The 288358-nt window shown below is 38.5% G+C and overlaps 2 protein-coding genes across 2 annotated transcripts in view; both read right to left on the minus strand.

Annotated features, from left to right (window-relative positions):
• Positions 1-20384: 20384 nt before the first annotated feature.
• Positions 20385-222346, minus strand: CCDC192 (coiled-coil domain containing 192; the record flags this gene model as incomplete). The annotated part of the gene is given in 8 exon segments (XM_079703822.1): positions 20385-20671; positions 86087-86219; positions 165394-165450; positions 166385-166516; positions 194590-194697; positions 217204-217255; positions 222252-222319; positions 222323-222346. Coding segments are annotated over 8 exon segments (861 nt in total).
• A 65848-nt stretch (positions 222347-288194) lies between these two features.
• CTXN3 (cortexin 3) overlaps positions 288195-288358 on the minus strand; it is a gene marked incomplete at both ends in the record, with an annotated part of 246 nt that continues 82 nt past the window's right edge. Inside the window, one exon of the mRNA XM_079702848.1 lies at positions 288195-288358. This exon is cut by the window's right edge and continues 82 nt beyond it. Coding sequence (XP_079558974.1) covers positions 288195-288358 — 164 coding nt within the window.

Raw genomic sequence — 288358 nt, forward strand, 5'->3', positions numbered from 1 at the left:
AGCAGCGCTCTTAATGCCCTCTCCTCGCGCACCAGGAAACAAAAGGGAAGAAAAAGTCTCTTGCCTCTTCGGCAGCTCCAGACTTTTCCCCCGGACTCCCTCCGGGCTAGCCGTGGTGCACTAACCCCTTCAGGCTCTCTTCCTGTCGCCAGCCCCATTCCTCTCCCTGCGCTCCGACTGAAAGCCGATACCCCAGCCTCAGCTCCCAGCCCCGCCCGCCCCAGCGGCCGAGCAGACAAGCCTCTCAGGCTGGTGTGTGCCTGAGGGCACCGATCCTCTGTGCGGGAATCTCTCCCCTGTTGCTGTGCTCTCCTCGGCTACGAAGCTTTCCCCCTCCGCCACCCGCAGTCTCCGCCCGTGAAGGGGCTTCTAGTGTGTGGAAACCTTTCCTCCTTCACGGCTCCCTCCCACTGGTGCAGGTCCCGTCCGTATCCTTTTGTCTCTGTTTATTCTTTTTTCTTTTGCCCTACCCAGGTATGTGGGGAGTTTCTTGCCTTTTGGGGGGTCTGAGGTCTTCTGTCAGCATTCAGTAGGTGTTCTGTTGGAGTTGTTCCACGTGTAGATGAATTTCTGATGTATCTGTGGGGAGGAAGGTGATCTCCGCGTCTTACTCTTCCGCCATCTTCCTCCGTCCCCGAAAACTGTTATTTCTTGAATCTTCTGATTTTGTAACCCAGGTAAGCACTAAAGAAGTGTTCTATTCCTTTAAGAACTCGGTTGGAAAATGTTAAAAACCCTTCACCACTCTGAAGAGGGATCCAGGAAGCAGCGTCTCAGCATGAGAGGTGGTCTCCAGTCCAGCAACTGGACTCGCACTCATCCCGAAGTTGCCTTCTGTTCTGACAGAGCCTCCGGCAGCATCCTTCTGGAATAGCTCGCAACAGCTTAAAGTCTGGTCAAGTCGCTCATGGCCTCTTAAGGAGGCTGCTAGTAGGGTATAACAATTATGCCCCACGGAGTCTTGCCTCTATGCGATCTCCTGTTTCAGTGAAGTCTTTTCATGGACGTTACCAAACAAATTTCTTGTCTAAAGCAACGCTCTAAGACACTCGCAGTCCTATATTGGACGTTTTGAAACTAATAATGGCAGTTCACACCGGCCATTGTGATTCCATTTTGAATTACTTAGCTTAAATCCTGTGAGTTTCACACACGATGAGTAGAAATCATAATGCAAAAGAAATCACATCGTAATCGGCTATTGTAACAGCAGAACCAGCCCAGTCCTGTTTCTAACAAGATACTGAGTTGTTTCTCAGTATCTGGTTGTCTGGTTTTGATATCAGGGAAATGGTGGCCTCATAGAATGAGTTTGGGAGTTTTCCTCCCTTTGCTATATCTTGGAAGAGTTTGAGAAGGATAGGTGTTAGCTCTTCTCTAAATATTTGGTAGAATTTGCCTGTGAACCATCTGGTCCAGGGCTTTTGTCTTCTGGAAGATTTTTAATCACAGTCTCAATTTCAGTGCTTGTGATTGGTCTGTTTATATTTTCTATTTCTTCCTGGTTCAGTCTCAGAATGTTGTGCTTCTCTAAGAATTTGTCCATTTCTTCCAGGTTTTTCATTTTATTGGCATATGGTTGCTTGTAGTAATCTCTCATGATCTTTTGTATTTCTGCAGTGTCAGTTGTTACTTCTCCTTTTTCATTTCTAATTCTATTGATTTGAGACTTCTCCCTTTTTATCTTGATGAGTCTTGCTAATGGTTTATCAATTTTGTTTATCTTCTCAAAGAACCAGCTTTTAGTTTTATTGATCTTTGCTATAGCTTCCTTTATTTCTTTTTCATTTATTTCTGATCTGATCTTTATGATTTCTTTCCTTCTCTAACTTTATGGTATTTTTTTTCTTTCTCTAATTGCTTTAGGTGTAAGTTTAGGTTGTTCATTTGAGATGTTTCTTGTTTCTTTAGGTAGGAATGTATTGCTATAAACTTTCCTCTTACAACTGCTTTTGATGCATCCCATAGGTTTTGGGTCAGGGTGTTTTCATTGTCATTTGTTTCTAGGTATTTTTTGATTTCCTCTTTGATTTCTTCAGTGATCTCTTGGTTATTAAGTAGTGTATTGTTTAGCCTCCATGTGTTTGTAGGTTTTAGATTTTATCCTGTAACTGATATGTAGTCTCATAGCGTTGTGGCTGGAAAAGATACTTGATACGATTTCAATTTTCTTAAATTTACCAAGGCTTGATTTGTGATCCAAGATATGATCTATCCTGGAGAATGTTCCATGAGCACTCGAGAAGAAAGTGTATTCTGTTATTTTTGGATGGAATGTCCTATAAATATCAATTAAGTCCATCTTGTGTAATGTATCATTTAAAGCTTGTGTTTTCTTATTTATTTTCATTTTGGATGATCTGTCCATTGGTGAAAATGGGGTATTAAAGTCCCCTAGTATGATTGTGTTACTGTCAATTTCCCCTTTTATGGCTGTTAGCATTTGCCTTATGTATTGAGGTGCTCCTATGTTTGGTGCATAAATATTTACAATTGTTATATCTTCTTCTTGGATTGATCCCTTGATCATTATGTAGTGTCCTTCTTTGTCTCTTCTAATAGTCTTTATTTTATAGACTACTTTGTCTGATATGAGAATTGCTACTCCAGCTTTGTTGTGATTTCCATTTGCATGGAATATCGTTTTCTATCCCCTCACTTTCAGTCTGTATGTGTCCCTATGTCTGAAGTGGGTCGCTTCAGGTCTTGTTTTTGTATCCATTCAGCCAGTCTGTGTCTTTTGGTCAGAGCATTTAATCCATTTACGTTTAAGGTAATTATCAATATGTATGTTCCTATTACCATTTTCTTAATTGTTTTGGGTTTGTTATTGTAGGTCTTTTCCTTCTCTTGTGTTTCCTGCCCAAAGAAGTTCCTTTATCATTTGTTGTAAAGCTTGTTTGGTGGTGCTGAATTCTCTTAGCTTTTGCTTCTCTGTAAAGGTTTCAATTTCTCCATTGAATCTGAATGAGATCCTTGCTGGGTAGAGTAATCTTGGTTGTAGGTTTTTCCTTTTCATCACTTTAACTGTGTCCTGCCATTCCCCTTTGGCTTGCAGAGTTTCTGCTGAAAGATCAGCTGTGAACCTTATGGGGATTCCCTTGTATGTTATTTGTTGCTTTTCCCTTGCTGCTTTTAATATTTTTTCTTTTTATTTAGTTTTTGATAGTTTGATTATTATGTGTCTTGGCATGTTTCTCCTTGGATTTATCGTGTATGGGACTCTCTTCACTTTCTGGGCTTGGTTGACTATTTCCTTTCCCATGTTAGGGAAGTTTTCAACTATAATGTCTTCAAATATTTCTTCAGTCCTTTTCTTTTTGTCTTCTTCCTCTGGGACCCCTGTAATTCGAATGTTGTTTCACTTAATGTTGTCCCAGAGGTCTCTGAAACTGTCCTCAATTCTTTTCATTCTTTTTTCTTTATTCTGCTCTGCAGTAGTTATATCCACTATTTTATCTTCCAGATCACTTATCTGTTCTTCTGCCTCAGTTATTCTGCTTTTGATTCCTTCTAGAGGACTTTTAATTTCATTTATTATGTTGTTCATCATTGTTTGTTTGCTCTTTAGTTCTTCTAGGTCCTTGTTAAATGTTTCTTGTATTTTCTCTATTCTTTTTCCAAGATTTTGGATCATCTTTACTATCATTACTCTGAATTCTTTTTCAGGGAGGCTGTCTTTTTCCTCTTCATTTGTTTGGCCTGGTGGGTTTTTACATTGCTCCTTCATCTGCTGTGTGTTTCTCTGTCTTCTCATTTTGCCTAACTTACTGTGTTTGGTGTCCCCTTTTCTCAGGCTGCAGGTTCGTAGTTGCTGTCATTTTTGGTGTGTGCCCCCAGTGGCTAATGTTGGTTCAGTGGGTTGTGTAGGCGCTCTGGTGGAGGGGACTAGTGTCTGTGTTCTGGTGGATGTGGCTGGATCTTGTCTTTCTGGTGGGCAGTTCTGCGTCAAGTGGTGTGTTTTTGGATGTCTGTGACCTTATTATGATTTTAGGCAGCCTGTGTGCTAATGGGTGGGGTTGTGTTCCTGTCTTGCTAGTTGTTTGGCATAGGATGTCCAGGACAGTAGCTCGCTTGTCGTTGAGTGGAGCTGGGCCTTACCATTGAGATGGAAATCTCTGGGAGAGCTTTCGCCATTTTATGTCATGTGAAGCTGAGAGGTCTCTGGTAGACCAATGTCCTGAACTTGGCTCTCCCACCTCAGAGGCACAGACATGACAGTCAGTCAGAGCCCGAAGACCCTGTCAGCCACATGGCTCAGAACAAAAGGGAAAAGAAAGGAAGAAAGGAAGAACAAAAGAAAATAAAATAAAGTTATTAAAATAAAAAATAATTATTAAAAGTAAAAAAATTTTAGTCATTAAAAAAAGAAAAGAAAAAAAAGAGAGAATAGTGCAACCAAAGCAAAAAACAAATCCACCAATGATAACAAGCGCTAAAAAGTATACTAAAAAAAAAAAAAAAGACAGACAGAACCCAGGACAAATGGCAAAAACAGAGCTATACAGACAAAATCACACAAAGAAGCATTCACATACACACTCACAAAAAGAGAAAAAGGAAAAAAATATATATATCATTGCTCCCAAAGTCCACCACCTCAATTTTGGGATGATTCATTGTCTATTCAGGTATTCCAGAGATGCAGGGTACATCAAGTTGATTGTGGAGATTTAATCTGCTGCTCCTGAGGCTGCTGGGAGAGATTTACCTTTCTCTTCTTTGTTTGCACAGGTCCTGGGGTTCAGCTTTGGATTTGGCCCTGCCTCTGTGTGTAGGTCACCTGAGGGCATCTGTTCTTCACTCAGACAGGACGGGGTTAAAGGAGCAGCGGATTAGGGAGCTCTGGCTCATGCAGGCCCGGGGGAGGGAGGGGTACAGAATGCGAGGCTAGCGTGCCGTGGCAGAGGCCGGCATGACGTTGCACCAGCCTGAGGCGCACCATGTGTTCTCCTGGGGAAGTTGTCCGTGGGTCACAGGACCCTGGCAGTGGCGGGCTGCACAGGCTCCCAGGAGGGGAGGTGTGGATAGTGACCTGTGCTTGCACACAGGCTTCTTAGTGGCGGCAGCAGCAGCCTTAACATCTCCTGCCCCTCTGCTGTCTATGCTGATAGCTGCGGCTCACGCCCATCTCTGGACGTCACTTAGGCAGTGCTCTGAATCCCCTCTCCTAGCGCACCCCAAAACAATGGTCTCTTGCCTCTTAGGCAGTTCCAGACTTTTTCCCCGACTCCCTCCCAGGTAGCTGTGGTGCACTAGCCCCCTTCAGGCTGTGTTCATGCAGCCAACCCCAGTCCTCTCCCTGGGATCTGACCTCCGAAGCCGAAGCCTCAGCTCTCAGTCCCCACCTGGCCCAGCGGGGGAGCAGACAAGCCTCAGGCTGGTGAGTGCTGCTCAGCAGCGATCCTCTGTGTGGGAATCTCTCCACTTTGCCCTCTGCACCCCTGTTGCTGTGCTCTCCTCCATGGCTCTGAAGCTTCCCCCCCCACACCCTGTCTCAGCCAGTGAAGGGGCTTCTAGTGTATGGAAACCTTTCATCCTTCACAGCTACCTCCCCGAGGTGGAGGTCCCATCCCTATTCTTTTGTCTCTGTTTTTTCTTTTGCCCTACCAGGTACTGGGGAGTTTCTTGCCTTTTGGGAAGTCTGAGGTCTTCTGCCAGCGTTCAGTAGGTGTTCTGTAGGAGTTGTTCCACATGTAGATATATTTCTGTTGTATTTGTGGGGAGAAATGTGATCACCACATCTTACTCTTCCACCATCTTGAAGGTCTCCTTTTAGTGGATTTTTATGTGTCTCTGTGTCTTGAAGACAAAACCAACAACTGATTTTTCACATTGGCCCAAGGCGATCTTCCCTGCTCTAAGCAGGCAGCCAGGGAGTGCAGGTCACTTCTATCACCTAACATTAAAGAGAAAAGAAGTGAGAGCATAAGGCAGAAGGATTGGATGAGATCAAAAACACGATAGGGGCCTGGTGAGCAATCCTTGGCAGGGGCCCCAGAGCAGCTTCAGGACAGGGACAGAGCCCAGGAGGAGCATTTCCTTCTTCAGGTTAAAAAAGAAAAGCCAGCTGTCCTCTAAGAGGTGGTCTATTCATCCTGTGCATCATTAGGTCATTTATTTGAAAATTGTAGGTAGTAATAAAAACAATAGTCATTTTCTTAACACCTAGATGAATGAGCTTCTCCCTGCATCACCCTCTGCACCCCTGGGTCATATTAATATTAGCTTGTGTGTGGGTAGTCTCCCAGAAAGTTTCAGTCTTGGTGAAAGCTCGAACAACCCATGGCCTTTCTAAAATTTCTTATATGTTTCCCATCTACTTTTGTTCTCTCGGCCCACACTTATCTTTAATGGAAAATAAAGGGTAATCACCATATAGGCCAGGAAGCAGCATTCTTCCTCATAACCATAATTATTCTGGAATTAGAAAAACCTTTCTGTCATAGAATCCAAAAGTGGCTTCATGTTTTCCCTGCCCTTTAGAACTCAGCAGTTCTTCACGTCAATGATACTATGCAAGTTTCCAAAGCACTCCACGCTGTCAGTCTAGCTGGCTTTCCTTGAGGAAGTTGATACATCTAGCCTCCTCTTTTCAGTCTGCCAGCCCGGGAAACCTTGGACTTGGGCAGGATTTGCCTAAGATGTCCAGGTTTGTTACTATGAACCGTTTTCTGTGTAAAATTTTCTAGACGCTTATACAACATGTAATAAGACCCTGGTTCTTTGAACTCTGAGCAGGTGTATGATTTTATAGCTCAATATTTTAAGATAGAGTTTGTTTTAATCTTCCAGTTAAGCCTCTTTATGCAAACAGAGCTGCGAAGAGAACAAATGCAATTCACTTGCAAGTTTTTTTGTCTAGTTAACAGTAAGTACACAAATCAGTTTCCTGTTCACACAAAGGATTTTCTTGTTTAAAATCTTTGACCAAGGGGACGTTGGCTTGGGTATTTATAAGGAATTCACAGCGTTTATTATCTATAGTGCTCTGTGCACCAGGATGTGAAGAGACTTAGTAAGCAGCTGGTAAGTACCAAACAAGTATACTGCCAGCACGGAGCTTTTAAAAAGGACCTTTGTATTGTGCAGCAAGAAGACATCACAAGGGTCTGCGTGGAAACAGGGCTTCTGTGCAGTGAAAGGTATCAGGAAGTTGGAGGCAGCACAGAGGAAAGGAAAAGGGAAGCTTCGTTGTCAAGATAAAATTAAGACAAGGGTTTGCAAAAGGTCCATTTCCTTCAGGTTTTCTGTTCAAGGTTTTCCTGTACTTTTCTTTTTTTTCTGTCATGTATTTCTTCCTTTTTCTTTAAGAAACATGAAAACATTCACATTAATAAGTATTTCCAAAGAGGTTCCTGAGTCTTAAGGTCATGGCAGGTTTGAATTATCTTTGGAAACAAACTGTCTGCAGTGTTCACAGTGGCAGCCCGGTAGCTGAGGCCCTGCATGCTGTGGGAGGGATGGTACCTTGGGAGCATTGCTGATGTACCCTTCACACAACACAGTGATACTTTACTGTAGTGATGTAACCCCTCACCCCAACGTATTTTTGGGGAGGGTGGACTCCCCAATGTGTTAATTGATGTGCTTTGTCCTTTTTGTCAGGCTGTTTAAATCTCTTCTCTTGACTTGGTTACCCAAAGATTTTTCCCTTCAGCCCAAATAAGTTAGACATAAGTTGCACATTGCTTTAGCGAAGGGAAGACGTTATGAAACCTGAATAACAAAGGTGGCGCATTCTTGGTTCTTAGGTTCAAAATCGCTGGTTTAGATAGAAGACAGAAAAATTTACAAGCATCCTTGAAGAACCAGTTTCTCTTGTGGTCAAGTCTGTGAGAATGTGGACATGAGGAAACCCCCTGTTAAGTGTGCAGTTTGGAAAATAGAAACGTACGACCAGGATTTGGACCATGGGTCAGCAATTCTCAGGGAAATGGCCCCTCCCTCCCATGCCATTCTGATGTGGCAAGTGGCAGGTATTGATGAAAGCTGGTGGCACAATGTACTTAGGGAGGAGGGGCCACAGACAGTTTTCTCAGTTTTATGCGCACTTGAAGTTATGAGCAAAGGCACTCAAAAGTCTCCCAAGAGCAGGTCACTGATGTAAGCTGAGGGGAGCCACTGGGTAGGTCCTGTGGCAGGACTGAGGGGTTACATCACGACCAGGGGACTGAGGCCACATGTTAGCAGATGGACAACAAGATGCTATGTGGGAGCCAGGTCAAGGTAGCAGCCCCTCCAAACACCATGGGAATAAGATAGGATGAGTCACACCTGGAGCAGAAAGCCAGCATGGGCCTGACACATAAATAGACACCTGCTGCCCACTGCTGCAGGGGTGCCATCTGCTTACATCCTCTCAGAGCTTATTAGCATCAACCCCAGGATAAGGATAAAGAAGAAACAATCCTAAACAGACTGAGTTTTTTTTCCTATTAAATTTTTTATTCGAGATCATTACAGATTCACATGCTGTTGTAAGAAATAATACAGAGATTCTGTATGTTCTTTACCCAATCTCCCCAATGGTGATGCCTTGCAAAATTGCAGTATAATATCACAACCAGGATATTGACATTGATTCAGTCAAGGTACATAACATTTCCATCACCATACGGATCTTCATGTTGCCCTATTATAACCACATGCACTTTCCTCCCTGACCCTTAACATCTGGCAACCACTAATCTGTTCTCCATCTCTATAATTTTGCTGTTCTGAGAAAGTCTTTATTTCTCCTTTAATCTTTGAAGAATTATATCACTGATATAAAATTCTAGGTTGATGGCTTTTTTCTTTCAACACTTTAAATATTTAACTTTCTTTGTACTTGCATGGTTTCTGACAAGAAGTCCACTATAATTCTTATCCTTATTTCTTTATAGGTAAGGTGTTTTTTTCCCTCTGGCTTTATTAAAGATTTTCTCTGTATCTGCTTTTTGAAGTTCGAATATGATATGCACAAGTGTGTGTGTTTTGCATTTAACCTGCTTGGTATATTCTGAGCTTCCTGGATCTGTGATTTGTTGTCTATCATTAACTTTGAAAGTTCTCAGTCATTATTACCTCAAATATTTCCAAATTGTTTAGCTATTCTTGTTCCTTTGCTTTTACATACAAATTTTAGAATAATCTTTTCTATATATACAAAAATATTTCTCAGATTTTATAGGAATTGTGTTAAAACTTTATATTATTTTGGGGAGAGTTGATGTCTTTACTATATTGAGTCTTCCAATCTGTGAACACGATATGCCTCTCCATTTATTTAGATCTTTGATTTCTTTTATTATCATTTTACAATATTCAGTATACAAGCCCTGTACATGTTTTATTAGATTTACACAAGCATTTTTTTTTTAAGATGTTGGGGGTAGGAGTTTATTAATTAATTTATTTATTTTTGCATGTTGCGTCTTCATTTCTGTGCGAGCGCTTTCTCTAGTTGTGGCAAGCGGGGGCCACTCTTCATCACGGTGCACAGGCCTCTCACTATCATGGCCTCTTTTGTTGCGGAGCACAGGCTCCAGACGTGCAGGCTCAGTAGTTGTGGCTCACGGGCCTAGTCGCTCCACAGCATGTGGGATCTTCCCAGACCAGGGCTCGAACCCGTGTCCCCTGCATTAGCAGGCAGATTCTCAACCACTGCACCACCAGGGAAGCCCTAGCATTTTTTTTTAATTAAAGAAATAAGGTGATTGTAAATGGTAATGCATTTTTTATTGCAGTGTTTTAATTACATATTCATTGCTACTACATAGAAATACAATTAATTTTTGTATTTTTATCTTGTATCCTGAGACCTTGCTGAACTCACTTATTATTCCTCTAAGTATTTTTCTATATCCTTGGGATTTTCTACAAATCTGTAATTTGGGACAGTTTTATTTTTTCCTTTCCAATCTGTATGCCTTTTATTTCCTTTTTTTGCCTTATTGCACTGGCTATGACTTCCATCACTGTGCTGAGTAAGAGTGGTGAGACTGGACATCCCTGCTTTGTTCTCAATATTAAGGGGAAAATATTCAGTCTTTTGTCATTAACTGTAATGTTACCTGTAACTTTTTGTAGGTGCTCTTCATCAAGACAATAAGTTCATGAGGGAATAACTTGAACAAATTTTTCTCTACCACTATTTCTCTGAGAATTTTAAAATTATGAAAGGGTATTGAATTTTGTCAGATACTTTTTGTGTATCTGTTGATGTGTTATGTGATTTTTCTTCTTTAGCTTGTTAATATGGTAGATTACATTGATTTAGTTTTGAGTATTGCACTAGTCTTGCATCTCTGGAATAAACCTCTCTAGGTCATGATGTATAATTATTTCTCATTATTGCTGAATACTATATTGCTAAGATCTTGTTAAAATTTTTTGAGTCTATATTTATGAGGGATATTGGTCTTAGTTTTCTTTATCTGGTTTTGACATCAAGGTAATACTAACTTTATAAAATGAGTTGGAAAGTATTCTCTCCTTGTGATAATTAATTTTGTGTGTCAACTTGGCTAGGCCATGGCACCCAGATGTTTGGTTAAACATTATCCTAGATATTTCTGTGAAAATACTTTTTAAATGAAATTAACATTTAAATCAGCTGAGTTTGAAAGCAGATTACCATCTATGTTATGGGTGAGTCCCATCTAAGCAGTTGAAGACCTTAATAGAAAAAGACTGACTTCCCTTGAAGGAAGGGGAATTCTGTCAACACAATGCCTTTGAACTTAAACTACAAGTGATTCTTCTGTGGGTCTCCAGCCTACTGTGCAGATTTTGGACTTACCAGTCCCTATACTCACATGTGCCAATTCCTTAAAATAAATCTCTCTTCCTCGCTCGTTCTTTCTGTCTCCATGAATGTATGCACACACACACATCTATCTATCTATCTATCCATCTATACACACACACACACACACACACACTACTGGTTCTGTTTCTCTGGAAAACCCTGTCTAATACATTTCTCTTCTATATTCTGGAAGAAATTACATAAAATTAGTATTAATACTTCTTTTAAATATTTAGAATTCACTGGTAAAATTGTTGGGCCTGGAGATTTATTTTTTGTTTTAAAATTATTAATTCAGTTTCCTTAATATTTGTAGCACTATTCAAATTATCTATTTTATATAGACTGAGTTGTAGTGGTCTGAGCTTTTTTAAGGAATTGGTTCATTTCTTCTAAATCGTCAAATTCCAGTGTGCAGATTCTCTTATTATCCTTCCCAGGAACTGTTTTGTTCCTGATATAACATTCTGTGTCTCCTTTCTTTTTTCTTTGTCAGACTTGTGGAAGTTGTCAATTATATTGATCTATTCAAAAAACCATCTCTTTTATTGGTTTTTTTAGAAATTTTATTCTTCTCTTGTTAAATGGAATGTTCTGTGAGTGTTGATTAGATACTGTTGGTTAATGGTGTTGTTGAGTTCTTCTATATCATTGCTGATTTTCTTTCTTGTTGTTCTATCAATTGTGGAGAGAGGGGTTTTAAAAATCTTCAATTACAATTATGAATTTGTCTGTTTCCCTTTCAGTTCTATCATGTTTTATTTCACATATTTTGCAGCTCTGTTGTATATGCCAATATATATAGCATTGCTATATCTTCTTGGTGGACTCTTTTATTACAATATAATGTCCCTCTCTATCTCTGGTAATTTTCCTTGCTCCGAAGTCTACTTTATCTGATATTAATATAGCCACTACTTCTTTCCTTTGAGCAATGTTTGTATAATATATCTTTTTACATTTTTAAGTTTTCAACCTGCCTATATTATTATATTTGAACTGGTTTTCTCAGAGGCAGCATATAGTTCAGTCATGTTCTAAATCTACTCTTCCATTCCCTGTGTTTTAATGGTATATTTATATCATTTATATTTATATGGAACTGTTACTGTGTTAGAGTTTAACACTATTTTATTTTTAAATTTTCTCTTTGTTTACTTATTTCTCTATTTTCTGTTTTTCTGCTTTCTTTTGGGTTATTTGGGCATTTTAAAAAAATCTATTTTGATTCATCTGTCTCTCTTTGTATAGCATTTTTATTGGTTACTGTAGATATTACATTATATATACATTACTTATTAAAGTCTCTTATTTGCTATGGGAAAGAATTGCACATTTTCAAATGCATTTGAAATGATAGTTCTCTCAGTCGTGTGTACTGCTTTCAAGGTGAAAGGTATGTCAGTGCCATTTCATTATACAACTGACTGTAAAATTCTTTTAAAAAATGTAACAGAATGAAGAATCTCATAACAAGCTCTCAAACTGGGAGCAAAATTAAATTGTTTATTTTATAAAGCTGCCATAATGTTCCCTTTGTTCCAACACTACTTAGATCATCAGCAAGAATGAGGACTCATCCATGAGCATCTAATATATATAAGACATGTGCTTTACCAAGTTATCTAACTTTAGGGCAAATTCTAATCAACTTCATTTTGGGGAAAATTCCACCAAACTCATCTTAAAACAAACCTTTTAGTGTAACTAGTACTAGCTGGCAATACACAAAACATTTAACTCTCTCATTTCCTTGATCTGGGAAAGTGATAAGCAGTTCAGATTGGAAGTTCCCTGTTCAGTGTTTAATGATTATAATTAATTGTACCTACAGTTAGGGGTGAGAACAGCAGATTGAGGTGCTGAGTCACCAGCAAGGTGAGATTTCCATAAGTTTCTTGGGGAGCAGAACCCAATGGAATGTTGGCCCCAGCAAGAATTTTTGGGTAGAGGTGTGGAGTCTTTGTGATTTGCATTTTTAATGGAGACTTTAAACAGTAGGGCTCACGTGAATCTCAGTTTGCAAACTCAAGTCTGCGCAAATTCCTTTCTTTATTTTCTATAAATTATTTGAATAGTGACTCTGAGTCCCTATCCCACGAAGGAGGCAGGAAGTTTGACTCATTTTGAGTCTTCCCTTTCCCTGGCTTCATGCCAGGATTCTTGGTTCTGAGACATTTCTCTGTCATTTGCTGATACTGAGTCCCCTGTCTTCCCAGTCAGCTTGGCCCCCTCAAGTCTGCTGCTTGTCCACATTGAAGACACACATGGGTATGAAACTCATGGCAGGGCTTGAAATCCTGGTCCTCAGAATCCAACCTGCCTGGTGTTCCATGTGGCTGATCCCTCTGAGATCCTGCTGCATCCCTAAAGCAAGGGCAGGGAGAAGGGACAGGTTCTTCTTGCTGATGGGGCACACATGCCTCTCTTGATCTCCCCTCAGGGGTGGAGGGAATACCTCCCTGTCTCCTCACACTCCCCTCAGAGACACTTTCTCAACCCTTCTTTCTGCAATGGACTTAAGCTTTGGAAACAAAAGCATAGAAAGAAAGTCTCTCATGGCTAGCTTCTCCGTTTGTTTTTACACAAAACTCCTGGGTTCTAGACAACAGAGCAGAGAGCAAGCTACATTTTTAATGTGGGAATAGAATGAGATAAATACAGGGAGAAAATGCATTAATAATCTGAAAAAGCATTCTGTTACAGGGTAGTAAAAGACATATGAGCTTATTTTTTAGCCATAACCTGGTGAGATTTGGCAATCCCTGGGTAACATTTTCCTTGTGATGCCAATTTGAGAATGAATCTGTGTTAAAGTGTCTGTATCATAAGGAGTCAAACTGGAGTAAGAACATCACACTCAAGCCTAGCTCTGAAACTTACTAGCTGTATGACTTCAGGCAATTTATTTAATTTGCTCTAGACAAGGGGTCAGCAATTTTTTTCCATCAAGGCCTAGATATTTCGGCTTGCTGGCTATAGGTCTCTGTTACAACTATTCAACCTTGCCACCATAGCAGGAAGACAGCCCAGAGACAATACCTACACAATGAGCATGGCTGTGTTCAGATAAAACTTACCTTATAGACAGTGAAAGTTGAATTTCATATAATTTTTGTGTCATGAATATGATTTTTTTTGTTCAACCTTTTAAAAATGTAAAAACCGCCCTAAGCTCACCAGCCACACAAAAACAGGTGGCAAGCCTGATTTGGCCTGTAGCTATAGTTTGCTGACTCCTGTTCTGGACTCTACAAGTCTAGCTCTAACGTTTGGAGGTCAGTTTTCCCATCTGTAAATAGGAAACACAGGGTTGTCAGTCAAGCAGACGCATAATTTTTTCTTTTTTTTGCGGTACCTGGGCCTCTCATTGTTGTGGCCTCTCCCGTTGCGGAGCACAGGCTCCGGATGCGCAGGCTCAGCGGCCATGGCTCACGGGCCCAGCCGCTCCGCGGCATGTGGGATCTTCCCGGACAGGGGTACGAACCCGTGTCCCCTGCATCGGCAGGCGGACTCTCAACCACTGCGCCACCAGGGTAGCCCCAGAGGCATAATTTTTAATTCTGCTTTATAAATTTAAGGCATTACTACTAAATATGCTAAATGTGCTAAGGAGACCTAATGCCTAAGTTTTCATCTAAATAGGAGAAAAAAGTAACTAGAAATAGAATGAACAATCTTTGCAGATGTCCGTTGATTGTCTTTGCTTCTCCATCTGCATGAAATAGAACTGATGCCACTGGATGCAAAGGGGAGTTTTGTAGATGAAATAAGTAGAACGTCTATGTGTTGGATTTCTTCCTTTAGAAAATACCAGTTCTGTTAGTCATCATTTACCTACTTACTTGAGCTTTGTGGTGTGGGTCAAATGAGTTTTTTCTGTCAGAATTCCCTTCTACACAGCACACACATTAAGAAAGAAATAGAGAACAAATGTATGGATAGCAAGGGGCGAAGAGGGGGGTGGGATGAATTGGGAGATTGGGGTTGACATATATACACTGCTATGTATAAGATAGATAACTAATGAGAACCTACTGCATAGCACAGGGAACTCTACTCAATGCTCTGTGGTGACCTAAATAGGAAGGAAATCCAAAAAAGAGGGATATAGTATACATATAGCTGATTCACTGCTGTACAGCAGAAACTAACACAGCATTGTAAAGCAACTATACTCCAATAAAAATTGATATAAAAAACCCCAGAGATATAGAAACTGTCCTGAACTGATGAGGAAGCTGCAGTGAACTCTTGGTTACTTTCTTTAGGTCTTTATTGTGCTGCCTCTGTCATGCATATGGGAATATGCATTACCACTGAATACAAAATGGAACTGAAATAAAATAATCTATTTGAAAATGTTTTAATTAACAATTGAATGTAGGATGTAATGTACTCATTTTGTCTAAAATTTTTTATCTAAAAATTTATTTTGAATATATATATATATATATATGACTATAAATCAAAACTCAACACATTGAAATTTATGGTAACAACATACAAAACTGGACCTGGCGTAAGCATTGTATTCCAGGCAGAGATTCCAAACCATTTATCTACAGGGCAAGGCAGTTAAGATAAATGTCTTAAGCAGCCTGGTATAAGACAGTAGGAAATGGTGTGACCCAGGGCAAACTGTAGAGTGCGGCCCCACTCTTCTTAAAAGCAATTACTTTAAAATAAAACACAATGAACAAACCAAAGCCAAAACACAGTTTTGACCAAACCAATTAATTTGATCAGTTGAATCTGGACAGCTTTTTGACTCCTCTTGTGGAATAAACTTGAGAAAGAAGGTACCCATGGAAAATTGTTTTTCCTTTAAATGGAAATGAGGGCTGACCTGAGAAAGATGTGTAGACAATGAATGTCTTTGTTATATAACTGCCTAGAGGTGGTGAGTGTTGTGAAAGTTATACTGGCCTGGGGGACGCGGGCCCTGGTCCTGGCATTTCCTAGTTATAAGCCTGGGATTAATTACCTAGCTAAAACCTATCTCATGAAAATTAAATAAAATAATCTATTTGAAAATGTTTAGATAACTATAAATTGCTATGTAAATATTAGTTATACTCCTATATACATAACTGTTGGCTAACAAATGCAGGTCCCTAGCAAGATAATAGGGCATCCACTATAACTGTTTATTGTTTCTTTCACTGTCACCATACCAACTTCATTCAAATAGGAGCTATGCAGTAAGGCACACCTTGGCTTCCCTGGTAGCGCAGTGGTTGGGAGTCTGCCTGCCAATACAGGGGACGTTGAGTTTGGGCCTTAGTCTGGGAGGATCCCACATGCCGCGGAGCAACTAAGCCTGTGCACCACGACTACTGAGCCTGCACTCTAGAGCCCATAAGCCACAACTACTGAGCCCATGTGCCACAACTACTAAAGCTCGCATGCCTAGAGCCTGTGCTCTTCAACAAGAGAAGCCAACGCCATGAGAAACCTATGCACCGCAACTAAGAGTAGCCCCTGCTCGCCACAACCAGAGAAAGCCTGCACACAGCAACGAAGACTCAATGCAGCCAAAAATAAAATAAATAAAATAAAATAAATTTATAAAAAAAAATAAGGCACACCTTTTTAGTACAGGACCAAAGATTATATTATCAGCTTTTTTCTTTTAACTAGAACTCACTGTTATTATTGTTTGGACCCCATATGACAAAGAGCTGGTGCTAGGCTAACTCCTTCTCTCCCCTTCAACTGTCATCTTTTGCCTGTGATAACATCATTCTTTGAAAAATGTGACATCAGACAATAAACTTTTGTTTAAGCTTATTTGTGACTTTTAAGAAAATGGATTCAAGAGTTATTAGACAATACATCATGTGAGTTTTTTCACCCAAGAACAAGAGATTGGGTATTATTGGATTTGAGCACTAAGGGTCATTCTTGTTAAATAAAAAGCAAACTTAAACCTTTGGGATGGAAATGGTCAGACAATTCATTAAATGTCATCTTGCCACAGGTTCATGTTTTTGGGAATGTACTGAGTATCTAACTCAGATGCTCAATTTCTCTGGGAACCTGATAAGAACTGTCTTTAGTGGGGTTTTTTTGTTTGTTTGTTTTACCATAAAAGACCTAATTTCATTAGGTATGGGAAATCTCACGGCCAGCCCTATCTTTTGCTGTGAACTTGTCCCAGTGTACTAGTACTTTATTTTAAAAAGGTTATTTCCTACTTGAACTTGATTTTCCTCTATGAGCAAAAAATGTTCTCTTGTGTATGGGAAATCTTAACAAAAGATTTTGTTGTAATAGCAGGGGAGAAATTATAGTAATACTTTATCCTTTATAAATTACTTTTTTCTTTTTTTGTCTAATTTTTTCAAATTATGAGAGTCGAATTTTTGAATCTCAAGCTGATTTTCCAAGTCCTTTAAATATGTTTCTTTTCTTATGTCTTTTGGAATAGTTTTGTCTCTGCAGCCCCCATACTTGATAATTGCCAAGTAAATATTATTTTGACTTAGGCCTGCAACATTCATCAGCACTTCTCTATTTATTGCATTAAAGCAAATAAATACTTCAGTGTAATACTTCTTTACTTCAGTGTAATGTAGAAGCAAATGATTGGGTTTGGGGATAAGCAGAGAGTGTAAGAGATAACTAAAACTTGACTGAATTCATTCTTTCCCAGAAATGCATTTAGGCAAAAATATTATAGTTTCTTTGCTTTTGCTGAACTTCATTGAAACCTAAGGCACCCCCTTCACATTTCCAGGTCAGTTTCTCCAGTGACTTACTTTTCTGCTAGTCTTTAACAAGTCTATTACTATGATTTCAGCTTGTCATGCATGTAATAATGAAATTAAATTGTTAAAAAATCCAACATTTATTTAAATTGATTAGCCATACCTCACGTTCGACTTAACTTCCTCCCTGAAAAAAGTTAATGACTGGTGAAAAAGGAGAATTAAAACTCTGCATATATTTCTGTAAATGTTTTTAGACTATTAGGGAATGGCTTTTGTTACTTGTTAAATAGTTTAAAATTTTAATTTCCAATTATTTTGAACCAGGTATATTACCTGATGATTGCCTACATTTTCTTTAAGAATAAGGGCATCAGCATGCTGTCTTGTGATATTTACAACAGATATTTTAAAGATCAGTAAACTGTTTCAGCAATCCAACTGGCTCTTAGAAAATGAGACTTTGGCTTTACAGTGTGGGCTATAGTCTGATTTGTAGTTTGTCTGAACCAGGTATTTGGCACAATCTGAAGTTTACTACCCAGTTCTCTGGAGGAATGGCAGAAAATGGAAATGAAATTTGGGGGGCACACAATGGCCTAAATGTTCAGCAGGGAATGTGAAACTTTGTACTTATAAATGTCTCAGAGGCCAGAGGCCAGTAACAACTCTTCTCACCTCCCACCTCCTCATAAAACCTGGATATCTAAAGAATTCTTGTTGCTTAGGTGTCGGTAACAGAGATTAGTCTGCTCACCTTTGGACGAAATGTCCTCCCCGATTCTGATTTGAGGATAACCTAGACCTGAGCCAAGATCAGTTTCTTGTAAAGATGGGTTTGCAGGGTAATATGACTCTTGATGCTTTCTTCTTCAGTGGCTGGTCCTTAGATATGTAGAGGTGACAGGCTCTATTAATTATTAACAGCAGCTCCAGCTCTGTCTGTTACTTTATCTCCACTGTAAGGCTACTTTCATGCTGAGGGTTGGCCAAGGCATTAGCCAGGGGAAATTGATCTAGAAGTGAACACCCTCCTATTTGGGGTGTAATGAGGTTCCCCCCCCCCCTGCTTTTCATCTTTCTCAGCCTCAGTATCCCATGGGATTAAGATAATCTTCGGTAAAATAAAGAAATGGAGACTTGATGATCAAAATAACACAACAAAATTGCAGAGAATAGTTTGTCTTGGAGATAGTCCACTCTTAACAAAGATTTAAAGCTTTCTCACAGTAATATGCAGTAAAAACATGGCAACTTTCATTCTTACCATGGTGTCAGATGCAATGGGCAAAACTTCAAGACTGGAACAGGGTACCCTCATCAGTACCAGAGAAACAGGAAGACAAAGGGGATCATAAGGTTTGAAGAGATGAGAAGGAGGGACCAGAGAGAAGGGATTTCTGAAGTGAGGGACTGATGTAGACTCCATGGGAAAGCTTCTTTTGGAACCGTGGAAAAGTGCTTCAAGTCACTTTCTGGGGTAGGTGTGTATTCATGATCATAGAGTTGTAAGTTGGTTTCATTTCTGATAATGGACTGCACCTGTACATACTTGCAGACATTTCAGGTGAAATTCCGAGGTTATGTACAAATATGGGAAGATTCTAGCTTTATATGAACATAGAACCTACTGGTAGAACCATGGTTTTATTTTGTAGTGAACCTCTAGAGTCAATATTGCAAAGCTATTATGAGTCCAAAACTCAATACTTCCTTAAAAAAAAAAAAAAACAGGTTTAAAAACTTTGTTTTAAGGAGACTCTTTAACTGTGTCTGTGAATTCCTGAATGATAAAAGTTGTGATTTTCATGTTTTCTATGATATTGCTAACATCTATTATTGTGCCTGGTAGATAGAAGAATTCTGATGAGTAGTTGTTGAACTGATTGAACTAAATCGAGAAGTAGCAATACAGTCAGACTCATGGGATAGCTATAGCTGTTTGCCTGAGTCCGCAGTACCGAGAGAGTAAGAATTAAGCAGCAAGGTCTTAAAGTTAGTACCTAGCTGGTCTTTATGGATGAGAAATAGTTCATTTGAAGGGGATGAGTGGGAGAAGAATATGAGATGAGGTCTTCTATTCCATTAATTACAGGGCAGCTTTCCTTTGCCCATCCTCTATTTTTCCTGATGTTATTTTGTGCCATCCACAGCTCCTCGGTACAATTGTAATTGTATATTTTGCTTTGGTCTTAATGTTGCTCGTAAGGGAAAAATCAGTGTTATGTGTTTTCCCAAGGAGATGTTGTCCCAGGACACTTCTCCCAAAGGACTGCAGCTCTGATTCATCCATTCTTTATTTCTTTTGATTGGTTTGGTTTTACTTCATTTCTACCCTTGCTAAATGTTAATAAAATACATACCATCGAGAAATATATTCTAGAGGATACGAAAAGACAGACCTCATGGCTATTTAATCTGCTGGCAATGATTCTGCTCTCAGTACCCCAACATTCCCCAGTTTGAAGCTCACCCTCCATGACTGCTTTCTGTTCAGAGTTGAGCTGCATAATAAAATGGGATTCGTGCCACCCCTCCCTTGCAGTGTGACAAACCTCTGGTAAGAGGATAATGCTAAGTTCTTTGACCATCTCTCTAGCTTTGTGTTTTTTCCTCTCCCTCTGTTATCAGGAATGTCTGAAAACAAAGTATTCTACAGCTGTGTGGATTATGTGACAAATGTCTAAAGGGGAAACATTCAGTGTTTGCGTCTGAGGACTTCCCTTTGTTTTGTTTCCTTCCAATATGAACCTTATAGAATAGGTCAAACCCATGAACTTGAACTTGAGTTTGCCAGTGAGTCTGCTTGGGCTCTGGACTTCACCTTGACAACACTTAATAAACTTTTATTATTATTATTTTTTTACTAAGAATCTTTAAATATCCTCGTCATAGACCACAGGAGTGATGCTATTACTAAAGAAAATTGGGACCTCTTGTAAACATTCTGGAGAGTCTTTGACCTCTGGGAAAGGATGGGCCTCCCGCTCGGCTTCCAGCTGCTGAATCTTCCTTTCCTTTTCTTCTAAAATTTCTTCCAGCTGAGTGATCTTCTCAGTCTGATGGGAAACCTGGGTCGACAACTCCACAATCAGGTTGATTTTTCGGTCACCTTCTTCCACAGGCGGGAGACCACCATAGCACTCTTCCAGTGAGCTGTCTTCTAAAGCAAACAAGAAAAGGAAAGTCTGAACAGTTTTAATTGGATTTCCCAGAACTCAAAGAAAGGGAAGATGAAAAAGCTTCATTTCTCACGTTCTTAAAAGAGAACATAGATGTTGCGTCATCTGGCCAGATATACTGAGAACGGAATCTGGACCAGTGTGGGGAAAGACTCCGGGTGCTCATGAAAAGAAATCTTAGAAGCCTCTGGAGAGGGAGGAGAATCAGTCTTTGCCAACTCTTGTTTATACACATTTAACTTTCAATTAACCATGGGAATAAGCTGTCCTTGAAAATTCAATCTACAAACAATAGCCATCCCAGATTTCATGTTATCTCTTCTTAATAATTCTTCACAAGGGCTACAATCAAGTAGAAATACACTTCAATGTGAATTTTAATTTGACTGAAAAAAAAAAAGTTGCCACTGTCCCTTTTGGGAAAAGTGATAATGAGAAAAGACTAGTTTCTTAACCCAAGTCAGCTTTAGAGTTGGCAGGGGTGTAATTTGAGGTGATCAGGAAAACTCTGTAGCAGGGTATAGAGATTAATTTATTTTAGGTCTGAATACTTTTCAGCATGTCAATAAAATCACAAATGCCTCCTGAATGTAAAAACTTATCTTTATCAATTTCTATCAGCTAACCCCTCAGATAAGGATAAAGGTCTGAGTAAGGAAGGAGAGAGAGGCTGTGTCAAAGAGATAAAAGATTAGTGACTGGCAGCAGGAAATCCTTGAAAACAAATATCACTAGATGGTCAAAAAAATTTAACTACTGAAAGGAAACCTCATTCTACTAGATTTTAGCAGTACCACCCTCCACATCACTCTCATCCTGAAATTTCTACCATTAAAATAATTTCTCTACGTTGTATAAAAGGCAGACTTCAGCTATAAAAAGTAAGGGACATCAAGGGCTTGGGTACCATGGTAGGATTAATTGAGCTAATAGCATATGAATGAACTTGACACATGGTGTCAACAGCTAATTGATGTAATTGAAGGTCCAGCCTCTACTCAAACCACAGTGAAAGCAAACCCACAGCTGCACCTGAAAGAAGCATAACGTTAAGTCCAGGGTACAAAGGGCTGCTACTATTGTGTACATATACACCTGTTAAAGCTGGGGCAGCTTTGTTGTGATAGCCCGTGCAGGCAGGGAGTCACCCATTTCTCAGCAAATAAAACTAATTTGTAGCCATGATTTTCTCAAGAAGTAACGGGGTGAAAACTTGAGCACCACATTGCACACTGGACACAATGCTTTGGCTTCACAAAAGTGATGAGAGGAGAGATCAGGCTGTTCTCTGCTTTTAGAAATTACCGTCAGCAATGTACTACGTTTCAAGAATCTATGGAGAAATCTTTGTTCTGAACATATGAGATTCTAATGATAATATTTAAAGAGATGGTAGTTTGGGTATCTTTCTTAAAAAGCAATGAAAAAAATCTCAAATCGCAAAGAAGCATTTAATTTGTGCCCTCTTCAAGAGGCCTGTGCTTTCAAGCCCAGAAGAGGGAGTCCATAGGATGGGGGGTGGGGGCTTCCTCATTTGCTGATATGCTGGGCCTCACCTTTCCCTTTCTCTGACTACAGCTGTGCTGCCCAATACGGTAGCCACTCACCACATGCTGCCATTAACCAACTGAATGTGGCTGGTTTGAATTGAGATGTGCTGCAGGTATAAAATACATATTTGATTTGGAAGACAGTTTGAGAATAACGTGAGATATCTCATTAGGCTTAAAAAATTGATTATGTATTAAAATGATATATTTTAGATATACGTTGCACTAAAATATATTTTTTAAATCAATTTTACTCATTTGTTTTTACTTAAAAATGTGGCTACTAGAAAATTTAAAGTATCATTTGTGGCTCTCATTATAGTTCTATTGGATAGTGCTGAGCTGGAGTTTCCTTTTGGATGAGCACTCTTTTTTTTTTTTTTTAATATCTTTATTGGAGTATAGCTCCTTTACAATGGTGTGTTAGTTTCTGCTGTATAACAAAGTGTATCAGCTATATGTATACATATATCCCCATATCTCCTCCCTCTTGCGTCTCCCTCCCACCCTCCCTATCCCACCCCTCTAGGTGGTCACAAAGCACGAAGCTGATCTCCTTGTGCTATGCGGCTGCTTCCCACTAGTTATCTATTTTACATTTGGTAGTGTATATATGTCCATGCCACTCTCTCACTTCGTCCCAGCTTACCCTTCCCCCTCCTTGTGTCCTCAAGTCCATTCTCTACGTCTGTGTCTTTATTCCTGTCCTGCCCCTAGGTTCGTCAGAACAATTTTTTTTTTTAGATTCCATATATATGTTTTAGCATACAGTATTTGTTTTTCTCTTTCTGACTTACTTCGCTCTGTATGACAGTCTCTAGGTCCATCCACCTCACTACAAACAACTCAATTTCGTTTCTTTTTATGGCTGAGTAATATTTCCATTGTATATATGTGCCAGTCTTCTTTATCCATTCATCTGCCAATGGACACTTAGGTTTGGATGAGCAGTCTTTGAAACACAGGTGGATGTGTTCCCTGCAGATGGCTCTAGTTAACATGTACAGTTGTTATTTGGGAGGGAGGATTGCTGGCCCTCAACTATTAGCACAGAGATCATGTCTTCTATTACTCTAGAAGGTAGAGGCATGGAAATCTGGGCTTGGGAGAATGGGTTCTTAGGGGTTGAAGTGAGTTTCAACAGGAGAGGAAAGAATAGAAGGGAAATGGCAGCAAGCGGCAGTGGGAAGATGTTACGGAAAGGAATGGCAGGCAGGATAGAGAGGGCTGGGCACTGTGAGGCTCAGGGACAGAGGGGGCATCAGAAGCATCTCTCCTTGTCTATGTCTGTCAGATTCTCCTTTCTTGTTGACCTCTCCTTCAATATTTTCTTTCCTCAGTTTTCCCTCTCTTTTTAGGAGAAGTTATTTTCTACCAATTGCACAGGGAAGAAAGGAGTTTAGCATCATTCCCAAAGGCAAACTGGTTAAAAACAATTTTTTAATTTGTTTTTTTTTAAAATAACGCAATATAGGTAAGATACTTTGTTCACTGAATTCTAATGATAAAGAGGTAAAAATGTAGCAGGGTGGCCTTACATAGGCAATCACAGTCACCAGGGCTATACCCTCTGTCTCTGCCCTCTCGGAAGAGTGTAGTAGAGGGAGAAAGTAGAATGACAATGAGAGAAAGAGAGTAAGTGTGTCTTGGTTAGCTCAGGCTACCACAACAAAATACCATAGATTGGGTATCTTAAAGAACAGAAATTTATTGTCATACATCTAGAGCTTGGAAGTCCTAGATCAGGGTGCCAGTGTGGTTGGGTTCTGGTGAGGACTCTCAGCCTGATTTGCAGACAGCTGCCTTCTTGCTGTGTCTGCACATGGTAGACAAAGAGGTCACAGGTTCTTCTTATGAGGGCACTAACCTCATTCAGAGGGCCCTGCCCTCACCTCCCAAAGGCACCATCTCTAAATACTAGTACATTGTGGGGTTAGGGCTTCAACATACGGATTTTTGTGGGGGACACAATTCTGCCCATAGCACAGGGAGAAGATAATTGGAAAAAGTGTAGAGAAGAAACATGAGGCTGAAAAAAGGAGAGATGGCATGAGACCTTTGATTCTACTGTAATGTTTTCATGTATTACATGAAAATGCCGATAAGGAGACAAGCTAAAGAATGGGTGCACCAAAAAGGAGATTTCTCATACAAGTATATTTTACCATTAAATGATCTCTTTACACATATAAGAAAAATATTTTCTGTTTCTAAACACATATGAATAATAAAAGTGTTTTAAACTTTTCAATAAAGTGAGGGACTCCAGGATTCACATCCTATTTGTATTAGAAATAGCCCAAGACCACTCCAGTAAGTTTTTCAGACTCTACCACTAACCTTCACATAATCTGGTCTGCACTGCTCTTCCCTACTCCAAACTCCCTCATCTTTAATAGGAAGGGATGTGTGTCCCTAAAGTCCTGACAACTCTACATGCCCCCAGATCTCAAACACCTGTTGTCTTCCATGGCCTTTTGCTAGAAGCTCAGATAGTCTTGCCAAGGCCATGGCTGCCTGAGATGTGGAGGATTCTGTCTGCTGACCAGATAATCTCAGGTTTAACCTTATACCCAGAGGCAGTAGGAGACCCAGAGACAAGAGAGAATCTTCTCTCTGTCAGACAGAGGGGGCAAACCTGACTAGCGACAGTCAGGGTATGACGTCATCACAATTGCTACTATTGTAGAGGTTTTTACAAGCATACATTATTTTTCAGGATTTCCCCTCTTTCTGCCTTACAAAGGTGGGAAGCAGGAGTGAGACTGCGGGTTTAGGGTCATGGCAAAGAGGAGGCAGGAGAAGGGATGGTGATAGTTGTGCAGGTTTAGAAAGAGGACAGACAATAGGAACCTTCTTCTTCCAGCTGGGCCAAGCTACGTTCAAGTTTCTATGTCACCCTTGAAGGACAAAATGCCTTTGGCCACTTCCAGCTTCCCATTCTTTAGTCCCTCAAAACCTTCATGCTCTTAGCCAAGGGTCACATGAGAGTCATGTCAAAAATGACTAAATTGACAACAGCAGAGGTAATTGTACTTTGAGAAGCTGAGGGACTTAAAGTTGGAATGTGCCCTTTGGGGGTGCTCTGATCTCACCTGTACAGGAATTATTTCTGCAGCATCCCTAAATGATGATTTTCTAAGTGGCTTGCAGACATTGGTGTCCCTCAAGCTCTTCCTGGGTCAGCTGCCAATTGTAATCAAAGAATGAAATTTGCATTTTGCCACAAGTGCAGCTGCCTGTTGTTATAGAGCTATCTGACAGGTGGAAGGCTGTCATGAACAGACTGGAGGAGAGCAGGGTACAGCTTACAGCTAATCAGAGGAAAGAGATGTAGTGTGAAAAGTGGCCAATAAATGGCTGGAAAGCTTTTTTAAATTTTTATAGATATTTCTTTCTAAAAAGGGGTATTCCCCTTTCGATCCCTTTACTGATGTCACCACCCAAAAATGTTCATTGAACAGAGAAATGCTGAGAATCACTGATCGAGCATCTGATTCCAATACCTCTAACAGTGGGAAACACACTTCTTCCCAGTTAGATCTCAAGCATCCTTCATGGTCATCTTTTTCATTCATTCATTCATTCATTCATTCATTCATTCATTTAATAATTAGTTCGGTAACTGGGATCCTGCTCATAGAGAATAAATCAGATGCCTGCTGGCCCCAGTCACAGTTCCACAGTTGGGTAGGAGAGGCTACGCTGAGTTAGGCCCTAGAGGACACACAGGATTTAGCTTAAACAAGCACCTCCACTGGGTACTCACCTGTGGACATTTACTTTTCTCTCTGCCTTTCAAGCTGACTGCTGAGGCTGCTAAGTATTTACTCAATAAGAAAGACTCCCACTGGTGAGGTGATTAAATACCTCGCTCCCTCAGAGGCACCCAGGATTACTGTTTGGCCTAAAAGACTATGTCAGCTTCCTCCTCTGCTCAAATGCTCATCACTCTAACTCACCTTCATGCTGGTTTTGAAAGCTGTGTATATTTCACAGTAACCACAAGGGAGTCCAATTTCATCTGTTGCCATACTTGGACTTGAAAATTGGCACATCCTTGTAAATATATCCCTCTTTTTACTTGGATAAAATCCAAAATGACAAAAACCTTCCTAATTTTCTATCCTTCTCTAGACTGTTGCAATGAACATTTGAGAATGGTAATTCTCTGCAATAAAATGATTCACTTACATTTTGCATTCTTGTAGCACAAATGTTTTACCTCTTGAAAATCAGGTTTGTCTTACATCCTGCAGACTTGTGTATCCCCCTCCATCAATGTTTTTATTTGAACACTTAGAATACATTTGAAGTTGGCAAATTTGTTGACTTGGGAAAAAAAACCAAGTAGCATTATAAGAACAGATTTACCTGGCAAATAAGTTTAGTCAGTTAAAATAATTTAAAAACAGTCTGATATTTGCTAGGAAGTTTTGATATGTATCACAAAACTCCCCATATCATAATGATGACCTGTCTTATAACAGGATTGTGTTTTAGAGGGAAAATTTGAGGTGCAATTGTAGACTGGAGCAAATAGACATTTTCACCCAGCAACAGCCCAACAGTCCCATACCTAAGAGCTTAAAAATATCTGTCTGTTTTAATAAGTGCTTTGGAAGGACAACATACTTAGTTGAAACCTTGATGGAAGGACTGTAGCCCTGATGACATGGGGAGGTGCTCCGGAGAGCAAAGGGATCAGAGAGCCTATAGAACACTTGATGGAAAAAATAAAAACACTTAGGAAAAGCAAGGAGTGAGAGAGACTGTGTAGGAAGCACTTGTTACTTCAAGTTCCTTGGCCTCAAGCAGATGCTGTTCCTGCTCCAGTCCCCAGAGCCAGCATGTGGGGTCTGCTGATATGGATGCTTTGAGGACTTGTTTAGTATTTGGGTACCAGGTGGAATGAAAAGCACTACTCACTAACCACTAGTGTCACTCCTGTGCTGGCAGGATGCTCTCACCGTGAGACATGTGTGGGAGCCAAGCAGGCTGAGGGAACTGCAGATTCCCAGTCTCCTTCCTTTGTCACTCTGAAGCATAAACACACTGTGATATCCATGCTTAGCATTTATGGAAATGGTTAATGGTCTCTCACCCAGAACATGTAGTTTAAGTATTGCAATAGCTTCATATCTGGCCACACTGCTTCTGCTACTGCCCTTTCAGTCTGCCTTCAACTCTGCCCAGAGAGGTTCCATTAAAACATAGGTTGGGTATAAACACTCTCTTGTCCAAAATTCTTCAATAGTTTTTCATTTCATGTAGACTAAAAACCCAAGTGCTTACACCGACCCGTGTGATCTGGCCCCTCTGTGCCTTGCTGACACACCTCCTATACACCCTCCTCTCCTCATTCACCCTGCTACATTCCCACCAACATCTTCGCTATTCCTACCAGACCCAGCATATTCCCACCCCAGGGCCTTTGCATTTGCTCCTTCCTCTGCCTGATAATTGTACCCCTGATCTACACATGACCAGTTCCCTCAATTCCTTCAGGTCTTTCCTCTCCAAAGTCACCTTCATATAATGAAGCCTTCCCTGGCCATTGTGTCTGAAATTTCAACCCAGCCCCCATTGCTGAACACTTCAAATCCCTGTTCCCCACTTTGGTTTTACTGACAGGCTACATCTGACTACTCTATATTATATTTTTATCTTGTCGCTAGTCTCTCTTCTCCACTAGAATAAAAGCTCGGTGAGGGCAGAGTAGCTTCACTACTGTATCCTCTTTTCCTGAAACAGCCTTGGCCCATAGTAGATACTCATTTGTTAAGTGAATAAATGAATGAAAGTTAAGTGCATAAATGATACAAAATCACCATGGCAATGATCAGTCCAGAGGTTTCAATTGGTATATCACTAGGCTGGTCCCTCCGTTTTTTCACCAGGCACATTTTTTCTTCAAACAAAATTTTTCACTACTGCAATTTTTAAACAAAATAAGCTGTTATGATTGTACAACATTGCAATTAACTTTTCCGAGTTTAATTTTTTTTAATAGAAAAGTGGAAAAGTTAGAGTAGATCTCTTCCAGATCTATGGCTTAGATTCTATAAGCTATAAAAATGGTTTTCCGAGTTGTCCACTCATCTTTGCAGAATCTGGATACCTCTTCCCAAGATGGATTTGACCAGCACTGCAAATGACATACTATTACAAAAAGAAACCTGGCAAGGCAAGATTATTTACAACTAGAGTCAAAAGAATATCCTGAAAGCATGGCTTGAACATGACCTTTACCCTGAAAAAGCAAACAGGAAACAAATGGCCAAGGAAATTGGCATTCCAGAATTAAGAATTCAGATTTGGTTTAAAAACCACAGAGCAAGACAGAGACGATTGGGGTTCAGTTCCTCCTTAGAAGACCAAATCCATGGACAGAACCAGCCTCAGCCTTATACTCAAGAATACTTACCAAAAGGAGCCACACGAGACCAGACATCCGTCCCAAGATCTCAATCAAACATTCTAGTTCAAGCCTTCAAGAGGAACCAGTTCCTTGATACTGCAAACAGGAAAACACTAGCCAAACAGGCATTCCAGAATCGGAAATTCAAATGTGGTTTCAGGACCCAAGATCTCTGTACCCTAGGCAGAGCAGAAGTGAGCCTGTGAATTCCTTGGTAGATGGCCCAAATGGGAGACCTGGTCTGACAGCTCTGCAGCACAAAATTAACCTGTGCACTCTCCCAGGCAGATCTCATCATTTTCCTTCCTCCAGTTCTTTCAGCAGGAACCAACCATTCCTACCTTTCTCCCATCCCACGTATCCTCTGTCCCTTGTGTGATCCAAAGACAAGGTGTCATGATGCAGCCCATGCAGGCTGTGCAGGGAGGAGAGAACTCTCCTCTACTCTAACACTTGGGAATTACGTGCCAGTACTGCTGACTATAGGAGGAGACCCAGATACTCAGTGTCCTTTCTGGCCCCAATACCAAGAAGAACACCAGGATCACCAAGAACAGACTGACATGGGACTACTGCAGTTGGAAGACTATTCTCAGCCTCAAGCTGAGCACAAAAAACAACCACCACAGGACCTGGGCCAGGTGGACCTATCTTACTTTCTGCAGTGGTGGAATGAGTGCTGCCAGGCTCTGATTGCAGAGTAGGATCCTCAAAAAGGGACCCACTGAGACAGACTGGTGGTCACAGCACACAGAGTCATGCCCTCAGCCAACAGCACCAGCAGTATATAGAAACCTCAAGAAGCCTTCAGGTCAACTCCTGCCATCCACAGATTGTCAGTAAAAGGTACAAACTTTTTTTAATCTTGATCCCCAGGAAGAGGACCCTCCACGATTTTCAGGCTCTTCTGAACACTGGGCAAAGCTCACCAGGGCTTGGGCTTCAGGAGGAAGAAAATAGCCTTCTGAACCTGATCCAGGCCTCCTTTTTTTTTTTTTTTTTTTTTTTTTTTTTGATGCAGATCAGAGCAATTTAAAGAACAATGAATAAGGAAATCACCCTGTCAGGGGCAAAACTAAAGCAGGGGAAAGGAAAAACCACTTGGAAACCAACATGGAGGTTGTTTTTCTTGTGGGCAGTGGTTACCTTGTGTACTCCACTAAGTGAAGGATTGTTTCCAAGCTCCACACTGCTTCTGGAAGCACCATGGGCACTAGGTGGTGGACATGACTGCTGAATTCTTGCAGAGAAAAAGTATTTTACTGACGAATATGACCTTCTGTCTGTAGTCACCGCATCCTCCACAGTCTGGAAAATCCACGAACTGTAACCTAACTCAGGCAAGAACAGATCTCTGAGGAACATATTAGAACTTCTTTCCCTCCTGGCATCATGAGAGGGCAAACTTGAAATTAGTTCACTGTGTAGAAAATGAAGGGATGCTGTAGTTCCTGATGATGTGAGCTCATAAAGTGAGCTTTCCCCCAAAGCTCCGAGAGTTTAAATTGAGAACTAGATACTACCTCAGCATCCATCATTAAGGGAATGATTAAATGGATTAGGACAAATCCATAATACTGAGTAATCTTCACTTGCAAGTGTATTTTTACTTTGATTATTTAAAACATACAAAAAATTACAAGGAAATTATAATAGCAATACCATATCATCACTGAACATAGTCTAATGATGCTAATATTTCCACATTTTTAGTTTTTTGTATATATTTGCATATATATATATATATGTCCATAAGATTTCTCCTCTTATTATAAATACATTATATATTAATCTAAAACCTGGGATAACCATTCTCATTCTCAGTCTTGTCCCTTTTGAAAAGGTAAATTCTGAAAACAGATTTTGGTATATGTGGGTTTACCTTGGCAATAAAAATGTCTTTTAAAAAAATGGTTTTCCAAGTTGGCATCTGGCAAGCCCTGTCAATATGGAGAATCCAGGGCCTCACTGCTGAAATTCTGCTCAGGTGAATCTAGGAGGATATTTGGGAATCTATATTTTTACGAAGCTCCCTGGCTAATTCTGATGATCAGCTGGTTTTCTCACTTGAATTTCTGCTGACCTACAGTAGACATGGCGAACAAAGCTTTTGGTGAAATCCTAAGAGGTAGGCCAGGAGTCCCCTAGGCAAGCCCCTTCTTTACAAGGCTGCTGTGCACACAGCTAGAGGAGAGAGGTCACATCTGATGTGCTCTTTGTGTTACTCCCTGTTTACCCGAAAGGGCTCCGCCTACAAATGTAACTAGCTGACCCAGTGCATCCGTGGTCCTCACAGCCCTGCTCCTCCTCTAATTGTCTTAAATCTCATCTTGCCCATTCTAACGTGGCTAAATTATCTCCAAAATACCCAGAGAAAATGGTGAGTGTTTGGGAGTTTTTGTTTTTGCTTCTGTTTCCCAGGGCATGGATGGATCCATTTCCTCAAAAGCTGATCTGGAGAGGAGTCTCTCTTTTCCTTCCCATGAGGAGTGAGTGGGAGGGGGAGTGAGTCAGAGGAAGGGAAGGGAAGGGAAGGGAAAGATCAAACCTTGGGGTGGAAGCATGGTGACCTCCAGCTTCCATAAGTGTTTAACAGCCACCATGGCCATATAGGGAGCAAGGGAATCCCCTCTGCAGATCTGAATCCAGGGTTTTCTTCTTGGAGCTTGCTGGAGTCGTGATATGTCCAAGAAAACTAATAAGAACATTGTCGCAGAAAGACATGTGAATATCTTGGCACTAGCTTGGGAGGTGAGGGAGAGTTTTTTGTATAGGAAAGCAAGTGAGGACGTCTCAAAGTTGGTGCCACAAAATGAATATAGGCTGGGTCATGATGGAGGGGGGAACACCCAGTGGCCAGAAATTGCTGGGTGGGCAGAATGCAGTGCTGTGTTCCACCTCCTACCTACACCAGTAGGGCAAAGGTTTTACTAGGGTGAGGGTAGGACAGCATAAGTTAACCTACTCCATCACTCCCTTTCGGGGCATGGTTCCTTCCCACCCACTTCAGGGTCTCAGATCACAGCAGACTATTCTACAGAGGGGTTCTTTGATAAGACACATGAGCATTGTCAGCATAACAGTGCACCTGAGTTATGCCAAGAGGAAATCAATCTAAGCAGAAGAAAGGTGTTTTGGAATCTCTCTCACCTCTTCCTATGAGCAGACCTGAAGTCCCCTCCCATAGGTCTGGCTCCTCAGAAGAGAATAATGGATGAACACAATGACTGACAGCCTGGCCAGAGGCTGAAAGGTAAATATGGCTCCTGGTAGGGAAACAGAAAATTCAAGGGAACGGGAGACCCAGGAGTTTGGGAGAAAGGAAGAGACAATAGATGAAGGATAATTTCTATGCTTATCTGAGGTGGAATCCATATGGATTCTACTGAAGTGAATCCGTATGGACTGAAAGTCACTTGGAGGAATAAAATAAAGATGATTTCCATCATTTGAACCACGTGTTGCACTAGAGTGACCAGCAGTGAGACATTCATGCTTTTCTTCCTGGGTGCACAGGGGTTATATGAGCCTAAGTCCTTATCAAATGAGGAATGCCAATTTACTTTGTTTGTGTTAATTTCAAAAGATAATATAGTTTCTGGTGTTGTATGGCATTGAGAAATAAAATGATGCTGTAGTAATAATAGTATTGGCAGGTTTATTTTTTGCTAATGAAAATTAGCTGTGGAGAAAGATGGGATAAAGGAGTCGTCATTTTTGTTGACCAGGACTTTGCTTGTGTAAACTATGTAGGGGAACGGGGTTTGTGGAGAGGAGGTAGAAGTCATTTTAGTGTCACTGACTTGACACTGCCATTACATGTCTGTGACAACAGGACCCTTGGGTGCAATCATTTTCCTGTGCGAAATTTTGAGTGACTTGTACAGCTCTGCTTCACAACACACAGCTCTCTTTCTTCCCTCTCACCTTGCCCCTCATTTTCTTCCTTTTGATTGATTAGCCCTGGGATGACTGTGATGGCACCATTGAATTCTTCCAGTCCCCTAGATACAGTGCTAGGTCTGTACTCAGTACTTCTTGACTGGAGTTAAGGAATCTATTCATAAGGTGTAATAAATTGCAAAAAAAATACTACAGTGGCAAAGGCTCTCTCCTTGACCAAACTTTAGTCAGGCTCCTCTGGGCCGTTTTCTTTTCTTTTTTTTTTTTTTTTTTTGACAGTTTTTGCTTTATTTATTTATTTATTTGTGGCTGTGTTGGGTCTTCGTTTCTGTGCGAGGGCTTTCTCTAGTTGTGGCAAGCGGGGGCCACTCTTCATCGCGGTGCGCGGGCCTCTCACTGTCGCGGCCTGTCCCGTTGCGGAGCACAGGCTCCAGACGCGCAGGCTCAGTAGGCGTGGCTCACGGGCCCAGTTGCTCTGCGGCATGTGGGATCTTCCCGGACCAGGGCTCAAACCCGTGTCCCCTGCCTTGGCAGGCGGACTCCCAACCACTGCGCCACCAGGGAAGCCCTGGGCCGTTTTCTTGACTAGACCTCATCCTTGAGCCTTGTCCTCAAGAATCCAGTTGTAGCAAGACTCCTGCTAAGTTACTTTAGCAAGAATCTCCCATCCTTGGTATCTGATCACCCTCAATTTCTGATCAGATTCCTTATCCTCCTCCACCCCAGGTGATATCTGGTGAGTAATGAGAGAAATCCATCCATTATCGGAGGCCCAGAAGCTGCTTAGCCAGGGGACTTGGATTTCAACTCAGGGAAACTCAGGGTTCCCAAATGGATAGAGGTCTGGATTCCAGGCCCTCCTGTATCCTATGGAATCTTATGCCATTGTTAGTCCCTCTTCCTTGTAAATGTTAACTTTTTACTGGCTTCAAGCGATTAGCATTTAAATGTAACTCAGTTGCTACCATCTTAGAAAGGAAATGAAATCTTTTTACTACTTGAAACCTCTTCAGCTGTTGCTCTACCACTGTATTACCCTTCACAGATACATCTCTTGGAAAGGTTGTCTATATTGTGACTCCCTTTCCGCATACCTGCCTCACGTTAACGCATTAAAAGCACTCTAGCTTTTGCTTTTAATGACATTACTAAGCTAGGATTTGCTGAAGTTACTAATGTCACTGAATCCAATGGACTTGCTTCAGTGTTCATCTTGAATGACCTCTGAGCACTTGCCACTGTTGGCAGCCCCCCTTAAAACACTCTTCACTTGACTTCTATAATATGATGCTCTGTTTTCCTCCAAACTTTCTGAATACTCCTTTGGTCTCATTTTGTGGGCTCCTCCTCAGAGCAATTACTGCAGGGCGATCCTTACATTCCTGGTCTTAAACTTTCTTCTTTCTCTCTATAGATAATTTCATTTACTCCTGTGGCCATGGTTGTAATCTATTTGTGTGAATGATGCCCAAATTTACAACGCTAGGTCACCCATGAGCTCTGGACCTTGGACTCTTCTCTTGAGATATCTCATAAACATCTCAGATAAAATGTCCCCAGCTGAACTCGTTATCTAACGTACAAAACTGATCTCCTTCCAGTATTTCCTAGCTGAGTAAAATGGCATCACCATGCATCTACTTGCTAAGGACAGAAACCTGAGAGTTACTTTAGATTTCTCCTTTACTCCCATCCTCTTCCATCCATCTTGTCACAAAGTCCTGTAGATTGAAACCTCTAAATAATGCTTAACTCTGTCTAATTGTCTCCATACCCATGAGGTCAGGCAAGAAGATCCTGCAACATCTTTCACCTCTGTGGCCTTGTAATTCTTATTCAAAAATTATTTTTTAAATCTCTGTGAGGTACTATTTTATCAAGGACTTTTCCAAACTCCACTATTTGCCCCTCAGTTATAGTCCTTTATGGCCAAAAGGAACTAACAAGCTGCTGGGGACAGCTTATCAGGGCTTTAGAGTGGTACACCTGAGCACTTGGACATTTATTGCTGGAATCTACAGGGACCAATTAAGAAGAGACCAAGTGAAAAGTGTGTTTTAGGGAACGAACCATAAAAGTGGTTTAAGTGCATGAGAAGCAATAGTAGAATTGAAATGGGTAAGAAAATATCAAAGGAGGGAGGCCCTTGTACACTTGAGAGGAATAACAGAAACAAATGCTTATCAGTCTTACCTCCTATACAAGTAATTGTACCTACCTTTATTTTTATTAACTTTTTCACTTTCATTTTGTGCAATTGGCGTTAGTTTAAATTTCACAGAAATTAGACAATAGTAAGTTATTAACAGTTAACGGTACCTGACTCAGGGATGAGTGGGGACCAGGCGTGCCTCGGTTAAGTTAAACTGGCAGCATAAAAATGCCCTGTTCCTGAGGACAGCCTGTGGAGCATGATTCTTTCAATTCCTCCTCCCAGTGGAATGCCATTCCAATTTTATCAGCTTGATTTTATTTTTTTGAAATTTCAAGATGTAATTTCATCTTGAAATTACAAAAGATAATTCAAAAGCGATGGAGAAATTCCCCAAGAGGGAACTCAAACAAGCTGTTCTTTATTTAGGAAACTTCTGATATTTCGTGCAAATTCATAGATGTTTTCTCATTAGTCACCTACGCTGTCATGTAAATTATATGCCTTGAGAACATGATCAAAGCTAATGGTAAAGGAGTTATTTTCAGGTTGGGCTTAAGTCCAAGGCACTTTAGAGAAGCACAGAAAATTGTCTAGGAGACTAGTGAAACACTTACCAAAATGCTTCCATCCTGATACTAGGAAATTTTGTATGTATTTTGGATGTATTGTTCATGAACTTTGGAAAAATAATATTTATAATTTTTAGAGATGTCAGAGAACTTCCATAACTATGATTTCACTTTTTTTTTCCATAGCCCCCTCCTCCAGACTTGTAAGAGAAGGAAAAGGGGGGGAGGGGAGGGAAGTGGGGAAAGAATGAACGTTTACAGAGCACTTACTTTATGTCATTTTACTAAGCACTTGTTTAGCAATCATAACAAAGCAGAGTAAATCTTTATGTTTTGTTTCTGTTATTATGACTGATGCCACTAGAATCCTTATATAGGACCAGATCTGAAATATGCAGGCCACTTTTCAATTTCATCACTCCACTCCACCTCTGCTGTCAGGTATTCATGTAAATCCATGCAAGCCTTGGCCCATTAGCATATCCTCCTGATCTGGGGTCACAACATATCCATAGGGGTCATTTACTGAGCACTTCTCAGTTGATTATGGAATATCCCTGGCTTTACAAGAATAAAAGAACAAGCCAGGTGTCTCGTTCTTTTTTGTTTTCATCTATTATTAATTTCTGATCAGAAAAATGCTAAGATAACAGGAATCCTAGGAATTGGCAGCAGGATTACCATTAAGACTTGTGGGCATTTGTTCTGGCCACTTTCCAAGATGACCCTCCCAGTGTCCCTAGGTTCTAACCACCTGGATAAACAAATGCTTAGTGACACGTTCTTTTTCAGCAGGCCAGTTCTCATTTTGTCTCTGGTTTAAGATATAGAAATTATTTAAATTTAATCTGTATTATGTATTATTTGGTAACTTCTATTCTTTAAACCACTTAAATTGAACCTTCAAATGAGAAAGTGTGCCTAAAATTGTAAAAGTTTCTGTTTTTTTAAAGACTCAGATTGGATTTAGTCAATCGTGTAAGGCGATTTTTACTTGAGATTAGCTTCAAAGAATCAATATCGTCTGTGAATATATCAGTCAGGGTGATTTCAGCTCGGAATAACAGGACATGTGACTTGCAGCAACTTAGACAATGGGGAGTTTATTATTGCACGTAAGGTGAAGTCTGGGGAATTCCAAAGTTAGCTCATTCTGTGGCTCACAGAAGCCAGGTTGGCTTCTCCTAGATTCCCTTGTTTCTCCCTCCTATTTACAAGGTGGCTGTTCTTTACAGGGCATTGTCTAAAAGTTGGAAGACAAAGGAAAGTCTTGTCTTTTTAAGAGTTAGGAAATCTTCCATGATGCCCACAGCAGATTTACCTTACGTGTCTTTGTCTATAATCATATCACATTCCTAAAGCAGCCCTTGATGCAGAAATGGAATCCCCATGATTGGTTAAGACTAAGAAACATTAACATTTTAGGGTGGGTGGGGAGGACTTTTGAAACACATTATCTACCTAAATTACTAATAAAACTGGGATTCCATTAAGAAGGAAGAAGAATAGTGTTTTTTTGGGGTTTTTTTTTGATGTGTGTAGGTGACTAATAGTGTCTGCCATAGTGAATAAAATTGTTATACAAAATGCCAATAGTAATGTGGCATTCAGTACTATTTTTGTTGCAAAAAACCCGAAAGCCCAACTCTAACTGGCTTACGTAATAGAAGGAATGTATTGAGATAGGACTAGTTTCAGGCAAGACTTAAACTAATAGTCCCAGGAATGTGACTGGAGATCTTTTGGCCTCTCTGCTTTTGCTTTATAATGTCAGCTTCTTCCTAAGCCTGGTAGTATTCTGGTAGCCAGATGATTGCCACTGTCTTCCAGGGATAAACCTCCTTCTGTCTAATGTCAAAGAGAGCGTCTACCTGTATCAACACAGAAAAGTAGGAGGATTTTCTTTCCCATAAGCCTCAGCAAATATCCCTCACTGGATCATATTTGATTACAAAAAGCTCATCTCTGAACCAGTGGGTGGGCTGTACAATTGACTTTTAAGCTTATAACATTGTAATGCATTTAAAGCAACACAATTTATGACAGTGATTTTCTGACAGAAGTGAAAGGAAGTGAGGCAGACCAGCAAATGAATGAATGAATAATGAGGAAATAAAGACCTTTCCCAATTATTATGAGTTTCATATTGCAGCTATTTCCGTAGCAAGAGTTCCAATAAATTAAATAATCATTGTCTGGAAGACAGCTTGAAATAAAGCAAATCGTAAAAATCAGATTTATAGGAAACATCTAGTAATAGCCACACCAGTATTAAAATTCTAGCAGAATAAGAAACTGGTTGTTTTGGATGGAATTTATTGGTTTTGAAAAAGATGAAGTTATTCATGGTGACATTTTGATATTGGGGAAATTGAGTTAATTATTTTTTGGCTAAAGAACTCATGCAGAATTAGTTTAGGTTCAAATTTGGCTTGGACAGAAATAGTCACAGATGTAGAGAACAAACTTATGATTACCAAGGTTGGGGGGGGCAGTGGGATGAACTGGGAGACTGGGGTTGACATGTATACTCTACTATGTATAAACTGGAGAACTAATGAGAGCCTGCTGTACAGCACAGGGAACTCTACTCAGTGCTCTGTGATGACCTAAATGGGAAGGCAATCTAAAAAATAGGGGATATGTGTATACGTATAACTGATTCACTTTGCTGTACAGCAGAAACTAACACGACATTGTAAAGCAACTGTACTCCAATAATATAAATAAATAAACAAGTAATAAATAAAAATACTATTCTCCCCCCAAAAAACCATATTTGGCTTTGATATTTGTTTATCATTTGAAGAGACTTTTAAAATCTAAATAAATAAGAAATCTTTTTAGTGGCATGTACTTTTTAGCACACAGTGATGTTTAATGCCAGGAATGTCAACATTTCTAAAATGTCTACTATATACATCACAGACTAGAAAAAATATATATTCGTACATTCTAAAATATACCCTTGGATAAATTAATAGTGTGTAAGAGCCAAAAAGTGAATTTTATGATTCAGCATGGAAAGAGAGGGCAGCTCCCAAAAGATGCACAGGGAGGGAGGGAGGGCTCAGGGCCTAGACTACTTGGGTGGCCACTGCAATAATTTCCTAAAATCTTGGACAAATCAGTCTCTCTGTGTGTCAGCCTCTTCATTTATAAAACAAAAATGTCAGTCTATATAATCAATGAAAAACTTTCCTGACTCTAGGATTCTATGATTGTATTAGGGACTTTGGACTTCTGGGCATATATTCTAAACTATTTTGGGACTTAATGTGCTGTTAGTTTACAAGTTGGTGTTTAAGTTTCTTAAACCTGGTATAACAGCCCATTCTACATCTATATTCCTCAGTAGTGGGTACATGGTAAGTGCCAGATCTTGTTGCATGAAATTGGAGGCGACGATGGTGATTATGACTCAATCTTCTTTGGCAGATGAATGGTAGGAGTGAATGGCTTATTTAGTATCTCCCTCCTTAATTAGTAGCCCCCCAAACTACTTGTCAATCTTTTCTTATAGAAAAACAGCCAAAGGGTGAGCAGAAATGACTTGAGTAATACTTCTTTAGTTTTTTTGAGCTTCCTGGAATTTATGAACCCTATTGATGATAAACCACAAAGTTACATATTTACATATGAATATGAGTCTCCCATATGGGGGAAATAAGAAAGTTGCCAAGGAAGAATTTCAATGAAAATTGAAAACTAAATTCTTAAAAATGATTCTATGTTAATGGCTGGTTTAATAAATGTTTGTAAAGCCAATAGGACAGCTTAAATCTTCAAATTATCATCTCGCGGCAGGGATGGTATAGGAGTGCAGGCGTGTGTATCTCTGCATGTGTACGCATATGTCTCTGTGATCCAAGAATATCCAGAGAAGTAGATAATGTGAAACAGGAAGAAATAGGGTAAATGACTACAATTCAATGGGGAGCCCTTTGTCTGGACTTACCCCATCTGAAAGCTGCACTCTCTGTCAAGATAGCCCATCTGGCCCCTGCAGTACAGAATAGATAGAAGTACAGAGGGACAAAGGGAGAGAAGGAAGGAGAGAGGGAGAGGGAGATCTAGCATGGCACCATAGCAGAGGGAAAAGCTATAAGAATGAGCAGTTATGGGTAATTTTGCAGAGGATGCTTTGGAAAAAAGTGACTCTCTAAAGTCCCAGCACTGTCCTATACAGTAGCAAAGTAGAATCTGCTATAGAACCTCAATGAAATAAACTTTGTGCTTTAAGAGAGAACTTTGAACAACTGCAGATAGACAGACTGAGAATTCTCTGTGTGAGTACAGAAGCCCTGAAAAAAGTGATTCTACCATTTAAGTCTGAAACTAGAACAGTGCAAGACATAGGAGAATCCTGTGGAGACATGGCAATGGTGCAAAATATGGCCAGGGCCAGGAAGGAATTGTTTTTTCATCCACAAATTCCTTAATGAATAGGATTGAAAATTAATCGGAGAAACTGAACAGTTTGCTCAAGGTAAATTTAGAAAACTGTATATAGTATGGCTTATAGGATGGTTTCTGGCACTCCCAATCCTTTCATCTTTACAAAGTTCTGAGTCAAGGAACTCTTCAGATGTTGTCAGAGACAGGCATGGAAACCAGGTGGAAGCACCTGACTGTAGCAATCCAGTATTTGGAGTGGTAAAACTGGATAGGCAGCACCATTTCCCAAGTGCTGCTTGTGTGAGGCCTGATGCTATCTGGATGTGTCACACATTCCATGTGCATATGTACACTGTAAATACATATACGTATCAGCATGGCCAGGAGTCAGTGGAGCCCAGCTAAAATAATATCTACATTCAACCAAATGCAAAGTGGTTTACCTCCCATCCATTAATGCTATACTTTTATATAAAAACCAATCAACAGGGCTTCCCTGGTGGCACAGTGGTTGAGAGTCCGCCTGCCGATGCAGGGGACATGGGTTCGTGCCCCGGTCTGGGAAGATCTCACATACCAAGGAGCGGCTAGGCCCATGAGCCACGGCCGCTGGGCCTGCGCGTCCAGAGCCTGTGCTCCACAACGGGAGAGACCACAACAGTGAGAGGCCCGCATACCGCAAAAACAAAAAACAAAAAAACCAATCAACAAAAAGTTTTGATCACATTAAAAATTCTAATGAATTAACATCAATGAAGAGAAAAATGTAAATAAATGGAATAATACAAGTTATCATTTTGGAGTGGGATTCATTTGGTTTGGGGGGTTTTGGAGATTTGAACTCATTGATTCATCTAACAAAGTGCCTATTATACACAAACCTCTAAGATGGGCCTTAGGGATAAAACAGTGACTAGAAATCAGTCTCTACCTTCAAGGAAAAATGTAAATGCTCAATTCCTCTTACATTACTCACAGTAAACTTGTTTGTGTCAATAATTGTTAACTGACTCAGTTTCAAGATAAAGAATTACAAATGCCCTAATACAAAAGACATTTCAGGATGAAAGCAAGCATCTTGAGAAATATAGTAACTTTAAATGTAAAATACACCCCTTAGTTTCCTACAGGTGAGAGGAATGTGAATAGAATGATATATAAGAACTGTCTTCTTTGTGTAGAATATAAAACTGTAGTATAAATATTCAGAGAAGGGAACAATCTGTTTTCAAATTAGGGCCCCTCAGATCATTTGTTCTGTGTGCTGTGCAGGGTTACTTAAACTTTCTGTGCTTCAGTTTCTTCATTTGTAACTAGGCCTATCAATACATCAACACAGTATCTCATAGAATTATAAGAGACTTATGTGGGTTAATTCATGTTGAAATCTTAGAATAATGCCTGGCACATGTGCAAGAAATGTTAACTATCATTATTAATGTTTACCTACTGTTTCTAATCACATTCCCCAAATCAAAGTTCACCATCTTCCTGTAAATCACTTGATGTTTCTATTTAGCAGAATGGTCAAGTAGAAGTTTTCATTTGTACAGTTTCACAATCCCATAGCTCTATTTCCAAAATCCTAAAAGCTCTGGAAAATGAAAGTTTTTCATAGCTCACCTGGTGGCAAAATCTCACCTGACCTGATCTGAATTCACCTGGCAGCAAAATCTGATCTGAACTGATAGGAAACTATTTATAGTATTTATACATCCCATTCAGTGTAAATATTATTATATCTGAGTATGAATATTATCCCCACCCCTGTTGGAATTACCTTTCAGATTTGAAAACTTCTGCATTCTGAAACATATTTGGCCCCCAAATTTCAGATAAGTAATTATAGAGCTGTACTAGTGAGGACAGAGAGGGTAGAAGAAATTTCCATCTCTGGCTCTGTAAGGCAAGATTTATTAAGTGAGGATGTGAGTTTCTCCAATTATAAACATCTTGAACCAGTCAGGTCTCCAGATCTGAAAAAATGTGCAACTCGTTTCTTCCATGATATTCATGATCACCAGATCAATCTTCCCTCCTACTTATTACATCTGCTATAATTTCCAAGGAGCAGTTATTTTGGTTTGAGAACATTTGTCAAGATACATACTTCTATCCCTCCTCCAATTATTTTAATTTCTTACCCCTCTTTCCCATTCTCTATCCACATTCATACATATACACCATCAGAAAGAGGTCAAAACAAACTCAAATTTTTGGGTGTGGGTATAGGTCCCCTCAGCCCCTTTCCTGGTTGCCTTTTCCATTTTCCTCCACCTGGGATTAAGGCAAGCAGTCAAGAAGGATGTGTCTTGCCAAGCCTCTTAACTCCATTTTGCCCTCCAGCACATGTACTATTATGAGTGAGCCACTGATTGGAAGAACTGTCTAGTCTTTAGGCAATTTTGTCTGGTTTTGTCCCAGAAAGTTGACAGTAGATCCCAATCTAAAAGGCCTATCCTTGTTAACAGCTCTTAAGATCTCCAGAGTTGTCCAGGAGAAAATTCTTCTAAGGCTCCTTCCTCTCTTTCTCCAGGGAGTCTGAAGTCATGTGTTTTAAAATTCTCCAAAATAGACTTAATCTCCACATCAGATTTAACCACAATAACTACAGCTGGGTTTAAAAATCTCCCCCCCATCACGTTACTAACAGAAAGCAGCAGTCTAGCTAGAAGTGAACCTGAAAATCTCTTTTCCAGTGCACTCACGATGTTTTCTTTCCCTTTTGTGGTCAAGGAGGCCTCAAGATGTAGAACTACTTCGTTACTAAGGAGGCCAACAGTAAAGAGGCAAATGAAGGTTTATAACAGATATTAATCCAAACAGGTGGAACATTCATGCCCCAATGAGGCAGGGACCCAATTTTGAAGGAAATATGGTAAAGAGACATCTGCATTTGAATTCTCCCTGGGCCGTTTACTCATTGTGTGTCCTACTTTAACTTCTTTGGGCTTCATTTTCTTGATCGGTACCATAGGCACCATAATATCTGCTTTTGCAGAACTACCCCAGGTCACAGAAGATTACTGAATGGGGGTCAAGTTTATATCTGTTTGACTCTAAAAACACTGATCTTGTCCTTGTATCATGCGGTCCTTAGAAAGTTCATGTGTAAAACAGAACACTCCCTCTGCTGCTAAACAACCATGGGTAGCTGTCAATACAGCAGGAGAGAGCGTTTGGACTGTTTAACTTTTGATGATGGAACCTGGTATTGATCAGGGCTACAAGCAAAGCACAGTGTTAAATCTAAAAGACTACTTTGACTTAAGTAACAGGGTGTCAACAGGTAGGGCAATCTGCAGCTGGTTGTGGTTTTTCTGTGGTAGAAGGTAAACCTGGTTACAGGGTAGCACATAGCAAACCTTAGGAAGTCCCACTGAAGGCATCTGGAGCTCATTGAGAGCTGAACAGAAGAGGAAAAACTATAGCAGAAATTTCAGTTGCTTACAAAAATCTAAACAGAGAGTGGAGAGTCCCTCCTCTGGAGCAATCCTGGGTGTCTCAGATATGATGGCTCCAAGGAATACTTCCTTATCACCAAAAGGAATCCATTTAAGACAAGAGACTCACTGCCCGCATCCCTTTCAAGAAGATTTTCATTACCTAGGAGCTAGTTTTCTCCCGTGGTTTCTGTAAAGGCAGAAGCCCTTGGCTTCCTGGGCTACTTAAGTTTCAAAAGCTCTTTGGGGGCCTCCCTGGTGGCGCAGTGGTTGGGAGTCCGCCTGCCGATGCAGGGGATACGGGTTCGTGCCCCGGTCTGGGAGGATCCCATATGCCGCGGAGCGGCTGGGCCCGTGAGCCATGGCTGCTGAGCCTGCGCATCCGGAGCCTGTGCTCCGCAGCGGGAGAGGCCACAGCGGTGAGAGGCCCGCGTACCACAAAAAAAAAAAAAAAAAAAAAAAAAAAAAAAAAAAAGCTCTTTGGTATAACCTTTAACCACCACACTTAAAAAAGTTAACAACAGGGTCCTACCGTATAGCACAGGGAACTATATTCAATATCCTGTGATAAGCCATAATGGAAAATAATTTTAAGAAGAATGTATATATATGTATAACTGAATCACTTTGCTGTACAGCAGAAATTAACAAAACATTGTAAATCAACTATACTTCAATTTAAAAAAAGAAAACAGTAAAATATCACTTCTCTTTTTCCTAAACCCAGGAACGTGTTCACACTGGAGATAACAGGAAAACAGCTTTATAAGCCATTGCTGTATGCTGTTAATGAGGGTGTGCAATTTATGCTTTAAAAGGGGGCTCCTGGAAGAACAGCCTGAAGACACCATCTCAGGTCAGTGACATTTCCTGCTGGATATTGTTTGCCAACAAAAACGTTTTCTGGTGAGAGGTGGTGGGTGTGTACCTAAGTGGGTATAGGTCTTAAACTAATGGGTGAAGGGCTTGAAATAAGGTAAAAATAGGGAACTGTGGTATTCATTCCCTCCCTCTTTCTCAGTTTTACTGTATGTTGTCATCCCTTCTGTGGACCGTGAAGAAAAAAATGCTCCCTCTATATCTCTATTTCTATCAATAAGTACATATAAATTATGGAGCACACCAACTGACGGTGCTGAGAGGAATACATTATGTTCTGTTTTAGTTCCCCATGATCAAGTTATAGGAGAGGGTATAGTTTGAGGGTCCATTTAGACTATAAGTAAGCGGTAACATGTCCAGAATCAGGAGGACCTCCCAAATTTATACAGTAGCAGCAGGTTTTCGACAGCCATCAGTGCACTGTGGATTACTGTTAGTATTTGCCCATCTAAATCTCTGACCCCTCCTCTGGCCTGTGAACTCCTTGGGGACTGAGACAGGGTGTCACCTGGTTTCTGATCTCCAGGGTTTGCACCATTACGTGGCCCACAGTGGTGGTCCACAATGTTGGGACTCTTAGTGGTGCTGTCGGACTCAGGGTATGTTATGCCTTGTGAAATTTAAGAAAGTGATCTCTGCTCTTGGATCTGATGATTGGACTGACTGTGGAGGGACATTGTTGGGAGCTATTTTGTGTTCTTAGTGGATGATGCACCATATACAGCTTAAAGGTCACATTTTACATAAAAATAAATATGTCAGTTGACTAATATAAGTCACTGAGAGCAAGTTTGTTTGTGTCTAATAAAATTACATCATGCAGGAAGCTACAGGAAACTCACATTCTGCCTGTCTCCATTTTCCAGCTAAATTAGACTCCGAGAAAAGAAATAGGCTTCTCTCTCACAGCCTGCCACTTTTAAACAACCTCAAAGGTCTATTCCCTATGGGTCAAACTTTGGCAGAATACTGCTATGAGCCTGTGCATGGGGTCATGTGAAATACTGTGATCTGGACAGTCAGTGGTCCACCGTTTACTACTGGATACCACCTTTCTTATGGCTCCTGCATGGGAAAAGAACGCCCCAGGTTTAATGCAAATGGGAAAACAATGGGAATGGTTGGAGGTACTGTGCTGCATACAACTATTTAAACGGCATATTTATTCAGTTCTGAACAATGACTAGCACAACCCTGGGAGTTGATTATTGTCTGGATTTCCCTATCACACACCCAACCATTCAGAAGCACAGCTGGAAGTTTCCTTTTATATTACCTCATTCTACATCGATCACTCTCTAATAAAGATGGATACACTAACCATCAAACCTGAGAAGTGTAGAGCATTGGTTTCATTTGAACGTGAGTTCTTTGTGATTATTTAGGAAGTCTGTATAAAGAGCTGCCACCCATTCTTGCCTGTTGAACTTTTGCATTTTCTATTTAGTGAGCATGCCAAGGGCTTCTGGGGACCCACTACACAGTGACCCAGTTTAAAGGCAGTTAGAGGATTTTGTAATACATCACCTGGAAAGCCATAAAGGCACATATCATTTTGCAGATGTACAAACAAGACAGGAAGGGTCTATCTAGCCCATAACCTCAGGCAGAAGATGCAGATCTGAGATCACTTTGAAGCTTCGGAGACCCAGGAAGATCAACTTTTCTTTGTAACACATTCTGATTATTTTCATCTTCTTATAGGCACTCCCTCTGGTCTGTCTAAGTTTGACATGTCTCTTTCACGCAGGCGCTTGACTTGGCAGACACAGAGGAAATGAGGAACTGTGCCAAATTAAAATGAACACATTTTGAAAATACTGAAATTGGATCCTAATATTGATGCTTTTTCATAGGAGAGGCAATAAAAAACATCTTAGAGCTGAATTGCGATTCTGGTCTTCTCTGAGAAGTAAAAAAGTATATATAAACCATTCTATCAGGTTTTGAACTTTTCTATTTCTCTATCTTGACCAGAAAACTTAAAAAAATAAAAGATGTCATTTACCATTTCAGTAAATTTCAGTGCATCATTGTCTTAGATACTTTACAACTAAAACTTAAAACAAACAAAAACCTTCTCTTTATTAGAAAGAGACCAGGTGTCAGAAATTACGAGTGCTGCTTCTAGTTCTTTCATTAACTAGCCAGCAACAATGGACAAATTGTTTAACGTTACAGTTTTATAGCTGTTGAGATTGGGACCATCATATACTAAGGGCACAAAAGACTGTAAATTAGGTAGCAAATTTAAAAGTTGCAAATGTTAAAAATAGAAAAAAATGTTTCCTAAATGCAATCCATTTCAAAGAACATGTTTATCCAAATCTAGTGTGGCATACCTCAAAATTTAACTGATTTATTCTTTTTATTGGTCTCCTTTTTTCTCTTGGTAGCAGGGGGGAAATGTGAACTTGAACTTGCCCACATAGGGTGACTACGTCCTTGCAGTTTAAAACAAAAACTTCTCAATCCCAACCGGATTTAGGTTAGTCAGCTCTGGGGTCTTTTCACCCACCTTCTCCTATAATTTTCCATGATAAATTCATTAAGAAGTTCATACACCATACTGCTAGGGTTTGGCAGAAAGATGCCTGGTACTTGTGTGGTCCCCTGTGGTCAGTACTGTCCCAAGGTTTGCCTGTGTTCTTTGCTGATTGGTGTCTGTTGAGCCCTGGCTGTTTTCACCTGCTTTTTAGATGTTGCTCTGGAACTGGACGTGGAAGGCCCTGGTTTCTGACATAGCCCATCTTCTCTAGGTCTTCATGCCATCTCCTTGTCCCAACCCTAGACCTCTTCAGGTCTCAGCTTTTGCCCCTACCCTCTACCCTAGTCAGGATACACACTGACTTGCATATCTCCTTGACGGTATGTATATGTGACACCTGGGAACCAGAAGTGCTCCTACTTCTGGCCAGTCAGCATGGGCTATTTCGAAGGGCACACTCCTCAGGCTCTATGTGGTAAAGTGGCGAATTAGCCCACAATTTAACTGGGTGCTTATACCACTGCCCATTGCTTCCTCCCAGAGGTTTGACCTTGTCTCTGTCTTGACAGACCTTTTCTTTCTTTTTCTTCTTTGTCTCCTCCTCCCAGCAATATTAAGGAATTAGGTTTTGTTTTTGTTTTTGTTTTGCATCAAATTGCATGATCTCCCTTCCTTCTCTATAACGCAATCTAGGGCCACTTCTCCAAGCTTGGGTTTTTGATATATATTACAGGTTGAATAATAATAACTTTCCACTTTTGTAGGTAAAAAATGGTTAAATATTAGACATTTCATGTGATTCAACCTATAAAAAATATGATTTTGAGAGTCTGACAAAATTATTCTTATCAAAGCCTGATTTTCAAAGTTATTATCTCCCTATAGAACTTAAAAATCTCAGTTTGAATGCCAAAGTTAAACAATTATTCTTTGTACTATATAATTGCTACTCTGCCCTATCCTGAGGAGTAACCCTCAGTCTCAAAGCCTATACTTAATGGCAAAAGGAAATTCAAGGGAGAAATAAAAATGAAACTAAATTGCTGAGATTAGAAATTATATCAGAGGGTGTTTCAAAACATTATTTTTCTACCACTACAAAAATTCAGATCAGAAACTGATGTGATAGTTCTAAGTTTTCGTTGAGAAAGTGATATGATAGCACTAATGCACCTATATTTTATCGAGAAGAAGTGATGCTAAAATTTATTTCTGAGCTAATTTAGTTGAAGTTTATATTGTGTTTTGGGAAAGTGAAAGATGAGACAAGAATGACTGGTAATGTAGTTTTAAGAATAATATTCCATTATACTTCTGTAAATATTAAGATTAAGAAAACTTTTCATTATAAACTTTAGTTCATGGTAAAAACATCTCAAGTTTTTAATGGAGAAACTCGTTTGGCCCAAGTTAAAGCGCTGTTAAGTTACATGACCAGGGGAAATGACTAGGCTTAGACTGTTAGTATGTTTTGAGTATTTCCCTCCTCAATATAATCATCTGTCCTGGGAAAGAACCATAAAGTCGTGTGTCCCAGAGCTGAATAAGCTGTGAGATATGTACAGTCAGTGTGTATATAAGTTGAGGCATCCTGTGGTATGACTCTTCTAAAGGAGAGCAAAATTATGGCATTAAACCACTCTGAGTTGTGATTCTCTTCTGAGAAAGTGCCAACCTTGAGTAGACAATAATCTGCACTCCTTCACAACTATACTTCCTATTTGTTACAACCCGATTACCCTGTCTGCAGAGTTTTACACTGTTCCTATTGTGTCTAGAAAGGCAGAATGCTGAGGGTTACTGAATAAAATATCAGGCTTGTCACTTTATATTAATTCAACTGATTATGAAAGGGCTAAGAATTCTTAAAAATTTTCTTGGTTGTGCCATTTAGAGAAGTGTCACCATCATACCAAAGATTCTTGGTGATTTCATTGTTCATGTTGTGTCTACTAGTTTCAGCTGCTGGCGGTATACTTAATGGAAACTTAAAACCTCTTGAAATAAAATTGAGGTAAAATTTTTAATTACTTGAAATAGCTGATTAAGATAAAGTCAGTTTAAGGTAAAAAAGTGAAATAGTTGTCAGACTTTAACATCTATCTGTATCAGTCTCTTAGGAAAGTAAATAGTTAAAAGGTTTTGTCATATATCTAAAAATACTGTGATACACTGAATTATAATGGCTAAAAATTATAATATGCAAAAAATTTTTTCAATGTAAATTTCTTGGGATAAATTAATAATCTAAATCTGAGGTCTCAAGTTAGGTAAAATACTTCAATTTGTTCTAAAAGAGAAAATTTGAAAAAAATTTGCCCTTAAATGAATTATTTTTATTTATTTTTTTGTGTTGCTTTAAAAGGATTAAAATGACTGCAAACTTGTGGGCTAGTTGGACTTTGTTCTTGGTATGATTCCTCTTGTAAGTCATAGTTCAGACATTTCCAAATTCAAAAGGGATGGCACATTAAAATAAAAAGGAAGTGGTAGGGCTTCTCAGTAGTAAAACGATGTGATTTTTTCCAAAACTACTACATCCCTTAGGATGGCTATTATGAAATCAAAGAAGAAACACCCCTAAAATCTGAGAAACTATTACACCAAATGTTGGCAAGGGTATGGAGGGAGAGATTGGAACCTTTGCACATTGCCTAGTGAGAATGGAAGATGGTAAAGTTTCTGTGCAAAACACTATGGCAATTCCTCAAAAAGTGAAACATTAAATTACCAAATAGCCAAAATGAGGAAACAACCCTAATGTCTATGGACAGAAGAATGGCTAAACAAAATGTGGTGTATACATACAATGGAATATTACTCAGTTGTAAAAAGGAAGGAAATTGATAACATGCTATGATATGGATGAATCTTGAAGATACAGTATTATGCTTAGTGAAATAAGCCAGGCACAAAAGAACAAATATTGTGTGATTGCATTGTAGGAGGTACCTAAATTAGTCAAATTTGTAGAGGCAGAAAATAGAATAGTTGTTACTGAGGGCTAGGGGAAAGGAGTTATTGTTTAGTGGGTACAGAGTTTCAGTTTGGGATGAGGGGAAAGTTCTGGAGATAGACAGTGGTGATGATGGTTGTATAACAATGTGAAAGTATGTAATGCCACCAAATTGTACATATGAAAATGGTTAAAATGGTGAATTTTGTATTTTGTATATTTTACCGCAATAAATAGATAGTATTTTTGATCATGTAAATCTAGCTCGCCCCTAGCAAAAGAGCTGCTTTCTACCCACACTTATATTTGCTCTCACATATTATCTCTCTCCCATTGGCTAGTGAAATAAATTACTTAATTTTTGTGGTCTTCAGTTTTCTCTTCCATCAAATGGAGAAGAGAAATTGGGCAGTCTGTAGTTCTACTCGAGCTGTTATTATCACCTTGGATGATTAGATGGAAAATATTAAGTCATTACTCTATTTAAAATAGACTATGCTTTGGGTTTACTTTTTTGCATTCCAATTCTCTTCAGAAAGCTTTACAGACTGTGAGTTTACTTTTCCTTGTCTCTTGTACCTTTTGATGGCCATAAGAAGACTGTTTTACTAAGGTTCATTAATATCTTGGCAAATGTCTTAAATGTAAAATATTGATAGAAAAGTACGATTTTCATCATAGAACTACATTTCTATCATATAAACTTGACATGAAAACATAATATCTGCATTATCATTACCTGTTCATGGCAGAAAACTGAAAAATTATTTATTAATAAAATGCAAAACTTGTTTTTATTTTCTAAATTAAAACTCATCATTGTATGATATAAACAGCAGAAATGAAAGGAATAGTTATTTATATAATATTGAATCTTTCCTCAAGTGCTATATAAAATTACATATCTCTCAATTGCTTGTACAGGGAAATTGAGGCATAGAAGATATAATTTAATAGGTTAATAAGTGAGGGTTAGAAAGTAGTTTCTTTGTTAAACTTGATAGCTTGGATTCTTTGCCTCTTGGGATAGTCTTATTCTAAGCAAGTGCACTAGTCAGGATAGACTTTGTTAGGCTACAGAAACAATTAAACCTGGAAATTTCAGTAGTCTAAAACATAAAAATTTATCTTTCACTTATACAAAATCTGTTGTTAAGTCCAGTGGTTCTGCAGGCAGCTCCTCCCCAGCAGAGTCCCAGGGATCCAGGATGTTTGCATCTTGTGACACCACCATCGCAGTACGAGTCTTGCAGTTCTCCCAGGCAGAGGACAAAAGAGCTGGGGGGAAGGTGTGCAGGGGCATTTTGTTGTATCTGTCTGGGACTTTACATATGTTACTTAAGCTCATAATCCATTGGCAAGAGAAAATGATATTGACCCTACCTAACTGTACAGAGGCTAGGAGTGATACATCTATATTCAGTGAGCATTAAATGTCTCTGCCTGAATGAGGTTCTTTGGTCTGAGCTGTTCCAAGTGGTCTGAACTGATAATGTCCTGAGAATTGAGACCACACAATGTAAGATAGTGCCAAAATAGCTGCTACATTAGTTTTCTATTGCTGCTCTAATGAATTACCACAAATGCAGCTTAAACAACATGCATTTACTCTCTTACAATTCTGTAGGTCAGAAGTCCAACATAAATCTCACCAGGCTAAAATCAGGATGATGGCAGGGTTACATTCCTTCTGGATGCTTTAGATCCATTTCTTGCCTTTTCCATTTTCCACAGTCTGCCCACATTCCTTGGCTCCTGGTTTCCTTCCTCTGTCTCTACCTTCAAAGCAATAATGTTGCATTTCTCCCTTCACTCATGATCACAGCTTCTGACCACAGCCAGGCAAGGTTCTCCACTTTTAAGGACTCCTGCGATCACATTAGGTTCACTTGGATAATCCAGGATGCTCTACCCATCTCAGGGTCCTTAACATTAAATTCATCTGCAAAGTCTCTTTTTCTACATAAGGTAACATATTCACAGGTTCCAGGGTTTAGGATGAGGGCATTTAGGTGGGGGTCATTATTCTACCTATCATAACTACTGTTTATCATGATGAAATTCACTCATTTACATTTGATATTAATAAGTAGCTGTCTCCTTAGAACAAAACAGGTTTCTTTTTTGTTGGCATTGTTTATTTATATTTTTTGCTCCTTTTTTTGTGAGGGTTCTGCTACTCTATTTCTTAATTGAAATATAGTTGATGTACAATATTGTGTTAGTTTCAGATGTACTATGTAGTGATTTGACACTTGCATGTATTATGAAATGATCTCCAGGATAAGTCTAGTAACTATGTGTCCCTATACAAAGTCATTACAGTATTATTGACCATATTCCTATGCTGTATATTACGTCCTCATACAAAACAGTTTTCAATAGAAGTTTCTGTTTCTTTGGATTTTATTTCTTTTAAAAACTATTGGTTTATAATTTGGTCACATAAGACCAAATTTGAGATCAACTTTTTAGCATTTCTGTTTGTAGTGGACAGCTATTTTTTTTGTCTGTTTCTGTCAGGTAGTCCTATTCTTAGCAATACTATTCCAATTTTGTTTGGGTAATCTCCCGTTTTTGCTCTCAGGCTATATGACTTGGGTGCAGCTGACCTTACTCAAGGCTCTACCTGTGCCCGTATGAACCAAGCATGCCCATCCACAGCTTGACATCACCCATTCACAATGATTCATTCAAAAAATTCCAAGACAGTGAACTGCAGAACTTAGGTGAGATTGCTCTAAGAGTTCTTATCCCACTGGGGTTGCAAAGAGTGTACAGTGTAAGTGTGGAACCGCTGGTGTCCTTCTCAATCTAGCAAGGGAAAGAACATGCCTAAGAATGAACTCACTGTGGAGGAAAGCAGGGCTGGAAGACAAGAGACAGAGTCCTGGCTCCCACTGACATTATTCAAGCATCTAGAACTAGTCATGCCTCAGATGTTTATTACAGAAGTCTCTACATCCTCTTTTTTGTTTAAGCAAGTTTAATTTGTGTTCCTGACATTTGCAATCACATAAGTCTTGACTGATAGGGGCGATAAAGTTAGATAGTGGTAATAAGTTCACATGCTCTAGAACAGCCTCAGGTAAGTAAGATTTTTGACCCACACACTGAAATCAATCACTGAAGCACTAGGCTACTTCATTGGCTTGACCTGCCCAGAATAAATGGTGTCATCTTATAAAAGTACCACTGCTGATTGCCCAGTAGATTATTCCCCCTGTGATGTCACATAAACTCAGAGAATTGTCTATAGCTATGGCAGGCAGCAATCCATGCAGGGTGTTGAATGCTCTGCTGAAGACCAGTCCAACAATGGATATGTCACTTGACTTTCACTGCCAAGTGTGATATATGTTTCATGAATGCATACAGATAGGAGGTATGTGAAAACTGGGGGTCATGATATAGTAAGGAACATTTGTGAAAGTTAATTGGAGAGCATTTAATAAACTGTTTGAATGAGGACAGGAAGTTTTTTTTTTTACAAGCATGCTGTGGCTGTCAGGACCGAGATCCAAGAATGGAAAAAACTGTTTTATAGCTTCTGCTGTTATGTTCTCTTTAGATTATTTAGTTATTATTGTTAAAGATTTATATTCTTCAACAATTATTCTCTTATATATATGATTTATTCATCATTTTGGGATCCCCCAGTAATAAAATTTGAAAGATCTTATTAAAATAGCAGAGCACAAAATATAATATTTTGATCATAAAAATATGTATGTGTATAAATATATTTATGTAGAAAGAGAGCTGATATGAAAAAAAATTTTATTGGGGCAATAGGATGGGTAATTTTTAATCTTACTTAAAATTTTGGTTAATATTATTAATAATATATTCGTTAGGTACTATATTTTTGGTAGAGATAACCAGCTTATGTGTAAGAATGTTTGTCAAACTATGATCTGATTATGTGGATGTATGTAGCAGTTTCATTGTGGGTCATTGACTTAAAGTAGACTATTGTTAATTTGCAAGCATTTTTCCCCTGCCTTCTGTTTCCCAAGGGTCAGAATTAACATAGTCTTGAGAAACTGTCCTAGTTTTGCCTCTTAAATTCCCTAATGACTTCTAGCAGCTGCAGAAGAGGTGACATAAAGGTATATTGTATTGATTCCTTTGTTCAACCATCAGACAAGGACAAAGCTTTGGGAATCAGTTCTTGGACTGCTTGCTGACAGCTCTTTGGTGCACTTAGAGAGACAGGCCATAAGCTTCCCCCAAGTTCCGAGAGACTGAAAGTAGCCACCTGCCATATTAGAGTTGCTGCATTTCTAACTTGAATTTTTTTCTGAACTGAAGAAAATTAAGCAGAAGAGTTTTCCAGAAACATTTGTTAGCAAGTCTGATTTTTCAGAGGCTGCTGGTCCTCCCTCATCATAAAACCCAGAAGGCTCTCAATCAGGGGTTGAAAATACAAGTTCCTACATGGGCCAGTCAGGTAAACGTGAGTGAGTGAAGGGGGCTAGCAAGGATTGTAGTGAACTCTGGCACTCACACCCCATGGAAAGGAGGTGGCCACACAGCTGGAGCCATTTCTCACTGGGCATGAAACCAGCCCTGTGCACAAAAACCCCAAAAATCTGAAAATTGCTTGGAAGCTTGTTAAACCTGTGAATTCCGGGGCTACCCCAGATATTCCAATTCATCTGATCTGGGGTAGGCTCAGGATTCTGAATTTGTGTCTCTCATCCAAAGTAATTTTGATACAGAAGATCCCAGCATCATTCTTTAAAAAAACACTCCTAAAAGATAGTGAATGAGTGATCAGACAGAACTTTTCAGGCTTTAACTGGTAGCTGGTGAAAGGGATCAGAAAATGTCACCCCAAAATATGCTGCTTTGGCTTATTGATTATTTTGAGCTGAAGGGAACTGAGAAACAGCAGATGCAGGAAGCGCTCTCTACCCTTCCCCTTTCTGCCTAAAAGCAAAGCATAAATTTCCCATGAGAAAGGTGCCCTCCCTGTACCATTCTTATCACTGGAGACAGGGAGTTGATGCTGAGATGAATCTGTACCAACAAACCTTACTAAATGACCCTTATCTTCCATTAATTTCCCCCATATATTTACCTTCCAACAATTTATCAACTCTAAAAAGCCCAACCCCTTTGTTCAAATGGTATATAAGCTCTCAGGCCTAGCCAGTTCTTTGAGGTTTTCACTTCTTTCCTGTAAAGCTCCTGTGTCATGTAAAAATATTAACATCAAATACATGTGTATGCTTTTTTTCCTGTTAATTTGTCCTTTGAAGGTTTAATTTGCAGGCTCCAGGAGCTAAACATAAGAGTATAGAGCAAAAGCTTTTGCTTCCCTATACTAGTATTCACCTATCTGAGGAGTAAATTGTCTGCCAGCTCCCTGACCACCTTATCTAAACCATTTAAGACCATTATCTATATGTGGCGCAACAATGAGGCTCCAAATCCCTGGACAAGATGTGTGTGAGGAGAGAGGTCGGGGAAAACGGAAGTTTTTTTGGTTTTGCTGGACTAAGGCTAGGGATGGTGCCTGGTTAGTGCTGCTTACTTGAGACTTTGGCCTTAGAGCAGGAATGTGCTCCAAGGACCTTTATAAAAAGAATACCTTGAGAGAATTGAACAGATTTTATCCTGCCCACCCTGATACTCTTATTTGTACCTCATTTCACATGACATGTTTTCATGTTGAGAAAACAAGGATACTCATTTCTCCTTTGACTCTCTGTTGTTGACCAACTGGTCCTGAATGTAGACTAATTAGTTGATTTGACAAAGCTTATAAATATGACAATAAGGAAATGATAAAAATTAGAACAAAATCAAGGGCCAAAATAGGAAGGAAGCACATGATCTGGGCTATGGCAGGTAGATCAGTAAGGGACTAAGTTAAAATAGGATTTGGATTTGCAATAGCTGCAAGGTGGTGGGGTTTGAGGTGAACCAGTAGCAATGCATGGAATGGGGACAGATAAAGGAAAAGAAGGCCTGACTGATTTGGAGCATATAGGAAGATTCTTGGAGGTCATGTTCTTCCCCTAAGCTTTCTCTGCAGCAGAAAAACAACCTTCCTCTCTTCTCTCAGTCCTTCAGTAATTATTTAACTATTTTTGGTTTAATTTTAATTGTGTTTGCTTTTCATATCTAAATAATAACTCTTCAATTTTCTTTATTAATTTTCAGGCTATTTATATTTGTTCACTTTTCTAATCAGTCAAGTTCATAGGGAATATAATTTACGAGATGCCCATTACCTCACATACATATTTTTGTCATTAGCAAAAACTCTTACTAATCAGTAGTAAAAATACAAATGGGAGATAGTCTTGATAATAACCTCCTAAGCATTCCTTCTTTGGCCTAGGTTTATCCAAAATAACTGCAGAACACTGATGATTATTCATGCCATCATGATTTTTGGATTGACTGATTTTTGCCATTTGAATCAGAATTCTTTTTCATGTCATTACCTAGCAATATTATGATTTAACAAAACAGTTTAATTTCTTGAGGAATATTTCAATGAAATAACATGGAATGAGTTTCTTTACCTAAGCTTCATGGAAGAAAGGAACACATTTTTTTTTTGTTTACTGCAAGTAGATGCTCAATTTTATCGTGGGGAATACAACTGATTATAATTTAAGCCATGTCTCATTGTTTAGACCATTTTACATTTCTGCTTAAAAAATAATTTCTAAATACTTAAACTTTTAAAAAACCAAATTGTGTTTTCTCTGGGGAAAACAAGATTTATTCTGAACCCAGAATTTAAAGTCTTTTTCCTCAAATCAGTCCTTTTCCAGAAGAGACTATTATTTAGTAAGACTTGAGCTACAAGTAATATCAACTTTATATAGCACTGCTTTAATTAAAAAATGATCTTAAAGAAAACCTAATTGAATATAAGAGTTTGGGCTACCCCTCTTACTTGTTAGTTAATCCTGTAGGAAGCCAGGCAATTCTGTCCATGAGGTCATGGCTCAGGAATCTTGTCAATTTATCTGAGTCATAGGTGCATTTGTGAGAATGTTTTATAATATTTAATGTGTTTTTTTTCTTTTGTTTTCCTGAGTCCAAAAATCCTTTGATCTAGTCTACTGTAATCATTTGTCTGACTCTGGAGAAACTGGAATTTGTTATAAAAAATTTGCAACAGTCTATAGTCAGTGTTTGACCTTCAAAATTGGGTCATGCAAGCAAGCCACTTGTGGCTGACAGTATTTTCCCGAGATGGCCACAGCAATATGTCCTGTCCCACACGCTCTCTGAAATGTGAACCGGCCACAGCCCTTCAAGAGGTGGAATCTAATTCCTCTCTCCCTAAATCTGAACTGGCCTCAGTGACTCTTACAACTAATAGAATACACACAATTCCATTGTGCTTATACATCTGAGTTTAGGATGTTGCATTTCTAAAAGAGACACCTTCAAGAAAAAGAAGAAAAGGAGCACTCATGATGCAGGAGCTTTCAGATGATTTTTTTCAACAAAATCTTCCAACACTATTCCAGTTTTAGAGCAATGAAGAGACCAAGGCACAGCCAAATATCAGATTAGCAGAGCAGGGGGATTTGGATCCCTGTTCTTCTGTTTCTCTCCTCTCTTTCTCCTGAGACCTAGATATTCAAGGCAAATGTTAAAATGTCTCTGACAGATAGTGGATATACCTGCATGTTATACTAAACATTTGTGGATGCAGGTGCTTTGTGGAACTGCTGGGGAGATTTTGCTGGCGATCCGAAGCTATTACTTAAAATGTCAGTGGAAACATGAACTTGAGGGTAACCATCAAGGAGATCTGCCATCCCACACAGAGTTCAGAGCCCCTGCCCCTTTTATGCCGTTCTATGGGACATCCATACATCCAGGGTGTTTGGGTAAATATTCAAAGGTAAACATGCAGGTTGTTTTGAGAATTTTCTATATTTAAAAAGATACTACAAATAGGGAGTCTGGCCCTGCAAGATCAAGATCAGGCCTGAGTCTTTAACCTGAGTTCCTGCAAGCTCACAAATGAGCAGAGAGCAGATGCCCTGCTGAGTGATCGGGTTTGAAGGCACAGCAGTTTAAGGCTCCTTTTTCTCATTGATCCTTTTTCTCATTCTGTGTGAGTGTGTGTGTGCGTGAGCGTGCACGTGTGTTTTGTGTGAGCAACTTTTACGTTTATGTCTGCCAGCTGAGAGGCCGTGTTTATGTCCTTTAAGTTCAGGAACAGGCCCTCGTCTTGTTGACACTGCAGCTTTATGACTAAGCCAGCATCCCTGTCATCCCAGAAACTCTCTCTCCGAACATTTCCTCTCCTGCAAACATGTGTGTCCTGATGGGGCCCGGTCAGCAGCCTCAGCGCAGGGCCTGTTCTTCTGCTTCTGAAGATGCCTTAACCTTTCCACCACTCTCGTTGCACACCTTCCTCCCCTCAGGCAAAGGTCTGTTTAGAATGGTTCTTTGTGGTTCTCTCTTCACCTATGTATTAAACATTTCTTTTGTTTTGTTGGAAAGAAGTCCCTCTATGCCCCCAAAATGCAGAACAGAGAAATAAAGACATAATTCCTAACTTTTACTCTGGAGCTTAAAATTATCAGCATTCTATAACTTTGGGAAGCAAATTTCAAAACATGTCTGTGACTCATTCCTCATTCATAAACTTTGTATTTTCTTCCTAAAAAGCTAGTTGACTCTAAGGAACCTACTCTCTTTTATCATTGCCCTGGAATCCAGAGCAGGCACCACAAAGAACGCAAAATTGAGGCCAGGGACCTCTGCTCACAATGCCAGTCTCTCCTCATTAGATGTGACCCATGTGCCCTAGAGCCACAGGATTATTAGAAAACCATAATTCTGTCCTAAGTACTGAACTGCTACAGATTTACCCTGGAAACATTTCAGTCAGAGTGACCTCCATCTTTCTACCTTCCCTCCCTGACCCTGTCAGCAGGATGGAGAGTGCTGTGCAGAGCTGGGAATAGGCTCCCCTAGAAGACAGGTCCTTCCATATCCTGGGTATTTCATAGGGTCAAACAAGCTTCTTGCTTGCTGGGCTGTGTTCAAGCCCATCTCCCGTCTCTCTATCCTACTTGCCCCTTGTTCCTCTACCTCCTCATTCCTGCAAAACAGGCTACTTATTGCTGCCTAAAGTAGGGCATGATTTCAGGGATTTCTTTTTTCCTTAAATTACTGCATGTATAAACAAACTATTACATAGGGAATTCGGAATCAAGTAACTTAAGTCAGCTCTCCTCTACTAACTGATACTTGGACCATATTAGGAACTCTTTCAGGCCATTAAAATATTCTCTAACATGTTTTTAAGCTATCCAGTTCCGAAATTCCTGTGTTAATGATAAAGTTGGAAGTTAACTCTTGTAACTCATTACTGTTATACTACCCAGTACGTTAAGCTTCTCCTTTGATATCAGGGAGGGTCTTTATTTATTTTATTTTATTTTATTGGAGCATAGTTGATTTACAATGTTGTGTTAGTTTCAGGTGTACAGCAAAGTGATTCAGTTATACATATACATATATTCATTCTTTTTTAGATTCTTTTCTCATATAGGTTATCACAGAATATTGAGTAGAGTTCCCTATGCTATATGGTAGGTCCTTGTTGGTTATCTACCTTATATATAGTAGTGTGTGTATGTTCATCCCAAGCTCCTGATTTATCCCCCTTCCCACATTTCCCCTTTGGTAACCATAAATTTGTTTTCAAAGTCTGTGAGTCTGTTTCTCTTTTGTGAATAGGGAGGGTCTTAATTACTAGATAGAATCCTATCAGTTAATTACTTCTGCAGCACGTTAACTTGTGCTCTATTGAAATAAAATTTACTTTTGAAGTAAAATACATTAAATATTTTTACATTCTGAAATGATTTTTTTAAAAAGTACTTTCATAAAGTAGAACCCCCATTCTAAGGTAAAATTTTGAAAGGTAAAAAGGGAATGAGAAAATTCTCCAAAGGCTAAGTCCTAGGAGAAAAACTGAAAAAAGAAAACAATATATATGCCTTTTTTCTAAAACTGTATTATTCTATATATACAGAAGTTTTGTTCCCATAGATAATATTAAAAATCCTCAAGACCTTACCTCTTGCTATAAGAGTGACCTAATGATATATGCCTGCTTTTACATAAAGAATTACTCTATTGTAAGCACTCATAACCTGAGAGCCTTAACTTTCACATTCAGAACTATTCTACTGGGAATTCAGCTCAATGCTTTGACGAAGTTTTTTTTTCTTCCTCTTCTTTGTCTTCTGTAATATGGTGTTATTTCTGCAGTTTCCATATGGATTGATTGTGGACAGACATATTCCTTTTCTGCAACCTCTTCCCTCTAAGAAATGAATTTTTTGTTTGTGTTTTGTTTTTGTTTTTTTTTACTTTTGGGGACTTAATATAGAATTTTTGTCTTTAAAATTTGTTTAAATAAGGTAAGCTAAGTGGCTTCTGATATAATATAGCACATGAGATCCAGTTCAATTAGGTGGAAACAAATAATGGTCATATGTGAGGGAACTACTGTGTAAAAGTGTTTGTTTGATTATATTAAACATCTGCTTAAAAGGTGTAGAAGATAAAGTATAAAACCTTGAAAGAACACAAGTTTTAGGGAAGAAACACAAAAGAAGTTGACTTGAAGTTTCAAACTAAAGTTATAAAATCTTCTGGTAGACTTTGTTCATAAAGGAAAATTTTTTCAATTTGAATTGAATCTTTTTTTTCAATTCAGAGAAACCATTCTTTGGAAAGCGGAGCAGTAGAGTGGGTAGGCTATATTGTATATTAGTAACCTAGTCACTGTGGTAAAAGCATTCAGATTGAGCAATTACATTTAGGTAGTTACATTTAGAGCTTTCATACTGCACCAGTCATGATGTCTCTTTGTTTCTGTATTTCCCCCCATAAAGCACAAAGCAGAGAACATAGAAAAAGAACCAAAAGAATCAGGGACCACAGGAAACTTCTGTTCTGTGAATGAAGAGGAACAGAGTACCATGCTTAAGATCTAGAGCTTAAGATCAGAACAGAAGTGAAAGTCTAATGAGTAAATGTAATAAATCACTTGTGATATCATCAGAAATGCAAATTCCTGCATCTCAACACAGACATACTAACTCAGAATGTCTTTAGAAAGGGCCTAGGAATTTAAATTCCACTAATTCTCCAGGTGACTTTTTAGTATATTAACATTTGAAATCCAAATAAAGCCAATTTAGAGATTTTTATTAAAAAAAATCATACAGAGCCAATTGCCTGATAATAATTAGGCCTTATTCTAAGAATACATTTGTAACCTAATATCAAGCTAAGTAGCCACTGATAATCAGTAATATTTTGTCTGAGGTGGCACAGCTTTTTACCTAAATGTTTCCTTTCTTATAAATCTTGCTCTAGATTGTATTTTCGTGTTTATTCATCTTTTAAGAAGTAGTTAACAAACTAATACTCATTAAAGACTTTCTCAAATGGGAGAGCCATAGTTGACTAGGACATCTGGGTTCTGGAGCTAGCTTCAGTCTTTTAATCTCTCTGGGCTTTGGTTTTTCTCTTCTGTCAAATATCATTTAGACTAAATCAGGAACTGTGAAGTTAAGGACCATGGGTAGAGTTGGCCTGGCTAACCTACTGGGAGAGACGGGAGATGGGGCTACTGGAAAGGGGGCTGGCACTGTTCAGCTCTAACCAAAAGTTGCCAGGAAAGAATTCAGACTCAGGATTGCCTGAGTGTCCAACTTTTCAAGAGAAGCTGGAAATCCTGCTTGTAATAGGAAATCTGATTGTTAAATGGTTGCAACTAATGCAAAATATCTAACATATAGCATGGGCCAATACTTTAAAGAACAATTAAAACACTTTGGTTGGCTAGATTTAGCCTGTAGGCTAAGTTGTGGCCTTGTTAAGATCCTTTCTAGTTCCCAAATCCTGTATATCCTCTACGTTTCACAGGTCTCCAGTTCTATATTATCATATTGTCAACTCTAGGCACCTGGAGACAACATAAGTAATAACTAAGAGAAGCTAGTTACAGGGTATTTCCTTATAGACTTAATTCTGCTTCAGTGTAGGACATTCATATTGGTTTCAAAGGGACAATACTAAGAAGATATATAGCAGAGCAGATGCCTGGTTGTAGAAACTTAAATTGTCCATCCTCATTTAACATGTCATGGCTAATGACTCTGTCCATATAAGTGAGTTAAGATTAGACAGGACTAAAGAATCTGAGCAATCAGATTGCCTGTAGTTTTTAAGTCCATCCAGTAAGTTGTAGGGCTTATGTTTCCATGTCATGTACATATACAGTAAAGATAGCTAATTAGGACAAATAAATGTTTCTGCTGTCTCACTCTTTTACAAATCATAAAGCCTTTAGGAATCTTTCTTTACCTCTCTGTATAATTCATTTGATCTTTGAAGGTTTGGATTTTTTCCAACTTAAATGTTAGATAAATCTAATGCAATTTTGTTGAATTAAAAAAAATAGGCCATTAAATCAAAACTACAATGAGGTATCACCTTATACTGGTCAGAATGGCCATCATCAAAAAGTCTACAAATAATAAATGCTGGAGAGGGTGTGGAGAAAAGGGAAGCCTCCTACATTGTTGGTGGGAATGTAAACTGGTGCAGCCACTATGGAGAACAGTATGGAGATTCCTTAAAAAAATAAAAATAGAGTTACCATGTGATCCTGAAATCTCACTCCTGAGCATATAACTGGAAAAGATGAAAACTCTAGTTCAAAAAGATCCATTCACCCCAATGTTCACAGCAGCACTATTCACAGTAGCCAAGACAGGGAAGCACCTAAATGTACATTATCATGAGTGGATAAAGAAGATGGGGTATATATATAAAATGGAATATAATTTAGCCATAAAAAAATGAAATAATGCCATTTGCAGCAACATGGACGACCTAGATATTATCATACTAAGTGAAGTAAGTCAGGCAAAGAAAGACAAATATCATGTGATATCACTTATATGTGGAAACTAAAAACACAATACAAATCAACTTACTTACAAAACAGAAACAGACTCACAGACATAGAAAACAAACTTATGATTACCAAAGGGAAAAGAGAAGGGGGAGGGATAAATTAGGAGTATAAAATTAACAGATGCATACCACTATATATAAAATAGATAAACAACAAGGGTTTACTGTATAGCGCAGGGAACTATATTCAATATCTTGTAATAATCTATAATGGAAAAGGATCTGAAGCTGTACACCTGACACTAACATAATATTGTAAATCAACTATAGTTAAATAAAAAAAAATAGATCATTGTGTAATTGCCAAAACCTCCTTTCACATACATATCTGCAACATTGACACCCCATTCCCACGCATATTTAAGTATAAAAGCTTAAGTTCAGAAAGATTCCTTCAGTTGTATTAAGAGGTGTTATCCCAAAGTTATTAGATTTCTACCCCTTGTGTTGAACTATCCTTTGCTATATTGAAGTCCTGGAAAATTTTAGAAGTTCCATTCAGCATTTTATACAGTACTGACGGACTCACTTGATATTTCCAGATTACTAAAGGCCTGAGTATTTATAGAAGGGTTACCACCCTCTCTGTTCACTCTGTTTTTGAGAAGAGATTTACTGACTGGGGAATCTCTAAAGGTATATTGAAGACACACTTGGATTGAGATGGGCATCCTTGTTCTGCCATGGATCCAGGATTTTGGGTAATAAGACCTGGCATTTGTTGATTCTCTCTGTGCCAGATACTTTATGTACATTATTCATAATCTTACAACCACCCTGTAAAGTAGCTATTCCCATATTACAGCTGAGGAAATTGAGGCTCAGAGATAGTAAGGGACTTGTCTGAATGACCAAACTGGGTTCTGAACCTAATTCTGCATGGTTCCAATGTCCATATTTTGTCCATTACTTCCTGGTGCCTCCCAGTATTGCAGAGTGGAGAGGGGGTTTTCTGGGCCCCAGTTTTCTCATCTGTAAAACATGGGAGTTGGACAGTATGATCACTGAAGTCTGTTTTACTTTTAACATCCTATACTGATATTTTAGGGCTTTCTGTTACAGAGACTATGACTCATTCCTAGGCAAAACCCACTATGAATGTTTTCAGATACCTCAGATCCTGGCTGAGATTTTCAAACAGGATGTTGACGGATATACTTAATATTAATCTTGTCTCTTGTGGTATTGGGATTCCCGCCAATTCTTTGTCACTCAAAACAATGGAGAGCATTATTTTCTGTTCTATTTTCACATGAACCTACTCTAGACTCTTTCTCTTCCTTACCCTGAGCTATAGGTTTATATTTAACCAGACTCTTGACTTTTTAAATCTTTATTTGCACATTTGTACAACTATAATACAGATTTCTAAGTCTTTTTAAAAAATCCACAGTAATCTAGGTTCTCTTTAGAGCATCATGTAAAACAACACCACGTAAAACTGGACAATAATAATAAGATGATGTCAGAGGATCACATTGCTAGTTGCCAAGTGAACTATTAGAGTTAGTGAAGATAAAATTTAAATTCTCTCCATATTACCTATGTACTTGAAATCTATATACACACTTGCAAGTACTTCTGTTTATTATGGAAGTACATTCTGAATTCACGTAGATTAAGGTATTTGGAAATCTAAGCTGCATCTCAACTAATGTCAGCATCTTAGATACTAAACCAATCTTTATACAAGTTGGAAATGACTACATCTGTACCTTTCTCTACTGCTAGTTCTATCCAGGAATTAATCTTTCTAATGATTAGATTTACATAGTAACAAAACAGAACAATGACAACAACAAAAAACAGCCCCTTAATTATCTCGGGATTGTCTAGCTTTTCTTTTGAGATAGTGAGGTTCTATGATATTTATTCTTTAACTTAGGGGCTTCCTCCATTGCTCCAAAAATGTAATGGCATCAGATAATTGTACAACTTAATTCTGAAAAAAAAGAACACAATTAAAAATCTTCAAATAATAAATATTGTAACCAACATTCTTTATAGCCTCTTGGCTATAAATCATCATCATTCCTGATGATGATTCTCTGCTGAAAACCAACATTTACTGACAGTTTTCTTTATGCAAGGCAACAATACTGGATACTGTTGGAAGACACAAATATGCTAAAGATGTAATGCATGCCCTTAAAGAGCTTATGGTATAATAGGGAAGAGATGGACAAAAATTGTTAGATAAGCTAAAAGCTGATAAACACCATTAAAAGAGCACAAGTAAGTGCTTAAGGGGTTCTGAAGAGCTGGGCATTTCACCTTGGACTTGAAGATCAGGAAACATTTAGACATTTAGGGGAGGATGTTCCAGAAACAGAAACAAAACAAAGATCTTCATGACTTTTATCATTTGGTCCATTCTTTTTGAATTTTCTTTTGCATCCACCTCGTCTCATGCATATCTCTCAACATGGTTAACACTCGTGTTTATCATTTAAGACCCAATGGGGGGTCTCATCCATCAAGAATCCTCCTCCATCCAGGAGGTTATGAATTCTAATTCAGTTTGATTGGGATAAATGAATATCTTTCTCAAGTTTTCTCCATTTTATTAAATTAATCTCCTGCCACTTCTTTTCACGAGTTAGATTCCCAGGACTCATCTTTGTTACCTTCATCTCCTTCCTTCACCCCCACATCCAGTTTATCACCATGTCTCACTAATTCTTTTTCCAAAATAAAGATTAAATCAATTTTAGATTAAGAAAAGGCATATGCATATACATATGGCATGCAATACAATGGAATAGTGTTCAACTATAAAAAGAAATGAAAATTTAATATATGCTGCAGCATGGGTGGACTTTAAAAACATTGTGTTTAGTGAAATAAGCCAGAAACAGAGGGATAAATATGATTCCACTTATATGAAGTACATATAATGGACAAATTCATAAAGACAGAAAGTAGAATAGAGATTACCAGGGGCTGGAAGGAAGGGGAGTTATTGTTCAATGGGTACAGAATTTTTGTTGGAGATGATGAAAAATTTTTGGATATCAATAGTGGTGATGGTTATACAACATTGTGAATATGTTAAATACCACTGAACTGTATACCTACAAATGGTTAAAATGATAAATATTCTGTTATGTGTATTATACTATAGTAACACTTTTAAATTAAATCCATTTTCTCCAATTCTACTTCTGTGGTCCATACCACCACTTCCTCTCACCTGGACTATTGAAATACTACATTTGATCTAGTCCCTGCCCCTCTTTACACACTCATCCCCTGCACTTTCCCCTTCATTTACTTACTCCACTTCAGGGACATTAGATTTGTTACTATTGTGAACATGCATCAAACTGTTTCCCTAAAATAGCTTTATACTTGCTATTTCCTTTTGGAGTGTGCTTGTCCTCTTCCTCTCTATATGCTTGACTACTACTCATAATTCATGTTTCAGTTGAAATGTCATCTCCTTCTTAAAGAGGCTTTTGCTGATCTACCTCAGCAAAATGTTCTCTACCGTACTCCAACTTTTATTTTATGTCATAAAATTCCATGTAGTTTCTTCACTGCACTTATCCCAATTTGTAACTTTTCTTTTTACCAATTTATTTATCTTGAGTAACGGGGTAAATGGTGGTGCCACAGCCTAAGATGGGAGAAGACAGTGTAAGACCATCTTTGAAGCATGGCTAGGTTGGAAGAGAAAATGTAAAGTTGACCTGCAAACAGATGAATCTGGAGTTAAAGGGAGAGAGTTGGACTGGAGATACAAATTTAGGAATTATTAGACGATAGGTGATATTTAAAGCCATGAGAATGAATGAGACAATCCAGGGAAAAACTGAAATTTGAGAGAAAGAGGGGGCTCTGGACTAGGTCTAGAAAGTCTTCAGAGGTTCTATAAAGTAGAATTCAACACATTAGAGAAGTAACGAATAAGGAAGAAGAAAAACTAGGACTCTGTGGTTTGATATAGCCAAGAGTGGAAATGTGTCAGGAACAAAGCAGTGATCATCTGTGTGGTGTGACGCTATGAATTGAAGTAAGATGAACACAGGAAAGTTTACATTGGGTCTGACATCATGAAGATAGTTGGGGACCTTGGTTAGAGTACTTTCAGTGGAATACCATCATCTAAATGGGGTGGGAAAAACAAGACTGAGGTGGATTAAACAGCAAATGGGAGGGAGGTGAGGAAGTCAAGACAGGCTGGAGCTGTTTACTTTAGAATAAGAGTGGGAAAATGGTACTGAGTGATGAGGAACCAAAGAAGTTTTTGCAGGGATGTGAGATACCAACATGTTCCCATGCAGATAGGAATGAGCTAGTAAAGAGTATATGATGCAAGTGTGAGGTAGGTTAAATAAGTGACGTACCTAAGAAGGTGAGAACTGCGGGGTCTGGAGCACTAGTAGGAGGATAGAACCTTGAATGAGAGGAGGGACACTTTCTCCACTGGTAACAGAAGGCAGTCAGAACACAGGTGACCACATGAAGCAAGAATTAAATTCCGTCAGTAGTGGAAAGGTGAGAGTCTCCATTTGATGACCCGCGTATTCTCAGTGAGTTGCAAGTGAGGTCATCAGCTGGGTGTAAGTGTGCAGGAAGAGAGGGAGATTTGAGAAGAGACAGGAGGGTACAGAATAGTTGTCTAGGAGAGTGAGAAAGCAACTTACTGGAAAAAAATCACAGCTGTTCTGCTGGGAAAAGTTTCATGCTCATCTGAGGTCTGCAGTCATACAAACAAAGTAAAACCGATCAGGCAGGTTTTGTTATTTTGTCAGCAGATATGAAGAACAGAGATAGAGGGTTTCTATCAGATATTTTGTCAGGCAAGTGATGGAGAGAGGGAATATGAATAGGTAAAAGGAGGTTTTAAGAAATAAATCTACAAAGATATGTTGAGGCCAGTTCATGGAGAACTCTGAATGTCAAGCTAAAATATATGACCTTTATTTCACAGACAATGAGAAGCCATTAAAGTATTTCTCACTATGAAAGTGACATTACCAAAACTATATTCTTGCATAATTAACCTGCCTTTAATGTAAGGCACTGAGATGGTTACAGAATAAAACCAACAAGAATATTTGTGAAGGACCAGGGGTTAGATAATCAAGATCTAAATGAAAGGAAGCAACAGTTGACTTGAACCAGACCACTGAAGGTTGAATTCTTAAGAGATCTTGGTATCTTTTGGAACTAAACCAACTTGATGGGAATATCAGGTTACAGGGGAGAGAATCCTACAAGCTGGACAGGGATTAGGCAGGATATTACTTAAAGCAGCTGGCAACAGATGTACATCAAGAGACATATTGATTAATCATAGAATGAGTGAGAACTTAAGAGTCACCTTGAGTATTGGAACCAAATAAATAATCATTAAACTGTTGGTCATTGATAGGGCCAGTGGAGGTCACGAAGAGTTCAGGAAGTGGTATGCATGATGCGCGGGGTCAGAAGGCATAGACTACAGCCAACACAAGGATGCTGGGTGCTGGGCAAAAGTGCTAAGTAGGGCAGGGAGGCCAGCCAGTTTAGAGAGTAGAATAGAAAGGACTTTGGATCTAATGTTCAGTTTACTTTTTCAGGATTGGCCAGTTTAATGATAATGCTTGGATCTGAGCCCTGAGTCCTAGATTTTATGCCATCTAAATATATGTATTTACCATAGTATGAGTTGAAATGGTGAAGTGAAGAGTCATAAAATAACATAGTTGGAGATAAATCAATATCAGCTTGTTACAGTACAGTGTAGAAGAATCAGTAATACTTTAAATCAATCCTAGGATTTGATAATCTCCTTCTACCAGGGAGCCAGCATCTGTGCTAGTGGTCCTACAGATATTACTGGCAATCTGAAAGTACAATCTGTTCCCTGGTAAATCTGCCACTCAGGTTGGCTTTAAATTTTTAATTTTATAAGCAAACTTTCTCCAATGCGTAGGAGTTCATAACCATATTAGGCAACAGAACAATAGGACAGATAAATTTTATTTAATGTCTATCCATCCAACATTTCATGACCATTAAGTATCAGACACTGTGCTAGGCTGTGGACACAAAGAAAAAGTAAGATGCCATCTCTGTTTCTCTTCAAGGAAACTCTAGGTCTGTTAGTAAAGAAAGATAAAGAGATATTTATATAATAGATGTTATGACTGTGGTATGCACAAGATTCATGGAAAGGCTAGTGAGTGGGTGGGGAGATGGTAGTGGTCATGGAGGTGGTTGCAAAAGACTTTCTGAAGAAGGATCAGAAGACACGAAGGGGACAGGGTTGGGAGAGAGGTAAAGGGTTAAGACATCTTACAAAGAGGAAATAGCTGGTGCAGAGCCTTCACGAACCGAGCAGAGTGGCACTTTGGGGGAAATTTCTCATAGTTGCACATGGCTGTAACATTTCAATTAGGCCTGAGTGGATGGTGGTGGCCAGAGTCGGACCCCCAGCCACACTGCCCAGCTAAGCCAAGAGTTTCATGGAAGCGGCATTGAAAATCTAATTTAAGAGAGCCCTGATGAGAAGAAGTTGCTGCTGCAGGTGGCCTGGCTTTAGGAAGACCAGTTCTGGAGGCTGGGAAGTCTAAGATGAAAAGTGCCGGCTAATTCAGTTCCTGTATAAACTCCATGAAGCCAGACATTTTGGACTGCTTTTTACTACTGAAATCCACGGATCTAGATTAGTTCCTGGTTCATAATTTTCAGAAGGACTGGAGAAGAGCAGAGATGAGAATGACTTTCAGAATTACAACAGCTTGGAAATCTTGAACAGCAGCCAGTCTGACAGGTAGAAAGTTTTGTTTTTACCATTTGGTTTAGGATTCTATCTGTTTTTTTTTTTTTCCTTTTTTTCTTCCTTTTCTTCTGAGCCATGTGACTGACACGGTCTTCGTGCTCAGGCTGGGTGTCAGGCGTGAGCCTCCAAGGTGGGAGAGCTGAGTTCAGGACATTGGACCACCAGAGACCTACAGCTCCGTGTAATATCAACCAGCAAGAACTCTCCCAGAGATCACCGTGTCAACACTAAGACCCAGCTCCACCCAAAGGCAAGCAAGCTCCAGTGCTGGACGCCCCATGCCAAACAACTAGCAAGACAGGAACACAGCCCCACCCATTAGCAGAGAGGCTGCCTAAAGTTATACTAATTTCACAGACAACAAAAACACACCACCATACGTGGCCCTGCCCACCAGAAGGATAAGATCCAGGCCCACCCACCAGAACACAGGCACCAGTCCCCTCCACCAGGAAGCCTACACAAGCCACTGAACCAACCTCACCCACTAGGGGCAGGCACCAAAAGCAATGGGAACTATGAACATGCAGCCTGTGAAAAGGAGACCCCAAACACAGTAAGTTAAACAAAATGAGAAGACAGAGAAATACACAGCAGATGAAGGAGCAGGGTAAAAACCCACCAGACTGAACAAATGAAGAGGAAATAGGCAGTCTACCTGAAAAAGAATTCAGAGTAATGATAGTAAAGATGAATCAAAATCTTGGAAATAGAATGCAGAAAATACAAGAAATGTTTAACAAGGATCTAGAAGAACTAAAGAGCAAACAAACAATGATGAACAACACAATAAATGAAATTAAAAATTCTCTAGAAGGAATCAATAGCAGAATAACTGAGGCAGAAGAGCAGATAAGGGACCTGGAAGATAAAATAGTGGAAATAACTACCTCAAAGAAGAATAAAGAAAAAAGAATGAAAAGAATTGAGGCAGTCTCAGAGACCTCTGGGACAACATTAAATGCACCAACATTCGAATTAAAAGGGGTCCCAGAAGAAGAGAAAAAGAAACGGTCTGAGAAAATATTTGAAGGGATTATAGTTGAAAATTTCCCAAAAATGGGAAAGGAAACAGTCAATCAAGTCCAGGAAATGCAGAGTCCCATGCAGGATAAATCCAAGGAGAAACACACCGAGACATATATTAATCAAACTATCAAAAATTAAATACAAAGAAAATATATTAAAAGCAACAAAGGAAAAGCAAGAAATAACAAACAAGGGAATCCCCATAAGGTTAACAGCTGATCTTTGAGCAGAAGCTCTGCAAGCCAGAAGGGAGTGGCAGGACATATTTAAAGAGATGAAAGGGAAAAAACTACAGCCAAGATTACTCTACCCAGCAAGGATCTCATTCAGATGCGATGGAGAAATTAAAAGCTTACCAGAGAAGCAAAAGTAAAAGGATTCAACACCACCAAACCATCTTTACAACAAATGTTAAAGGAACTTCTCTAGGCAGGAGACACAAGAAGGAAAAGACCTACAAAAACAAACACAAAACAATTAAGAAAATGGTAATAGGAACATACATATCGATAATTACGTTAAATGTAAATGGAATAAATGCTCTAACCAAAAGACACAGACTGGCTGAATGAGTACAAAGACAAGACCCATATATATGCTGCCTACAAGAGACCCACTTCACACCTAGGGACAGATATAGACTGAAAGTGAGGGGATGGAAAAAGATATTCCATGCAAATGTAAATCAAAAGAAAGCTGGAGTAGCAATTCTCATATCAGACAAAATATACTTTAAAATAAAAATTATTATGAGAGACAAAGAAGGACACTACATAATGATCAAGGGATCGATCCAAGAAGAAGATATAACAATTGTAAATATTTGTGCACCCAACATAGGAGCACCTCACTACGTAATGCAAATATTAACAGCCATAAAAGGGGAAATCGACAGTAGCACAGTAATAGTAGGGGACTTTAAAACCCCACTTTCACCAATGGACAGGTCATCCACAATGAAAATAAATAGGGAAACACACACTTTAAATGACACATTAGACCAGAAAGAATTAATTGATATTTATAGGACATTCCATAAAAAACAACAGAATACACTTTCTTCTCAAGTGATCATAGAACATTCTCCAGGATAGATCATATCTTGGGTCACAAATCAAGCCTTGGTAAATTTAAGAAAATTGAAATCATATCAAGTATCTTTTCCAACCACAATGATATGAGACAAGATATCAATTACAGGAAAAAAAACTGTAAAAAATACAAACACATGGAGGCTAAACAATATGCTACTAAGTAACCAAGAGATCACTGAAGAAATCAAAGAGGAAATCAAAAAATACCTAGAAACAAATGACAACGAAAACATGATGACCCAAAACCTATGGGAGGCAGCAAAACAGCTCTAAGAGGGAAGTTTATAGTAATAAAATCCTCAAGATTTTAGAAACCTCAAGAAATAAGAAAAATCTCAAATAAACAACCTAACCTTACACCTAAAGCAATTAGAGAAAGAAGAATCACCAAAAAAACCCCAAAGTTAGCAGAAGGAAAGAAATCATAAAGATCAGATCAGAAATAAATGAAAAAGAAATTAAGGAAACAATAGCAAAGATCAATAAAATTAAAAGCTTGTTCTCTTAGAAGATAAGCAAAATCATAAACCATTAGCCAGACTCATCAAAAAAAAGGGAGAAGACTCAGATCAGCAGACTTAGAAATGAAAAAGGAGAAGTAACAACTGACACTGCAGAAATACAAATGATCATGAGAGATTACTACAAGCAACTATATGCCAATAAAATGGACAACCTGGAAGAAATGGACAAATTCTTAGAAAAGTACAAGATTGCAAGACTGAACCAGGAAGAAATAGAAACTATGAACAGACCAATCACAAGCACTGAAATTGAAACCATGATTAAAAATCTGCCAACAAACAAAAGCCCAGGGCTAGATGGCTTCACAGGTGAATTCTATCAAACATTTAGAGAAGAGCTAACACCTATCCTTATCAAACTCTTCCAAAATATAGCAGAGGGAGGACTCCCAAATTCATTCTATGAGGCCACCATCACCCCAATACCAAAACCAGATGAAGATGTCACAAAAAAAGAAAACTACAGGCCAGTGTCAATGATGAATATAGATGAGAAAATCCTCAACAAAATACTAGCAAACAGAATCCAACAGCACATTGAAAGGATCATACACCATGATCAAGTAGGGTTTATCCCAGGAATGCAAGGATTCTTCAATATATGCAAATCAATCAATTTGATAAACCATATTAACAAACTGAAGGAGAAAAACCATATGATCCTCTCAATAGATGCAGAAAAAGCTTTCGACAAAATTCAACACCAATTTATGATAAAAACCCTCCAGAAAGTAGGCATACAGGGAATTTATCTCAACATAATAAAGGCCATATATGTCAGACCCACAGCCAACATCATTCTCAGTGGTGAAAAACTGAAATCATTTCCACTAAGATCAGGAACAACACAAGGTTTTCCATTCTCACCACTATTACTCAACATAGCTTTGGAAGTTTTAGCCATGGCAATCAGAGAAGAAAATGAAATAAAAGGAGTCCAAATCGGAAAAGAAGATGTAAAGCTTTCACTGTTTGCAGATGACATGATACTATACATAGAGAATCCTAAAGATGCCACCAGAAAACTAATACAGGTAATCAATGAATTTGGTAAAGTAGCAGGATACAAAATTAATGCACAGAAATCTCTTGCATTCCTATACACTAATGATGAAAAATCTGAAAGAGAAATTAAGGAAACTCTCCCATTTACCACTGCAACAAAAAGAATAAAATACCTAGGAATAAACCTACCTAAGGAGACAAAAGACCTGTATGCAGAAAACTATAAGACACTGATGAAAGAAATTAAAGACAAGACAAACAGATGGAGAGATATACCATGTTCTTGGATTGGAAGGATCAGCGTTGTGAAAATAACTATACTATCCAAAGCAGTGTACAGGTTCAATGCAATACCTATCAAACTACCAATGGCATTTTTCACAGAACTATAAGAAAAAATTTCACAATTTGTATGGAAACACAAAAGACCCCGAATAGCCAAAGCAATCTTGAGAAAGAGAAACGGAGCTGGAGGAATCAGGCTCCCTGACTTCAGACTATACTTCAAAGCTACAGTAATCAAGACAGTATGGTACTGGCGCAAAAACAGAAATATAGATCAATGAAACAGGATAGAAAGCCCAGAGATAAACTCACGCACATATGGTCACCTTAGCTTTGATAAAGGAAGCAAAAATATACAATGGAGAGAAGACAGCCTCTTCATTAAGTGGTGCTGGGAAAACTGGACAGTTACATGTAAAAACATGAAATTAGAACACTCCATAACACCATACACAAAAATAAACTCAAAATGGATTAAAGCCCTAAATGTTAGGCTGGATATTATAAAACTCTTAGAGGAAACCATAGACAGAACACTCTTTGACATAAATCACAGCAAGATCCTTTTGGACCCACCTCCTAGAGAAATGGAAATTTTAAAAAAATTAACAAATGTGACCTAATGAAACTTAAAAGCTTTTGCACAGCAAAGGAAACCATAAACAAGACCAAAAGACAACCCTCAGAATGGGAGAAAATGAAAATGAAGCAACTGACAAAGGATCAATCTCCAAAATTTACAAGCAGCTCATGCAGCTCAGTATTAAAAAAAGAAACAACCCAATCCAAAAATGAGCAGAAGACCTAAATAGACATTTCTCCAAAGAAGATATACAGATTGCCAACAAACACATGAAAGGATGCTCAACATCACTAATCATTAGAGAAATGCAATCAAAACTACAATGAGGTATCACCTCATACTGGTCAGAATGACCATCATCAAAAAATCCACAAACAGGGGCTTCCCTGGTGGCGCAGTGGTTGAGAGTCCGCCTGCCGATGCAGGGGACACGGTTTCGTGCCCCGGTCTGGGAAGATCCCACATGCCGCGGAGCAGCTGGGCCCGTGAGCCATGGCCGCTGAGCCTGCGCGTCCGGAGCCTGTGCTCCGCAACGGGAGAGGCCACAGCAGTGAGAGGCCCAAGTACCGCAAAAAAAAATAATTAAAAAAAAAAAATCCACAAACAATAATTGCTGCAGAAGTTGTGGAGAAAAGGGAACCCTCTTGCACTGTTGGTAGGAATGTAATTGTTACAGCCACTATGGAGAACAGTATGTAGGTTCCTTAAAAAACTAAAATTAGAACTACCATATGACCCAGCAATCCCACTACTGTGCATATGTCTTGAGAAAACCATAATTCAAAAAGAGACATGTATCACAATGTTCATTGCAGCACTATTTACAATAGCCCAGACATGGAAGCAACCTAAATGTCCATCAACGGATGAATGTGTAAAGCAGATGTGACACATATGTACAATGTGTACAATTACTCAGCCATAAAAATAAACAAAATTGACTTATTTGTAGTGAGGTAGATGGAGCTACAGTCTGTCATAGAGTGGAGTAAGTCAGAAAGAGAAATACAAATACCGTATGCTAACACATATATATGGAATCTAAAAAAAGAAAAAGTTCTGATGAACCTAGGGGAAGGAGAGGAGTAAAGACACAGATGTAGAGAATGGCCTTGAGGGGAGGGGGAAGGGTAAGCTGGGACAAAGTGAGAGAGTGGCATGGACATATATACACTACCAAATGTAAAATAGATAGCTAGTGGGAAGCAGCTGCATAGCACAGGGAGATCAGCTCGGTGCATTGTGACCACCCAGAGGGGTGGGATAGGAAGGGTGGGAGGGAGATGCAAGAGGGAGGGGATATGGGGATATATGTATACATATAGCTGATTCAGTTTGTTTTACAGCAGAAACTAACAAAATTGTAAAGCAATTATACTCTAATAAAGATGCTAAAACAAATTTTCAGTTAGGTTTGGACTTCATCTGTTTCATGTGGATTTTATTTCTCTAGTGTAATCTTTATGTATTATGTTTTTTACCCTCCCTCGATTTGAAATTCAATCGAGTTTTTTTATTCTTGCTTAACTTTCATAAGCAATGTGTTTAATACAGTAGATGCATGTAATAAATCAAGGAATAATATACATAAACTTTCACTAATGTAGCAAGACGTGTGAAATCAGTCATTTAAAAAGGATAAGAATATTAATTTATTGCCTTAAATTAAGCAAAAGGAAACGATGTAATTGAGGCAATAAAAGACTAGTCTTTCATTTTTCTTTGGGAATGTTTTTAAAGAATGACCAAAGCCTTTTTATATAATATAAATTAAAGTGTTCATTAGCATGTACTGATGGGGAAGGAAAAAAGAAAACCTTCAACCAGTTTCTGTTTTCTTAAGAATTTATTCTGAAGTGAATTTTTAGCATCTTGATACTGCTTTATTGGCAAAGAAATTAAGGTACTTTATTTATTTGCCAATATTCCCACATATACATCTTTGTTTAGAACCCACAGTTTCTGCTAAATAAATTGCTTCCCTTTGGCTTTAGATCAAAGCAACCTCAAAAGGACATCTTTTCTCAAATTCAATTACTGACTCTTGGGACTTACATGGAAAAGTTATGGTTATAAAAAAGGAAAGATCAGCCACTTGCATCTGAAGATGTTTATAGCATTAAGATAGATGGATTATACAAGGTCTGCTTCTAATATTTTCTCTTCTGATGATACAATTTAAAAAGATAAGCACTGATTCTTACTTTCAGAGTAGTCAGCTTTGTATTTTCCTCATTGTACCCCGATGTTCTCTTGAATTTGGGGTGTTAATTATATTCCACTAACCTTCACTTCTAAGATCCCAAGGCTCTTATCTGCTCAGATCCACAAATAACATCAATTAGGTAAATGTGGCATTTCCACTCTCTCATGCAATCCTGTTTAACTATCAGTATCATGATAATACATCTAGGATTCTGTAGCATGGTCCTGGTTTCAAATATTTTTGAGTATGGATGTAAATTTATATGTTAGAACTCAGGCAGTGTTTTGATTTTTAGTTCTAATAATATAATCACTATAAATATATGAGACATTAAAACTTTGAAATGAAAAGTTTATTTTAAAAGAGTTCTCATTTTAAAACTGCAGGTAATATTTTAAAAACAGTTATATATGAATTAATTAACATTATATATTACTATAAATGAAAGTGAATAGTTTCTGGTGGTGGCATAAATTACAAAAAGTAAAAGCATATTGAAACTACCTTTTGTCAGAAATTTACTTAGCAACAGGGCATAAGATGAGAGGTCTTGGCACTCATCTTGAATTAGAAAAACCTATTCACCCTAAAGAGCTATCAAAATTGTTACTCTGGTCAGCTGGGATAAGGGCCTGGAAGGGATGAGTTGTTAAACAGTTGAGGTCAGAATCCTGTCATAGACAGTTCAGTGTGATAAAAATTTTGCCATTCAATTATTTTTTAAATTTAGGAGCTTTTAAGATTTAAGGTAATATTATGATTCTATAGAACTAAGTAAGTTTTATCCTACTGACCTGAGTCTTGTAATGCTTGTTCTGCTTTTGAGGACTCATAAGAATTCTTGTTTTCATCTATGCATGAAGCATATGTGTATCTCTCCACCATCTCTCTTGCATCCTTTTATTTCCTTGACCTCAGAGATTCACCTTTTGGAGTTATAAATGATCACTTTATGAGAATACAATTTCTGTTTGTGGCTGAGGGCCCCTCTCTTCTTTGTTTGACAAGTTCTATACAAAATTCCCTGGAATAGGAACAGGGTTCCTTCTTTATTCACTAGAAATGACCCAGGATAAAGGGGGCCTTTGGACAATGTCTAGACTGTCTATCTTTGTGGAACAGATGTTCTAACAGTGTGCCCAGGTTGAAATGACAGCTTGTCATAGCAGGACTTCAGGTCTTACTGGAAAATCATAGCAACGTTCTCAGTGATAATTTCTGGGATTAAGGAAAGCATCTGCAGAAGAGCAATAATGTTTTCAGATCTTGCAGGCACTGATTATTATGCCAGCATGATTAACACACTTCTCCTGGATCCAATGCATATTAAGCAAATCAGGAATAATGCTGTGCCTCTTACATTAGCTCTTTATTTCTTCTTAGTTCTATGTTCTTTGTCCAGTATCAAATTGTGGCTTTATTTAATTGAAAAAAATTAAAGGCATAGTAGGGTAATCTGGTCCAAGGCAGTATATCTTTAAAAACAAATATTCTTCCAGACTACTATACTGCACATATGTATCTAATATATACATAAGAGTATAAATTGAACCCAATCCCACTGACCAGAAAGAAATCCTGTGTCTTCAAAGAGAAGTTTTCCACCTCTCCAGGACAATCGGGTCCTAGGCATCCTTTCTAAATTTGATTTGATGAGCTCACGCCCCCCACAAGTATCCCCTCATTCCTCCAAATTTATGCATATGACCAATGTATCTAGCCTCTAACTTCAATCTCCTATCAGGAAACACTGAGTCATTAAATAAAATAACATTGTGGTTTCTGGGGAATACAGGAGAGAACATCGTTCTCTTTTTGTACTTTGGCACCAAGAAGTTGGTATCAGGAACGGCTGCACCAGTATCTACAGTTGACTGACAGTTGTTTGCAACCTCAAACTCTCCAGTTTATCTTCTGTTGACAAAGAAATCTCCATCTGCTGTGTGTGACAAAGGAGTGCTCACTATTTCTCTACACATTGCTTGGAAGGAAACATCTTCCTTCTCGCCTCTGGTCTGAGTTTTTTAGCAGTATTTCCAAATAGCACATGCTCTTCTGGTGATCATAGCAGTTTCCACGGTTAAGTAAGAAACCTTTGAAACTGATCAGGCTCCAATTCCCATGTGCCTTGTCTGACATTTAGCTGGTGCTTGCCCTTTCATCCAAACTCTCTGGATACAGAATCCAGGAGACTTAAAAAAATAATAATAATAATAATTAAAAAAAACTATTCCTAAGGGATGGACAGAAGGAAGGGAGCACCATTTCCTGATAACAGTATAATTCCAAAATTAGTCTTACAAACAAAGGAGGGAGGGGACCCTGACATCACTGAATTCCCACAGCTGATATAGCTAGCAAATACTGGACCTCAACCAAAAATTTCAGAATGGATCTTCTTACCCTTTGCTAATTATAAAATAAATAGATTTCCAGACTTTTTGCAAAGAAAGGGCTTAAATATGCACTTTGAAAATGATAGGGAGAGAAAGAAGAGAATTTTTTTACTTTCCTCACAAGATAAAACTGATCTTCATCTCATGGCCATATTCTCCAAGTTTATGAGCTTTAACTAAAATAGATTAAAGGGGACAGTGAAAAGTATTTGGGGTTTTTTTTTTGGCTTCTGTCCAGAAAATTTTCCCATCTTTTATCTGATAGGTCCCCTAGCCCTTGACCTCTGGCACATGACCCAGATGTGATAAAATCCCATTGCCTTGGCCATAGCAGTTGATCCAAGGGCGATGCAAGTAGAGTCAGTCAAATGGCTTCCTTGAGATTTCTGTATAGATTCTGTGAGAAAGAAGTTCTGTTCCCTTTAGTTGGGTACAAATTAAGTTTCTTTGGTTGAAAGTATTATAAGCCAATGCAGACTACTTTAAGCAAAAAAAGTTTATTGTAAGGATATGAGAAATCTCTCAGTGCTGAAGGAAAGCTTAACAACCTGACCTCATGAAGTCAGCCTCAAGAATATGGGTATCAAAATAGACAATTTCTTCAGGCGGCAGGGCCCAACCTTCGGAATGAATTAGCTCTAGCTTTTTTCTGCCCTCCCTCATTCAACTCAGCTCAAGATTCAAGTTCCAGAAAAAAAGGAAGTGTGATTGGCTCAGCTAGTCACAAGCCTTTACCTAGGTCAAGTAGGAAAGGGACACTGATTGACAGTCCCCCTGGACTGCAGTGAACAGGAGAGGCATAGTTCCCCAAAGGAAAACCATGTTTCTGTTACTAAAAGAAGGGGGGAGTAGTTCTAAGCAGGCAGAAACTGATGTTCACCAAAGATTGATAAGCCAGGGCAACCAGGGGACCTTTCCTGATCTGTGCCTGCAATAGCTCAAATGGGGCCAATAGGCAAAGAAGAGCCAAATGAGCAGTCCAGAAACCCTGCTCAGGCTCACTGCCAGCCTTAGCAGCTCATACATTTCTGTTTAAACCAGTTTCATTTTGGTTTCTGTCACTTGCAACCAACAAAGTCCTGAGTGACGACTAGTTTTTATGTGAGTTATTTTTAGGCCTAGAGGCCTCTGGAATGTCCTTTTGAAAATTAGACCCACCCTCAATTTGTACATATTGAATAAGTAACTTTTCTTGGGATCTTCTTGCAATAAGTCCCTAAGCTTTTCAGGGACTCCTGGAGGAGTTGTTTATCCTTGAGGGAACTTCTGAAATCAGTGAGAAGACTTTGGCTTTGGGGTTCTATTCCAGGAAACAGCTCTATTTCAGGAAGACTTCAGTGGACAAAGGAAGAGGCAACCTGGCAGGTAATCTCTGAATGAGACTAGGGATTATAAAGATAAATATAAACTATTTCTATGAGGTAAATACTACAACTCCTTAGGAACTTGTTATACTTAAAAAGCACACCTTGAAGTTATTATTCCTACATTCTCTCATTTTTCCTAATGCTAATTTCTGGTGTTTATTGGCCTAAATATAAAATATCCCACTGTGGAACAGTTTCTGTATCTAAGGATTCAGTAGGAGTGCCTAAAAGAAAACTCTTTTCTGCAAATGTAAGGATAATTATGTGGGTGGGAAAATCTCCACCTTTTGTTTCCCTGAGTTCTTGTCACTTTCCATCAAGGCAGTAACACAGTTGGCAGCAATAGGAAAGTCCAGGCTGCCTGTTTGTGCTTTGACCAAATGTCACACTGAGCTTCACGCAATCTGATGCCATGGGTGGTGAGCAGTGCTTTTGGCAAAGCACCAGCAGTTGAAACAGTGAGATCCCAGGGCCCTCCTTGTTACTTTCTTAGAAAACTCTAGGTAGACAGGTAAAAAAATCTGTGTTCAATGGCAAAAGAAGGTTGTATGCAGAACTATTGGTCAAGAAATTGGTTCCTACTTTGAGGAATAGCAGCCTTTCCAAGAGCTGTGCTGAGAGACCGTAGAAGAGGAGAGGATGGCATTGTTTAAAAAACTAGACACAAATGGAGAACTATTCAAGACTAGCCTTACTCCAATAAATATTAACATGACCGCTCTCTAAAAGCTTGGAATTCTACCAAGGCAAGATTTTATTTAGGCCCAAAGCATTCTCATTAAAATACACTTGACAGGGCATTACATCTTTGTGAGGATTATTTTAATCACTGTTTTTTTTTTTTTTTCTAACTGAGATAAAATTCACATAACATAAAATTCACCATGTTGGGCTGCCCTGGTGGCGCAGTGGTTGAGAGTCCACCTGCTGATGCAGGGGACGCGGGTTCGTGCCCCGGTCTGGGAGGATCCCACATGCCACGGAGTGGCTGGGCCCCTGAGCCATGGCCGCTGAGCCTGTGTGTCTGGAGCCTGTGCTCCACAACGGGAGAGGCCACAGCAGTGAGAGGCCCGCATACCAAAAAAAAAAAAAAAAAAAAAAAAAATTCACCATGTTAACCATTTTAAAGTGTGCAATTCAGTGGTCTTACTGTATTGACAATGTCTTTGCAAGTGTTGTCACTATCTTATTCCAGAACATTTTTATCACCCTCAAATCCCTGTTTTCTTTTTCTTTCTTTTTTTTTTTTTTTTTTTTTTGCGGTACGCGGGCCTCTCAATGTTGTGGCCTCTCCCGTTGCGGAGCACAGGCTCTGAACGCGCAGACTCAGCGGGCATGGCTCACAGGCCCAGCCGCTCCGTGGCATGTGGGATCTTCCCGGACCGGGGCACGAACCCGCGTCCCCTGCATCGGCAGGCGGACTCTCAACCACTGCGCCACCAGGGAAGCCCCCCTGTTTTCTTAACATCTAGTTGCAGTAAGAGTTTTGATCCCAAGGAGGTTTGCAGGAGGAGAATAAAAAGAGGGAGAGAAGGTTTGGGCTGAGTGCCTGGGGATGGACATCATGATAAAAAGATACTCTTTAGAATGCTAGTTAGAGTTGGCTCTGGGGTTTTGGCAAAGAGATATATCTCCTGACTTTCATAATTGTGTAGGACAGCAAGTATGATTCTTAAAATTAATGGGATAGTGTTTAAAAATAATTTTGTGCCACTGAAAAGTCAATCCTATTACAAGCCTCTCTCAAAAGTGTGTTTGGCTCTATTCAGACCATGAGCCCTGGGTAATGCCCTGGGATGTACCTGTACTACCTGGGAGAGTCTTCTTAATGAGAGTAAAACCAAGAGATGACTTAAAGTTGATACGGCTTTCAGTGTGACAATGGGAACTTGCCTGTGGGAACTAGATATATGTTATTTGATATACCAGCTGTGCATATTAAAAGAAAAGAATTAAAAGGAAAATAAAATCCAGAAGAGTGCATTCCCTTTAGTATGCTAGCTTGAAGTCTATAAACCAGGTCCCGGATGTTCTGGTCAAAGATACAAGCTTTCATCTTAGCAGGTGACTTGATGCTCATGTGCCAACAACAGGACTTAGTCACCAAGGTCCTTTACAAAGTAACTTTGTGCTCCAAAACCAAAGGGAGCAAAGATGGTTTTGAAATCTAACCTTAGGTTCCTGCCTACTAATGTTTACCAAAAGGTGGACTCAAGCTTTGAACGGGTATAATAGGCGTTTCACTGAATTCTGTGAGTGAATTAAACTGTGAGCACTTCAGGTGCAGGTTGTGGAGATGAGGCAAGGAATCTGCCCTGGGCCGTGATTATCTGTACAAAGTAAAATCAACAAACAAGGATAAGGCTGTAAGTAAGTTTCCTGCAGCGCCAGTTTTATAATAAATGTGTTTTTCTTTTTGGTTGAACTTTCCATTGACTAAAATCATTTATTTCCTTGGAGATAATTTAAGTACATAGCCAATGAAATAGTTTTTCTGTGTTTACATGTTAAAAAAAAGCTTGGTAGCTCACTGTTTCCTCAATTTGAACATGCTTAAAAGTATTCCTAGTGGGCTTCCCTGGTGGCGCAGTGGTTGAGAGTCTGCCTGCCGATGCAGGGGACATGGGTTCGTGCCCCGGCCCAGGAAGATCCCACATGCCGTGGAGCGGCTGGGCCCGTGAGCCATGGCCGCTGAGCCTGCACATCCGGAGCCTGTGCTCTGCAACAGGAGGGGCCACAGCAGTGAGAGGCCCACGTACCGCAAAATTAAAAAAAAAAAAAAAGAAGTATTCCTAGTATTCCAGGACATTCCTCTGATCAGAGGTTGAATGGCAACCTTATAAATAGTCTTACTTAGAAAATGAACCAAACAGGGGAAAACTGTGCACATTTGCATAAAAATAAATTCTAATTTATTTGGATCCATCTCTTTAATCTGTTTGTTATAACTATAGGCACTGGTGTGTAACTATAGCAGAGAAGTAGCTTCATGGTAATCCAGATAGCATGTCACTTAGAATCAACACTTTTTCCCCTCTTGCATTTTCAATTGTTACAATAAGATTGGCTTTCAGAGTAGGTGACCACACTGTCCCTTGATGGAGGCTGGAAGGCGTCTCCTTTCCCAAAATGGTTCACTCTCCATCTACTATGGGGTCTGAAGTTATACTGCTGGACATTTATTTCTTGGATCATGAAGGTCTTTTGTTCATCAAGAAGAATCTACTTAAAAAGTGCAAATACACATGGATGGGTGACTCATGAAGCATTTTATTATATTTTAACTTGATTACCAGCTGAAAGTGGATCGGACATGTTGATTTTGCCTCACTCTTTCTTTCCTGCAATGGGCTATCCCTTCCTTTAAGGAAGTATTCTTCTCCCAGTCCAGCTCTGTGCTTCTGGAAGCCACTAGTCACAACATCCTCCTTCCCCCCACTTATTTCCCTGTGCCCCTCCGCCCTGCGGCTGGTGCATGACCAGGCTTGTCCAACCATACTTCCCCACCCCTGGCTACAAAGATTGATTCATGGCCCTGGATGAGTACCCAACCCAAAAGAGGACAGAGTATTTTCTTGTACTTTTTCTAACTGGAGCTGGTGGAAAAATGCTTTTTTTTCCTCTCTGGAGGAGAGATAAGGAGGGCAGCCCTTAATTAATTGTGGCCATGTGTCCAGACTCTCCTGACATCCCATTTGAGGGAATGAAAGTCTCAATGCAGAGAGAAGCAGAGTGGAGAGACACAGGTGCCCTGATGGGATCTGAGACCCTGAATCTATGGGACTCTAAGGCTGATGGCATGCACTTTCTTAGTTTGTTTACACTTGTGCCAGTAAATCACCCTTTCTCCTTAAGCTATTATAACTGGGGGCATCTGCCATTAACAAAAAGATGTCTGAAAACCAAAAACAAGCGTTTTATAAAAGGACACAGGACTAACTAGGGAAGGAGTGGTGTTCTGGTCAAGGACTGTGTGTGGGAGCTGGGTCAACCCTAATTGTCCAGTGGTTCAATGGGATTCATTGTGTGTTAAAGTTACCTACATCTTTTCAGACTTTACTTTCAAATCAATTGAGAGGTAGGGCAAGGTGACCAAAGTCTCTGAGAATGAGAGTTCATATTACTCTGGGGCCACAACGGCCTTGACAATCTCCTGGGTTATTGAATGCAGGGTGAGGCTGCATGAGACCCATGGGAGAGTAAGATTGTGCAATATTTGGTTTAAGACCTTCCTGCTGTATGTCAGTCCACTGACTCAGATTCTCCACCAAATAAAAGAAGCAACACATGGGTTGACAAGGGAGTCCCTGCTTTCATCCATAATTGACCTTGGAGTACTTGACTTTATTTAAATTTATATCTGTTCATAATACATTAGGGTTTTTGTTTTGTTTTGTTTTTTCCTGTACAGGTAGTTTTTTTTTCCCCTTTTAAACAAAAATATAGAGAAGAAATGGACAAAGAAGCAAAGGTGGGATTTAATGTTTTCTAACATCCCTCCACAACCATTAGAGTCCTCGTGCCTCAGTACTATTTTAATTTTGACCCATCAAACTCTCAAAGGGACAAAATCATCATTAGATAGCAAATGATATTATTTTTGTCAAAAATGAGAGTAATGAGAAGTAGGTACCTTGCAATAAAATCTTTTTTTCCACTAGATTCAAAATACAGTTGAGAAGTTGAAAGCTTCTCTCAGGTGAGCTGGAGAACTTTCTCCAATGTGCCGTACAATCATCATCAGCTTCTTCTTATGCAACCAATTTGAAATATGGCCGTGATGCCTTAGAATAAAGACCTTTAAATGCATAATATTCTCTATTGGATTTTATTCTTTTAGGTTTCAAGGTGGTGAAAGCAAATTAAACTGTCTTTAGGTTGTTCTGTGGAAAGAGAAAAGGCTGCATTTCAAAGTGATGGTGTTACATGCCATTTCAATCTCGGGAAAGTGCTATTCAAAATCGAAAATTAAAACCAAACTCATATTAAACAGTGTCCCATGTGGTCAGGATGCTGGGAGTGTCTCACTTTCTGCGGCCACCACGTCACCTACTTTCTCCTCCTTCACTATTTCCACATTCCTCCTCTTTTTTCATAATTACTTATGAGTAATAAAGGAAGCAGGAGTAAGAACAATTGCATGTTCCTGGCTTTACAAGAGTGCTGCACATCAAAGGAAGACATTCATCCCAAGGAATCATAGTTTTGCAAGAGATCCACCAGGCAGAACGAGGTTTGCTATCGCTGCCACAGAGCAGAGAAATAGCCTCACTGCACCAGAGCTGCGCAGGCGCCCTGGGGTGATTGCCCAGGTTGCCACACACATCTGTCCTGGGGCAAGGTAATAATCCACATCTCTAAGCCTGTGCTTCTTCTTGTGGAATCCGTAAAGGTACTTGCTTCAGAGGTTATTCTGAGAATTAAATGCACATGAAATACTGAGCAAAATGCCTGCCATGTAGTATTAAATGTGAACTCATATTATTGCTGATGATGACAGTCCGAGGGTTTTTCTTCCCCAGGTTTGTTATCATCTCTGAGAGAAAACTTTTTTAAAAATCCAAACCAGAGTGGCTATTAAATTTTTCTGAACCACCCAGATTTCATTCCCAACCAGGCTTCCCTGTTTGTTTCTAGCTCATTAGCCTATTGTTAAAACACAAATTTCTTTCCTTCCCCATGCCTGTCTTGGTGAGTCGATCGTCCCGTCTACACATTTTTTTTTTTTTTTTTTTTTTTTTTTTTTTTTACAGTACGCGGGCCTCTCACTGTTGTGGCCTCTCCCCTTGCGGAGCACAGGCTCCGGATGCGCAGGCTCAGCGGCCATGGCTCACAGGCCCAGCCGCTCCACGACATGTGGGACCTTCCCAGACCGGGGCACGAACCCGCGTCCCCTGCATCGGCAGGTGGACTCTCAACCACTGCGCCACCAGGGAAGCCCCCATCTACACTTTTAGACAAGCCCCTCTCCTTGCCCCACTTCAGAGCCCCATCCCTGGGGGCCTGAGGTCTCCTCCTTGGTCCCTGCTCTTCCCTCACTGCCACCCAGCAAGACACTTATCAGACCTGTTTCAGTCCCCTCTTCAGTCTCAGAGACTCTTCTTTAAGGAACTGCTTATTCATCCCCTGCCTCTCACACGGTGAAATCACACCCAGCCTGGAGTTAGGAGTTTGCGTACTGTCTCTAATCATTCAGAATGGTTGCGTGCTGTCTCTAATCATGCAGAATGGAGGTCGGGCCAGGCCAGCACACTGTTGGCACAGTATGCTGTCTGGCATTGTGGCCTTGCTTTCTGCTTTGTTGCCAGAAAAGCTATATGCATCACCTACGACCAAGGGCCAGTGTGTGACTGTCACATGGTAATACTGACCTCTAGGGGCTGGCTTTCCTTCACATAGAGTCTTTATCTTCTCATTGAGTTCCAGGACTGTGATGGCAGCCTCTTGCTTAGCTGTTGCCAAATCAGTTTTTAGCTTTTCCAGTTTCCTTTGGTGCTTTAGTTTCTTAAAAAAAATAAGAGTTTCCGTCACTAGAGACAGATGCATCAAAGGAATAAAAAGAACTAATGATGTCTGAACAAACGGGGCCTTTGAAAGCCAGCTTAGATGAAATGCTCCTTGTTCATCTAGACTGAGTCCTGTCTGAGGTACATGTGCTCCTGTCAGAGCACTGGAATCACCAACAATAAAAGCTTACTCTCTGCATCATAGTATATTTCACCCTATTGAATGGTTTTTATCTGGATCTGAGCCTTGTGTTTTGGCTGCTTATATATAGAGGCAATTAGAAAAGAACTCTAGTTGGCAGTCTGCATTTTACCATTGAAGTGCCAAAACCTAAAAACATCTGATTTTTTTTCCAGTCTGTAAGTAGACTCACATGAAATAATCACCACCTTGATTCTGTCATTTTTGCCCTAACACCATAATGGTTTGCATTCAAACAAACTCTAAAACATGTGATGCTACCATGAAATGCTGATGTTTATAAATATTTACTATGGTATCTATTTAGAGAAAGTGGTCAGTGGTAAGAGGGTTTTCAAGCAATTGAAATAGCAAGGACAGGAATTCCTTGCTATAAAATAATCTGATTTATGACATTGAGACCTTTGAAGGAACTACATTAAGAAGTTGTTACATAACCAAAGGATTCCCATTGAAACTATATGACTAGAAAGCTCCATTTATGGTTCTCACGATGGATTTGATTTATCAAACTTGGATTTCTCTGCAACTACAGAGAAGCTGTCTGTTGTGAAAAGTGCTGCGTTTGCATTTTTGTGTTGCTGCCTTTCCACTGAAGAGCTCACCTTGCCAAGTCTTTGTGGGCTGGTAATTAGGAAGCCCAGAAAATAAACGACTAACATTTCTTATCAGATATAAATCTTGAGATAAGGAAAGGAATAGTTTTTGCTCACCAGGGAAGATGGTGTTCCCCAGTCTTTAAAAAGAGTAGACTCAGGTAGCAGGGAATCACTCCCTGTTTTGAGAGTAAAGCCAATAAAATCAGTTTATCAAAGATGGGATTAGATAGTCACAGACTTCTCATTTTAAAGACAGCAAGACAGGACTTCATGAAAGCTTAATTAATGGCATATGCCCAGATAAAAGAAAATGCATTATTCAGAGGAGAATGGTGGTCATGGAACTTCATTAATGAGCGTTAGAGGGGTGGAAGTGGGCAGAATTTACTCAGCCTGTCCAGGTGAGAGGCGCCCTGAGCCACAGACGTTCTGCTAGAGGGGCAGTTAGCATTCATGTGCTCATTTTATCATTGTACTAATTATGAAGCACCCCTTTGGTGTTAGACACCGTGCTGGCCAGCTGTTAAAACAGTGCTGATAAGATCTCTGCTCCTTGTCACTAAGACCTTCTTACTCACTGTCTTTCTCTGTGTCTCTGTTCACCTAAACCCTTCACAATTTGACCTGTCATGCAGCTGAGTTCAGGGAGAGACTGTGCTGATGAAGAGATGCAGGTGCCTAAGTATTTGGTAGCTGTGTTTCTCACAGTAAATTAAATTGTCTTGCTAATCTGTACTTCTCTCTCTTGTAAATTGGTTTGCATTAGCTTGTTCATGCAGACCTCCTCTATCCCAGGTCTATGGCGATCACACCTGTGAGGGGCCTTTCCTGATGCTGCTTCAAGACGGCTCCATGCTCAGATTTTTCACACTTTGCTTTTACCACTTAGAACATTGGGGATGGAAAGCGGGAGGAAGGATGTAGAAACAAAAATTGAGAAAGTGGAGGGAATGAGGGAAAGGATGGCGAGAGGGATTCAGAACAGAGTGCTAATGAAAAGTATCAAAAAAAAGAACTGATAATGATATACAGGCTGAAGTGTCAGGGATTTGGTGTACTGATGAGCACGATTTACACTGAAACGTGTAGGAAGGTAAGACGGGTTGATGGATGGGTAGAGAAACTGACAGATACGTGATAAACTGAAGATAGCAAAGTATCAATTGTAGTGTCTAGCTATGAAGGATATAGGTGTTTACTATAAAATTATGTCAACTTTTCTGTATGTGGAATTTTACATGATAAAATTTGGGGAGGAGAAAGAACTAAGGATTTAGTTTCCTTACATTGTCCCTCCCTTAATTCTTAATAGGTGGTATTCAAATTCTGAAAACGTGTCACATCTATGCAGGTAAATATTCTTCCAGAAACTTTTCTCAGAGTAGACATTGATACTAAGTAAACAAAGAAAAAATAAATGCAAGTTGGTGAGAATTGTTGGCTGATCCCTAGGAGCTGGCATGGTGTCATTAAGTAAAACTCTTAACGAGCTACATTTCCATCCTGACGGGATGACTTAAGGGATAGTGCACAGGAACTCAGTGGAAAGATATAGCGCTCCTCGGTATCATTTAAAATTTTCAGCTTTTCAGTTAAAAAGACAACTCTTTTAAAAAATTCCCATTTCCAGACCACCTTTTTGTCTTCCTCTTATTGTTATTGTTTTTTGTCTCTTATTATTGTTATAATATTTGTCTATTTGCCTTATGATCTGAGAAAGAAGCTGAGGATATTTAGTTTGGAGAAGACAGTATATAGGGGAGTTATGACAGTTGACATCAGTTATCTAAGGGGTAGTCAAGAGGAGAGGAAGTTGAGTCAAACATTATTGTTCCAGAGATAGCATGAGAAACAATGTGGAGGAAACACAAGGAGGCAGATTGTGGCACAGCATGAGAAAGCACCCTCCAGCAGTTAGAGCTTGAATCCATAACAAGATAGGATGAGTCCTGGCAAAGACCTCCTGCTCTGGGCAGACTCAGGCACAGCCTGCCTGGGTGGACATCTTCAGGCAGGCCCAGAGTAACCTCTGGGACCTGGGTCAAGAAGTAACTGGAGGTCTGGCTTACCCCCAACTCCTTCCACCCCTAGCCCTCCAGGGACACAGCACTTGCATGAATGGACACCTCAGCCCTCATAGTCTCTAAGGTGGATACAGCTGTCAGAGATACTTTAGAGATAATTCTGGTATTTGTGAGATGTTGGACAAGAAGGCCAAGAAGGCCTGTGGGTCCCTCAGAATTCAAGAATAATGTGACTCAAAATGTATAAACTTTCTTATTCAGCTGTAAGAGAAAGGGGAGGGGGAATTTAAATTTAAAGTTGAATAAAGGACCTAGATTGGTTGCTTAAGATTTCTGTTTGGACTTTTTGGTTATTCATATAAAGTTTAAAACAGTTTAACAGCATTGTCTTTTTTTCTTTTTTAAATTTTCTCCAGACAGAACTACTGTATGCTATTAATTCATAGCTTTAACCAAGTCCTTTGGGCATTTCTAAAAATTCAGTTTGCCAGCATGTTTTTTATTAGTCATAGACATCAAATGATTTCAGTAACAATAATATTTTCCTTTGCTTTTTTGGCATTCTCTAGCCAGGCAACCCAAGTGTTGTACTTGAATCTAATGGAGTCTGTTATGGTCTCCCTAGTAAGCAGGAGCTCCCCTCAGTGATTACTGAAAGGATAGGAAGGCTTTATAGCTTAGAGGTAAATTCCTATTAGCTTGCTCTTTTCCTACTTCTCCTACAGGGTGGACAGAGGGAGGAAATCATGTATTTGTGCAGTGTTTTGAAAAGGAAATATTTATCCGTATCACATTGCCGAATAGCTTGCATTATACCAAGTCAGTGGGAATTAGGAATAATCAGGCAACTATTTATAGAAGACTTTCAACACAGAGTTGCCAGCACTGTTTAAAATTTCTTGGTCTTTCTACACACTTTGAATCATGGCCTCGGAGTCTAAAGCTGGGCTTTGTCAATTATTGGCCGTGAGAAATTAGGCCAGACGCATGACATCTTCAGGCTCTAGATCCCATTTCATAGAGTTGGTGGGGATTAAATGACATAACACATAAATGACAGTACCCAATGCTATGTTTGCAATGTAGTGGGGATGTCTTTCTGGTTTTTGTCATTATTCCTTGAAACACATCAGGGAAATTCTAAACTGGCCACTAAAACACTAAAGTATCTTCTCTACAGATGATTGTCACACTTTACAAAAAATAAAATTTATACTTCATTGAAAGCAAAATTTTGTCTTTTCTTCCTTCTTTTCCTCCTCCGTTTTCTTCTTCTAAATTACATTTTCTGCCTGATTGCATTGATCTCCTCCTTACTTTGTATGGGTAGACAAAACTTAATGTCCTGAAACAGACATGCAAATAGCCTTGATCCAATCTCCTGCCAGAGCTGGCCCGATGCCTAGGCAAAGTAGGTGGCTGCCTTCCTGGAATGGTATGAGGAGTGCTCTAAGGCCCTGCCTCTTGCTTCCTGTGGAATCTCTGTCTTGGGCCTGCCAGAGCACAGCTTCTTCCCATTTTGTCTGAAATCTACCCCATTCAGCCCACCCTCATTCACTTAGAAAGCATACATAACAGGTAGGTTTTGTCTCCAGAGGACTGCTGATAAAATGCTCACTACCAAGGACATGTAAGAGAATGGCTTGAATACAGAAGGTATAGCTAGTTTTCTCCTTTCATTTCTCTTCTAACAACACATCATTAATAATGAAACTATTAAAAGTGAGAGCAGCATTTGGATAAAACTTGGCTTAAAAAATCAGTTTCACATCTGTTGTTTTGTTTTATGTTTATACTGCCTCAGGTGAATATTTTAAAAGTCCAGGGGTGATGAATATGTTCCATGGATGCTTTTTAGTGCTCTATGGCAAGCCTTTGATGTGGGGATCCCTTCACACCAGGTTGCACCTGTGGCTTCATCATCCTTAACCTGCACTCCCAATAGCCACTGCTCATTGATGAAACCTAATTGTCATCTATGTTAGCCTCTCTATTTTGCAGAGGAGAGAGCGGAGGTCCCAGAGAGCTTGAGTAGATCTAATCATGGCGTCTAGTAAGGAAGTAGCTAAATTGACTTGAATCAAGGTCTTTCGATTCCAGATGCTGATTTTTATTTTCAATGGTAACATGAGGCTTCACTAATCAATAGCACCATTACTTTGTTAGGTTCGTAAAGGTAACCTTGGATAGTTACAGAGTGAGTACAAGTAGAAAGTCAGTATAACAGAGTTAGTTAAAAAAGAGTAGTATTGAAGTATGATTTTTTATAGCATGGGTGGTTGTGATAGGCAGGGAGCCTTCCCTTAAAGCCCTCTTTTAACAGGAAGTACCGGACTCAGGTCATTCTATATGATACATATGAGGGTTATATTTGATAGAAAGAATAATTTTTAGGTAATTGAGATCCTGCTAACTTCAACAAAATAAGCTGCACCAATATCTACCGACCAACTTGCTTTCACATAGCATCAGAATATCTGTACTCAAACAAATCCATTTCTGAGCTTAACGGGTACTGCTTGTACGTTCGTTCTTTATGTGAGTGTAACACTGTCTCGGCATTCTTACCCAGTAAACATGAATCAGGCTGACAACCGAGATTTTTTTTTTTAACTTCTTTATTGGAGTATAATTGCTTTACAATGGTTGCAGCCGAGATTTTTGAGAAAGAACCTACAGTGCAATAAATAGGTTTTTATATTATTAGCTGAGCACAGCACAGAACAAAATAGAGTGTTCAATGGGTCTTGTGAAAAGAAAACGTAGCCAGTGCTTGCTAAAGCCAAATCTACTTTTTGGGCTTACCATCTCAAATCACAACCTGAGAATGGCGGGAGACGTGCACCTGAGTGCACCTAAGTCACACACCTAACAGAGCCTGCTAGGAAGCCTGTTTTTCGGTCTAACCCTCTCTGGTGACAGAGAAAGCCCAAAGGGCCAAAGATGTATGTGAAGCAATTTCAGCTTCTCAGCCCCACCTCTACAGGTGTTGGTAACATAGGCAAACATCCATAATGGAAGAGCACAGAAATCAGAGGACAGAATATACAGGTGGTGGAAAAGAATTCCTGTATCTGCCTTATGACAGGGCTGCTCATCCCCTCCAACATGGTTATAAAAATAATGAAGAGCTTTTTTCCTGCAATGACTTTATTGCTGGGCAAGTAGTTGTTTTGTTTTTCTGTGCTCAGCACTCCTTTTGAACTTGACTAAGGCTACCTTCTGGGAAAAAATGTGTAGCTATTGGCCAGCTGTGACTTAACTTGAATCATAAAGCACAAGCATGTGTTCGGGGACTGAAAAATTAAGATCCTGAAGCACCAAGTTGCTTAAATCACCTTGAAGGGTTTTTCTGTGTGATAAAGAACCTAATTAAGTTAACCTTCCCAAGAAATATCCCTCTCCTTCAGAAACACCACTCTTCCCTAAGAGCAGTGAAATTATAGGGGTTATTGGCTTAGTGAGGACAGGAGCTGGTCTCAAAACAACTTAACAAATCATAAGGAAATCTAAGTAGAGGAGATGAAAATTATCATAGGAGAAATGATTCTCATATAGCATGAAATAGCTTTGTACAGTGTTTAAGAGAAACTAGAGAAAGCAACAAAGTAGGAAGTTCTCTGTGATGTGTATTACTTTCCCATGAAATACAATGCTTTAAAAAAAAACTGCTGCTTTCTTAATGCAAAATTGAAACAATTTTACAGCAGAAATTTTTAAGTTTAAGGTGAAACGGATCTGATCTCATATAAACATATTTATGATGTTAAAAGTAAGACACTGAGTGTATGGGTGAATGTTTTGTAAATTGCTGAGTGGCATTGTATTAATTAATATTGATAGTGATATTATTATTTTAGGATCTCTATTCTTTATAAGTAGAACTTCTGAGATGGTGGTTCTTGACAATGAATTATTGAGCAAAGGGCTTTACAGTGTTATCTATTAGTCAAGTATTCTATAGGTGCAATTAAATGAGCAGTTTGTCCATTCTTTAATTTTTCAATTCCTTTAATCTGGTATATGTCTGGAAATAAAAATAATTTCATAAGAGGCAAGAATCTCAAGTCAAGTTTCTCCCTAAGAAAATTTAAAGTTTCCAGTCAGGTTCATTGCAAGCCATGTTTGACAGTTAATTTGACTAAAGACATTTAAATGCATATGGAGAAATCACCAGGAATTAAAGCATCCAGCTTGACTCCTAGCTCAAGATGTGGTTTGTCTTTTTAACCCTTTTACTTGAAAGGGAGGATTCACTTGAATATTAAACTAATCTGACAATATAAATTGAAGTGAGGAGGATAAATTGCTGAAGCAGATGTTGGGAAGTGACAACAGAATCAACGATACATAGTTCACATACACTGAGACCAACTACTTTTATCTAAAACCTCAGACAGTGTTTAACAGTTCAGTTATTATTGCTTCCTAAACATTCTCTTTTCTTGATTTTCCTCTTCTCAGTTTCTTCTCAGCTATCCACTGTAATAAATAGGAAGTCATATTGTAAAAAAAAGACTCAGAGGGGATATCAAGTGCCACTAAAACTGTGTCCTGGCCTTCAGTTAGAAAAATCGAATTCTTCAAAGGTGCTACAGGAACAAAGCAAACAGTGGATATTCAAATAAATTACAAATATACAGTCTTGATGACTGTAGATAACTCAATGATCAAAACTGAACTGCTTTAGGGTTCATTTGTCCAAGTACTGCAAGGCAAGGTCACTTTGGGGGTCTCACTGCAAAGACATTTTGTCGTCCCCTCCCCAATTCTGTTCACATTCCTGATACCTTATGAATGTGTACTGATTATGCATGTGTGATAGATGACATTTTATCTAGTATTGGTGACACTGTAGTCTGTGTCCATTTGATGACAAGAAAACCATGTTTCCAATACTGCAACAACATTTTTCTTTGCTTTTCTAAAACCTGTCAATCTGGTGATCATTAGCTTAGTCTCTCCCATACGCTTTCTTGCAGTTTCTGTTCTTGACCACTGGGGAAACCTGTACCATAAACCTTTAAAGATGACCCAAGAAATAGCAGTGGTTTGCCACACCTGAAAACTTCCATACTAAAAGGTGTCAGTCCTGCTCTGTGAAGGTGGCTGAACATCTGGGGAAACATTAAGCAACATTTACAACCTAAATTCAGTTTCACTCCTCATAATCCAGCTATGATTTTAGTTAAAATTTTGGGGTCTTTTGTGTGTGTGTGTGTGTGTGTGTGTGTGTGTGTGTGTGTGTGTGCGATTTAACCCAGGAGCCTTTTTTTTTTTTTAACATGTTTATTGGAGTATAATTGCTTTACAATGGTGTGTTAGGTTCTGCTGTAAAACAAAGTGAATCAGCTATACTTATATATATATCCCCATATCTCCTCCCTCTTGTGTCTCCCTTCCACCCTCCCTATCCCAGGAGGGATAGTTGGCCACAAAGCACTGTTGGCCACAAAGCACTGAGCTGATCTCCCTGTGCTATGCAGCTGCTTCCCACTAGCTATCTGTTTTACACTTGGTAGTGTATATATGTCCATGCCACTCTCTCACTGCATCCCAGCTTACACTTTCCCCTCCCTGTGTCCTCAAGTCCATTCTCTACATCTGTGTCTTTATTCCTGTCCTGCCCCTAGGCTCTTCAGAACCACTTTTTTTTCTTTTTTAGATTCCATATATATGTGTTAGCATACAGGATTTGTTTTTTTCTTTCTGACTTACTTCACTCTGTAAGACAGTCTCTAGGTCCATCCACCCCACTACAAATAACTCAATTTCGTTTCTTTTTATGGCTGAGCAATATTCCATTGTATATATGTACCACATCTTCTTTATCCATTCATCTGTCGATGGACACTTAGGTTGCTGCCATGTCCTGGCTATTGTAAATAGTGCTGCAATGAACATTGTGGTACATGACTCTTTTTGAATTATGGTTTTCTCAGGGTATATGCCCAGTAGTGGGATTGCTGGGTCATATGGCAGTTATATTTTTAGTTTTGTAAGGAACCTTAATACTGTTCTCCATAGTGGCTGTATCAATTTACATACCCACCAGCAGTGCAAGAGGGTTCCCTTTTCTCCACACCCTCTCCAGCATTTACTGTTTGTAGATTTTTTGATGATGGCCATTCTGATTGGTGTGAGGTGATACCCCATTGCAGTTTTGATTTGTATTTCTCTACTGATTGGTGATGTTGAACATCCTTTCATGTGTTTGTTGGCAATCTGTATATCTTCTTTGGAAAAATGTCTATTTAGGTCTTATGCCCATTTTTGGATTGGGTTGTTTCTTTTTAATATTGAACTGCATGAGCTGCTTGTATATTTTGGAGATTAATCCTTTGTCAGTTGCTTCGTTTGCAAATATTTTCTCCCATTCTGAGGGTTGTCTTTTCATCTTGCTTATGGTTTCCTTTGCTGTGCAAAAGCTTTCAAGTTTCATTAGGTGACATTTCTTAATATTTGGTTTTATTTCCATTTCTCTAGGAGGTGGGTCAAAAAGGATCTTGCTGTGATTTATGTCATAGAGTGTTCTGCCTGTTTTCCTCTAAGGGTTTTATAGTGTCTTGCCTTACATTTAGGTCTTTAATCCATTTTGAGTTTATTTTTGTGTATGGTGTTAGGGAGTGTTCTAATTTCATTCTTTTACATGTAACTGTCCAGTTTTCCCAGAACCACTTATTGAAGAGGATGTCTTTTCTCCATTGAATATTCTTGCCTCCTTTTTCAAAGCTAAGGTGACCATAGTTGCATGGGTTTATCTCTGGGCTTTCTATCCTGTTCCATTGATCTATATTTCTGTTTTTGTGCCAGTACCATGTCATTTAAAGCTTGTGTTTCCTTATTTATTTTCATGTTAGATGATCTGTCCAATGGTGAAAGTGGGGTGTTAAAGTCCCCTATTATGATTGTGTTACTGTTGATTCCCCCTTTTATGGCTGTTAGCATTTGCCTAATGTAGTGAGGTGCTTCTATGTTGGGTGCATAAATATTTACAATTGTTATATCTCCTTCTTGGAGTGATCCCTTGATCATTATGCAGTGTCCTTCTTTGTCACTTGTAATAGTCTTTATTTTAAAGTCTATTTTGTCTGATATGAGAATTGCTACTCCAGCTTTCTTTTGATTTCCATTTGCATGGAATAGCTTTTTCCGTCCCATCAGTCTGTATGTGTCCCTAGGTCTGAAGTGGGTCTCTTGAATACAGCATATATGCGGTCTTATTTTTGTATCCATCAGCCAGGCTGTGTCTTTTGGTTGGAGCATTTAATCCATTTACATTTAAGGTAATTATTGATATGTATGTTCCCATTACCATTTTCTTGATTGTTTTGGGTTTGTTTTTGTATATCTTTTCCTTCACTTGTGTTTCCTGGCTAGAGAATTTCCTTTAGCATTTGTTATGAAGCTGGTTTGGTGGTGCTGACTTTTCTTACCTTTTTCTTGTCTGTCAAGGTTTCAGTTTCTCCATTGCATCTGAATGAGATCCTTGTAGAGTAATCTTGGTTGTAGGCTTTTCCTTTTCATCGCTTTAAATAGTGCTGCCACTCCCTCTGACTTGCAGAGTTTCTGTTGAGAAATCAGCTGTTAACCTTATGGGGATTCCCTTGTTTGTTATTTGTTGCTTTTCCCTTGCTGCTTTTAATATTTTTTCTTTGTATTTAATTTTTGATAGTTTGATTAATATGTGTCTTGGCATGTTTCTCCTTGGATTTATCCTGTATGGGACTCTCTGCACTTTCTGGACTTGATTGACTATTTCCTTTCCCATATTATGGAATTTTTCAGCTATAACCTCTTCAAATATTTTCTCAGTCCCTTTTTCTCTTCTTCTTCTGGGACCCCTATAATTCGAGTGTTGGTGCATTTAATGTTGTCCCAGGAGTCTCTGAGACTGTCCTCAATTCTTTTCATTCTCTTTTCTTTATTCTGCTCTGTGGTAGTTTTTTCCACTATTTTGTCTTCCAGATCACTTATCCATTCTTCTGCCTCAGTTTTTCTGCTATTGATTCCTTCTAGAGAATTTTAAATTTCATTTATGTGCTGTTCATCATTGTTTGTTTGCTCTTTAGTTCTCTAGGTCCTTGTTAAATGTTTCTTGTAATTTCTCCATTCTATTTCCAAGATTTTGGGTCATATTTACTGTCATTACTCTGAATTCTTTTTCAGGTAGACTGCCTATTTCCTCTTCACTTGTTTGGTCTGTTGGGTTTTTACTTTGCTCCTTCATCTGCTACATATTTCTCTGTCTTCTCATTTTGCTTAACTTACTGTGTTTGGGTTCTCCTTTTCGCAGGCTGCAGGTTCATAGTTCCCGTTGTTTTTGGTGTCTGCCCCCAGTGGCTAAGGTTTGTTCAGTGGGTTGTGTAGGCTTCTTGGTGGAGGGGACTTGTTCCTGTGTTTTGGTGGATGAGGCTGGATCTTGTCTTTCTGGTGGGCAGGACCTCGTCTGGTGGTGTGTTTTGGGGTGTCTGTGAACTTATTATGATTTTAGCTTCTCTGCTAATGGGTGGGGCTGTGTTCCTGTCTTGCTAGTTGTTTGGCATAGGGTGTCCAGCACTGGAGCTCGCTGGTCGTTGAGTTCAGCTGGGGCTTAGCATTGAGATGGAGGTCTCTGGGAGAGCTTTCACTGTTTGATATTATGTGGGGCCGGGAGGTCTCTGGTGGACAAATGTCCTGAACTCAGCTCTACCAACTAAGAGTCTCCAGCCAGAGCCTGGCCAGAGCACCAAGACCCTGTCAGCCACATGGCTTAGAAGAAAAGGGAGAAGAAAAAGAAAGAAGGAAAAGAATTTAAAAAAATAAATAAAGTTATTAAAATTAAAAAATATATTATTAAAAATTAAAAAGTAATTGAAATAAAGAAAGAAGAGTGCAGCCAAACCAGTAAACAAATCCACCCATGATAACAAGTGCTAAAAATTATAAAAAACAAAAACAAAACACAACAGAACCCTAGGACAAATGGTAAAAGCACAGCTATACAGACAAAAGCACACACATACACACTCACAAAAAGAGAAAAAGAAAAAAAAAATATATATATATATAAAACAAAGGAAGAGAGCAACCAAATCACTAATCAAATCTACCAATGATAATAAGTTCTAAATACTAAATTACGATAAACATAAACCAGAAAGAAATTAGATGCAGAAAGCAAACCCCAATTCTACAGTTGCTCCCAAAGTCCAACACTTCAATTTTGGGATGATTCGTTGTCTCTTCAGGTATTCCACAGATGCAGGGTACATCAAGTTGATTGTGGAGATTTAATCTGCTGCTCCTGAGGCTGCTGGGAGAGATTTCCCTTTCTCTTCTTTGTTTGCATACAGCTCCCGTGGTTAACCTTTGGATTTGGCCCCGCCTCTGAGTGTAGGTTGCCTGAGGGCATCTGTTCCTGCCTGGACAGGGATGGGGTTAAAGTAGCAGCTGATTTGGGGACTCTGGCTCACTCAGGCCGGGTCAAGGGAGGGGTATGGAATGCGAGGTGAGCCTGCGGCAGCCGAGGCCAGTGTGACATTGCAACAGCCTGAGCCATGCTGTGTGTTCTTCCGGGGAAGTTGTCCCTGGATCATGGGACCCTGGCAGTGGCGGGCTGCACAGGCTCCCAGGAGGAGAGGTGTGGATAGTGACCTGTGCTTGTACACAGGCTTCTTGGTGGCTGCAGCAGCAGCCTTAGCATTTCATGCCCATCTCTGGTGTCTGCGCTGATAGCCACAGCTCGTCTCTGGAGCTCATTTAGGCAGTGCTCTGAATCCCCTCTCCTTGTGCATCCCAAAACAATGGTCTCTTACCTCTTAGGCAGTTCCAGGCCTTTTTCTGGACCCCCTCCCAGCTAGCTGCGGTGCACTAGCCCCCTTCAGGCTGTGTTCACGCCGCCGACCCCAGCCCTCTCCCTGGGATCCGATCTCCGAAGCCCAAGCCTCAGCTCCCACCCACCACCCGCCCCGGCGGGTAAGCAGACAAGCCTCTCAGGCTGGTGAGTGCTAGTCAGCATTGATCCTCCGTGCGGGAATGTCTCTGCTTTGCCCTCTGCACTGTTGTTGCTGCGCTCTCCTCCATGGCTCTGAAGCTTCCCCGTCCCACCCAGACCCCATCTGTGCCAGTGAAGGGGCTTCCTAGTGTGTGGAAACTTTTCCTCCTTCACACCTCACTCCCAGAGGTGCAGGTCCCATCCGTACTCTTTTGTCTCTGCTTTTTCTTTTTTCTTTTGCCCTACCCAGGAATGTGGGGAGTTTCTTGCCTTTTGGGAAGTCTGAGGTCTTCTGTCAGCGTTCAGTAGGTGTTCTGTAGGAGTTGTTCCACATGTAGATGTATTTTTGATGTATTTGTGGGGAGGAAGGTGATATCCATGTCTTACGCCACCACCATCTTGAAGGTAACCCCCCAGTTTCTTTGATCTTGTCCTCCACTATTTAGAGAAGCTGTCTTGTTTATGTCATGAAGCCACATTTCACAGGTGGTGAGAAAGGATATTTGGATTTATGTGTAGTTACTTTCAATAGTCCTTAGAACAAAAGTCTAATTTCAGAATCTCATGCTGTATATGAATCGACTTTTGTGCATTCAAGATGATGTTGCAAAGGCATAACCCCACTGAAAGAGGCATTGTGAAATGTATGCAAAGAGTCAAGGGTTGTGGGGGAGGGAAGGTGTGACAATCATTGGAACTTTTGCTATGTAGATATTTGCAAGTTTCAGATTACATATTTCAACAAGTCTAGACAAATGTCTTTATTTTAAGACAAGTCACCAGATATGGATTGTTCCTCGGTTTTTTGGACTCAAGAGTCTGTCTCTCTTATTTCCCTCTCTTGCAAGGTGTTTTCTCTAATTCCCTTAAGAAAGCTAGCAGTGAAAAGATAGCATATGAATCTAAACTTCCAAACAGGAGTCTTTAAGTAGATCTCAAAGTCCTGTCTGGTAGACCTCTAAGCCTGTTCCCATCAACACACCCTTGTTTCTGAGATAGGCAAGGATAACGCATAGGGAGGGGAACATGTGTACTGGGCTTAAAGCTACTTGCCTTATCTCTCCCTATTGACTTCTAGTGTCACACTCTCCAGAGTCTGAGACTGATTGTAAGATTTAGGGATAATCAGATGTGTTGTTCATCAGGAACAAGTTGAAGATTTCTCAAGTTAGACAAATGGTGAGTTGTCTGTTCTGGTCCTGACCCAGAAAACCCACATGAGCAATATTTGATCAATGCTTCTTTAGATTTGAACTTCCAGGTCATCCTTAGTAATAAGGGGAACAACACTGACTTGACAGGAGACCACCTAGATCTGGAAATGTCATGTCCCCAGAAATACATCCTTGGGACACCCTGGACCGAATCTAATCCCCTCTAGATAAGAATGAGGCTGACTCAGTGCCAGTCAAGCCTTTATGAAACTAAAGTTTAGGAGATGCACAACAAGTAAATACTTTTTAACTACCTAAAAGAATGGATAGATGAATAATATGCTCCCTAATTTTGCTCAAATATCATGTATTGAAGTTAAAACTGACAGCTACTTTCTCTAATTTCAATTCTATAGTGCCTTATCTAAACTGACAATATCAATTACTGAGTCACAAATGCACTTGGCTTTTCAACTGAAGACAATTTTTTTTCTTTTTAATTGTCATAAAAAGCAAGTGGCATAAAATTTATTATCACAAGCATTTCTAAGTATACAGTTCAGTAGTGCTAAATTTATGCACATTGCTGTGCAACTAATCTCCAGAACTGTTTTATTTTGCAGAACTGAGACTCTTATACCCATTATATAACAACTCACCATTTCCCCCTCCTACTTTCTGTTTCTATGAATTTGACTACTCTCATACCTCACATAAGTGGAATTATACAGTATTTGTCTTTATCTTATTGGCTTGTTTCACTTAGCATAGTGTCCTCAAGTTTCATCCATGTTGTAGCATGTGTCAGAATTTCCTTCCTATTAAAGGCTGAATAATATTCCATTGAACGTATGTATCAGATTTTGTTTGTCCGTTCAACCACTGAAGGACACATGTTGCTTGTACTTCTTGTCTTTGTGTTGAAGACATTTCTTGAAGTAGCAATCACAGTAGTACAGTAATCACTTGTCTTTCCTAGATGAACTGAAACTTTTAATTACAAATTCCATTTTCATTTACTAAAAATGTTTACTTTTGGTTTTTGTTGTCAACCAATGTTCCATTGGTCCCAAAGTGGGAAGTCATTTAGAAGCCATCTCAGATATTATGAAATGATTTTGGTAAGATTTCTATCACAGATTTCTAAATCAGGCATTTATTTTATGTCTGACATAAGGCCTTCCTCCTTTGTAATAAAGGAAAGTCCAATGATACTGTCAATATGACTTACAACTCTTTTGTTAGGAAATGTAAACCCCACTGACAAACAGGCCTGGGATCATCAGGCAGATATAACTCAAGAATGCAGTAGCCTAAGAAATAGGTAAATTTTGATAGATATTTAGTGGTGGTTAGAAAAGCAGCACAGAGGAGCAGATGATTATCAGACAAGCTAATTCAGTGATGAGCCTCCCTCTTTCAACCGTCCTTCAAAAAGGGGCTGTTAAGGCTTCCCCTCCTGCTCTATACGTTGACATCTGCGTATCAGAGCCATCTGAGGAGTTTTGAAAAGAAATACATCCGCTCAAGCTTCTCTCTACTTCTACTCAATCAGAATTGGAAAGAGTTTGGGTATGGGGTTGATAATCTGGTTTTTAAGCTTTCTGGTTGGTTCTGATATGCATATCTGTATAGGTTGACTGGAGGAGTACCTATAGACAAGAGCCAAGTGCTGGCCACAAAGGCAGTATGAGTTTCCTGTGGACATTTGTGTGCTCATATATCCGAGGGCAGGCAGGAATGTGAGTTGGGGAATTGGGAGAGCAGCAATCACAGTAAGCTGCAGATGGGGAGGTTTCCATGGGGGCTTGGTCCACAAAACGTCTATTTTTTCTTTAGTTTACCAGTTTCAGCTGTAGAAAGAAAGGAACTAATTGGAGAAAAAGAATCTCTGGTTTTGGAAATCACACTATCCTATGGCAGTGCACTTAAGGAATTTGTGAAGTACATCAGCTTCCGCTCTTAGGGTAAATATGAAGAGATAGTAATCAAAGTACCAAAGGGCACCAAGCCATTCGGAGCTCTAGCACTCCCTCCCTCCCAGACTTGGTGAAAAACACCTCAGTCCTTCTGATTTCTGAACTCCCTTGAAACTCTTTGCAGGTCATAGCAGCTGAGGAAAATTCCCACACCTGCTTTCACACTCATTGCATTGTTCAAAGTTATTTCATCAACTTTCATAAGCTTCAAAGAAATCTAGCAGGAAAATTTTAAGTTCTGTTCCCAAGTCTGTCAACAACACAGAAATCTGAGGCGAGTGCCTTGATATTCACTCTCTAATGACAAATGGAATTTTTTAAACCACCTCAGCGTTTACATATGGATGAATTAACTCATTCTGATTAAATGATTTGAGCCTCGAATGTTCAGGGTGAGGTGGGGAACAGACACAATGAAAAGGCCACTTCAGGAAAATCTCCTTTTTTGTAGCTTTAAAATTATATCTTCTTTTTCTTTTTTAAAAGTAATTCAAGATTTTTTAAAAAAGGAACCTGTGCTTCTCAAATGTTCTAAATCCCTTGATAATCCCTGTGTGCAGTTAACACACATTCACACACACACACACACACACACACACAGTAGAAAAGAAAAAGAAACGTCATTTTTGTGGCACAAAACACCTCAAAGAACTTTGCTGGCTAGCTTAATTTTGGTGCATTATAGGGGGAAAAAAACTTTATGGGACCTCAAAGTACTCCAAGGTAGCGCCAAGCTATTCCAATATATGAAAAGGGGGAATCTTAAGTTGACTGAGAGGCTTAATGTGGAGTATAGTTCCTAGACAGTCTTTGATCATTTATTTCTGTTTATTTTTTTTTCTATCTGAAACTGGAGTCACACTGTGCATAATTTTTAAAGAGAGAAAAGATGGTATCTAATTGCTTCTCTCTTATTTTCCAGTGGGACTGTTATTACTATCTTCTATGATAGAGTAAATGAGGGAAAGTCTGTAAATTAGATAAGAAATTATACTAGAGGTGACATTTCTATCAACCTGGGGGAGCCAAGTGAGCATATCATCAAAGGTTGAATGTTTCTACTGGACTAATCCCAATTTTCCAAGTGCATAAACTACTAGAAAACTCTTTAGTCTAAGACTTTTGAGGATATATTTTTCTGACCATGTTAAAATTTTCCAAAGTAGATAAAATTTTAAGAAAGAATCAAGCTCATTAGAAAGAGCTGGCTTTGTGAGGTCCTCAATAATAATTTAGTTCAACAAACATTATCTACTATGTGCCAGCCTCTAAACTAGATGCTAGAAATACAAAGGTAAAGCATAATCCCTTCTCTTTGGAAGCTGTTGTCTTGTGAAATAAACAAATATATAACAAAGTTTCAATATAATGTTTTATGGCAGAGTATATATAGGGTCCTTTGGGAGCACAGAAGAGGGACACTTAACCCTGGCTGGAGGGTCAGATAAGGTTTCCTAGAGGAGATATTGCCTTAGCTGAATCTTGAAACACAAATAGGAGTGAGATAAGTGAAGAAAGGGGTATGTAGACAAGGTCATTCGAGTATGCTCAAGACTGAGGTTCATAAACATTGTCTATGTAGGAATTCTCATGAGCTCAAGCTCACGATATCAAGATAAAAAGCAAGAGTGATAAAGGCTAGATTATGCATGATCTGTTATACAGTTCTGGGAAGTTTGGGCTTTATTTTCCAGAGAATGGAAGTATTTTAGACTTGGACAAATGCATGCTATAGATAGATCACCCTCATGGCCTGAGGTGAGTAGAATTTTAAGGGAGAAAGTCTAGATACAGGGATTTCAGTTATAAAAGCATTTCAATGGTCCAAATGAGCTGAGGAGTCATAGGAAGACAAAAATATTTAGGAAGTAATATTTGATTGAGTGATTGGCTCTGTGTTTGTGGGTGGTTTGGGGAGGGGGTAGTGGTGAAAGAGAAAGTATTGAATTCCATCATGCAGTGACTTCCTAACTTGATGTATGATTTCCAAACTTTAGTGTCTATAAGAAGTACCTAGTGAGTTTGTTAAAATGGCAATCCAGACTATGGATCAATAGGACAGATTGGATTGATTTGGGGACTCATCTTTTCCACTCAAGTCATATGGTAACACAGAAAAATACATTACAGATCTAAAAACATATATATATATATATATATATATATATATATATATATATATATATATATATATATATATATATATATATATATATATATATGGCTCCAAATCTGGAAAGTAAAATATCTGGGTCTTAAAAATGCAATGGAAACTCAAAGCAAGTAATCTTGAACAGGAGTGGAAATGAAGCAACCTGCAGGGATATTGTAAGCAGACATAAACGTTTAGGGGTGGGAGTTGTCATGGTCAGTTAGGAATGGGAGTCAATCTTTGTAGGCCTTGTGCACACAGTTAGGAACTGGAACGGGGCTGTCCTTCCCCTGCATATTCCCTTGAGCTAGGAAGAGGCTTTTCAGTTGGGAAAAGTGGCTAAAAAGATACCACCTACCAATTCAGGGACAATGCAAGAATGGAGGAAATGTGTGGCAAAGAATCATCCTGGAGAAATAGGAATCTCAAATCCATGTCATGTATGGTGTGTGATTCTGATTCATACTTGTCATACAGAAACTGTTAGCCAAAAATACTTTTTAAAACAGTTCAGAAATAATGAAACATGAAGGGTTCTAAGAGAGGCCAACTTGGAACTGAATGTTTGGAGCCCCCATGGAAGCTATTCCCACTGAAGATAAGCTCACAGACCAAAATCACAAGGCACAAAAGTTGACTTACTGCAATGAGTGAGAGGATGTCAGTATACACAACAAATAGAAGAACTCACACCCAGGAACTATTGACAATAGAGGAATTAAAGGGGTTTTAATGTTCAAAAATAATTTTGAGACTCTTAAGACAAAAATAAGTGATTATAGAGAAAAAGCAAAAGTATGCAAAAGAACCAAGCAAAAATTTGAAAATAAAAACTATGATCATTGAAACCGGTGGCTCTGCTTTTTTTGAAAACCTACATAATGGAGAATTCCCCCTCTTAGGTAAGGGGATTAGAATTCTAGGCAGCTCAAAATGTCCTCTGAGATTGCTGCTGCATCCCATGGAGCACCTTTGTGGGAATTAGTAAAAGGTGCCCCGTGGAGATAGGTGCATCTTTGTGTTAGCCATGAGAGTTTATCTTTTGAGAGAATTTTTAAAGTACCCGTTCCTCTAGGGGATCCTTTACTGAGTCAAGGTGCTCAGCTAGGCGAGCAGGATGTAGCTGGATACTAGACCACACTTGCCCATCAGCTGGGTGGCCTTGTTCACAGAATAACCTACCCAGCTATACTCAATGTTCCTGATGGCTCTACACCTGCCAAATGCCAAAGGTAAAGGGATTAAATGTGATCATGAAACCACATCACAGAACTGGCAGACTTAGGCGGCAGCATTGATCTCACGCTGTATAATCCTGAAAGCCATAAACTATTGCTTCACAGTCAATCGGCAAATGTTATCAGAAAAGGCAGATAAATTCCCTTTTTTACTCTTGTTGCTATTTTCTGAGTGCAGATGTCTGGCCGAGTATGATAAATTCAAGTGACCTTATTTTGACTCAAGATTCGAAGGGTCTTACTTGGCTTTTCTGAGTCCTGTCTTGAGAGATTCTTCTTCACAAGAAAGTTTTCTTAGCTTAGAACATCCTGAGCTGTTGGTCTTGATTCAGGCTAGGAAACAGGACTGGCTTTAGGAAAATGTATTACTGAGAAGTTGAAGATTTGTTTCCTCTCCCTCCACCTTGTATCTCTCCCACCTGTCATGGGTCTTGTGTGTCTCTAACCCAAGTCAGGGATAAATTAATCATTTGGTGACATTTTGATTTTTACAAGCTGAAGAAACTTAAGGCCAAGAGAATGAATCTCTAATGATGGAAATTAGGTATACTAGGCAGTAGAGAAATGTTCTCTCAGGGGTACTGAAATCACAACATCTCAGGAAAACCAGCTCTTTCTGTATTCTTGTATTCATGAGGCTGACTATCTTCCAGAAATTCTCCAAAACAGCGGTGAGTCAGGGCTATGACTGCCCTAGATCAGAGTGGGCCTCTAGCAATAAGCCAGATGCAGCCAGCGTCCAGCCCCTGTGGCTGTGCTGTGGGCTGTGGCTGGGCTGGGAGTGCCATGAAGGTGAAATAGTAGGTAGAAATTCCAGCTCAAGTATTAAGGCACAATAAGGCAATCTGTACTTACTAATTTCAAATAAATTCGAGGTAGGAAATAAGTATTTCTAATGTTTACACAGAAGCCTTTATCTCAGGGTAGGTGGTGAATTGCTCTATTGTATGGTCTAGCTTCCATGTGAAATTTACATAACTAAAGTTTTTCCAGTTTCTACAATGGACACCACCTTTCTTCCCAAAATGAACTAAGTGTCTCTGCAGTAATAGTGAGAGTTGACACTTATTCAGTGTTTTCTCTATGTCAGGCACCATTCTAAGCACTTTACTTATATTAACTCATGAGAATCTCATAAGAATTCTACATGGTAGAGACTCTTATTAGCATCCTTATTTTGCAGTTGAGGAAACTGAGGCACAGAAGATTGGCCAAGGCGAGTGGCAGAGCTTAGGTAAGAGGACATAGCTACTAAGTGGCAGAGATGGATTTTGAACCCCAAAAGTTGGCTCCAGGTCTGGGTTCTTATGCCACAATGACTCTGGAAAGGAAAGCAACCCCGGCTTTCCAGGAAGAAAGGATGAACGCTAGAGGAAGTAGGGTCAGGTATGAATAGCCAAAGGATGGGAGGAAAATGTGGACTGAGAAAGGGAAAGTACAGATATGGAAACAGACTCAGGGGACTAGGGAATTCAGATTTCACTCTCAAGTTGGACAAATGCTGAACTCCTCTGTAGTCCATCTGTTGTGAAGTTGTTTCATGACCCTCAGAATAAAAAAACTTGGGAGTCTATGACTATGTTGAGGGTTTACTACAGGACAGTTCAAGGAAGATGCAGAAATGCTTCCTAGACTGCAACCATGAGAAAGACCCAGGTCCATGCTTAGGAGTAGCAAAGACAAGAAAACAGCTGTCACTCAACACTTTGGCCATCTAATATATAGAAAAGGAAAATCAACTTAAAATGAAAAAGAATAAAACAAATTTGTTATTTAGTGGGGTTATTAAAGGAAGACCAATGACAGGTATGTGTTGTCCCCCTGAGTGAAAATACCTTTGTTCTTTTCAAGTCAGGTTAAAAATAAAACACAACCAAAAAGGCCAGACCTCCCTCACTCACTTCTTATTACTTCCTATGGTTTGATCCTCCCATGATGTTGGTAGAGATGTAAAACTCAGGTCTTAATGAGGCTCAGTAGTGGCTCCAGAATTTCTAGACAAGAGGCTTTGGGGCCAATCCAGATGGCTGGGTGTGACCAGGGCACCAGTCTAGGCCTGTGCTTTCATAGAAAGTCCAGTGTTAAGTTAGCTCATGGTTTTATCTGGGGTGGCTTGGGGGATGAGGGCACTTTGCTCTCCAAGTTACCCTGTGCTGCTGTCACTGATAGGCATACTGCAGAAGAAATGTCTCTAGCCTTACAGCCACTTCCTTCAAATCTTCTCCAATAAGGTCAGCACATATGTATGAATGCATGTTGCCTGAAGACAAATACTGCTTCACATTTCCTAACCAGACATTCCAGATCCTCTGGCTGTAGACAGCTTGTTCACTTGAACCCTTCATAGGTTTTCTTTTCCAGAAAAACAAGCCACATTGTCCAGAAGAAACAAATTCATGGCATACAACCAAAGGGAACAAGATTTATTTACTAAAAAATCTACCCATTCCTGTTAGGATCCCACTCCTGTTTGAATCTGAATTTCTAATGAGAAAATGAAAATGGGGGCAGCTGAGGAGTTAGAAACAAACAGGCCCACAAAAGAAACAATCTTATCAATGCCAATTGATACCTGCATTTACAAATTTGAAAGATGTTATCACAAAAGGCGTACCAACTCACATTCTTACAAGGTATTTAAGAGTGCATATCTCCTAGCCTATCCTGTTTTTTAAATCAAACTTTTATATTTTGCCAGCCAGAAAGGTGAAAAATAACATCTTACAGTTTTTTATAGTTATTTTGACTTAATCTAATTACAAGGGAAGTAAAATGTTGTATCTGCTTACATTTCATGTCCATTATTATATAACATTTAAATATTAATTTAATTTTGCTATTTTCTATTAAGCTCCTACACTAATATTGTTCCATATCTTTTTTAAATTGGAGGTGTTTTTTTTTTTTTTTCTGTACGCGGGCCTCCCACTGTTGTGGCCTCTCCCGTTGCGGAGCACAGGCTACAGACGCGCAGGCTCAGCGGCCATGGCTCACGGGCCCAGCCTCTCCGCGGCATGTGGGATCTTCCCGGACGGGGGTACGAACCCGTGTCCCCTGCATCGGCAGGTGGACTCTCAACCACTGTGCCACCAGGGAAGCCCTGGAGGGTTTTTTTGAGAAATACTATTAGCAGCAAAGGTGTAACTAAGAAGTCACCATTTTAACTTCAAGTGAAGAAGCTTATTGGAAGATGAATTAATAATAGAGGAAAAGTGTGAAGGATAATTATAATTTTATGAGATGCGCTAGGAGGCAAGAGTTTCTAAGCAGAGGAAGCCTGAGAAAAGGCATAATATTAGAAAGTATGGGTTGGAGAGTTGAGCCCAAGCTTTAGTACAAGGAGAGGCAATAGGGTCTGCTCTAGCTGAGTTTGAAAGGGAAAAGTTGGTGCAGCCCATATGCTCTGTGGTAGTGGAATTTTTGGACATCTATATGAGGAAAGAATACGTTAAAAAAAAAAAAAAGTATGGGTCCATCCCGAATGGTAAATGTGCAAAGTGGAAAGAGACAAAACCCGAAGCATAGCAAGGGATTAGACTGTGAAACTCTTAAAGGCCATGCTAAGGAAATTTATTCTGAAGAAAATAATGGGTCATATTTTTAGCCAGTGGATGGGCAGTTAGAAATAACACTGGACCAATGGGGGAAAAATTTGGGTCAGCGAACCTAAATAGAGAACCAACACAATAATCTAGTTGAGAAATGACAAAGACCTGCACAGAGCAGGACTGCGGGAATGCTGAGAGGGGAAAGTATTGATCAAACTTTTGCAAGACAAAATTGACAGGTTATGGGAACCAACTAGTCCTAGAGATGGGAATGAGGGAGGAATCATGGATGGTTCCCTGTTTTTTTATTTTATTGACTAGGTGGATGGAAACACCTTTAACTGAATTAGGTAATACAAAGAAAGATCAGATTCTTTCGTGGGGGTGGGAGTGTGTGGGGTGAGAATGGGCACAAAATGAATCTGGTTTTGACTTTAAGGTGCTGTTAAGAGGTCAAGGGGAAGAGTCAGCCCTGTTTCATGTATCCATTTCTTCAACAAATGTTATTGAATACCTACTCATCCAGGTTCTATTCTAGGTTCTGGGGATACCATTGTAGGAAAGACAAAGTCCTGGCTTCTACAGAGGTTATATTCTAGGGAAAGTAGCTAGAACATTAATTTCAGGACAAATTTATGATGAATAAGAATTAAATTTTATTCCCTGGGTACACGGAGCTATATGGAAGCCTTTCGTACATATATTAATATACATAATGCATATATGTTCCTGTTGAGTCAACATAATTTTTGTATATTAAAATATTACCAAGATTTATAATTTTATTTTCTTTTATTACATACTGTGTTTCTGTTTATCCATTTGAAGCCAAGGTTTGGCCCCACAACGAAATCCTCATTTATTACAAAGTTCATATGGGAAACTGGGAAATACATTATAATGATTTGTTTGATGACATAGTTTTCAGAAAAATTGGTGATTAAGCATAACCTCCCTGAGCCTCAATTTCCTTACTTGTTCACTAAGGGGGCTTGTAGAAATGATCTCAGATATGACCTCCCTGAGCTCAGTCAAGTCTAACCACTGTGACTTTTTTGTCCTGTCACTTCATCTCTCTTCTCAGTATCTGGCACAATTTTCCTCTATCATCCTTCTGTTGCCACCTTCCTCACAGGCTGCCCTTGATTCTTGTCCCTCTGGAACCAACATTGGTGTTGCTGAGTTCTGTGGGAGACAATCTTCCCAATCTTGCTTTTAATGACACTTTATCATTTTGGTTTCTAGTCTCACCTGAGTTCTCAAAAGGGCCCAGCAATTCTTCTGAGTCTCTCTTGCAGCTTCCTCTCATTCCCAACAGTGGCCTGGTCAGGCCTTCATTCATGCTCACGAATCTCCTAAACTACATAACCTCCTCTCACTCTCAACAGTTGACCTTGCTCACCTACCACACAGGGAAAAATAACAAAACTCACTCAGGTAAACAACTGAGACAGGAGCTCTTCAAATTCAGGCCCGGAAGGCCATAGAGTTATTGCTTTGGACTCCACCCTATCCTCCTTCCCTGGCAGTTGCAGTGAAAGAGGTGCCCTCCTTCTGCATGTGGCTCATTCCTCCTCCTTTGCCCGTATATGATCTGGCTTTCCTTGCCTCCTAGTTTCTCAGGGACTTTTCTCTCCTGAGAAAAAGTCGTATCATCCCTTCTCCCGCATCTTCATACTGCCCCCCTCAGGCTTCTTCTTCTTTTTTTTTTGTAATGTTACAACTTTTATTAGTAGGGGCTGTAGTAATCCGTTTCTTACAAGGAAAATGGCTGTGATCTGAGAAGCATGGTTTTTAAATTTTCTTTTCCTTTATTTATTTATTTTTTTAAGCATTTCACAAATATGTTCTTAGTGATGAATTCTTTAATGTCTGTGCACTGTTTCCAGAGTTCTCTGGAAGAGGATGCTTGTGACAGAGGGTACACAGGCTCCTTTTCTTCATGGTGCTCTGTGCCCTACCGTTCCTCTCCAGGAAATGAATTATTCCTCACTGGGTACCATGACTTTTTAATCTCTAGAGCCGAGCACACATGATTCTACAGGTTATAAGTATTGCAGAGGCAATACTTATAGTCCTCCCCTCCCCTGTGACGCCTCTAAAATAAAAGCATAGACAATGAGAAGAAAAAGATGGCAGTTAGATGTGAGAGCACCAGACACGTTCCCTTGCTTGCCCAGCCTGGCCGCACCCCCTCCAGCTATCACCCTCTCTTTACTTTCACAATCAGACCTTTTTTTTTTCTTTTTTTTTTTAAATTGAAGTATAGTTGATCCACAATGTTGTGCTAGTTCCAGGTGTACAGCAAAGTGACTCAGATTAGATACATAGATAGATAGGCTCTTTTTCAGATTCTTTTCCATTATAGGTTATTACAAGACACTGAATACAGTACCCTGTGCTATACACTATACAGCAGGTCCCTATTGTCCATCCATTTTATATATAATAGTGTGTATCTGTCAATCCCAAGCTCCCAATCTATCCCTTCCCTGCTTCCCTACCCCCTGGCAACTGCAAGTCTGCTCTCCATGTCTGAGTCTATCTCTGTTTTGTAAATAAGTTCATTTGTATCATTTTTTTAGATTGCACATATAAATGATATGTGATATTTATCTTTCTCTTTCTCACTTACATCATTTGGTATGATAATCTCTAGGTTCATCCATGTTGCTGCAAATGGCATTATTTCATCCTTTTTTATGGCTGAGTAATATTCCATTGTATATATGTACCACATCTTCTTTATCCATTCATGTATTGCCAAGCATTTAGGTTGGTTCTATGTCTTGCCTATTGTAAATGGTGCTGCTCCAAACATTGCGGTGCATGTATCTTTTTGAATTAGAGTTTTTGGCTTTTCTGGATATATGCCCAGGAGTGGGATCACTGGATGATATGGTGGCTCTATTTTTAGCTTTTTAAAGGAACCTCCAGACTGTTCTCCATAGTGGCTGCACCTATTTACATTCCCACCAACAGTGTAGGAGGGTTCCTTTTTTCCACACCCTCTCCAGCATTTATCGTTTGTAGACTTTTTGGTGATGGCCATTCTGACCGGTGTGAGGTGGTACCTCACTGCAGTTTTGACTTGCATTTCTCTAATAATTAGTGATGCTAAGCATCTTTTCATGTGCCTGTTAGCCATCTGTATGTCTTCCTTGGAGAAATGTCTATTTAGGACTTCTGCCTATTTTTTGATTGGGTTATTCTTTTTTTTTTTTGGTATTGAGCTGTCTGAGCTCTTTGTTTCACAACCAGACTCCTTGCAAGTGCTGCCCACCCTCTCACTATTTTCCACTGTCATCTCCCACTCACTCCTCAGCTTTCTCCAGAATGGCCCATCTCCACATCTGATCCAAAGGTGTGGAGCAAATGAAAATATATTAGACTGATTGAATTAAATTAAATATCCCAGACCACTTTCAGATTTTAAATAATTTATAAGAATGTACACTAAGAAGGTTTTCTATGTGAAATATATAACATCACTCTTTCTTGGGGATAGTTTACATTGGGTAAGTCATTCTAAATACTTGATTATATTCTTTTGATCTAAAGCATTTCCTCTCTCAGAACTGATCATTTTCCTGAAATCTAGAGGCAAAAATACCCTCCTTTGATAGACCAGGTTTTGACTGAAAAATGACTCTGTTCCATAGATCCAGTATTTTGAAGTAAATATGGAGATAGAGTTGAACTGTGGGTGATTGAAACTGCTCTCAACCTCAGGCTATTACCTCCCCAAAAGAAGAAGTCAATGCCTGTCACAGATGTGCCTGCAGGGTACCTTATTTTGGGCTATAGTGTTTTTCACTAATAGAGCAAGGCTGAAACATGTAGATAAATAGGAAGAGTTTGCTGGTCATGTATACAGTGACTTAAGTCTGCTTATGGGGGCCAGATCCCAAAGGCAGTCTTTCTCACATTCTGCCTGTGAACATCATGCATCCTTGAGGAATACCACACTGGATACACCGAGACATCCTATAACCATCACATAGTGTTTTGGATGATAGCAGCTATTTCTTAAAATGAAAGCTCCACCTTTCCTGCTTTGCTTGGACGGTGGTATTCACGTGTTTTATTACAAGTGTGTCTGTTTCAAGTCAATCCAGCTCCCTCTTATTATCTTGGGGTTATTTATCTTTCACACATGACCCTTCTTAAGAACAGAGAAAAGCAATGGAATCTTGCTGTCTTCAATGTACCACAGAGAGAAGGGTGGCACCCTTTGGTTTAAAAATAATAAACAAGTAACAAAAGCCAAATGCCCTGTGAAATGGTGGCACGAGGCCCTATGTGACCACAAACATTATTTCCTCCTGTCTTCCCAGGGCTACTGGGTATCTTAGGGGCACCTGCTGATGGTATCAGCTGCCAGAGCACTGCTGGCACCACATGGTACAAAACAACAAAGGAGCAAACACAGGGCAGTGTTGGCCCTGTGGCCCAGCTGGTTGCCACCATGAATCCACAAAGAGCAGCCACGCCATCCACATCCTGCTGCGTCCCCAAAGCATCACACTTGTCTGCCACAGATCTTTCCAATCCAGCCTTTGTCTCTGCAAGAGGGAAATCCAGTCCAGTCTAGCACTGGGAGTAAAAGGTCAGCTAACCTCTTGGAGTGACCTGGGGAAGAACAGACACCCTCACAGGGCAGGGTGAGCATTCCAAAGAAAAACTGCTTAAATTAAATCAAACCCTTAATCTGGCTGGGACTAGGGCTCCATAATATCCAAGACACAGGTTGTCTGTTTGTCTTTGACACTCTCCTTGATAGTCTATCAAATCCATTCCTGTTAACACCTGTCTTATCCATCACAGTATTTTTCAATTAAGTTGTGTCTAAATCCTACTACTCCATTAAAAAGTTTAATCGACGTTGAAAATGAAACTTTGAGGCACACAGGAATGAAATGATTACAGTAGCAGCTTCAGGTATAAAATTTCACTATTAGAAATGTAATCATTGCCTGCTCCAGGATCTCTCAAAGCGCATACTCAATTGCTAATAGCCTACCAGAGTTCTCTGAGGCCACAGGATGCCAAAGAACAGGACAGAGAGAAAGACACAGAAATGGGGCCAGAAAAAAAAAAGGCATTTAAACTGGGGGACTCTTGAAGAGAGATTGTTGTTTTTATTTCACATTCTTAAGAAATAGGGCTGGGTTCAACACAAAATTAAAATTTATAAAAATATCCAGTCCTTACAATGTCCAGTAACCCAAGAATGCATACCTTTCTAATGTACTAATGATAAAGGAGATTAAAACACATATTAGAATATGATTATACATTTGTACATGCTATTTTCCCCCCTCTTACATCCCATAACATGTTACCACAGGTGGTGGCTTGAAAAAAAGAGAAAAGAAAGAAATTGTCCACGTAAAAGACTGCAGCCCTTGGATGTGATCTGATAGTATAGTTCCTGCAGCTGACTAGGCCCTAGAAATGTATAGACCCCTGCCTAGGTCAAGAGATAGTACTTGGATAATCACTGGGTAAATCATAATAAAATCAACAGTGGCTCCCAATCACTGGAGAAAATACATAAAGTTGAAAGAAACTTTCTTAGCAGATCCACCATCCACAAAATTAAAATGATGAAGCAGAAAGCACACACTGTCACAGATGCCATAAAACTCAGATGCCTTGTGCTTGGGAAGCATGTCTAGGAACAGCTGCTCCTAACAGGCCCAGGATAGTGGATGTTCTATATGACAGCCAGTGCTCCTGTTTTTATTTCTTGTGACTCTTGCCTCATCCGGAGGGTAAGGGGGTTGGCCAGGTTGCATCAAAAAGCTCACAGCTCCAAGTTCTAAGATTCCAGGATAATCACTGAGACGATCCACAGGGTTAAAGTCTGTTGCCTGCTGCTAGACAAGTTAGCTTGCAAATGTGTACCATTCACTACCTTTTAAAATTTGAATTAATTGACAATATTTAAAAATTGGAATATACTACAGAAAAGTATGGATGCACAGTGTCTTTTGAAAACAGGACTGGCCACATCATTTGGGGAGTCTAGGACAAAATGAAAATGCAGCCACCCACCCTTGTTCAAAAATAATTAAGAATTTTATGACAGTGACAGCAGAGCATGAGAGCAAGTGTGGGCCCATCTAAGTGCCGGGCTGGTGTGCCTCCACAGGTGGCATGCCCAAGAAGCCAGCATCACGTGCAAATTCAGAGGAGCTGGCACTCAGGCCCATATTCCTCAGGTAACCATCAGTGGGAGCCGAATGGCAGCTGCCCCTTTAAAATGGAGCCTGCCTGCCTACAGTCATCACAGCCTCCTTCGCTCCCTTTACCTCCTACATTGAGACCAAGTGTCAGTCAACATTCATCATTGCACTTGCTCAATTGATTTTGTTCACCCTGACTTCACTGTGCCATTTATACAACCTGCCTGGCCCCTGCAGAAATACAAGTTTGTGCCCTCTGGTGCCAAGGTTATAACTGCCCATACAAAGACATGCTTACTGTTCCCCATTGGGGGCAGTGACCCACTCTGAGGCTTTTATTGCTAATTGAAAGTAGGAGTCACCCACACACAGGTTGGACAACACTTTTTGTTCTAAGGAAGTGCAGTTAAGGGAGGGCGGTGAGCATATGTCAAGAAGTAGCTTGGCATGACCTCAACATGCGTCTCTTCCTCCAGAAGGATTACAGGGACCAATGCAAGACTGGAAGATGGATGAAACCCCTTCTACTCTAGGTTTCAGAAAAGTCTTTCATTTTATGAAAACTGAAAAGATTTTGTTCTAAAAACTAAAACAAAAAAAAATGGCAAGCACAAATGCTTCTTTAAAAAACCACCCTTTTAAAATTAACACCCATACAGAGTGTTAACTATCGATCATCCCCTTCGACCCCACCTGATGTACTTTGATGAATCTTTCTTCTGAAAAGAATAAATCTTTGGGAACTTGGAGGATAAATCCAAAGGATTTAGCTCTTCCTAAATGATAATATGTCCCATAATGATGGGCTTTGTTCTCTTGAGCTTCAAAATTCATAAGCTTGAAGTTTATTACAGGCCTCACAGCAGCACTGTTCTGCACTCTAAAACAGATTTGCCTGCGACCAATATGATAAAACATTGCTTTTTAATGCTTTTAATAACGCTTTCATTATTGCTGCTCTTAAGCAAAGATAAGTATGCATACTTTATGTTCAGTCACAATAGGTCTTTTAAAAAAAAAAACACTTGAAGAAAAGCATTAATTTCCTCGAGGCTTGTTGCAGTTCAGGAAATGTGAAATAATTTAATAAAATTTTGTTTTAGCATGTCTCATTTTTGCATTCATCTTTATTCAGTTCTACTATAATGTATACTGTTATAGGCATGTGAATTGCAAATAATGCTGCATGTATGTCTTTCTTTTGTTCACTTGTTTAGAAAGTCCTTACAAAAAGAGATTGCAGATGTGGTTTTTCCTTGTGGTTCCATCTCCACTACGCCCATGTAACCGTAGGGCTCTTTGTGTCCTGTGGTTACTCAAGAGACAGAGATAAATAAGATAATTTGATGACTGTAATACTTAAGCCACTCAACCTCAAACTTTCTTCCTCTTCCTCTTTTTCTCTCCTCAACCCTCAACATTTAACTTCTTACCCAGTTATTTGAGAATTTCAAGTTTTAAGACCCTAATGTAATATTGCTTTCTAAAACAATGGCTCCGTTTTCTTATTTATTAATTCATTTATTTTTTGAAGTATAGTTGATTTATAATATTGTGTTAGTTTAGGTGTATAGCACAGTGATTCAGTATTTTTTCAGATTCTACTCCATTATAGGTTATTACAAGATAAAGGGTATAATTCCCTGTGCTATTACAGTATATATCCTTGTTGCTTGTCTATTTTATATGTAGTAGTTTGACTCTGTTAATTCCATACCCCTTATTTGTCCCCACCTTCCTTCCATCTTTCCTTTGGTAACTACAAGTTTGTTTTCTATATCTGTGAGTCTGTTTTGCATGTACATTAATTTGTATTATTTTTTAGATTCCACACATAAGTGATATCATATAGTATTTGTCTTTGTCGGACTTATTTCATTAAACATAATATTACCTAGGTCCATCCACATTGCTGCAAATGGCAGTATTTCATTCTTTTGTATGGCTGAGTAATATTCCATATTGTGTATGTTTTTGTGTGTGTGTGTATCTCACGTTTCCTTAATCCAATTGTCTATGGATAGAAATAGTGCTACTATGAACATTAGAGTGCATATATCTTTCCAAATTAGTGTTTTCATTTTTTCTGGATTTTTTCCCAGGAGTGATATTGCTGGATCACATGGTAATTCTGTTTTTAATTTTTGAAGGAAACTCCATACCCTTTATCATAGTGGCTGCAACAATTTGCAACCTACCAACAGTGTATGAGTGTATGAGGGTTCCTTTGCTATACATCCTCACTAACATTTGTTTTTTGTAGGCTTTTTCTACCTGTGACTCTCAAACTTAGTTGAGCAAGGGCAAGATGCTCTGGCCTCAGGTCGCCATGACGAGAGTCACTCTTCCTTACTGCTCAGCCACATTTGCTCTTGTTTTAAATGTCCATCTACATGCCCTTCTCAGGCCTCTCAAGCTGAGATCTCTACCTTCACCCTCAGGGTTTGTCTTAGTCATCTCAAGTGAGTCTGCCATATGACTCACATTTGTTAAGCATTTATTAAGTGTAATGGGCCTTCCCAAGAAAGCCCATTTACATGGATTTTATTATTTTTACATGGATTATATTATTCAGTCCTCACAAAAGCTTATGAAAGTAGGTACAATTATTACTATAATTCATCAATTCTCTGACATGTTTATCTCACATTCCAAAATAGGAATGTGTCTTAAAATGGAGTATTGGTAGCATTTGAAGAATCTTATTGGCACATAAAATGCTGGTGTATGTATTTTACAATCCATGGAATCTTCAGTTTGATTAAATATATTATCCCCATCCAACTGACAAGGAACACAAGCTCAGAGAAGTTAATTTAAGGCCATGAGGCCATACAGTCTTATTCCAAAGCCCAATCTCTTAACCACTACTCTGCAACTCAGGGCAGTGATCCTTGATACTTTTCTTTTCTCCATAATTTCCTCTTCATAATCAGATTTAAGTGTATCATTTTAAAAACCAATGATTATTTTCCTTTTGTGATTTAAAAGTTAACACATATTAATTGTAAAATTTGAAGAGCAAAAAAAAATTAAGGATGAAATAGAAATCATTTTGAATACTATAGGATAGTAGTATTGTCAAAATGTTGGTATATTTCTTCCTGGCTTTTTTTCCCCTTATGCACATTCACATACAGTTGACCTTTGAACAATCCAGGGGTTATTGGTGCTGACCCTCCATGCAGTCAAAAATCTGCATAAAACTTATAGTTGGCCCTCCATATCCACAGTTCTCTGTATCTGCAGTTCCTCATCTGGGTTCAACCAACCATGGATCATGTAGCACTGTAGTATTTACTGTTGAAAAATATCTGTGTAGAAGTGGTCTGGCACAGTTCAAACCCATGTTGTTCAAGTGCCTGTGTATGTATAGCATTGGTAACATATCAGTGATGCAGTTTTGTATCGCTCTGTTTTAACACTGTATGGCAAGCATTTCCCCATGTTTTTACATGTTGTATAAATGCAACACTTTGAATAGCCTTCTAACTTACCACTGTAGGGTTGTACTATAATTGAACACTTAGGTTTTTGCCAAGTGTTCGCTGTAAGTACATGTGATGGGCAGCCTTATTATTGTCTTAGGATTCCAAGAACTGTTTATACTTCTTTTTAAGTTATCATGGTCTCCTCAGTTTATCAGTAGAATTAAAAGAGTGTGTGCCCCCCACACAGAAGAAGACCTGTGAGCATGAAGTATCTGAAAAATCCAGAGCTCAGATGGGAAACATTTCCCAAAGAGCACACCAGTGGCTTCCTGTGGAGCTGCTACTTGGCATTATTCAGCCTCTCTGGAAGAGGATTTTATCCTCACTAGAAAAGACCCAGGCGTCAGTGTGTTTGAGGTTGAGTTACCATAGCAATAGGACCTTTGTGCCGTACAAGTTCTGGTCACGACATTGAGGTGGAGGCTACAAAGTGAACACTGCTTTCACAATGTTGGGTTCTAGAGTTTGAGGCATGAAGAAACAGTGGATACAGGAATTGGAAACTAGGAAATTTGATCTAAGCACTTCTAGGGCTCATTTTCTTTTTACCTCTTCTCACTACTGACAAGAGAGAGGGAAAATCAGCAAGTAATCATTATAGCAGAGCTTAGCCTTAAAAAAGTCACAGTGGACCATATAAAGGGAGTTTTAAGAGAGCCCTTGGGAAGACTTCACATTCTTGACAGCTCATCCATTGATCCCCAGAAAGAAATTTTGTACATATTCCCACCTTCATAAAATAACTACTGTCAACTCTGGATTTTATTCCCTGGGTACATTCATGTTTACTATGGTGATTAGAATGTGTCTTGAAAATTAATGTCTTTTGATGACTGAGGGATACTTTCTCAGTATCCCCAATTAAAAGTCTTCAGTAACATCTTTTAATTTTCAGTTAAGCAACCTAGAACTCTCTAAGTAATCATAACTTTTTCTAAGTGAAACTAAAGCCCCTACTATCTGTAACTGTTCTGCGCTCATCAGTATCTGCTACCTGACACCTATATGTGTGACACTGTGCTAGGTACTCTAGGGGCAACCAAATACAAATACTGTTTTCCCTGTGGCTATCAACTGCTGCAAAGTTTGAAAGCCTATTGGGTATCAGGGAAATGAAACAGAAGAGTGAATGGGATTTCTTACCTACATGGGGGTGAGTCAGGTAGATAAAATATATTTGTATAACTAATGCTTCTAGAATTCACATTTCAGAAATTCAGTATGGATTCTGGCCTAATTCTATTATTCAGTATTAAACAATGAGTATTTGTTTTGATAGTAATGGTGCCATTTTTCAGGGTGGCTCTTAAAACATAGCTAAAGCATAATCCCTGTGCACAAAGCATGTACCTTCTAAGAAGGGGAGAGAGATTTCTCTAGAATCACTATAACTCAGGGCATTATCTGAGGAGGGTCATAAGAGAGAACCATCATTCAAAGGAAGGAAAGACTGTTTGGTGAAGGGCTTGTCGGGGACTTGACTAAAAACTGATTAGGAATTTAGTCATAGAAATTGGGCAAAAGGAACTTTATGAGAAGAGAGTCCAAAGGGGAAAATATTAGCATGAATTTGGGAAAATTTGCAGATTCTAGGTTGACTGCTGAAAAATATGAAATATTTCCTGGTATGTGAGACCAATTTTCTCTTTACTATTTCAGTTTAAGCAAATGTACCACCTAATTGAGAATACCTCTGAATTTCTTATTAAATGAGATGGGATGTATGCATACCTGATACATACCATAAGATTAAAGATATTTTCACATATTTATTGGCCGTTCAGTTTCACTTGTAAGTTCTACGTTTTCATAGTTTTATTTTTCATGCCTTGCTGATTTGGTCTTTTTCATTTTTAAAAAATGACATGTAGGAGTTCGTATTTTTTTCTATTATTTCACTCCTTCCATTTATTTGAATTTACTCTTTTATTCTTTATTTAGCACTTTAAAATTAGCAGTTAAATAAACTTATTTTCAGTTTATGAGAAATAAATAAATACAGTAAGGTTATGATTTTCCTTCTAAGTATCACTCTAAGTTTTATTCACAAGATTTTTTAAAGTATTGATAACATTCTCATTGTAATATTTTTCTAAGTATTTCATGATGTCTGCTGTGATTTTTCTAAACTCATAGGTTAATCAGGAGTGAGTGAGTGTGTGTGCTCATGTCTGTGTGTGTATGTTCAGTTTTCAAATGTATTTTTAAGTATCTCTTTATTAATGATTTCAAATTTAATTCTGTTTCAATAGGAGATCATGGTCTATGTGATAACTGAATCTTTTGAGGAATAACTAGTTTTGGAAAATGTTTTATGTATCCCTGAAAATAATATATTTTTGCTAATTAATGGATGCAGGATTCTACATGTTAGAAAAAATTTGTCAGTTGCATTTTAAAAAAATGTTCTATACTCTTTCTACTAATTTTTCTGATTTATCCATTGTTGCTGAAAGAAGTGTATTGAAATATCCAACTGTAATAGTGCATTTCTCTCTTTCTTCTTGTAATTCTATCAGCACACACAAATACTTCTTGATCACATCGAAAGAGATTCATGTTCATTGAGTGTTAATGTCTTCTTGGTAGAAATTTTTTATCATTATGCAGAGTCTCTTTATATCACTATTAAAATTCTTGCCTTTAGTTCTATTTTGTTTCATATTATTATTATTATGCTAGTCGTGGTTGTGGTTTTATCTTTGTTTAGTATAAATAAGTAAGTAAATAAATAGATTTTTATTTTATTTCATTCCATGCTATTTTGCTTTAAGTGTACATCAGGTGAATTCCACAGAGCTGGATTTTTATATTTTTAATCCAGTCTGTTCATCTCTGATTTTTAGTACTGAAGTTAATATGTATACCTTTATTGTGATTCATATTTGGACTTATTTCTGTCACCTTATTTTACATTTTTAACTACTTTGTTTATTTTCTCTTTTTTCTTGTTCCCTTTCAGGTCTTATGCTGGATTGATCAAGCTTATTTATTCCTTTTTTCTTTCTCATTTTTGTCTCTCAGAATTCTCTTATTTCTTCTCATTAGTAGTTTGGCAGTTATATACTCTAGTTCCTACATTTTCATGTTAACCCTTATTATTTTTTAAAACACATTTACCTGAACTAACAGAGTCTAAAATTAATCGGTAACTTTACATCCTATTCCAAATGTTACAAGAACATTGAAAGTTTCTTTTATTAAATTTTTAATTGAAGAATAGTTGATTTACAATGTTGTGTTAATTTCTGCTGCACAGCAAAGTGATTCAGTTATACATATTCTTTTTAAAAATATTCTTTTCTATTATGGTTTATCATAGGATTTTTTTAAACATCTTTATTGGAGTAAAATTGCTTTACAATGGTGTGTTAGTTTCTGCTTTATAACAAAGTGAATCAGCTATACATATACATATATCCCCATATCTCCTCCCTCTTGCGTCTCCCTCCCACCCTTCCTATCCCACCCTTCTAGGTGGACACAAAGCACCGAGCTAATTTCCCTGTGCTGTGTGGCTGCTTCCCACTAGCTATCTATTTTACATTTGGTAGTATATATATGTCCATGCCACTCTCTCACTTCTTCCCAGCTTATGGATATTGCATATAGTTCTCTGTGTTAAGCAGTAGGACCTTGTTGTTTATCCATTCTATATATAAAAACTTACATCTGCTAATCCCAACCTCCAACTCCATCCCTCCCCCCAACCTCCTCCCCCTTGGCAACCACCAGTTTGTTCTCTATGTCTGTGAAGCTGTTTCTGTTTCATAGATAGGTTCATTTGTGTCATATTTTAGATTCCATTTGTAAGTGATATGATATTTGTCTTTCTCTTTCTGACTTACTTCACTTAGTATGATAATCTCTAGTTGCATCCATGTTGCTGCAAATGGCATTATTTTGTTCATTTTTATGACTGAGTAGTATTCCACCGTATATATGTAACACATCTTCTTTATTCGTTCATCTATTGATGGATGTTTAGGTTGTTTCCATGTCTTGGCTGTTGTGAATAGTGCTGCTATGAACATAGTGGTGCATGTATCTTTTTGAATTATAGTTTTATCTGGATATATGCCCAGGATTGGGATTGCTAGATCATATGGTAATTCTATTTTTAGTTTTCTGACGAAGCTCCATACTGTTTTCCATAGTGGCTGCACCAGTTTACATTCCCACCAGCAGTGTAGGAGGGTTCCCTTTTCTCCACACCATCTCCAGCATTTGTTATTTGTAGACTTTTTAATGATGGCCATTCTAACTGGTGTGAGGTGATACCTCATTGTAGTTTTGATTTGCATTTCTCTAATCATTAGTAATGTTGAGCATCTTTTCATGTGCCTATTGGCCATCTGTATTTCTTATTTGGAGCAATGTCTATTTAGGTCTTCTGTCCATTTTTCAATTGGGTTGTTTATTTTTTTGTTGTTGAGTTGTATGAGCTGTTTGTATATTTTGGAGATTAAGCCCTTGTTGGTCACATCATTTGCAAATATTTTCTCCCATTCTGTAGGTTGTCTTTTCATTTTGTTTGTGATTTCCTTTGCTGTGCAAAAAACTTGTGAGTTTGATTAGGTCCCATTTGTTTATTTTTCTTTTTGTTTCTATTGCCTTGGGAGACTGACCTAAGAAAACATTGGTATGATTTATGTCAGAGAATGTTTTGCCTATGATGTCTTCTAGGACTTTTATGGTGTCATTTCTTATGTTTAAGTCTTTAAGCCATTTTGAGTTTATTTTTGTGTATGGTGAGTGGGTGTGTTCTAACTTCGTTGATTTACATGAGGCTGTCCAACTTTCCCAACACCACTTGCTGAAGAGACTGTCTTTTTCCTATTGTATATTCTTGCCTTCTTTGTCAAAAATTGGACATTAAAAATTTTAAACTCAGATCTCCTTCCAATGCCTACAACATTTCATGTTCAAGTTGTGTAAAATGGTAATTGCATCTAAGTTTACTCCATCACCAACTTTTTATTTTGACAAATGTCAAACCTACAGAAAAGTTGAAAGACCAACACAATACAATAAGCACCATGTACCCTTCACTTAGATTCAGAAATTGTTAACATTTTGCAACTTTTGCTTTATCTCTCTCTCTCTCTCAAGTATGTTGCCGACATCATGGCATATTACTCCTACATACAGGCCTCATTTTACTATGCTTTGCTTTACTGCACTTCACAGATACTGCATTTTTTTAATAAAATGAAGGATTTCGGCAACCCTGTGTCAAACAATCTATTGGTGCCATTTTTCCAACAGCATTTGCTCATTTAGTATCTCTGTGTCACATTTTGATAATTCTCACAGTATTTCAAACTCTTTCATTATTATTATATTTGCTATGGTGATCTATGATCAGTGATCTTTGATGTTATCCTTATAATTGTTTTGGGGTGCCACTAACTGTGCCCACGTAAGACAGCAAACTTGGTAAATGTTGTGTGTCTTCTGACTGCTCCATTTACTGGCCATTCCCCCATCTCTCTCCCTGTCCTTGGGTGTACCTATTCCATGAGACACAACAATATTGAAATTAGGCCAGTGAATAACTCTACAATGACCTCTAAGTGCTCAAGTGAAAGTAAGAGTCACATATCCCTCACTTTAAATCAAAAGCTAGAAATGATTAAGCTTAGTAAGGAAGCCACGTGGAAAGCTAATGTAGGTAGAAAGGTGGGGCTCTTGTGCCAAATATTCGCCAAGTTGTGAATGCAAAGGAAACGTTCTTGATGGAAATTAAAAGTGTGACTCCAGTGAACACACTAATGATAAGAAAGTGAAACAGCTTTTTTACTGATAGGGTGAAAGTTTTAGTGATCTGCATAGAAGATCAAACCAGCCGTAACATTCCTTTAAGCTAAAGCCTAATCCAGAGCAAGACCCTGACTCTCTTCAATTCTATAAAGGCTCAGAGAGGTGAGGAAGATGCAGAAGAAAACTTTGAGGCTAGCAGAGTTTGGTTCATGTGCTGTAAGGAAAAGGAAAGAAGCTGTCTCCATAACATCAGAATGCATGGTGAAGCAGCAAGTGCCGATGCAGAAGCTGCAGCAAGTTATCCAGAAGATCTAGCTAAGGTAATGAATGAAGGCGGTTACATTACACAACAGATTTTCAGTGTAAACAAAACAGCTTTCTATTGGAAGTAGATGTCATCTAGGACTTTCACAGCTAGAGAGGAGAAGTTAATTCCTGACTTCAAAGCTTCAAAGGACAGGCTGACGCTCTTGTTAGAGGCTAATGCAGCTGGTGACTTGAAATTGAAGCCAGTGCACATTTACCATTCTGAAAATCTTAGACCCTTAAGAATTATGCTAAATCTACGCTACCTGTACTAGAAATGGAACCACAAAGCCTGGATGACTGCACATCTGTTCACATCATTGTTTACTGAATATTTTAAGCCCACTGTTGAGACCTACTGCTCAGAAAAAAAGATTTCTTTCAAAATATTACTGCTCCTTGACCATGTACCTGGTCACCTAAGAGCTCTGATGGAGATGAACATGAGATTCATGTTGTTTTCATGCCTGGTAACACAACATCCATTCTGCAGCCCATGGATCAAGGAATCATTTTGAATTTCAAGTCTTATTATTTAAGAAATAGATTTCATAAATCTGTAGGTGCCATATATAGCAATTCCTCTGATGGATCTGAGCAAAGTCAATTGAAAACTTCTGGAAAGGATTCACCACTCTAGATGCCATTAAGAACATTCATGATGCATGGAAAGAGGTACAAGTATCAACATTAACAGGAGTTTGGGAGAAGTTAATTCCAACCCTCATCAATAACTTTGAGGGGTTCAAGACTTCAGTGGAAGAAGTAACTGCAGATGTAGTGAAAATAGCAAGAGGACTAGCATTAGAAGTAGAGCCTGAAGATGTGACTCAATTGCTGCAATCTCAAGATAAAATTTTAACAGATGAGGAGTTGCTTCTTATGGATGAGCAAAGAAAGTGGTTTCTTGAGATGGAAACTACTGCTGGTGAAGATGCTGTGAATACTGTTGAAATGACAACAAAGGATTTAGAATATTACCTAAACTTAGTCGATAAAGCAGCAGAAAGTTTTGAGAAGACTGACTCCAATTTTGAGAGAAGTTCTACAGTGGGTAAAATGCTACCAAACAGCACTGGATACTATGGAGAAATCGTCTGTAAAAGGAAGAGTCACTTGATGTGGGAAGCTTCACTGTTGTCTTATTTTAAGAAATTGTCACATCCACCCCAACCTTCAACAGCAACCACCCTGATCAGGCAGCAGCCATCGACATGGAGGCAAGACCCTCTACCAGTAAAAAGATTATGACTCACTGATTATGCTCAGATGATGGTTAACATTTTTAGCACTAAAGTACTTTTAAATTAAGGTATATACATTTGGGGGGTGGGGCGTGCCGCACGACCTGTGGGGTCTTAGTTCCCGACCAGGGATCGAACCGGCACCACCTGCATTGGAAGCATGGAGTTGTAACCCCTGGACCACCAGGGAAGTCCCTATACATTGTTTTTTTAATAGACTACAGTATATAACTTTTGTCTGCACTGAGAAATGAAAAAATACATGTGACTTGCTTTATTTTGATATTTGCTTTATTGCTGTGGTCTGGAACCAAACCCACAATATCTCTGAGGTATGCCTGTATTTCAGCAAGCACCTCCTAAGAAAACAACATTCTTCTATATGACCACAATGACATCATTACACCACCAAAATTCATATTGATACAATATCCAGTCCACTTTCCAATTTCTCCAATGGCTCTGAAAAATAGCCCTTGTACATTTTTCTTTTTAAATTCAACATAATTCCAAGGATCATATGCTCAATGCCTTTTGTTGTCATGTTTCTTTAGTTTACTTTAATCTGGAGCATTCCCTGCCTTTTATTTTCTTTCATAACCTTCACATTTTTGAAGAGTTCAGCATAGTTGTTTTGTAGAATGTCTGACAGTCTGGATTCACTTGACTATTTTTTTCTTATGATTACGTTAAAGTTTTGGACCAGAAGACTCTATAGATTATGTTTTATAGCTCTTATCAGGAGGTACATAATAACATGTTGTCATATTACTCATGATGCTAGGCTGGATCACTTGGCCAGGGCGGTGTTTTCCAGATAGCACCATTGTAAATGTCACTTTTCCCCATTTCTCATTAATAAGTAATCTGTAGCGGCACCTGTCCTTTAGTTTTTTTGTTTGTTTTAATTTTTTGGTTTTTTTGCAGCATACTACATGCAGAAAAATATACATATCGTTAGTGTGTTGCTCAATGAAGTTTCACAAATTGAATGCATCCATGTAACTAATCAGCCTGCAGCCTGAGATACAGAACATCACCAGCACTCTAGAAACTCCCCTTACACTCTTTTTCAGGCACTTCCTAGGTAACTACTATTTGAACATCTAACATCATGATTGATTTTGTCTGATTTTATACTGTGACTAAACATAATCACACAGGATATACCTTATTGTGCCTGGCTTATTTCACTCAGGACTATTTTTATGAGGCTCATGTGTATTGCTGTATGGTGGCTTAATTTTGTTCATTCTTATTGCTGTTTAATATTCTACTGTGTGAACATATAAATGATTTATCCATCCTCCTAGTATGGGTTTTGGGTAGTTTACAGTGGAGATATTATAAATAGAGATTCTGTGAACATTCTAGTACATTTCTTCTGGTTAAATTTTTATTTATGTTGGGAATGTTCCAACAGAACAGAGTAGCTGGGTCACAAAGTATGCCCAAGTTCAGTTTTCGGAGTCATTGTGTTAAATTACCTGCCCACATAAGTGTTTAAGTGTTCCAGTTGCTCCTTATTCTTGCCAACACTTAATATTATTAATTTCTTCCATTTTAGGCATTCTGGGGAGTCTACAGGGGGTCCTACCTCACTTTTTAGGCTCTCTAAATTAATCTATTCAAAAAAATTTTAAAGTGGTCAACAGTAAATTATATTTGCCAAAACCTGTTACCTATTTTTTTGTTCACCATTTATTTTTGCATTCAGCTACTGTGCTTCTTGGTTCAGTTTGCTGCTTGATGAAGAATATTAGAAGTTCTTTCCATGGGAAAATAGTATAATCTTTCTGACTCCGTTTATCTAATTATTTTAGTTCACTTTTATTTGAGTGATAATTTAGTTGTGTATGGAATTTGGGGGTAAATATTATTTTCTCTCAGCTCTATAAAGATTTTTTTCCATTGTTTTCTGCCAGTCATCATTGTTGATGAGAAGTCTGCTATCAGTTTGTTTCTTTACAGGCATATATCTTTTCTCTCTGGTGGCTTTTAAGATTTTCTCTTTTTTGACATTGATTTGTCAAAAGGTCACATTATTACTTTTTGACATTTTACTACAATGTATCTATATGTGAACTTACTTTCACTTTTCTACTGGAAACTTTAAATTCTTCAACTTGGAGATGTGTATGTTTCTTATATGCTAAATATTCATATTCATTATTACTTTGAATATTTCTTCTCTAGTCTCTCTAGGAATTCTTAGCTTTTTTCATTCTTTTTTCCATATGTCTTAAATTTCTTTCATATTTTTCATTTGTTTGTCCTTCTGTGCAGGATTCTGTGTTATCCAAGAGAATCTTCTCTCTTCTAATTCATTTAGTCTCTCTATGTTAGTTTAATGTTAAATTTGTTCTTTTGAGCTTTTAAAAATTATAATTGCTACATTTTTAATTTCTAGAATTTCTGTTAGGTAATTTTTCTAATCTTCCTGTTCTTTTTCATACCACCTCACCTTTGTTTTATGGTTTTCTTCCTTTCTTTTTTGAACATTGTAAATGATTTGAAATCCTTTTAAAATTGCTTCATTATCTCCATTCCCAGTGTGCTATACAAATCCTCTGTTTGTTTGCCAACTCACTCTTATGGTGGTTACTTTATTCAGAGAGGTCATCATTTTTTTTATTATAATCTCTTCTTTCATGGGGTTCATCTCTGTGGCAGTCATATTTGCCCTAGTCTTTGGTAGATTTTTAATGTTAATTTCTCAGCTTGGGGACATAGGGCCTTGTGTATCACATGAAGTCAGACCTCTATTCTTCAACAGAGCAGGCTTAGGTTTTCAGTTTCTTGTGGTTGATTATATTTCAACATACAGCTGTGAGTAGATAACAAACTTCCTCCTAGTTATTCCAGAAACTTCTTGTTTCCATTTCATTTGTGGAACACTCTTTCCTAGCTCCTAACTTTATGCATGAAGGTCAGTTCCAGCTCTCTGCTCCCAGGGTCCCATGGTCTAGTTTCCCTTCTGGCAGTAATCCAAGTCCCCAGTCATTAATCAATAACTTGTTCCTAATTTCTGTTGAGCCTCTTGACATCAGCTTCAACTCAGCATTTTCACTTTGAGTTACACTGGATGTCTGGCATCTGAGAATTTCCTCTTTTTTTTTTTTTTTTTTTTTTTTTTTAGTTTCAATCTGTATTATGTATTCAAGGCTTTTTTTAATGGGGTGGGTGGATTGTTATAACCCAACATTTCAACATCTTCACAGCAGCTTGGGAGATTTCCTGCATCTGATATGTCTTCTTTAAAGGCTCAAAGTCCTGGGTCATTGTCATTGGCATGTTACTTCTTTGCCCAAAAGTCTGCTAAGGGAGTTAATTCTAATATGGGAGGAGTAAGTTTCTAGTTATTTGATAATGCCTATTTTTACTAATTCAATATCCTTTTTTAATGGAGATAAATCTTCAGAAATATTTAAAAAAACTTGAAGTTTGACAGTGTCACTGACTAAGGAAGACTATCAAGGATATATTTTTCACCACTATTTCATAATATTTGAAATTCTACCATTAGGAATCACTTTTATGTGGTTATTATTTTATTTCCAAAACTCTTAAAAATCAATATGTTATATTCAGTGATTAATACCTCAAAAAATCATTTCCTTTTTGGCATTATCTGATTTCTAATAACAACTATCTAAAAAAACCCATGCACACAATATGCATGTTGATTTTGATGGGAATAAAGTTATGTGAGAAAGTTCAGACTACAAAACTATCTCACATGCAAGGTTGTTTGCTAATTCTATAATTGGAGATGTATATGTATACATATACATATACATATATGTGTGAATATATACACACACAGCATTTTAAATATTCTACAGCATAATTTATTTTTATATAACTACATATTTGATTTAAAATTCATTTCTCTTTTTTACTACAGTTAGTGCTAAATGCTTATGAACTTAAAAAATATACTATTTCTTAATTCTTGACAGCATAAGTAATTCAAAAACGTTGAGAGAGAAGAAATAATTGAAATTTTAGGGGAGAAAATTTATTTTGCTCTTCACATTTATCTTCCAAACTGTCAATTATATTTAGAAAGATGCTAGCCCTTAAAAACAAAAAACAAACAACAAAAAAACCATGAGCTACAGCTTGTACACATTTAGAAGTGGCATCCCTCAGAATTAACTGTAAACAACTCACCAGACCTCAGGTTTTGCCTCTGTGCCAAGCTTGCTAGGTGAGTTTACTGAAAACAGTGGATGAACAGATACTCAGTTATGATTTCCATGGGTTGCCAAACGATGTCCTTAAACTATCATTTAACATTCTGTATTTAGATAACTTTAATTTTTACTTTTCCATAAAGAAGAAATATTTTAGTTCATTTGTGGATTACAAAGTCATAGGAGTAGGAGGAAACAGTGCCCATTTCCTTTTGCCTCCCAAGCCCTCTGACTGTGAATTTGAGGCAAACATGGTGTTATGGGCTGAGCTGTGTGTCCCCCGCTGCCCCCCCAGAAGATCATATGTTGAAGTCTTAATTCTCAATATGTAACTGTGTTACATTTGGAGGTAAGGTTTTTAAAGAAGTGCTTAAGCTAAAATGAGACCTTCAGAGTGGCCCCTAACCCACTCTGAGTGGTGTCCTTAGAAGAAGAACAACAGGCACCCATAACAAAGAAGGGCCATGTGAGGACACAGCAAGAAGGTAGCTGTCTTCAAGTCAGGAAGAAAGATTTCAGGAGAAACCAACCCTGACAACACCTTGATCTTGGACTTTTAGCCTCCAGAACTACGAGAAAATACATTTCTGTGTTCTAAATCACCCAATCAGTAGTATTTTATTATGGCAGCCTTAGCAAAGTAATACATAATCACTCCTTTTTTTCAGTCTTCCACAGTAATTAATGGAAATCCCTGCCGGAGTTCACTTTCTTTACTAGTCTTAGAGGTCTGGTAAGGACAAGAACGTATCCTCTGACAAAAAATTAACAGGACAAAACACATAAGCACACTAGAGGAAATCTCTGTTTTCTAGAGACTGCAAAGGCAGCTGTATAACTCGTGCATGTGAGCACTTGGCTATTTTTGTTTCTTTGCTATACAGAATGTATCATGATCTAACCGTGTATATTTCTTTAAAAACTGAGTCTGAGAGATGAATTTGGAATGACTAAAAGGTAGTAAGAAATAAGTGTTCACATTTTATTTTTCATCCCACTTCAATTTTTTCCAGGAAAATGGAAATTTGTTGCAAAAAAAAAAGTACATTTTTTTCTTCATGACTCTGGTTAAACCACCACTATGTTATTCTCACTTGTCACTGATCCTTGTCTGTATCTATATTGCCATCAGTATACAGTTATGGGGGTTACAGTTGGGAAAATGATACTGCAACTACATTTCAGTGTATTTAATGCCTCTATAGAAATCAACAAAGACATGAAGCCCTGATTCTGGAAATTATTTATCTGAGAAGTAAAGTAACCTTTAAAAAAAAAAAAGATAAAAACCCAGTAAAATATTCTATTTCTTCATGAATCTAATTTTTATTGCAAATATTTTATGAAATTGGAAAATTTTCACTGTGGGGATTTTATTTTTATTTTTTATTTTTTGCTGTACGCGGGCCTCTCACTGCTGTGGCCTCTCCCGTTGCGGAGCACAGGCTCCGGACGCGCAGGCTCAGCGGCCATGGCTCACGGGCCCAGCCGCTCCACGGCATGTGAGATCTTCCCTGACCGGGGCACGAACCCGTGTCCCTTGCATCGGCAGGTGGACTCTCAACAACTGCGCCACCAGGGAAGCGCCACCAGGGAAGCCCCACTGTGGGAATTTAAAAAATACATTTCATGGTGTTAGCTATCCTTTGCCCAACTCCTCCTATAGCAATTTCTTTCGTTCCTTGCTATCTTTTCTCTTTGGTTACCAGCAATGATGTTAAAAATAAACAAATTCATTAGAAATTATAGTGCTGTCACAGATATTTGAAGGACAAAGATGGGAGGTAGTTTGTGTTTTCTTCTTTGCAGATTCCAGAAAATGTTTGTAAAGTTAATTACCATAAAACAATTCTGAGAAAATCATGTAAAGGAGGGTCTAAATTGCCCATTTTTTTACTTGACTTGTACTTAAAACTGTTTCCAACCCTGCTCTCACTTTTCACTTCAGATCTGCAGTTTCAACTTACTTCTCACCAAGTGTACTTTCCATGTCCCACAGGCAAATCAAAGGCAGTGTGTTCAAAATCAAATTAATTCTCTTTCCCCCGCCTGCTCTTCAACAGCTTTCCCCCTTCGTGAGTGACACCACCTTCCACTCCCTCCCCAAGCTTTTGCATCTGACAGCGTTCCCCCCTGTTCCCTCTGCACATCTCCAGTTCTCACTGTCTACTTTCCTTTTTCCTTCCCTGTTGTCTCTGCCCATGGGAGGTACCTCCCACCCAGGTTCCTGCAGTAGGTCTCCTGGGCTCATCCTCTCCAGTTCACTTTCTACATTGCCCTCAGTTTGACATTTCTAAAATACCAATCTGATTATATCTACAGCTGTTCAGTGGCTACCATCTGCTCTTAGCAATACCTACCTCTTTAAACTTATTTCTGGACACCTTTCTGTTCCGAAATATGCCCATGCTCATTTTTTTTAAATTTATTTATTCATTTATTTATTTTTGGCTGCATTGGGGTCTTCGTTGCTGCATGCGGGCTTCCTCTAGTTGCGGCAAGCGGGGACTACTCTCCGTTGCGGTGTGCGGGCTTCTCATTGTGGTGGCTTGTCTTGTTGTGGAGTACTGGCTCTAGGCGCACAGGCTTCAGTAACTGCAGCACATAGGCTCAGTAGTTGTGGCTCCCGGGCTCTAGAGCGCAGGCTCAGTAGTTGTGGCTCACAGACTTACATGCTCCGTGGCATGTGGGATCTTCCTGGACCAGGGCTTGAACCCCAGTCCCCTGCATTGGCAGGCGGACCCTTAACCACTGCGCCACAAGGGAAGTCCCCTGCCCATGCTCATTTTTGAAGAAATGAACATTATACCCCTTTGCTTGATAGTCTCTCTCACCTGTACTCTTATGCACACTTTGTGTCTCAATTTATATGTTCATTTCTTCTGGGAAACCCCCTCACCTGCTCTCAGCCTCAGTTAAGGACCCTTCTCAGGTGTTGTCACAAAGATGTGTATTTACCCTGTCTTAGCACTTTTCATGCTGGATTGCAAATGCCTTTTAACTTGATTATGTCATCTACCAGTCTGAAAGTGCCAGAAGGCAGAGGCAATCTTTATGTTGTTCACTGTACTGGGTGCACAGAGCCTGGCACATAATAGACGATGAATAAGTATTTATTAAATGAACAGATAAAAAGTAATTAGAAAACAAAAATCACACTATTTCTGATGGACTCCTTGTTTTGTCTTTTTGTTTGAATGTTTTAGAAGTGTAACAGTTTACTCAAATGTGCTTGAAAAATCCAGAGGGTACCTTAAGTGAACCTTTATCTTACTCCTCATACAACTCTCAAGGACAGTGTGATGACAGGGGAGGAAAGTTAGATGGTTCTGATTCCAAATGGATCAAAACATCGACTCTTTAGTCCATTCCTGATACTTAATAATAGAGCAAATAAATAAGTGCCATGACTCACTGCTCTTCTCAAGTGTAATGTATTCTTCCCAATGGTTCCTAATTATTCAAGAGAAGTCTAGCCTTTTTTCCAGAGTATGTGCATAGAAAGTGAAGGATAAATTTCTTTAAAAGATTGGATGGAGATTTTTAAAAATGAATTGATGAATCAGAGCTGCAAATTGTTAGTAAATAAATGTGTGGGAAGTTTCTGACCTTGATCAAAGATTTTACACAGGGAGAGTCCAGGTCTATGTATGCCTCTTATTTTTCTGTCTGGGAACTGTTAGGACTACTCCAAAGGAGTAGGAAGTTACTATCTGACAGAAAGATCAAGTTGGAGGTAAGAGTTCCTTTATTGTTTTGCTGTTTATATGTTGGTCTAGTGTTTCAATACGGTCCTTGTACATTGCACAGCTGTGTCTGGTGCAGAGGAGACTTGCCAGCATTAATGACAGTCAACAGCACAAAGAATTCTTCTGCTGACCATGCCTAGTGCTTTTACACTGATTAGATATTTAAGAACAGAAAGGTTCCTTATTTAAAGACAATAAAACATGCCAGTCTAAATCAAAAAGTTTTAAAATGTCAGACGTCTCTAAGACTTTGGGCTAATCATTCACCATTAGAATGATAAAAATAAACTAATTTTCTAAACTGAAACTGAGTTTTTTTCTGTGCTGCTATCAAGAATATCTGAAGTGGGAAAGACTCCAGGGCAACATTCTCTTCTTTCAGGCTTTATTCCCAAAGGACACAGTGAATGTTATATGGGGCCCCCAAAAAGCAGATGCTAGAATAAAGCATTAGAAACTGCCTTTGAACTTTACTACCAAGATCCAAGGTCTTGACAGACCAAATGTGTATTTGGTGCCTGCAAAAAAAACTATTCCTTTTACTCTTCCTAGAAGAAATGAAGGCACAGCTCAACTCTTCTGAAAAAGGCTCTGCACTTTGGGAATTTTCATGGCTGACATTGTGAAGCCTGCCCAGCCCCCCACATATCTTGCTTCTTCCGCTGCCAACATCTTGGACCACAGGCCTTGGAGGGAACATAAGTGGCTTATTTCCTCCACTTCACTAATGTTTTATTCAGCAGTTTCATCTTGATTTATCATATTTTAAAAACAAGTATAAATGTTTTAATAGTTGATTTCAAATTATTCATAGAAAGGTATACTGATCAAAACATGGTTCTTTTAAAAAACTACTTTATTAAAATTATCACCATGTCATCAGGACATTGGAGGTAGAAAAACTTGAGATGTGGTTTTTATTCTTGTTCTCTAGTAAAAGGGACTTATTTCCAAGTTCATTACAGAATTCAGTTCAAGATCACTATGGGTCAAAACTCAGCAAGGAGAAGAAAGACCAGGTTGAAACCATAGAAGACTTGGAGACAGTTGTTTCTCAAAGACATAAATTCCAGATTTTCTTGAAGCCAAATTTTCACTAAAGTCTTGAAGTACTCTTAAAAGATAAATGGACAGCCCATTTTATCTGTGGTTCAGAAAACACACAGATTGGGCATAGGACAGCCAAAAGGAGATAAGAATTTTGTCACTTGTTTATTTTCATCTATGCTAAAATGGTTTTTTTGGCAATCCAACTGTGTCCCCAGTAAAAAATAAAAGGCTTATGTTTGTACCTCTCTGACTTTAATACATTTCAGAGTTTATTGTGATTTAAAGCAGTATTTTCATCTATGCTAAAATGGTTTCTTTGGCAATCCAACTCTGTCCCCAGTAAAAAATAAAAGACTTATGTTTGTACCTCTCTGACTTTAATACATTTCAGAATATATTGTGATTTAAAGCAGTGGTTCTTTCACTTAAAAAAAAAAAAAAATCAGGGCCTGCTTCAGTGAAGGGGGATGGAGGGAAGCCAAAAGTTCTAGTCCCTCTACTTGGTTCATTCCTCCTTTTCAATTGATAAGAACTCAGTGATGAAGAAGAAAAAAGTAAACAACTTGTAGTTTGAGCTTATACACATGTGCTATAAAACAGTGCCATCTACACCAAAAAATGATACATTTATTTTATCACACCTTGATAGTGTGTTGCAACTCACTTAATCTGCACAAATTCAATTAGTACACCTACCAACAAGGTGCATGTACTTAGCCATTTGATGGAGGTGGGCTGAGGTGGTGGTATGTGGGTTGTATACATCTTCTCTAGCATTAGCGACGTGGATGATTCCTATTTAAACCTCAATATGCACATATTCTAATAACTAGTTATTTGAAAGATATAAGCTAAAAACATCATTAATGCAAATATTCATTAACAGCTCATAACCAAATAAGCTTTAACCAAATGATCCTCAGTAACCAAAAAATCCTCAGTAAATTAAATTGAAAATTATAAAGCAAAATTGACATTAATTTATAATTACAAAGCAAAAATCAACCACAAGGTTGATGAAGTCCTGAGAACAAAGCATACTAGTTGTTTACATGCATACCAGTAGCTTTCCAGTATTGCAAGAATTGCCTCAGACTGACTACTTATAAAACACCTTCTTCCTGAAATCCTAACAATGTGCTAAGTTTAGGTTATGAACATCAAATATTAGTAATGCATACTAACTCATCTTCTGTTTAACTAGTAAAAAAATCTTCAATTCTTTATTAAAATGAATGTGTATGGAGTTGTACATCTTTGGCAATAAATGGAAGAAAGAATTCGTATTTTTGGATTAGTTGAAGGCCCTGCCAAAAGAACCTGGGGCTATGGGTCATTCTGTCAGAAACCTAGGTGTAACAAACCGACGACAGCTGTAGCCTCCTGGGCTGTGAGTTGAAGGCTGGTGAACTTCTGAGAGCCAGAAGCCTGCCTAATGGGGCATATCTGGTCATCCCTCAAGGACTGGGCTGCTGCTGAGACATTTCAGCTGCTTATGGTCTTTCAACCAGATGGCCTTCAAGGCTCCTGCTGTCCCTAGGAGTCACCATTTATGACTGATGAGGAGATGACTGCACATGTTTCTGCCCAGAGTTTTATAAGCTATACAGTTTATTTCCAACTGTTTTGGAGACAGATACCACAAATATGACCTGCTGGCTTCTGGGCTGTGTCTCTGAACTGTTACTCTGATGCCATTGTGGGTAACTTGTTTTTATATTCATTGTAAATTGGGAATGAGTTTTAATAGATAAAACAGAAGTAGTTCTATTAGCAATCCCTTTCCAAGTGACTATCCATTCTTAGTCCTTCACATGGCTCTTCAGAACAATACTTAATGAAGATGCTTTAATTTTTAGTTTTATAAGAGTACCAAAAACTGGTCAAAGAGCTGGACAGTTCTATCGTGGTATTCCTGCCAAAATACCCATATTATCTTAAAGGTCAGCTCATGTGCTTGAAAACTACCAAATTTTTCCTCTCCCATATTAAAGCCATTTAATAAAAACTTGCATTGTTTCTCTTGAAACAAATATGTTTGAATTCAAAGATATGGCACCAATACAACCTTGTTTATTTTAATGTAGGTGGTGAAAAAATAAGCTACTTTGTAAGGAGCTGTGTGACTTCCTGAACATTGTCTTTTCCAAGAGGGAGTGACACTGACTGGAGGACAGCATCTCCCATGGGACAGGAGGAGAGAAGGTGGGTGAGTTATGCGGTGACCCCACATTCTATAGAACACACAAGGCTCCCGTCTCCATGAATCACAACTGGTTTAACACAGACTCTGATTTCATCTTGTTCTGTCTAAGACAATGTTGAAATTAATGCTCTCTAAAATCTGGGCAACTGTATCTTTGTCCTTAGGTCTGTGAAATTCCATGAGAAAAATGCTCAGAAAGAACTTCCTTCAGTGAAATATTTGGGGAGTTTTGGAAATGCTCAAACAAAACCTGTTTAATTTATGTGAGCCCCCAATGAGGAAAACGTTAAGAACAGGAGTTTTGAAAGAAAAATTTTCCACATTATTTCACAGGTCCTGCTTCCTTTTTGAATGTTGCTTGTTTGCTTTTATAAATAATATTTTCCCCAGCTGGCACATTTAAACAGTATCCATTCAAATAAATTTCATGGGACATTGAGCAATTCCAGTCCCTTTCTCAGTCAAAACTGAAGGTTATGTTATTTGCTCTATCCCTCCTTTTGAGTGGCTAGGAAATAACTTGTTGATATTATTGTTAATGTTTCAAAGAAAACTACAGCTGCTAAGTGTTTTCTTAAGTGAAGCCCAGCTTTTAGCCTTGGTCATGTCCCTGAAGATAGGCTCTTTTAGGTGTTACTACCATTTCTCAAAGAGCGAGGGGTGGTAATAGAAGTCTTAAGACTTCCATTTGTTGGCTCTCATTTCCTTCCTGAGTATGTTCATGGTTAGGAATCCTGCTGTTGGGTTGGAGGTACATGCTGATACGTAACCCTCACTGGCCTGGTATGCTGGGTGGCATGAGGACTGAGCATTTTGGAAATGCCCATGATTTCCATCAGCAAAGAAAAAATTGGCTAGCTGGCAATTAAATGTCAAATCAATAATGATTCTTTTGTGTGGGCACAGTTGGAACAGAAAGCCTTTCACCAATTTTAATAAAAACTCTGAAACGTGATTGTAAAGGAGAATTGGGGAAAATCCTGTGACCTCCTTGGAACATATAAGAAGGACTCTCAGGGTGACCCTAGAGGTCAGAGGCGAATGGAGACTTGGGGATGGCTCCTTCCAAAGACAGCATCATGTCCTCACTGGCTGTTTTAGAAGTAAGGCAGAGACCTCAAAAAGGCTTGAGAATAGAAGTTATTGGTTAACATGGGGGAAAGTTGGCTCAGTACAGCTTTGTAGACTTTAACCCATACGTGGAGAGAGGCTAGTTCACTAGTAAAATAATCTTCAGTGTGGAGTATTGAACTGAGAAAATAAGTAGAGAGAGGAGCAGAATATATTTAACATTTAAGGGCATATTAAAATGTGAATTCTAACAAGGTGGCATATGGAGACTTCTGGACTATACCAAGGGTGTACGGGTCAACTTTGCACTCAGTAATAAAAAGCAGAGGCCCCACTTTTAGAATATTGTGATTTTTACTTATACAAGAAACAACTATTCAAGCAGACGCTTATAGTCAGAGATTTCTTTTCTTTTCTTTTTAACATCTTTATTGGAGTATACTTGATTTGCAATGGTGTGTTAGTTTCTACTTTATAACAAAGTGAATCAGCTATACATATACATATATTCCCATATCTCCTCCCTCTTGCATCTCCCTCCCACCCTCCATATCCCACCCCTCTAGGTGGTCACAAAGCACCAAGTTGATCTCCCTGTGCTATGCGGCAGCTTCCCACTAGCTATGTGTTTTACACTTGGTAGTGTATATATGTACATGCCATTCTCTCACTTCGTCCCAGCTTACCATTCCCCCTCCCTGTGTCCTCAAGTCCATTCTCTACATCTGTGTCTTTATTCCTGTCCTGCCCCTAGGTTCTTCAGAATTTTTTTATTTTTTATTTGTATTTTTTTTTAGATTCCATATATATGTGTTAGCATACGGTATCTGTTTTTCTCTTTCTGACTTACTTCACTCTGTATGACAGACTCTATGTCCATCCACCTCACTACAAATAACTTGATGTCATTACTTTTTAGGGCTGAGTAATATCCCATGGTATATATGTGCCACATCTTCTTTATCCATTCATCTGTCTGTGGACATTTAGGTTGCTTCCATGGCCTGGCTATTGTAAATAGTGCTGCAATGAACATTGTGGTACATGACTCTTTCTGAAGTATGGTTTTGTCAGGGTATATGCCCAGAAGGGGGATTGCTGGGTCGTATGGTAGTTCTATTTTTAGTTTTTTAAGGAACTTCCACACTGTTCTCCATAGTGGCTGTATCAATTTACATTCCCACCAACAGTGCAAGAGGGTTCCCTTTTCTCCACACCCTCTCCAGCATTTACTGTTTGTAGATTTTTTGATGATGGCCATCCTGACTGGTGTGAGGTGATACCTCATTGTAGTTTTGATTTTCATTTCTCTACTGATTAGTGATGTTGAGCATCCTTTCATGTGTTTGTTGGCAATCTGTATATCTTCTTTGGAGAAATGTCTATTTATGTCTTCTGCCCATTTTTGGATTGGGTTGTTTGTTTTTTTGATATTGAGCTGCATGAGCTGCTTGTAAATTTTGGAGATTAATCCTTTGTCAGTTGCTTCATTTGCAAATATTTTCTCCCATCTGAGGGTTGTCTTATCGTCTTGTTTGTGGCTTCCTTTGCTGTGCAAAAGTTTTAAGTTTCATAAAGTTTGTTTATTTTTGGTTTTATTTCTGTTTCTCTAGGAAGTGGGTCAAAAAGGATCTTGCTGTGATTTATGTCATAGAGTGTTCTGCCTATGTTTTCCTCTAAGAGTTTCATAGTGGCTGGCCTTACATTTAGGTCTTTAATCCATTTTGAGTTTATTTTTGTGTATGGTGTTAGGGAATGTTCTAATTTCATTCTTTTACATGTAGCTGTCCAGGTTTCCCAGCATCACTTATTGAAGAGGCTGTCTTTTCTCCATAATATATTGTTGCCTCCTTTATCAAAGCTAAGGTGAACATATGTGTGTGGGTTTATCTCTGGGCTTTCTATCCTGTTCCATTGATCTATATTTCTGGCTTTGTGCCAGTACTATACTGTCTTGTTTACTGTAGCTTTGTAGTATAGTCTGAAGTCAGGGAGCCTGATTCCTCCAGCTCCGTTTTTCTTTCTCAGGATTGCATGGCTATTCGGGGTCTTTTGTGTTTCCATACAAATTGTGAAATTTTTTATTTTAGTTCTGTGAAAAATGCTATTGGTAGTTTGATATGGATTGCATTGAATCTGTAGATTGCTTTGGGTAGTAGAGTCATTTTCACAATGTTGATTCTTCCAATCCAAGAACATGGTATATCTCTCCATCTATTTGTATCATCTTTAATTTCTTTCATCAGTGTCTTATAGTTTTCTGCATACAGGTCTTTTGTCTCCTTAGGTAAGTTTATTCCTAGGTATTTTATTCTTTTTATTGCAGTGGTAAATGGGAGTGTTTCCTTAATTTCTCTTTCAGATTTTTCATCATTAGTATATAGGAATGAAAGAGATTTCTGTGCATTAATTTTGTATCGTGCTACTTTACCAAGTTCATTGATTAGCTCTAATAGTTTTCTGGTAGCATCTTTAGGATTCTGTATGTATAGTATCATATCATCTGCAAACAGTGACAGCTTTACTTCTTCTTTTCTGAGAGTCAAATCAATAGAATTAGAAATGAAAAAGGAGAAGTAACAACTGAAATACAAAGGATCATGAGAGAATACTACAAGCAACTATATGCCAATAAAATGGACAACCTGGAAGAAATGGACAAATTCTTAGAAAAGCACAACCTTCCAAGACTGAACCAGGAAGAAATAGAAAATATAAACAGACCAATAACAGGTACTGAAATTGAAACTGTGATAAAAAATCTTCCAACAGACTAAAGCCCAGGACCAGATGCCCTCAGAGGTGAATTCTATCAAACATTTAGAGAAGAGCTAACATCTATCCTTCTTAAACTCTTCCAAAATATAGCAGAGGGAGGAACACTCTCCAACTCATTCTATGAGGCCACCATCACCCTGATACCAAAGCCAGACAAAGATGTCACAAAGAAAGAAAACTACAGGCCAGTAGCACTGATGAACATATATGCAAAAATCCTCAACAAAATACTATCAAACAGAATCCAGCAGCACATTAAAATGATCATACACCATGACAAATTGGGGTTTATCCCATGAATGCAAGTATTCTTCAGTATATGCAAATCAAGCAATGTGATACACCATATTAACAAATTGAAGGAGAAAAAACATATGATCATCTCAACAGATGCAGAAAAACTTTCAACAAAATTCAACACCCATTTATGATAGAAGCCCTCCAGAAAGTAGGCATAGAGGGAACTTACCTCCACATAATAAAGGCCATATATGACAAACCCACAGCCAACATCATTCTCAATGGTGAAAAACTGAAACCATTTCCTCTGAGATCAGGAACAAGACAAGGTTGTCCACTCTTGCCACTATTACTGAATATAGTTTTGGAAGTTTTAGCCTCAGCAATCACAGAAGAAAAAGGAATAAAAGAGATTTCTTTTAATTTCTTAATTCCTTGCTGTAAATGTGCACTTGCCTATATTTAATAAAAGTTCTATTTCCAAAAAAAAAAAAAAAAGCAGAAAAGCAGAGGGCCTTTTTCTGACTGAAGACCTGGGCAGATGGTAAAGGAAAGAGGTGTGGTTGCAAATAGCCCCGGGCTTTGTCAGTATCAACTGTACCCACAGATGTGAAAAGACGGACTTTCCCCATACAAAGTGTGGGAGAAACACCTGTATGGTCAGATGACCAAGTGCACCAGCTCTTTCAGTAACTACTCAGAGAACAAGTACAAAACAACCAAATGCCTTCGTAGATACTATTAGGGGAGGGGCAGGTTTGCCTGCATTTCTCTCTGGCAATGCAGAGCCGATAGGTAAGGTATTTCATTGGGTTGGGGCACTTCTTGAGAAGCATTAAGGGATACTGTTTCCTTTTCTCCCTGGAAATCTTGCCTTGAGACCTGACTCTGAGGATGGTATCCAGCCTGCAACACAGACATAGTCTAACCCTGAAGCTAGATATCACTCACTGTGCCTCAGGGGCCTGAGGACCTGTCGCAGTGTCTGGCCCTGCAGTAGCAGCACCTCTGCTTGAGGGCCATCTTATCTGTCATGCTTCAGAACTCTTCATCTGCAGAGATCTGTGCTCTAAAACCAAGCATGTGGTCTTTGCTTTTTCTGGAGCCTCTGGTGTAATGTCCTTCCCCAGGCATTCCCAGAGCTCACTCCCTCCCTTCTCTGCTTTGGTATTATATTACCAGTGAGACCTTTCCCTGTCACTCTATATAAAATAACCTCCCTCTCCTAGGATCCACCCAATTCCCATACTGTATTTTCCTGTTAAGCCTTTTTGTACCATCTGACATTTTATACATTTACTAGTTTGTTTGCTTATTACCTTTCTTACCCCACTAGAATATAAGTTCCATGAAGGCAGGGATTTAGCCTATTTTTTTTACTGCTATTTCCTACCATAGGCGTCCTTTAAATATTTGGGAAATAAATGAGTGAGGTCTTAAGCAAAGCTTTTAACTCTGATCTCTCTCAGTTTCCTCAGACTGTTAGGCAGTTTGGGCATCAAAGGAATGACAGATGGAAAGGGCTTTTTTTTTTTTTTTTGCAAAGGATGTAATCTGAATGGGGCCAGGGTCCCAAGGTTAAACAATGTACCCACGGGACAAAGTGAAAACCTCTTCATTCTGAGAAGGGCAAGCAGTTTTCAGTGTTTCTTGATTAGGTGGTATTAGGTGATAAGGCAGGGTCCTACCAAGCTCAGGATATTGTCCTTGGTGGAGTGGCAATGGTAAGTTTCTTGTCCTTAGGGGAAAAAATCAGGATAGTTGATTCAATTGTGGTCTTAGAAAATGCCAGAGTCCAATAGTTACTGACTTGTCTCTAGATTTTAATTTATTTAAATCTTCCCTTTACTGTCCCTTGATTTACATTTTGGAAACCAAGATAGCCACTAGAGCTTGGGAAATATGTATAGTTATAGCAAAATTAAGTTTTATAGTATGATTCATAATTGACTGGATTTTTTGTTAGCCCATCTGTTCCCTGGTTTCTGGATACCATCTTTTATGTGAAGTCTCTCATGGCAGTTACGGTCATGCTGCCATGGAGGAAGTAGTCAGCCATTAGGAAACTTTCTTTAAACATCAGAGGGCTTAAGGACCACCTAGGAGGTACCTGATCTTCCAAGTTTCCTTCCTCTCTGTCACTCTAAATTCCACATGCCAGGGACAGTAGCTCTGAGGTGGACTTTATGACTTCCTGCAGGATGCCTGGTTAAACTCATAGTTTCGATGTTGGTAAAATGGAGATAAACCCATAAAGTCCAGGAAAACCTGGCTGCCCAATCCCACATTAAAGATCCCTAGGGAGTTTAGAAGAGGTTCACGGGATCCTTAGAAAGATCAGTTCTCTAACCTCCTGTAGAACTGGATAAAAAAAGGGGCTGAGAAGATTTTTGGATTTCTTAAAAAAGAGGCTGGTCTTTAGATGACTCCTCTAGCCTCAGGATGCCCTACACAAGTCACAGCACCTTCTACTGTTAGCACTATGGCCTCAGTCAGTGGCATTCTGGAGCCAGCTTGTACAGGCTCACGAGAGCAAGTTGTTAAATTTCAGGAAAGTTAGGAGCTGGATGATCTAACATTGGTATCTTAAAAAGGGCCAGAGTGGGTGGGAGTATGAATTTAAACCACTGAAATAGGCAAACTCTATAAATTGGGGCTCCTCCCCCTCTCCCAAGAGCTGGTAGTTAAACATTCACCAGCACACCACTAGCCCTTAGTCATCACTTAACATTACTGTGACAGTTTGCCTGCTTGGACTTTGTGTGTGTGTACGTGTGTGGAGACATATGTAATATGTGTATATTATGGGGATAGGAGGATAAAAGGATGTTTGAAAAAATATTAGCCGTATGGTGAACAGAGGGCCTGGGAAGTGTATGATCTAAAAGCTAATGAGACATTTTTATGTTAGAATATATTTAGACTAATTCTTGTTATAAATTTCACTAGTTTAAGAGTAGATCATTAAAAAGAATTATTATAAAGATGCCTATGACTTATTGATAAGGAGCCAAGGTGGTACATATAGTTAGAAACTGATACATGTGGAAGATCATATTTTTATAAAAACAAACAAAATCATACCAACTTTAAAAAATTTACATGTGTATATGTGTTTTTCTATGTTACGGAGTATAGAAATTACACGCTATTGACATAAGTAGCGAGAAGGTAGGAAGAAAAGGAAGGAAATTTTAAAATTCATATACCTTTATCTTATTGACCTTTTAGCCAGGTATTCATTGGTTACATTTTGGAGTTGCAAAGAAAAAATATGAATCTATGATTTTTGGACTTTGTATATACATGTTGTATACTTAATAACACCTAATCAAGAATATATCCAGCCATTGTTTTCAACAAATTCCTTCCTATACTTTCTGATATAAAGAAACTCCTTAGCCACTATGGAGAACAGTATGGAGGTTCCTTAAAAAACTAAAAATAGAACTACCGTATGACCCAGCAATCCCACTACTAGGCATATACCCTGAGAAAACCATAATTCAAAAAGAGACATGTACCAAAATGTTCATTGCAGCTCTATTCACAATAGCCCGGAGCTGGAAACAACCTAAGTGTCCATCATCGGATGAAGGGATAAAGAAGATGTGGCACATATATACAATGGAATATTACTCAGCCATAAAAAGAAACAAAACTGAGCTATTTGTAATGAGGTGGATAGACCTAGAGTCTGTCATACAGAGTGAAGTAAGTCAGAAAGAGAAAGACAAATACCGTATGCTAACACATATCTATGGAATTAAAAAAAAAATGTCATGAAGAACCTAGGGGTAAAACGGGAATAAAGACACAGACCTACTTGAGAATGGACTTGAGGATATGGGGAGGGGGAAGGGTAAGCTGTGACAAAGCGAAAGAGAGGCATGGACATATATACACTACCAAACGTAAGGTAGATAGATAGTGGGAAGCAGCCGCAGAGCACAGGGAGATCAGCTCGGTGCTTTGTGACCGCCTGGAGGGGTGGGATGGGGAGGGTGGGAGGGAGGGAGATGCATGAGGGAAGGGATGTGGGAACAGATGTATAAGTATGACTGATTCACTTTGTTATAAAGCAGAAACTAATAAAAAAAAATAGAAAAAAAAAAAGTTTTTAGTTCTCAAAAAAAAAAAAAAAAAGAAAGAAACTCCTTAGACTCTAGTGGGAAATCTGAAAGGCCCATAAGAAGATGGTTTCTGTGATGTCAAAGATAAATCCCATGCAAGAACCTGTGAATGTACTGAAATGTACTGTTTATGTCAAACCTGATTCTTTCCCCAACACCCTCCATCCTCAAACAGACTACTGCACATAACCAGGAGACCAGGTTTTGAGTTTCTTAAATCACTCTGAAGTGAAATCCAGAAGAGAAGTAGTACTTCGGTTGATGTTTTGACATTTCATCTTTATCTACTTTGGGTTTGGTTTGCTCTGGCATGTGGGAGTCCACAGGAAATGTCACAAATATCAATTGTTACTTTCTAAAATATATTGAAGCTGATGTCTATAATAACTCCCAAGGCACACAGTATATGCATGCACCATATAGACCTAAGAATATATCTGTGAACCTACAGTTTCAGACTGAGAAACACCAGCCTGGAGCCTTGTTACTGTGCATTTTTAAGGCAACACATAGTCATTGCAAAAAGAGAGACACCCTGCTGTCATAATGTTTATTCATGAGGGCTGTAGAGAATTATATTTTTAGGCTAGAAAATTTTCCCAGAATATATGCTCTTGGAAATAAAAATAAAACAAATAAAAATTCATCCATGAAAACTAATCACAATTAAAGTATCCTAAGAAAACAAATTTGGCATACTTATTTTGAATACAATTGTTTATGCTCAACAGTGCAGATACATAAGACCTGCAGATACATAAGACCTGAATGGGGGAGCAGTGGGGTCCAAGTGGCATACAATTTTACTGGTGTGAATGCCCAAAAGGTCACACTTGAAACTGACCAGCAAAAGATCCATTTGCTAGGAAGTCATCCTGAAGTCTAAAGTCTTATCCTGAGATCCATGGCCAAAAGGCAAAGTAAACACCCCAGGCAACATACTTTTGGAGAAGTTATGGAGCTATCTTCAAAATGTTACTGAGTTTCTCCACCTAAACTTTGAAGTATTCCAATATGCTAAAAAAAAGTACACATTTATAAGCATTTAACATGCTAGTTTTTCAGGCTGAAATCCACCTCAGTCCTAGGTTTCCATCCAGTGTAACTTTTGTCTACAGCAATGACTAGCTAAGGGTTTTAAGGGTTACTGTGATAAAGCTCTTTAATTACTTTTCTATCTCCAGGGATGGGTATGTTTCAGGTGTGGAAGAGTGTTCAGGAGGAAACATTCCCGTGAGCTCAAACTGGACATAACTTGTTCTTAATGTTTAATGCCAACATCTGGCAGTATTCTCATTAGCAATTCCACAAAGCAGAATAATGCCTCTTATTCTCATTTCTGCCCAGTCCCTCTTCTGAACTTCCAGTCTGACTGTTTGCATTGTTCCCGCTCCCACCCACAGCCTGGTGCGCCCTGCTTTCTCCCCTCCTTGGACAGCAGCCTCCCTGTTTGATCTCCAGGGTTCTTCCTCCTGTTCCTCCTCCTAACACTTCCTCTTAACTGGTTCTTCCATACAGACAGACAATAACAATTCAATCAAGAAGGACAATTCAATAGCAATAACAATCAAGTCTTCCTGCACCCAATAAGCCTGAAGGATGAGAGACTGGCTTGTTAGGATCAGCACAAATAGTTGAAGAATGAACAATTAATAACGATATCTTTTGGGTTTGCATTCCTTAGCCTCTTCCTGGAATCTTGCGACTGACTTCTTTCTGTGAGAAGCTCAAGTTCTCCTTAGTTCCTGCCACACAATTGCCATAAATTTTTCAAGAGACTAAGTTCAAAAGGTGTGGAGCTATTATTTTAGGTTTTCTTCATTTTTAAGATGACTCATACCTAAACCATTTGTCAACTCTCTGACTGGTTATCCTCCTTTGAGAAAACACACCCGTCTAAACAAGTCTGTCCAAATCATTTACGTTATATGGTTGCTGATTATTGTTACAGGTTCCAAGGCTATGACAATACCTTTTCACTTCTAGAGGCTCAAGAGAACTCTCCTGTACCCTTCTCTCTCCCTGCAGTCTCCCAGTGGGGTTTATGTCAGTTCTCAATAAAGGGACTTAAAACAAGAGAAAGAGATTGGGCCAAAAAAAAGCAGGATTATTTATATTTCAAACACTACAAATGATAAACATCTGCACATAAGCAGTTATTTAAATTGACATTTAAAATGAGAAACAATTTCCCTTTTCCATTTTGCAAAAGAGGAGACTGACATCTCCAGTGATTTCTAGGAAATGATCTTAAAAGGTACTTGCTTAAAAAATAAATTCTTGACCATTCTGAGGTTCCTTATTCAATTCAATTGAGGGTGCTTCTATTCTAGAGGAATTCCTGACAGTATTTGAGAATGTGAAGGCTAAAGCAGGAAAAGGACAGAAGAGCAAAATAGGGACGTGGAAAAATGTGTGCCAGCTGACCCTCCTTTGCCCTCCACTGGCTCCCCTACCACAAGCACACTGATGTTTTCAGAGATGTGCATCCAAAAACAAATGGCAAAAAAACTTTGGCTAAGTCAGCTGCATTTCATTTAGTACTACACATGGGAATATGCGTCATCAAAACTCCCAGGTGGGATGTTTGTCTATGGGGTCAAGCAAGAATCGGATAGAATCAGGTGAGATGACATTCTCTAGGGGACCGAGTAAGTAAAGGTTAGGAAGGCGAACTTAGAGGGACTGGAGTGTGGTCAGAATTGCCTCTTAGCATCAAAGATGATCTTTTCCAGTTGCAGCTCCTCAGCAGTAGTTTTCCATTCCCCATGGCACTGACAGCTGCCTCATGCAATCACTGTGTTTTTACTCAGGTGACGGGGAGCAAAAATGCCCGTGTTCCTCTGCGCCTCCTCTGGCAGGTGCAGACAGTGTCCTTCAGTTCTCCCAGTGTGCAAAAGGAATATGTACTTTTCCAGGTTCAACAGGGACATGTATTTATTGTGAAGACAGTGAAGTACTTACGAGTCAAACTCAATAAAAGGGAATCTGGTGCTGAAAAATATATGCTTTCACACTGTTAGAAAAATGTCAAAACGCTTATTGCAAATGATGATCAGGATAAAGTAGCAGCAGTAAAATTAATGTCAAGGGACTTCCCTGGTGGCACAGTGGTTAAGAATCTGCCTGCCAATGCAGAAGACACGGGTTCAAGCCCTGGTCCGGGAAGATCCCACATGCCGCGGAACAACTAAGCCCGTGCGCTGCAACTACTGAGCCTGTGTGCCACACCTACTGAAGCCCGGGCTCCTAGAGCCCATGCTCCACATCAAAGAGAAGTCACTGCAATGAGAAGCCTGCGCACCTCAAGGAAGTGTAGCTCCCACTCACTGCAAATAGAGACAGCCTGTGTGCAGCAAGGAAGACCCAATGCAGCCAAAGAAAAAAAAAGTTAAAAAAAAATTAATGTCAAGATTAATGAGAGTTGGCTGTGTTCCAGGCACTGTATCCTTTACCTGTATCATCTCATCTGGTCCTCACGATAACCCTACTGAGGCAGGTTCTATGATTATCCCGTTTCACAGATAATCATGATGCAGAATTCTCAGAGCGTTCTCTCACCACTGATGCTGTTAAGGTCAGCACTGAACAAAGCTGTAGGGATGTTTGCTGGGTTTTGTTGTTATTGATTTTGTTTTGTTGCATAAGTTAGCCAACACTTATACAAGATTTACTGTGTGGCAGGTACTGTGCTAAGAACTTGGTAAGTGTTAATTAATTTAATCTTCACAACAACTGTGTGAGCTAGATACACATATTATCATCAATTTGAAGTTGTGGAACTTGAGCCTCAGGAATCAAACAACCTACTCAAGGTCACCCAGCTCGTGAGCCAGGGGAACAGGGCTCTCACCCCACAGTATGTCTGGAATGTTCAGAGGGAAAAATGTCTTATACAAGCAGTTGATGCTCAAGCGTTTCTTAAATATTTAACCAATTTTCTGAATTTGCTGGGGCAGGGACGGGTGTGGGGGGTGTATGGGTATTGTGAAGGAGAGGTTGAGGAGGGGAGGTACAGGCCTTTTTCCCATCTCTTTTCTTCTTCTCAGACCTTGACAGTGACTCTTATACCTCATGATGATCGGTGTGAGAGCTCACATTTCCTCTTATGAATGTTACTGCCTAGTAAACCTAGTAGTGATGATAGACCGATCATTGGGGATTAGAAGTTCTCTAACATGTGACTGGTCAAAATCAATTTCAATGCTAACAGCTAAAGTTAACAGCTCAGAGTTTATTTTACTTAATAATTTCAGTACTTCACATTTAACAACAAAATAAACTACAAAATAGGCTATATTTTTCCTCAACTAACAGAGCATACATTTATACCCAACTCTTTAGACAATCCATTAAATTTCAAATAAATCCAAACTGGAGATTTCACCAGCCTGAAGGGGAGTTGCCCCTGCTCCAAGACTGACACCACCCACCTAGCACTGTCCTGCAAGGAGAGGAAATTAACACTCGCTGATGGAGTGTTGAGCATCTGGAAAGCCTGTGGTTGAGAGGCCTGACCTCATTAATGTAAGAACCTACAAATATCTCAAGTTAGTGGGAGCTGGAGTTCATTGTTTTGAGAAGGAAATAAAAATAAACAAACTCAAGGGGAGGAAGTTGGTTCATTCAAAATAGACAGGATGAGGTACTGGGGGTGCTTCAGATGGCAGGGACCATACTCCACTTCTACCCAAGTCCTTTGGTTAATATGACCTCAAATAGGCAGGTATGGTAAGGAAGGATGAATCCTGACTGCTGTACATAGACCAGAAGCTCCCACAAATCTTCTGGTAAGGCTTAGCACTGAACAAAAAGGCCACTGGTCTTTGAAGGGCCAATAGGCAGAGGGAACAGCAGCCATACTTCACTAGAAAATAGTGCCCCCCAACTTGGGATATAAAATCCCTGGGGATCCTAGGCAGATCCCAAGAAGGAGAGAAGACCACTCTTCCTACCAAATGCCTGAAACCAAATTTCCTGCTAACAATGACAAAAGGGGGCCTTGTCAGATTTGTTTTTTTTTTTTTTAAAGCAATTTGATATTTTTGTCCGTTGAATATCATGGAGCAAGATGTGGAGGGATATTGTGCATTCTCTTTCATCCCTTTTCATTCTCTGGAATTTATTGCATAACTTTTAATCTCAAGTTTTACCTGGTTTAATAATAATAATAATAATAATAATAATAATTCTTATAATAAAACTATTTCTAACGTTTCTCACTCTGAGGTCATGTTGTGGATACCTATAGATCCAATATATATATATATATATATGTTAGCATACAGTATTTGTTTTTCTCTTTCTGACTTACTTCACTCTATAAGATAGACTCTAGGTCCATGCACCTCACTACAAATAACTTAATTTCATTTCTTTTTATGTCTCAGTAATATTCCATTGTATATATGTGCCACATCTTCTTTATCCATTGATCTGTCAATGGACACCTAGCTTGCTTCCATGTCCTGGCTATTGTAAATAGTGCTGCAATGAACATTGTGGTACATGACTCTTTTTGAATTATGGTTTTCTCAGGATATATACACAGTAGTGTCATTGCTGGGTTGTATGGTAGTTCTATTTTTAGTTTTTTAAGGAACTTCCATTAAAAAAGTCCCATCATCCACTGTTCTTGTTAGTGGCTGTATCAATTTACATTCCCAACAGCAGTGCAGGAGGGTTCCCTTTTCTCCACACCCTCTCCAGCATTTATTGTTTGTAGATTTTTTGATGATGGCCATTCCGACCAGTGTGAGGTGATACCTCACTGAAATTTTGATTTGCGTTTGTCTACTGATTAGTGATGTTGAGCATCCTTTCATGTGTTTGTTGGCAATCTGTATATCTTCTTTGGAGAAATGTCTATTTAGGTCTTCTGCCCATTTTTGAATTGGGTTGTTTGTGTTTTGCTATTGAGCTGCATGAGCTGCTTGTATATTTTGGAGATTAATACTTTGTCAGTTGCTTCATTTGCAAATATTTTATCCCATTCTTAGAGTTGTCTTTTCATCTTGTTTATGGTTTCCTTTGTGTGCAAAACTTTGAAGTTTCATTAGTCCCACTTGTATACTTTTGTTTTTATTTCCATTCCTCTAGGAGATTTGTCAAAAAGGATCCTGCTGTGATTTATGTCAAAGAGTGTTCTTCCTGTGTTTTCCTCTAAGGGTTTTATAGTGTCTGACCTTACATTTAGGTCTTTAATCCATTTTGAGTTTATCTTTGTGTATGGTGTTATGTAGTTTTCTAATTTGATTCTTTTCCAAGTAGCTGGCCCGTTTTCCCAGCACCACTTATTGAAGTAACTATCTTTTCTCCATTGTATATTCTTGCCTCCTTTATCAAAAATAAGGTGAGCATATGTGTGTGGGTTTATCTCTGGGCTTTCTATCCTGTTCCATTGATCTATATTTCTGGTTTTGTGCCAGTACTATACTGTCTTAATCACTGTAGCTTTGTAGTGTAGTCTGAAGTCAGGGAGCCTGATTCCATCAGCTCCATTTTTGTTTCTCAAGACTGAGATTAATGTTGTCCAAGAGGTCTCTGAGACTGTTCTCAATTTTTTTCATTCTTTTTTCTTTATTCTGCTCTGCAGCAGTTATTTCTACTATTTTATCTTCCAGGTCACTTATCCGTTCTTCTGCCTCAGTTATTCTGCTATTAATTCCTTCTAGAGAATTTTTAATTTCATTTATTGTGTTGTTCATTATTGTTTGTTTGCTCTTTAGTTCTTCTGGGTCCTTGTTAGACATTTCTTGTATTTTCTCCATTCTATTTCCAAGATTTTGGATCATCCTTACTATCATTACTCTGCATTCTTTTTCAGGTAGACTGCCTATTTCCTCTTCATTTGTTTGGTCTGGTGAGTGTTTACCTTGCTCCTTCATCTGCTGTGTGTTTCTCTGTCTTCTCATTTTGCTTAACTTATTCTGTTTGGGATCTCCTTTTCACAGACTTCAGGTTTGTAGTTCCTGTTGTTTTTGGTGTCTGTCGCCAGTGGCTAAGGTTAGTTCAATGGGTTATGTAGGCTTCCTGGTGTAGGGGACTAGTGCTTCATAGGCGAATTCTATCAAACATTTAGAGAAGAGATAACACCTATCCTTCTCAAACTCTTCCAACATATAGCAGAGGGAGGAACACTCCCAAATTCATTCTGTGAGGCCCCCATTACCCTGATACCAAAACCAGACAAAGGTGTCACAAAAAAAGAAAACTACAGGCTAATACCACTGATGAATATAGATGAGAAAATCCTCAACAAAATACTAGCAAACAGAATCCAGCAGCAGATTGAAAGGATCATACACCATGATCAAGTGGGGTTTATCCCAGGAATGCAAGGATTCTTCAATATATGCAAATCAATCAATGTGATACACCATATTAACAAACTGAAGGATAAAAACCATATGATCATCTCAGTAGATGCAGAAAAAGCTTTTGACAAAATTCAACCCCATTTATGCTAAAAACCCTCCAGAAAGTAGGCATAGAGGGAACTTACCTAAACATACTAAAAGACATATATGACAAACCCACAGCCAACATCGTTCTCAATCATGGAAAATTGAATCCATTTCCTCTAAAATCACGAACAATACAAGGATGCCCACTGTCACCACTCTTATCAATAAAGTTTTAGCCACAGCAATCAGAGAAGAAAAAAAACAGGAATTAAAATCGGAAAAGAAGAAGTAAAGCTGTCACTGTTTGCAGATGATATGATACTATACATACAGAATCCTAAAGATGTTACCAGAAAACTACTAGAGCTAATCAATGAATTTGGTAAAGTAGCAGGATACAAAATTAATGCACAGAAATCTCTTGCATTCCTATACACTAATGATGAAAAATCTGAAAGAGAAATTAAGGAAACACTTCCATTTACCATTGCAACAAAAAGAATAAAATACCTAGGGATAAACCTACCTAAGGAGACTAAAGAGCTATATGCAGAAAACTATAAAACACTGATGAAAGAAATTAAAGATGATACAAACAGATGGAGAGATATACCATGTTCTTGGATTGGAAGAATCAACATTGTGAAAATCACTGTACTACCCAAAGCAATCTACAGATTCAATGCAATCCCTCTCAAACTATCAACAGCATTTTTCACAGAACTAGACCAAAAAAATTTACAGTTTGTATGGAAACACAAAAAACCCCAAATAGCCAGAGCAATCTTGAGAAGGAAAAATGGAGCTGGAGGGATCAGGCTCCCTGACTTCAGACTATGCTACGAAGCTACAGTAATCAAGACAGTATGGTACTGGCACAAAAACAGAAATATAGATCAATGGAACAGTATTGTACTAGCCAGTATCATTAGTATGACAATCTCTAGGTCCACCCATGTTGCTGCAAATGGCATTATTTCATTCTTTTCATGGCTGAGTAATATTCCATTGTATATATGTATCACATCTTCTTTATCCACTCCTCTGTCAGTGGGCATTTTGGTTACTTCCATGTCTTGGCTGTTGTAAATAGTGCTGCAACAAACAGTGCGGTGCATGTATCTTTTGGAAGTGTGGTTTTCTCTGGATATATACCCAGGGGTGGGACTGTTGGATCCTTATGGTAGTTATGTATTTAGTTTTTTAAGGAACCTCCATACTGTTCTCCATAATGGTTGTACCAATATACATTCCCACGAACACTGTAGGACAGTTCCCTTTTCTCCACACCCTCTCCAGCATTTACTGTTTGTAGATTTTGATGTTGACCATTCTGACTGGTGTGAGGTGATACCTCATTGTACTTTTGATTTGCATTTCTCTAATAATTAGTGATGTTGAGCATCTTTTCATGTGCTTTTTGTCCATTTGTATGTGTTCTCTGGAGAAATGTCTATTTACATCTTCTGTGCATTTTTGATTGGGTTGTTTGGGGTGTTTTTGATATAAAGATGCATGAACTATTTGTATATTTTGGAGATTAATCCCTTGTCAGTCACTTCATTTGCAAAGATTTTCTCACATTCTGTGGATTGTATTTTTGTTTTGTTATGTTTTCCCTCACTGTGCAAAAGCTTTTAAGTTTAATCAGGTTCCATTTTAAAACTTAGTTTTTATTTTCATTACTCTAGGACGTGGATCCAAATGGATAATGCTGTGATTTATGTCAGAGAGTGTTCTGCCTATGTTTTTCTCTAGGTGTTTTATAATATCCAGCCTTATGTTTAGGTCTTTAATAAATTTTGATTGTATTTTCAGGTATAGTGTTAGAGAGTGTTCTAATTTCATTATTTTACATGTAGCTGTCCCATTTTCTCAGCACCACTTATTGAAGAGACTGCCTTTTCTCTATTGTATATTCTTGCCTCCTTTGTCATAGATTAGATGACCATAGGTGCGTGGGTTTGTCTCTGGACTTTCTATCCTGTTCCATTGATCTATATTTCTGTTTTTGTGCCAATACCAAACTGTTTGGTGATTGAAGGTTTGTAGTATAGTCTGAAGTCAGGGAGCCTGACTCCTCCAACTCTGTTTTTCTTTCTCATCATTGCTTTGGCTATTTGGGGGTCTTTTGTGTTTCCATACAAATTGTAACTTTATTTTGTTCTAATTCTGTGAAAAATTCCATTGGTAGTTTGATAAGAATTGCATTGAATTTGTAGATTGCCTTGGTAGTATAATCATGTTGACAATATTGATTCTTTCAATCCAAGAACATGGTATATCTCTAGACCATGGAACCAACCCTGGAAGAACTACCCAGGGTGATATTATGGAATCAGTCTTATTATTTCTTTTATGGTTTGTTGATTTAGTTTTGTACTGATGCAGTTCAGAAAGAATTTAGGGTAGGTTGAAAAGGTAAATGAGTTGAATTAGAAGCCACTAAGATAAGAACTTGAAAGATACAGTAAAAAGGAGCTAAAGGTAAGGAAGCAGGTGAGAAGCTTTGTTCACACAATTTGTGCCCTGACATCCTACATAATCACTTGTTAGAGGTGAGGCACAGAGGGCTTGGCTCCAGCCTTTCTGGTAGTCAAAATAACCATTAATAGAAACACAGAATCCATGGAGTAAAAGCAAGCCCTGTGCTCAGTGGAAGTGACAATACTCCTGGTGCTGAAATTGTGGAAAGACATGCTCTCTGGTAGAATAATAAATATCCTCAATAATTATCTGACAGCAAATACATTAATTAGCTCCATCAGACAATTTTTTAATAAAATGTTCCTAAAGTAAGTCATTAGCATCATGCCATACCACCTCCCTGTCATTCAATAAAAGCAATACTAGGACAACTTGAGCAGTCTAGATGTGTGGCTTTCTGCTGATCGCACTTAATTCAGGAAGGATTTTAGGGTATCTACCTGAAAGGAAAAAGCGGACCATATTTCAGGTACTCCTCTGTGATATGCTTCCTTTCATTCAAGCTTTTTAAAGCTAAGTACTGAGCCCAGGATGACACTCCTGTTCAGCCCCTCGTATGCAGTTAAGCACAGAGCTGTCTGGTAGAAATGGTTAGCTGGGTTGGGGCTAGAACTGACATCTTCTTTTGGAAATTGTGGAGCCTGAAATGATCTTTCTTGTATTGAAAGGCTGCTCACTTTCCTTTACCCATTCACTCATTGATTGACTGATTCATTCATTCATTCAACAAATGCATATTGAGAACCTACTACTTGGCAGACACCATGAATCAGACCCAGGGTCTACTCTCAAGCAACTTACAGTCTAATCAGGGATAAAGACAGACACACAATTAAATTATGAGGATATAGTTCTACAAAAGGCTTCAGAAGACATTCTCCAGAGGAAGAAATGAGCTGAGGAAGTACTGACAGGATACAAGATTCTCCTTGGAAATTAATCTTGAGTCTTTGATTAATCAACTTCCTAGCACTCTCTATAAGCAAACTGGCAGCTAAAATTAGGTACTTTATTCTAACAAGTTATTAACCACAACCCCATAAAAATTGTGGAACTGTTACTGACACAGTCCATTTTCGAATAACTGTTAATAACTTTTTTGAACCTTGGTATGTGTCAGGCACTCTACCAACTACTTCATAGGTATTATCTCACATCATGAGTTTTTGTATCTTCCACAGCACCCTATCAGGCTAAGTAATGTTATTAGCTTCTTTCCACAGATGACAAGAGCAGAACTTTAGTAACCTTTGTTCAGTTGTGCAGGTGGGGTAGCAGGGCTAAGTTTCCAGCCCAGTGCCTAGCTCTCTGTTACTACTCTTCTGCCCGACAGGAACTCGATACCAGAACCAGTGGCCTTCTATTAGATGCTTGTAGTAATAGTATAGGGTGAGTTCTGTGTGAGCATTAATGGCTGGCAGTTTATAAAGGTTAATGCAGCTCAGGATCCAAGGGGAAAGTGCTGGGAACAATCCTGCATTAGTCCCACCTGATTTTTTTTGACAAGTAGGTAGAGATTATACCAAAAATCTATATTGACGTGCTTGGGCCTCTAAACTCTGTATATTCTTTTGAGAGGATATCAGTATAAGTCCCAGCTTATCAAGTAAAAAAATGAAATGTATGTTTGAAGAAATACATAGTTAGCTAATAGTTATTTACAGAAAAGGTAGAAAGGGTATACCATGTGTCTAGTTAGGTGGCTTACAAAGATCAGACATATGCAATGGTTCTAAAGTAGCTGGAGTAGCAGGAATTGTCCTTGGGTGCTTGTTCAGCTTAAACTTATTTGTCATCTATAGAAAATGAACAAACAGGACTCAGATCTGGTTAAAGAGGGGAAGATGAGCCTCCTGGGTATCAGCCAGGATCCAGGCTTGCTTGATGTGACTGATCAAACTCAGTCCTCAGGTCCCTGCCCCTCAATCTGCCTTCACTAGTGGATCCTATGGCTAAGATTAGTGGTTCTCACAGCAATGTATTGTACCTTGGCTTTTTGAGGAAAAAACAAAAAACAGAAAAAGAAAAAATGAAAAAAGTAAGTTTAATTAAAGAAGGTCCTGGTGGCACTCCAAAGTGTTATGTTGAATATCACCTCAGCCATGTACTATTAGTTATTTAACCATGCCTTGCTGGGCAGAAGCCATTTAATGGCTCACAGTTCAGAGGGTACTGACTTCAGAGGTCATGAGCAGCCCGCTGGTGTGAAGTGAGAGCTCAGAGTCCTCCTATTCCAAGCTCACCAAGAAGTTTGGCAGCAACACCCACCAATGGGATTGGAAAGCCTCTGTTATTCTTATATGATTTGCAGCCTCTCCAGATCAAGCACATGTGAGATGAGCCATGGAATAACCACATGAAGGGTTAAGATGAAGGTTCAAATAGTCACTGAGTCCAGATAATGCAACCAAGGAAAGAGGGCAGCAGAAAGGGTTAACTATAACATAATCAACTAACACAATAAAAATATTTCTGAGATTTATCCCACATGCAGCCATTTAGTACCAACAGGTTTTGTTCATAAATAATCATTGAGGAATTTTCCATTTAGATTAATATGTCTGGCTCTAAAAGAATGGCCCACAGGGAAGGAATTTCCCCATCCCTCATTGAAACCAGGTAGGGCTCTATCAGATCCTGCTACCAAAGTCTCTCAGGCTGATTCACTCTGCCTTAGGTCTATAGATTATAATAAAGTTAAAAGATCATAAAAATTAATTTATTGATACAACCAGCCTGTGTGTTGGCATATATATTCAAAAATTCTCAATTAAAACTGAAATCAAGTTTATGAAAATAGGGGCCCTGGAGTCAGAATATCGACCTTCAGGTCTTCTCTTTGCTCACACCTGTTTGCTGTGAGCAGACTTCTGACTATCTTTGACTCACTTTCTTCACCTGATAAAGGGGGAGTACCACCTGCCTCACAGGACTGTTGTGAAAAACAGATGACATAACGTGGGTGGGAGCATTTAGAAAACTGTAAGTTGTTGTATTACTCTAAGGTATTATTAATTACTATCACAATACCTTCAAGTTAGTCGTGACAAGCTTCAGGAATGAAGTAATACTTCTAGAGCACATAGAAGTGTGGGCTTTAGAGAGGAAGGAGCAGGAAGATCATTCTCCTCTGGCTCGTCAGTTGGACAAACATGTCCTGCATATGCCACTATCCCAGCTGGTTGTACTAAGAACCAGGCCTGGAGATGCTTCTCAGAGAGCATGAGGACAACAGTGAGATGCTGGCCAGGGACAATGCTGCCTGTGAGAGCAGAGGGCCTAAGCTGAAAGTGATAGGGATTATATTGGACTGTGCAGTGATTCTCAGACATGAGCCATCATCGGAATCACAGGAGGACTTTAAAAACACATATTGCTGGATCCTACTCCCAGAGTTTCTGATTCAGAAGGTATGAGATGAGGCCTCAAAATTTGCATTTCAAGTCCCAGGTGACTCTGATGCTTCTGGTCCAGGGGCCACACTTTGAAAACTGTTTGGATAATATAAGAATTTCAGCTTCTCAGCTGTAAACAACCAAATCTGATTCTGATGAGCATAAAGAAAAAAGGACTTTTCTTCAAACTAATTAGGATTATTTGATGGTTCCTAAAATGGAGACAGGTTGTGTTCTGGAGCCCACATGCCACAACTAGAGAGAAGCCCGTGCACTGCAACCAATGAGCCCACGCACTCTGGAGCTCGCATGCCACAATGAAAGATTCCACGTGCCGCAACTAAGACCTGATGCAGCCAAATAAATTAATTAATTAATTAATTAAAAATTAAAAAAAATAGGAGCTAGAGCAGTTCTGTTGAAGTAGTGCACATTCCTTAGCCATGATGCTGGGGTGTCACTGTAGGATATATCAGTTCGAAGTGTTTTTCCTCTCTTGCTTCATATGAATTAATATTCAGAGTCCAGTTGCCTTAGGGCACATGCCCAATTCCCAGATAGTAGCTGATAAGGTACTTTGAATTATAGTCCTTCCAAGACTTCGTATGATGGGAGAGATGCAGTTGGAAAGGATATCAGGGTACTGCTGAGTGCTTAGGCAGCCAAAAAGCAGCAACAACAAGAACAGCTCATGTTCTCTATCATAGTAGAAAAAGACCAATTAGCAGAGGGCCTGGAATTTTAAGGGAGAGGAGTCTGCCCTTGATCTAAATTGGTGACTCTTGTAAATCCTTACTTTGTAAAGTAAAATGGTAGTCAATAGTTTCTTTAGAGAAGGAAAGGGAGAAGTTAAACCAACTCTTTGGGAAAACCCTGTCATGGTACTCATGGTGGTCCCTTTATGCCTGTGCTCCTGACTCAGCATCAGGACTGTTGCTTCCAGGTCTAAGTATGTCCTTAGAAACTGTAGGTCAGGAGCTCCTGATTTCAAAGACACACTCATCTAACCTACAGCTTGAACCACCCTGTATAATTCATTGGAAGGGTTTCTTCTTCTGGATATTTGTAAGTGTTTAGTTTATTATGAAATATTTCAAGCATACAGGACAGTATAGAGAACAACACAACACTCAAGCATCTACCACCCAGTTGCCCAGATTTCTCTTTTGAAATAATCCCATTGAATATTATAGAACTTTTGGCTCTGGTAAACCTTGGAGGTAACTAGACCAAGAGATGAGCTTGCCATTGGGATGGAGGTGAGGGGTCGGAGGAGGCAAACCTCTGGCCTACTGCAGAGAATCATATCGCCAATGACAGAGCAAATGCACACGGCTAAGTACTTATATTTCCCAAATACTAAAAATAGGAAAACAGTAGATTCAACAATTTGGAAGGCATTCATTTGAAAAGGATTTTTTAAAAGATACCTAGTCCTGATTCAAATTACCCTAATGTGAACAATAATCTTTAAGTTATTATAAACACTCCCTTGAAATATTTGTTTAATCCCGTATAGGTGTCTAAGCAGATAAAATCATGTGGGAAGGAGTGATAAAAATGCCCAGGGCAGGTTAGCCCTGTGGGTGGCTCGAGTGGGTGTCCACAGGTGCATTGGGAGGGACAGCCCTTTGTAATCTTTTAAAAGTATAAGCTGTGACCAGGCAAAGTCACATTCATGGGATGAGATTTTAATCTTCAAAATGTTATCAGCGACAACTCACTCTTAAATGTTGAGACCTGTATCTTCTCTACATTTCATAGCTATCAATTTAATTATACAATAATAAAATTTAACTATTGGGTTCTAGAAGAGTGAACTCTAAATAAAAAGAAGCCAAGATCTTGGCTTGTTAATTTTCATGTTAAGGCCATAATTTCCTTTTGATGCTCTTCTTGCTTGTTCTGAAGTTGAGGTTTCCCACAACTCTATTTCCTCTCTCTGCTATTTTGTCCTTCTATTTCCACTCTAAGGAATCATTACTTTTTGTCCCTTCCATGTCATACCTTGAAAGTATCAAATTCAGATGAAAGTAATGCCTCATATAACTGGCATTTCTAAGGAATAAAATGTCATAAAATAACTTTCCCAGAGACTTAAAGTGGGCTCTTATAAATTCCAAAATAGACTTATTTTTAATTTAGCCATTTTAACAATTCATTTCAATGAAATCTGTACAAGGCATTGAGCCAGACACTGTGAGAGGCATAAAGAAAAGCAAACTTGCTCTCTATCCTCCAGGTGCTCACAATCTTGGGGAAGATCTGGGCCACATCAAATAATTCTATTTTGGGTCATAGTGTGACAAGTGACAGAAGACAGGTGCTGAGAAGTGCTATGAAAGTATCAAGGAAGGAAAGATCACTTCTGGTTTGATGGTCAGACAAAACTTCCCAGAAGGAACAATCTTGATAAAAAAAATGGGAAAAATCTGGCAAACACAGTGGTGGGGACAGAGAGTTCAGTTGTCAAAAACTTATGAGCAAACATCTCAGGGCAGGAATGCGTGGGCATCCTTGGGGGTTGCAGGTGTGTGATGGAGAGGAGACAGGAGAAGGAGTCAGGTCCTTATTTTCAGTGTGAAAAATGCTGTGGTCAGGAGGTTGGACTTTATTCTGGGGAAATGGACAATGACTGTCTTCCTCTAGGCATTGGAACAGGGAAATGACGTGATCAGAGTAAAATTCAATTCAGTTCAGCAAAATGTACTGAGTAGTTGCAGTGAGCCTACCCTGTCCTGGTGTAATGGAGCAGAGGGCCTAGGGCCTAGAATGTGTGTAGCAGACACACATTCTTGGTGCTGCCCTCTATGACCTTCCTGGCCAGTGGAGGACAGAGGTGTAAACAGATAGCATTGATAAAATGTAGTATTTTGAGCTAAAATAGATATATGTACAGGAGGCTATAGGAGCTCAGAGAAGGTAATCTAGGAGCTAAGGGAGAAGTTGGTCCCTGATACGAGTCTTATAAAAAGAGTAAAGTTTATTCGGATAAAGAGGAGAGAGAAGGAAAGCCTAGACCACGAGAACACAGAGAGCAAAGTCACAGAACACCAACCGACATTGGCTATGTAGAGAAAGCAGTTCCATTTTACTAGCCTGCTGGGCATGAGGCGGAGAGTGGAGTGAATGAGAACAGGGAGATGAAGGGTAGGGACAGTCCTGTGGTTCCCTCACCAGGGCGGTGGCAGGGAGGCCAGGAGAGCCCTGCAGAGGTCACATCCTGCAGCAGGGTTACACTTGGGAGGTACCACCCAGACAGGAATTCCAGACTCTGCACACGACTTTCACACACTTAAGGAGGTTTAAGTACAAACTGCCCGACAACTCCTATGAATACTCTTGGTTATTTCTTAACCTTAAGCATCCCCAGCACTCCCAGGAGCCTTCTGATCTCCTGTCTCCTCACGGCATCCTCACGGCATCCTCCCACCACCTGGGTCCCTTATCCCGCTTCTCTTCTCTGACTCTCCAGTACATTTCATTCTCCCTGTGAGTGTTAATCTTTGGCTCTGTTTGGTTTTCTGTCCCCACCCCACATCCTACACGTGGCTTTTATCCTTTCTCTCCTCTGCAAGCAGGGCTTGATGATGTGAGAGCAAGTGAGCTACACTGTGGTTTGGGTGGGGCGGTGGGCAAGGGTAGTGAGGGCTCTGAACTTGAATATGTTGATAATTTGGGGCCAGTTGCAATAACTGAGATATATGATGGTCAAAAAGAGCTAGGGATTGGCAGGATAATGGTATCAAAGACACGGAAGAGAGATAACGTGTAGAAGCATACTCAGAGGCTGACAGTTAACTAAATGTAGGACGGAAGCAGAGACAGGTGGGATTTTAATTCTGTTTTGTAGTTTGGATCTAGAATACGTAACAGCAGTGTGATGTTATTCGCCATGCCTGAGGGACACACACAGAGGAACACATTGAAGAAATGAGAATAGAAGATGATCAATTTGACTTTGTGTGTGCTGAACCTAGGTTATCAGCAAGATATTCAGGTCATATTTAGCAAGCCTAGTGCTTTAATTCGATGCAGTGTGCCAGCAGTCTCCAAAGTTGTGTGTTTAAAATATCATTCAAGGACAAATGCCAATGGAAAATGACATACGCGGGCCTTTTTTGGAGATTGATTGTACACTGGTAAATCCTGCAGTAAATAAACACATTTAATTTAACTTTATTTCCAATGCCCCTCTCATTTTTTTGTGCAGAATACCTATTAACATAGAATGTTTTTCTCCAGGAATAGTGTTTTAAGAAATGCTCATTACAGCACTAAGGAGATGTAATCAGAAGATGATTAAGATAGAAAGAACTTGGAGGGGGTGGAAGGGGTTGCTTATTTGCATGGACGAGTTGAAGAATTATGAACTGGTTAATCCCTCTGAACGGATATGGGGAGAAAGGAGATTGGAGATAGAACCTTTATCAACACCGTTTGACACATCCAATGGCATGTAGGGAATATAATTTGGAGAGGCAGCAAGTTGTGACAGCAAAAGTATGGATTTCAGAATCGACGTGTGTGACAAATGATCTAATTTCTAAGACTCAGTTTTCTTATCTGAAAAACAATGCTCACCCTTTTGAGTTGTACTGAGACAAAATAGATAACATATGAAGCACCTACCCCATAGGAGACACATAGTCCACTCTCAGTAAACACTTATTAATATTCTTTTCATTTAAATATTCTCGATGAGTTGAAGCAAAACTTTGATGATTATACTGCTATATTATAATCTGAACATTGAACAATTCCACAGAGGAAATCTCAGTGGTTGGTATCAAGGCCCTAAGACGAGGGAACACTCCCAGTTCAGACATGCCTGGGACAGGAACAGCGTGGTACAGGAATAGAATCCACAGATGCTAGGCAGTGGAAGAAGACACCACAAGAATTTCCCAAAGGCAACCATGACCATGCTTTTTCATCAGTTTTTCATGAAGAGAGGCTGGAGGCTAATAACTGAACCTTAGCAACTATATCTCCTTAAAAAATTCTGAGCTAAAAACTCCCCGAGCGAATGGCTGTAGGTATCCATCTGGCATGAGGTGACATGCTCTGACAAAAGTCAGTATCTGGCACCCTGAAGGGCAGGGCAGGGGAGAGACATCTGGGACAGAATGCTGGGCTAATGAGATATACTTCTCTCTGAGTCTGTCACAGTGCCACAGATGCAGGCCTTAGTCATGTTCAGTATTGGTCAATTGAGCACACAAGGCCAAAAAGGTTCTAAATTTAGAGTTTAAAACTCTAACTGCCACAGCAGATTGGCTTTTCTCTACCCCAGCACAAAAATGGGGCAATCACCATGATTTTATCCAGATCAGCTCATGGCAAATCCCAAACGGATGGTAACCAGAATTTATTATTTTGCAGTCTTTTCTGTTGGACTTTGGGGCTGCAGCCTCTCAGGTATCAGATGGGTCTGAGTTTGTTGTTGTTCAGATTGGCCATTGAACATGACTGGCCACTGTTCTTAATCAAGAAGTCATCCCATAACACCCAGGATATGGATGGAGGAGATAACTAAAAAATGGTGATCAACTCTTTGAGGAAACACTTAAGGCATCAGGGTTGTTCCGATCCTTGGGGAGGGACAGTGGCAGGGTGACAATCACTGGTTTATGCACGTGGATACACAAGGCTATTGTGACAGGAGATGCTCATTAGTTGTTCTCTGAGTGAAGACAGGCTAAAGTAAAAATGAAAATTTTCCTGGAACTTCAGAGGGTCTCTCTCTCAGGGGAGGACTTGTAGCACAAAATGGACAGTTCCATGTCTGATTTGTTTATATGAGCACTTGCCTAAAAATCACAAGACTGGGGCAAAATAAATATATATAAAACAATGCTGCTCAAAATATGGTGTAAAGATGGGCAACAGCAGCAGCATCCGAATCTAGCATCCCCTAGAAGTACATATCCTCAGATCCTATCCTAGGCATATAGAAAACTCCAAGCAGGGCTTCCCTGGTGGCGCAGTGGTTGAGAGTCTGCCTGCCAATGCAGGGGACACGGGTTCGTGCCCCGGTCTGGGAGGATCCCACATGCCGTGGAGCGGCTAGGCCCGTGAGCCATTGCCGCTGAGCCTGCGCGTCCGGAGCCTGTGCTCTGCAACGGGAGAGGCCACAACAGTGAGAGGCCCGTGTACCACAAAAAAAAAAAACTCCAAGCAATTTGTTCTTAAAACTTTTCCAGATACTTCTTGATATACTAAAGTTTAAGAAGGACTTCCCTACGCCTATATGTGAGGTATCTATAATTTCCACTTCCATTCACTCACTAAAATAGCCTGACTTGCTTGTCTTTCTACCCTTAGTTTCCAGTTCTCTTATCCTGATAGTACCTGATTAGACCATCTGATTATATATAAGAACTCAGTTTTGTAATTTTTATCATCAACATAAACCAGAATTGAATTTATAGAAAGCAACTTTGTAGAGGTAATAAAAATACTGATTCTTAGCTTTGTGATTTGGTTTGCAGCGGAGAAACCGTAGTTATAACTTCTGAAAAGTTTGTGTTCATTTCTAGAATAACAATGATATAAATTAAGGGATAAATAAAGGAGAAAAACACTTACATAGTCTACAAGTTGCTGCTGGGAAGCTTTCACTTCAGCTTGTAATTTTTCAATACACTGAAAAGGAGCAAAGTTTAGAAACAAAGTACATAACTCTTCCTTTTACACGTTCAAAGTGTTCCAGATATAAACATGTACCAGTTCTCATATCTTATGAATGGCAGCATTATCTCAGCTAGATGTTTTGAAAATCATCATTAAAGAAATCATCGTTCCCCTCCCAAAAAAATAAAAGAAAGAAAGAAATCATCACTCCCATCCCTCTCTCTCTTCCACTCTGTGGAAGAATCCAACAACAGAGTACATGAATTATTAATAATTAGCAGATGATTGGGAAAAATAATGTTTGCTTGATGTACTGCAGGTAATGTTAACCCACCTTATTTCATATATACATATATGTGGGAGCCAATGGATTTGTATCTGCCTTTGGAATATATGGATATGTTTTGTGTGAATATACATATTTACATATAGATACAGATTATCTATCTATCTATCCCAAAGGCAGATACAAACTAATATGATAAACAAACAAGAGAAAAATTTATGTAATGACATATATAAATATCTAGAAATTCAGAGATTGGTTATTTCTTAGAAAGTGATTTATTAAAAGTCAATGAAAAAATTTTTGATCCACTTGTTTCACTACAGAGAAAGAAGCTATTCCTTGATTAAGTTCAACCTTGAAAACCAAAAAACATTTATGTAGTCAATATCATGTACAAAATAAATAGAATATTCAGCTAATATGGTTCAAAAGAATACATATCAAGCAAACTTTAAAAATATCACCAAGAAAGTTAATTTTTGTATGTGAATATTCATCAGGGAATGCAGTTACATTGAGCAAATACAAATGCTGTTATTTACCATCTTGAACTTAAATATGGACTTCCAACCCAGCAAGAAATAACTATAGATTTGTCAGTTCATATAAGTTTAGGTAATCTTTAGAAATAAAGATTATTTCTCTTCTACAACATACCTGGTCTTTTTCAAGGACCATTTTTTCATATGGTTCCCCACTGTCCTCCTTTCGGTCCAGAGCCTCTAGTTTTTTCTCCAGCCAGGAAACTTGTTCAAGCAGCTTTGATTTTGTTCCTTCAGAGGCTGCAAGCTAAAGACATTTGCTTGTAAGTGTATGGAAGTACAATGATTTTTTTAAAGCTCCTTTTAAAAGTCCGACTTATAAATGAATTGCCTTCCACCAATATCTATTAAATATGAAAATGGCTTTTGAAACATTCCTCATAGATGACAAATGACTAGTATAGAGAGTTAAGGAAATAATGTTGGTTTTATTTATTTTTAATAATAAAGATCTTTCTGAGCAAGAGATGAGACCACATAGTTCAGCAGGCAGAGAGATTTGTGGTGCAACAATCTCAACAGTCATCTTTATTATGTTTAAACATTGCACTTTACTTGTACAGCTGAACCTGAAATCTTTATTGTGGTTTACATAGGGTTTTTGAAACTTAACTCTTGGGGGACTACAGCTGTCCAAAAAGAGCAGGAGTTCTGACTTCCTTGGATCTTTACCATTAAGCAGTGAGGTAGAAGGAACTGAAGGGAAATGCAGGAATTTCTAGTTAAAGTCTGATCAGTGGCAGATCTATGCTAAACCATAACCAAAAAATGTCTAGAAGTGACTGTTTTACTGTTTCCTCTTGAGGAGAGTGGTAGTTTGATAGTCCCTAGTCCCTTAGCTCCCCTGGAGAACCCCTGGACTAGCTTCTTTCATTCAGGAAGCTTATTGTGCTTTTTCTCTATAGCTCAGCAACAATTCTGAAAGAGTTCCTGGAAAGGGACACACAACCTTGTATGCATTCCAACTCTCATTCTCTTAGGCGTGGCTTATCTCTAAGTATGTCTTTCATATTACTCCAAGTATTATTGCAAAGCATACTGTCTCATCTTGAAAAGGGCAACAAATATTTAAAGACAATTTACCAAATGGAGAAGCATTAAGAGATTGGTCTGCCATGGAAATAAGTTGGGCACATCATATATACTGGTATCCATCCACCCATCCACCCATCCATCCATCCATCCATCCATCCACCCATCCATCCATCCATCCATCCATCCACCCATCCATCCATCCATCCATCCATCCATCCATCCATCCATCCATCCACACCATCAGTCACTCAAAAAATATTTGTCTAGTTGGCTCTCTGTGCAACCATTGTGTTATGTGCATGCGATGATGAAAGTGCAGCAGGAGGGTCAGAGGGAACACATATGCTGTGAACTGTTGGCTTTACTTTTCAGCTCTCAGTGACCTGGGAGGCCTGCAGTGCTCCACATGGGCACTAACACATCTAACTCTCAGGTATATGATGCTTTGGAAATGTAGTCTAGTTTCTCTGGGCACCCTTCCATTTTATCACACAGTTTAGTGTAATGGCTAAAGACACAGACTGTGGAGTCAGAGCCTTTGGGTAAAAGTCCCAGTTTGCTATTTGCTATCTCTGTAATTTGGACAAGCTGCTCAGACTCTCTGAGTTTGATTTTCCTATCTGTAAATGGGAATGGGGATGAAAAGAATAGTACTTACCTCATGCATTTGTTTTGAGGTTTATATGAGTTTATACAAGAGAAACACTTAGAACAATGCCTGGAATAAATCAAATACTCAGTAGCTATTATTATCGTTTCTTCCACCTCCTCTAGACTTCTGTAAGCATTTATATGGGTTCTACCCCAATATTTATTATTTATCAAATTGTAAAATAAAGTATCTGAAGACATCACAGCCTCTGTGAACTGGTTACCCTAAAGTGAAACTGTATTTTGTTTGCTAACTTCCTATAACCACTCTAGCCTTCAGGAAAAGAGGCCTCTCTAGGTCTGATATTTTCTTTAATCTCAAATACATTCTTTCTCAATCTGGCCTATTTTGTTTCCATAGCCTGACTGATCTATATAATTCATCCAGTCACCATTTTAAAATCTATTCCTATTGTTTTTTAGGCCTTTATTCATTCACTCAATAGATATTCATTTATTCACTAACTGTTAAAAAATATATTGGATATTTATTACATGTAAGACTTTGGAGGTAAAAAATGAAGGTGATACTGTTTATATTTTAGAAAACTCACAATTTACTCAGAAAAGCAGACAATTTAAAAACTTTTACATAATATGAAAGTGTATAGATGAAGAAGAATAAGAATATTAATAATACTTAATATTTACTGGGTGCTTACTACATACCAGATATTCTGAGAATGTTTTGTTTTCATATTTATTCATCTCAATTCAGCTTCATAATCATTTTGCAGGTAAGGAAATTTACTAAATTCAATGAGGTTGTATAAGTTGTCCAAGGACATAGCAAGTAAATATTGGAACCCAAGTTTTCAGTAGTGGACATTGAGTCTGATTCCCTAAGCCCAAATCTGACCCCGGGAGTGGGGCCTTATAATCATAACAATCCCATCATTATTCTTGCTGATTGGCTTAGGAATCAAGGTCTAAACCAATCAGATCCTGGCTTTTCTCTGGCAACAGTTAATGTATGAAGAAATGTGATGTAATTTGGACCACTCACACTGCACAGAAGGAACCTTGATGATTTGGGAAAGTACATTCTCATATCTCTACCAGATATGAATGCTACTGTAGCCATCCTACAAACATCCAGGAAACCAGTTATATAATGAAGCTACACTCTGAATGGAAGTGTGGACAACAGAAAAAACCTGGGTCTTGTTGACATTATTGAAATGTTTTGTCAACTAACTTCGAAGCATCTCCTACCTTGGGACTTACACTTAGTGAGCTTATAAGTTTCCATATTATTTAGGAGTTTAGTTGAGTTTTCTCTTACTTGCTATCATAAGCTTTCTACTGATACATTATCTGATTCCAAAATTCCATGATCTTGACCACAAGTGAGTAAAGTCTGTGGAAAAACAGCAGTAACTAACATTTATTTGGTAGCTACAGCATACCACACATTTTGTTTATATTTTTTGTTGTTAACTATTTTAAAGATTGAGGGTTAGGTGCTTTTAGGGGCAGATCAGCTTACCCACAGCTAATAAGAACAGGTTGGATTTGGATCTACATTGGTCTGCTTCCTACTCTGGGTTCTAAATTATATCCAAACCCTAACTCTGAGGCTGCCTGCAAATATGAGATCTATGACTACCCCCCAACACACACCCCACCCCCATGATCATGTGGCTTTCAGCATTCTTTCTCAGTGTGTTTACTTATTTACCTGAAGGAAATTTATTTTCCTTTTTCCTAAGACTTGAGAATTCTGTGCTGCCATCTTGCTTCCTTCTTATATAAATACCAATCCCATCTCTTTCCTCTCTTCTTATAATGGGTTTCTGTCTGAATATCCCTTTGAGTCAAATATGTTTAGCTCAGATTCAGTTTAACTCTAAGAAACCTTGACAAGGAACCAGCAGATCTATGTTTTAGGCCTGACCCCACAAGCCTCTGATGCTATGACCTAGGTACCCATAATAACATTTTACTATGGTACTTTGCTATATTTTTACAGAGTAGTTCTCCAGTCATGTGTATTCTAACTAGGTCATAAATTCCTCAGAAGGATGGATGGAGAATTCTGTCAGAACTTATAATAAGACTCAGTCAAATTGGCCAGAAGCAATATTTGCTAAGAACATTCCATTTATTGACTTTTTAAGCTATGAGTTTTAATTCACATATGTATCATAATCTCACAAAAGCAGGATAAAGGGATCTTATTATCTCTTCCTCATGTGGATACATTGGGGCAAGAACTAGTATTGGATTCCATTATATAATGATGAAACTGTTTATCAGCATAGGACAATTGATATTCCCCCAGCCTTTTTGAAAATGACCTATCAAATAAGCCTGCTAATCCAAAAGGAGAGAAGAGAAAAAATGAGAGACAATAAAATGAAATAAGATAAAAATTATACATTTAAGTATTTTTTTTAAGTACTACATAGAAGAATGTACTCTAGGGACTTCCCTGGTGGCACAGTGGTTAAGAATCCGCCTTCCAATGCAGAGGAAATGGGTTTGAGCCCTGGTCCAGGAAGATCCCACATGCTGCGGAGCAACTAAGCCTATGTGCCACAACTACTGAGCTTGCACTCTAGAGTCCACGTGCCACAATTACTGAAACCCATGCACCTAGAGCCTATGCTCTGCAACAAGAGAAGCCACTGCAACGAGAAGCCTGCGCACCACAACAAAGAGTAACCCCTGCTCACCTCAACTAGAGAAAGCCTGCAACAAAGACCCAACACAGCCAAAAATAAATAAATAAATTTATTTTTTTAAAAAAAAGTACTCTATTGCTGAGTTGCAAGATACTAGCTGCCATTTTGAATTCACCCTATTGTTTTGATGGGGGTTTTAGAACTTTTCAAAATTTAATTTTAAATTTAGGAAGCCCTTAGGAATGCTGCTTAAATTCAAATTCAGATTATGGGATAGAAAACAAGGCATCAAAGTAAGTAAGAGGACAGCCAAGTTAGCAGCTGCAAGATATCACATTTGAATTTAAAAACTCGGGGACCTTGGTCATTGCATCCTTTTTATTGCTTTTTTTTTCCTTTCTCTTTTTCTTTTTTCATAAGAACTGTTTGGTTTTACAGAGTTACTCTTTGGAAAGAGCATAAAAATAAAAGCTCAGTCCAACTTAGTAACAGGTATCTGCTTACAAAAAGAGGGTAGAAATGCATTTATTATTTAAATAATGAATTTTTCTGTATCCTAATTAGCTATCTTTGCTGGAACATATGGTTCACATGATGCTGGGAGGCTAATATTCTTCCTTTGATTTTTGAAGCGCAGGGCCCTTCTCCTCTGCCCTTGAGTCTAACAAATTTGGAGGGAAGAGATGATTTTAAAAGCATGAGCTACATTTGTCATAAGAATTATGTAAAACAAAGTGACAACTTTCATATTATACATGAAAGTTTTAAATCCACTAAAATTTACAACTGGCTGTGTAAATCCATTAAAAATACAACTTTTAATATATACCTCAATGTTCAATAAAAGATCATCATAAAGGTAATGCAACACAGTTAAAAGTCAAAGAAAGGTAAACTGTATTCATTGCACAGTTTATCACTGCAGTCAAAAAGGGGTACTTATATATTTTATATTGGTATTCAAGATGATAGTTAAAACAAAGTGACCTGGACTTCAAAAAAGATGTCAGAGTAGGAAGCTCCAGGAATTGATCCTCCCACTTAAATAATTTTTGAGCTGGCAAGAACTGTCAGAACAAACCATTTCCAAGCTCTGGAGAACACTTTCAGCATCCAGGGAAGTGCTTGATGAAGAAAGATGATGGCATTCAAGGAAATCTCTGTCAGGTCACTGGCTAACTGCTGAGGTAATGGAATACGAGACTTTAGGAACCACACATGACAAAAAGTATGGTCTCTGCAAAATTAGTTTGGAAAAGTAACTAAACAAACATACAATTGTAGGGTTCAATAAGCAACAACATCAATTCTTGGGGAGGGAGAAAGAATCTGATTTTCAGAGTTGCAATATTGTACTTTTCAAAATGCCTAGTTCTAAATGAAAAATTACAAAGCTCACAAATTAAAGTTTGACTCATTTATTGAAAAAATCAAGAATAAATTGATAAAAACCATCCATGAGGAAACCTTGACATTGGACTTTTCGACTTAGTGGATGAATAGTTTAAATTAATTATCTTAAATATGCTCAAAGAGCTGAAAGAAACCGTGGGCAAAGAAGCAAAGAAAATTAGAAGAATGATGTATGCACAAGTAGGGGATATGAATAAAGGGATAAAAGTTATTTTTAAAAAATGAAGTAGAAATTCTGGAGTTGGAAAGCAAAATAGTTGAAATGAAAAAACCACTAAAATGTTTTAATAGCAGATATAAGTGGGAAGATGACAGAATCAGCATACTTGAAGATAGGACAACTGAAATTACCTGGTCTGAGGAACAGAAAAAAAGAAAAATACAGAGAAATGAACAAAGCCTAAGGGATTTGTGGACACTATGGATAGCTACCAAGTATACTAACATACATATTATAGGAGCAAATAACTAAAGAAGATACAGAAAATGAAATGGGAATTAAAATGGTACAGTAGGAAAAAATCAAACACAAAAGAAGACAACATGGAGGAATTGAATAACAAAGAAATATAAGGTGTATAGAAAACGAGTAGCAAAGTGGCAGAATTATGTCCTTTATTATGAGTAGTACTTTAAAAGTAAAAGGATTTGACCCACCAATTAAAAGACAATGACTAGCAAAATGAATAAAAAAATGATCCAACTATATTGTGCTTGTAAGAGACTAACTTCCAACTCAAAGACACAAATAGTGAAAGGATTAAAAAAAAAAGGTATTCCATTCAAATAGTAGCCAAAAGAGAGCTGGGGTGGCTCTACTAATATCAGATAACATCAAATAGGTGCCAAGTCAAATTTTTACAAAATACAGGGAAGGATATATATTGATAAGAGGGTTAATTCATCTAAATTATAAATATACATGCGTCAAACAACAAACCTCCATATATGAGACAACTATTAACAGAATTTACGAGAGAAATAGATAGTAATATATAGTCATAGAGTAGCTAGAGACTTTATTACCCTACTTTTAATAATGGATAGAACATGTAGACAGAAGATTAATAAGGAAATAGTAGACTTTCAAAGAGTATACACCACAACTAAGTGGAATTTATCCCAGGAATGCAAGGGCAGTCGAACATAAAAACACCTACAACTACTATAATATGCTACCTTAGTAGAATGAAGGAAAAGTAAAACATGATCATCTCAGTAGGTACAGAAAAAGTATTTGACAAAATTCATGATATGATAGAAGCAATCAGCAAACTAGGAATAGAAGAAAACTTTCTCAACATGATAAAGAGCAATTATGAAAAACCCACAGCTAACATCATATTCAATGTTGAAAGATGGAAAGCTTTTCCCTTAAGATCAGGAACAAGACAAGGATGCCTGCTTTCTCCACTGCTATTCAACTTTGTACTGAAAGTCCTACCCAGACCAATTAAGGAAGAAAAAAATAAAATATCTAAACTGGAAATGAAAAAATAAAACTGTCTCTATATGAAGATGACATGATTCTATATATAGAAAATTTCAAACAATCTTCAAAAAAGAATAACTACTAGATCTAATAAGTGAATTTAGTAGAGTTTCAAGGTACAAGATAAACATACAAAAATCAATTTGGGTTGCTATACGCCTGTGTTTTAAAATGTAGGTTTTATTATTATTCAGATGTAGTGAGGTCAGCAGATCAGGAGATGATTGTCATTGGAAAGATAGTTTGTTACAGTCCCCAAGAGGAGGGGGCATGCCACATAATGAGAGGGTCACGCTATGGCGGCTGGGGGGTACATGGGAATTACAGGATCAGTAAGGAAGTAGAGGAAGCAAGGGGAAAATGTAGACAAGAGCATTTATTGTAGTTTCCATGGGAAGGAAGGGGTTAGTAAATATAGGCAGGGTTAGGATTGGCTAGTTTGAATAACTTCAGTGGGCTCTGGAGCATCAGGGTTGTCTCTAGTTGTATTGTACCTGTACCTGGGGTGATTAGGGCAGCGGAATAGTGGCCCTGAGTATGAGAGCCTGTTAGAGGAGGTGGTGGGGTGCAGGCTTTGGATTGGTTAGTTTTCATAAGAAAGGCACACTCACAAGGAAGTCTTTTACTATCTCTAGGGATTGGCAAGCACTGGGGGAGGCAGTCTCTCCAGGGTCAGCAAGGCCTCAGATGTCAAATCATCTGAATTACAGAAAATAAAAGGCATGATTAATACAACCAGCAATGAGCAATCCAAAAATGAAATATAATAATTCCATTCATAATAGTATCCAAAAGAATATACTAGCAAGGAATATAGTTTACCAAGGAGGTGAAAGAGCAATACACTGGAAATTACAAAACATTGCTCAAAGAAATTAAAGAAGACCTAAATAAATGAAAAAATATCTCATGTTCATGTGTTGCAAAACTTAATATTGTTAAGATGACAAAACTCCCAAAGCTAACCACAGATTCAGGCAATCCCTTCTAAAATTACAATGGCTTTCTTTGCAGAAATGGAAAAGTCAATCCTCAAATTCTGTGGAATCTCAAGGACCCAGAATAGCCAAAAGAATCTTGTAAGAGAAGAACAAAGTTGGAGAACGCACACTTCCCAATTTCAAAATGTACTACAAAGCTATAGTAATTAAAAGCAGTATCATATTGGCATAAAGATAGACAAACAGACCAATGGAATAGAATTGAGAGTTCAGAAATAAACCCAAACATCTATGGTCAGCTGGTTTTCAGCAAGTGTGCCAAGACCATTCCATAGGTAAAGAAGAGTCTCTTCACAAATGGTGCTGGGACAACTGTATAACCACATGCAAAAGAATGAAGTTCCACCCCTATCTCACTCCATAAACAAAGTTAACTTAACATGGATCTAAATATATGAGCAAAAACTATAAAACTTTTAGAAGAAATCAGGGGAAAATCTTCAAGATCTTGAATTTGGCAATGGATTATTTGACACTAAAAGCAGGAACAACAAAATAAAAAATAGTTAAAGTGGAGTTCATCAAAATTAAAAATTTTGTGCAGGAAAAACATTATCAAGAAAGTGAAAAGATAACCTATAGAATGAGAAAAAATATTTGCAAATCATATGTCTGATAAAGATTTAGTATCCAGAATATATGTATAAAGAACTCTTACAACCCAAAAACAAAAAGAGAAAAAAACCCAATTAAAAAATGGGCAGAGGAAGGACTTCCTTGGTGGTCCAGTGGTTAAAACTCCTGGCTTCCACTGCAGGGGCCATGGGTTCAATCTCTGGTGGGTTCCCACATGTCTTGAGGCCAAAAAAAAAAGATAGGGAGAGGACTTGAATAGATATTTCTCCAAAGAAGGTAAACAAATGGCCAAAAAACACATGAAGAGGTGTTTGAAAGCATGCCTGGTACAAGATTGTCGTTAGCATGAAGTTTGACACCTTTCTGATCTCAGGAGGCAACAAAAATTACTTCAGTGTCCCCTCATGTGCACAGGAAGATCATGCCGTCCCTGCTCTCCAAGGAGCTGTGGCAGAAGTACATCTGCTCATGCCCATCCACAAGAACAATGGGATCTGGGTGGTTTGAAGACACTACAGAGGTTAGCGAATCAGCAAGGTAGTCCAGGTGTGCAGAAAAAAAATACGTCATCTACATCAAGCAGGTGCGTTGTGAGAAGACTAATGGCACAACTGTTCATACGGGCATTCACCAGAGCAAGGTAGTGATCAGCAGGCTAAAACTTGACAAAGACCAGAAAGTTCTTACACATGAAGCCAAATCTGGACAAGCTGGTAAAGAGAAAAATAACCATAAGGAATAGCTTATTGCAAAAATGCAGAAATGAAATAACCTCTTGTGAAACCATGGTTTAACTGTAGATTTTTAGCCTAATGTGTGTTTCTTTGCAACTTTACAAGATGTCTCTAATGTTTCATTTCCTTCCCATTTTGTTATTGATATGTGGCACTATAAATCTATTTCTGCAATTGTGATTAATAATTGTATGAATAAAATTGGATGTTTCCTAATTTTAATAAAGTTCAACATAATTGATCATTAATTAAGAAAATGCAAATCAAAACCATAATGACATTTCACTTCACAGCCACTATGATTTTTTAAAAATTTTATATTGAAGTATAGTTAATTAACAATGTTGTCATGTTAGTTTCAGGTGTACAGCAAAGTGATTCAGTTATACACATACATGTATCTATTCTTTTCAAGTTCTTTTCCCATTTAGGTTATTACAGAATATTGAGCAGAGTTCCCTGTGCTATATAGTAGGTCCTTGTTGGTTATCTATTTTAAATATAACAGTGTGTATAGGTCTATGATTTAAAAAATAAAAAAATAGAAAACGTTGGTGAAGATGTAGGGAAATAACACTTGTATGTTGTTAGAGGGAATGTAAGATGGTATAGCTCTTGTGGGAAACAGTTTTGTCATTCATCAAAGAGTTAAAAATAGAATTACTATATGGGCCATATGGTCCAACAATTTCACTGCTAGGTATGTACCCAAGAGAAATGAAATCATATATCCACATAGAAACTTGTAGACAAGTGCTCATAGCAGCATTATTCTTAATAGCTAAAAGGTGGAAACCAAATGTCCATTAACAGAAGAACAGATAAACAAATTGTGTTGTATACATGCAATGAAATTTTATTCAGCCATAAAAAGGAATGAAGTACTGATACTTGCTATAACTTGAATGAACACTGAAGACATCATGCTAAGTGAAAGAAGCCAGACACAAAAGGTCACATATTGTATGATTCCTTTTGTATGAAATATCCAGAATAGGTAAACCCATAGAGACAGAAAGCAGATTAACGGTTGTCAGGGGATGGGTGGTAGGGATTATGGGGAATCATTACTTAATGGGTACAAAGTATTCTTCTGGGATGAAGAAAAAACGTTGAAACTTGAGAGAAGTGGCGGTTACACAACATTGTGAACACACTAAATGCCAATGAATCACATCCATTAAAATGGTTAATTGTATTTATGTGAATTTCACCTCCTTTAAAATAAAATGACTTTCTAGTTAGCTCTCAGTGGGTAAGAAAATTGTCATCATTACATCCATTCACTGAATGTTATTTGAAAAAAATAACAAAATTGGATTGGTTTAATTTTAAATTAATGAACTCAAATTTCAGAAAGGTACTCTACATTCCCCTGACATCAAAATATCATATTTTACTACTAGTAAATTGGCTTTCCTATTCTCTGAGATAACTATTTATTACTCTCTACTCTTTCCTCAAATATAATTTCATGCTTTCTTTCTCTTCAAAATTCCACCCTCAATCCTCTCCCCAAATGATCACCTCATCAGTAATTCACTGAAAAAATAGAAGGTGCCAGATGGCTACTCCCTCACCTTCTCATCAGACAATATTGAAACCTTACTGCACCAGGCCCTGCTAATCTGTTTCCCATTGGTTGTTTCCCCATTTATCCCTTACTACCAGACACCAAATTTGGATTAGCCAGCAGCCATGTGTTTAGGGAAACTTGGTCTTGTCCAGCTCCAGGGAATGAATCACAATTGCTCAGCCAGCCTTGTTGGTCTCATTCCCATGCATAAAAAATGATTTTAGGCATGAGCCTGCAATCCAGTAGAGGCCCTTGGAGCCTGAGGAGAAGGACTTTACCAGATTTTTTAAAAAGACGTACATGAGGAAGAACATCTCTTTTTCACAGGATGTTCTGACTGCATGTAATGCTTGGAATTGTTGTAGACATTGTGGTAAGACACAGTCAACACTGAGGATGGTAGGGCAAAGGATGGATAACACCTGTGTTCTTGCTGACATTCTTGAGCTGTAGAATTAACCAGCCCTGGAACTGCTCCATCTCTGGACTTAATCTTATGTGCGATGATAGCGGGCCTTAACATGTTACTTTAATTGGGTTTCTGGTAATTGAAAGAAAAAGCATTCTTACTGAACAAATGGAGAAGATATTCCTCTATCAAAAGCCAAACCTTTTGCTTGGCTTTGAATCTTATCTCCTCTATCTGTCAAAAGGCTTTGCTCCTGTAATTTCTACAGCCCACGCCCTCCATCCATTTCTTCATTCTCTCACCCTTTCTGGATGATTCTGCTCAGCATATAAACATGTTATAGTAATTCCCATAAACAAAAGCTGTCTATTGAACACTCCCCCACTTCCTCCTCCAGTCATCATCTCATTTCTATGCTTCCTTTCCCACTCAAACTTCTTAAAATGATTGCCTACCCACACTGTTGTCACTTTCTTACAATCTTCTCACTCGTTTTTTTTAAGAAAAAATTATTGGCTTATATAAGTAGGGAGTCAGAAGTAGATTTTTTTTCACTCCCAACTAGATTCCACAGACTCCAAAGAAATCATAGTATTCTGTCTCTTTTTAACCTCTATATCTTGGTCCTGTATGTTGGCTTCATGATTTCCCAGTGCAGACAAGATTTCTTCACGCACTGGGGAAGATGTTACCTATCTCCTTCCAGGTTCAGGTTCTCAATAGTAAGACAATTTGTCCTCAAGTAACAAGTTGAAAAAGGACCTTTTTTGGGCCCCATCTATGTTCGTATGGCCACTCCTGGATTGTTCTTTATTGTCAGGAAAATGGGATATCATAATTGACTGGACCTCAGTCATATGCTTAAAGACCATTCCCTCTAGTCAGGAATACTGTGGTTGAGAGCCCCAGGATTATTAAAAGATTGGAGCCTAAAGGAGCTATTCTCCAGAAAAGGTAAACATGAAAACAGAGGCCAATTAAAATTCACCCTCTGGGTGTTCAGCACAATTATATCCTCATACTCATGAGGATGTGCTTTTCCTCAAATGCTCCTGCATAATATGATGCATCTATTCTACATTAATCTAAAAGTGCACTTCCTCTCTCAAAAGGAGGTAACCCAAAGTCATCTCGAGTTCCTACATCTGGCTTCACATTTTGTGTGTATCTCTCTAAATCAAATCCAGATGAGACTCATCATGATAGGCACCTAAAGACAAAATTTAAATGTCCCCCCCCAATATGTCTAAAATACAGGGAAAACAGGACAATCACAGTATTATTACCTTTTAAAAAAAGGGGAAAAGAGAAACAACTTACAGTTGTCATAGGCCATTGCAAATGTCATATTCTATCAATATTAGTCAACAATGTTAAGACCTGTCCTGACAGTGCAGTGAGTGGAGGTTTCTGATCTGATTGATTCTGTTTCTGACCTCTGGGAGCCTTCTTTGTCCTTTTCTTCCATGGTCACAATCAAGAAAAAGGCCAGAGGGTATTCCTTTGGTAGGGGTTGTACTAAGTTTTAGTTTTGGGTATGTCACTTATTTCTCTATCTATCAAGACGATTTCAGTTGTGTTATAGAAAGCTAATGCCAATTGCTTTAGATTAAAAAGATAATTAATTGGTTCATTTAACTGAGAAGTAGAGGCACCCCTAAATTCTGAGTCTTAAATTAGATTCTCAGAATTCTCTCTCTCCCTCTCTTCTAACCTAACTCCCTTTTATGCTACAGAAAAAAAAAAAGAAAAGAAAATTTTCCCAGTGGCTGTGACGAGGGCTACTCTGGATTATTTTTCTCTCTTAATCTCTCTTCGATTGCCTTCTGCCCTCCACTACTCCCCTGAAACTGATCTTCCCTAGGTTGCCTATGATTCTCATTTTTCCAAATGCAGTGGACACATTTCTGGTCATATTATTCAATCTCCTGGTAAAATATTACACATTTGAGCATGCCATGGCTTGCGAAACACTCTTTTTACTGCTTAGAGGACATGAGTCTCTGGATTTCTTCCTGATTCTTTGTTTCCTTGGCTAGATTTTCCTCCTCTTCCACTCCTCTAAATATCAAAATCTGAAAGTCCTAGCTGATCTCATTAGATGCCATGGTTGAAACACTAGTTATACACATGTTTATGATTCCCAATTTTTTTTACATACAACCACTTGGCTTGTTGGATACATATATCCAACAACCTACTTAATATTGTCAATTGAATATTTACTAGGCAACTAAGAATTAATATATTCATAAAAAAAGAATGAAACAATGCCATCTGCAGCAACATGGATGGACCTAGAGATTATCATACTAAGTGAATAAGTCAGAAAGAGAAAGACAAATACCATATGATATCACTTATATGTGGAATCTAAAATATGACACAAGTGAACTTATCTACAAGGCAGAAACAGACTCACAGATATAGAGAACAGACTTGTGGTTGCCGAGGGGGAGAGGGGGTGAGGGAGGGATGGATTGTGAGTTTGGGATTAGCAGATGCAAACTATTATATATAGAATGGATAAACAGCAGGGTCCTACTGTATAGCACAGGGAACTATATTCAATGTCCTGGGATAAGCCATAATGGAAAAGAATACGGAAAAGACTGTATATATATGTATAACTGAATCATTGTGCTGTACAGCAGAAATTAACACAACATTGTAAATAAACTATATTTCAATAAGATAAATTAAAAAAAAGAATTAATGTATTCAGAATGAACTCCTTATATTCTATACCTTCCCCAGACTTCCCTCTCTTATGGAACCACCCGTCCATATGTTTAAGCCACAAGTGTATTTAAATCTTCTCTTTCTCTCACAGTCCACCTAATCCATCACAAAGGACAATTATTAAAACCACCCCATTAAGTAATGTGAATTGTTATGTTTATCTCCTCTTATTGATGGTTCTCTTAGATCATCTCCTCCATAACCCATGCCCACAAACACAGCAATTAATATTGTAGACAAGGTTTCCAATGTCACTCAAAAACCACTCAAAAACAAATTGAGTCTTGGCAACCCCTGTAGAGCTTACACTACAGAGAGTAGTGACTTTGTTGAAAAACAAAGGCTTCCTTTGTGCTAAAAGTTTTGCAAGCTATGTTGGACTACAAGCTATGAAATTCCTTGGGAATAAATAACCGAGGCAAGCACTGGAAAAATTACCTATCCTACCTGTGGAATGGGCAGGAACCCCTATGTCTGAAGATACTTTTAGATCACAGAACTGGTTTGGTCTCATTTCAGTTTTACAGCTAAAAACAAACAACAGATTCCTCATGCTACCCCCATTCCTCATGCTACCCCCATCCTACACAAAACAGACTTTTACATTTATTAATATTTCTACTTTAACAAGTTATTTCCACCCATTCCTAGGTTTATGCACATCCTAAAATAGAATTCCAAAGGCCTATAATTTAGAAGCATGGTTACCGCCTGTTTTAGTTTGCTAGGGCTGCTGTTAAAGAGTACCACAAACTGAGTGGCTTAAAAATAAATTTATTGTCTCACTGTTCTGGAGGCTAGAAGTTCAAGATTGAGTGTTGGGAGGGTTGGTTCCTTCTGAGGGCTGTGACGAAGAATCTGTTCTATGCCTCTTCTCTGGCTTTGGGCAATTTGCTGGCAATCTTTGGCATTCCTTGGCTTCTAGAAGCATGACCTTTGTCTCTGACTTCATCCTCACATGACTTTCTCCCTGTATGTCTGTGTCCAAATTTCCACTTTTATGTGGATGCAGCCATATTGGATTAGGAGCCCATCTTATTCCAACGTGTCCTCATTTTAACTAATTACATCTGCAAAAAATAAAGTCGTGTTCTGAGGTCCTAGGAGTTAGAACTTGAACATTTGAATTTGGAAGGGACCAAATTTAACCATAACACCCCCAAATTGGAGTGGGAGGAAGCAGGGAACTCTGAGTAATGAAGAAACATTTAAGCTCTGACTGAAAATAGAAATATTCACTAAAAAGTCAATCGATAGTTGAAATATAAGGTTAGGGATCCAGACATAGAGATTTCTAAGACGCCTTTAATCTTCAAATAAGTCCTCTGGGCCATATGAATAGATAAATATACCAGAGAGAAGTGGGACATGGGAAAAGGTGAGGCAATTAATTGCTGACTTGCATGTAAAGATAAAGTGTTTGGTTATAAAAGTCAAAAAGCAGTAGTATCGGGTTCTAAGAAATTAAAGCCAACAACTGCAGAGGCCTAGGACCCATTCCTCAGGTACAGCTGGTCCCTTTAAGTTCTGGTCCATTCTTGCTACCGAATCCAAGCTCACTCTGCTCACCGCATGACAGACCAGTAAATCAGAGACGAGGTGTTGAGGCAAGGAATACGACTTTATTCGGAAAGCTGGCAGACCGAGAAGACAGCAGACTAAAGTCTCAGAATAGCCATCGTATCAGAGTTTGGATGCCAGTTTCTTTTATAGCACAGAGAGGGGGAGGAGATGAGGAAGTAAAGTAAAAAGGCCATGAGTTTTGCAAATATCTCCTGGAATGGCCAGCCTCCAGGAGGGGATGTGTTATTTTCTTTTCTTGCATCCATCTACAGGTGGACAGGGTCTGGATGTTTCCCTGAACAAAGACACTTTGGTTTAACATTCAGGCAGAGGAGCAGGGTTCCCCAAGGCAGGCCATTATGTAGAGACAGTATCCTTTTAGTGAACAAGAGCAACGGTAAGTAAAGGTTAAAGTAAAATAAACATATCCAACATGTAGTCAGATTTGGCTCTTCCCTGTTACATTCTCAGAGCACTATTGTGGAACAGGGCAAAGGCTTTCCCTACTGGTAGGACTCACAGAACCGACTCTCCACTCTCTGGCTTGTGGTATATGCATTCTGCTATCCTTGAGTTTCTTTCACGGGTCTTTCTTTCTCCCCAAATCTCCTTAGTGTCCCACTTAATAGAGGACAGCTGGATTCTCATACCTGATCTGTCTTGTCTTTCATGTAACATCTAGAAAACTTCTCTGTCTACATGTGAAAGAATGATAGTAGAAAAGGTCAATAAACTATTAGTATTATTACGTAAATAGTTTTGACTTGGATATCCCCTAAAGGGTATCAGGGACAGCCTGTCACTATACATCCATTCAGTAACTGCAAGAGACCCATATTTATACAACTCTAAATTTAAGCACTAAACTGTTCCTGAAGCTAATAAATGAGATCTTCATACAAAACACATGGTCATCTAAAATTTTCTTCTTGAAGCCCCAGGCGCTGAAAAACGGTAAGAAGAAAAACTATTTCTAAGAAATAGGTTAAGGGTCTGATGTATCAAACGACTGAAATATTCAGAAGACTTAAATGAAGAAATCCAAATTACAAAGCGTTGAGAAGAGTCCAGGGCATACGTGGGGTACATTGAGCCTACATGGAGCCTTCCATAGGAAATGTCACCTTTAACATCTAATGATTCAAACATAAGATAACTGGGGTGAACACAGATCATCCGGTCACCTGAAACTTGGGATCAGTCTTTTTTTAAAAATTGAAGTATATATATCTATATATTTTTTTATCCCTCCCCCCTTTCCCCTTTGTTAACCATAAGTTTGTTTGCAATGTCTCTGAGCCTATTTCTGTTTCATAAATAAGTTAATTTGCATCATTTTTTAAAGATTCCACGTATAAGTGATATCATATGATATTTGTCTTTCTCTATCTGACTTACTTCACTTAGTTTGGTAATGTCTAGGTGCATCTGTGTTGCTGCAAATGGCATTATTTCATTCAATTTTATGGCTGAGTAATATTCATATATATATATATATGACATCTTATGTGTCATATGTATCATATATGTGTGTGTGTATATATATCACATCTTCTTTATTTCTTATTCATCTGTCGATGGACAGTTAAGTTGCTTCCATGTCTTGGCTATTGGAAATAGTGCTGCTATGGACATGGGGGTGCATGTATCTTTTTGAACTAGAGTTTTCGCCTTTTCTGGATATATGCCCTGGAGTGAAATTGCTGGATCATATGGCAACTCTATTTTTAGTTTTTTAAGGAACCTCCATTCTTTTCTCCATAATGGTTGCACTGATTTACATTCCCACCAACAGTGTAGGAGGGTTCCCTTTTCTCCACATTCTCTCCAGCATTTATTATTTGTAGACTTTCTGATGATGGCTGTTCTGATTGGTATGAGAGCAGAATTTGCATTTCTCTAATAATTAGCAGTGTTGAGCATCTCTTAATGTGACTGTTGCCCATATGTATGTCTTCTTTGGAGGAATGTCTATTTAAGTCTTCTGTTCATTTTTTGATTGGGTTGTTTTTTTTCTTGATATTGAACTGTATGAGCTGTTTGTATATTTTGGAAATTAATCTGGTCTTACATTTAGGTCTTTAATCCACTTTGTGTTTAATTTTGTATATGGTTTTAGAGAATGTTTTAATTTTGTTCTTTTACACATGTAGCTGTCCAGTTTTCCCAGCACCACTAATTGAAGAGACTGTCTTTTCTCCGTTGTATATTCTTGCCTCCTTTGTCATATGTTAACTTACCATAAGTGCATGTGTTTATTTCTGGGCTTTCAAACCATACTGTTTTGATTGCTGTAGCTTTCTAGTACAGTCTGAAGTGAGGGAGCATGATTCCTCCAGCTCTGTTCTTCTTTCTCAAGATTGTTTTGCCTATTTGGGACTTTCTGTGTTTCCATACAAATTTAAAATTTTTTGTCCTAGTTCTGTGAGAAATGCCATTGGTAATTTGATAGGGATTGCATTGAATCTGTAGATTGCCTTGGATAGTATGGTCATTTTAACAATATTGATTCTTCTAATCCATGAACACGGTATATCTTTCCATCTGTTTTTGTTGTCTTGATTTTCTTCATTATAGTTTTCAGAGTACAGGTCTTTTGCCTCCTTAGGTAGGTTTATTCCTAGATATTTTATTCTTTTTGCTGCGATGGTTGGGATCAGTCTTGAATACTACTTTTCCATTTAATTAATTACCAATCCATCTTGTAAATATTTCTTGTCTCTTTCTTCTCTTCACTACTAATAGGCACTTATCATTTCTAAACTGGATTTTTGCAAGCCCAGATATGTGATATGCCTGACTCTGGTCTCCTAATAAATCTGTTCTCAGTAGACACAGAGTTTTCTGTCTGAGGGCAAATCTAAATACACTTCAAACCCTTTAATGGCTCCCCATTGCCTATAGGATCAACTCCAGTTGTTATAATGGAAAGAACATAGTTTGATGTCAGAGAGATGACTGGATGAATCCTAAGTTGATTTGGGACCTCAGGGAAATCACTGTCTGTACTTCTATTCCATGGAACATATGGTGTAATGGGAGATATAGACCATTCCAGTTAGTGGGGGTGGGGTGGGAAGGTGGTAAAATGGGAGAAGGATTATGAGAGCACCTAGTAAGGACATCTAACTCAAACTTGAAAGAGGAAGAAAAGCATTTTGGAGTAAGTGCATCTAATTGAAGATCTGAAGGGAGAAGTTTGTTGGGTTTTGTTGGTTAATGGAAAAGGAGGTGGTGGAAACAGAGCAGAGCAATTCTCTGCAGAAGTAGAGGGAAAGGGATGCATTAATTAAAACTTGACTGTAAGGAACAAGGCCTTCTGGTTTTTTTATAGATAAGAAAGTAAGAGAGAATACATTCCTTTCAAGAAATTGAAAGTGGTGTCATAATAATATGCTGGGAGTGGTATAAGATAAAACTGGAGAAATAAGTAGGGTATTAGACCACAGAGGATTATAAAATCTGTTAAGAAGTATATATTTGATTCTGACAGGGGGCTAATTTAGGGGGCTAATTTAGGATTTAAGTGAGGAGAAATAGGAGGTCTGCGTTGTAGAATCTTCACTCTGGCTATAGTGTTGAGGAGTCATCAAACAAGGACCATAATGAAAGTAAAGTAGGGAGAAGTTTCTGCAGTTGGTGGCCTGGACAAGGGTAATGGTGGTAGAGATAGAGAAAAGAAGATGGACTGAAGAACGGTTTCAGAGAAATTATTCATAGTACTTAGCAATTGGATGTGTGGGGTGAGGAAGAAGAAAGAATCAAAGCAGCACAGATTTCTCATATAAGCCACAGTGGGTGCAGGTGGCACCTCTCCCTGGCCTAGGGGATTTGAGAGCAGGAACAGATTTGGGGCAGGAAGCTAATGGACAGGTAGAGTTTGAGTTGCCTCTGAGAACCTTGGTGGGCCTATTTAGTAGGCAGTTGGATATCCAGGTCGGGGGTCAGGAGGAAGATCAGGACTGATGATGAAAACTTGGTTCTTCTCGGTGGATTGTGCTCTAAAGGCAAGTCACTAAGGGAGAATGTATAGAAAGAGCAGACAAGCAGGCTGCAATCCCACAAAAGAGCTTTCATCATTTGCAAAATGGGAATGCAAATTTCCAGGACCAGTGGGAAAAATACACAAGCTAACACACGTAGGAGTACCTTGCAGAACACTTGGATCACAGTAAGGGCTCAATAAATATTTTATTGAATGAATAAATGAATCATTCAACAAAAGCGTACACCTAATTTACTAATTTCCTTGTAGAGGTTAAGCAAAGTGAAAGTTAGGTTGCCATCTCTGAGAAAATTTTATGAAGAAAATGTAGGTTATGCCCATGCAAAAAGATGCTTGCTCTTATCAGCAGAGCCAAGACTTATAAGGGGCAAGGCATTTGCTTTTTCTTAGACAAGAAAGTCACATTTATTAGCACTGGGTCAGCTATTTAAAACTGACCTCTGTTTGATCTTGACATTTACAAGCAAAAGGAAGTCTTTAGTTATGTAACAGGCCAGAAGTCCACGCATCCCGCCTGTAACAACAATGACAACAGAAGCCCATTTGTCATTGTGCTCAACTTTACTCAAAACAACACATCTCTTCACCAGCTTGTATTCTTTCCTTACATTCTCTGAGGTTCCCAGTTGGTGTGCAACAATCCAGTAAGAGGGTTAAAATTGACAACTGCTTAGATAGGAGGGTGTGTGTGTGTGTGTGTGTGTGTGTGTGTGTGTGTGTGTGTGTTAAGAGGGAACTCTTCTGCAATAAAATAAACTAGAACCAAATTCTTTAACAAAATTCTCAATTGCTTGGTTTCATGGTGATTAGGAAATGCATTCCAAGTCAAACAAGCTGCTTGTGATTTTGTGGCATTAAAGTAGACTTCCAAACGGATTGGAAAACAAAAACTCATTCACAGAAACTCATGATTTCAGATTGGCATATCAAGCATAATTTCTGAGCGTTTGCAGAAATGAATACTCCTACCAAGGGCACATTACTTATTTCAAATAAACTTGACATCAAGGGATCCACTGTTGCATTTAAACAATGGAAAAAGAACCAGAACATTTTTGGTGGCAATCTCAATATGTATCAAATCACTTTTAACTACTCACACACATATTCAGCATCTAAAAATTTGCTGGAGATCTATATTCTTTCTATTCCTAAACTTAAAGAAAACGTAGATTGAACACTAAGACGCAAATAATGGGAGTTTATTTTAGAGCCTTAGGTACAAAATGATGAATAAATTTTGGTTATTAGAGTCAAACATACTAGTCTTTTGTCTTTCTGGTTTTCTGCTTACTTTTCTCAGTCTTAAAGTTAAAAGATCAGTTAGAAGCTTTGTTCAATCGCCAGAAACTATTGCATATGTCAGAGGGGTTCATGATAGTTCTCACACTGAGAGAAAGTATTGGTAAAGGACCCAGAAGACTGACTCTAAATTCCAGCTCAAGAATTCACCTGAGATTTACAACCAGCAATAACTGCTGAAAGTCATTCCATTATAGAGCATTGCAATTGAATTGAGAGTCCATAGAGTCATGCATCTATGAGTAATTGATTTTTGACAAGGCTTTCAAGACCATTCAATGGGGAAAAATCATCTCTTCAACAAATAGTTCTAGGAAAACTGGATATTTACATGCAAAAGAACCTTGACCAGACGAAGCACTACATGCAACAGTATGGTGAAGGGGTTGGATGAGCAAAGCAGATATTTGCTAACCTAATATCCATTCTCCCCTTCTTAGTTAAAAAACAAACAAACAAAAAAAACCCTTATACTCTTGGGGTGACCATGTGTCCAGTTAAAAATCCAAATTTCCTAGCCCCCATGATATTAACCATGGTCAGGCATATGTAAGAATTCATTAGGTGAGTTTTGGAGAAAAGCTCTTCAAAGAGGCTGCTCAGCTGGCAGTTGTCCATCCCTATTTTGCACTTGCCTTTTTCATCTTCATGCTACTTGACTTCATGAATGGCTGCAGCTGCAGGTACCTCTTGGACCCTGAGGATGGAAGCTATGTTTGTGAATGCATGGAGACCAAGCCCAGGCCTCTGAGAGCTGCAGAGCTCCTGAGCCTACTCTGGGCTCCCTGTGTCCAGACTTACTCGATTACTTGTTTAGGCCACTCTTATTTGTGTTGTTGTTTTATGTACCCAAGATTAATCCTCACTGATTCACTTAGTTACTGTGGAGCTGGGGGGCACAAAGCAAGAGTGATGGTTCTTCTTCACCATTTGGTTCGAGTTAAGGCTGGAAATTCACTTCAGTGAGAGTGGGAACTTGTTAGAAATGTACATTCTTGACCTCCACCCCAGATGGACTGAATCATACACTCTGGGAGTGGGACCCAGCAATCTGTCTAACAAGCCTCTAGGTTCCAGTTTGGGAACCAGGGTGAGTTCTTTTTGTTCAGTGCTGCTTGAGTAGGAAACTTCTTTAAATGACTTTGACCTATGACCACACGTTCTTAAGAACAAGGTCTTTGAATTTTAAAAATACTTATGTTCTAATATCAGTCTCACTGTTTATTAACTGTATGACCTTGGGAAAATGGCTTAACATTTTTGAGTCTCATTTTCCTCATGGGGATTATAAGAATAGTGCCCCTAATAGGGTTCTTGTGTGGATCAAATGAAACGTCTGTCAATCGAAGCACAGTACCTGGAACACTATAGATGCTTAATGAAAGTCAGTTTCTCTACTCTGCCTGCCATTGGCAATACACTGCAGGGGTCTGGTACCAGGCCTGAATCCCTGTAGGATGTGAACTTAGCCACCACCCCACTACACCCCCTTTCATGCTTTGTCTCCATTATTGCTTCTGCTCTTCTTTAAGATGGAAAAGAACCTTAGGGAGATCCCAGGGGAAAAAAGAAAGGGAAAGTAATTGTCTTGGAATATAACATAATTGGTCCAGTTCAGTAAAGAGTGAGGATACAGGAAGCTGCTGTTACTAGTTTTATTTGGGGCTTTCAGAAATGTCTCTCTCATCAGGTAAGGGGGAAACTATGCCTAACTGGCATATGAGCTATGACTAAGAAGTAAGAAAAAGACTCCCATGTGCTTTTTTCAAAAGTTGAGAAATAAAACTAACATGTTCTTCTCTATTGAAATTTCTCTGCACTTTGAGTGTCACCAATAAATCTCTCTTTATGAAAACAAAAAGGGCAAAATTATTTTTATGCTCCAAAGACCATCAGGGGCCCCTTGCTGTGACTTGTCTATGTCTTATTCCTACCTGGGAAACACAGTTGGTAGAAAAAAAAGATCAAGTTCCCCACCAAGCTTCCCACCTCCTAGCTCCTGCTTCAAATCATGACATCTCTTTCACAGCTAGCGTATATGCCACACTTAATATATAACTAATGTTTTGCTAGGTATGGTCTCCGAAAGACGCCTGAAGCTAATTCTGACTATGTAATTGTTACTGGATTCACCTCCTTGGTGAGAAAATGACCACAGATTCCCCTCACTCCCCAGTTTCTCCCCCACCCCAAACTCTGAAAAGACCAGATACCGGAGCTGAATGGGCAATTCAGCTCCCAATCTTGGCAAAATCAGAGAATGGGCAGAAGCAGATAGAAGACTTAAGAGATGAAGCAGAAAGAAGGTTAAAGTACTGAAGTCCCTTTACCAAATGAGGAGCTGAGGAAGAAGAGAAGAGAAAGCTGGGTGGTAAAAAAAAAGGCAGCTAGGGCAAGGGAGCTGGGGTGGGAAGGGGACCTTTCCTGGTTGAAAGGCTCTGAGATTGTGAGCACTGGAGAAAAACCACTGTGTTGCAATGTGGATGTCTTTCAAACACTTTGAGAGACATCAGTAGAAAAGGAAACTTACACACACACACACACACACGCACACACACACACAAGCCCATGACATACGACTCAGAAAATACAGTTCTGTTATGACCACTAGCAGCAGTAGAGATAAATTAACATTAATCGAGAACCTACTAAGAACCAGGTACACTCATCTCATTCAATCCTCACTACAACCCTATGAAACCAATGTGTTCACCCTCTTCTGCATAAGACCGCTGTGACTCAGAGAGACTAAGTGAACTGCCCAGGGTCATAAAGCTAGCAAGTCTTGGAGCAGAAACAAAGGCGGAGGTCTCCTGGGTCTGCTGCTGGGAGCCGGGAACCAGAGGCTGGTGATGACTGAGACACACTGGGCCGACACTGCTCCCAGAGGAAACGTCTCAGGAACTGGCCTCCTGCGTCCCTCTGTGCTGGTGGCTCTCTGGATCTGTGCTCCACTGTGACACTGTGGTTTCTCCTGACACTCTCTTAGCACAAAAGCTGTGCAATCTCTTAGCTTGCGTACGGTCATCAACTGCAACCCCTGGAGCCCCTTTCTTTGTCCCTCCCATGTGCACTGGGGATAGAAGCCAGCACACAGGCAAAAACTGCCTTTTTATGAGTTTCCCCTGAAACCTTTTCACTCTTCTTTTTTCTCCTCTTGACTCTTTTCCTTCTTTCCTGTGACTCCTTCTAGTCCTTTCTCTACTACCTAATTTCCAGGCATTTCCCTCCACAGGTCTTAACCTGCAGGAAATATAATCAAGTATTTCCTTTAGCAAAACTTGGCAATGTTTTGAATTATCTACAATTATTACCCAGGAAAAGAGATGGATTCTTATGTCCCTTTCTCATTCTGGCCAGCTGACTTGCTGTAAACTTACTTCTTAGAGCTGTGAACAGCCCAGATTAAAAGTATTAATTGCAAATTATCCTGGTGTCATATTTCTTTTATTTTGACACTAGTGGCATGACTGCAGAGAAATAAAGAATACTTTTTAGCTAAGGGAATCCAACAAAGAAGTCTGTGACCTCACAGAGGAAGTGCCACACTCTCCTTATTTCCTCACTAAGTTCCTTCTTTTGCATAGTGAGCCACCAGAGACCTTGCTGGAAGGGACCCTAGAAAGGTTCAATTTAAGTAACCTGAGGCCCAGGATCAACAGGCGTTTAGTGTAGATGAACCCCGAGGCATCTATCTGGGTTAGTTCTATGTGCATCACTAAGAGGCAGAGCCAGGAGGTAAGAATTCAGCTAATGTCAAAACTTAGCCGTTTCGCAAAGGCAGGACCCACTGGTTGACAATACCATGAGCTTCCATTCCTTAGTTCCAGCACGAATCTTTCTCCTTGACATTTCCTCTCCTTTTCCCACTTGTTTCTAGCCCACCAGGCCAGCCCATCTGACAAAATGATTTGGATTACCAGTGAAAGCCAGCTAGCATTCCCACTGTCTTTGTGACAAATCCTAAATTAATGGTATTTAAAAGAAGCCTTAACTCAGCCATAAAAAGAAACAAAATTATTTGTAGTGAGGTGGATGGACCTAGAGTCTGTCATACAGAGTGAAGTAAGTCAGAAAGAGAAAGACAAATACTGTATGCTAACACATATGTATGGAATTTAAGGAAAAAAATGTCATGAAGGATCTAGGGGTAAGACAGGGATAAAGACACAGACCCACTAGAGAATGGACTTGAGGATATGGGGAGGGGGAAGGGTAAGCTGTGACAAAGCGAGAGAGTGGCATGGACATATATACACTACCAAACGTAAAATAGATAGCTAGTGGGAAGCAGCCGCAGCCGCATAGCACAGGGAGATCAGCTCGGTGCTTTGTGACCACCTAGAGGGGTGGGATAGGGAGGGTGGGAGGGAGGGAGATGCAAGAGGGAGGAGATATGGGGATATGTGTATATGTATAGCTGATTCACTTTGTTATAAAGCAGAAACTAATACACCATTGTAAAGCAATTATACTCCAATAAAGAAGTTTAAAAAAAAAAGAAGCCTTAACATGTATACACGTAAACAGGAAAAAATACTCCTTCACACACACACACACATACATACATACATACATACATACATACATACATACATACATATATATCATTGTCTGGACCACTACAGACAGTTTCTCTTTTTGCAACCACAAAGTGGCCTGGCCTGGTAAGGAAGACAGTGGCACCCAGTGGACAAATGTTTGATTGTTTGAGACAGGTGTCCCATTCAGAAATATTCTCCTTTCTTAGCTTTAAGAAAGGCTATTTGCTCCCTTTACCTTTCCCTATCCTTCTGCCATCACATGTTTAAAACATCTACTGAATTTAAAAATAGTGGGGAGGGGAGTGTCGTTACAGGTTTTATCTCTTCAAAAATAAGACTAAACTGAAACACTGGAGAAAGCAAAAGTTTCAGGATTAAATCGTCTGAGAACAGTGTGTATATTTGATTAATCTATTTCAACAGTAACAGCAGAGACAGCCAAATCTAATAAAATATTCAGCTTAATTAAAAATGTAACATTGAAAATGCCTGTAATGTGCTTTTCTTCGCACATAATATTCTCCTTTTCCTCACACCATTGCCAACTTCCAATTAAATTGCCTTGGTTATATGCAAATTTGGCAACTCCAGGGGCAATACTTCAGGAAAGTAACATACACAGACCCTGCAACTTAATACTATGCTGCAGTCTATCTGGGAACCATACAAACACCTACTATTTTCACTCTCCAGCCCCTACAGTGATTCTTTTGGTTGTGAGCTACTTGGGTAGAAAAGCTTTGCGTATCTATCTTTCTTCCCTCAAACTGCTAACTAACATCTTACTCTCGGTAGTTACAAAGAAGTTGAGTGAAATCCAGTTTCCATTTTATGTAATTAATCTGCTAAACACTGAAAAGAAGTATCTAATTGTTTGATGTTACATAAAGGGATCATCCAGTTAAGAATCTTAAATATTAGGGGCTATTTGCGTTGGATAAAAACATTTTATAAAGAACAAAAGGGAAGAGGACTTTTATGGGTGAACTGAATTTTACTGATTTAAATCATTAAAAGACGTTCAGTTACAAAATAAGCATACATCTTCTTAGTGTAACTTAATTCCAGCAAGGGTGCCCTCTTTTAGTTAGCCATTCAAAATTTCTTCCAAGTTTGCATGCTCTGAAATCCTTAGTTTTTATGCTTTGAAATGGTACCTCATGTTTATCATTATATTCTTTGTAATTCAAATTTTGCCACAGTTTGGAGCTTGCTTTTTCTGTTGTTTTAAAGAAAGGATGAGTTGGCAAGCCAGCGTTATGGCACATGGGTGAGATGGACTCTTTCCCCAGTGGGTCTGGGCCTAGGACATCACGCTTTTGTTAATTGACAGAAGGCCCCTGTGACCCCTTGTGTCTATCACATTTAGGTAGTCAGCAATAAACACATCCCAAAGTAAGAGATGTACTTTTTTTGTAAGCTGAAAAAAAAAAAAAGAAGGCCATTTGTGCATGTATCCCTACAATACATGTTAAATGTACTTCTTTTTCTCATAACACAAGCACACTTTCCCCCTCGTCTCTGCAAAAATTCTTATAAAATTCTGATGCACTCAACTTTTGCTATACAGACCTTTTTTATTAAAACCTCAAAATTGTTTTTCAAAAGTTTCTAAAAATTTATTTGCAAAATGTCTCAATCCATGACAAATCAATCAATGTTTATAACATCTCAGGGTCTGTGTCCTTTTCCTCCACTGACTGCCACCAACAGTGAGCACTGGTGACCTGTGCTGTGGGAGGACACACACTCCTGGCAGCTTTGCCCTCTGCCAAGCCCCCCTTCCCAGGGGCAAGGGCAACGGTAACAGTAGGATTTGTACCACGTACACTACTGTTTGCAAAGTGTAATTGTGTTGGGAAATGGTCTGAGCTTTTCTGAGAGCCATACTCCGTATCTCTGCAATCGGAGACCTGGTGTGTAGGCAGATGACTTATAAGGCAACCCGACGGCCCGTAGAGGCTACGCTCCACCTATGACTTGCTTTGCTTCTGTGAGTGTCACAGCCCAAGAGGGATGCCAGGATTTGAAAAAGTCTCTTTCTTCACATAATTGGAGAAAGTTGCTCCTGTGTAGTTCCTATAGGTTTTGTCTTACATTGGGGCTTATCTGTTTATAATGCAAATATGTTTCACTTATTCAGAAATCTACTTGCTTAATGATGGCTTTCGTAACTCATGGGCTGTGGCGAATGAAAATCAAAATATAAATCTAAGAGTTTTTTTGTTGTGTTTTGTTTTGTTTTGCGGTATGCGGGCCTCTCACTGTTGTGGTCTCTCCCTTTGCGGAGCAAGGCTCCGGATGCGCAGGCTCAGCGGCCATGGCTCACGGGCCTAGCCGCTCCGCGGCATGTGGGATCTTCCCGGACCGGGGCACAAACCGGTGTCCCTTGCATCGGCAGGCGGACTCTCAACCACTGCGCCACCAGGGAAGCCCCATAAGAGGAGTTTTAAAGGCTGAAAAGGTCCATACAGATTAAAGTAATTATTGTTATAACTAAAATGAATGAAATGGGGTGTGTGTGAGTGTGTGTGTGTGTGTGTGTGTGTGTGTGTCATTAGGTACAGAGGTTAAAACATGTATTTAGATTTTCCTTGCTCTACTGCACACTGAGGAACATATATTTCCAGTCCCGGTGACAGGTATTACCTGTTCGGATAAGACTTTAGCCTTTTCTTCTGCTTCCTTCAGACAAATCTTCAAGGCCTCGAGCTGTGCCAAAGTAAACGCCATCTGTCTGGTTTCCAGGGACCCTTTCTTTAAAACAATAATCAAGTATTACTTTTTGACATGGGTAGTTTCCTGAGTGCATCTCAAACAACTCTGGGGACTAAGGACAGTCTTAATAAACTCACATAAATCATCTCCTTTTCTTCTTCAACATAGCAATAAAACAATGAAATGTTACAAAAACAATAGTGTTATTTAACAGTTTAGAGTCTAAAGGCAGAGTAAAAAAAAAATGCATATTAACGAGCAATGAACAGCTTTAGAAAGGTAGAATAAAATGTCCATGTTGAAATTTGGTTAGTCTGCAACTTTTATTCCTGATACAAACAGAGCTTTTCTTCAAGAGGGTAGAACAAAAATTTCACATTCCCGATAACAGATGTCATCTAGAATGCCTACATTTTTAACATTCACCTATCTTGGGGGTCATAGTCACTTGAATTCAGAGAAGCTCTTGTTTCCTTTGATTGTCACCTTCTTATCACAAGTTTAATTAAAGCAAAGATACTACATGGTTTAGAGTCAGATCATTCTTCCCCAGAACGTGGCTAATATGACTCAAATCAGCAGATGTGTAGACTTTCCCTCTCAAAATTAAGTTGCTCTTTCTCACGTACAAGCAGAAAAATGTGCAGAGTTGGTATGAGAATATCAGTTACCAGCACTACTGAGACTAGAGCACTTCCTGACTACTCTTTGGCCATTGAGACAATTAATTAATAAAGGCACAGCAATATGAAAACTTCAAAGGAAAACCTCATATGTGCTAGGATTATGATGTTCCTATAGCTTCCTGGGATGTGTCCTGTCTTCTTGTGAAAGTTCAAGCTGCTGCAGCTGCTTCCAATTAACGCCACAGGAAAAAAAGAACTGTGTTCCTACATATTAAAAAAAAAGAACAAAAAAAAACACCCTGCTGCTTTATTTCCCCTTTGGTTTAGGAGCCCACCAATTTTATACATATGTGCATTTCCTGACGATACAATAGAGCCATCTGGTGGTAAATGAACCAGCCATAAAAACAAAGCATTTATTCAGTTCCTATAATTGTTCATGCCATCCTTTGAACCTTAGGACCCTGGCAAGGACCTCTGATATAAATAAATGTTGCTCTGTTCAAAAACAGCATGGCTTCTAAGTCACACATGGCTGCATAATCTCCCCAAGGTCAGCCTTTGGGGGGTGAACATCTTGGGTTAGAACAGTGATATCTGGGATGAACAAATGACCCTCAGCCTCCCATATATGATTCCAATAATTTCAACAGTCAGTCCAAAATATCTCAAAACAAAAGCCTCAAAACAAAATTCTTGTGTATTTATACTTACAGGTAGTTTATGCTACAAAACATTTTATGCATAAGGGAGAAATTGTCAAAAGTCCAAACTTTTCCAAAAAGATTAAGGATCCCTGATCTAGATTGCTATTTCCAGGGGGAATCTTCTTGTCCGGTGTTTGACCTTGGGGGAGTTTTTAAAAGTAGACCCAACAAGATCATCTAATCTATTTCTCTAGGTCTTTTTCTCCAAACACCCCTAATTTTCCCTGACAAGAAGGACAACCATTTCCAGTAAGCCAAAAGCATTGCAAGTCAAAGCCAAATGAAACAGGCTTGACTGGAGACTGTTATTAAATAACATAGGACTTTTTGTACAGGTAGATTTAAGAAATCATTATGTGTTATAGAACAAGGAGTGTCCTGAGCAAACTGTGAGGAATACAAAGCCTGTCTCCACCCTTACCCCAGCTGTCACTCCCCACTCCCTGACTTGCCTTTCTGTCCCCCTCTCCTTTAAGGGGAAGAGCCATGAATGTATCTACGCTGGAGTAAAAATGGCCTAAACAAAGTCAAGCACTTTTTAATAGGAGACAACCTCCATTAACCAAAGGACTACAGATTAAATCAAGAGTAATCTCGCAGGTAAGTAAATACCTGGCGCTGGAAGTTTTGGAGGTAGGTGTGTGTTTTCAGGGACTCTAAACATTTAAGTGTAGTCAGTCCTTGCCCCAGTTTTGCAGGATGCAGTGGTACGAGAGCAGAAAGTTAGGATTTATACCATGAAGTTCATTTTCCCTCAGGCACATGTGGACACACAGTACATAAAGTGATTTATGTTTCTTATGAACATGAAACTGTCTTGGTGGTTAAAGTAATGGATGAGTGAATTATATTAATCAAAACTGAAAACATATGATATATATAGGTGTTTGGGGATTGAACCTGTGTCTATGGATTTCCAAATGATAAATTCCAGCACTTCAAGTGGGTATTCCAGTTTTTAACTTCTACTCTTTGCCCTAAAATTTTCTACCTAAATATCCATCAGTAATCTAAGTGCATGTATCTAAGATATCCAAGATGATCAAAGTAAAAGAATACTACAGAATATAAATAATTCTATAAACTTTTTGGTTACAGTAAAGACCCTAGATTACTACGCATGTGTGTTAAAGTTGACAGTCTACTAATTGACAAACCTTATGGAAAATTGTAACAATAGATTTTCTTTTAGATGCAATGTTTCCTCATTTGAGAATCTGGAGGAAAATCTACTCTTTGTTCTAATTTAAGTTTTCTTATTTCTCTAACTCATCTCAGTACCTTTTCATTGTCCCCTTCCTTACTTTTAAGTCATTATGTCTTTGTCTTACAATGACCTTGCTCTTTCTCAGCCAAACAAATCCCTTCCGCCCTTCAGGACTGGTTCAAGGTCTCTGATTCATCCAAATCATCCACATCCCTCTGAATCCACGTGCGGCACTTAGAAAGGCACCTGAATGCAGAGGCTAGACTGGGCACTGCACTGAGCGTTTAGTAGGAGCTCAATAAAGAGTTGTTGATTGATTGAAGGCTCAGCAGTCAGAGAAGGGGACTGCACCAGATAGAGCAGTCCTTCACGCTGAGAGGCTGTAACAGTGACTCCTTTGAACAATACTTCCCCTGCATCCAGCTTAGAACACTGACAAAGATCAGAGCCCCAGAGAAAGTCTGCTTGCCAAGGCCAGTGGCCAGACAGCGTAGCAGAGGGCAAGGAGGTGGCCGTGGGGTTGGGTGATGACGGCAGGGCTGATGTGAGGATTAATTGACGTAAATCAGGTAAACGCTTGGACAGATGAAGTGCTCAATTAATATTATTTTGAATAATTCTATTCTCCTAATTCCTTTAAGGAGAATCATTTGATATTAAAACTTTCTAACTTATTTTTAAACCCTAGTAAAAGAAAGTTCCCATAGAGGCCCTTTTGTAACAGCAAACGATCAAACCACAGCAGTGGGAAATTCAGTCAAGTATGCAATTAGAACAAAGTTAATATGTTAAATATGTGGGTGCATTTCTTTAAAAGCAAGATTGCTAAATAATGATGTGGTTATGGCAAATTCCACCTTTACACAAGAGCAATTTGACGTGAGTCAGTTTAAGACAATTAAATGTTTCTAGCAGTCTGGAGCATCTATCGTGCAGGGTTCCAGCAGCAGCCCCTGCCCCATAGTGCGGTAACTTCCTGCCAGATAAAACACGCTTTCAACACATTTTGCAACAAACTTCCTGCTTGATGTCTCCTCTATTTATTACCGTGGTCCATTCCTCTTTCCCAGTGCTTGACAAGCGCCGAAGGCCCTAAACTTCCCTACCCCTCTACGACCTGCTCATATTGCCCACGCTAGCCCCCCACCTCAGCCCCTTACCTGCGGGCAGATTTTTTCCATTCCTCCCTCAGTCTCTGGTGATCAGAATTCATTTTACAGTGGAAAGTTCGTCACTCTCATGTCCTTCTGTGCTTAGCATTTGCAATAGTTTCTTAGGTTAAATTGCCAATTTCTATTTAGGCAACAATTTAACAACTCAGTTCTCTTGATTCCAGTCCATTCAAGTGAAAACAGTATCCCTCTGTGTTTGGGGTTGTGTCATTAATCGCTAAATAAGATATTTAAATTCAAAACTTGAACAAACTACAACTATTGTCAAAGCCCAGTGGAAAAGGTTTCTAAGTAGAAAGTGCCCATCAATATGACCCCGAAAGGGATGGTCATGGGAGGATGACAGATGAGCACTGACTAAGGGGAACTCTGCTTGGCTTCTGGAAAGACACGTTCCTTACCTGACCTGAGTCTCACTGACTGTGTCTTGGGCTATGTGACTTTGGGGCTTCACTTCTTGGGGCCTCAGTTTTTTCATCTTTAAATGAAGAATACACTGGTCAGGTTCCAGAAGAAAACAGATGGTCATTCCAAAGGAGTGATTGAGGGCAGTTTGATGAAGGGAAGAGCATGGGTACAGTTATGGAAGCCAACAAAGGATGGTGAGACACACCCTGCATGCAAAGATGCTTTTTGCCTTACCTTGACCTGAAGAGGTAGGGGGAGAGGTAATAGGAGAGCATTATCACAGGATCTAGAAAGAGAGCTTGGGAGAGGGCCATCCTATAAACCGAGACCTTGGGCAGAGAAATACAGCTGCTGCCAACCTGTGCCCAGGCAGTAGTGGTTGATGGACCAGTGGAATAAATAGCCTGACCCTCTCCTTTCACCCGCTGTACTTCTGTCTATATCTTCCTCGGGCTGAACCCAATGAGAAATCAGAGGGCAAGAGAGCTTCAACAGGAAGTGCAGAGAGACCAGCTCCCTCGAAAAGAGCAGAGTGGGGGAAGGGTGGAGGGTGGATAATGGAGGGGGCAACAAAGATATCTCAGGCCAAAGGGGTTTAATGCTATTAGTGGGTCCCAAGTGCCAGCCCATAGATCAGTGTTGGTTTGTGATAACATTTTCACCAGTCAGCAAGAAAATGATAAAAGCTAACTTTTGAAAAGGACATTGTTTTTCATGAAGCCAAATTTATTCCATTTAGATGACTGTCCTTTATTCTGAGCTTATGATCATTCTATATATTTTGGTGTTAAAAGGATGTTTATTTAACAAATGATGGTGATAGTACATGGGAATTATTGTGTTTTACTGTTTCTTCTTGAAAAAAATTGAAAAATTGGCAGTCTTACAAAAACTAACCCTAATGATTTTTTGATGGAAATTTTTACTAGTTTATGAAATCTGAAAGTATAGAGACCCTCTATCTAAGTGATCTCTGTTAAATTATACATTAACTGTTTTGTCAGGTGGCTATTCCAGAGCTATATTCCCTGAATTCCACTGGACTAAGTCCAAGATGGACCTGAATTCAGTATCAAGTTGTTTTAGCACAGTTCCAAGATACAGTTATTCTAGGAAAAAACCCACACTTGTAAAGGTCAACCTTTTACCCTGTGAAAGATTTAACTCCTTTTCCATTTCTATAGCACCACCGATAGAACAAACGAAAAAGGTATTTGAAAGGAATTGTTAACTCAGATTTTAATTTATAAAAAGATTGTTGGCGTGGAAGTTAAAGAAAGAGAAATGGCCCTGTGACATATGACAGCTTCATAAATAACTTTAAATAATGGCTTACCTGAAACTCTTAACAGGACAAGTCATTTTAGTTCAAATCAAAGCAATTCAGTTCATTTAAGTTCAAAAAATAGTAAGGGCTCACTATTTGCCAGGTACTGTGCTAAGCAATGGAGAAATAAATAGTAACCAGACATACAGGATTAATACCCTCACCAGATTCTCAGTTTAGAATTTCTCTCTAATACAAAAATCCTAGGATTTAGTTTTATGTAAAAATCAAAGGAATGTCAAGAGTTTGGTGGTTAATTTAGTATTTTTATTCTCATTCATAAAATATTGCTCTGTGCTTTGGGGCCTTGTTCTTTTCTCTTTGATGAGGATTCTGGTAGATGTTAGAAGGAGGTAAGAGGCAGTCCTAACCTGTTTTCAAATATTCCAGATCTATCTCAAACAATATTGATTTATAAGTCCTTACAGACTGTGAACCAATAGTATAAGAGGAGAAAAGGACCTAGTAAATTGTTTGTACCTTCCATCATTTCAGTCAAAGTTAACAGTAAAACAGGGACTGGGTTAGAGGACACCTGAATTTGGGGTCATGTTATATTACAGAATTTGTTCTGTGACTTAAAATAGCCCTCCAGCGTTTTGATTTTATGGGTGGATTTCTTAAAACTTTGGGCATCACAAATCTCTTGGACTGCCTGATGATATATGTCGATTCTCTTACTAGGAAAAAAATGCCTATGTACATGCTTGTGTACACACACACACACACACACACACAATAAGCACAAATGCACACTATTTTGCCTATACTTTCAGGGTGCTTAAGTGTTTTTCTCAGGGCTATTCATGTAGCCGAAATTATGAATTCCTTGTTTAGAGGGAATAGTGTATTCCATTACCTTTAGTTTTTATTCTAAAATAAAAGACCAAATATTAATGAATGAGAGTATTAATATGTTCTTGGTGCCTCTACTGTAAATCATGCAGATGAACAAACGAATAATCTTCTCTTCCTAGAGTCATGCTCCAAACTCAAAAGAAACAAAATGGCTCTTCCTTCTGGACAGTAGAGCAAATAACATACCTTCCCAGGGAAGCCTGGTTCTTATAACTGAACTACACAGCAACCAGTGCTAACCCATCCTGCTGACAGTGAAGTAAAGATTTTAACAATGAGAATATATTTCTTTCATAATAAAACAAGGGAAAGGACATAGCAAGGTAATTTGCTATTAAAAAATAATTTTTATTTTTTATGTATAAATCATGATTTACTTCTTGTACCTGAGTTCATTATAAACATCCAAATAAAGATTTTCTTAGCAAGGAAGAGATGACAAGAGAGGTTGGGTAGGCAGCTAACAGGGTCTGCCACAAACAGCATAAATAACTGATAACCTTTTTCAATTTATTTGCCATTGATGTGAAGCTCTTTACACTGGGGGTAAGTAAGCTTTTCACAGAGCTTTCATGTGATTTATCCTGTACTTAAATTTTTTTTTCCCATTTTTTATTGTCAGAGGAAAAAAGCATTTTTTTGACATCAGTGATGACACTAGCAATTAAGCATTAGTAACGACTTCATTTCTTCAGATGATCTCTTTGAAACTCTAGGGCTAAAGTCAGCAGCTTTGTGTACATTGTCTTATTTTGTCATTTTTTCTGTACCGGCAGTATGGGCCCATGAATATTGTGTTTTCTGCTTGCTGAATATCTGCAGATTGATCTTCCCCAATAAATCAATTTAGACTGGGTTAGTTCTAAAATCACTGGGAGCAGGGAGAGTAACTTTGAATTAGACAGTGTTGGATGTTTCTAAAACAAAAACAAGTAGCACTTGGTACTTCCTGTGGTTCTTGGTTAATCATCAAGTTGTATGCCAAATATCTTGAGAACTGTGACTGGCCTTTGATTATTCCTCATTGATTACCACTTACATTAGAATTACTGAATGTATTTCAGATGTTTGCAGGTATTAAAATGTTATATATTATGTGATTTTATGAACAATTTGTCTTACGTGTTATCCGTGCTATAGGCATCTATCAAAACATTGGTAGTATGTTTCCAGAGACGTTAAAACAGAATTTTCCCCTCTGTGAATACCCTGACCCATTGTTCTAATTGCTTCAATGTTTGTAACATTTGCTGCTTTTTATTAATTAATTAATTAATTCATTTTTTTAAAAAATTGGAGTATAGTTGATTTACAATGTTGTGTTAGTTTCAGGTGTACAGAAAAGTGAATCAGTTATACATATACATATATCCACTCTTTTTTAGGTTATTTTCCCATATAGGTCATACAGAGTATTGAGAAGAGTTCCCTGTGCTATACAGGAGGGCCTTTATTAGTTATAGATTCTATATACAGTACTATGTATATGTCAATCCCAGTCTCCCAATTTATCCCTCCCCTCCTCCTTCCCCCCAACACCAGTAACCATAAGTTTATTTTCTACATCTTTGACTCTATTTCTATTTTGTAAATAAGTTCATTTGTATCATTTTTAGATTCACGTACAAGCGATATCATATGATATTTGTCTTTCTCTGTCTGATTTACTTCACTCAGTATGACAATCTCTAGGTCCATCCATGTTGCTGCAAATGACATTATTTTGTTCGTTTTTATGGCTGAATAATATTCCATTGTATATATGTACCACATCTTCTTTATTCATTCCTCTGCCAATGGACATTTAAGTTGCTTCCATGTCCTGCCTATTGTAAATAGTGCTACAATGAATATTTATGTGCATGTATCTTTTCGAATTATGGTTTTCTGTGGATATGTGCCCAGGAGTGGGATTGCAGGATCATATAGTAGTTCTATTTTTCATTTTTTAAGGAACCTCCATACTGTTCTCCATAATGGTTGTACCAATTTACATTCCCACCAATGGTGTAGGAGGGTTCCCTTTTCTCCATACCCTCTCGAACATTTATCGTTTGTAGATTTTTTGGTAATGGCCATTCTGACTAGTGTGTGGTTATACCTCATTGTAGTTTTGATTTGCATTTCTCTAATAATTAATGATATTGAGCATCTTTTCGTGTGCTTTTTGGCCATCTGTATGTCTTCTTTGGAGAGTTGTCTATTTAGATCTTCTGTCCGTATTTTGATTGGGTTGTTTGTTTCTTTGATATTGAGCTGTATGAGCTCTTTGTGTATTTTGGAGATTAATCCCTTGTCAGTCGCTTCTTTTGCAAATGTTTTCTCCCATTCTGTGGGTTGTCTTTTCATTTTGTTTATGGTTTCCTTTGCTGTGCAGAAGCTTTTAAGTTTAATTAGGTCCCAGAAAAAATGATTTTTATTGTCTACAAAAATAAAGGAGAAGATGAAATGGGGACTTATTATTTAATAGATAGGTGTTGAGCTTAAGCTTTGCAAAATGAAAACCTTCTGGAGATTAGTTGCACAAAAATGTGAACATGCCTTACACTACTGAACTACAAATTAAAAATGGTTAAAATGGTCAATTTTATGTTACACATATTTTACCACAATTAAAATTTTTTAAATAACTTATAAAACAAATGTATAGAGCAGATAAATTATGGAGTGAAGGAATTAGTCAATACTAAAATTAATTCAACTACTCTACCTATGCGTCACAAGACTGCTGTGAGAAAGAATTAAAAAAAAAGATTGCACATAATAAAAACTATAAAGTTTAAGAAAAGGAAAAAATATAGTAAGGTAATCTTACTGAAGGGAAAGATTTTGATTCCTTTAATTTAAAAAAAATTCAAAAAATACTAGTTGTTTTAAATTAAATTTTGATTTAGTGGGACATATAATAATGCAAAGACTTTCCCTGCTTATAAAGTTAATGCTTTGTATAACTGAGTTTTTTGTGACAGGATTACTTATTTTCTCCACATCATTTATAAGTTTAGATTTTGAATACTTTGGCATGTTGACCAACAATGTTTTCATTCTCCCATTGTATCCCAGTATTTTAGTTAATGCACATGCCTGTAGGAAGAGGGATTTTCAGCTCAGCTTATGAGTAAGGTGATGGAATTTTACTGCCCAAATTGAAGTTTTTCAAACTTAGTTTTGTGAATAAATCTTTGCTATTCTGTGTGTAATAAACAACAAATGATTTATGATTGACATTGTTCAAAGTGAAAGTAATTTTTTGTCTGCCAGTGAATTTTAGGCTCCAAATAAGTAAACTTCTTAAAAAGTCCAAAAATTTAACCGTAATGATAAAAACTTAAAGACTCTAATGATGCTGTTCCCAAAACCTAGCAGGGAAGTCCTTAGTTGAACTTGATGTTCCATGAGAAACATTTTCCATGATCAATCTCCCCTTCCCCCAACCCAGCCTGACATTTGCTCAGACTGCCCTCTTTACCAAGATCTGAAAGAGAAATGTGTTATGCATCTTTCTGGATCAGATAAAAGTTCAGCCACAATTTCCATAGTACATTCCAATGTGATAAGGTAAGCGCAGGACAGATGAGAGAGCTCTTTTTTGCTGTAAATTTCCACTTCTTTTAAGGTCTCCCAGTCAAAATATTACTAAGAGGCATGGCCAAAGTATCAGAGAAGATGGCAGAGCTTACTCAGTGGGACTCAGTTTTCTCGCCTGTGAAATGAGAAGATCATTACTTCTAATTCATCTTGCACTCTGCGGTGGCCATTTGTCATGCTATGTCTTTCCCTGTTTGCAGTATTTCCCATCTCATTAATCCCATCTCTCTGAAGTATAAACCAGGAACTCCTTTTTCAGCCTCCTTTGCACCACGTCGTAGGCATGTGACTTAGCCTCCCCCAATCAGACACACCAGCCTAAGAATTCAGTATAAATTAGAGTGATATGAAAAAGGTGCCAAATAGAATGGAATCTGGCCAGGTCGACAGGGTCATTCTGTTTTCAGAGGATGCAGTGACAGAAGACTTAGAAGTAACCTCTCATACTCAGGGGTAGTAGTAGGGCTGTGATGCCTTTGCCCTGTGGTGGCAGTAATAGGTCCTCCACTAGGGAAGGGAAGCTGAGTATAGTCTCCAAGACTGATGCTCTGACTCTCCTAGGGATCCTCTGAAATCCATTTTCTCCTTAATACTAACTGGAATGGGTTCTTTTGGTTTCAAATGCAAATCTGACTGATTATTACTTGTTGTTCATGTGACTTTAAGCAAGTAGTTTAATTATCCTGAGCCTCTACTTCCTCCCCTCTACAAATGGAAGAAATGCTAACTCATTGAGGGTTGCTGTGGTGATTAAATGTGGTCATGCAGAAAAATGCTGAGCATAATGCCTGACCCACAGAAGAAAGTTTGTTTGTTTTTAATCTTCTTTTAAAACTCTAGATTTTATGTGACTGTGGTGTAGCTTCTGGGAGCTCACAGCTTTGGAAAGAGCCTGAGCTCTTGATCATAAGGACCAGAAACTCTTAGAATCTCTGGTGGCCTTGGCATCATGCAGCCACAGCTAGCCTGGTTACTCCTTGTTGGAAAAGTAAATCATTAAGCATAAGAGCAAAAATTCAAAACTGGAGTAGTAGGAGAGGGCACAGCCTGTACCCTCTTCTGCCTGCTGAATAGGGTTTATACTTGGTCTGCTCCATTTCTTCTTTTTCTTGACTTTCTTGGTAGATGTGGTTTTTGGGGCTTCTGAGATGAAAGGGGGGAGATTAAAGAAGAGCAAGAGGGGTGTGGACTAGGGCTAAAGGAAAAAGTTTTCCAAAGAACTTTTGAGGAGAAAACTTCAGAAAAGCTGTCATGTGAAATAGATGCTTATGGAAAAGGAAAGAAGGACTTTTAAAAAATGGATCTCTGAAATTTTTCCTCACATACTGTTTAATTAGTGAAATTTAACCCTCAGTATACCATCAGAGTTTATCGGACCCGAATGTAGTTTTGAGTTTCTTTTTTTGAGCCATCCTCTTCATAAAAATCTATATTTCATGGCTTTTATTCTTTCTTAGAGGTCTTACAAAGTACGTATATATATATATATATATATATATACATACATATACATATTTTTTCTTTTAAATAGAATAAAATTCATTCTATCTTATAATTATCATACAGATCCATTGGAGACTTTTGTGTAATCCAAGATATCTTCTGGGATCTCAGTGATCTTGTTTTCCCTATATTTGAAATATATTGCTACTTAATCATCCTAGGAATTATTTTTATCATTATTCATTGAGTATTTCCAACTATGACTTAGCAAAATTAATAATCATCCTTCAGTTTCTTATTGTGTTGTTAAAAGCATGATGTCACTTTTCAAGGTACAAAAGGGGAGATACCATTTTTTAAATTTGCTTTATTTTAATTTTTCAAATTTTGAAACAAATAACACACTTAGAGAGCAGCTGGAATACAGAGAACTTTTTCTTTTTCCATGTGAGTTATGTTGTGCCCTTATGCCCCATCACCCTGAACCTCTCAGTGTCTGTTTCCTACAGAGAGGGACTCTTTGCTACACCATCACAGCATGGCCTTCAGTCACTCCACCCCATCTCCTTCCCTTCCCCCTCACAACACGGGCTCCACTAGCGAAACATCTTTTTTTTTTTTTTTGACAAAACATCATTTTTATAGCACATTTTTTCTTTCATTAATGTAGTTGAGGATGCTAATTTTTTCTTTTTTCATCCATAATGCCCAAAGACAAGAAAATTGGCAGAGGCATACATTTCACAATTCTTAGACAAATCAGAAAGTGAATGTGAACAGTAACATTCTTGACCAGCCTGGTCCAATGCAGTAGCCACCAGCCACGTGTGGTCTTGAGTATTTGAAATGTGGTTGGTTTGAATTGAGACATGTTGTAAGTATAAAATAGATATGAGATTTTGAAGACTTAGTACAACAATATATGAGAATATGAGAGATCTCAATATATTTTTGTACTGATTACATATTAGTGACAGTATTTTGAATATATTAGGATAGATAAGATATATTATTACAATTTACTTTTATTTGTTTATTTAAAATTTTTAATGTGGCTACTATATAATTTTAAATTACATTTATGGCTTTTAAATTACATATTTCTGTTCAACAGTGCAGCTCTAAGTGGTGGAATTAATCATGTAAGTGAAATAGACTATGCATCTTCAGGTCATGACTACCGAGAGACTTAGATGAATGTCCTCAAAGTCATGAATCAGTAAGTGAAAAACATACCTCTAAGGACAAAAAAGGAAATAGGGTATTCTCATACAAGACAGGCTATATCACACAGAATTTTGTGACAAGAATCTGGACTTTCCTCTTTTGTTAAGGGGATGTGTGACAGCATTCTGCCATATTTTATAACATTTATGTGCCAAAAGTTTTACTTGGTAACAAATAGATTTGCTGTGTTTAAATTCTGATCAAAATTTCTAACGAGGTTCTTTTTTTAAACCTATGTCTTTATTCTTCTGTAAATTATTTGGAAATGATTTTAAAAATTAAAAATTTAGGTGGGTTTATTTAATTCAGGTAGTCAATGATGATGACTATTTTCCTAGTATACTAAGGGTTAAGAACTTGAGTAATTTGAAAGTTACCTTATGGGTACTAGACTGCTTGTTTGTTTGTTTGTTTTTACCACAAAGCAGTTCTGAGATTAGACCATTTAGATCTCGGCATTACATGTTAAGCAGTCACAAAGAAAGGTATTATGGGAGACTTTTTGTATATTTTCAGTAACGTGATTATCAGAAAAGAATGTAAGAACACATTTGAAGGCACAAGGCCAAATGCTGCTTTATTCAGAAGGAGAAAAATTAATAGGATTCAGAATATAGTCACCACCATGGACACAGATATTTCTTTTTTAAGAAAGATTCCAAGTAGAAATAGCCCCTAGGGAAAGCAGACTGTTCTAGAATTTATAACATTTTCCTCAGGCATTTGAGGCAGGCAAAACAGGGCTTACTCCTTGCCAAAGAATGTTTCTGAACTACATTTAATTTTAAAATATTTTACAATTTAATCTTCGTTTGCACTAAATATATGATTCAAGAGAATTTTCTTCCCTAACTGAAAAATGTGTCCAGCTCTTCAATAACAAACACATGAGAATCTCTCACATATTGACTGAGTGCCTTTCATATGTAAGGTCCAGAGCTAAATCCTGGAGATAAAGGTGAATTCATCAAATTCCCAACCCTCCAGGAACTCATAATGTGAAAAAGGTTGAGAAAGGGAGGAGAGATGTTCAGATAAGTGGACTTCAATATTATAAGGATGAGAGAGGAGAAGGAGAAAAAAGACATGTATTGAGCATCATCGCTAGGCTGTGACTTTTCAATATATTATGTCCCTCAAATTTAGACAATATAAAAGGTATAAAAATGGAAGCGAAAATCATCCAGAATCCTACCACCCAGAGATTGCCACATGTCACTATGGACTGAATGTGTGTGTTCCAGGTGCCCTCAAATTCATACGTTGAATCTCTAACTCCCAATGTGATATTATTAGGAGATGGAGCCTCTGGGAGGTCATTAGATTTAGATGAAGTCAGCAGGGTGGTGTCCTTATGATGAGATTAAAGACCTTATAAGAAGAAACCAGAGAGCTCTCTCCTTGTGTCACCTTCTCTCCCTCCCCCCCCCTTCCTCCCTCCCTTCCTGCCTTCACCCTTTCACCCATGTGAGGATATAGCAGCAAGACAACCATCTGCAAGCCAGGACCCAATCATGCTAGCACCTGATCTCTGACTTTCCCACCTCCAGAACTGTGAACAAACAATGTCTGTTTTTTAAGCCACCCAGTCTGTGGTATTTTGTTATGGCAGCCTGAGCAGACTAGGACACTATATTTGGTGTATAATCTTCTAGACTTGTGTGTGTGTACCTGAAGATGCATAACATATAAAACATTGATTCATACTATACATGGTTATATATGGTTAAATTATGATCATTTTCAGTTAACAGTATATCATAGGTAACTATATTTGAATAATAATGAATGTCATTTTCCACAAATTGTAATTTTAAAAATTACCATAACTTTCAATGGTCACAATAAATTTTACTATGTGTATATGCAATTTTCCATACTATTGGACAACCCTGTAATAAGCATATTTATGCATCTTTGTGGACTTGTTTTTTATTAATATAAATGGAAAAAGTGGGTACTGGATTTTAAAGAATATATACTTGATACATATTTAAGATTACATCCCCCCAATTCACCCTCCCACCACCGTACATGAGAATCAGACTTTTCTTACACCCTTGCCAATAATGATGTTTTTAATACTTTTTATATCTGTCAAAATTACAGGTAAACATGATATCTAAGTTTTAAAATTTTTTATTTCTTTGCTTTCTATTTGGACATCTTATTGGACACTTGCAAGCTTGGACATCTTATTGGATATTTGCATGTCCTCTTATAAATTGTAATTTGTGTCCTTTGTCCATTTTCGATTTAAGGGCTAATCTTTTCCTCATCGATTTATATGAGACCTTAATATACGAAGGACATTATGTTGTAATAGATGCTATAAATATGTTCTAATACTTACTTTGAATATTTATAAATTCTTCCTATATGGGTTGGAATAGTGGTACGTTTTCTTATGAGATATAGAATTTCCAGAGACTCAATTATCTTTTCATCTTTGTGCATTAATGCATAACTTTGTTCAAGAAGAGAGTGGGGCTTCCCTGGTGGCGCAGTGGTTGAGAATCTGCCTGCTAGTGCAGGGGACGCGGGTTCGAGCCCTGGTCTGGGAGGATCCCACATGCCGCGGAGCAACTAGGCCCGTGAGCCACAACTACTGAGCCTGCGTGTCTGGAGCCTGTGCTCCGCAATAGGAAAGGCCGCGATAGTGAGAGGCCCGCGCACCGTGATGAAGTGTGGCCCCCGCTTGCCACAACTAGAGAAAGCCCTCGCACAGAAACGAAGACTCAACACAGCAAAAATAAATTAATTAATTAATAAACTCCTACCCCCAACATCTTAAAAAAAAAAAAAAAAAGAAGAAGAGAGTGAAATTTTTGAAGAAGTAAACTCTAATCAAAAGTTGGAGAAAGCTCCATTTCTCTGAACCTTTGTTTCTTACACATTTACTCTATCAGAAGAATTAAAAGCAAAATAGGTCATCTTGTCTAACTGCTTATGAAGGATCATCTTCTAAAGGACACTTTCTAGTTCTTTGGCCAATCTTATTTTAAACAGCTAAGATCTTTTCTATGGCCTCTGTTCTCAAGTTAACTAGAACTTATTATTAAAATGAGAAATTCTGGAGGTAATCCTTTTATTTTGTATCTATCTATACCTTTTGCTTTCTTTGGTTTAATTATTTTCCATTTTTATACTTAATCTTATATTGCTGTAATCTTTGTCCATCAATACATTTCTCAAAATTCTACTAGGTACATAGTACGATTTCACTTGCCCAGTCCTTTGAAGTTCTTTTTGGCCACGCGACTTCTTTGACCAATGAAAAAGAAGGAAAAGTGGTGTGTGTAACTTCTGGGCTGAGCACTCTCTGTGCAATTGGCCCCTCCTCTCACTGCTGCCTGCCCCGGATTGCAGAAGTGCACTCCCAGGTGAAGCTTCCATCCAGAATAACTCATTGGTAACTATTTACCATAGTAAATAGTTTATTAGTAACTATGACTAAGTAACTGATTACTAACATCATTAGTAACTATGATGAATAGAGTCCCTCTGCCTCCCATCTTGGATGGGTATTGTGAAGAAGAAATAAATTACTCAGAAAAATAAAATATTAAGATAATCCATTAGCCAATTACAACGGATAACCTTCCAAAATGTTAATGAAGTTTTGATCTTTCTTGATAGTAGCCAAAGGAAAAAATATATTTCTCACCAGTGATTCCATCGCTACTACCTTTCTATGTACAGCTTGACCTGAACTCTCTGTTGAAGTTGTTGCTTATAGAATTTACACTATTAAACTAGGTGAACTTTGAGATGATTGTATAGGGACAACAGTGGGATGGGAGCAGGAAAGCATTATGTTGGATCAGCCCCTCATTTATGACAAGATCTCAATATGAAAGTAGTTATATGAGAGGTTGAACAATGTGTAGAAACTCCAACTAACATCTCAAGTCCCAACATCTGGGGAGATAACATTACCTGCCCAGATACAGTAATGTTTGTATTGTTAGATATTATCTAGATAACTAGCAGATGTCTCTAGAAGTAAAGTTTCAATTTCTATACTATTCATGTTCTTTTGTGGAAAAAAATTTTAGATTGAACAAATGAACGTTACAACTATTTTTTTTTTTTTTTTGGTTGCATTGGGTCCTCATTGCTACTCGTGGGCCCCCTCCAGCTGTGGCAAGCAGGGGCCACTCTTCACCATGGTGTGCAGGCCGCTCACTGCAGTGTCTTCTCTTGTTGCAGAGCACGGGCCCTAGGCGCACAGGCTTCAGTAGTTGTGGCACGCAGGCCCAGCAGCTGCGGCTCGTGGGCTCCAGAGCGCAGTCTCAATAGCTGTGGCACATGGGCCTAGCTGCTCCGCAGCATGTGGGATCCTCCCGGACCAGGGCTGGAACCCATGTCCCCTGCATTGGCAGGTGGACTTCCAACCACTGCGCCACCAGGGGAGTCTTTTGTCTTGCCCTCAGTGACAGCACAATGGCTGCTTTGCATTTCTTAGGAATTTCCATTCCCAAAACCTCATTCATTCAGTTAGACCTATTCTGATTTTGTTATTCTATGGGGTTAGAGTCCCTGGGACACAGACTGAGAGATCTGGCTACAGAGGTCTTACTGGAAATGGTTCTTGGGGGCAACACCTATAAAGGAAGGAAAGAAACAGGAATGCAACAGCAGCCTCAGCCTATTCCATAGGGGAGCTCTGGAGCTGGGCTGGCTCTTCAGAATTGTCCTCAAAGGAAGGGGGCCAGGTTTTGCAGCCTTGCATCAACCAGTTATTGGATGCAGGTTGATCCCATGGAGGGGGATGACTTTGGGGCAATGGAGTGCCTTCATCGGAGGGAAATGTCTGGTGATAGACTCAGCTGTTAGTCATCATCAGGCAAAATTAACTCAAAGTAAATCATAGATCTAAATGTATAAACCTAAAACGATAAAACTTCTAGAGGGAAAAAGAAAATATTTGTGATCTTGGGCAAAGATTTCTTAGATCATATAGCAAAAGCATGATCCATGGCAGTGCAACTTGATAAATTAGACTTCATCAGAATTAATAATTTTTGCTCTTTTAAAGACACTATTGAGCGAATGAAAAGACTAACCATAGACTGGAGAAAATACCTGCAAAACACACATGAACTCTCAAAACCCAATGATAAGAAACAAACAGTACAACTTAAAAACGGACAAAACCTTTCAATAGATACCTCACCAAATGAGATATAAGGATGGCAAATAAACAGATGAAAATGTGCTCAAACACCATTAGTTATTAAGGAAATGCAAATTGAAATTGCCATGAGATACCACCACACATATTAGAATGGCTAAATTTAAAAGGCTGACCTTGGAGAGAATGTGGATGAACTAAAACTTTCATACACTGCTGGTGGGAATGTAAAATGATACTATGACTTTGGAAAATAGTTTGACAGTTTTTAAGAAAGTTAAAAATACACCTACCATGTGATTCAGCCATTTCATTCTTAGGTATTTACCCAAGAGAAAAGAAAGCATATGTCCATACAAAGATTTGTACATGAATATTTATAGCAGCTTTATTTGTAAAGAGTCAAAAACTGGAAATAACCTAAATGTCAGCATGTGGAGGCATAAACAAACTGGTACATTCAGTTCAGCAGGATACTGTTTAGCAATAAAAATGAATTATTTATACACACTAAAACATGGGTGAATGTCAAGATAATTTTACTGAGTGACAGACATCAGTAAAAGGGGTACATACTGTATGACTTTGTTTATATGAAGCTCAAGGAAATGCAAAATAATATATATAATGACGTGAAACAGATTGTGCTTCCTTGGAAATGAGGTGGGAAGAAGTGAGTGAGAGGGATTACAAAGGAGCGTGAGAAACTTCTGGGAGTGATGGAAAGTTTCATTATCTTGACTGTGATGTCAGTTTCACGTGTGTACACATATGTCAAAACCCATCAAGTTGTACACCTTAAATTTGTCACTTATGCTTAAGGAAAGGAGAGGAGAGGAGAGTGAAAAAGGAAGGATGGAAAGGAGGGAGAGAGGGAGAGAGGGAGGAAAGAAGAAAGGAAAAGAAAGAAAAGAAACAAAATCCAAAACAAAAAGTTCTGAGATATTTCTTACCTATTAGAGTGGCAAAATAAATAACCTATTTCCTACAACAGCAACAAATCTTTATATTTAAATATACACAGAAATGTAATTCTATATTGATCTCACTTTAAGATAAATAGGAACGTCTCCTTTAAATCATTTAAAATGTTCATTTAAAGCACAAGTGATATATTAACAACTGTAATTCACTAATGATTTGAAAGTTTGCTCATCAAAGGGAAGAATCTTTTGAAAGCCATTTCAGAATGCTAAAATTTAGAAATATCAGAAATGTGACCAAATATACGCTTCCTGAAAAAATAATACTATATTATACCAAGTACTAGAAGAACATAAGTTATATAATTTGACACAATTTAAGGCATTGCTTGCCTTTCCCAGTTTATCAAATGTAATATTTTTTAGCTAATTTAAGGTTGTTTTATAAAGCTGACTTCCTATATAGTGTGCTATGAGTTTGACCTTACAAATTAAAATTTTAAAGTGCTTTAATATTTTTGGCACTTAAAATAATAATTATTTAATGAAGCCATCACTGAATTACAACTTGAACACTAAATGGCTTATAAGGTTTTATAACAAGCCTAGTTTTGCAATGAGTGAAATACTTCATACATATTCTAGCATTAATGAATTCATACCCACACTCTCATTTTTGGATGTGCCACTCCACATAACCAAAGATCATCTGGTGTTTTTACATCATTCATTTCTATTTGTCACAGTTCTCAGGAATAGTTCAAGGGGAGAAACCCTGAGCCAGGTATCCAGTTCAGGTCACGCCTCCTTGCGATAGAACTTTTATTTCCTAAACAGTTTCAAATGAGATGATTTATAAGCACTAGCTGTTCACTGTCTGAGGATGTTAAAATGGAGCAAAGGCAACGGTTCAAATAATATTCTAATCCTCCAAAGGTATAAGGTCCAGATAAACAGGGACAACCTGGCACCTGAAAAGTGGATCTAAGTAAATTCTCACTGGACTATATCCCATAAGGTTCTTACTCTGTAGTCAGCACATGACTCATTCATCACTCAACAGCTGGACTCTCCCTCAATCTCCCTGACTCTAAATTTCTTAATTTCTAATGTAGCAATAATAGTAATAATAATATTTATGGAGGAGGAGGAGGAAGCAGAAGAGAGGGAAGGAGGGAGAGGAGGAGGAAAAAGTATCCATAAAACAGTGATGATTCTTAGAAACCACCGCCGTCTGCTGCTATAAGGATTCAGAGGGACAGTATCTCTCAGTCACCTAGTCCATTTGTTCTATTTCAAATGCCATTTTGGTATCAGGGACTTGCAGGGACATAGAGATGAATAAAGGCTCGAAGAATGCACAGTTTACTGGGAGAGTTGAAACGTTAAGGTATTATTCAGAGACTGGATGCCACAAAGGTGGAGCGTATTTCATTCTGCTTGGGTGGTCGATATCCTCACAGAATTGAAGAGATTTTTATCCTTCATCCCAATCTTCTCTGACAGAACTCACCACAGCTATTTAAAAGAGGCATCTGAGGGCTTCCCTGGTGGCACAGTGGTTGAGAGTCCGCCTGCCGATGCAGGGGACACAGGTTCGTGCCCCGGTCCGGGAAGATCCCACATGCCACGGAGTGGCTGGGCCCGTGTGCCATGGCCGCTGAGCCTGCGTGTCTGGAGCATGTGCTCCGCAACAGGAGAGGCCACAACAGTGAAAGGCCCGAGTACCGCCAATAAATAAATAAATAAATAAATAAAAATAAATAAAAGAGGTATCTGAGATCCACCTGCAATTGGGTTCCTCATGGTATGGAGCAGAATCTGTTCTGCTGAGTGACCAGTCTTTCAGTTTCAAGACTTAAAAGGGGTCGTGGGGTGAGGAGGCAGCACTAATCATGACTATCCTATGGCCTTCAGGGCCCTAATCCTAACCTCTACCTCGAGTTAAATGCATTCTTTTAGAAATGTAAGAATTCAGTAACTAGAGCAGAACAAGTTACTTCAAGCCCCAGGACTCCCACCTATGTGAAATGTAAATTGAAAGGAGATAGATTCTGGACTCCAGGAAGCTAATTGGGAGCCCTAGGCAGAAATCCTAAATGTAGTAATTGACACCTTGTCCTTTTCAGTGTCTTAGGCAGCCAGGGAGAGGGTTACCTCTAGGGCACTAATTGATTAGCATTGTTAGAGGAAAGGCAGTAAACCGAGACTGGTGAGCTGAAGTCTCCCTTTTCCAAAACTCCATTTTTTTTTTTTTTTAGCGGTAGCGGGCCTCGCACTGTTGTGGCCTCTCCCGTTGCAGAGCACAGGCTCCGGACGAGCAGGCTCAGCGGCCATGGCTCACGGACGCAGCCGCTCTGCGGCATGTGGGATCTTCCCGGACCTGGGGCACACACCCGTGTCCCCTGCATCGGCAGGCGGACTCTCAACCACTGCGCCACCAGGGAAACCCCAAAACTCCAATTTAACTACTAGCTCAAGTGTTCCAACTAACCAGAGAAAACATGTTTTCATATAGTGCCAGTGAGGGACACTCTTTCTTTGGCCAACAGAATCGTAAGTAGATCCACTATATAAAACAAAACTCACTGAAAAAAAAGTAATATAACATTAAACTATCACTAGAGTTAGAAAACAAAATTTTAATTAAAATTATATTCTACTAATCTAAGTTGGTTTCCCTTTGATTTATACTTCTTCAACAAAAACCCTCCTCCTGAAAATTATTGTTGGTTTGAGATATATGTCCAGTCTGTCTGGGGCCAGATTAAATGAACTCTTAGAAAAGAGATGTTAACCTTGAACAAAAATAATTGTGTGGAAGTGAGATTCTGAATATGCACCTTACTAGATCAAATGTTCTTAGCTGGTGATGTGGGGGTGGGATCAGAGTAGAAAAACAGAATGCTGAATCTAGAAAGAAATAGAGAAATCAAAAGGCGAGGTCCCATGGTCCACAGGGGAGCCTGGTTGAACTGAATCAATTCCGAGTAGCTATATACCTATACACTTGTAGATATGTTCACAACCATTTTCACATCCCAAACATCTTATTTGAAGTAGACTATTAAAGTCTCATCCTCATTCTATGAAGGAAAAACAAGGCTCAGAGAGTTTAAATGACTTGTGTATCATCACACAGCTTGCAGGTGGCAAACTTGGGCCTAATTCCTAGTCCTACAGTCTTTCTTCTATACCACACTGCCTCTACATTAAAGCTGAAAAAGTTGTTCCAGAAATGTCTATGGGTGGAGACTAGGGGATACTTACTAAAACTGAATCGAAGGCATATAGATGGCTTAATTTTTTCTTTTTAAAGGGAAATTCTCAAACTTACATAAAAGTAGAGAACTAGTATAATGAGCCTCCATGAACCTATCACCCAGCTTCAACACTTCTCACCAACCTACCCTGTTGTCACCTGAGGCCTCGAGAGGGACTAGTGGCTTTTGTAGAAAGGACCCAGCTGTCCCAGGATGACTTGAAAGAGAATGAGCTGAGAATATCGGGAATAGACTGTGATTTAAACCCAAGCCTAAACAAACCAAATAAGATGAGTTACCCAATCTATATCATGTCTGAATTCCAGAATTTCCTCATATACAGGCAAATACTTTGACATAACCCAGGATGTCTGCAGTAGTGTAGGGCCACAGAGAGCAGTGTGGGATCACAAGTACAAATGGGGACAGGCACCCCACACCAACTTCCCTCCTGCCCAGCAGCATCCCTTCGTTGGCATTCTGGCCACTTTACCTCCTTCTACTTGAAAAAGAACATTCTATGTTTTATTTTTTAAATGTTTACTAGTAAAATGTGAAAGTGAAACTATATTAGGAAAATATCAACATTAAAGAAGTTACAGTTTCACTAACTGTAATGCTTTTTAAAAAAAGGAAATCATGCAAACTTTGTTTCTTACCGATATTTTGTTCCTTTGTTGTGTATTTGACTCTGAACTTCCAGATGTGGTGCTGAAATAAAGTAAGGGTTCAGAATTCCAAAATTTTATTTCAGACATGCACACACTCATACACACACATACACACCCCACATCAAATAGATCTTTATGCTGTAACATTGAAGATATATTTTCTAAAGCGTTTCCTCCCAATGTCATTTTCTAAACATTTCTAAAGGAAATCAAAACTAGGGAATGTAAACTTTACTTGAAGAAGATAAAATAGCCTTTAAAGGTCCTCTTGAGAGTAAGCAGTCCAAACAGTACAATCTGTTCTGAAAACCTGCAAAATATCTTATTTCAACTAAAAAAAAAAAAAAAAAAAAAAGAGAGAGAGGAAAGAATATCCTATGAAACAGCAGACTTAGGGAATTCTTTATCTTCTATACTTTTTCTCAATCAATTTCTCTTTCTCTCCTGGATCATTTCCAATAGTTTACAAACATGCTGTTATTTATTGCATCTTGAGCCCTCTTAACCCTTTAGTTTCTGCTTGATTACTCTGACTCCCATTAAAGCAAAACTATATTCTCACTGTCTCTAATTCTTCTTCCTATTTTTTGTTAAAGCCACTCCATTCAGACTCTCACAAGTACCATTCCACAGAAATTGCACTTATTGAATTCACTAGTGAGCTCCACATTACTGTATCCAGTGGTCATGTGTCACAGCTCATCTTACTTAAAACTTTTGACATGATTCAACAGTCCCTCCTTGAAATGCTTTCTTCACTTGGCTCCCAGGACATCCTAAGGTCCCAGGCTTCCTTCCCATCCCACTTGCTGCTCCTTCACAGTTTCCTTTGATGGTTCTTTCTCCTCTTCCTGAACTCTCAACATTGGCATGCTCCAGGGCTTCCTCTCTTCTCTACTCACATTCACTCCCTTGGTGAACTCCTCCAACTTCAGGGATTTAAATAGTATCAATATGCTGATCACTCCCCAATACATATTTCCAGGGCAGACTTCTGCCTTGAATTCCAGATGCATTCTTTCAGTTGCCTTCCTGACATCTCCACCAGGATGTCTAATGGACATCTCACTTTCAACATTTCTAAAACCTAACTCCTGATTTCTACTCCAAATCTGCTCTACTTGCAGTCTTCCCCATCTCGGTTGATGATGACATCATCCTTCCTGTTGCTCAGGCTAAAACCTTGACCTTCCGTTTTGTCTCAGAACCCAAATCCAATCCAACAGGAAATTCTGGGCTCTGCTATCATAATATATTCAGTACCCAGCCGATTTTCACCACCTTCATTTTTAACGAACTGTTTCAAGCCTCAAGCTACCATCCAGCTCTTACCTGGACTGTTGCATTAACCTCCTAAATGGCTCTCTCTGGTTGCATCTTTGCCCCCTACCTTCTATTTTCAATATACTTTATCCATAAGAAAAATGATGGGACTTCCCTGGTGGCGCAGTGGTTAAGAATCCTCCTGCCAATGCAGGGGACACAGGTTCAGGCCCTGGTCCAGGAAGATTCCCACATGCCGCGGAGCAGCTAAGCCCGTGCACCACAGCTACTGAGCCTGTGATCTAGAGCCTGCAATTTAGAGCTTGCAAGTCACAACTACTGAAGCCCGTGTGACTAGAGCCCATGCCCCGCAATGAAGAGTAGCCCCCACTCGCTGCAACTAGAGAAAGCCCGCGTGCAGCAACAAGGACCCAACACAGCCAAAAATTAATTAATTAATTAATATAAATAAATAGAAAAATTATTTCACTCCTCTGCTAAAAAATCCAATAAAGGATTCCATTTCACTCAGAATAAAGTCCAAAGCCCATATAAAGACCTACAAGGTCCTACAGATTTCTCTGCCATTCAGCCTTCCCACCAACCGTAGGACTCCATTCCATACCCTTCTTCCCTTCCCAAACACTGGAGTCACACTGGCGTCCTCACTGTGCTTCCATCACCTCTGCCTGGAACACTTCATCCACACTTGTCCACCTGGCTCTTTCCCACTTCCTTCTTTTCTTTGCTCAAATATCCCTTTCTCAGGCATGCCCACCACATGCGCTTCATTTAAAATTGAATTCCTCACTCGTATATACTTTTAAATCACCTTGCTTGATTTTTCTCTGCAGTACTTACCACCTTCTAACATATAATTTACTTGTTTATTATATTTATTATGTTGCCTCCCAACAGAAAATATAAATTCCTTGAAGACAGGGAATTTTTTTCTGCTGTTTTTTTGTTACCCTATCCTTAGCATCTTGAAGAGGGCTAGACTGGTCAGTAAATATTTGTTGAATGAATGACTTAATAAACCTCCAATCTTAGTAAGTCTCATTCTACTGTTACCAACCAATAAGCCTTACTTTACGACACTGGGGTACTTTTATTATTTTCTATTCTACTCTCTCCCTGAGGAGTGTATTATTTTATTCTCATATTTCTGTACATGTCTCTTACTTGAAAAAAATTGAAACCATTTAAAATGTTCACAAAGTAATCAGTGACTCTTCAACAAAATTAATTAAATTCCCACTTAGTGGAAGGACACACTGGGGTTTTGAGAGATGTAATTGCTTTTCTTGCATCATACCTAAATCAGCAAAACCTGGTACTTTGGTGTCTTCTACTTGACAGTACCTCTTTATCATGAAATGGAAAACACACTTTTGATCATTACAGTTGCTGGGCAAAACAACAAATGCTTTGAACAAGACAACAACCCTAATAAGTGGGCCCTTTTACCTTCTAACTGATTTTGTCTTCTATCAATGTAACTCACAAAACTGGTATTTTCACCAAATGTACTACCCACTAGTTCCAGGGAATGTATTTATCCTTTTCTTAGGTGTTCCCTCCGACTAGAATGTTCATGCTGTCATCTCTGTTTGTTAAAATCTTACCCATTCTTCACACCAGGACTCAAAAACTGACTCCCCTGAAGCCTCTTTGGTCCTACTAGTCAGAACTATTGCTTGCCTCTGTGTCCACAAGCAGCTTTTGGATGTCTGTCTTTTATAGTTCTTATTACATTTCATGATGTGTACAATTATTTGTCTACCTATGTTTTTGCATTTCTCAGTGACACCTCCCAGAAAACAAGGACTATACCTTGTCAAGAAATTAATATTTGGTCACTGAATGAAGCCAAGCAAAAGAAAATTGAGTACAATACATGTGCATATTCAGATGTGCCACAAATAGACAAGAAAAAAGTACTGTTTGTAGCTACCTTCTTTTAATAATGCCTGAAACAAAACTACTAGTTTAAAAGTGAAGGAGCTTTGGCTGCCTGACAATAATATTTAAAGGTCATAAGTCATGGCCTCAGAGTAACCATAGTAACTCAGAATACACAGTGTAAGTCATGTTGTACCATAATTAAGGGAACAAAAGCTTTAGAAAGCCTATTAGCCTTGAGAGAAAACAAATTAGAATTAACAAATGTATTTATGAAACGTTTTTATTGCAGTGTTTTCTTCAGGGTTCATAGAAAAGCTGAAACAAATCTTTAAATTTCTTTTGGCAGAGGGTAATAATATGACATATAAGCCTTATAGTTGCTTTTTTTTTCAGTATTCAACGAGAACATAAATATTTCCTTCCTTTAAGTGAAATATCTTTATATCTGTTCTCCCAACTTTTTACCCTTTTTTTTTATGTTAGAGTTGTAATCAGTCACCAGTCCATGTGAATAAATATTTTAATAAAATTGGTTTGGTTCTATTGAGAACCCAGTTTTTCTAGGAGAGGATTTCCTGGGAAAGTGCTTTGTTTTGTTCCCTAGGTTAATTGCATCCAAGGTCTAACCCTCCCTGGCTTAGACAACATAGGCTCAAGTTCCCATCTGGTTTATATAAACTATGGAGAAGGTCTGTCTCAAGGGCATGAGAAGAGGAGTGGAGAGAAAGTAGGGTAGGCAAACAGATACTTGGGACCAGTTTGTTCCTGCTTAGAACTGAAGGAGCTGAATCGAACCTTCCTAAAGGTGAACCAAGGTATCATGGTCTTCCACTGTCTCCTTCATCAAAGCCCTGCTCTATGCTTGCACAGAACACTCAGCTCCATATGCCAGGAGAACAGAAACACCAATGATAATTTACAGTGAGAGCAAAGTCCTGCTTTCCACTTGGCTTCCCTGCTGGTGGTACACTGTGCTATTCATTTCAAAGTTGTTAATCACAGGCCATTTTTCCTCTATTTGGTAACATTATGTTCACCAAAAACTTCCTCCTTCGGAAAGATTGTTACTCTTTTGAGGGTCACAGGCTCCTTTGCACATAGAAACATTTCTCATAAAATTTGGAGGAATTTGTGAATTTCCCACATCATCTATGGACCATAGACACAAGGTTAAAAATAAATAAAAACAGGCCCACACATTTCATGTAATGAAATTACATTTTAGATCTTAACAAAACAGAACTACAGTTACATGTGTACATATCACAAGGACACCATTTTCTAGGATACAGCTCTTTCTATAGAAAAGGCAAGGTCATCTCTCATTCAAGGTTTAAAAGAAAATTCTAAATATAAGGTATTTCCACATTTTAAGGATAAAGGAATATTTTGTCAACATGCAAATTTCCTAGTGATTAACTATATAGATCGATTATAAAGGTGAACTGTACTTCCATATTTGTGGCCAGAGTTGGTTTAGGTTTTTGTTTGGGGATGGTTGGAATGACCTAGCTTCTTCTTGACACTTCATTCCAGTGGTTCTGAAAAAGGGCTGGCTCAGCTCCCCCTTTCCACACCAGTATAATGGTTGGGGTGAGTATGTGATTTTGAGACGAGCAAGTGAGGGAGATTTTATTCATTCAACAAATATTTATTGAACACCTACTGCATGTCAAACCCTGCCCTATGATCTGGGAAGACATCAGTGTTCAAAGAAAGGGATCATTCTCCAGGAAAGGAGAAAAAGTCTGTCTGTTGTTTTCCTCAGACATGAAGGAAAGGTTTTCTTTGAAGCACAGAGTGAAGGCTACTTTATCTATAAATTCCCATGAATTCCTTTGGAACAGGAGGAGCTAGGAACTCACCTGCTTCTCTTTGGAGTTTCATACCCTGGGGCCACAGATGTCCTACTATAACAGTCTCCCATCTCAAATCAGGCCCACTGAGGTACCCTGTCCATGGGACAGACATTGACTATCCCCATTCCTTAGAGGTTTAGAATCCCTGTTACTGCTCTGCTGTCCCCCGTTGCTAGGCAACCACAATGGCTGTGGAAAGGACAGTTAACTTCCCAGAGAAAAAAGTTTCAATTACAAAGCCACAGTAACCTCTAAAAACATCTCACAAATCAGATCCAGGCAGGAGTATAGATAAAATATCACTACATATCCATCATTTCTGGAAGATGCATTCAAAGTGGGCCAGAAGCAGTGGTTTTGTGCTCAAACCATGACATGTTTACATACAGAGCCAGTGCTAAGGAAACAATCACACTGTCTGAGAGGGGTGCATTCACAGAAATGGATTGATTTACAGGCTAGCAGTGGTTTTTGCAGCAGACCACCTCTCCTTGTGATAATCTTCCTTTTCTGGGACCCACAGACCCCAGACAGAAGATCTCACCTGGCCACATCCTAATGAAGGCTTCCTTCTTGAGCCAAGATTGCAGAAGTGATCAATTGTGCTGATTAGCTGGCGATCTGCTCACTGTCACACCTCATCTGCAGCCACTGCTCCTTCTTCCTTACTGTTTGTCCGAAAGACACCAGGCACTTTCTCCCAGACAGTTGCTACATCTCTCCCTGGAAGCATTTGTAGACCCAGGTCAGCTTGTGTTCACTCCACTTCCTGCTGTGGCAGGAAGTGCATATAGGACCTTTGCAGTCTACAGATCAGAATCACTCCTGGGTTTTGATCTCTTATGTCCTGGGCCTACCCAAACCTAATCACACAGCCCATCCCAAAACAAATTAAGTTGGTAGGACAGAAATTTTTCTAATCACAGATTTTGTGTCTAGGGATGGAGCGTATAGACCAAATAGCAGTAATAAGAGTGGGAATAGTTGACACTTATCATTTAAAGAGTGTAATTAGCATTTACTTCTTCAATAGAAATTTAAGTCACCCAGATCCTTGGTAAAACAACCCTATGAGTAAAGTTATGAACTACTGAGCAGCTGGTGTTCTGGGTGGAAAAATCAGCACTAACTAGGTAGGTGTGGAAAGATAAAGATTGGGGTATTAGCCTTGCATCTAAGTAGCAGCCTGTGTGGAATTCAGAAAATCGTCTTACCTCTCTATGACTTCATTTTTCTTTTAATTTATAAAAGACTCACTTGAGTTGTTTCTGTCAGCCCTTCCAGCTTTAATATTCTGTTCCATTTCCTTAGCCCGTCTTATAAAATAACCCACACTGTGGATTATACTTCAGTGCATTTTAGAGGAATGTGCAGATGTTCACTATGCAGTTGGTTCATAACAATTTATGAAAGGAAGGTCATCTCAGTAATGGCTGGTGAAAGGCAGTGTAAGCACTAATTATTTATAATGCTTATTAATCTTATCTTACATCTCACTGATCAAAAAGAGGTGGGGAGATATGACTGTTACAAAAACAGGCTTTCAAAAAGTCCTTGAAAACAGTGACTTTTCCACTATTACTCCTCCTTAAATGAATACTATAGGGAAGGATTTCAGAAGGAGATGGTGAAGAAATTAGCAGATTTATTGAAGACATATTGGTCTATAGAATTTTTGACTGAACAAGCTAAGTAATGAAATAAATGGTACTATCCTTGTGTGATTAAGTTAAAGGAAAGTGCTTATTAATGAAAGTCATTGAAATCATCTTATTTTTAAAAGTTGGTTGTTCCTATAAAAGGGTTTCATCTTCAAGGAATTCATGGAAAAGACTGACAAGTACAGGTTTCTGGTAACTGACTATACTGCTGAACTGAATGAATAAGCATTTTCAGAACTCCAATGGAAAACAGATGAACTCATAAAAGTGCTAATAAAAGATCAAGATAAAAAAAAATTAATTACATGGGACTGAGTGAACTGATGAGGATGATTATAATTTTTGTGACTTTCTGTTTGAATAAAAAAAAAAATCCCACAAGGACTCAGAGGCCAAAAATATACAAATCAATTTTCACTGCAAAGTAAAGGAGCTGTTACAGTGCAGGGTTACTGGACTGAATGTCAATATTATGACATAGTATGAGTGTGTTTCGTGTTTGGTAATTGCAATCATTGTTGCTTTTGTTGTGTTCATCCATTTACAATGCTTGGTGCCAGTCTATTTACCGCTTGTAAAAATAAAATACAGTGTGTGTGTGAAAAAAAAAAAGAAAAAATTGATAGGTGATAAACATTTCTGAGTCTAAATGTAATTTAATGTTAGTATGTCAGTCCACAGTGGAAAGTAAATATAGGATGTGGGTAATACTGGTGGGAATACAAATAGAATTTTTCTTTAAAAATGGGTGAATCTGATAGTTAACTACAATTAATATTAGGTTAGAGTAGACATATTCTGGATTTTCTCCATGGTAGCCATTCTTATTCTAATTACTGGCTTATTTTATGTCTAATCATTAAGTTCATTTTGGTGTTGTGTTGTTTTATGTCTCTCAACTCCCATGACCACACTTGATTGGAAGAGGGATGTTAGCAGTTATAATATGGATTAGTGAGTTTTTGTCTAAGGTTTTAGATATTGGGTCTAAAGAAACCTGCAGTTAATCTCATTTATATGGTTAATAAAGTTTTTTTAAAAGTTGAAAAAAATAAAAAATAAAAAGAATATTTAACTCTAATTTCCAATTTTTTTCCTAAAATATTTAATGCAAACTAATCCTATGTGAGTTGTCTGTTAGGGAAGAAATTAAATAAAAGTCCTGACTTTCACTAAGGTATAAGCAGGACAACACAAGTGAAATACAATATGATTCCTAAATTTAATTAATTGAACAAAGCAGGAGCTCAGAGCCAGCAGAAACCATGAAAATGCTAGAGTCAGGGAATGTGAAGCACAATCATTGAGAGGACATTGTTCTGTAGGGATGCAAAAAAACACCCTAAATATTAAGGCGCAGGGCTTCCCTGGTGGCGCAGTGGTTGAGAATCTGCCTGCTAATGCAGGGGACACGGGTTCGAGCCCTGGTCTGGGAGGATCCCACATGCCGCGGAGCAACTAGGCCCGTAAGCCACAACTACTGAGCCTGCGCGTCTGGAGCCTGTGCTCTGCAACAAGAGAGGCCGCGATAGTGAGAGGCCCGCGCACCACGATGAAGATTGGCCCCCGCTTGCCACAACTAGAGAAACCCCTTGCACAGAAACGAAGACCCAACACAGCAAAAATAAATAAATTAATTAATAAACTCCTACCCCCAACATCTTCTAAAACAAACAAACAAAAAATATTAAGGGACAAAGAGACCGTACCTGGCATCTGGTTATAAGTGCAAGACTTCTTTTTTTTTTTTTTTTTTTCCGGTACGCGGGCCTCTCACTGTTGTGGCCTCTCCCGTTGCGAAGCACAGGCTCCAGACACGCAGGCTCAGTAGTTGTGGCTCACGGGCCTAGTTGCTCTGCGGCATGTGGGATCTTCCCGGACCGAGGCACGAACCCGTGTCCCCTGCATCGGCAGGCGGACTCTCAACCACTGCGCCACCAGGGAAGCCCAAGACTTATGTTTTAAAAGGATTTTCCAAGGTGTTTTAAGGAACTGAGAATCCTGAGATAAAGTTAAATATTGGATATTAGTTCGACTGTCATTTTGCTTCCAAAGGGATGCTAAAATTTACTTATTTTTTGGTGAAAGTATTCACCTTTTTTTAAATCCAAAATACTTTTATTTGCTCAGAATCAGATGTACTTTTAGAAACAGTGGGAAAAACAGTAATGCTGAATATCTTAGAAAAATGTGAGTCATTCACTAAAAGTGAAAAGATATTAAAAATTTATTTCAGTGGTAAGATTGTAATCTTATTGGAGGAGAATGGTAAGATTGCAGTTAATGTTGGGAATGAGGCTCATAAGTCCAAACCATCGAGTTTGGAAATACCAGCCTGGGACAGTGCAGTCTTGGAATATTTGAAAGTAAATTGTTCCAAACATTCAAATATTTGAAAGTCATCATGAATTTTAGTGATCTGTTCTTCCTGAAAGCAAAAATCCTACTATTGGTAGAATAAAGAAACTGGTTGAAGAATAGCCCATTGCTTAGTTAATACACGTATTATCTGATAATACGTGTATTAACTGATAATACGTGTATTATCAGTTTGTTGACTATATTTCTTAAATCTGAACTTGTTTTGCATTTAATAATTATGGTCGATATAATATTAAATGTTCTCTCAGCTAAAAAAAAAAAAAAAGTTGGGCTGAATTTTTAGAAAAATTACAAATTCCCCTAGTCTAGAGGAAAAGAGGGGGTGTTAAAACAAAACTTCTAGAAATATATATAAATCATTGACATTTCCACCATTAAAAGTATTTTAAAACAAAAAGAACAAAAAACACTGTGAGCTCATCAGCTCATCAGGGCTCTTAAAGACTACTATGCACAATTTGAAAACTTACCTGTGGTCTGTCAGAAGTGCATCTTTTCTTAGAATCAGAAATCGTATATATGCATATAAGGAGGACTCAAGGTTTATACATACTTTATGTGCTCTCATCCTAATGTTTATCAGGATGCCTTATCAAACTTAGGTCAGAGCTGAGATAAGATAAGACCAGAAAGGAAGGTAGAAAAAGAAACATATAATGAGGAGAGAGCAAAACAGAACAGATAGTAGATTTACAATGAAGTAGAATGGCTGAGGAGAGAAGACAAAGCTGCAGTGGAGGCTTTTTAGAGTTTGTGCTTGGGAAATAGACCTTTGGCTTTTATCCGTCCACCCACTTTCAATTGTACATTCACTTCTTCAATAAATATTGAAGACCCATTGTGTACCAAGCATGGTGCTAAGCATAAATAAAATTGATATGGTCCCTGTTCTCAGTATCAATTCAGCTGATCAGTTGATCATTCCATCAAGGTTGTCATTCTAGTAGCCATGAATGTTCTATTGCAAAAAGAGCAAATGAAGAAAGTCTTGGATTTCCCAAAGGGTATTCTAACTTAACAGATCCCTAGCACCAAAAAGAATAAATGAATGAAAGCAAACAGAAGTACCTCATAGGTATTCCTCCTGTGGAGGTACCATCCTGTGGAGACAAATGACCACTTTTCACAGAGTTGACCTAGGGAAGTTGACTATGTTTTCATTGTAATGGACAGAAGGTGACAGTGCCCATGGCTGGGAGTCAGGGTGTGTCTGAGCTATATGGGAGGACAAGAGGAGGTCATGAAGGTGAGAAAAAAACCACAGTAACATCTTACAAACAAGTACATGAATTGCTCATTCCATGAACCTTAACAACCCAAACATTTTTCAACTGATTGCAATGATTTTCCTTCTGTTTCTCTCAAGAATTAGCCAGCTCTCTTGTCATTTTTGTGACCTCTTCCCTGTGTTGCTGATTGCTTGGCACAGTGGGTCTCATTATCTCCAGGCTTCCAGCCTGTTTTAATGGAAAGGGATGTTTATCTGTGTGAGCAGAGAGACTTGCTTACCCCTTGGTCCTAAAGTCTTTTGTCAGGAAACAGGAATAAATTGAAAGCAATTAGCTGATGAGCAGGAATGTAAACTTTTCATTTATGGCTTTTTTATGGCAGGAAGTAAATATTCCTTTTCCCTCCTTACAATTCTGTATTACATGAGCATTTGTCATTGAGATCCCAAATAGCCCTAATGTCTCTGTGGGAATTGTCTCTGTCCCCTTGTACTTGGTTTTAGAGGGACAGTAAATTCATGTACTCAGCACCCACCATATAACCCAAGGAGGGACAAACCCTGTCCAGACAAAGGACTGCATAGCATCTGAACTTGGCTATTCACCAACTGGATTCTGGGACTTTGAATCTCAAACAAGTGATATAAGAATAAAAGAAGTAGTTGAAGTTCTAGTTATCCATTTGCTCATTAATTTTTCCACAAATGTTTATTGAGGTTCTGCTACATGACAGGTATTTTTCTAGGTGCTGGTGATATAGTAGTAATAAGGAAGACAAAGTTGCTGCCCTTAGCAACTTCATACTTGAGTTGGTGGAGGCAATAAAAAAATTCAGAAGGTAATTTCAGACAGAAATGAGTGCTGTAAAGAGAATGAAACAAAGATGTACAGCTAGGAGCAGGTGACAGCATAGAACTGAAACATGAAGGATGGGAAGAAACCAGCCTAGGGACCCTTGCAGGGAAGAGTGTTCTAGCCAGTGGTTTAGTCCCATTGTCATAGAAACATTCTGAGTAGCAGCATGAAAACCTCTCTGACCTCATGTCTTTGTGTGCTCCCCTTCACAGAAAAATGCATCCAAAATTTTGCTTATTTTTCCACCTCTCTTCAGTCTTCTCCAGCCATTCATAGTATCCTCTGGAATGGCTTTCATTCAGGCCACCACCAACTTCCACCTTGTCACCTCCCTTCAATAGCTGCATCCTGACCTGAATTTTCCCTATTATGCGTCCTACTTCTTAGTCTCTGGAATGGCCTTGGTTTCTGCCCATTCCTAACCAACCCTAACTGCAACCTCTGCTGATTTCATGAGCCCTTATACTGCCAATTAATTCCATTTTTCTTTTCTTTGCCAGCATTGGTTTCTGTTGCTTTGAACTAAAGTCTAATTCATGCACTTATATTTTTAATATTACTGTTGATTTTTATCGAGGAAACCCAACTGTTCAACCTACAGCACAGTCCTCATTCATTCTTTTGCTTACATTCAGTGCTCTTGTTGAGCACATACTCGTGTTCCTTCTATGATTGACCTACTGTTCATTTATAGTTATTCACTTCTTGAGAGTAAATCATTCATTCATTTAAAAACATTTATTATTATGTATGTTCCTATCACAGTGTAAGATATTGGAGATAGACATAGTTAAAAACAGTAATGGTTCCAAGACATATTTGTTAGATTGGTACACTTACCAAAAAACTTCTCTTTTAGTTTAATGTATTTTTAAATATTCTTCATGTTTCTCCTAATGCTTTGCTACACTAGGCTCTGTAGACTCTATGTCCTTTATAACTCTAATTGTGTCTCTGTTAAAATTTCTTATAGATTTGTTAGCTGTAAAATTAAATATAATTTATTTAAATATTATATATTTTAGCTCTTTAATGATTTTTTATACTTCCAATAAAGAATCTAGACTCAAACAAGTAAAACCAAACAAGGTGACAGTAGAGAATCCTAAGAAGCCATTTCTCAGAAAAATCATCTTCTCCACTAGGATTTTTTTCATGGCTCACAGCCAAATGAATGAACATGTTTTGATGAACATTTAATTGGGAAGGACACTTTCAGTTACAAGTAACAGGAAAGGCAACGCACAGTAGTAAACTCATAAGGGAATTTGCTGGCTCGTGTGAATAGAAGGTCCAGAGATTAAAGGTTCTTCAAGGTTAATCAGTGATGGTATCAGCACATAGTATCTTTCTATCTTACCATTCTTATATCAACAGTGTTGGCTTCTTCTGAAGGCTTGCTTTCCTCGTGGGCATAGAATGGCTGCCAGTAGTAAATGTGACTGCAGGTGATTTTGTTCATGGCTAGAGACAGAGAAAGAGAGTTGCCTTCCAAAACTTTAGAACAAAAGTCATATGTTTTCTTTTAATTGAGTGATCCTAAATAACTGAATCACTTTGGCTGGGAAAATGTTGATTGACTCAAATCTTAAATATATACCCACCCTCAAACCAACTACTATGGCAACAGAAAAGGATCCATGAGAACCCACCCTTAGGACTGGGGATGGGATCAATGCCATTCAGATCACATGGCCACTACTTAGTGAGGAAGGATGAAATATATTTGGGAGGCTTTAACACTAGCCAGTGCAGGCGTACGTTTGCACATAATTTGTATATAATTTGCATATGCATTTCTTATTTGACTATTTTATTAGAAATAAGAATGATTATATCTTACAAATACAGGATGTTGCCATATAAGTGCTTTACCTATCTTTTCATGTTATCTAGACTAGAAAAATATTCAGTAAGATTAATTTACTATTACAATCCTTAAGGTCATTATTTCTCTATTTTTGTGTTTTTATTCTTTCTCATTGAGGTATACACCAGCAGGGGAAACAAAAAGTTAAAGGGTAAGAACACTTAATATTTTTATCTGAAATATAATCTGAGAAGCACTGTTTTAGGTAATACTATGTAGTAAATAAACAGTAACCACGTAGTAGTTTATATATCATTTATTTTCAGAATATAATATTTCTACTTAAAATACATTGTACTCACTAACCCTATTACATTCATGAAATTACCAATCATCTTGGTAGCTATAGATTAGAAATTATTTTGAAATTTTTATGTCTAATGATGTGTTTATTTACTTTGGAAAAGACATCCATTTTAATCTCTCTATCCTGAGAATGATGAAACTTCATCTTTACTGTCATAGAACCAGCAACAAAACAAAACATCTTGATCAGCTCAAAAATTCACTGAAATCTTCCTTCACATTTTAATGTAGTTCATTATTATTCCTTTATTCTTTCTACCATTTATTGACTGCAGTCACTTGATTGAACACTTAGTTTGTGCCAGGCACTACTGAGCACTGAAAGTGTATGTGTGTGTGTGTGTGTGTTGCTTGTACAATGAACAAGGATTTTGAGAGGATTCTATACCCTTCCTACATAGAACACTGAAAGAGAGGTCAGAAGATTCAGAGTTGGGATAAGGACAGGAGACAATGGAGATATGAGAAAAGTACATGCATTTTCCTTACAAAAGGGCTTATATCAGACCACTGAGTAGCAGGAAAGAGTTCTCAACTCCAATTACCAGAGTCTAAATATGACTGTAAGTCACATCTTCATTATCCTTCACCAAGAAGACAACACTTTGGAACTTGACGTGAATGTGAGTTGAAAGTAAATGACAAGTAGGAAAGACAGTCAGCACCACCTGTACTTATTCAATGCAGGGAATGTTTCACCATTCTAGAAGTATTCGTCATCATGAAGTATCAGCACAGTGGAGAAACGATTCCTCTTAGAATCTGCCCATTTCAGCACAGGACAGTATTTGTGTGTTTCCTAGACAACATACAAAAATTATTCAAAAATCAGTTAAGCTTAAACAACTAAAAAGTATTGAGAATGTTGTATTTATTATTTGAATTTTAAGGAATAAATTTGATCTTGGTGAGGTTAATGTGTGGCTGGTAAAAAATAAGGGAGAAAGTTTAAATAGAGCAACTCAAAAAGGCAAGCAATTTTGTCAGTGTTCTTAGTGTTAATTAGGAACACCCAGTCTATACCACACAGGGAAAAAAATGCTCACAATCTACCAGACACACCTCAACAAGTGAATTATTGCTTGTCCTTGTAAGACTTTGATTATTATTTTATTATTCTATGAGAAAGTTTGTGAGATTCTTTTTTTTTCTGTGATTTTTTTTATTAGTTTCTGCTTTATAACAAAGTGAATCAGTCATACATATACATCTGTTCCCACATCCCTTCCCTCTTGCGTCTCCCTCCCTCCCACCCTCCCTATCCCACCCCTCCAGGAGGTCACAAAGCACCGAGCTGATCTCCCTGTGCTATGCGGCTGCTTCCCACTAGCTATCTACCTTACGTTTGGTAGTGTATATATGTCCATGCCTCTCTCTCGCTTTGTCACAGCTTATCCTTCGCCCTCCCCATATCCTCAAGTCCATTCTCAAGTAGGTCTGTGTCTTTATTCCTGTTTTACCCCTAGGTTCTTCATGACATTTTTTTTCTTAAATTCCATATATATGTGTTAGCATACGGTATTTGTCTTTCTCTTTCTGACTTACTTCACTCTGTATGACAGACTCTAGGTCTATCCACCTCATTACAAATAGCTCAATTTCGTTTCTTTTTATGGCTGAGTGCCACATCTTCTTTATCCATTCATCTGATGATGGACACTTAGGTTGTTTCCCTCTCCGGGCTATTGTGAATAGAGCTGCAATGAACATTTTGGTACATGTCTCTTTTTGAATTATGGTTTTCTCAGGGTATATGCCTAGTAGTGGGATTGCTGGGTCATATGGTAGTTCTATATGTAGTAGCAATTCAGCAAGAGTGTGAAGTCCCAGAAACTGGTAAGATGGAGCTACCTTACCACTTTCAATATATCACACTTGTTACTCACCATTTGCAAAGGATTATTTTGGCCATTCTGATTTGCATTAGTGAAAGAAGGTACATGAACTGTAAATCCCAAATTGGGTAGAAATTATAGGTAAAGGAAAGAAAATAATTCAAGAGAATAAAAAACATAACGAAGTGCCTTAATAAATGTCATTCTTAATTTTAACTACAATTAATATACAATTATTTGCTTTCATCTAAAGACTCTTGTAAAAACACAATAGCTTCTAAATTGGTTTCTAAATTTTAGTTACTAAATGAATTTTGGTGAACTATACTGCAAGTCTAAAACTTAAAAATAAAAAATATAAAGAAATAGCAGTTACATTCCCATGTCTGCTTCTTCAGAAGTATATTGTTTATAAAATTAAAATTCCATATGCATTATTATAAGGATTTACTAGTTGTAATTTATGAGATGACTGTGCCGAGCCTTCCAGGAGCCATCTTTCAATCTGTGCTGCTGAAAACAGACAAAAAACAAATATTTAACAATGAAATATTTATTGACAATAAGACCAGTTTGTCAAGAGAAAACCATTCTCTATGTAGTAGACATCAGCTCTCCTTTTAATCAAGACACAGTCTGATAAAAGGGAGGCTTTCTGAGGGCGCTCCAAGAACAAATGTATCCTCATGATAGAATGGTTCCCAAAATAAGCTGACACATTTGGCTTCTTCCTGTGGGTATATTGAATTTCCTGAATGATCTTCCTATCACTTCACACATGGCAGATGCAACAGATCAGCAACCAAACAAAACTCCTGCCAGTGGAGGTGGTTGCTCGGTTATCACTATGGGAACTACTTTCATTTGTCTATTAATTTACCTAATGACAATTATTTAAAAGCCCGTAAATCTCACATTGAGGTTTCATGAATTTGCTTATGAAGAAAAAAATGAAGCAACAAATCAGACTCCCTTAGTTGAAGCTGGAAATATAAAGGACATCAAAACACAAATGAGATGATACTGTAGCTTATCCTAGGTTGAAAACCTCTCCTTAAAGTAAAATATTTCCGTGGTTAATTTACAACTTCAGAAATGAGACTGTAAAAGTTAACTAGTAGCTAAACTCTATTTCCTCAAGATTTTTTGTATCTTTCAAAACTTACCTTTAAACGTATATTCAGAAGTTGTTGTGATTTGTTTTTTTAGCATAAATGACAGATTTTGCTGGCAAGGAAGTCTTTAAAGTCTATTGAAGTTTGTTATTTTCAAACATTGAAACACTGCATTATTATATTAACTTTAATGTAGTATTGGCTATAGGAGCAAAGTCAAGTTATTTAGTGGGAAACTTGTCACCTTACTGATTGATTTTAAGATTCAAATGTTCAATTACTCCCATTAGATATGTTTTTTAGTATTTATTAAATATGATATACTAGAAAAGTAAGTAATTTACAGAAATTTCTAAGAGAGACTTATCAAAAATATAAAGTTTAAAAAAACTGTTCTGGACCAAAAAAAAGACCATTGTGTTTGCTGCTGGCTCTTTGATACAGAAAAAGCATACAAGAAAAGTATTAATCAGGTTGTATAATTTAGTATTACCCCCAACACTAATATTAATGGTACACCAGTGACTGTTCACTGGATACAAAACTGCTAGGTACAACATAGTTAATAAGCCTGGGATAAAAATGATTTTTTTTGGCAAACGTTATGGCACATGATTATGTTTCAAACCACATTAAACATCAATAGTCTATGTGAGGTACTTCATTAAATGTCACTATGTGAAAATTTGAATTTCTACAACAGATAAATTAAAGATTGGTTTATTTGCAATATTAATTATTTATTCACTTCATTAAAAACCTCAGTTTTTTTTAGAGGAGGTCCTTGTGCCCCCTTAACTGTACATAAAGTTTTGTGTATGTAAGGATTTGTGCATTTGGCCAAAAGAAAGGACACAGAGCTGTCCTCGAATTTCTGAAAGACTGTATGTTTCAACAAGGTTTAAAAATTATGTTTCTTTAGTGTAATGCCCATCCCTCATTATCAAATGTAATTTGATTTACAAAATATTGATTTAGTTTGTTTTGCCAAAGAAGGTATACCCACATAAGAGAAAAATGCTGCTATAAAATGACAGATATATATGTGTATTGATTATGAAGATGAATGGACTCAAAACCTTAGGAATATCATTAAAATATATCACAACATCTTCATTTTTATACATAATTTAAGAATGCATAAACGATAACAATATAAACAGAACTATCATTTATTGAGATCTTAGACTGTGCAAGACTTAGTTCTATTTACATTATTTCATTTTAATAGTGTGGTGACAGCCATTATGATTATTGCTGTTTCCCATATGAAGAAACCAAGACTTGGAGAAGTTAAATAATTTACCCAAGATCTCACAGCTAGTAACTAGAGGGCCTGAAATTCAAATATATGTCTTTTTGTTACTAAAATCTATACTCTTCGCCACTGTGCTATAATATATTTCCTATAGCCCACCACCACTCAAAATGTTATCATGGATATTTTTAGGTTGTGAAGTAGACTACTCTAATTCACCCACTGAATATTTAGAGTCCTGGCAATCACATTTACTTCTGGAAACAGGAGAAGTAGGTACGATTCCCCTTCCCTACATATCAGTGCCTCACATCTTTTCAAGAAAAAATACTAGTTAGTATAACCTCAAACTTCACTTTTTTTTTGCATTCACTTTCTTTTTGTTTTCTTAACATCTTTATTGGAGTATAATTGCTTTACAGTGGTGTGTTAGTTTCTGCTTTATAACAAAGTAAATCAGCTATACGTATACATACATCCCCATATCTCCTCCCTCTTGCGTCTCCCTCCCAACACCCATCCCACCCTGTAGGTGGTCACTAAGCACCGAGCTGATCTCCCTGGGCTATGAAGCTGCCTCCCACTAGCTATCTGTTTTACATTTGGTAGTGTATATAAGTCCATGCCACTCTCTAACTTTGGCCCAGCTTATCCTTCCCCCTCCCCGTGTCCTCAAGTCCATTCTCTATGTCTGCATCTTTATTCTTGTCCTGCTCCTAGGTTCTTCATGATCTTTTTTTTTTTTTTTTAGATTCCATATATATGTGCTAGCATACGGTATTTGTTTTTCTCTTTCTGACTTACTTCACTCTGTATGACAGACTCTAGGTCCATCCACCTCAACACAATAACTCAATTTCGTTTCTTTTTATGGCTGAGTAATATTCCATTGTATATATGTGCCACATCTTCTATATCTGTTCATTGGTTGATGGACACTTAGGTTGCTTCCATGTCCTGGCTATTGTAAATAGAGCTGCAATGAACGTTGTGGTACGTGAATCTTTTTGAATTATGGTTTTCTCAGGGTATATGCCCAGTAGTGGGATTGCTGGGTCATATGGTAGTTCTATTTAGTTTTTTAAGGAATCTCCATACTGTTCTCCATAGTGTCTGTATCAATTTACATCCCCACCAACAGTGCAATAGGGTTCCCTTTTCTCCACACCCTCTCCAGCATTTATTGTTTGTAGGTTTTTTGATATTGACCATTCTGACTGGTGTGAGATGATATCTCATTGTAGTTTTGATTTGCATTTCTCTAATGATTAATGATGTTGATCATTCTTTCATGTGTTTGTTGACAATCTGTATATCTTCTTTGGAGAAATGTCTATTTAGGTCTTCTGCCCACATTTGCAAATATTTTTTCCCATTCTGAGGGTTGTCTTTTTGTCTTATTTCTGGTTTCCTTTGTTGTGCAAAAGCTTTTAAGTTTCACAAGGTCCCATTTGTTTATTTTTGGTTGTATTTCCATTTCTCTAGGAGGTGGGTCAAAAAGGATCTTGCTGTGATTTATGTCATAGAGTGTTCTGCCTATGTTCTCCTCTAAGAGTTTTATAGTGTCTGGCCTTACATTTAGGTCTTTAATCCATTTTGAGTTTATTTTTGTGTATGGTGTTAGGGAGTGTTCTAATTTCATTCTTTTACATGTAGCTGTCCAGTTTTCCCAGCACCACTTATTGAAGAGGCTGTCTTTTCTCCACTGTATATTCTTGCCTCCTTTATCAAAGATAAGGTGACCATACATGCGTGGGTTTATCTCTGGACTTTCTATCCTGTTCCATTGATCTATATTTCTGTTTTTGTTCCAGTACCAAACTGTCTTCTTTACTGTAGCTTTGTAGTATAGTCTGAAGTCAGGGAGCCTGATTCCTCCAAATCCATTTTTCTTTCTCAAGATTGCTTTGGCTATTCAGGGTCTTTTGTGTTTCCATACAAATTGTGAAATTTTTTGTTCTAGTTCTCTGAAAAATACCAGTGGTAGTTTGATAGGGATTGCATTGAATCTGTAGATTGCTTTGGGTAGTAGAGTCATTTTCACAATGTTGATTCTTCCAATCCAAGAACATGGTATATCTCTCCATCTGTTGGTATCATCTTTAATTTCTTTCATCAGTGTCTTATAGTTTTCTGCATATGGATCTTTTGTCTCATTAGGTAGGTTTATTCCTAGGTATTTTTTTTCTTTTTGTTGCAGTGGTGAATGGGAGTGTTTCCTTAATGTCTCTTTCAGATTTTTCATCATTAGTGTATAGGAATGCAAGAGATTTCTGTGCATTAATTTTGTACCCTGCTACTCTACCCAATTCATTGATTAGCTCTAGTAGATTTCTGGTAGCATCTTTAGGATTCTCTATGTATAGTATCATGTCATCTGCAAACAGTGAGTGATAGCTTTACTTCTTTTCTGATTTGGATTCCTTTTATTTCTTTTTCTTCTCTGATTGCTGTGGCTAAAACTTCCAAAACTATGTTGAATAATAGTGGTGAATGTGGAAACCTTGTCTTGTTCCTGATCTTAGTGGAAATGGTTTCGGTTTTCCACCATTAAGGATGATGTTGGCTGTGGGTTTGTCACATATGGCCTTTATTATGTTGAGGTAAATTCCCTCTATGTCTACTTTCTAGAGGGCTTTTATCATAACTCGGTGTTCAATTTTGTTGAAAGCTTTTTCTGCATCTATTGAGATGATCATATGGTTTTTCTCCTTCAGTTTGTTAATATGGTTTATCACATTGATTGATTTGTGTATATGGAAGAATCCTTGCATTCCTGCAGTAAACCCCACTTGATCATGGTGTATGATCCTTTTCATGTGCTGTTGAATTCTGTTTGCTAGTATTTTGTTGAGGATTTTTGCATCTATGTTCATCAGTGATATTGGCATGTAGTTTTCTTTCTTTGTGACATCTTTTTCTGGTTTTGGTATCAGGGTGTTGGTTGCCTTGTAGCATGAGTTTGGGAGTGTTCCTCCCTCCAGCACTGTAGATTTTGGTTAGTCAAATAAGGAAATAAATCTTTGGTTGCCATAGCTAATTCTTCACTCATAGTTTATTCTTCATACCTTCAACAATTTTGATCATCTACTATGTGCCAGTCCTTAAGCTAAGTGCTGGGAATGCAACAGTAAATCAGAAACATACTGCACCTGCTCTTACAGCCTAATAAAGACAAATCAAAGAATTTCACTGCTGAAGATGTCTCAAAGGTCATAGTCCAGAATTTCCCAATGCCCATTTCATGAATTTGAGAAGCAGATTTTCACCTTTCCTTCTTTACATATATTGTTTGATAGAAGACTCAAATACATTTCTCTCTTCCATCTTGTGATGGGCAAAATTCTAAAACGACCCCCACCATCTTTGCCCCCCGTTGTTACTCCCATGATTGTGTTGTTTTACAACAAAAGGGATTTTGCAGATATAGTTAAGGTTACTAATCAGTTGACCTTAAGGTAGAGAAATTATCTGAATGGCCTAACCTAATCATATGAACTCTTTCAGAACAGAGAATTCACCTGCATACTTACTACACAACCATCAAAATCTTCATATCACATTCATCTCTTGCATCCCATTCAGTTTTTACAAAGTATCCAAATAATATCCTTTAGAGTCAGAGATCCAATTTGGAGTTAAATATTGTTTAGCTGTCACCTCTCTTTAGACTCATTCAACTTGGGACATTTTCTCATGCTTTTCTTGGCTTTTATCATCTTGAAACTTGAAGGTCACAGGCCAGTTATGTCGGAGAATGTCCCTTCGTTCGGATTGGTCTGGTTTTTCTTCATGACGGTTGTACATATTGGAGAAATGAAACTGTTTTCTTCTCACTGATTACTTTAAAATACCATACAATTTCCACTTTTATGATTACTAGTGTCGTTAATTTTGATAACAAGGTGGTGTCTGCCAAGATCCTCCATCGTAAAGTATTTTTCTTCCCTTTGTAATTAATAAATATTTTGTAGGAAGGTAATTTGAGACTATGTAAATATCTCATTCCTTACCAAACTTTAAATTTATTTGTGTATAATAATTGTATCAGTATGGACTCATGAGTTTCTATTTTATTCATTGTTTTATAATATGCTACTCTTATTACTTATTTTAATACTCACATTGCCAGAAATTGGTCAAATGCAACTTCTTTTTTTTAATTTTATTTTTTTATACGGCAGGTTATTAGTTATCTATTTTATACATATTAGTGTATATATGTCAATCCCACTCTCCCAATTCATCCCACCACCATACATCGCCCCCCCAGCTTTCCCCCCTTGGTGTCCATACATTTGTTCTCTACATCTGTGTCTCTATTTCTGTCTTGCAAACTAGTTCATGTATACCATTTTTCTAGTTTCCACATATATGCATTAATATAGGATATTTGTTTTCTCTTTCTGACTTACTTCACTCTGTATGACAGTCTCTAGGTCCGCCCATGTCTCTACAAATGACCCACTTTCGTGCCTTTTTATGGCTGAGTAATATTCTGTTGTATACATGTACCACATCTTCTTTATCCATTCGTCTGTTGGTGGGCATTTAGGTTGCTTCCATTACCTGGCTTCTTTTTTTTTTTTTTTAAACATCTTTATTGGAGTATAATTGCTTTACAATGGTGTGTTAGTTTTTGCTTTATAACAAAGTGAATCAGCTATACATATACATATATCCCCATATCTCCTCCCTCTTGTATCCTGGCTTCTTAAAGCTGGCTTTGCAGCAGTGTTATTTTGACAGGACCCCCTCTATACTCTGAGCACTTCCTTACTTTCTGACAGCGAGATTTATTTGCCTCATCTTGTACTCTCCCATCCCTAGCCCTGGAATTGGCCATTTTTCCAGGGAGTCCTGGTTTTGGTTACTGATACATGATATTTAGAAACCAAGAATCAAACTCTGAGGGTTGTTGCTCCTTCCAATCACATTAGGCTTTCTTTACCTTTTCCCAAACATCATGTTCTCTCCTACCTAGGGCTTTTGTATATGTTATTCCCTCTACCTGGAATGCTCTTCTCTCCTCTTCACATAGTGAACTCTTCTTACTCATCCTTCAGATCTCAATTTAAACCTTGCTTCCTCAAGGAGACTTTCCATTGGTGCCCAGACTAGTTGAGGTGTCCTGTCATAGCATCATGTCCCTTTAAAGAACTTTAAAGTATAGTCATCATTTTGTGTCATGTTTCCTCCTTGCTCTGAAGGACAGAGGCTGGTTTTGATCAATATGGTATCACTAGTGCCTAGCACATAGCAATTCCCAACAAGTATTTGTAGAAAGAATGAGTAATGTGAGTGAGTAAATGAATGAATGAATAAAGAAATTAATGAATGAAGCTATAACTAGACCCCAGTGCTTTCCCAGTTAGTCCACAGTGGACACTTAAAACTTTTAAAGGTAAAGAACTCACTGAAATAGTACTCCCTAGATTCTCAGACATAAAGGCACAATTTGATTCTTTCTAACAAAACCCTGAATTTTTCACACTGGATCAAATGATTTTCCACATTATTGCTGAAGTTAGTTCTTCTTGGAATGGATTCAGACAAAAATGGACAACCAAGTGCCCTCTGAAAAGGTCATAGAGTTTGCCACTACTGATTAATCACTTGGTTTTATTCTCCATTGGATTTATTATATTCCAAGTAACTTTGTTAAGCTGTTAAGAAAACAAAAAGCTGCAGAAGAATATTTAATTTGATTGCATAATGCTAAATCTTTGCCACCTCCTGGCTCCCTAATTAAATATTGTTTTTATACAGCACCTTGTCCTTGAATGTGGGCTGCTCTACGAGTCTTAGGAAGGGAATTTATGGTAGATAAAATCCAGAAACTTGCTTTGAGACATTGTGGAAGTCTAATAGACCTACAGTTGTCTCTACAGGAAGGGCAAACATACAATTGTCTTCTTGGCCTGATGCATTTATGGCTTTCCTCTGGTCTTGAATCAGACCTAGACTCAACAAAGATGCACCTATAGTTTCTGCCTTTCCCCAGCAGTAACTCCAATAACTGTCCCTGTGAATTATGTCAGACCCTTTGGCATCCTTCAGAGAATTTGATTATTGAATTCTGTTGACTGGCTAGAAGGAAAGTGGGATCAGAAGGGCAGACCTAAAATATTTATAGTTCTTTCAATCCTGAAAGATACATTAGGAGAGTTTTCAAGAGGTTTTTTCTCATTTTACATTTTCTGAGGTGGGCTTCTGAGACCCTTGGCAATTTCTCTTCTATTCACTTTATGTTATGTGGTGTCTATTATAAAAACAGAGAATCTCATAACAACTTACACAATGGAAAATTATTATTCAAGTATTTTTCCTTTTCCCTGACTTACACTGTGCTTTTCTTCCAATCTAAGATTTTTGGCAAAAGTGAAGACCTGGGTGAAAAAAACTACCTGTGTTTCCATTCAAATCAAATGAGAAATGCAGAATATCCCCCACCCCATGTGAATTAGAAATCTCTCCTTTGTTCTTCTGGGGCTGCAGTGAAGGAAATATTCTTGGCCATGTTGAGGCCCCTATAACTTGATATTTTAATACTTCCCACCAGAGAACCTAACCAGTATTTATAAATTCAAGAAAAATCCCTCTACTTTTTAGCCCCCTTCCAGTGGTAAATTTTCCTCACTCAGTCATGTTTCAAGTGGTTTAGCCTTCACTCATGACCCATTTAATTTAGTTATTAAAAGGAACAGTTATTAGTATATCACATCTCAGAAGTAATTGAGATGGATGCAATTGATTGATGTGATTTAATTAACTAGAAGTTTTTGCCTACACTGAGAAAATCATAATGTGAGCTTTACTAAACAAACTAAAATAACCTGAGCAGGAACCAACTGAGTATTCAAAGAATCAAAGGCAAAGAATCAAAGCAAGCTTACAAAAATCTCCTCTAATGAGAATGCTGTTTGAAAATACATTGTTCAGCTTTGAAGTAAAAAGAAAAAAAGCTGAGCAACTGGGCTCTAATATTTTCTAAACAGAGATACATTTTAATTGTTGGATTACTTTTGAATTTTAGAAGGATGATTGGCAATTTATGTGCCATTTCTAGCAAAGGAATAAAGAGAGGTAATGGGATTCTGTTCACCATGCCTTCAGTAGTGGCCTGGAAGATGGAACTGCAAAGGCCCATTTTTCCCTCCAGGACTGTATTTTATTTGTCAAAATGAATATGGGGTATCGATGCATTCCTAATATTTACTAATATTCTCCCAGGTCAACAAAGCACCACAGATATTAGCAGAGTACAGCATACCAACAAAAGCAGAGATACTGGTAATATTCTAGCCTTGTCAAATGACAGTCTCTGGCCATGAAGAATGTTGGGTAGGACTCTGTTAAATTATCCAAAGAGTTATTAGATATCTGTTTTATTTGTCTGTATAGAGACTTTCTTTCACATCCTACTGAAAATTATTTAAAGTAAAATAATATCCTACAAATGCCATATTCCTGGGAAGACTCTAGAATGTCTATTTATCTATCAAGGCAGTTGAGTAGGAGTGATGTTATGATGGTAAATGTGTACATTTCTGGCATAAATGTTTACATTTCTGGCATAAATGTTTACTTGCCTCTGCTTCTCAACAGTTGAGTAGTTTCTCTGTCCTCCCACTTGAAGTCATATGATATCCAGTGAACATCACCTCTCTGGAGGCTGCTAGTGTTTATCTTCTAAGTGCTAATATTAAAACAAAGCTCTTGATTCAGGTGACTGTGAGTCTGAATTTCTGAGCATCATTTCTTCTCTTCTAGAGTCTTCCATAAGGGCAATTATCCTTGAAAAGTATAAGTCACTGTGCTGCCTCTTTCAACACAAATCACAAGTGTCTGCTTGGCCAGAAGTTAAAAAGCAAATACATATTTTAAACCAAAATTTAAAATAGTCATATATTTAGGAAATTCTATTGCTCTTTTACTTTTAAGCATATTCAAAAAACATTTTTAGAGTTTCTAAAAATGTTTACAAATACAGAGCTATTTAGGGAGTTTACAAGATACCTGAAAAAATTCTTATTTTGATTATAATCCTTTTTTTTAATCAAAGTTTTTTAGAGTCTTATTACCATTTCTGTTAACAGATAACATCTGGGGGAAAAAAGAACAAAAGTAGTAGTCAAATTTTACAACACTTGCTTGAGCTAAAAAGGACAAACAATAATTTGGAAGAGTTCTCTCAGTGCCATACAATATTGTTTATTAAAATTAACCAAGATATAAACATACCTACATATAATATTGATATGTCAAGCACCAAGAAAAAAAGGAGCAAAGCATGAAAAAACATATTTTCTTTTTTTCTGTTTGTTTTTTTATACTGCAGGTTCTTATTAATCATCAATTTTATACACATCAGTGTACACATGTCAATCCCAATCGCCCAATTCATCACACCACCATCCCCACCCCACTGCGGTTTTCCCCCCTTGGTGTCCATACGTTTGTTCTCTACATCTGTGTCTCAACTTCTGCCCTGCAAACCAGTTCATCTGTACCATTTTTCTAGGTTCCACATACATGCATTAATATATGATATTTGTTTTTCTCTTTCTGACTTACTTCACTCTGTATGACAGTCTCTAGATCCATCCAATTATAGTCCTTTCTGACATAGAAAATTGGTCAACAGAATTAGAAACTACAGTTTTTAAGTTCTGTGATGGCAGAGACCATTGTAACCTCAATACCTAGCAAGTAGTAAGTATTTAATAATCATTTGTTGAATGAATGAATGAATGAATAGATGGATGTAATACTGACAAAATCACATCTTATTAGTAAGACAAAAATAATAATAGAATAATAATACAATTATATAGTTCTTTTTATAATTGAACATAATTTTCATCTATTCATTGGAATATTTAGTTATTTTTATCTACAAGAAAGACATTTTGAGAAATTATTATTATGGTTGGTATTAATAACATATCTAATTGTTCCTCTAATCTCTATACTCATGCTGTACTGGCCTTTCTTTGCTTTATTAAACATACTTTTGTACCCATGCCTTGTAAAGAGAACTTTAAAATGGCAAGGACAACTGACTCAGAAAACATCATAACATGATGAAAAACAGTAATGGCAAATACACAGAAGCAAACTAGACTGTTTCCTTGGAAATTTTAAAAGCTTGTCATATCTATGATCATTATTTCATTGTAAATCATTAGGTAAAAATTTAGGAAATTGGCTTTATTCAATTTTGGTTTTTCAGAAGCCTTTTATGTCTCCAGGAAACAGAAATCAAACTGTTATTGAAACTTAGAAAACAATTGACAACATTGCTTAGACTTCCATATTTCTTTTTAAACCAGTGTAGAATGATGAATCAGTGTTTAGCAACTACTATGTACCAGCACCATGATAAACAATTCACAGCATATAAATAGAGTATGTGGCATGATCACTACATTCAAGTGACATATTCTTGTAGGGAAAAAAATGTAACAATCATGAAACAAATCCTAAACAACTGAAAACAGAAGGAATTAAGTTTTAGCTAGTTAAAGAAGAGAGATGCTTAAGAAAGATGTCATGAGACAGCTGAAATTGACCTTATGTCTTTTGGATAAGAACCAGGAAAATGAAGGGAAGATTGGACATCTCCAGTCTGTGAAACAACAGGAACCGGATGACGGAGAGGGGAATGCACGTGGAATGAATGAAATCAGAATACTCCTCCAAGGAGAGCTGGTGGTGCTCTATCAGAGGAATGTATGAGACGCTAGAATGCTTTTCAGGGTGCCCTGCAAGTTATTGTTAGCAGAGCTATGAATGGAAGGAATTCTATTAGAAGCCACATTATTCACTTGAACAATATTCACTTGTCAGGGGAATCATTTAATACCAATTCATCTTTTCCTCCTGTGCCCATTCCATGATGGGTCTTGAGATATAGGGCTGCCATTCACCTAAGATCTACTCTCTGTTGGGCCGGAGAGCAAGGACTCCAAATTCTTGGCTCCTAGGTTCAAAAGCATTGATACAGGTGTAATGTATGACCAAAAAGTCTTGAAAGGAAAAGCAATCTGGTAAAGCTCATGCATGCTTCTACCCTTGCCCTCAGACCAGAAAACCATCTGAGCTGTGCAGGAAAAGAGAGAAAATCTGGAAGAGAAGCAAGAACCTACAGACTTTTGTCTGTTTCTGTGCCCTGCCCCTCCCCTTCCCCATCTCTCACCCCACACCTGAAGATGGAGAAAAATACAGTGAAATTGTCATTTAAATTTTGATTTCTGATAACAAAAGGGACACATCTCTTGCATCCTGGGTGAGGCTTACTGCATAGAGAAGTTCCTGACACCATCATGATGGAAGCGAATACCTCACAGGTCCAGTCTGAACTCTAGGAGTAGCCACCAAGCCAGTGTCCTTAATGAGAGCAGAGTTTGTAGATAATAGAGCACAGATGGGTCAGAGGCAGTGTTAGGGATGAAGTGAGAGCCTCTGAGTATCCCTGAACCCTGAATCTCAAGATGGGGGGAGAAAAACTAGGACATGGAAAAGAAGACCAAAAGAAGCCTAGAGGTTGGGCTAAGGAAAATGTAGTGTGACAACCAGAGACCATGGCAACACCACAAACTTCTAAATAAATAAACCCTGGGCAGAGTCTAATGATCAAACTCTGACTGTAAAATTGTGCATTTTGGCAGGTGGTAAAGCATGAGATATGCCTGAAAATCGAAGCAGATTAGTAACAGCTCAAAGGACATCTGCATAGGATCAAAACACATCAGAACTAAGAAGCAAATGGCTTCCTTCCCAACAATATACTGCATGACTTTGGAGCAAATTTCTTTATTAACCCACCCCATTCCTCCAACTTAGGCTCAAATCCAGGGAGATGAGAAGGGAGAAAAGCCAAAGAGGAAGTTCTATCCAGAGTGTGCCTGCATTATAAACTAGGATTGTCTGAGAAATTACCATATTTTCACTGAGTTTACCTAAAATAAATTATGATTCTGTTTGTGTGCATGAAGACTCAAAGTCAGAAGATATATTTTAATTGTAGAAAATAGTATTATATTTTTGAACTTCATTCCATACCTTTGAAACACAAGCCGAATAAATTCATATTCGGGATCCCTTAGTTGCCAGTTACTTCATTCTTCCCACCTACCCATTCTTCAGGGAACCAGGGTTCGGAATTTTCTGACCCAAAAAAACTGTAGTGCTGCTGTTGAGAAACACAGTTGTAGCTGAATTATCTTCATTTACTGAGCAATAAAATGAACATATTAGTTCCACTTCTACCTATGGGTGGAGAGACCAGAAATAGTCTTTCTGGATTCAGCCATGGATCTGTAGTGTCTGAGTGGAACCCTGAAACTTCCAAGGCTTATTTAGCTATAACTTTTGTCCTTACTCATGGAATATTGACAAATTGTCATGAAAGTTCTTTCAACTTTCATCCTTTTAGCTGCTTTGTTATCCAGTGTCTTTGTGGGATACCTCTGCACAAAACACCAGTCTGCTTAGATGTGGCTTATCATCATCATCATCATCATTATCATTATCATGACATAAATAAAGGCTGCCATTTATCAAATGCTTTCTCTGTGCCATGTTCTTGACATATACATTTCCTCATTTACTGTGCATAGTAACTCTATGAGGTAGGGTGTACTATGCTGAAACCAAGGATCAGACTTAATTATCATTCCAAACCTCACATCACTGGGTAGCACCAGAAACTATATGATGATAAAAACTGTGCTAATGACTATTCTGTACTCCACTATCCCTGTGTACCCTTTTTTTCATTGACTATTATTCTCTGGGAGTTAACATATTCATATACCATGCTTTCCCACTTGGCTAAACTGGATAGTCTCTATTGCTCTAACCCATATGATATGACTTCAATTTTGAATCAGGACTGTCTAGAGATGCCTTTGGTTTTGCAGACTCACCAGATTGGAGATGAATGTCAGCACAAACTTAAACTATGCCTCAGTGTACACATTCCTTCGACAATTTAATTTGGAGAGCTCCATTTTCTTCCTCTGTCTCCACCCACATGCTACACAAGTTTCCATCTTCAGTGCCCCTGGAATAACCAGTCCTAAGGCTAGATTTGTGGCCCTGGTTCCAGATATGGAAATTCTTTGTTTCACTTTGTCTCATTTCGTATAAGACTGTCATATTCACATTCCACTAACATAACAGCATTCCAGCATTCAAACTTACAGAGATAAGACATTTTTCTGCTATGCCATCACTGCTTATTTGATATGTAATATTATATATTTATTGGCTTGTTATTTAATAGCTATGAAGATAAATGGTCTACAAATGAGTAATCTGTCCCAAATTTTATACATATTGAATTGACATCTAAATGATGGGATGGGAGATTCCTATCTTTGTATCTTTACATTTCTATCTATAAAACATAAATAAAATGAACAAAATCAACAGAGATATTCAATGCTCAACATAGACCAAATTTTCATGACCACAATTAGTACAATTTGGAGGCCTCAAAATTTGGAATAGTTGGGAATGGCTAAGTAATATGTTTTACCTGTTAGCTTGTTCTTCTGACAGTTCCTCTACTACTAACTACTTCCTAGTCTACACTCTTAAAATTTACATCTTCTCTGTATAACTACTCCTTGGTAAATTATTTAAAGTTTTTTTTTTTTAAAAACCTGTTATCTTGAATATCATGCTTATAAAAAAGTTTCTAAAATAGTGTTGTACTATGCCTGTATACCTTTCATCCAGCCTCCTTAAATGACTATACTATTAAGTAATCTACATATTTTGTTCAGATTTTGCCAGGTTTCCCCTAATGTCCATTTTTTGGAGTAGAATCCAGTAAAGGACCCCATGCTGTATTTAGTTGTCACATCATTTTTGTCTCCTTTAATCTGGGATGGCTCCTCAGGCTCTCTTCGTCTTTCATGACCTTGACTCTGAAGAATATTGGGTGGTTATTTTGTAGAATGTCTCTCAGTTTGGGTTTGTCTAATATTCCCTCATGATTAAATTCAGTTGTGCATTTTTGGCAAAAATACCAAAGACATAATATTATGCCCTTGGTCTAGAGATGAAGCTAAGAATATGACAGCAAAATCTTTTATTAGGACCTTAGTAAGATGAAAGGTAGGGCCTCAGAGAATAATTCAGTCACACAAAAGTCCCTTTGAGATTAAAGATGTACCATGCCACCTTGGGTTGAAAAGGATACAGACAATCTAAAAGTACAAAGAGGCAAACAGGTCCCCCAAGATATCAGAAAGTAGGCTGGGAAAACTACTCATCAGCAAATGTGACATCTTTCATGAAAAAGGAAGGATGACTCAGCAGGCTGAATTGAGAGCCCTGTTATGAACTGAATTATATCTCCCAAAATTCCTATGTTGAAGCCATAGCCCTCAGTATGATTATATTTGGATATATGGCCTTTAAGGAGGCCATGAGGGGTAAATGAGGTCATGAAAGTAGAGTCCTAGTTGGACAGGAACAGCATCTTTCTGAGAAGAAGAGACCCCAGCTCTCTCTCTCTCACTGCACATGCAGAGAGGAAAGACCATGTGAGGACATGGCAAGAAGGTAGCTGTCTGCAGATCAGGAAGAGAGGCCTCACCAGACATCAACACTGCTGGCCCCTTGATGTTGGACTTCTGGACTCCAGAATTGTGAGAAAATAAATTTCTGTTGTTTAAGCCACCAAGCCTGTGGTATTGTTATGGTAGACCAAGCCACCCAATACAAGTCCAGAGGGCATCGTCAAAAACCACGGAGAATGATGGCTGGGCCTAATCAAGGAATTTCCAACATTTTCCCAGTTAGATTTCAGAATTACACTGCATCGAATTCTCCTTTGTGGCTCCCATTTTTCACTTTTTCTGACTAGGAATGTTTATAATGGTTATCCTATAGGTCTGTTTCACCATTATATGTTGAGTGTGTGAGGAGCAGGTAACCTAGATCTTTAGTTTCCCAGGTCTGTATGTTGAGAAAAATTTCACACAAAAAACTGTGTTTAAGAAACTACACCTGAGGGCTTCCCTGGTGGGGCAGTGGTTGAGAGTCCGCCTGCCGATGCAGGGGACACAGGTTTGTTCCCCGGTCCGGGAAGATCCCACATGCCGCGGAGCAGCTGGGCCCGTGAGCCATGGCCACTGAGCCTGTGCATCTGGAGCCTGTGCTCCGCAACGGGAGAGGCCGCAACAGTGAGAGGCCCACATACTGCAAAAAAAAAAAAAAGAAAGAAACTGCACCTGTACACCTGAGAAGCCTCATCCACACCTGGACCTGATTTAGATGATGAGATTCTGGACTTTGAGCTGATGATATTAAGGAATGGGACTCTGGGGACCTTGGAGGGGGTGTATGCATGTTGAATGTGAGAAGAATGTGAATTATTGGGGCCTAAAGTGCAGAATGTAGTAGACAGCCTCCTTTATGGCCCCCAATGATCTCCACCTCCTGGTATTCTAACTTTATGTAATCCTCTCCCTCCTGGGCTGGATTATTGACATGCTTCTAACAAACAGAATATAAAGAAGCAATGGCATGTCATCTGAAATTATGTGACAAAAAGACTGTGGTTTCTATCTTAAATTTACTCTCTTAATCACTCTCTAAAGAAAACCACTGCCATGTTGTGGAGCTACCCAGTGGAGAGACACACCTGGGCAAGGAACTAATGTCTCTGGCCAACAATCAGTTGGGATCTGAGACCCGCCAAGAGCTACATAAATGAGTTTGGAAACACACACTTACCTAGTCAAACCTTGAAATGACTTAAGTGCTAATCAACAACTTGCTTGCAGCCCTGTGAGAGACCGTGATCCATCCATGGTCAGATTCCTGACCCACAGGGCTTTGGGATAATAAGTATTTGTTGTTTTTAGCCACTAAATTTTGTTATAATTTCTTGTGCACTGAAAGATAATACATTTGTTATCACTGCATCTCTTCTTAAAATATCTCTAGTGTGCCTTTTCCAAATTTTTCTTTTTATTTTATATTGGAGTACAGTTGATTTACAAGGTTGTGTTAGTTTCAGGTGTATAGCAAAGCATATCAGTTATACATATACATATATCTATTCTTTTTCAGTTTCTTTTCCCATATAGGTTATTACAGAGTATTGAGTAGAATTCCCTGTGCTATACAGTAAGTCCTTGTTGATTTTTTATTTTATATATAGAAGTGTGTATATGTTAATCCCAAACTCCTAATTTATCCCTCCCCCCACCTTTTCCTTTGGTAACCATACATTTGTTTTCTATGTCTGTGAGTCTCTTTCTGCTTTGTAAATAATTTCATTTGTATCATTTTTTAAGATTCCACATAAGTGTTATCATATGATATTGTCTTTCTCTGTCTGACTTACTTCACTTAATATCATAATCTCTAGGTCCATCCATGTTGCTGCAAATAGCATTATTTCATCTTTATGGCTTAGTAATATTTTATAGTATATATGTACCACATCTTCTGTATCCAATCCTCTGTCGATGGACATTTATGTTGATTCCATGTCTTGGCTATTGTAAGTAATGCTGTTATGAACATTGGGGTGCATGTATCTTTTCAAATTATGGCTTTCTCCAGGTATATGCCCAGGAGTGGGATTGCTGGATCATATGGTAGTTCCATTTTTCATTTTATAAGAAACCTCCATACTGTTCTCCATAGTGGTGTACCAATTTACATTCCCACCAACAGTGTAGGAGGGTTCCCTTTTCTCCACACCCTCTCCAGCATTTATTGTTTGTAGACTTTTTGATGATGGTCATTCTGACCAGTGTGAGGCAATGCCTCATTGTAGTTTTGATTTGCATTTCTCTGATAATTAGCAACGTTGAGCATCTTTTCATTTGCTTTTTGCCCATCTGTATGTCTTCTCTGGAGAAATGTCTATTTAGATCTTCTGCCCATTTTCTGATTGGGTTTTTTGGTTTTTTGGTATTCAACTGTATGAGCTGCTTGTATATTTTAGAGATTAATCCCTTGTAGGTCACATCATTTGCAAATATTTTCTCCCATTCTGTGGCTTGTCTTTACATTTTGCTTCTGGTTTCCTTTGCTGTGCAAAAGCTTCTAAGTTTAATTAGGTCCCATTTCTTTATTTTTGTTTTTATTTTCATTACTCTAGGAGGTAGAGGCAGAAAGATATGCTGCACTATATGTCAAAGAGTGTTCTGCCTATGTTTTCATAGTATCTGGTCTTACATTTAGGTCTTTAATCCATTTTGAGTTTATTTTTGTGTATGGTGTTAGAGAATGTTCTAATTTCATTCTTTTACATGTAACTGTCCAGTTTTCCCAGCACCACTTATTGAAGAGACTGTCTCTCCTCCATTGTATATTCTTGCCTCCTTTGTCATAGATTAATTGACCATAGGTGTGTGGGTTTATTTCTGGGCTTTCTATCCTGTTCCATTGATCAATATTTCTGTTTTTGTGCCAGTGCCATACTCTTTTGATTACTGTAGCTTTATAGTATACTCTGAAGTCAGGGTTCCTGATTATTCCAGCTCCGTTGTTCTTTCTCAAGGTTGCTTTGGCTATTCCAGGTCTTTTGTGTTTCCATATAAATTTTAAGGGTTTTTTTTGTTCTCGTTCTGTGAAAAATGCCATTGGTAATTTGATAGGGATTGCATTGAATCTGTAGATTGCCTTGGGCAGTATAGTCATTTTGACAATATTGACTCTTCCAATCCAAGAATATGGTATATCTCTCCATCTGTTTGTGTCATCTTTGATTTCTTTCATCAGTATCTTATAGTTTTTTGAGTACAGGTCTTTTGCCTCCTTAGGAAGGTTTATTCCTAGGTATTTTACTCTTTTTGATATGATGGTAAATGGGATTCTTTCCTTAATTTCTCTTTCTGATCTTTTGTTTTTAGTGTACAGAAATACAACAGATTTCTATGTATTAATTTTATATCCTGCAACTTTACTGAATTCATTGACGAGCTCTAGTAGTTTTCTGGTAGCACCTTTATGATTTTCTTTGTATAATATCATGTCATCTGCAAACAGTGACAGTTTTACTTCTTCTTTTCCAATTTGGATTCCTTTTATTTCTTTTTCTTCTGATTGCTGTCACTAGGACTTCCAAAGCTATATTGAATAAAAGTGGCAAGAGTGAACATCCTTGTCTCATTCCTGATCTTAGAGGAAATGCTTTCAGCTTTTCACCATTGAGAATGATGTTAGCTGTGGGTTTGCCATGTATGGCCTTTATTTTGTTGAGGTATTTTTCTCTCTATGCCCACTTTCTGGAGAGTTTTTATCATAAATTGGTGTTGAACTGTGTTGAAAGCTTTTCCTGCATCTATTGAGATGATCATATGGTTTTTATTCTTTAATTTGTTAATGTGGTGTATCACCCTGATTAATTTGTGAATATTGAAGAATCCTTGCATCCCTGGGATAAATCCTGCTTGATCATTGTGTATGATCCTTTTAATGTGTTGTTGGATTCTGTTTACTAGTATTTTGTTGAGGATTTTTACATCTATGTTCATCGGTGATACTGGCCTATAATTTTCCTTTCTGTGGTATCTTTGGTTTTGGTATCAGGGTGATGGTAGCCTCATAGAATGAATTTGGGAATGTTCCTTCCTCTATAATTTTTTGAAATAGTTTCAGAATGATAGGTGTTAGCTCTTCTCTAAATGTTTAATAGAATTTTCCTGGGAAGCCATCTAGTCCTGGCCTTTTGTTCATTGGGAGTTGCAATTTCAGTCCTTGTGATTGGTCTGTTCATATTTTCTATTGCTTCCTGGTTCAGTCTCAGGAGATTGTACCTTTCTAAGAATTTGTCCATTTCTTCTAGGTTGTCCATTTTATTGGCATAGAGTTGCTTGTAGTAGTCTCTATGATCCTTTGTATTTCTGTGGTGTCAGTTGTAACGTCTTTTTCATTTCTCATTTTATTGATTTGAGCCCTCTCCCTTTTTTCTTGATGAGTCTGGCTAAAGGTTTATCAATTTTCTTCATCTTTTCGAAGAGCCAGCTCTAGTTTCATTGATATTTTCTATTGTTTATTCATCTCTATTTCATTTATTTCTGCTCTGATCTTTATGATTTCTTTCCTTCTACTAACTTTGGGTTTTGTTTGTTCTTCTTTCTCTAGTTGCTTTAGGTGTAAGGTTAGGTTGTTTATTTGAGATTTTTCTTGTTCCCTAAGGTAAGGTTGTATTGCTATAAACTTCCCTATTAGAACTGCTTTTGCTGTCTCCCATAGGTTTTGGATCATTGTGTTTTCATTTTCGTTTGTCTCTAAGTATTTTTTGATTTCTTCAGTGATCCATTGGTTGTTTAGTAGCACAAACTAATATGTTTGTTATCATTGCATCTCTTCTTAAAACATTTGTAGCATGCCTTTAAGTTTGTCTTTCATCCAGTATTTGCTTTCATCCTCCAATTTTTGTCTATTAATCTCTTAGGCTGGTTTATACTAATTGTATGTATTATAATTACATATAGTAGAATTATTAATTATTTAGTATATATTATATTTTATATATTATAGTATATCTTTACTGATGATATATAAATTATATATTATATATATTTATATATATCAGGTAGAAAAAATTTAGCTTGTTATTATAGAGTATTTTAAACATATACAAAAGTAGAGTGAAAAATATAATGAACGCCTTGTATCCATCACCCAACTTCAACAGTCATGATCAATATTGACACAACACAACAATACTGACACAATAACCTATAGTCACTGTTGTTTCATGTCTACCTCTACCTACTTCTCTCCCTCAGATTATTTTGAAACAAGCTCCAGACATATCATTTCTTCTGTAATATTTTCAGCATATATTACTCTTTAGAAAAACATTTTAAATGTATGAGTTAACCACATAAATGGTATCAAGGAGTGTTTTGATGATGAAGATTAGGTCTTCAGAGCAGAGCCTAGTGTAACCATACTTGGTAATCTTCTTCTACTTGAAGATATACATAAACTATTCTAGAGAAGAAGTAAACAGAATTTGGGTGTTAAGGATTAGCAAGCTGAAGAGAGAAAGAGTTGAAGGAAGAGAGGGGAACCCAGCAACATGACAGTAGGCTGCAGACAAAGTCAAATATTAACCAGTAAAAATTAACTCAGTAGGAATGATCAAGTTTAAGAACAAACCTGTCTAACATTGAAGGTTAAAGTCGGTCAAATATGCTGCATATTTTAGATAACTCTCCTTTAGCACCTGAAGTCCTTCCAGAAAATCTGCTAGGCACATAGCCTAGACTCAAAGGTATTTTGCTAGTAGAGAGATTCAGACGGTGTAAAGCAGAGTGAAATAGTGCAGAATGGGGCCTGACAGCAAGTGAAAGGCTGAGAAGAGATTTCACATATTGTTCACATTTGCAGCAGTTGTTGAAAAGAGGAGTCAATGAATTTTTTTTACTTAAACATTAAAGGAAAAGTGACTCAAATTCTAGAGTATGTTTACTTACTCCAAGAAGCTAATGTCTTGGTTACACACCTGGACATGAAGTCTCCCATACAGATAGACCTCCTATTGATGGAACCAGAAATAATGCTACTGCTGATGCCTTTTATCACATCTATAAATCCATGATGGGTTTTGTAAAAGAAAAGAGGAGAGAATCAATTTTGCCCCCTGGTTATACCGTGTCAGTGAACTCACAGATGTAGCATTGGCCTAGTTGAGTACATCTGCAGAATACAGCTATGGCTACTCCTCCACAAACTGCTTATGGAAGTTGTTAAAGGTACAATAAAACAACAAGAATATCATACTCAACTGATGTTGGAAAAGATAGTTTTTAAGTCCAAATCTGTGAACTACAGCCAGTTTTGATGTAAAGATGAGGTAATATATTTTTACCAGTTGTAAAAATCCTGTGGCAAATCCAATCCAATTTACTATGTCTCAAAATTAAAAACAAACAAAACAGAAATGTTGGTCCCTTTGTTTTACACAATCAAGGTAGCAGAAGGCATTGTGAATTTTATATAAGAATTCCTTACCCTGGTCTTAGAAACCTAACTTTTTGGTAATAGCACCCATGATTCACAACTTTACTTCAGCCTATAAAATTGAATTTTCATCTCAGTCACCTAACTCATTGTACTGGAGGAATATTTTATTTTTCTTAGATTTTATTGTCAAACACAGAGGGATAATATTACAGAGCAATTTTCTCTCTACTGCCCGTAGCAATGATAAACCAAAAATGTGTACAAGTAAGACTAAAGCATGGTATCAATCAAAAAACAATCAATTTTGCCATGTAAAGAGTCCTTTTTTAATAAAAACATCTTCCTGTTGTAGGTGTTGACCTGTCCCTGATTTCTGAAAGGAGGATGGTTTTCTTAGATTTAGTCAGGGGCAGCCAATACCTCATTTCTTGCTCATGCCCTCTCATTTTATGGGTTAGCCATAAAATGCAGATTTAAAAATTATAGATTGTCATCATCCAGCAACATATCATGTTTCTGAGTTTATCAGAAACATTTTAATACCGGTGGAAGACAAGTATTAGTTGGAAGTAAACCTATGTATATTTACCTACATACACATTCATAGAGCCATAAGAATGTATCTATGTATGAATGTGTGTGTGTACAGAGAGAGATAGATAGAGGGAGAAGATGAAGAAGATGAGAGAGGAATGAAGAATAAAAACTCACACCATGCTCATTCCCCTCCCTGAGCTCCCATTTATCTTTTCTTTTTTTTTTTTTTTTTGGTGTGTTTCATAGATTTTATTTTTTAGAGATGTTTTAGGTACACAGAAAAGCCGAGCAGATGCCCAAACTTGGAAACAACCAAGATGTCCTTCGGTTGGTAAACAGATAAATAAACTGTGGTACATTCCGACAATGGAATATTATTCAGTGCTAAAGAGCTTCCATTTATCTTCATCTTGATCTTCTTGACAGGTATATCCTTCTATCCCGTCTCCTCATCCAGCTTCTCCCTATCATTTAAGATCCTTAGTGAGTCTTTCCCAGCCCACTGGCCCTCTGCCTTCTCCCTCTTCTTGCCTGTCTAGTATACGATTTTATGCACCGCTTGACTTAGCATTTAACTATATGATTTTATTACACTCTGAATGTTCTGTGCGTCAGTTTTGTCTTCCCAACTAGATTATAGATAACTCAAGGGCAAGAACTCTGTGTTATCATTATGCATGACCACGTCTTCCATTGCTATGCTGTATCATGGATGCTAAGTAAATGAGCATTGATATAATGAAAGGACAGAATTTCCAATTAGCTTGTGATTTTGATTAAGAAATTATAACTGGTTCTTAAATTGCAGCCTAAATTTTTAGAATGTTTCTGTGCATTTCAGATATCCATTTCCTCTATTTGAAATGTAATATAACTTATGGGTTAGAGCCACACTGTTTTTGAATCCCACTCTCCAATTTACTTATTGTGTGATTTTGAGCGGCTAGCATAAATGTCCTCTGCCTAGACTTACTCTATAAAATAGGGATAATAATAGCATCTAACTCACAGAATCTTGGGATAATTACAGTAATTAATTCACGATCATCTTATAGAATACCTGGTACATACAGTACACATGCTGACTACTTTGCTATGGTTGAATGAAAATCATAGCTCATATTTCCAAATTGGCAACTTGCACAAAAAGTTGGCTATTATTGGTTTGAAAAAACCAATGTAATTTTAGGCTCAGTTTTTTGAAGATCAATAATCTATTTAAGAAGATATGGGGAGGCGGGATGTTGAGTTAAATCACAGGAGGTTTATGCCAAACACAAGGTAAGAATGATCTAGTTTAACGGAGTTTAACTAAAGTCTAAACTGTAATGTCTTTCCCCTGTCTTGGACATTTGTTAGATCTCTGACAAAAGAGAGTTTAGACCAAATTAGTATAGCAAAGTTGTTTTCAGAATCAACCCTCATATAATAACTTGGTGTTTTGGCGTCAGTGTGCCCAGTATCCTAAGAAAGTATGTTGTTAAGCTGATATAAGCAGTGTTTTTTGGAGGGAATAAAAAAAATACATGTAAGTACATGAAATAAATTTATGAATCTGCTATTTTCCATGCCCCATACACATCTGTCTGCCTCTTGAGAGCTTCATTACGAAGAAAGATGTCTAGAATAATTTGTAAATTGATCCCTTGGCCATATCATCGACTAATAATACTCTATCACAGCATAATCCCTAAAATTTATTTCAAAGGGCTTTTGTGAAAACTAAATAAGATAATGTTTGTAAAGCTTTTAGCACAGTATTTGGTGCAGGAGAGGAAGCAAGTAATATGTCTTACCTTCTATTATTTTATTATTACAATTAGAAAATGGAAATTCAGACAGTAGTTTCTCTAAAGTCAGTGAAGAGCAGAATGAAAGTCAAACTTAAGACATGCCTTTCTTACTAAAACTTTCTTATTGTGCTTCCATTTCCCTCCAGTCCAGTGTGCCTTCTGAATTCTGGGTAGGCTCCAGTGCACTGGCCCCTCACTCTGGCTCTGCCAGACCTGGATCTCCTTCCAGGCTTCTGCTGTGACCCTTTTTCATTTACCAAATTGCATTCCTTCTTGTACCCTCCAATTGCAGCATTTCTCAAGGCTCTTTCCTCTCCCTGTGCTAGGTAACCCATTGAATATCACCATTCCATTTGTCACTCCCTTAGAACCAGTTCCCATGTCTGTATCTCCATTCTGAGTTCTGTCTTCCAATGCTGAATTTTAACCCTGCCTTTCCAATTGCCTGCTCCATATTTCCCTATAGTTGTTTACTGGAACCCTCAAGTCAAAATGATGGACTCATTACTTGTTTGTCCTCTATATCCACTCTTTTTCCCCAACCACAAGCATCTTCTAACATTTCCAGTTTTAATAAAGGAGGCTCTCTCCTTCTTCCTTTAGACTCATGTCCTCAGATTCTCTCTCCTCTCTTCTTCCATGTTCCAATTCATGTATGATTTGTTGTCATTCTAGAGCTGCACTGAACAATATGGTAGCCATTAACCACAGGGAGCTATTGGACACTTGAAATGTGACTAGGTTGAATTGAGAGGAGATGTAAGTGCAAAGTGCACACTACATTTTGAAACTTAGTACAGTAAACAAAAACATAAAATATTTCTTTAATACTTTTTAAAATTGATTACATGTTGAAATGACAATATTTTGGATATATTGTGCAAAGTAAAATATATTTTTTTCACTTTTTATTTATTTATTTATTTGTTTGTTTGTTTGTTTGTTTATTTTGCTTTATAACAAATTTAATCAGTTATACATATGTTCCCATATCCCCTCCCTTTTGCGTCTCCCTCCCACCCTCCCTATCCCACCCCTCCAGGCGGTCACAAAGGACCGAGCTGATCTCCCTATGCTATGCGGCTGCTTCCCACTAGCTATCTACCTTACGTTTGGTAGTGTATATATGTCCATGCCGCTCTTTCACTTTGTCACAGCTTACCCTTCCCCCTCCCCATATCCTCAAGTCCATTCTCTAGTAGGTCTGTGTCTTTATTCCTGTCTTACCCCTATGTTCTTCATGACATTTTTTTTTCTTAAATTCCATATATATGTGTCAGCATACAGTATTTGTCTTTCTCTTTCTGACTTACATCACTCTGTATGACAGACTCTAGGTCCATCCACCTCATTACAAATAGCTCAATTTCATTTCTTTTTATGGCTGCGTAATATTCCATTGTATATATGTGCCACATCTTCTATATCTGTTCATTGGTTGATGGACACTTAGGTTGCTTCCATGTCCTGGCTATTGTAAATAGAGCTGCAATGACCACTGTGGTATGTGAATCTTTTTGAATTATGGTTTTCTCAGGGTATATGCCCAGTAGTGGTATTGCTGGGTTGTGTGGTAGTTCCATTTAGTTTTTTAAGGAACCTCCATACTGTTCTCCATAGTGGCTGTATCAATTTACATTCCCACCAACAGTGCAAGAGGGTTCCCTTTTCTCCACACCCTCTCCAGCATTTATTGTTTGTAGATTTTTTGGTGATGGCCATTCTGACCAGTGTGAGATGATATCGCATCGTAGTTTTGATTTGCATTTCTCTAATGATTAATGATGTTGATCATTATTTCATGTGTTTGTTGGCAATCTGTATATCTTCTTTGGAGAAATGTCTATTTAGGTCTTCCACCCATTTTTGGATAGAGTTGTTTGTTTTTTTGATATTGAGCTGCATGAGCTGCTTGTAAATTTTGGTGATTAATCCTTTGTCAGTTGCTTCACTTGCAAATATTTTCTCCCATTCTGAAGGTTGTCTTCTTGTCGTGTTAATTGTTTCCTTTGCTATGCAAAAGCTTTTAAGTTTCATAAGGTCCCATTTCTTTATTTTTGTTTTTATCTCCATTTCTCTAGGAGGTGGGTCAAAAAGGATCTTGCTGTGATTTATGTCATAGAGTGTTCTGCCTATGTTTTCCTCCAAGAGTTTGATAGTGTCTGGCCTTACATTTAGGTCTTTAATCCATTTTGAGTTTATTTTTGTGTATGCTGTTAGGGAGTGTTCTAATTTCATTCTTTTACATGTAGCTGTCCAGTTTTCCCAGCACCGTTTATTGAAGAGACTCTCTTTTCTCCACTGTATATTCTTGCCTCCTTTATCAAAGATAAGGTGACCATACATGCGTGGGTTTATCTCTGGGCTTTCTATCCTGTTCCATTGATCTATATTTCTGGTTTTGTACCAGTACCAAACTGTCTTCTTTACTGTAGCTTTGTAGTATATTCTGAAGTCAGGGAGCCTGATTCCTCCAACTCTGTTTTTCTTTTTTTTTTTTTTTCTATTAAGGTAGTTTTATTGATTTATTATTTTTTTTATTAGTTTCTGCTTTATAACAAAGTGAATCAGTCATACATATATATCTGTTCCCACATCCCTTCCCTCATGCATCTCCCTCCCTCCCACCCTCCCCATCCCACCCCTCCAGGCGGTCACAAAGCACCGAGCTGATCTCCCTGTGTTCTGCGGCTGCTTCCCACTATCTATCTACCTTACATTTGGTAGTGTATATGTATGATTGCCTCTCTTTCGCTTTGTCACAGCTTACCCTTCCCCCTCCCCATATCCTCAAGTCCATTCTCAAGTAGGTCTGTGTCTTTATTCCCGTTTTACCCCTAGGTTCTTCATGACATTTTTTTTTTCAATTCCATATATATGTGATAGCATACGGTATTTGTCTTTCTCTTTCTGACTTACTTCACTCTGTATGACAGACTCTAGGTCTATCCACCTCATTACAAATAGCTCAGTTTCGTTTCTTTTTATGGCTGAGTAATATTCCATTGTATATATGTGCCACATCTTCTTTATCCATTCATCCGATGATGGACACTTAGGTTGTTTCCAGCTCCGGGCTATTGTGAATAGAGCTGCAATGAACATTTTGGTACATGTCTCTTTTTGAATTATGGTTTTCTCAGGGTATATGCCTAGTAGTGGGATTGCTGGGTCATATGGTAGTTCTATTTGTAGATTTTTAAGGAACCTCCATACTGTTCTCCATAGTGGCTGTACCAATTCACATTCCCACCAGCAGTGCAAGAGTGTTCCCTTTTCTCCACACCCTCTCCAGCATTTATTGTTTCTAGATTTCTTTTTCTTTTTTTTTTTTTTGCGGTACGCGGGCTTCTCACTGCTGTGGCCTCTCCCGTTGCGGAGCACAGGCTCCGGACGCGCAGGCTCAGCGGCCATGGCTCACGGGCCCAGCCACTCCGCGGCATGTGGGATCTTCCCAGACCGGGGCACGAACCCGTGTCCCCTGCATCGGCAGGCGGACTCGCAACCACTGCGCCACCAGGGAAGCCCTTTTTTTTTTTTTTTTTTTTTTGCGGTATGCGGGCCTCTCACTGTTGTGGCCTCTCCTGTTGCGGACCACAGGCTCTGGACGCGCAGGCTCAGCCGCCATGGCTCATGGGCCTAGCCGCTCCATGGCATGTGGGATCTTCCCAGACCAGGGCACGAACCCACATCCCCTGCATCGGCAGGCGGACTCTCAACCACTGCGCCACCAGGGAAGCCCTTAGATTTCTTGATGATGGCCATTCTGACTGGTGTGAGATGATATCTCGTTGTAGTTTTGATTTGCATTTCTCTAATGATTAATGATGTTGAGCATTCTTTCATGTGTTTGTTGGCAGTCTGTATATCTTCTTTGGAGAAATGCCTATTTAAGTCTTCTGCCCATTTTTGGATTGGGTTGTTTGTTTTTTTGCTATTGAGCTGCATGAGCTGTTTATAAATTTTGGAGATTAATCCTTTGTCAGTTGCTTCATTTGCAAATATTTTCTCCCATTCTGAGGGTTGTCTTTTGGTCTTGTTTATGGTTTCCTTTGCTGTGCAAAAGCTTTGAAGTTTCATTAGGTTCCATTTGTTTATCTTTGTTTTTAGTTCCATTTCTCTAGGAGGTGGGTCCAAAAGGATCTTGCTGTGATTTATGTCATAGAGTGTTCTACCTATGTTTTCCTCTAAGAGATTGATAGTTTCTGGCCTTACATTTAGGTCTTTAATCCATTTTGAGCTTATTTTTGTGTATGGTGTTAGGGAATGATCTAGTCTCAAACATTTACATGTCCTTGTCCAGTTTTCCCAGCACCACTTATTGAAGAGGCTGTCCTTTCTCCACTGTACATTCCTGCCTCCTTTATCAAAGATAAGTTGGCCATATGTGCGTGGGTTTATCTCTGGGCTTTCTATCCTGTTCCATTGATCTATCTTTCTGTTTTTATGCCAGTACCATACTGTCTTAATTACTGTAGCTTTGTAGTATAGTCTGAAGTCAGGGAGCCTGATTCCTCCAGCTCCGTTTTTCGTTCTCAAGATTGCTTTGGCTATTCGGGGTCTTTTGTTTTTCCAAACAAATTGTGAAATTTTTTGTTCTAGTTCTGTGAAAAATGCCAGTGGTAGTTCGATAGGGATTGCATTGAATCTGTAGATTGCTTTGGGTAGTAGATTCATTTTCACAATATTGATTCTTCCAATCCAGGAGCATAGTATATCTCTCCATCTATTTGTATCATCTTTATTTTCTTTCATCAGTGTCTTATAATTTTCTGCATACAGGTCTTTTGTCTCCTTAGGTAGGTTTATTCCTAGATATTTTATTCTTTTTGTTGCAATGGTAAATGGGAGTGTTTTCTTGATTTCATTTTCAGATTTTTCATCATTAGTGTACAGGAATGCCAGAGATTTCTGTGCATTAATTTTGTATCCTGCTACTTTACCAAATTCATTGATTAGCTCTAGTAGTTTTTCGGTAGCATCTTTAGGATTCTCTATGTATAGTATCATGTCATCTGCAAACAGTGACAGCTTTACTTCTTCTTTTCCAATTTGGATTCCTTTTATTTCCTTTTCTTCTCTGATTGCTGTGGCTAAAACTTCCAAAACTATGTTGAATAAGAGTGGTGAGAGTGGGCAGCCTTGTCTTGTTCCTGGTCTTAGAGGAAATGGTTTCAGTTTTTCACCATTGAGGACGATGTTGGCTGTGGGTTTGTCATATATGGCCTTTATTATGTTGAGGAAAGTTCCCTCTATGCCTACTTTCTGCAGGGTTTTTATCATAAATGGGTGTTGAATTTTGTCGAAAGCTTTCTCTGCATCTATTGAGATGATCATATGGTTTTTCTCCTTCAACTTGTTAATATGGTGTATCACATTGATTGATTTGCGTATATTGAAGAATCCTTGCATTCCTGGAATAAACCCCACTTGATCATGGTGTATGATCCTTTTAATGTGCTGTTGGATTCTGTTTGCTAGTATTTTGTTGAGGATTTTTGCATCTATGTTCATCAGTGATATTGGCCTGTAGTTTTCTTTCTTTGTGACATCCTTGTCTGGTTTTGGTATCAAGGTGATGGTGGCCTCGTAGAATGAGTTTGGGAGTGTTCCTTCCTCTGATATTGTTTGGAAGAGTTTGAGAAGGATGGGTGTTAGCTCTTCTCTAAATGTTTGATAGAATTCGCCTGTGAAGCCATCTGGTCCTGGGCTTTTGTTTGATGGAAGATTTTTAATCACAGTTTCAATTTCAGTGCTTGTGATTGGTCTATTCATATTTTCTATTTCTTCCTGAGTCAGTCTTGGTAGGTTGTGCATTTCTAAGAATTTGTCCATTTCTTCGAGGTTGTCCATTTTACTGGCATAGAGTTGCTTATAGTAATCTCTCATGATCTTTTGTATTTCTGCAGTGTCAGTTGTTACTTCTCCTTTTTCATTTCTAATTCTATTGATTTGAGTCTTCTCCCTTCTTTTCTTGATGAGTCTGGCTAATGGTTTGTCAATTTTGTTTATCTTCTCAAAGAACCAGCTTTTAGTTTGGTTGATCTTTGCTATCGTTTCCTTCATTTCTTTTTCATTTATTTCTGATCTGATCTTTATGATTTCTTTCCTTCTGCTAACTTTGGGGGTTTTTTGTTCTTCTTTCTCTAATTGCTTTAGGTGCAGGGTCAGGTTGTTTACTCGAAATGTTTCCTGTTTCTTAAGGTGGGATTGTATTGTTATAAACTTCCCCCTTAGAACTGCTTTTGCTGCGTCCCATAGGTTTTGGGTCGTCGTGTCTCCATTGTCATTTGTTTCTAGGTATTTTTTGATTTCCTCTTTGATTTCTTCAGTGATCACTTCGTTATTGAGTAGTGTATTGTTTAGCCTCCATGTGTTTGTATTTTTTACTGATCTTTTCCTGTAATTGATGTCTAGTCTCATAGCATTGTGGTCGGAAAAGATACTTGATACAATTTCAATTTTCTTAAATTTACCAAGGCTTGATTTGTGACCCAAGATATGATCTATCCTGGAGAATGTTCCATGAGCACTTGAGAAAAATGTGTATTCTGTTGTTTTTGGATGGAATGTCCTATAAATATCAACTAAGTCCATCTTGTTTAATGTATCATTTAAAGCTTGTGTTTCCTTATTTATTTTCATTTTGGATGATCTGTCCATTGGTGAAAGTGGGGTGTTAAAGTCCCCTACTATGATTGTGTTACTGTCGATTTCCCCTTTTATGGCTGTTAGTATTTGCCTTATGTATTGAGGTGCTCCTATGTTGGGTGCATAAATATTTACAATTGTTATATCTTCTTCTTGGATCGATCCCTTTATCGTTATGTAGTGTCCTTCTTTGTCTCTTCTAATAGTCTTTATTTTAAAGTCTATTTTGTCTGATATAAGAATTGCTTCTCCAGCTTTCTTTTGATTTCCATTTGCATGGAATATCTTTTTCCATCCCCTTACTTTCAATCTGTATGTGTCTCTAGGTCTGAAGTGGGTCTCTTGTAGACAGCATATATATGGGTCTTGTTTTTGTATCCATTCAGCCACTCTGTGTCTTTTGGTGGGAGCATTTAGTCCATTTACATTTAAGGTAATTATTGTTATGTATGTTCCTATTCCCATTTCCTTAATTGCTTTGGGTTCGTTATTGTAGGTATATTCCTTCTGTTGTGTTTCTTGCCTAGAGAAGTTCCTTTAGCATTTGTTGTAAAGCTGGTTTGTTGGTGCTGAACTCTCTCAGCTTTTGCTTGTCTGTAAATGTTTTAATTTCTCCATCAAATCTGAATGAGATCCTTGCTGGGTAGAGTAATCTTGGTTGCAGGTTTCTCTCCTTCATCACTTTAATTATGTCCTGCCACTCCCTTCTGGCTTGTAGAGTTTCTGCTGAGAGATCAGCTGTTATCCTGATGGGGATTCCCTTGTGTGTTATTTGTTGTTTTTCCCTTGCTGCTTTTAATATGATTTCTTTGTGTTTAATTTTTGACAGTTTGATTAATATGTGTCTTGGCGTATTTCTCCTTGGATTTATTCTGTATGGGACTCTCTGTGCCTCCTGGACTTGATTAACTATTTCCTTTCCCATATTAGGGAAGTTTTCAACTATAATCTCTTCAAATATTTTCTCAGTCCCTTTGTTTTTCTCTTCTTCTTCTGGAACCCCTATAATTCGAATGTTGGTGCGTTTAATGTTGTCCCAGAGGTCTCTGAGACTGTCCTCTATTCTTTTCATTCTTTTTTCTTTATTTTGCTCTGCATCAGTTATTTCCACTATTTTATCTTCCACCTCACTTATCCGTTCTTCTGCCTCAGTTATTCTGCTATTGATCCCATCTAGAGTATTTTTCGTTTCATTTATTGTGTTTTTAATCGATGCTTGATTCATCTTTAGTTCTTCTAGGTCCTTGTTAACTGTTTCTTGCATTTTGTCTATCCTATTTCCAAGATTTTGGATCATCTTTATTATCATTATTCTGAATTCTTTTTCAGGTAGACTGCCTATTACCTCTTCATTTGTTAGGTCTGGTAGGTTTTTATCTTGCTCCTTCACCTGCTGTGTGTTTTTCTGCTTTCTCATTTTGCTTATGTTACTGTGTTTGGGGTCTCCTTTTTGCAGGCTGCAGGTTCGTAGTTCCCGTTGTTTTTGGTGTCTGTCCCCCGTGGCTAAGGTTGTTTCAGTAGGTTGTGTAGGCTTCCTGGTGGGGGGGACTAATGCCTGTGTTCTGGTGGCCGAGGCTCAATCTTGCCTTTCTGGTGGACAGGTCCACGTCCGGTGGTGTGTTTTGGGGTGCCTGTGGCCTTATTATGTTTTTAGGTAGCCTCTCTGCTAATGGGTGGGGTTGTGTTCCTGCCTTGCTAGTTGCTTGGCATAGGGTGACCAGCACTGTAGCTTGCTGGTCGTTGACTGAAGCTGGGTGCTGTTGTTGAGATGGAGATCCCTGGGAGATTTTCGCTGCTTGATATTATGTGGAGCTGGGAGGTCTCTTGTGGACCCGTCTCCTGAAGTTGGCTCTCCCACTTCAGAGGCACAGCACTGACTCCTGGCTGCAGCACCAAGAGCCTTTCATCCACCCGGCTCAGAATAACAGTGAGAAAAAGTAGAAAGAAAGAATTAGTAGAATAAAGAAAGAGAGAGGGAAAGAAAGGAAGAAGGGAAGAAAGGAAGGAAGGAAGGAAGAAAGAAAGAAAGGAGGGAGGGAGGGAGGAAGGATGGAAAGAAAGAAGGAAAGAAAGGAGGGAGGGAGGGAGGAATGAAAGCAAAAGGAAGAGTGAATGGAAGAAGGGAGGGAGGGAGGGAGGAAGGAATTAAAGAAAGAAAGACAGGAGGGAGGGAGGAAGGAAAGAAAAAGAAAGTGCAAAGAAGAAGGGTGGAAGGGAGGGAGGGAGGAAAGAAAAAGAAAGAAGGAAAGGAGGAGCGGAGGGAGGGAGGGAGGAAGGGAAGGTAGGAAAAAAAGAAAGAGCAGGTAAAGTAAAATAGAATAAAGTATGAAATATAGTAGCGTTATTAAAATTAAAAAGTAATTATTGAAAAAAAACACGGACCGATAGAACCCTGGGACATATGGTGGAAGCAAAACTATACAGAGAGAATCTTACACAGAAGATTACACATACACATTCACAAAAAGAGAGCAGGGGGAAAAATCAAAAATCTTGCTCTCCAAGTCCACTTCCTCAATTTGGGATAATTCGTTGTAAAAAGAGGAAAAGGGCGAGAAGTCTGAAATCTTGCTAAGTCCACCTCCTTAATTTGGGATAATTCATTGTAAAAAGAGGAAAAAGGGGGGAAAGTCTTAAATCTTGTCCTCAAAGTCCACTTCCTCAATTTGGGATGATTCGCTGTCCATTCATGCACTCCACAGACGCAGGGCACATCAAATGGACCGTGGAGCTTTAATCCACTGCCTCCGAGGCTGCCCAGAGAGATTTCCCTGTCTCTGCTCTCACAACTCCCGGGTCTCAGCCTTGGACCTGGCCCCGCCTCTGCGCGTAGGTCGCCGGAGGGCGTCCGTTCTTCGCTCAGACAGGACGGGTTTAAAGGAGCTGCTGATTCGGGGGCTCTGGCTCACTCAGGCAGAGGGGAGGGAGGGGCGCGCAGTGTGGGGCGGGCCTGCGGCGGCAGAGGCCAGCGTGACGTTGCAGCAGCCCGTGGCGCTCCGTGCGCCCTCCCGGGAAAGCCGTCCCCGGGTCCCGGGACCCCGGCAGTGGCGGGGTGCACAGGCCCCCCGGAAGGCGGGGCGGACAGTGACCCACGCTCGCACACAGGCTCCGCGGCGGCGGCCGGCGGCCGGCGGCGGTGGCGGCGGCCGGCGGCGGCCGGCGTCGGCAGCAGCAGCAGCAGCAGCCGCCCCAGCGTCCCACGCCCGTCTCCGAGGTCCGCGCCTTACCCGCGGCTCGCGCCTGTCTCCGGCGCCTCCCCAAGCAGCCCTCTTAATGCCCTCTCCTCGCGCACCAGGCAACAAAGGGGAAAAAAGTCTCTTGCCTCTCCGGTAGCTCCAGACCCTTTCCCCGGACTCCCTCCGGGCTAGCCGTGGTGCACTAACCCCTTCAGGCTCTCTTCCTGCCGCCAGCCCCAGTCCTCTCCCTGCGCTCCCACTGAAAGCCGATACCCGAGCCTCAGCTCCCAGCCCCGCCCGCTCCGGCGGCCGAGCAGACAAGCCTCTCGGGCTGGTGTGTGCCTGAGGGCACCGATCCTCTGTGCCAGAATCTCTCCGCTTTGCCCTCCGCACCCCTTTTGCTGTGCTCTCCTCCGCTACTCCGAAGCTTTCCCCCTCCGCCACCTGCAGTCTCCCCCGTTTTTCTTTCTCAAGATTGCTTTGGCTATTCGGCGTCTTTTGTGTTTCCATATAAATTGTGAAATTTTTTGTTCTAGTTCTCTGAAAAATGCCAATGGTAGTTTGATAGGGATTGCATTGAATCTGTAGATTGCTTTGGGTAGTAGAGTCATTTTCACAATGTTGATTCTTCCAATCCAAGAACATGGTATATCTCTCCATCTGTTTTTATCATCTTTAATTTCTTTCATCACTGTCTTCTGGTTTTCTGCATACAGATCTTTGTCTCCCTAGGTAGGTTTATTCATAGATATTTTATTCTTTTTGTTGCAATGGTAAATGGGAGTGTTTTCTTAATTTCACTTTCAGATTTTTCATCATTAGTATATAGGAATGCAAGAGATTTCTGTACATTAATTTTGTATCCTGCTACTTTACCAGATTCATTGATTAGCTAGAGTGGTTTTCTGGTAGCATCTTTAGTATTCTCTATGTACAGTATCATGTCATCTGCAAACAGTGACAGCTTTACTTCTTCTTTTCCAATTTGGATCCTTTTAATTTCTTTTTCTTCTCTGATTGCTGTGGCTAAAACTTCCAAAACTATGTTGAATAATAGTGGTGAGAGTGGGCAACCTTGTCTTCTACCTGATGTTAGTGGAAATGGTTTCAGTTTTTTACCATTGAGGATGATGTTGGCTGTGGGTTTGTCATATATGGCCTTTATTATGTTGAGGAAAGTTCCCTGTGTGCCTATTTTCTGGAGGGTTTTTATCATAAATGGGTGTTGAATTTTGTCGAAAGCTTTCTCTGCATCTGTTGAGATGATCATATGGTTTTTCTCCTTCAGTTTGTTAATATGGTGTATCACATTGATTGACTTGCATATATTGAAGAATCCTTGCATTCCTGGGATAAACCCCACTTGATCATGGTGTATGGTCCTGTATTGTCTTGTTGGATTCTGTCTGCTAGTATTTTTTGAGGATTTTTGCATCTATACTCATCAGTGATATTGTTCTGTAGTTTTCTTTTTTTTGTAGTATCTTTGTTTGGTGTTGGTATCAGTGTGATGGTGGCCTCGTAGAATGAATTTTGGAGTGTTCCTTCCTCTGTAATTTTTTGGAAGAGTTTGAGAAGGATGGGTGTTAGCTCTTCTCTGAATGTTTGATAGAATTCACTGTTGAAGCCATCTGGTCCTGGACTTTTGTTTGTTGGAAGATTTTTTTTTTTTTTTTTTTTTTTTTTTTTTTTTTTTTTTTTTTTTTTTTTGCGTTATGTGGGCCTCTCACTGTTGTGGCCTCTCCCGTTGCGGAGCACAGGCTCCGGACGCACAGGCCCAGCGGCCATGGCTCACGGGCCCAGCCGCTCCGCGGCATGTGGGATCTTCCCAGACCGGGGCACGAACCCGTGTCCCCTGCATCGGCAGGCGGACTCTCAACCACTGCGCCACCAGGGAAGCCCTGTTGGAAGATTTTTAATCACAGTTTCAATTTCATTGCTTGTGATTGGTCTGTTCATATTTTGTGTTTCTCCCTGTTTCAGTCTTGGAAGTTTATACCTTTCAAAGAATTTGTCCATTTCTTCCAGGTTGTCCATTTTATCGACATAGAGTTGCTTGTGGTAGTCTCTTATGATGCTTTGTGTTTCTGCAGTGTCTGTTGTAACGTATCCTTTTTCATTTCCAATTTTACTGATTTGAGTCCTCTCCCTCTTTTTCTTGATGAGTCTGGCTAAAGGTTTATCAATTTTGTTTATGTTCTCAATGAACCAGCTTTTAGTTTCATTGATCTTTGCTATCGTTTCCTTCATTTCTTTTTCATATATTTCTGATCTGATCTTTATGATTTCTTTCCTTCTGCTAACTTTGGTGTTTTTTTTCTTCTTTCTCTAATTGCTTTAGGTGTAAGGTTAGGTTGTTTATTTGAGGTGTTTCTTGTTTCTTAAGGTAGGAGTGTATTGCTATAAACACCTCTTAGAACTGCTTTTGCTGCATCCCAAAGGTTTTGGGTCATCGTGTTTTCATTATCATTTTTTTCTAGGTATTTTTTGATTTCCTCTTTGAAGTCTTCAGTGATCTCTTGGTTATTTAGTAGCGTATTGTTTAAACTCCATGTGTTTGTATTTTTTACAGATTTTTTCTTGTAATTGATATCTAGTCTCATAGCGTTGTGGTCAGAATAGATACTTGATACAATTTCAATTTTCCTAAATTTACCAAGGCTTGATTTTTAACCCACGATATGATCTATCCTGGAGAATGTTCCATGAGCACTTGAGAAAAATGTGCATTCTGTTGTTTTTGGATGGAATGTCCTATAAATATCAATTAAGTCCATCTTGTTTAAAGTATCATTTAAAGCTTGTGTTTCCTTATTTATTTTCATTTTGGATGATCTGTCCATTGGTGAAAGTGGGTTGTTAAAGTTCCCTACTATGATTGTGATACTGTTGATTTCCCCTTTTATGGCTGTTAGTATTTGCCTTATGTACTGAGGTGCACCTATGTTCAGTGCATAAATATTTACAATTGTTATATCTTCTTCTTGGATTGATCCCTTGATCATTATGTAGTATCCTTCTTTGTCTCTTGTAATAGTCTTTATTTTAAAGTCTATTTTGTCCGATCTGAGAATTGCTACTCCAGCTTTCTTTTGATTTCCATTTGCATGGAATATCTTTTTCCATCCCCTCACTTTCAGTATGTATGTGTCCCTAGGTCTGAGGTGGGTCTCTTATAGACAACATATATATGGGTCTTGTTTTTGTATCCATTCAGCCAGTCTATGTCTTTGGTTGGAGAATTTAATCCATTTACATTTAAGGTAATTATCGATATGTATGTTCCTAGTCCCATTTTCTTAATTGTTTTGGGTTTGTTATTGTAGGTCTTTTCCTTCTCTTGTGCTTCCTGCCTAGAGAAGTTCCTTTAGCATTTGTTGTAAAGCTGGTTTGGTGGTGCTGAATTCTCTTAGCTTTTGCTTATCTGTAAAGGTTTTCATTTCTCCATCAAATCTGAATGTGATCCTTGTTGTGTAGAGTAATCTTGGTTGTAGGTTTTTCTCCTTCATCACTTTAAATATGTCCTGCCACTCCCTTCTGGCTTGCATAGTTTCTGCTGAAAGATCAGCTGTTAACCTTATGCCTCCCACCATTTTCCTCCTTCACATATTAGCTGTGATGCCTTGGGATAACAGGTTATTGCATAGCAAGATGAAGCTCTGCTTAGCTGGAAAAATCTTATTCATTTTTTGAGGAGGAGCTGGGGGAGGGGTCATGTGGCATCTCCATAGGGTCTCTTCAATTACTTTAACTTGAATAAGCCTGACTCAGAAAAATTTATACTTTGCAAATATTTTATAAGCTGAAATAATACATCCTTTATGAGTCCCCAAAACCACCAATCTGTTGACAAAACCCAGCAATTTGTATAAATACAGGATAGAAGGAGGGGTTCCTGATGCCACTGAAGAGGGTTGGCTCCTCCTTTGAGATGCCAACATTGTTTGTGTCTTAAAGATCCCAAATACCTAAATTTTACCCACCAGTGCGACCGGTTCCTCTCTGAGAAGAGCAAAAACAACCAAACTTTTCTGAAGCAATTATACATAACTGGAAGGATAAACGGATGAGTAACAAAACCTAATGTAAATATCAGGTCATTCAGGATGTTTTTCTGAATGACAACTGATGGATGGAGAAGACTCAGAAGTTTTTGTTTTTCCACACTAAAATCTAATACTGTTTAATAGTAGATCTTGTCATTATTGTTAATACTGTTGAAGGTAGTCTCCTCAGTTTGATATTCAAGACCAAATCCTACTACCGTTTCTTCCAACATGAACCCCTACACACCAGCTCATCTTGATTACTGCTCATTCCAGACCATCCATACAAATTCTATGTCTTTCCATGGCCATAGGATGATAGAACTGTAAGGGAAGGCGGAGATCACCTAATCCTGTTCTTCACTTTATGAATGAAGACCCTGATGTCCTACAGCCCATGAAGTGAATTTCTGGCAGTTTCCAGAACCCAGATCTGTCACTTTCCTGTCTTGTTCCTTTTATACCACATCATTCATCCTTCCTCTTTCTTCTGATTTTGCTTATTGAAATTCCATCTATTCTTCAAGACCTAAGATAAATGTCACCTCCTTCATTATGACCAACCAGCAGAAATCTATCCTTCTTTGCCCACACTCAGTCTGTAACCTGCTATATGTTTGTGATCCTTAGCTCCCTTATTGGATTTTAAACATTTCGAAGCCAATGACGCTATCTGACTCATTGTACATCCAGTAAAATGCCATCCACGCAGGAAACTCTCCAAGCATTTCTGTCAAAAAAATGATTGAACAAAGGAATATGACATAGCAAATTGAAACCTTGGCTTTTAAATTTATAATATGAGAAAAATGGATGCATGAAAGTGCAAAAAATATAAGCCATAATCCAATGCATTTTGGTCTCCTTGAATAAGGCTCCACATTCATTTCAAGGTTTGTTAGTGATTTTTTTTAACAAAAACAATAATTTCATCACTCCTTGTTAAGCCTTTCCTTTCATTAGAACAAGCAGAAGGGAATTAGTGAATTTTAGCAGAGACCAAGCTATTAGGGATTTAAAGATTAAGTTTGGAAATCCATGTGTCTCTTTAAAATATGAGGAGTGCCAGTTCAGCTGAGTGCAGAAGGGCAGCCAGCCAAAAAGATCCAGTCAAGTTAAATTGAAAAAGAGTTGGTTACTTTTTGCCAGTGGATGTTTAAATGTATGATAATCCATCATCCAATTCTTCTGTCCTGGTATGGTTTATTAAGTAAATGTTTATTATACTAGACTCCATTTCAAACTAGGGTTGTAGGGTAACTTTTCAAAAGCAGAAATTTCATATAAGATGAGTTTAGCTTAAAAGAGACAAAATCACCAATATATTTCTATTTTTAAATATGTTCTTTACATGGGGCTCAAAGGGTGGTTAGAAAGTAAAACTTATTCTCCAAATGAGAGTTAGCCCTGAGGAAAATTCCTGCATACACACACACAAAATTCCCTCATAGAGGACCTACTGGTAATTTTTTAAGTGGGAGGGGTTGGATAGAAAGAAAGAAAAAAGAAAAGACATTAACAGGTCCTTCATGTTTTTGATCTTAAGAGTCAAAAGTATGGAAGTTTATCACAGGCAGTATTTAGTGGCCACAGAGATAAGTAGATATTCGGGCACTTACCTCAATTAAATTCACTTCTATGCAACAAATAATTATTAAATATTTGTTATATCTAAATCAGTGTGCTGACTAGGAAAGATGTGGTCAATAAAGATGATTACAAATAATTCCTATCATCAGAATAAGCAGAGATTTCAGGTACTGTGGGTACTATTTATCTATCAGCTGATCTGAGTATCAACCCTCTCTCCATTTACAGACTTTAGCACTGCTTCCTTAGGGGGAGAAGAGGTCTGAATTACCTGGATAACTTTTTCTATTCACCACTTAACTGATTTAATTTGGCTTCCTAGAACTTATGGTTCATCATTTGGCCTAAATCCAAGTGTTTTCTCTAAATCTATCTTAAAGACACTTACAGAAATAAAACATTGGGTAGTTCTGGGATCTGAAGACATCATTTAAGACATTTATATATTTCAATAACATTTACTCATATGTTGTATTTTACTGAATTCTATGAAATGTTTTAACATTATACGCATTTAAAAACTAATGGAGAGTAATATTATTTCTAGAAAGTAAATTGAAACAAATCAAACTTAAGGGGCATCTTGGGCAAAATTTTATCAGAATGTTAGCTTCTTCAAAAATTATTAAGTCATAAATAGAAGTTGAACCATTTTCTGCTTCCCAACTAGAATGTCTACTCCTCAAGAGTAGGTACTTTTATATATCTCTGTAAACTTAATGAGGCCCTAGTACAATGCCTGATAGCCATTAGGCACTCAGTAATGTATGTTGATGAATGAATTAATTGATTAATGCAAAATGTGATCTTGCAGCATTTGGACAATTTCACTTCTTAAATTTAAATTACCCAGAAAGATAAGCAAAGGTAGAGAATGACTCAGTAATATAGATCAATCCAAGAACACAGGCAGCTGTTTCCCAGGGCATAAGGGAGAAGTTACACTCTGAGAAAAGTTTCTAGGGGAGGATAGTAGCTGACCACAGGGGCTAGTCTATGCAATCTCACAATGACATCCTATAGGATGCACCAGTCATAGATTTCTCCCCAGAGGTGTTTACCCCATAGAAACCTCACCACCAAAAGCTGTGGCCAATAACCTGATATCCTGGAAAACTGTCCAACGTACTAAGCAGACCTATCCAATTCTGAAGAGTCAACGATATTTATTGCCAAGAATTCCTTTGCAAAACTTAGAGGACATATCCTTCTCATATTTTGCCCTCCTTGGTGAGATATTTAAATAAACACATAGTTTCATTCCTGGACTCACTAGCTCGGTATTCTTTGAAACTTCACTTACAGACCACTCAGAGGAAAAGAGTGACCTCCATGAAAGCTCAGTCTTGGAACTCTGTGAGGAGGGTAATCACAAGATTAGTGTTTTCCCTATTTAAAACTAATTTAGGGGCTTCCCTGGTGGCGCAGTGGTTGAGAGTCCGCCTGCCGATGCAGGGGACACGGGTTCGTGTCCCGGTCTGGGAAGATCCCACGTGCCGCGGAACGGCTGGGCCCGTGAGCCATGGCTGATGGGCCTGCGCGTCCGGAGCCTGTGCTCCGCAACGGGAGAGGCCACAACAGTGAGAGGCCCCGTACAGCAAAACAAAACAAAACAAAACAAAAAAAAAACAAAAAACTAATTTAAAACTAAAAATAGCTGCAAAAGGCTCTACTTATCTTAGAGGGGGGTGGCAGGCTGGCAAGGGGCAGGGATTATACTGCTAGAGAACATCCACAAAAAATTCTCCAATATTTCAGGATTAAATACATTACTCGGGGACTATGAAGTAGCATTTCATGTGCCATGTGTGTTGTTTTATCAATAAAATGTGTGCTTAATCTGTTTCTTTTGGGGCCATAAAAGAACTTATTTTCAAATATTCACATTTTGATATTTAATATTTTGGCAAGATTTTGCACACTTAAAAGATCATTGATTTATTTGCCAAATAGTCCCATTTATTACTTCCATTTTATGGGGAACATGAAGGAACTCAATTGACTTTACCAAGATCACCAGCTAAGCAATGATAAGAAACCTGAGAGTGAATCCTTTTTGCTTCCAAATATTTTCAAAGTTGGCTCATATAAAGAAAAAAATTTGTATGATGAAAGAGCACTTCTGGGAATGAAAAAGAGAAACCTTGTCTCTCAATGCCTAGACATCTAAACTAGTTCTAAAGATAAAGCTTTTATTTTAGGTAATGAGCTCAAATTAATCATTACTTTAACTGGATATTTTCTTCATTTTATCCAGAACTTGGAAAAACAAATGAAATAATCAAAAAGCACAATTTTATAAAATTTGCCCTTAATAGCCTAATTTTTAATGGCAGAGTTTTGTGTTTGGTGTGCATATTTGCACAACTTAGTGTCTCAGTGAGGTACACATGTAAAATATCCCTCCTGCATTGAAATCGTTATCAAGTCAATATTTGTCAAAAGCTTGTTAGTCAGGTACTACTCTCATCTTCTCATTTAGTTCTTGTAAAAACCCCTGTGGGGAAGATGTTATTAATAGCACGCCCATTTTACAGAGAGAAATGAGGTATAAAAAAGTTAAGTCACTTTCCCAAGGTCACAAAATGAATGAGGGTTGGAGGCCAAATGTAAACAGGCTGAGTATCCAAAACAAAGCAAAACTTAGGGTGTTAAGTCAACCTCACAGTCCTGTGAAAGGCTCCTTTTTGGCCCATAAAACCTTTTTTCCAGGTGGTTTCTTAAAGATAATAACAACAACAGAAATGTCAGGAGAATGTTGATTAAATTTAGTATTTCTAGAAAACCCCATTTCTATTTCTAGAGTTTGTCTTATTTATAGTTTTTGCTATTGGTTTGATTCCTGGGGCTATTCTGTAGATAGGCAAACTGAATTCAAATTCTCACTTTGCCTGACACTGGCCATGGGACCTGAGATATATTATCTAAGTTCTTCAAGTCTTTTTCATGTTTGTGTTTAGTAAATGGTTCCCAAATTTCTAGCTATAAATGTTTTTTTTAGGACTAAAACGGTATTTAGAGATTAACTAGTCTAAACTTCTCAATTTACAAGTAAAGAAAGTGAGACCTAGAGGAATGAATGGACTTTAAAAAGCCTCTCAGCCAGCTCCTTGCAGGACAGTAAAGAACCCAAGCTGCCAGATGCGTGCTCTTTCACTATTCCGTGCTATCTCAAGTGAATTAATATGTGATTGATGATCTCGGCCACCAGGAGGAATTTTCTCCGGTAGATATTGCATGATTACTTTTATGTGTAACCAGAGTTACAGTGCTGGGCAGAGAGGTGAGTGTAGCTAAAAATCTTTTCACTGCCTATGAGTTTTAAGTTCTAGTAAATGTAGAGTCTCTTGTTTCCATTTGTGTGACCCCCATTTGCCAATTTGGATCCATAGCACTTCAACTGTGTTCTGAAAGTTATGCAGATATCATTTTGGTGGCTTCCCTGTCTTCTGAAGCTTTGCTGCAGACTTGAATGAGTCATCATGCTTCACAGATTTCCCCTCAGTTAAACACCTCCGTGGAGATTACCATAGGGGGCAATTGCTTATGATTACTCCTGCCAACTGACTCCTAAAATGCATTGAGATCTCTGTGGCATGGCCCAGGGCTCTCTGCTTGGCTCTGATATATTCAAAGTCTTAGCATTAACGTGGATAAAAATATAGAAGGCTTGCTGAGCCAACTTATGGATGACACAAAGATGGTGAGCACAATGAATATGATAGTGAGGGAATCAGATTATAAAAAGCCTAGAATGATGGACCAAATGGAATACAATGAAATCAAGAAAGAGAAATGTTAAATTCTTAGACTGGGATGCAAAATTTTAAAACTGTACAAGAGCAGAATGGGAATTTACGTTTGACATAACATTTGACATAACATGGCACAGGTAAATTTCTACCTTGGTATAGATAAAAATGCCTGAGAGTTTCAGCTGACTGTGAATTTGGTATGAGTCAACAGTTATGTGGTGGCAAAAAAGATGGTTTCATCTTGGGCTGCCTTACAACATGTGCTTTTCAGAACGAAATAAATCATAATTTGGTTTTACTCATTTTAGTCAGCCACATATGGGCTATTATTTTCCTTTCTATGCAGCAGGGACATAGTTAAACTGAAGAGCATCCAGAATGTTTGATAAGAAAAAGAGATGATTCAAAACTTATGACAAGATGAAGGGTGGTTGAAGGAAGTGGAGTTTTTTATCCTCGGGGAATAATGGTAACTGTCAAAAACTCTGAAGGAGATGAAATTTGACCATACTTGCAAGCTGACATGTTAGCCTGACATATTTTCATGGATGCTGGTAGAAGTTCATTACTCACAGCAATCATAGTACCCAGAGTATCAACACTTCCTGGTGTCAGTTTCTTAGCCTAGTTCCCACAGGGCAATGCAAATCAGACCAGTTAATGCTTGCACCCACAGTGGGCTGCCTTATAGGAGAGGAACCCCGACTTAGGAAATCCCAATACTTTATAACAGGCTCCAAGCAAATCTGCCTAACCATCTTATTAGGGAAAAGGAGATATGATCTCTAAACAAACATCTTTGAAAAGAACAAAATGCTGTCAGTGACTTGGCTGGAAAGACATGCAAAAAGAGGAGGGATCCATGGAGAATTTTCGTTCAACAATAGCTATATCTCGAGGGTTGTTCTGTTAAAGAATATTAGAAATCTGTCACTTCAGAAGGAAAAAAAGTGTCCAATTAGTGAAAATTGCCAAAATACAAGTTTATAGTAGGTTAAAAATATAAAACAGAACAAGCTCAAAATGGACTCCTTAAGAAGTTAGGCATGTTGAGGCAGAAATCAGGCAGCTGTTTGTTGTGACTATTGAAAAAATATTCATATACCAGAGAAGTACTGAATTTAATGTTGTATTAAGCTTCTTCCAGCACTCCACTTATCAGAAAGCAGAGGAAAAGAAAGAAGTGAGGAAACTAGGAAAAAATGCATGACAGAAAAGGATAAAGGGTACTTTCAAACTTGAAATACTTCATTGTATAACTTCTGAAGTTCTATCTGTGTCCTAAGAGGACCCAGACATCTCTTTGATAAACCAGAGACAGGGCTGAATCCAAAGCATTTATGAACTTTATGTTGTAATCTCCCTTGGTGGGTCTCTTCAGCTAAGAAAAACAGCTCAAAGGTCTATTTGGAAATAAAAAACGTTGAAGGCTTATCCTAGATTGATTATCCTTTGTCTAGAGAAAGAGAATCTTTGCTAAGGAATCCTTTATAATCTACCTGGAAATACTTCTGGTTGTCCAGACACCTAAACTGGAGCTTGGGAATATCCCAAAGGAAAATATGTTATCCATAGGGTTGTTTTTAAGAAACACACAAGTGTCTTCCCCCCTCCAAAAAAAAAGAGATTATTTAAGAATAACTCTCATGTCAGTTAGCGAAAGGACATTTTTCACTTCATAGATTTATTAACTGCTCATTCTGTTTGAATTCATGTGCACACACAGCACATATGTAAGATGACACAACTATGGGTGGAGATATGACTGTGGGTATGCAATTTGACCTCTTTGCCTCTCTATTTCTTTATATGAAAAGTAAGGGGGGGTTGAAATAGATGACAGCAGCGTTTCTTTCCAGCTTTGCAAACTCCAAAGAATCCAGGAAGAACAGCTTTCTTAAAAGCTGGCTAAAATTCAGAGCTCTAAGAATGTAATAGGGCATAGGAGAAAATAATGGGAATCTTAGAAGAAAAAAAGTGGAAATTCTCTTTGAAAGATGGTTTAAGGGAATCTCTCTGAGGCTAAAGCATAGACACATCAATCAGGATACTGGAAAAGTCTATGGGATGGAATTATATAAGAATATCTTGTGGTGTTTGTTGTGACAAGACATAAGTGTAGTTTATGGCAGGAAACTGGAAGCACAAGTTCCATTCTATTATAAATTCATCAGGGAATCCTATTCTAAAAAGTGACTTTGGTAAGGGCCCCAGACTGGCTGAAGGATTGAGTGCTGACTCATCAGGCCAGAGCAAGCTGTAAGGATGGGGAGGACTTGCTCCTGAAGAGGTAGACACCTATCTGGAAAGAATTAATTTATTCTTTTAAGTAACAGGAGACACTAAGTTTAGATGGTCCTTCTTTTGCATCTCAAAACAAGCAAATAACTAACCTCTTCTGGTGTGGGCCAGTTTGATCCACATTACATATGCACATATTGGGATTTGAGCATATTTTCTGGAGATCACAGCTCTGCACTTTGTGATGAATCAATAATTGAGACATCCCCCTTTGCATAATTTTTCTCAGAAGACATACATCTCCAATCTCACAAATCAGGTAGAATTTATTCAATGCTTTGGAGCTTAAAATATTTTTTGAAAATAATTGTGTTTCAATATGTTTACATGTCAATTCTGAAAGCTGACATCTTCAAACTACAAGGTTTTTTTAGGTGATTTATGGTGAACAAGTAAAATTTCTCATCAAACCAAATTTATCAATATAATATAAAAGCTTCACTGTTTCAGTAAAACACTATGAAATGAGACAAGCCTCTTAGATAGCCTCATCCACCAGAGGGCAGACAGCAGAAGCAAGAAAAACTACAATCTTACAGCCTGTGGAGCAAAAAACACATTCACAGAAAGATAGACAAGATGAAAAGGCATAGGGCTATGTACCAGATGAAGGAACAAGATAAAACCCCAGGAAAGCAACCAAATGAAGTGGAGATAGGCAAGCTTCCAGAAAAAGAATTCAGAATAATGATAGTTAAGATGATTCAGGACCTCAAAAAAAAGAATGGAGGCAAAGATCGAGAAGATGCAAGAAATGTTTAACAAAGACCTAGAAGAATTAAAGAACAAAGACCTAGAAGAATTAAAGAACAAATAAACAGAGATGAACAATTCAATAACTGAAATGAAAAATACACTAGAAGGAATCAATAGCAGAATAACTGAGGCAGAAGAACGGATAAGTGACCTGGAAGACAGAATGGAGGAATTCACTGCCGTGGAACAGAATAAAGAAAAAAAGAATGAAAAGAAATGAATACAGCCTAAGAAACCTCTGGGACAAGATTAAATGCAACAACTTTCGCATTATAGGGGTCCCAGAAGGAGAAGAGAGAGAGAAAGGACCCAAGAAAATATATGAAGAGATTATAGTCGAAAACTTCCCTAACATGGGAAAGGAAATAGCCACCCAAGTCCAGGAAGCACAGAGAGTCCCATACAGGGTAAACCCAAGGAGAAACACACTGAGACACATAGTAATCAAACTGACAAAAATTAAAGACAAAGAAAAATTATTGAAAGCAACAGGGGAAAAATGACAAATAACATACAAGGGAACTCCCATAAGATTAACAGCTGATTTCTCAGCAGAAACTCTACAAGCCAGAAGGGAGTACCATGATATATTTAAAGTCATGAAAGGGAAGAACCTACCACCAAGATCACTCTACCCAGCAAGGATCTCATTCAGATTTGACAGAGAAATCAAAAACTTCACAGACACGCAAAAGCTAAGAGAATTCAGCACCACCAAACCAGCTCTACAACAAATGCTAAAGGAACTTCTCTAAGTGGGAAACACAAGAGAAGAAAAGGACCTACAAAAACAAACCCAAAACAATTAAGAAAATGGTCATAGGAGCAAACATATTGATAATTACCTTAAACGTGAATGGCTTAAATGCTCCAACTAAAAAAAAAAACAGGCTTGCTGAATGGATACAAAAACAAGACACATATATATGCTGTCTACAAGAGACCCACCTCAGACCTAGGGACACATACAGACCGAAAGTGAGGGGATGGAAAAAGATATTACATGCAAATGGAAATCAAAAGAAACCTGGAGTAGCAATACTCATATCAGATAAAATAGACTTTAAAATAAAGAATGTTACAAGAGACAAGGAAGGACACTACATAGTGATCAAGCGATCAATCCAATAAGAAGATATAACAATTATATATATATATGCACCCAACATAGGAGCACCTCAATATATAAGGCAAGTGCTAACAGCTATAAAAGAGGAAATCAACAGTAACACAATAATAGTGGGGACTTTAACACCTCACTTACACCAATGGACAGATCGTCCAAACAGAAAATTAATAAGGAAACACAAGCTTTAAATGACACAACAGACCAGATAGATTTAATTGATATTTATAGCACATTCCATCAAAGCAGCAGATTACACTTTCTTCTCAAGTGCACACGGAACATTCTGCAGAATAGATCACATCTTGGGTCACAAATCAAGCCTCAGTAAATTTAAGAAAATTGAAATCATATCAAGCATCTTTTCTGACCACAATGCTATGAGATTAGAAATCAGTTACAGGGAAAAAAACGTTAAAACACAAACACATGGAGGCTAAACAATACGTTACTAAATAACCTAGATATCACTGAAGAAATCAAAGAGGAAATCAAAAAGTACCTAGAGATGATTTACAACAAAAGCACAACGATCCAAAACCTATGGGATGCAGCAAAAGCAGTTCTAAGAGGGAAGTTTATAGCAGTACAAGCCTACCTCAAGAAACAAGAAAAATCACAAATAAACAATCTAACCTTACACCTAAAGGAACTACAGAAAGAAGAACAAACAAAACCCAAAGTGCGTAGAAGGAAAGAAATCATAAATGTCAGAGCAGAAATAAATGAAATAGAAACAAAGAAAACAGTAGCAAAGATCAATAAAACTAAAAGCTGGTTCTTTGAGAAGATAAACAAAATTGATAAACCATTAGCCAGACTCATCAAGAAAAAAAGGGAGAAGACTCAAATCAATAGAATTAGAAATGAAAAAGGAGAAGTAACAACTGACACTGAAGAAATACAAAAGATCATGAGAGATTACTACAAGCAACTCTATGCCAATAAAATGGACAACCTGGAAGAAATGGACAAATTCTTAGAAATGCACAACCTGCCAAGACTGAATCAGGAAGAAATAGAAAATATGAACAGACCAATCACAAGCACTGATATTGAAACTGTGATTAAAACTCTTCCAACAAACAAAAGCCCAGTACCAGATGGCTTCACAGGCAAATTCTCTCAAACATTTAGAGAAGAGCTAACACCCATCCTTCTCAAACTCTTCCAAAATATACCAGAGGGACAAACACTCCCAAACTCATTCTACGAGGCCACCATCACCTTGATACCAAAACCAGACAAGGATGTCACAAAGAAAGAAAACTACAGGCCAATATCACTGATGAACATAGATGCCAAAATCCTCAACAAAATACTAGCAAACAGAATCCAAGAGCACATTAAAAGGATCATACACCATGATCAAGTGGGATTTATTCCAGGAATGCAAGGATTCTTCAATATACGCAAATCAATCAACATGATACACCATATTAACAAATTGAAGGAGAAAAACCATATGATCATCTCAATAGATTCAGAGAAAGCTTTCGACAAAATTCAACACCCATTTATGATAAAAACCCTGCAGAAAGTAGGCATAGAGGGAACTTTCCTCAACATAATAAAGGCCATATATGACAAACCACAGCCAACATCATCCTCAATGGTGAAAAACTGAAAGGATTTCCACTAAGATCAGGAACAAGACAAGGTTGCCCACTCTCACCACTCTTATTCAACATAGTTTTGGAAGTTTTAGCCTCAGCAATCAGAGAAGAAAAGGAAATAAAAGGAAACCAAATTGGAAAAGAAGAAGTAAAGCTGTCACTGTTTGCAGATGACATGATACTATACATAGAGAATCCTAAAGATGCTACCAGAAAACTACTAGAGCTAATCAATGAATTTGGTAAAGTAGCAGGATACAAAATTAATGCACAGAAATCTCTGACATTCCTATACACTAATGATGAAAAATCTGAAAGTGAACTCAAGAAAACACTCCCATTTACCATTGCAACAAAAAGTGTAAAATATCTAGAAATAAACCTACCTAGGGAGACAAAAGACCTGTATGCAGAAAACTATAAGACAGTGATGAAAGAAATTAAAGATGATAAAAACAGATGGAGAGATATACCATGTTCTTGGATTGGAAGAATCAACATTGTGAAAATGACTCTACTACCCAAAGTAATCTACAGATTCAATGCAATCCCTATCAAATTACCAATGGCATTTTTTACAGAACTAGAACAAAACTTCTTAAGAGTTGTATAGAGACACAAAAGACCCCGAATAGCCAAAGCAGTCTTGAGGGAAAAAAACAGAGCTGGAGGAATCAGACTCCCTTACTTCAGACTATTCTACAAAGCTACAGTAATCAAGACAATATGGTACTGGCACAAAAACAGAAAGATAGATCAATGGAACAGGATAGAAAGCCCAGAGATAAACCCACGTACCTATGGTCAACTAATCTATGACAAAGGAGGCAAGGATAAACAGTGGAGAAAAGACACTCTCTTCAATAAGTGGTGCTGGGAAAACTGGACAGCTACATGTAAAAGAATGAAATTAGAACACTCCCTAACACCATACATAAAAATAAACTCAAAATGGATTAGAGACCTAAATGTAAGGCTGGACACTATAAAACTCTGAGAGAAAAACATAGGAAGAATACTCTGACATAAATCACAGCAAGATCTTTTTTGATCCACCTCCTACCGTAATGGAAATAAAAACAAAAATAAACAAATGGGACCTAATGAAACTTAAAAGCTTTTGCAAAGCAAAGGAAACAACAAATAAGACGAAAAGACAACCCTAAGAACAGGAGAAAATATTTGCAAATGAATCATCAGACAAAGGATTAATCTCCAAAATATATAAACAGCTCATGCAGCTCAATATTAAAAATCAAACAGCCCAATCAAAAAATGGGCAGAAGACCTAAATAGACATTTCTCCTAAGAAGACATACAGATGGCCAAGAAGCACGTGAAAAGCTGCTCAACATCACTAATTATTAGAGAAATGCAAATCAAAACTACAGTGAGGTATCACCTCACACCACTTAGAATAAGCATCATCAGAAAATCTGCAAACAACAATGCTGGAGAGGGTGTGGAGGAAAGGGAACCCTCTTGCACTGTTGGTGGGAATGTAAATCGATACAGCCACTATGGAGAACAGTATGGAGATTCCTTTAAAAACTAAAAATAGAACTACCATATGACCCAGCAATCCCACTACTGGGCATATACCCAGAGAAACCCATAATTCAAAAATACACATGCACCCCACTGTTCATTGCATCACTATTTACAATAGCCAGGTCATGGAAGCAACCCAAATACCCATTGACAGATGAATGGATAAAGAAGATGTAGTACATATATACAATGGAATATTACTCAGCCATAAAAATGAATGAAATTGGGTCATTTGTAGAGACATGGATGGATCTAGAGACTGTCATACAGAGTGAAGTAAGTCAGAAAGAGAAAAACAAATATTGTATATTAACACACATATGTGGAACCTAGAAAAATGGTACAGACGAACCAGTTTGCAGGGCAGAAATAGAGACACAGATGTAGAAAACAAACGTATGGACACCAAGGGGGGAAAGTGGCAGAGGGGGGTGGTGGTGTGATAAATTGGGAGATTGGGATTGACATATATACACTAATATGTATAAAATTGATAACTATTAAGAACTTGCTATATAAAAAAATAAGTAAAATTAAAAAATTAAAAAAAACACTATGAAATGAATTCAATAAAAAACGAACTTGAATACATATTTTTTCCTGCATACATAAGTATCTGCTCTAATTTCTGCCTCTAAAAGCTGTTGCTTATTTTGTTTCAGCTTTAACCATTAAATATAGTAAAAGAATGATCTCACTTGGAATGTTCATTAGTTTAACAGCAGGGGTCAAGTTAATCTCCTTCAAACCCCATATTAAACTTACTTTACAGTATTTAAGATGCTTTAATAAGGATGTCTCTTGGAGGGAGAAATGTTGATCTAGAACTTAGGGTCTCTTGGGAGAACAAACCAGTCAGAGCCCAGACTGAGAATGAGTTTGCCACATTTTTCTGAATCAGAAGTCAGCTCTATTCTACAGTGACCTTGGGAAAGTAATTTTTGTCATCCTGGGATGCAGATATACATGATAGAGGGCAGCTGCACTCATTATAAATATCCTGTAAGGTAGGCAAAATGCTGCACTGTAACTCCTGTAGCCAGGAAAGAGAGGGCTTCTGTGACCTTTTGAGAATATGCTGTTCACCCCAAGGAGCCCTGAGTAATTAAAACAGGGAGTTAGCACTTCTCACAGGAGAGATCAATTTACCCTGAACAGCCCAAAGCATTTTATCACCTGTTCTCGTCTCTTGCTCTGGACGATGGAGGGTGGAGAACGGGGGACCCAGCGAGGGGGTGGCTGAAGAAGGAGCAGTAATCTGAGAAGGAAAAACAAAAATAGAGAGGAGGATAAAGGGAGGAAAGAAAGAAGAGCAGGCTTGGGGAGGCCCTGTGGCACTTACTGGCAGTCATATTCTCAAAAGCCTCGTGGAGGGCTATTTCAGTCTGTTCCCGTTATAGAAGCAGATCCTAGCGTGGCCCCGAGGGAGGGTACTGAAACCGGCCTTGACCACCACTCCTCGTGTCATTTTCTTTCTCAAGAATCTACAGTGATTCTTGAGAAAGAAATCACTTTCATTTTGACTCTTAGGACCTTTGGATGTTCAGCTCCACCCTCAACCTGCCTATGTGAGTTCCAGCTACCCCTCCGGCTGTCTTCTCAGCCAGGCTGCCCTCCTGCCTAAAAGCCCCACAGCCACACCTCCTTCTCCTCTTCTGTGGCTTTCCCTCCTCTCTTCTGTTGCACGTATCTAAAACACGTCCATCCTCTTAGGTCAAGATAGAATGTATTTCAGAATAATAACTTACATTGCATAAAGCTTTATACCAAGCACTTAAACATGTACCATCCTCACCTGAGCCGTTGTTTCCTGGGACGTTTCCTTGACTATCTGGGTCCACATCCGTCTCTCCCATATTCTATCTCCTGAAGCACTTGTTCACTGACCCACCTCTACAGAATCAATCTCTAGGGAAGAGAAACTGAGGCGATAGAATGAACTAAGGAGGCAGAATGTTGACTCTTGCTATTTACTTTATATTTTTCCATATTGTTTCTACATTTTTACAGTGACCATATACACCTTTTATACTAAAATTAGTGGGGGAGGGCATATATGTTTGTTAAGCTCCCAGATGATGCTGATGGTGTAGGAACCATAGGTTGCCACAGTCATTTGAACAATGATTCAGACACATGTCTTCTTGCATTTCTCAGCTCTTCAATGAGGTAGAAAGTTACTCAAGAGCAAGAACTAGCCCTGCACTTTTCCTATCTCTCCAGTGCTAGAAATGCCAGGCTCAAAGCAGGTGCTCAATAAATACCTGAATGGGTTTGAATAGACTCCCCATAAAAATAGGAAAAAAATTAAATAAGGATACACATGACATGGTACATTTGAAGAAAAAAGAAAACTTTATAATTAGTGGGTTAAAGAAAGATGTAATAGTAAGACAGAAGAAATACTCAGGTGACTTAATAGAGCACAGGATGATCAGAGATCAGCATCAGTGTTTTGTTTTAGACCTAGAAGCAAAGGATCTTTGAAGGCATCAATTAACTTGTAGCATGAAGAAACTATGAAGTTGTTCTCTTTTTAACCTGGCTCATTCTTGAAGTGATGTGTTCAGTTATAAATTCTATAGCTAAAGAAGAAATCTGAGTAGTTGGGAAGAGTTAAGAAAAGGATCAAAACATATATACATTGCCAGTGGGAATGTAAAATAATGCAGCTGCTTTGGGAAACAATCTCACAGTTCTTCAAAAAGTTAAACATAGAATTAACATATGGCCTAGCAAATCCACTCATAGGAATTTACTCAAGAGAATTGAAAACACATATCCATACAAAATTGTGTACAGATATGTTCATAGCATCATTCTTCAGACTGGCCAACGGATTACCATGATCGATGATGAATAAACAAAATGTAGTATAACCAAACAACGGGACATTATTTGGCCATACAAAGAAACGAAGTACTGATCACTTTACAACATGGATGAACCTGCTTTAAAAACATGCTAAGTGAAAGAAGCCAGACACAAAAGGCCATGTACTCTTTGATTCCATTAGTACGAATGTCCAGAATTGGCAAATCCATAGATTAGAAATTACTGGATTAGAAATTATTGGGTCTGAGAGAAAGAGGGATGGGAAGTGACTGCTGGTGAGTATAGAATTCTGGAATTATATTGTGATGATGGTCACACAAAATTCTGTGAATATACTAAAAACCAATGAATTGTATACTTTAAAAGGCTAAATTTTATGGTATGTGAATTATATTTTAATAAAGCTGTTATTTTTTTTAATGAAAAAAAATCAAGAGGGAACATGGGGAGGGTGGAAATGTGGGCAGAAGGATCGCCAAAATGTTAAAAAAAAAAAAAAAAGGAGAGAGAGAGCGATACAAGGGAGCTGGTTTACTAAGGGCTGTCTTTTTAGGCACAGTTGTTTTTTTTTAACTTTTTTTAATGTAAAAAATGATGGCTAGCTGAGGAGAAAATTAGAAGACATAGACTGTAAACACAACCTAAGGAGTTTAGATGCAAGCTTTTCCTATCAGTACAGAAGTTGGAATAAGAGGTTTTCATATCTCTCTTTTGGGGGAACTTAAACAGTGCTTAGAATAGGTCTTACGTGTCAGAAAAATTTGTGGGAGCCCTTCCTGAAATGGGAGAGGGATGAATTACATGACCTTTTGTGGTCTTTGCTCTCTTTCTCAGAACAGTTAGTCCTCAGTATTCGATGCCACTCTCTGCCTCCAGAGCGCTGAAATAAGAGAGGAGATGCTTCTGTTTCTTGAAAAGTTTTATTTGGTTTCTATTCAGTTATAACCACACATTCCTCTTAAGACTGTAAAAGTCTTCTCCTCTAAACAATTAACTTTTTATTTAAAAAAAAAAACGTTGAAGCAGTACTTGCAACCTATTATTTCAACCAGTTGTGCAAAGAAAGTAAATTCAGGTTATGTATAGTTACCTCTATGCATGTTATTAATATGAATACCCAGAATGTACTTGGCCTGGTAAATAGTTTTTAAACCTCCATAAGCCTTTGAATTCAGTTTTATTTGAAAAGTAAAATGATATCATCCTCACCCATATTTTCCAGGGATCAACCACCTCTTCTAAGCATTCCTATTGCCTTCCAGTGCTCTTTGCTTTAGGAGAAAACAAGTACCTGTTTTGGGTCCACTCAGCAACTTCTTCCTCATTCTCTGCCCAGGACCCAGATTCCCATGAAAATAAAACAAACTGGGAGATATGATTAGAACAAGGAAGTCTCTTTTGGCCCTGCCATCAGATTCAGATCAGATCATTTCTAGTCTTTTTCTCTGGTCAGGTCCAGTAGGGCTTCATTTTAGGCAAAGTCACTATAGATGTTCTCAGTTTCACCATCACACACATTCAACATTCATTCATTGAGTAAATATTGAAACTTAAACCTTCCTATTTTGGGTGAGGAATATAAACCTCCAATTCCAATATCCTCAAAAGTTCACTGAATAAATGGATTGTGGTTCTAGAGCCAGATATGGATAAAATTTGAGTTGCTGAGAACGTTGACTAAAGAGAATCCTGCGCCAAGACATGAAGCATTTCTCCTCCTCAGGATGGGTTCCTGCTCCTGTCCTGTTAAGCAAGGGCATGGTCAAACTGCCCTTTCTCCAGGCCTTCAAGTCCGTCAGCCCAGGTCGAGGTTGGCATGCTCCGATACGGGTCCAGAAGAATCCGGAAGCACCTGACTATGAGGATGCCCAAGAAAATAAACAACAAAATCACAAAAACAAATGTGGTTT

This window comes from Hyperoodon ampullatus (assembly GCF_949752795.1).
Source record: "Hyperoodon ampullatus genome assembly, chromosome: 4".
In the NCBI taxonomy this organism is placed as follows: Eukaryota; Metazoa; Chordata; class Mammalia; order Artiodactyla; family Ziphiidae; genus Hyperoodon; species Hyperoodon ampullatus.